The sequence below is a fragment of the Pelophylax lessonae genome, assembly GCF_965119305.1.
Source record: "Pelophylax lessonae genome assembly, chromosome: 2".
Classification (NCBI taxonomy): domain Eukaryota; kingdom Metazoa; phylum Chordata; class Amphibia; order Anura; family Ranidae; genus Pelophylax; species Pelophylax lessonae.
The window spans coordinates 726,580,957-726,820,026 of record NC_138769.1 but is presented as its reverse complement, the minus strand read 5'-3'; the positions used below and the strand labels follow the sequence as shown (position 1 = coordinate 726,820,026).

At 46.4% G+C, this 239,070-nt stretch overlaps 3 protein-coding genes and 1 long non-coding RNA gene across 4 annotated transcripts; 2 read left to right on the top strand and 2 right to left on the bottom strand.

Annotated features, from left to right (window-relative positions):
- Positions 1 to 12,740: 12,740 nt before the first annotated feature.
- Positions 12,741 to 116,073, bottom strand: XRRA1 (X-ray radiation resistance associated 1). The gene is made up of 18 exons (XM_082247255.1): positions 116,006 to 116,073; positions 112,715 to 112,807; positions 109,323 to 109,507; positions 98,351 to 98,422; positions 93,934 to 94,006; positions 83,130 to 83,227; positions 75,787 to 75,920; positions 65,265 to 65,369; positions 60,117 to 60,340; positions 58,135 to 58,184; positions 55,165 to 55,293; positions 52,126 to 52,219; positions 39,115 to 39,233; positions 25,263 to 25,529; positions 23,727 to 23,895; positions 19,621 to 19,736; positions 16,124 to 16,229; positions 12,741 to 13,131 (listed from the first exon to the last, which is right to left on the bottom strand). Exons 2-18 carry the CDS (start codon positions 112,782 to 112,784, stop codon positions 12,899 to 12,901), a joined length of 2,244 nt encoding a protein of 747 aa, XP_082103381.1. The 5' UTR covers positions 112,785 to 112,807; positions 116,006 to 116,073; the 3' UTR covers positions 12,741 to 12,898.
- A 117-nt stretch (positions 116,074 to 116,190) lies between these two features.
- Positions 116,191 to 146,699, top strand: SPCS2 (signal peptidase complex subunit 2). The gene is made up of 5 exons (XM_082246902.1): positions 116,191 to 116,297; positions 128,592 to 128,675; positions 138,330 to 138,482; positions 141,788 to 141,930; positions 146,130 to 146,699. Exons 1-5 carry the CDS (start codon positions 116,259 to 116,261, stop codon positions 146,314 to 146,316), a joined length of 606 nt encoding a protein of 201 aa, XP_082103028.1. The 5' UTR covers positions 116,191 to 116,258; the 3' UTR covers positions 146,317 to 146,699.
- Positions 146,700 to 169,225: 22,526 nt separating this feature from the next.
- On the top strand, positions 169,226 to 179,860 carry NEU3 (neuraminidase 3). The gene is made up of 2 exons (XM_082247821.1): positions 169,226 to 169,430; positions 178,589 to 179,860. Exons 1-2 carry the CDS (start codon positions 169,230 to 169,232, stop codon positions 179,576 to 179,578), a joined length of 1,191 nt encoding a protein of 396 aa, XP_082103947.1. The 5' UTR covers positions 169,226 to 169,229; the 3' UTR covers positions 179,579 to 179,860.
- Positions 179,861 to 208,079: 28,219 nt separating this feature from the next.
- On the bottom strand, positions 208,080 to 217,622 carry LOC309545732. The gene is made up of 3 exons (XR_014224908.1): positions 217,604 to 217,622; positions 210,551 to 210,665; positions 208,080 to 208,203 (listed from the first exon to the last, which is right to left on the bottom strand). It is a non-coding gene; the product is annotated as an uncharacterized lncRNA (long non-coding RNA).
- Positions 217,623 to 239,070: the final 21,448 nt, after the last annotated feature.

Here is a 239,070-nt window from a genome sequence, read left to right as displayed (position 1 = left end):
TGGTGGTGCCTTTGCGCCGCTATCGGCTGATTTATGCCTTTCCTCCGTTACAGCTGCTGTCTCGGTTCCTCCGCAGGGTGGTGGTGAAGAAGGTGCAGGTGATTCTGGTGGCACCAGACTGGCCTGGCTGGTCTTGGTACGCGAACTTAGTAAAGATGGCCGTCAAGCCTTCCTGACAGCTGCCTCTGAGAGAAGATCTGCTGTCGCAAGGGCCGATCTTCCATCCTGCTTTACGGTCGCTGGCTTTAACGGCTTGGCTGTTGAAGGCCAGGTGTTGAGAGACAGAGGTCTCTCTGATGCTGTGACTCCTACCTTGTTGAGGGCTAGGAAGGCTACTTCCAGGAAAATTTATCATTGTACTTGGAAGATGTATATTTCCTGGTTGCATCCTCACACCTTTTTGGTGGCGAGAGTCTTGGCTTTCCTGCAGAAAGGAGTGGTGCAACTTTTGGCTTTAGGCACAATTAAAGGTCAGGTGTCAGCCATAGCCATTTATTTCTAATGTCCCTTGGCGACGAATTCCTGGATTCGCACCTTTTATTCAAGGGGTGCGTCATCTGGATCCGCCGAGGAGATCCCCTTTGCCTCCGTGGGATCTGAACTTGGTTTTATCCATTCTGCAACGTTCTCCCTTTGAGAATATCAGAGAAATCCCTCTGCCTTTGTTGTCTCAGAAAGTTGCCTTTCTGGTGGCTATCACCTCTGCTCGCAGGGTGTCTGAGCTGGTGGCTCTGTCTTGCCGTCCGCCTTATCTGGTCGTTCATAGGGATAAGTTTGTTCTGCGGCCTAACCAATCTTTTCTCCCTAAGGTGGTTCCATCTCAATGAAGATATTGTTTTGCCTTCCCTCTGTGCGAAGCCCAAGCATCCTAAACAATTTGCCTTGCATTCGCTGGATGTGGTTAGGGCGATCAGGGTTTACCTGTCGGCCACGAAATCTTTTCCGGCGTCTTATTCCCTGTTTGTCCTTCCTGAGGGACCTCATAAGGATTCGGCGGATGGATCAGACAGACTATTGTTCAGGCCTATTCATTGAAGGATCAGGTTCCGCCCTTCCCTGTGAGGGCGCATTTTACTAGAGCACCGAGTGCCTCTGGCTTTTCGCCATCAGGCTTCTGTGGCTCAGGCGTGTAAGGCGGCGACCTAATCGTCTGTACACACTTTTACAAATTCTAGAAGACTGATTTGTTGGCATCCTCGGATGCTTCCTTTGGCCGAAAAGTTTTGCAGGCTGCTGTTTGCTGAAGAGATTGATTTTTCTCTTTCAGGGGTGAATTTTTGTTTTGGGGTAAGCTCCTGTTTGTGTTGGTTGAGCTTCTGTTTCCCTGTTGGCTAAGTTTTCTAGCCTTGTGGATATGTTAACTGTTGTTGGTTGCGTTCTTCCCACCCCTCATGCCTACACTGCTATGGGACGTCCCATTGGTGAAGAAACATTGAAGAGCTGTGTCTGTCAGAGGACGTAAGAGAAAATTGAATTTTTGTATGAACTTACCGTAAAATTATTTTCTCTGCCAGACGCAGCTCCCGCCCCTCTGTTCTGGGGTTGGTGGTGTGTTCTTTCACTGCTTGCTACGAAACTGGTCTATGAGCATAGTGTATGGGCATGGCAGGTGAAAGCGTTCACTGCCTAATCTACTCCTGTAGAGGGCGCATAACCCATTGGTGAAGAAACATTGAAGAGCTGCATCTGTCAGAGGACTCAGCCATAACATTATGAGCACTGACAGGTAAAGTCAATAACTGATTATTACAATGGCATCTGAAAGTGGGTGGGATATATCAGGCAGCAGGTGAACATGTTGTCTCTGAAGTTGTTGTTTTGAAAGCAGAAAAAAATAAATGGTAAAGTGTAAGGATGTGAGCGATTTTGACAAGGACCAAATATGTAATGTCTAGACCAGTGGTCTTCAAATTGTGACCCGAGGTCCAGAGTCAACCCATCAAACACAGTGTTGTGTTTATCGGACCAGGCCACCCTTTTCCATTGATCCGTGGTCCAGTTCTGATTCTCACATGCCCTTTGTAGGATCTTTAGGCTGTGGACATGGGTTTTAAAACCTCTGCTTTTAACGCATACTGTTAGACAGGTTAATTTGGTTGGTCGCTGGCTGGTTGGTAAGTAGTGACTGGAAATCCCCTTGCTTTTTTGATTGGCATGGGCACCCTGAGCAGTCTGCGACTATACAGCCCCATATACAACAAACTGCCATGCTCTGTGTTTTGACACCTTTCTATCAGAAACAACATTCACATTTCCAGCAACTTGAGCTTCAGTAGCTTGTCTATTGGACTACACATGCCAGCCTTTCCTTCCCATGCACATCAATGAGCCCTTTTGCCTTCCTTTTTCCAGCCCTCGGGGTACTTTTTCTCCACTGATACAAGACACAATTTTTTTTTCCTTCCACTGACGGGGCACCATTCCTCCCACTGACACCAAAGACGGAACACCATTCCTCCCACTGACACCAAAAGACGGAACACCATTCCTCCCACTGACACCAAAGACGGGACACCATTCCTCCCACTGACACCAAAGACGGGGGAACAATTCCTCCCACTGACACCAAAGAAGGGGCACTATACCTCCCACTGACACCAATGATGAGGCACTATACCTCCCACTGACACCAATGATGAGGCACCATTTCTCCTACTGACACCAAAGATGGGACACCATTCCTCCCACTGACACCAAAGATGGGACACCATTCCTCCCACTGACACCAAAGACGGGGCACCATTCCTCCCACTGACACCAAAGACGGGGCACCATTCCTCCCACTGAAACCAAAGAAGGGGCACCATTGCTCCCACTGACACCAATGAGGGGGCACCATTCCTCCCACTGACACCAATGACGGGGCACCATTCCTCCTACTTCCACCAAAGATGAGACACCATTTCTCCCACTGACGCCAATGACAGGGCACTGTTCTCCCCCCCCCCCCCCCCCCCCTACTACCAAAGATGCATTGTTTATTCCCACTAACACCAGGACAATTTCTACCCCCACTGACCACAGTGATCTACCCCTGATCTAGATGACTTGATCAGAGCAACTCTAACATTGCAGCTCTTGTGGGATGTTCCCAGTCTGCAGTGGTCAGGACCGACCAAAAGTGGTCCAAGGAAGGAAACCTGGAAACAGTGTCATGGGTGGCCAAGGCTCATTGATGTAAGTGGGGAGTGAAGGCTGGCCTGTGTAGTCCGCTCCAAGGTACTGGAGCTCAGATTTCTTTAAAAAGTTGGTCAGAACATGCAGAGCATGGCAGTTTGTTGTGTATGGAGCTGTGTAGCTGCAGACCGATCAGGGTGCCCATGCTGTCCAAAGCAAAAAGTGCCTACAACAGGCACATGAGCATCAGAACTAGACAAAGGAGCAAAGGAAGAAAGTAGCCTCATCTGATGAATTCCAGAATGGGTTGAGGAACACAACGAGTTTGAAGTGTTGACTTGGCCTCCATATTCTCTAGATCTCAATCTGTCAAGCATCTGTGGGATGGGCTGGAAAAACAAGTTTAATCCATTGAGACTTATGCCCCGTACACACGCGTCGAGAGTTGGCCGTGAATTTTTCGGCCAACGTCCGATCGGCCGATTTTCGGCTTGTTAGTATGATGCTTTCGACAACCGACTCCGACTTTTCGGTCGAATAAAAAATGGTGTGCAGGCTATAAAATTTTTGTTGGCCATCACCACAATGGCCGATTTTCCGTCAGTCCGTACAGATTTCGGCAGACAAAAATCTGATGAGCAAGACTGGGCATGCTCAGAGAAGAAAAGCACACGGAAAGTAAACCAGCCCATGACATCACTTCTGAAGTAGATTTTTGTTGGGCGAGAAAATTTGTGTGCAGGCTAGAGCACATTTCAACCAACACAACAACACTGGACAAAAGTCGAACGATCGGTCGGCCGATAATCGTTGCGTGTGTACGAGGCATTAGGCTGGATACACACTATGCAACCTTTGTTGTTTTGATTTCCTTTAGATTTACCTTCAACTATGTAGTGCAAGGGCCTGCCTGATTGCATACAAATTGAATGTGTTTAGGTTTGACCTCAAATTATATCGTTTTGGTAAATGTAAAGGAAACAAATCTAAAAGACAATTATATAGTGTGTGTCCAGCTTTACAGAACTTTAAGGATCTGCTACCGATAGCTTGGTTGGTGCCAGATACCACAGCATACCGTCAGGGTTTTAATGGAAAAAGTAGCTATTGCTAGAGGAGTGGACTTTTTCGGCACAGTAATTGACACTAATGTCGTAAAAAATTGATATTTATTGGTAATTCATTAAAAAAGGTTTTATAGATATACATATATCACAATAATACACATAAATGCATTGTAATCAAGCTAAAAACAGATCATAACATTGCAGTCATGGTGGTGTGGATATCCCTCAAACACCGCTAGAGTTAATGATAATTATATGAAAACCTGATACTTAACTACTTCCGGGCCGCGCTATAGCCGAAAGACGGCTGCAGCGCGGACCCACATTTTCGGGAGGCCGTCTTTAAACGGCCTCCCAGACACAGGCTCCCCGCGTGCTCCCACGAGCGCGCATCGGGGAAAATCTGTGTTGGCCGTGTCCCTTGGACACAGCCAATCACAGATCGTGGTAAATGGCCAATCACAGCGGCCATTTACCACGTGATCGGACTGTCCAATGAGAGATGATCTCATATGTAAACATGAGATCATCTCTCATCGCCAGCGCTCCTTCCTCACACGGAGACTGCAGTGTGAGGAAGGAGGGAGAGCTGCCCAGCGCCGGGGACACAGAAGAATGTAATCAGGGCACCGATCACCAGTGCCCTGATTACTAGAGGTGAAAAACATACACAGTGCCCGCCCTCAGTGCTGCCAGTCAGTGCCCATCAGTGCCTGCTCATCTAGGCACTGATGAGCACTGACTGGCAGCACTATGGGCACTGAGTGTGGGCACTGATGGTGCCGCCCATCAGTGCCACCCGTCAGTGTCCATCAGTGCCATGCGCCAGTGCCCGTCAGTGCCGCCTATCAGTGCCGCCTCTCAGTGGCAAGCAGTGCCACCTCTCAGTGCCCAGCAGTGCCACCTCTCAGTGCTGCCTATCAGTGCTCATCAGTGCCGCCTACTACTCGCTTTACTCGCAGAAAATAAGAAAAACTTTTTTTTTTTCAAAATTTTCTGTCTTTTTTCTTTTTTTTTGTAAAAAATAAAAACCCCAGAGGCGATTACATACCACCAAAAGAAAGCTCTATTTGTGTGAAAAAAATGATAAAAATTTCATATGGGTTCAGTGTAGCATGACCGCGCAATTGTCATTCAAAGTGTGAGAGCGCTGAAAGCTAAAAATTGGTCTGGATGGGAAGGGGGTTTAAGTGCACAGAAGGCAAGTGGTTAATAATGGATCATAGTAAATACAGGTATATATCCGGTGTTGAGGGGGCCACTGTAGTATGGATTTCCTCTACATGTTTCGTGTTCAATCTAACGCTTCTTCAGGAGGATGTGATAAAGTTTTTTATAAGATCAATGTCTGGTGTATAAATCCCGATGACAACCGGCCTGACTGCTAAGAGGAACACAACCATTTCTCTGCTCTATGGGACTAGGCTAACTCCTGCAAACGCTGCACATAAGTGTCGCAGGTGCGGGGGTTTTTTGTACCGTGGATGGTCCTGCGGAACCATAATAGATATGTCCAGATAAATACTGGCATCTTCATTGAACGCTCAAACACTGTCCTATGTTCCAAGGCCTGGGGGAGTAATTACACTCCACACTGGACAGAACAGGACAAATATATACTATCCAGTGTCCAAGTTGCTGAAATATACAAAATTGCTGGCATAAATTGACTACTCTCCATGTGAATCAATGTCCCTAATCAAAGAGCATACTATAGCTCTGGATTCATTCAGCACTGCAAACACAAATGGTCTAATCTTGAGTCTATACCGTGACCGGTTGTCATCGGGATTTATACACCAGACATTGATCTTATAAAAAACTTTTTTATTTATCACATCCTCCTGAAGAAGCGTTAGATTGAACGCGAAACATGTAGAGGAAATCCATACTACAGTGGCCCCCTCAACACCGGATATACGTATACCTGTATTTACTATGATCCATTATTAACCACTTGCCGACCGCCGCACGACTATCTACGTCGGCGGTCAGCCCCTCACAGGCAAACTAACGTAGGGCTACGTTGCTTGCTTGTGAGGGTCTAGGGAGCGAGCGCGCGCCGCCGGAGGCGCGCTCCCGCGTGGTCACGGACCCCCCCCCCCCCCGCGCGTGTGACCAGCGGACCCGATGTCCGCCGGCCACTCGGCGATCGGCGGGGCAGAGGGAGAATGTCAGGCAGCTTGTTACATAGTTACATAGTTACATAGTAGGTGAGGTTGAATAAAGACAATAGTCCATCTAGTTCAACCTGTGTAGGTATGTGTGGCTGTAATCATCTCCCATACCCCTGAATGTTCTGATCCTTGAGATGTAAGTCTAAGAGTCTTTTGAAAGCCACCATACTACCCGCAGAAACCACCTCTTGTGGTAGAGAATTCCACAATCTTGTTGCCCTAACAGTAAAGAACCCCCCGCGTTGCCTGAGGTTAAAACGCTTCTCCTCTAATCGCATTGTATGCCCTCGAGTCCTCATGCAATCCCTTCGAATGAACAGCTTTTTTTCTAAGCTGGGATCCCCATTAAGATATTTATAAATTGCTATCATGTCCCCCCTCAGACGTCTCTTCTCCAGGGAGAATAAATCGAGCGATTGAAGACGCTCTTCATAGTCAAGGTCCTCCAATCCCCTAATTAGTTTAGTTGCCCTTCTCTGGACTCTCTCCAGCTCCAACACATCCCTCCTGAGGACTGGCGACCAGAACTGGACGGAATACTCCAGATGCGGTCGGACCAGAGTTTTATAAAGTGGAAGGATTATAGTCTTATCTCTGGAATGCATCCCTTTCTTTATGCATGCTAATATTCTGTTGGCTTTGGAAGCTGCCGCTTGACATTGCATGCTGTTTCCTAATCTATCATCAACCAAGACTCCCAGATCCTTCTCCATTTTTGATTCCCCCAAGGGCTCCCCTCCTAACGTGTATTGTGTTTTTATGTTTTTAGTCCCCAAGTGCAAAACCTTACACTTCTCCACGTTAAACCTCATTTGCCATGTCGTTGCCCACTCTGTTATTTTGTCCAGGTCATTTTGCAGGATATCTGCTTCATGTTGTGAAGTTATTGCCCTGGCCAATTTTGTGTCATCTGCAAAAACTGATATCGAACTACTGATCCCGACCTCAATGTTGTTTATGAATAAATTGAACAAGGTTGGTCCCAGGACTGAGCCTTGGGGGACCCCGCTTACCACCTCAGACCAGTCTGAGTATGCGCTGTTTATTACTACCCTTTGGACCCGCCTTTTTCGCCAGTTCCGTATCCAAGAGCAAACCCTGCTGTCGATACCTGCAGACCTTATTTTATAAATTAAGCGCTTGTGGGGAACTGTATCAAACGCCTTAGCGAAATCCAAGTACACCACATCCACTGGTCTCCCCCTATCTAGCTCACAGCTCACCTCCTCGTAGAATGTAAGGAGATTGGTTTGACAAGAACGCCCATTTGTAAACCCGTGCTGATTACTGCTGATGATGTTGTTGTCCTTAGCAAACTCTACAATATAGTCCCTTATCATCCCCTCCAGAAGTTTACATACTACTGATGTCAAACTGACAGGCCTATAATTTCCCGGGATATGCCTCTGGCCCTTTTTGAATATTGGAATCACGTTAGCTTTCTTCCAATCCCCTGGTACATCTCCTGTCCTAATACTGTCAGCAAAGATCAGGAACAGTGGTCTCGATATAACTTTACTGAGTTCCTTGAGTACTCTCGGATGTACGCCATCCGGTCCTGGTGATTTGTTTGTGTTAAGTTTATCCAGCCTTTCCCTGATTTCCCCCTCTGTTAGCCATGGTGGCAAGTCCTGTTTATTACTACTAACCATACAGTCATGGTCAGTGTACCCCTCCTTTTCCTGTGTAAAGACTGACGAGAAAAAAGCATTTAGCACGGTTGCTTTTTCAGTGTCCTCTGTAACCATCCTCCCATCATTGTTAATTATGTGTGCAATATGCTCTGCCTTAGTTTTTTTGCTGTTGATATATTTAAAGAATTTCTTTGGGTTTTTTTTACTATCCTCCGCTATTTGTCTCTCAAAGTTGATTTTAGCCATCTTGATTTCTTGTTTACTTTTCTTATTTGCCTCCTTGTATTGCTCGAAAGCCGATACTGTGCCCTCTGATTTATACTTCTTGAAGGCCAATTTTTTCCCCCTAATAAGTTTTATGACGCTACAGTTTAGCCAGCCAGGTTTGGCTTTGTCTCTTCTAAATTTATTTCCCATAGGAATGCACTGCAAGATGCCTTTGCCTAATATGTTCCTAAAGCATTCCCATTTTTCCTCTGTGGTCAGGGATCCCAGGGTTTGGTCCCAGTTTACCCTTTCCATCAATGAGTACAATTTTGGAAAGTTTGCCCTTCTGAAGTTTAGGGTTCTTATGTTCCCCACTTGTCTTGTTATGTTGTTATTTACACTAAATGTGATCATCCTGTGATCGCTAGAGCCCAGGTTGTCCTGGACTCCTACCTCCGAGATTATGTCTGGGTCATTAGTGAGCAATAGATCCAGGACTGCGTTTTCTCTGGTAGGGGAATCCACCAACTGTGACATGTAATTATCCAGTAAGGTTTCCGTGAATAGGCGGGCCTTCTGTGAGTGTGCAGTCCCCTCATCCCAGTCAATGTCGGGGTAATTGAAGTCCCCCAATACGATGACTGATCCCAATTTTGCCACTTTACCCATTAGTGCTAAAAATTCCAGCTCTACCTCCTCCCCTTGGTTAGGTGGCCTATAGCAAACCCCCACAATTACTTTCCCCTTTTCTCCTTCTCTATGGAGTTCAACCCACACAGATTCTAAATCCATGCTCATCCCATCCGTAATGTCACTCCTTTCTGTTGTGTAAACAAGCCACCTGTCATTCTCCTCGGTGTAAAGACACTGATCACATGGATCTACTATGTAGATCCGTTGATCAGTGTCCTTACAGCTCAAGCCACAGCCAATCACAGTAGAAAGCACGCCCCTAGGGACACACACAGTCCCTCCCTCCCAAATAAAGTTAACCCCTTCACTACCAGTGTATTTTTACAGTAACAGTGCATATATATAGCACTGATTGCTGTAGAAATGTCACTGGTAACCCCAAAAATGTCAGTCAAGGGTCCGATCTGTCCGCCGCAATGTCGCAGTACTGCAAAAAAAAATCGCAGATCGCCGCCATTACGCGTTAAAAAAAAAAACAACAAAAATGACAAAAATCTTTCCCTTTGTTAACCACTTACCGCATACTAACGTAGGTCTACGTCAGTAAACTTTGCGGTAGTGTACCGGGATGATGCCTCTAGCTAGAGGCATCATTCCGGTACCGTGGTTTGAAGCCGACGGTTGGCTTTCCGTCGGTACTGACCGATGCGGCTCGGGAGCCGCTCGATCGGTACCCGGGGGGGCGGGAGGGGACGTCCCCCCCCCTCCTGCCGCCTTCCGTGGCTTTGCTCGGGGCTCCCGTCCCACCGGGAGCCCCGAGCACCCAGCCGGCGCGTCCGCCGGCTGGGATGGAGTCCCGATGAATGCCGGAAACAGCATCGATCGGGGCTCCGTTGACGTAACCCGGAGGCGGCGTCCATGACGTCACTTCCGGGTTACTGTGCCGCAAAAGGCGGCAAATTTGAAAATCGGCTGTATGCAAAAACGCCGTTTTTGGCATTTTGCATACAGGGAAGTGTAGTGGAGGGGTCTAGGGTCTTTTAGACCCTCGATCCCTCCATAAAGTGTACCTGTCACGACATATTGCTGTCACAAGGGATGTTTACATTGCTTGTGACAGCAATAAAAGTGATCAGATTTTTTTTTTTTTTTTAAAACTGTAATAAAGTTAAAAAAATAAATAAAATAAATGGGAAAAAAAAAAAAAAAAAAATTTAGCCGCCCCCGTCACCGTTAGCTCGCGCACAAAAAAAAACGTATACGCAAGTCGAGCCGCAAATGAAATCGCTGTTCAAACCACACATGTGAGGTATCGCCGCGATCGCCAGAGTGTGAGCAATAATTTAAAAAAAAGAGCTACACTCTAACTCTAAACTGGTAACCGTTAAATAAATTTAAAGCGTCGCAGATTGAGATCTCTATTGACCGTAGTTTGTCGACATCCCACGGGGGGGCGCAATTTTAAACCGTAACATGTTGGGTATCTATTTACTCGGCGTGACATGTTCTTTCACAATATACAAAAAAAATGGGCTAACTTTACTGTTTAGTATTTTTTAAATGCAGTGAAATGTGATTTTTCAAAATTTTTCCAAAAAAATGGCGCTTTATAGACCGCTGCGCAAATACCGCGTGACAAAAATGATTGCAATGACCGACATTTTATTCTCCAGAGTCTTTTCTAAAATAATATATATAATGTTTGGGGGTTCTAAGTTGTTTTCTAGGAAAAAATACTGATTTTAACTTGTGAACAAAATGTGTCAAAAATAGGCTCGGTCCTTAAGTGGTTAATAAACGCGATAACTTTTGCGCAAACCAATCAAAATACGCTTTTGGCGATTTTTTTTTTACCAAACATAGGTAGCATAAAACAAAATGACAGAAAATGTTAAAAAATTTAGATTTTTACATTTTTTTGGGGGGAGAATTTCATATAAAAAAATGTGAAAAATATTGCTATTTTTGCAAAATTGTCGCTCTTTTTTTGTTTATAGCGCGTGATCAAAAAATCGCACAGGTGATCAAATACCACCAAAAGAAAGCTCTGTTTGTGGGAAAAAAAGGACGCCAAATTCGTTTAGGTACAGCATCGCACGACCGCGCAATTGTCCGTTAAAGTCACGCAGTGCCGAATCGCAAAATACCCCCTGGTCGGAATGGGGGTAAAATCTTCCGGGGCTTAAGTGGCTAATATTCAGGTTTTCATATAATTATCATTAACTCTAGCGGTGTTTGAGGGATATCCACACCACCATGACTGCAATGTTATGATCTGTTTTTAGCTTGATTACAATGCATTTATGTGTATTATTGTGATATATGTATATCTATAAAACCTTTTTTAATTAATTACCAATAAATATCAGTTTTTTTACGACATTAGTGTCCATTACTGTGCCGAAAAAGTCCACTCCTCTAGCAATAGCTACTTTTTCCATATTTGATTAATTGGGACGTGGCACATATACTTAACCACTTACCGCCCGCCCTATAACAGATTGACAGCGGGAATGTGGTTGTATTATCCTGACCGGACGTCATATGATGGCGGCAGGATAATACAGCTCTGGGCGCCCCCCGGTGATGCGAGGTGTCAGTCTGACACCCTGCATCTCCGATCTCGGTAAAGAGCCTCTGACGTAGGCTCTTTACCATGTGACCAGCCGTGTCCAATCACAGCTGGTCACATAGTAAACAGGAACAGCCGTTGATCGGCTTTCCTTAGTTTGTGCCTGACAGGCACGAGTAAAGGAGCGCCGATCGGCGGCTCCCCTGACAGGGGGGGGGGGGGGGGGGGTCGGCACTGGTAATCAGATCATTGATTACCAGTGCAGACCCTTGGGGGGGGGGGGGTCCCACTAGAACCACCAGGGATGCCCACTATGGCCACCAGGGATGGCAATCAGGGCTCAGGGAGCCCCCCATTGCCCTCCCCATCAGTCCTGCCCGCCAGTGCCCTCCCTATCAGTGCTGCACACCAGTGCCCATAATTGCCATCTTTCAGTGTCGCCCACCAGTGCCCATTATTGCCCACCAGTGCCGCCTGTCAGTGCCGATCAGTGCCCACCAGTGCCGCCTATCAGTGCCCATCAATGCCGCCTATCAGTGCCCACCAGTGCCGCCTATCAGTGCCCACCAATGCTGCATATCTGTGCTACCTATCAGTGCCGCCTATCAGTGCCACCCCATCAGTGCCACCCCATCAGTGCAGTCTCATTAGTGCAGGAAAAAACTTATTTATTTACAAAATTGTATAACATAAACAAAAAAACTTTTTTTTTTTTTTTTTTAAACTTTTTGGTCTTTTTTTATTTGTTTAGCAAAAAGGAAAAAACAGCGCTAAAAGGGGAAAATTGGCCTGGGCAGGAAGGGGGTGAAAGTGCCCTGTATTGAAGTGGTTAAAAGTGTCCGCAAGGGCCATCTTGTGGTGACACTGTATAACTACACAGGGTTCTAGTGGAGTTCATACCTCAATGGGTTATGGTAGGTAGTCATACTGGTATGGCTGATCAGTCTATGTAAATCCTAATATTGGGCTTCTCCCATTTGCTCCCTTTTTGGCTATCAAATATTAAAAGAGATTTGTGACATCTGTTGAAAAAGCCCATAATAAATCCATTGATCCTACCAGAAATCTTGTAAGCTCCTACCTTCCTGTAGTGAGTCAACATGTTATCTTATTAGACCTGCACAGGCTACTTCAATGAACTACAGAACATCTCCTAAGGTGACAACGCTGCTCCTCCACAGACACGGTACACCGAGTAAGCGTTGTCACCCTGGGACAGGAAGTGTGTTAATGGCAGGATCACCAGGTAAAAAAAAAGGACAGCCACCACATCTAAACACTGGTAAGCTGCAAGATACCGTAGTACCATTTTGTTCTTGGATGTACGGTACACATCTCTCCCGAAAGCATGGAGGTGTCATGGTGATAAAACCACTATCCAGTGAACTGGTCTCCTATCATAATGAGGTTATCAAGTCCTAGCCAATGGAATGGCTGCATAGAGGGTCAGCCAACAGTATGGCTACCTTCATGGTGTACAATGCAGAGTGGTCACTTCGGGGGGCTATTTGGTTCACGTCTAGGTCCATGTTGGATGTTTCTGTCTCCGAGTTTTCTCTGAGCCTCTAACAGTTCCTTGGCCGTGTCTCTAAGCTCGCCCTCCAGCTCAGCGGCAAATTTCACGGCTTCGGATTGGAAGAAGTCGTACCTCCGATGAAAATCTTTTATCAAACTCCTCGCCTCTTTGTGTTCTCTGCTGGTTCTAGTCTTCTCCAAGGCAGATTCTGGGATGGAACAATATTATTATTATACAGGACTTACAGATAAAGGAAAACGGTACAGGTACAATACAATTCAATGCAAGAAGGTTAGGAGGGCCCTGGACATGAGAGCTTACAATCAACGGGAAGGGCAAGTGATACAAAAGTTAACTAGGGAATGATTTGTGCAGAATGTAGTAGTTTGGTTTTTAAGTGGAGGCAGGATAGGCTTTCCTGAAGTGATGAGCTTTCAAGGATCACCTAAAGGTGACATGAGTAGGAGATAGACAGATTTGGGGAAAGGAGTTCCAGAGGATGGGAGAGGCTCTGGAGAAGTCCTGGAGGTGAGCATGGGTTGAGTTGATTAGAGAGCAGGAGGTCTTGGGATAAGCGGAAAGGACCGTTTTGGTGATATTTTGAGATGGTGATATTGCTTGGGGCGGAGTTGCGGATGGTTTTGTAGGTTGTTAGTATTTTGAACAATATTTATTGGGTGAATGGAAGTCAGCGGAGGATTTGGCAGAGAGGGGTGGAAAAACTTAGCAGTTGGTAAAGTGGATGAGTAACCCATCAGACTATCCGGGATAACTTATTGCCATGATGGTATCCCCTTATAATGGGCACAGCAGGTGTAGTGACCCAGGAACTCAGAACAGGAATGGTGGGAACTCCTCATAGTGGACACATCAGGTGTACTGACCCAGGAACTCAGTACAGGGATGGTGGGAACCCCTCATAATGGGCACAGGAGGTGTACAGACCCGGGAACTCAGCACAGGGATGGTGAGAACCCCTCATAATGGGCACAGCAGGTGTACAGACCTGGGAACTCAGCACAGGGATGGTGGGGACCTCTCATAATGGGCACAGCAGGTGTACAGACCCGGGAACTCAGCACAGGGATGGTGGGAACCCCTCATGATGGGCACAGCAGGTGTACAGACCCGGGAACTCAGCACAGGGATGGTGGGAACCCCTCATAATGGGCACAGCAGGTGTACAGACCCAGGAACTCAGCATAGGGATGGTGGGAGCTCCTCATAATGGGCACAGCAGGTGTACAGACCTGGGAACTCAGCACAGGGATGGTGGGAACCCCTCATAATGGGCACAGCAGGTGTATAGACCCGGGAACTCAGCACAAGGATGGTGGGAACCCCTCATATTGGGCACGGCAGGTGTACAGACCAGGGAACTAAGCACAGGGATGGTGGGAACTCCTCATAATGGGCACAGCAGGTGTACAGACCTGGGAACTCAGCACAGGGATGGTGGGAACCCCTCATAATGGGTACAGCAGGTGTACAGACCTGGGAACTGAGCACAGAGATGGTGGGAACCCCTCATAATGGGCACAGCAGGTGTATAGACCCGGGAACTCAGCACAAGGATGGTGGGAACCCCTCATATTGGGCACGGCAGGTGTACAGACCAGGGAACTAAGCACAGGGATGGTGGGAACTCCTCATAATGGGCACAGCAGGTGTACAGACCTGGGAACTCAGCACAGGGATGGTGGGAACCCCTCATAATGGGCACAGCAGGTGTACAGACCTGGGAACTCAGCACAGGGATGGTGGGAACTCCTGACACAAGTCACCAAAATACAAAACCCCCAGTGGGGAAACTTTTTCCAACAACAACTCTCCAGTAGGGGATCTCAGTCACTTTGGAGGGATGTCTTCTCTCTTCCTGTTTTGTCAATAATGGGACACAGATGGGAGAAAAAGAAAGGAGGGGGGGGGGGGTCTAACCATTCTGTAATCCATCCAAAACTGAAAAAAGTACAATAACATTTTTTGGCTTTAGACATACTCTAACTTTCCAACATCTATAAAACAACTAAAATATTCGTTTTGGAATGCCTGACTCTTAACCACTTAAGCCCCGGAAGATTTTACCCCCTTCCTGACCAGGGCCTATTTTGCGATTCGGCACTGCGTGACTTTAGTGGACAATTGCACGGTCGTGCTACGCTGTACATAAACGAACTTGACGTGCTTTTTTCCCCCACAAACAGAGCTTTCTTTTGGTGGTATTTGATCACCTGTGCGATTTTTTGATCATGCGCTATAAACAAAAAAAGAGCGACAATTTTGCAAAAATAACAATATTTTTCACATTTTTTTTTTATGAAATTCCCCCCAAAAAAAAATGTAAAAATCAAAATTTCTTAACATTTTCGGCCAATTTGTTTTCTGCTACATATGTTTGGTAAAAAAAATCGCAAAAGCGTATTTTCATTGGTTTGCGCAAAAGTTATTGCGTTTACTAACTAAGGGAAAGATTTCTGTCATTTTTATTGTTTTTTTTTAACGAGTAATGGCGGCGATGTGCGATTTTGTGGGACTGCGACATTGCGGCGGACAGATCGGACCCGTGACTGACATTTTTGACACTTTTGGGGTTACCGGTGACATTAATACAGTGATCAGTGCTATACATATGCACTGTTACTGTAAAAATGACACTGGCAGGGAAGGGGTTAACTTTATTTGAGAAGGAGGGGTTAAGTGTGTCCCTAGGGGCGTGCTTCTAACTGTGATTGGATGTGGCTTGTGATGTAACAGCAGAGATCTACGATCCTACATAGCAGGACCGTATGATCACTATTCTTACACAGGGAAGAATGACAGGCGGCTTTGTTTACATTAGCCGCCTGCCTTTCTCCCGGTGTAACCGACGATCGCGAGTGACCCGCGGACATCGGGTCCGCCACTCACGCGCACGGGGGGGGGGGGGGGTCCGTGAGCGAGCAGGAGCACGCCTCCAGCGGCGCACACGCGCTCGCTCCCTAGAGCCTCACAGGCACGGCAGGTGTGCAGAAACAGGATTTCAGTGCAGGGATGGTGGAAGTCGGTCATAATGGGCACAGCAGGGAATCAGACCAAGAGATCCCACCAGGGATCTCGCCAGGAGAGTCCCAAGAAAAAGAAGAAACCAATAGATCAATGAAAATGTATTTTTTTAGTTATGGATGAAGTGTGGAAAGACAAGAACCAGATGTGCTACCTACCCAGAGGAACCTCCACTAGATGGCGCTGTTCTCTCATACTCATTAGGACATCTGCAAAGACCTCTTTCTTACTCTTCCAGGATACTGGATGAAGCTCTTTCTTAAGCTTGCAAGAAAAGAAAAAAAAGGAGACAAAACAATGTGATGTTTTAGTACATAAGTTCAAAGCCCTCGGCTTCATTTTACCACGTAAAACATGCAAGCTGGAAATCACTTGTAGCACCCTCCTAGTCAGGTGCTAGATAAAAGCATTTAATTGTTCTTCTGCTTATCACGGAGCAGGATTTCTTGTTATGCCTGTGTACACGTGTCCAGGTGTGATTCACTTGGTCTGAGGGAGTGTCCCCATTGTATCCAATAGGGGAGCCTGTTGGCAGGGCCGGTGCTAGACTATTTTACGCCCTAGGCAAGACCAGCTACTTCCGCCCCCCCCCCCAAAAAAAAAAGGAAAGGGGTTAAAAACTCCTCTATGTCATACCCAGTGACCCTGATCTGATGGTTCCTTCATGTTATGCTTTCATACCCAGTGACCCCCCATATTCCTCCAGGTCACACTCGGGGACCCTAATGTCCCTCCGTGTCACACCCAGGGACTTTGATGTTTTTTCATGTCACACCCTTGGACCCCAATATTCCTCCATGTCATGCTGTCATACCCACTGTCCCTGATGTTCCTCCATGTCACACCCAGAGACCCCGTGTTCCTCCATGTCATGCTGTCATACTCAGTGACCCCAATGTTCCTCTACGTCAGACCCTGATGTTTTTCAATGTCACAGTTGGGGACCCTGATGTTCCTTCATGTCACACCTGGGGACCCTGATGTTCCTCCGTGTCACACTTGGGGACCCCAATCCCCCATGGCACACCCAGGGACCCAAATTACTCATGGCACACCTGGTGACCCTGAACTCCTGTTATACCCGGTGACCCCTATCCTCCATGTCACACCTGGTGACTCTGATTCTCCATGGCACACCTGGTGACCCCGATTCCCTTTCATACCAGGGATGCTCCATGTAACACCCAGGGACCCCGATCCCCTGTTCTGGGGACACTAACTGGGCGGTATGAAGAGAGTGGCCCCCACTCTGCCCTCCTTCACTGTGATCCTGCTGATTCCTTCTCCCAGGACACTTCTCTCCTGGACCACAGTGCTCACCACAGCTCCAACCGGCTCCTGGTGGAGGGAGAAGCAGCAGTCAGGGAGCTCCGCATGTCCTTCATCACCAACACCTCCTTCATCACCAACATCCTCAGACCATTCCGGTGCCTCATCACTTCTGCCCCAGTAAAGGTTCCACCCCCCAGTGCCGAGCTCCGGCTCAGGTTCAGCTCTCCTCCACTCCCTGCTTAATACCGACCCAGGGAAATGAAGGGCTGCCTACCAGCTCAGTGCAGAGAGTCACTTCCTGCCTGGGGTTAAGGCCGTTCAGCTCCAGCTGAAGAGGATCATCATGCAGGCAGCACTCTGGTGGGCTCCATTCCTGCCTCTTGGGACCCCTCCAACAGTGGTGGAAAGCCAGAGCCTGATAGTTCCGCACTGCCCAAGACACCTGGCATCTTTCTCTGTCCCTTCTTCCTCCCCTACCGCCACCTCTCCCCTCAGCTCACAATAATCATTCATGATGGAGAGAGAGTGCCGACTCCTGGCTGCGCCCCTAGGTGGCAATGCGCCCTAGGCGGCTGCCTAGTTTGCCTAGTGGAAGCACCGGCCCTGCCTGTTGGACAGTGGAGGAAACCTAGCAAGTGACACACAGGCTTTTGTGGCTGTCCCGGTGGGAGGGCACTGCAGTGGTGCATCCTGGGATTGGTCATAAAAGCCTAGGGCACATGTGACAGGGTGTCTTTGGCGGGAAGCAGAGTCCCAGGAGGAGGGTGACAGCTGTCTCTCCTCCTGTCAGAGAGGAAGTGGTCACAGGCAGTCGGCCTAGTGGACCAGAAGTGTGAGGCTGAGCTGTGAGGTCCTGTGGAAACTGACAGTGGAGCAGTGGCAGAGATTCCTGCGAAAAACAGTGTCCGTGAGTACCATGGAGCTTGCCAAGGGTCTGCCCAGGAAGGGGACCACTCCAGGAAAAGTCAGTGGACAAAGGCCAGCACACACACAGTGGGTCAGAAAGAGGGTACCAAGATAGACCCTGAAGATAAGCTTAAAGTACTGTTCATCATTCAAATCTTCACCTCAGTGGCAAAGTGAAGCGGCGGCCTTGCCACACACACCTCAGATAGTTGTCCTCAAGTTGTGCATAGTTGCTAGTTGGAGTATCCCACTCATCCCTTCTCCCATCCAAGTTCCAAAATAAAATACAAAAACGAAATCCCCTGGACTGTTCATTGACTGAGCCGAGGACCTAAAGCTATAATTTCAATTGTCTGTTGCTATGGGCAACCCAGGGGAATCCAATCTAAGCAGCTCCCATGGGGGCAGTCCTACACACTAAATAGACATTACTACTACAAGGATCTTTACTAGCTCCAGGTCACACCTGGAGCAGCCAACCTGCTCCTCAGTGAACACAGAGAACACTTTGCTTTCATTGAGAAAATGCAAAGTGTACTCTGAATTCAAAGTGTTCTCTGATTGGAAGCCATCACATCACCATCCCCATCATCTTAAAAAAATGATCAAATTCTTGTACAATAAACCCTACGTGTTACGCTGCTGTCTGTGGCTTTGTCAGGGGTGCACACTGTGGCTTTGTCAGGGGTGCACACTGTGGCTTTGTCAGGGGTGCACACTGTGGCTTTGTCAGGGGTACACACTGTGGCTTTCTCAGGGGTACACACTGCTTACGAGTATAGACTGTGGCTGAGTCAGGTTTATATACTGTGGCTTCATGAGGGGAACATACTGTGGCTTCATCGGGGGTTTACACTGTGGCTTTATCAGGGGTATACACTGTGGCTCTGTTAGGGGTATACACTGTGGCTCTGTTAGGGGTATACGCTGTGGATTTGTCTGGGGTATACGCTGTGTCTTCGTCGGGAGTATACGCTGTGGCTTCATCGGGGGTATACGCTGTGGCTTCCTCAGGGGTAAACGCTGTGGCTTCGTCAGGGGTAAACGCTGTGGCTTCGTCGTGGGATATACACTGTAGCTTCGTCAGGGGTACATACTGTGGCTTTATCGGGGTATACACTATGACCCCGTTAGGGGTATACTCTGTAGCTTCGTCAAGGGCAAATACTGTGGCTTTGTCAGGGTATACACTGGTTAAAGTCAGGTGTATATACTATGGCTTCATTGGGGTTTTACACTGTGGTTTCGTCAGGGTATACACTACGGCTTCGTTGGGGGTATACACTGACTTCATCAGGTGAGCCCGGGGACCAGAGGGGGGCGTTCTGTACCACTTTGGTACACTTGGATCACTTCTACAAAAAAATAAAACAGGCTGCTATGGTGGTAGCAGTGAGAAGGTTACTAGAGCAGGATATGGAGCGCTGGTGACAGGTTGTGGCTCATTAAACACATTCAGTGGATTGGCAGAGATTACCTGGCTTTCCGGAGGGATGTACGGCTTCTGATTGCTGCTCAGTCTGGGCTTACAGTCCTGGGACACATGCAGGCGTCTCAGTGCGTACTCCAGAGCGCGGACATTGTTCTGTATACCTGTAATACACAGAGCAGCTTCAGTAAGGATCCCATTCTACAGCAGATCCCACCACTCTTCACAGCCAAACGTCTCAAAATGCTTTGAATGATTATCTTCCCAGTAGAGTAACAATGGCCATAGCAGCTCACACAATGGCTATGGGGCCTGGGGGATGGAAATGGGCCCAATTAGTGAAGATACCAGAGAACCAGCATTGTATCATTAAAGCTCAACTCCAGGCAACTAAAATAATTATCCCTTGCAGTTGGTTTTTCGGTAAGAATATACTTGTTAGGGATTGGTGTTGATTCTAGGTACGAGTGGTCACAAAGCATATGGCCACAAAAGGAAAGATGAGCAATCACAAAGCTAACAGGGTTACAGGATAAGCTAGAAAAAGTTCCAACGCATCTGGATGTTGTAGACGGAACACTTTCTACCTTCATCCTTTAATTGTACCTCACTAATATGCCATGTCTACCCAGAGGCCCTGCCCCCATCTGTGGACCCCCCAGCTTTGACTGCTCTGCCCCCACCTATGGACCCCCCAGCTTTGATTGCTCTGCCCCCACCTATGGGCTTCCCAGCTTTGACTGCTCTGACCCCACCCATCGACCCCCCTATCTTTGACTGCTGTGCCTCCACCTATGGACCCCCCCCAAGCTTTAACTGCTCTGCCCCCATCCATGGACCCCCCAGCTTTGACTGCTCTGCCCCCACCTATGGACTCCCCAGCTTTGACTGCTCTGACCCCACCCATCGACCCCCCCTTTCTTTGACTGCTGTGGCTCACCTATGGACCCCCCAGCTTTGACTGCTCTGCCCCCACCCATGGACCCCCCAGCTTTGACAGCTATGCCCCCAGCTATGGACCCCCTTAGCTTTGACTGCTATCCCCCACCTATGGACCCCCCCAGCTTTGACTGCTCTTCCCCCAACCTATGGACCCCCCAGCTTTGACTGCTCTGCCCCCACCTTTGCACCTCCCAGTTTTGACTGCTCTGCCCCCACCTATGGACCCCCCAGCTTTGACTGCTTTGCCCCCACCTATGGACCCCCCAGCTTTGATTGCTCTGCCCCTACCTATGGACCCCCCAGCTTTTACTGCTCTGCTACCACCTATGGACCCCCAGCTTTGACCGCTCTTGTCTTTTTTTATTGATTACCCCCCCCCCCCCTTAATTTCTCTTTTATTCTTTTGATCTCATAACAGAGAATAACTCCACAAGTTATTATACAAGATTTATATAGCACCAACAGTTTGCGCAGTGTTTTATATTATAAATAGAGACAATGCAATTACAATACAAAAAAGAGGGTTAAAAAAAAGCTATAGGCAAAAAAAGATTTTTTATTTTGAATAAAGTAGGGGAGGGTTATACCCCGGTCAGATTTTGTTTCACCATCTCTGTCCCATTGCAGAGATTTCCCTCCACTTCCCATCTCATAGCCAAAGAGGAAGTGAGAGGAAATCCCTGCAAATTAAGGGAATTCCTTGGGGACCCCCATATCACCAGAACTAGTGTCCCCATTGGAACATTCCTCCTCTAAAACTTTTCTGCAGACAACCCAAAATTTAGCAATATTGGTAAAAATGGTAAACAGCAGAAAGAGGGGACTTCCAATGGCAGCGCTAAACACAGACTGTGGGAGGGAGCCAGTGGCGTAGCGTGGGTTGTCAGCACCCGGGGCAAGGCAAGTAATTTGCGCCCCCCTAACCCGCGGGATTTTAGCACTCGAGTCTCTTCCACTAGATTAGTTAAAGAAACCCTTACCCCCTAAGCACATGTATTGTTTGTTATGAAAATACTGATGTAATTAAAATAAAATGCATCTAAATACAAGTTTGAATGACCAGCGTGCCCCCTTTCAATGCAGAGTGACCAGCGTGCCGTGCCCCCTTTCAATGCAGAATGACCAGTGTGCCCCCTTTCAATGCAGTATGACCAGCGAGCCCCCTTCCAATGCAGAGAGACCATCGTGCCCCCATTCAATGCAGAATGACCAACGAGCCCCCGTTCAATGCAGAATGACCAGCGAGCCCCCGTTCAATGCAGAATGACCAGCGTGCCCCCTTTCAATGCAGAATGACCAGCGTGCCCCCTTTCAATGCAGAGAGACTTACCTGCAGCGGCAGCTTCTCCTCAGTTCCCCGCATCTCTTTGAGTCCTCCCGCCTCCTCCTCGTCCAATGGCATGCGTTCGCCTTTCAGCCAATCAGGAAGCGGGTCTCGGACCTGCTTCCTGATTGGCCAGGAGGAGGATCCATGTGACAATAGCGAATTTTCATTTGCTATTGTCACACAATGGGTGGGCTCAGGGCGCACTGCTCTGCGCCCCAGGTCCACCCTTTTTTTAAGCCTATTAGAGCCTCTGGCTCTAATCAGGTGATTAAAAAAACCCACTCTGTGACAGCGCCAGGCTGCTGACTCACTCGCTGCTAAACTGACTGAGCAGTGAGGAGAGGCGGTATAGGCGGGGCTTGGCTTGCAACGCCACCCTTCCCTACACCAATGGATAGGTGAGGCATAGTCCAGCCCCGCCCCGCCATTTTCAGCCATAGGGCGGCTGCGCTGGACATCTCCCAGCCTAAAGATGGAGGCAGCCGCAGACAGTGTGTGAACTGTGTATGTCAGAGTCAGACAGAAAGAGTGACACTGCGGATGCGCCCCCCCAGATGTTGCGCCCGGTGCGGCCGGCCCCCCCTGCACCCCCCACGCTACGCCACTGGAGGGAGCTCAGAGCTTGGCTGGAAAGGGGGGGGGGGGGGATCACATGATGAGTCTGTGTAAGGCAGCAGTGTGATGCAGAGTGGGGGGGGGGGGGCAGACTATTGTGTGCATAAGGCAGCAGTGTGATCCAAGGGGGGGGGGGGAGGGGGCAGAGAGCCAGAGCATTGTGTGTATAAATTAGCAGTGTGATCCAGGGGGAAGGGGCAGAGAGCCAGAGCATTGTGTGTATAAGGCAGCAGTGTGATCCAGGGGGAGGGGGGCAGAGAGGCGCAGCATTGTGTGTATAAGGCAGCAGTGTGATCCAGGAAGACGGGGGCAGAGAGGCGCAGCATTGTGTGTATAAGGCAGCAGTGTGATCCAGGGGGAGGGGGGCAGAGAGGCACAGCATTGTGTGTATAAGGCAGCAGTGTGATCCAGGGGGAGGGGGGCAGAGAGGCGCAGCATTGTGTGTATAAATCAGCAGTGTGATCCAGGGGGAGGGGGGCAGAGAGGCGCAGCATTGTGTGTATAAGGCAGCAGTGTGATCCAGGGGGAGGGGGGCAGAGAGGCACAGCATTGTGTGTATAAGGCAGCAGTGTGATCCAGGGGGAGGGGGGCAGAGAGGCGCAGCATTGTGTGTATAAGGCAGCAGTGTGATCCAGGGGGAGGGGGGCAGAGAGGCGCAGCATTGTGTGTATAAGGCAGCAGTGTGATCCAGGGGGAGGGGGCAGAGAGGCGCAGCATTGTGTGTAAAATTCACGTTAGTGGTCTACGGGATTCAAAATTGTGAGTTTAGTGGTCTGGGAGATCCGAAAGGTTGGTGACCACTGGACTAGAATACCCCACCCTTGTCAGGAGCCTTGTGCCCCAAGGGGTTCTGGGATTAAGGCTTTACTGTGCTATGTATTTTTGATCTCAGACTCCCCACACTAGACCCTCCAGCCACTCAACTCCATTGTCCCCCCACAGGATATACTGTATATCACTTCACTTCTTAAACCTGTTTGCAGACTTCATATTGATAGTGTCCAGGATGGAATTTGAACGGCACTAGGGTCTTCAGTGCTCCACTGTGCTGCCCATACATAATATTACATCATGTCCTTATTGGTTCTGTCTTCAAAACAAGAAATATTCTGTAAACTTTAAAAAGGTTTAGTAAAAATATTTGAAAAAAAAAAAAAAAAGTGAGCAGAAAGATACAATGACCCCCAGTGATGGTGAGAGCAGCCAATGCTCCATTGTAGAGGGTTGGAGTGAACCAGATCAGAGTCATGTAATGCAGGTGTAAACTCACCGATTGGTTCTATAAAATCAGGGTCAGTCTTCACGTCATAGAACTCCTCATAGCCCCGAAACTTCTCTGGAATCTCCGTATGTTCTAGGTTCTGGTTGATATTTACATCTTGTTCCTCATGGGTGGTCCCTGAACTGGTGCAGTGCGGGTGATCCAACAGATCGTCCACCTGTATAGTGAAAAAAACATTTTATTTCATAATAAACTTTCGACACAGAAGCGTAACTAGAACCTTCAGGGCCCCCTGACCCCCCCCCCCCCTTCCATCCGAGCCCCGGGCTTCCAGTTCTGGAAGGGCACCATGGACATCCTCTAGGAAACGTACCTCCCGCATGCCTCCTGGGGCGCGCATACAGCATGCTCTGACTGCTGTGTTAGATCACGGTAAAGGGCCAATCATAGTGGCCCTTTACCATGTGATCAGTTAATCACATGTAAACAGACTTGCCAGTTATCGGTAGTCCTGTCCTCCCACCCTGTGTCTGTCTAACCGACAAGACTGTCAGTAAATTGTTTACGCTAATAATCAGGGAACTGATCATTAGTACTCTGATTATTGGTGTAGGCCCATCAGTGCAGCCTATCAGTACTGCCTATCAGTGCCCATCAGTGCTGCCCATCAGTGACACCCATCAGTGCCGCCTATCATTGCAACCTATCAGTGCCCATCAGTGCTGCCTATCGGTGCTACTCATCAGTGTTCATCAATGCTGCTTGTCAGTGCCCATCAGTGCTGCCTATCAGTGCGCATCAATGCCACCTATCTGTGTCCTTCGGTGCTGCCTATCAGTGCCACATATCAGTGCTCATCAGTGCTGCCCATCAGTACCACCTATCAGTACCACCTCTCAGTACTACCTGTCAGTACCACCTGTCAGTGCCTCTTCAGCAGGACTCTGAGTGGAGAGCATCTCTTTCATACAGCCCAGAGCCTGCACTGACAGTTCCTCCTCCCTCACACAAATTTGGCCATTCAGCTACTAAACTTCACACCTCCCACGGTGCACACAGGAGGAGAGCGAAGGGAGGGGAAGGAGCAGATCGTCTCTCTCCTCTGCCATCCATGCGAGGGAGGAGGGAGGGGGAACTGTTAGTGAAGGCTCTGAGCTGTATGATAAAGATGCTCTTAGCTCAGAGCCCTGGGGCCACCAACCCCGTTGACCCCCCCGACAGTCGTGGAACGCCAGGGCCCGGTTGCAGAGCGATCTTTGCCACTCTGGTAGTTCCACCACTGCTTTAATAGCCATCATGACACCCCACCTCCCAATCCTTTCCCAGAAGATAAGAGACAGTTTTCAGGGTCAGGCATTTGTACACAATACACTCCCCAACCTACTTTTCCTGTAATTGGTATCTTTTGATTGGCGTCCAGCAAAAATGCTGCTTGCAGTCTGGCTTACAAAAGACCACTAAATGAAGCTCCTATAGCTCCATATATTAAATATAATTCTGTAATGTTGGCACACCAAGGGAGTTAAAATGTGTAAATTTGACCTTGTGTTAGGAGGCACATGAGTTCACACATTCCGCACTGACCTGCGTCATGAAGACAGACTCAACGGCTGGTTTAGAGCCAAAATTCATCTCCTCCTCTGATAATTCATGCATTCTGCTGGATTCCAGATTCTGCCCCATGGTAGTGTCTTGATCTCTCTCTGAAGAAGTTCTGATTGGAGGGAGAGGACTGGATGATGTCACATGTTCCGTGATGTCACTGTCATGACCAAACTGTCTCAGGAAGGGATGTAGTGGAGGCTCAATCATCAGAGGCTGTTTGGGGATTTTAGGGACGTGTGTGCTGACCTTTCAATAGAAGAATTAAAAAACATTGAATGTAACCTTTTACAAGGGTGGTACCACAAAGGGCCAACAACAAGGATCCAACAACCGACTCTTAGCCCAAAACCCTGAGACAGGGAGCGGTCATTGTCTTTTCTACTTCCAGAATATTTACATCAACCTCTGCACTAGAGGAGCTTACACTTTGATGTCCCCCCCACAGTCACACATGTAGCACTACTCCCATGGGAGTTGCTGAGTGTGGGTTCCCCTGGGTTACCATTAGCAACAATAGAACATTCTGACATGTTTCCAAGTGTTTTTAACTCACACAAGGACCAGTCCAGTTTCTCTGGTTTTTATTGGGAACTTGGATAGGAGAAGGGATGGGTGGGATACTCCAACTGAACTATGCACAATAGGCAGGGACAATACAGAAAATGCTGATTGAAGCTGGTTAATGCTGATTGAGCTAGTCACAGCTAGGCCGCTGCTTCACTTTGCCCTTGGCTGTGAATGAGTCCTGAGGTAGCTATACTTTAAAGTAGACCGTACTGCTGAGCAACTTCAGGGCCCTTCCTGGCGCCCCCTTTACCCCCCTAATCTTCACGGCTTGACAACTTGCCCCCCCCCCCTTTTACTGTATCACTCTTGGTTAGCTGACTTCTGGATCCCTTTGACCCCTCTGGGGTGGTCCCCTCTCTTAGGCAGACCCCTGGGCAGATTCTTGAGTACTCACGATACTGTTTTTCCAGAAGTATTCTGCCCAGCAGCTCCAATTGGTCACCACACTGGATCCTTCTGCAGCACAGCTCAACCCCTGGTCCCTAGGCCGACTGCCTGGACCACCTTCCTCACTTCAGCAAGAGGAGTGACAGCCGTCCACCTCCTCCTGGGACTTTGCTCCCGCCAAAAGACACCCTGTCACATGCCCACTCAAGATTTATTCCCAATCCCAGGATGCATTGCAGCAATGCCCACCCACTGGGACAGTCATAAACCCTGATGTGCTATTGGCTAGGTTTCCTCCACTGTACAACAAGGTCCCTGTTTGGATACAGTGGGGAGACTCCCCAGACTCAACAGGTCACACCTGGAAGCATGTGACAGACTAACAAATCAGGCCCCCCTGATAAGCAGAATAGGGCCACACATATGCTTTGCCTAGCACCTACCTAGGAGGGTGCTACACACACTATTATTATACATTTATATAGCTCTAACATATACCGCAGTGCTGCACAGAGAACACTGAGCCAGTTACATCAGTCTCTCCACCAGATGGTGCTGTTCGGCAAGGTGCTGCTGGCTCACTCTGTTTTGGTCTCAGCTGGAGGAAACATCAAGCCTAGGAGCTCTCCTACTGGCTTCTACCCATCACCATGCAGTGGGTGGGGGAGGACAAAGGTGGAGGCTCTACAGAGGGTCTGAGGCCTACACCATGTGCTCAAGCTGCAATGGATCATGGGCTTGTCTCTATGCAAGGGGAGTCCTTACCAGCCTTCCAGGATAGAGTGGTGAATAGACTTCACTGTATTACGAAGGAGGAACCGAAACTTGCTTTCCTATAAGCAGATTTCAGGAAAAATAAATCTTTACACCGGGAGCACTAAGAGCAAAGACTCCAAGCTGAAGTCTCTGGAGGAGGCATAAAAAAGGCAGGAGAAGTTGGTGGCCTCTCTGAAGGAAAGCAGCGGTGTGTTCCAATGTTTCAGTTCAGAAAAATGCTGGTGAAGTAGTGTCTATGGAGAATCTGTCTCAGTGTGTGGAGGACTTTTCTGTGATTGCTGCCACGGACAAGATTGCATCTGTCAATGGATCCTTGAAATCAGCAAAGAATGCAGGAGGAAATGCCGAGAAGTCAAACAAAGAAGTTCCTGTTGTCTGTGAGAACATGGAGCAGATGTCCCACATGGACACTAAAACCGCAGAGCAGGAGTGCCATATTGACACAAAAACCGCAGGGCAGGAGTGCCACATGAACGCTAAGACTGCTGGTGTTTTTTCTAAACAGAAGATTTTACCTAATAACAGGACTGCTGGTAATTCTGGTACTTGTGGGACTATGGTGAGCGGGACTGCAGTGCTGGAGGCGAGGATTAGGTAGTGGGTAATTTACCAAACCTGATTGCAGAGGTTCCTAGACCGCCACTAAATGTGTCTAAAACCCTTAATTCTATGCCATCTGTTCCGGGTAAGAGCTATGCTAGGGCTTTATCGGGACAAGTTCATGCTGCTGCTAGACGGGAGCCAGTTGTGGGACTTTCACATTACACACCTTCTTGCTTTAAACGCAGGAATGCAGTACAGCTCAGGTGGGAAGAAGGAGGTATTCCATCTATCAGGAAAGTGGTTGTGGATAGGATCCTAGCCATGGGATTTAAGGCAGAGGATATTTATGCTGTTATCAGTCCGGCAGGTTCCTATGAATATGATTTGTCATTTGTGCATCCAGAGTCACTGGATCGGTTTTGGGAGCAGTATGAGCATGTATATAGGGGCCAGCCGGACTGGAAAGGGCTTGTCCCCAAAGTTATCTCACAACAGAAATTCTTTAAATATATCAACAGCAAAAAAACTAGGGCAGAGCATGTTGCACACATAATTAACGATGATGGGAGGATGGCTACAGAGGACACCGAAAAAGCAACCGTGCTGAACATCTTTTTCTCGTCAGTCTTTACACATGAAAAGGAGGGGTACATTGACCATGGTTAGTAGTAATTCACGGGACTTGCTGCTATGGCTAACAGAGGGTGAAATCAGGAAAAGGCTGGATAAAATTAACACAAATAAATCACCAGGCCCGGATGGCGTACATCCAAGAGTACTCAAAGAACTTAGTAAGGTTATAGCTAGACCACTGTTCGTGATCTTTGCTGACAGTATTATGACAGGAAATGTACCAGGGGATTGGAGGAAAGCAAACGTGGTACAGAGGAGAGGCATATCCCGGGAAATTATAATCCTGTCAGTCTGACATCGATAGTATGTAAACTTCTGGAGGGGCTGATAAGGGACTATATCGTAGAGTTTGCCAAAGACAACAACATCATCAGCAGTAATCAGCACGGGTTTACAAATGGGCGTTCTTGTCAAACCAATCTCTTAACATTCTATGAGGAGGTAAGCTGTGAGCTAGATAGGGGGAGACCAGTTGATGTGGTGTACCTGGATTTCGCTAAGGCGTTTGATACAGTTCCCCACAAGTGCTTAATTTATAAAATAAGGTCTGCAGGCATCGATCGCAGGGTTTGCTCTTGGATACGGAACTGGCTAAAAGGGCGTGTCCAAAGGGTGGTAATAAATAGCGCATACTCAGACTGGTCTGAGGTGGTAAGTGGGGTCCCCCAAGGCTCAGTCCTGGGACCAACCTTGTTCAATTTATTCATAAACAGCAATGAGGACGGGATCAGTAGTTCTATATCAGTTTTTGCAGATGATTGGGCAGGGCAATAACTGCACAGCATGAAGCAGATATCCTACAGAATGACCTGGACAAAATAACGGAGTGGGCAACGACTTGGCAAATGAGGTTTAATTTGGAGAAGTGTAAGATTTTGCACTTGGGGACTAAAAACATAAAAAGCACAATACACTTTAGGGGGGGGAACCTTTGGGGGAATCAAAAATGGAGAAAGATCTGGGAGTTTTGGTAGAGGATAGACTAGGCAATAGCATGCAATGTCAAGCGTCGGCTGCCAAAGCCGGCAGAATATTAGCATGCATAAAAAAAGGGATGTGTTCCAGAGATAAGACTATAATCCTTCCACTTTACAAAACTCTGGTCCGACCGCATCTGGAGTTCTCTGAGCAGTTCTGGTCACCAGTCCTCAGGAGGGATGTGTTGGAGCTGGAGAGAGTCCAGAGAAGGGCAACTAAACTGATTAGGGGGTTGGAGGACCTTAATTATGAAGAGCATCTGCAATCGCTTGATTTATTCTCCCTGGAGAAGAGACGCCTGAGAGGGGACATGATAGCAATTTATAAATATTTCAATGGTGATATCAGCATAGAAAAAAAGCTATTCAGTCGAAAGGATTGCATGAGGACTCGGGGGCATACAATGCGATTGGAGGAGAAGCGTTTTAACCTCAGGCAACGTGGGGGGTTCTTTACTGTTAGGGCTACAAGATTGTGGAATTCTATACCACAAGAGGTGGTTTCTGCGGGAAGTATGGTGGCTTTCAAAAGACTCTTAGACATACATCTCAAGGAGAAAAACATTCAGGGGTATGAGAGATGATTACGGGCACACACACCTAAAAAAGGTTGAACTGGATGGACTATGGTCTTTATTCAACCTCACCTACTATGTAACAGCCCTTGAAAAACAATGTCACTATCTTGACAGAGAATGAGTCTATACCCTCCTAGGATTTATGGGTCTGGTTGAGGAGGTTTGGTGAAACATTGTGTCCCTTAAAAAAGATTGTGGATGATACAGGAATCTGGACGGGTGGGTGGTCATTGTCAATGAGGTTGAGAGTGTGTGAGAATGTGGTCAAGCATTTGCCCTCCTCTGCCTTTATTGGCAGAGATAGGTTGACCAGGGTAGACGAGAGTAAGCCTAAGCTGTGCCATAAATTTGGTGCCAAGCAACATTTCTCCTCCTCCTGTCCAGAACAGAAGTGTTCTTTGTGTCAGGAACTGGGACATCTGGCAAGGGACTGTAAGATCATTAAATGTAATCTATGTGATAGCCAGTGCCCTGAGGCTTTGCACAATAAGCCTGAGTTAGTGGAGGAATTCTTCCATCTGGATAGGGATGAGTCTGGGTTGGCTGAGGTTGTGCCAGGAGATCCTAGTGTCTCTGTCCCGTCAGAATGTGTGTCTGTAAGGCCGTCAGTGTCCCCCTAGTCTCTGGTTCCCCAGTCAGTGTCAGAAAGCGTGGTTGTCAAGTCTGCGTCTGCACCTGTTATTTTTCCTAGAGTAGTGAAGGCAATGGAGGGTGCTGGACCAGCGTGTATGGTTGTGCCAACCCTTCCACCTCTGCGTGGCAGAAGTGCAGCAGGAGGTCAGCAGACACAGAGGGTTGGAGTGGGTGATGGATTGGATGATAGTTGGGGGGGGGGGGGGGGAGGGGAAGGGAAGGGAATGATAGTGGCTAATGCAGAATGCAAGGTGAATGATGTGGAAGTTGGGGGGAATGATGTGGGGAGAGGGGTTAATGCGGGGGTTTGGGCTGAGGATGTCCTGGGGGGGGGGGGGGGTTCTGCTGTCCGGATTGTAAAATGAGGATATGGAATGGTTGGAGGCCAAAAGGAAAAAGGGTAAGGGGCAGAGAAGGAGGAAGGATGTCAGTGCTCCTGAACCTGGGAGGGTGGAGGTGTCAAATGCTTTTGAGGTGTTTTCTGAGGTGAAGGGTGGAAGTTCTTCTGGTGATGAGTTAGTGATTTCTATGGAGGAGGAATCACAAGGAGCATTAAAGCGTGTAGGGTCTCCAAGTAGGGAGAGGGGTAAGCAGGCTAAGAAACATGTACCTCAAACATCCTGATGGCGGTTCCCAATCCACTGAAGGTGGCGACCGTTAATGTCGCCAGCATAAAATCAGTAAGTGCTCATACCATGGCCTTATTTTTGCTCAGCAGGTTTGATGCTGATATTTTCTTTTTGCAAGAGACCTGCTTGTCTAGTTTGGCTGATATTCATCTGATGAAGAAGGCCCCTCCTTTTGGTCTCTTGCGGCCGAGCCTTACACTGGAGTTGTGGTACTTATTTCCGGCATTATAACCTGTCAGCGAATTATTGAGGTAGAAATGGGGAGATGCATGGTCTTGGACATCTCCATGGGGGGACAGGACCTGCGCCTGATTAACATCTATGGGCCCCAAACAAAGTGGGAAAGGAAATGCCTCTTCATGAAGATCAAGCCTTTTTTACAGCCCAGCAAGTTGTCTTCGGTGGTTATTTCAACAACGTCACTAGGGCTAAGGACAGGAAAGATACAAGAGCCAGGATAGACTGAGACAGCTTTTTATTTATATCAAATAGCTAGAGAGGCAGGTCTGGTTGATGTGCACATTCACTGCTGCCCAGACGACACAGGATTCACTTTTTAGCGAGGTAGTAGTCAGGGTAGAATAGATAGGTTTTTTTAAAGGGGAACTCTGCCTTCTCGGCACCAGTGTGTTAGGCGGTGGAGTTTTCGGATCACTGTATTCTGTCTAACTCTGAAGAGCCCCAATACACCACCTAGGAGGAGGGGTACCTGGAAGCTGAATTTGGCACTCCTGGACGATGAGGTGAGTTAATCCTTTGACGATCTTTTTCAGGCACAAGTATCGATCATGGACTTTTGCAGCAGTAAGTCAGAGTGGTGGGAACTTACAAAACAAAGGATCAGTGGTTTTTTCAAGGCCATAGGAAGAAATAAACAGCTTGATAAGTATGTCACCTATCAGCGTCTGCCGAGGAAGCTTGATAGGCTTGTCTCAAATAATGGAGATCCGGGGATGATCTCTGAGGTTAAACTCTTGCTCAGGGAGTGTCAATATGACAGGCATGCCTCTTTGGTTCTGGAAAGGGATTATGAGAAATATCACTCGCCCGACCCTTACCAGGATTGCAAACAAGGTAGAGCAGCCAAGTCAGTTGTAGACCTGGTTGACAGTACGGGTTCCTTGACAAAGTCCAAGTCGGGGATGCTGGGAACAACCAGGTCATACTATGCTGACCTCCTGAGTAGTAGAGACCTCGATCAGGCTGGTATGTCAAGTTTTCTGGATTCTATTCTAGGACTGAGAAATGGCAGTTCTCTGGTGAGTTTCACAGAGGACATCACTGCAGATGAGGTGGTTATGGCTATTGATAAGCTTGCCATTAAGAAGTTGCCCGGGCCAGATGGACTGACAGGCGAGTTTTATAAGCACTTTAAAGTTACTCTGACCCCTTATTTTGTGGAGGTTTTTAACCACTTAAGCCCCAGCCCTATTTCGGACACTTTTTGTTCACACGTTAAAACCAGTATTTTTTCCTAGAAAACTACTTAGAACCCCCAAACATTATATATATTTTTTTAGCAAAGACTCTGGAGAATAAAATGTCGGTCATTGTAATATTTTTTATCACGCGGTATTTGCGCAGCGGTCTTTAAAGCGCCATTTTTTTGGAAAATTTTTGAAAAATCACATTTCACTAATTTTAAAAAATACTAAACAGTAAAGTTAGCCCATTTTTTTTGTATATTGTGAAAGAACATGTCACGCCGAGTAAATAGATACCCAACATGTTACGGTTTAAAATTGCGCCCCCCCCCGTGGGATCGCGACAAACTACGGTCAATAGAGATCTCAATCTGCGACGCTTTAAATTTATTTAACGGTTATCATTTTTGAGTTAGAGTGTAGCTCTTTTTTATAAATTATTGCTCACGCTCTGGCGATCACGGCGATACCTCACATGTGTGGTTTGAACAGCGATTTCATTTGCGGCTCGACTTCCGTATACGTTTTTTTTTGTGCGCGAGCTAACGGTGACGGGAGCGGCTAAATTTTTTTTTTTTCCCATTTATTTTATTTATTTTTTTAACTTTATTAAAGTTTTAAAAAAAAAAAAATCTGATCACTTTTATTGCTGTCACAAGCAATGTAAACATCCCTTGTGACACCAATATGTAGTGACAGGTACACTTTATGGAGGGATCGAGGGTCTAAAAGACCCTAGACCCCTCCACTACACTTCCCTGTATGCAAAACGCCGAAAACGGCATTTTTGCATACAGCCGTTTTTCAAATTTGCCGCCTTTTGCAGCACAGTAACTCAGAAGTGACGTCTTGGACGCCGCCTCCGGGTTACGTCATCGGAGACCCGATCGATGCCGTTTCCAGCATTCATCGGGACTCCATCCAGCCGGCGGACGTGCCGGCTGGGTGCTCGGGGCTCCCGGTGGGACGGGAGCCCCGGGCAAAGCCACGGAAGGCGGGAGGGGGGGGGACGTCCCCTCCCGCCCCCCCGGGTACCGATCGAGTGGCTCCCGAGCCGCATCGGTCGGTACCGACGGAAAGCCAACCGTCGGCTCTAACCACTGTACCGGGATGGTGCCTCTAGCTAGAGGCATCATCCCGGTACACTACCGCAAAGTTTACCGACGTAGACCTACGTTAGTATGCGGTAAGTGGTTAATGGCTCTCTGAGAGAGGGTTCGCTCTCTCCCTCCATGTGACAATCTGCGGTGATTCTTCTGTCAAAGGGTAAAGATTCTTAGAGAATTGGCGGCCCATTAGCCTTCTCAATCTTGATAGGAGAGAAAAAAAACCTCCGGATAGTGCAGTAGGTTACAGAATTTTAGTCCCATGGGTTAAAATGATCCACAATAGTGACTTCAAATTTAAAAAGTTTAAAAATCCTGTGCGTGACTGGTGAAGATGTCAGTGTACTGACGAAACGCGTAAGTTGGAACGCACATAGTGACATCACGTGGAGAGAGTGGAACGCAAGTCGGGAGCTGGAAGCACACCGCCGTCCACTCCATCTCCGGTTCGTGGCCAGTCACGCAAAACTTTGCAAAGATGGGCATTCCCGTGGCACAGGAACTAGTCAACATGTTGTTTTTCTACAAGATGAAACCAAACCGCGACATTCAGCTCACCCTTCAGATCAACCCCAAAACTAAGATGTTCCAGTGCTAGCTACAGGAGAATAAGGCTGCCTTTGATGACCTGCCTCTGTGAAGCTTGTTCCCTAAATTGTGAAGACTGTAGTGTTTCATATGAACTTGTGTTTCCCATGTCACGTGGGTCAGAATTTGGACTTTTTTCTCTCGCCCTTCACCCGAGTCGTGCTCAAGGAGAGTTGGAGAGATTACATACAGATTGCTGTCCCTGGTCGGAGTGATTACACAGGATAACAGCTACTACTTCTGGCCGGGATGACCATCTAAGCGCTGCATGGTCTTGATGCTATACAGCAGCCAAGACCAACAACATTTGGTGAGTGGCCCATCTATAGCCATTTTTGGATTCCTTCTGTCGGTGAAGTCTAGTCATTCTATGGCTGACGGGGAAGATCACCTCTAGCACCTGCACTTTATTTTGCACAGAACTGTTTCTTATATGCACAAGATATCTCATCAAGTTTACATTGGACTATATATTGGTTGCTGTCACAGTTTTAAACAACAGCAGCCATTTTATTTATTTAGTGTATTCGTATAATTCACTATTTTTCTAGGCACGGAGCAATTTATTTATATCACTGTACATTTTATGCACTTTTTATGCATTTATGTAATTCAAATATGTTGTATTGAATATTTATATACTGTATATTTTAGGCAAGCGCTGAAGGTAGCTCCTCTATGAGAGGCTAACTATTCTTCTATGTATCTTTTTGTGTTCAGCTGCTGCATTTCCTCACATTTAGATGATCGCGGTTTAGCTCACAATTTATGTTTAGTGGTGTGAGGAATATACCTTTTAGGCATATTCACTGACATTATCTTGGCAAATATGGCCTCGAGGGAGACTGTATCGATTGGCTTAAGATTTTGTACAGAGGGGCTGAAAGCTTCATGCTTGTGAATGGTTTGATCGGACGGCCCTTTGAAGTTGGCTCGTGTGTGCGTCAGGGGTGTCCTTTGAGTCCTCTGCTATACGCGTTCGCAATCAATCCCTTCATCAGAAGGTTAGAAAGCAGACCATTGTGCAGGGTGCCTTTAGGCATTCCTGGTGAGCCCCCTTTGAGGGTTTTGGCCTATGCTGGTGACATGTCTGGGACAGAGGAGGCGAAGGAGGTGGTCTCAGTGATGGAGCAGTATGCTGAGGTATCTGGCTCAAAGATCAATCAGGATAAGAGAAGTTTTTTGGATGGGAAAGGAAGGTGATAGCTTTGAGCTTCCGCACACCTTCCCAGTCAGGAAATTAAAGTTTTAGTCATCTAATTTGGTCCCTGTGATTACGGCCTTGCAAATCAGGAAAGCAGGCTACAAGATGCCGATGCCAAAGTTGCCAACTGGAAGGAATGAAAACTCTCTTACAGGGAAAGGATTTACCTGATTAAAAAACTTACCTGATCCCAGTAATTCTGTATGTCAAAAGAATCAAAGATTCCTGCGAGCAACCTTCCTGTCTTAGATTTTTAAAATGCCGCAAAGACTTCACTTCTCATAAAGTGCAAAGAGCCAATAAATATATAATTAGTGTTGCACAAAATAAAAATCTATCCAAAATGTGTAAAAATTAAAAATATGTAGCAAAAAAATTATATAAATATATATATGTGTATAACCCTCAAGCAAAAGATTCCAATTCCATAATCTTAAAATGCTGTATCATAAATAAAATCCAATGATGAAAAGTATAAAAAAAAAAAAAAAAAACAATAAAAAAAAATATAGTTGTGTACAGTGTGATTCCTAAAAATAGGTCAAATTGTGTTTTGCCAGTGTCTCTCTCTATGCAAATATCTACAACTGTTTTTTCCAGCTGTTATGGGGGAACAAACTGAACCTCATTAAGTCTGTAACCTACCTTCCCAGGCGGATGGGTGGTCTAGGTATGCTCAACCTGGTAATATTTTTTTCTCTGATGTTTTTGAAACATAATTTTGGTAACATACTGGCAGAGGAACCGCATGGGTGGGTTGGTCGTTTTCAGTCCTGGTTTAGGCCTTTTCTGCGAAGTTGGGAGAATGGTGGGCCAGTGAAAAGTCTGAGGGTCCGACATGGTAAGCTCCCGTCGTACATTTCCCCATGCCTGAAAATACTTCTGCAGTGGGGAGTGACGGCAGAGGAAATTAAGTCTCTTCCTAGGAAGGCCCTGGAGAGGAGGGTTGTTGAATCTGCCTTTAGAGAGCCACTGGCCTTGAGGGATTGCCCAGGTCCTGTTATGAGGGAGGGTCTGTGTTTGATTAATCTGGAGAGAATCCCTTTAAAGTTTCACGGTTTGGCCTGGCTCTCGTTCCATGGCAGACTCTACGTGAAGGGCAACTTGAAGCATCACTCTGCGGAGAACCGTGGTTGTCCAAGAGTGGAGTGTGGAGGAGACGATGGACCATTTCTTGCTTCAGTACCCCTTCAAAATAGAAATCTATATATAGCTGAGTGGGGCTCTGCATATCCCTTTCCTTTCCCGCTTGAGTTATGTGGAGTGGTCGTATGGGTCTTTTGAGACGCATTGTGATTTTGATTTTGAGACACTTTTTTTTAGTTAGCTTAGTAATCCGTTACTTCACATGGAATGCACGGTGTCAGGTTTCCACTCAGAAAAAAGTCCTTCCTGTCGAGGTGGTGGTGCACAACATTCTGGGTGAGGTTGGGAAGATTCAGGGTCTTGAGAAGGACAGGTGACAGCCGGGGGCCTGGACAAAGGCGTGGAGAAATGTCAGGTCCCCGTAGTTGCTGTCTGTCAGTCCCTGGGTGTGCGACTTTTCTTTCTGTCCTTTTACGTCCCCTAGATTTTTAGAAGATCAGATTTTTGGAAAAAGGCCACATGCATGGGATAAATGTGTAATAGTTTCTTAGCCTGAGGGGGTGTTTAGGTGGAGGTTAGAGCTTTGTTGTGCATTATAATAATAATAACAACACACAGTCACACACTATTATTATTATACATTTATTTAGTCCTGACATACAGTGCCTTGAAAAAGTATTCATAACCCTTTAACTTTTCCACATTTTGTCATATTACAACCAAAAATGTAAATGTATTTTATTGGGATTTTATGTGATAGACCAACACAAAGTGGCAAATAATTGTGAAGTGGAAGAAAAATGATAAAAGGTTTTCGAAATGTTTTACAAATAATTATGTGAAAAGTGTGGCGTGCATTTGTATTCACCCCCCCAGAGTCAATACTTTGTAGAACCGCCTTTCCCTGCAATTACAGCTGCAAGTCTTTTTGGGGATGTCTCTACCAGCTTCCACATCTAGAGAGGGACATTTTTACACATTCTTCTTTGCAAAATAGCTCAAGATCCGTCAGATTGGATGGAGAGCGTCTGTGATCAGCAATTTTCAAGTCTTGCCACAAATTCTCAATTGGGTTTAGGTCTGGACTTTGACTGGGCCATTCTAACACATGAATATGATTTGATGTAAACCATTCCATTGTAGCTCTGGCTGTATGTTTAGGGTCATTGTCCTGCTGGAAGGTGATCCTTCACCCCAGTCTCAAGTCTTTTGCAGACTCTTAACAGGTTTTCTTCTAAGATTGCCCTGTATTTGGCTCCATCTATCTTCCCATCAACTCTGACCAGCTTCCCTGTCCCTGCTGAAGAAAAGCATCCCCACAACATGATGCTGCCACCACCATGTTTCACGGTGCGGATGGTGTGTTCAGAGTGATGTACAGTGTTTTGCTTTTAGGCCAAAAAGTTCAATTTTGTTCTCACCTGACCACAGCACCTTCTTCCACATGTCTGCTGTGTCCCCCACATGGCTTCTCGCAAACTGCAAATGGGACTTCTTATGGCTTTCTTTCAACAATGGCTTTCTTCTTGCCACTCTTCCATAAAGGGCAGATTTGTGGAGCGCACGGCTAATAGTTGTCCTGTGGACAGATTCTCCCACCTGAGCTGTGGATCTCTGCAGCTCCTCCAGAGTTCCCATTGGACTCTGGGGATCTTGGCTGCTTCTCTGATGAATGCTCTCCTTGCCTGTGCTGTCATTTTGGGTGGACGGCCATGTCTTGGTAGGTTTGCAGTTGTGCCATACTCTTTCCATTTTCGGATGATGGATTGAACAGTGCTCCATGGGATGTTCAAAGCTTGGGATATTTTTTTTATAACCTAACCCTGCTTTACACTTCTCCACAACTTTATCCCTGACCTGGCTGATGTGTTCCTTGGCCTTCATGATGCTGTTTGTTCACTAAGGTTCTCTAACAAACCACTGAGGACTTCACAGAACAGCTGTATTAATACTGAGATTAAATTACACACAGGCGGACTCTATTTACTTATTAGGTGACTCCTAAAGGCAATTGGTTCCACTAAATTTTAGTTAGGGGTATCAGAGTAAAGGGGGCTGAATAGAAATGTCTGCCACATTTTTCAGATATTTGTAAAAAAAAAAATGCATTTATCATTTTCCTTCCACTTCACAATTATGTGCCACGGTCTATCACATACAATCCCAATAAAATACATTTACGTTTTTGGTTGTAACATGAAAAAAATTTGGAAAATGTCAAGGGATATAAATACTTTTTTCAAGGCACTGTATACTGCAGTGCAGTGCAGTACAGAGAACACTGAGCCAGTCACATCAGCCTCTGTACCAGAGGAGCTTACACTCTAATGTCCCCCAACAGTCACACCCTATTTTTATTATACATTTATATAGCTCTGACATATACTGCAGCATTAAGATGATCTCATCATTAGCGGTATCAGGAGGGAAATATATGAGTTACTATTCCTAACCTCTTTCAGGAAATGCTAATATCCTGGCTCTCTCATGCTTCTGTATTTTCTAATATGCATACATGTTCCAGCTCAGTGACTCAGAAATAAATGAAGAGGATTAATGTGACAACCAGGAATTTCCTAAGGACAGCCCTACATGTCCTCCAATGGTCGTTTCCTTGATGAAGATAAAGTACAAATCCCGGATCCCATCAATACCTTTGAGCACAGCGTAAGAGGGGTAGAAGGCAGGTTATCTCTCACCTTTCTCTTTTCTCTGATGGGAATTACCAGGTGAGGTTTATTAACTGCCGCCGTTTTCTTCCGAGTGATTTTCATTCCGAGTCGTTCTTGGAGGAAGCTCTTCAGCAGGCGTTGATCTCCTGTCCGGGAAGAAAGTTGGATTTCATTGCTTCAACAGACTCTGTTACTTTACTCTAAATTGCCACTTCCCAACTATACCTAGTGCTGGGAGACACTTTGTTTGCTGTCCATTGCTTTTCTCTTTTTGTAGGTTTTTTTTTCTGCTTATCTGCATCCTTTATAATGGAGCTTATGGACAGCAACATCAAATGTGGTACAAGTATCAGGGGGTTGTAGGGAACACAAATATGAGAGAATACGTTTGTAAAGGGGAAGTGATAGCTGTGATGTTTAGCATCTTATGTTATATGTCCCAAGTCAATGCCTTTCTTATAAATCATGTCCCTGATCTCCAACAACCCCCTATAGCATGTTCACCATCTCTGACCATCTCCTGTACCATGTCTGCAGTCTCTGACCATCTCCTGTACCATGTCTGCAGTCTCTGACCATCTCCTGTATCCTGTCTGCAGTCTCTGACCATCTTCTGTATCATGTCTGCAGTCTCTGACCATCTCCTGTACCATGTCTGCAGTCTCTGACCATCTCCTGTACCATGTCTGCAGTCTCTGACCATCTCCTGTACCATGTCTGCAGTCTCTGACCATCTCCTGTACCATGTCTGCAGTCTCTGACCATCTCCTGTACCATGTCTGTAGTCTCTGACCATCTTCTGTATCATGTCTGAAGTCTCTGACCATCTTCTGTACCATGTCTGCAGTCTCTGACCATCTCCTGTACCATGTCTGTAGTCTCTGACCATCTTCTGTATCATGTCTGAAGTCTCTGACTATCTCCTGTACCACATCTGCAGTCTCTGACCATCTCCTGTAGTATTTTTTATTAAAATGTTTGGAGTGCCCTTAGTTGGTGTTTGGGGTAGCGGGGGACAGGCATTTGATCTGTATTCTCATACTCCCCCATTCCTCTTTTTTCCTTTTTGTTTTATATGCTTACACAACCAACGGTCACTACCCAGGACAGACATAGATTGAGGTTAAATGTTGACCACTTATGGGTTCCTTACTATATTTTTGGGAGAACCCTGAATGAGCCCTTCACGGAACACCATCTGTTGTTTCTATATATGCTTTAATTTGGATTTTCTTATGATCCTTCTGTGTTCCGGGCCAAATTTATTTAGATACATTGCTCTTATGACAAGAAACATCAGTAGTGGTGATACTATGTGGTATTGATGCAACTAATATTACACAGTATTTTATGGTTTATGTTAGTTATGTTCTATTTGACTACTATCTGCATTTTCTGGGGGTAAATACGTGAAGGAAATTTATGTGATAGATCTCCTACCTCACATTATGGCCTATTGCATTGATGCAAATATAGATCAGGAGATAGAGGTCGCCTTCCACGATCAAGGTGAATCCGATTCCTCTACTCAGGAACCCCTGGGGGACCTTTTTAAACAACACAAAAAACTGATCCTAATAGGAAATGGGATATCGCATCATTACAATCTCACATTAAACACCAGATTGTTCCAAGAGGCTTGAGAGAGAGACTAATCCCTGCCCAACACTTGCACACCCCCAGATTTCTGGAGGTGTGGAAGAAAAACTGCATTGACAGGGGCATTCAGGTTATGAACCTAATTATTGAAGAAAAGCTACAGCTTCACGATCTCCAAACGGAGATTGAAGCAAGTTCTGCTGCCCTTGAGCAGTATAAAGATAGGGAAGAGTTCCATAAATTAAATGAGATCCTTAAGAAGGAGGTAGAAAAGACCCAAAAAAATCTCAAAAACAATAAACAAAATAAATTTAAACAGAACATTCAGAATTGTGCGAGTGAAGATTTATTTAATCCCACTATAAATAGAAACAGAAGTAGGTCAAGAGGGAGATCCAGGAGGAACAGAAACGGTGGTTGGTCATCTGGAAGTAAATCAAACGCGGGGGATAAGTCCGTGTCTTTTTTAGTCCCGGGCTTGGACCCCCCGTCCGAGGATACTTACTCCCAGCAGTTAGAACCCCCACGGGGAGCACAAAGGGAAAAAGGAAACCCCAAAATCAAGACCAAAGAGGGCCAGTACAAGGGGGGCTCACAAAGGACCACAAGGTCCAGCAGCCTCAAAAACCATCGGTAGATTCACATTTGGGTGATCTCAAGGTTGTCAATCTGTCTAGCTTTGACCTACAGGAGAGGCATATCAGTCTGCTCAGTAAGGGCCTATCATTTGCCCCCATGTCCTCAATGACAGAATTTGAAGTCTATAAGGACGTGGCCCTGTACCTCAGGAAGGTCATCTTCAAGATCTGGCATGATAAGGGGGCCAATAGCACAGAGGTGGAGATGCCCTTGACTGAGGATGATACTGAGCTGATTGATATCCTAACATCCTTATTGGACGAAGGTCAGGACCCTGAGGATAGCATACCCCTAACTGAAGTGACTAGACGAGATGCGCAACTGCCCATAAAATCGACAAAAATGCCCTCTCTCACAAAACACCGCAATATTAAAGTCTTCCTCGACTTGGTCAAGGAAGACTTGGGTAGGATTAATTGGCAAAGGGGCAGAACCCATAATCTGAGTAATGAAGAAAGAAGGGCCCTAAAAGAACTCACGAGGCACCCAATGTGGTGATCAAGGGCAGCGACAAGGGAGGCAATGTGGTACTGTTAAGTGAGGATTATTATATCCAGGAGGTTCAAAGACAACTGAACGACACTACTACCTATTTGAAACATCGCGACAGTCCCTTTCCCTCCCTTGTCTCTGCCCTTAACCATAAAATCTCCCTGGCAAAAGAAGTAGGCCTGATCTCGAAAAAGGAGGCGGAATATCTTTTTGTTAAAATGTATAATATCCCTACATTTTATATTATACCCAAATTGCATAAATCACTCAACAACCCTCCAGGGAGACCTATTGTCTCGGCAATAGGTGGCCCATTAGAGAGGACAGGTAAATTTGTTGATGCTCTTATTAAGGAGTTGGTGACTGCCCTTCCATCCTTTGTACAGGATACATACCAGGGATGTACTTCGAAGACTCTCATTGACCTCTACCCCCTCAAATATACTCTTGGTGGGTATTGGCGTCGAGAGCTTATACACTTCTATCCCACATGAATGGGGTTTAAGGGCAGTCACACACTTCTTGGAGAGCAAATTTCCTGAACTTGGTGCCCATAACGAATTTGTGGCCGAACTTCTGGACTTCCTCCTTAATCACAATTTTTTCCAATTTTTGAATTGTTACTACCAGCAGGTCTGGGGCACATCGATGGGGGCACCGTGGGCTCCGGCCTACGCATGCCTCCATCTTGGCCTCTGGGAGGAGCAGGTTGTCTATCCGTCCTCAATGTACCTCAGCCACTCACACATGTGGCTGAGGTACATTGATGATGTCCTGCTCCTCTGGAGTGGCACACCTGCTGAGTTGAATCAATTCATAGGTGCCTTAAACCAAAACGACCGCAATATTCGTTTAACTTATATGGCAACCACTAATCATCTCCCCTTCCTTGATCTCCTTATTTCCGTGGAAAATGGAGGACTTAAAACCAAAACTCACCGGAAGGACACAGCTGCTAATACTCTATTAGTTGCAAACAGCCACCATCCAAAACACCTGGTAAATAGTATACCGGTCGGACAGTTCTTACATCTTAAAAGGAACTGTTCAGAACCAGCAGATTACCAGGAAGAGGCAAAACAGCTACATAAAAGATTTAAGGAGAGGGGTTACTCTCATAGAGTAATTAAAAAAGCACGCAAAAGAGTAGCTTTAAGGCCGAGATCAACCCTACTGGGTAACCAACAGGACCCTACTCCACATATGACTGCGACTGGGGACAAATACCCACGCATTATCACCCAGTACGGCACACAGTGGGAAGAAGTCAGGGCAATCCTGACCAAACATTGGCAGGTTCTCACAGTCTCTCCCCTCATTGAAAAATTGGTGGGCCCTGGGCCCTTACTTACGGCCAAAAGGGCAAGAAACCTAAAGGACACGCTCTGTCATTCAGAGTTTGTCCGGTCGCGTGATGAAGATAACTGGTTGACTTCTTTACCACGCCTAAAAGGAATGTTTCCATGTGGCCACTGTCAGATGTGTAAATTAGTCATAAAATCAAAAACCTTTAAGAGTTGCAACGGTCAGAAAGATTTCATCATCAATGATTTCATTAATTGCCAAACAGAGAGAGTAATTTACGAGATAGTGTGCCCCTGCCAAAAATCATATATAGGCAAGACCAAACGCCAACTCAAAACGCGCATCCTGAAACATGTGGCCGATATTAAAAAGAAGGTCGATAAGAAAACGGTACCCCTACATTTCTTGGAACACCATGCTGCCAATCCCGAGGGGCTCAGGGTCAGGGGGATTTATGCCCTCAAATTACCGGCAAGGAGGGGAGATTTTGACAGGATTCTCCTACAAAAGGAGAAAATGTGGATATATAAGATGGGATCCCTGTCACCTGCGGGCCTCAACGTTGAATTTAGCCTGCAGCCCTTCCTTAATCCCTGACCCCTCGGGCTTGGCATCATGTACATGTGTGCTGTCCCTCGTTTTCTGCCCAATCAATGATATATTGCCAAATACCAGGTAAATACATCACCACACGTACGGTATTCGGTGCATACCTTCCCCTTATTGCTACACCTGTCACCTTTTGGTGACACCAACCTACACCTAGGGATCTAGGGCAAAGTATGTATGGGCGGAATGTGGGTGAGGAGTGGGAATCCTGCTAAGGGGCTATAGGCCTCCGGAATTCAAATTATGAATGAGTTTTTACCAACATTGCATTAATGATATCTATTCCCTTAGGCCATTCAGGACCCTTACCAATCTTAAGCTAAAATATTAGTGACCTACTAGGAAACTCCCACAACTGAGAATGTTACCACTAATAACCGTATAGTGAATTATTTGGTATTCCATCTTGTTCTCCTCTCTCCTCCTCCCTCCATTTCCCTCCCCCCTCCCTCTCGTTGTGGTCTATCTAGCACAACGAGAGAGATGGTTTCCCGCACGTGATCGTGCGGAAACTCTTCTAAGTTCAACTGTCATTAACTGTGTCAGAAAATGCAGATATAGTTACACATATATATATATTTCTTTGCATATGGTTTGCTGTGTGGTATTTTTAAATATATGTTTATTTTAATCAATTTTATTTGACCAGCCATTATTCCTTTGATGATAACATCTGGAAATGGGGCTGGCAACTTTGCTGGTTGAATGGCAATTTGTATCACAATGATATACCACATTGACTCTGTGATGTGAGGACATCTTGTGGAAATTTGCAGTATTGCAGCTCCCTCTAGTCCCACACATCAGTAAATAATTAACGAATGATCCCCAATCAGGGGTGGTATATATTGATACATCTTGGATCCATTCAGTAGCTCTGAGGAAACCAACGTGTTTGGTGAAACGCGTCAGCGTCCAGCACTGTGCACTGTGCCTCCATGCACTAGCGGCAATTGAATCCCCTGCACGGGACCCCCTGTCTATCGTTCCCCTGGCTGTTCCCAAACCAGGGGGCACGGCTGATCAGCTAAACCGTAAGTGACGATCGGGAGGATACCTCCTACCCGGATGTCTAGCTTCACAGCCGTCGGTCTAGCCACATGGAAGGGTAGAACGCCGGGGTGAGACGGAGGTGGACACGGACCAACCGGTTAACGGGGACTACTGCCGCCATGTACCGCTACTCAACCTCCCCCGCCCATATGATTTGCACACCGATACTCAAAACGAGACACATGCTAAGGTAAATGAATGATTTGTTTCATCCTCCCACTTTGTCCTTATCATCTAGACTGTGTGCTGCAAACGGCCTCAATAGCTTGGCAGCAATCACTACTGGACTCTGTTAGTGGCACTTGTGATCTCCCTCTACTCTAACAGTCGGGTCTCCAATTGCCTGACCGACATTGAGACTTTTTTGCAGAAAACTCAGCTATTTCCCATAAATTCCTTGGATGGTCCCTGGAGTATTTACCATGGCTATATTTAATCATTAGTAGACGGCTTAGCACAGGTGATTATGGGCCAGCAAGGTCGGAATCCTATTGTGTCATCAATTTTATTTTGAAACCATCAAACTCTTATTAGGATCCAATTCATCTCCAGCCAGGCTCACCCACCTTATTATCCAGAGGGGTGTTTCATTTACCACCAAGAGGTCCTCGCACTGTACCTCACAGATTATCCAGCCTACACAGTATGCTGGTGTTTGTCAGGTCCAGTGCACATGTATAGACGGTATAGTTCATTAATATGTGCATGGATGCATCAATTCATTGATTTTAACATTTATGTTGTTTTGTAACACAATGGTTCACCACCCTGATGTTTTTGTCCTAACCTCTCACGTTCAAGGCATACGTGCCTAATAAAATTTGTATTTTCTTTTATTAAAATGTTTGGAGTGCCCTTAGTTGGTGTTTGGGGTAGCGGGCGACAGGCATTTGATCTGTATTCTCATACTCCCCCATTCCTCTTTTTTCCTTTTTGTTTTATATTCTTACACAACCAACGGTCACTACCCAGGACAGACATAGATTGAGGTTAAATGTTGACCACTTATGGGTTCCTTACTATATTTTTGGGAGATCCCTGAATGAGCCCTTCACGGAACACCATCTGTTGTTTCTATACATCTCCTGTAGTATGTCTGTAGTCTCTGACCATCTCCTGTACCATGTCTGCAGTCTCTGACCATCTCCTGTACCATGTCTGCAGTCTCTGACCATCTCCTGTACCATGTCTGCAGTCTCTGACCATCTCCTGTACCATGTCTGCAGTCTCTGACCATCTCCTGTACAATGTCTGCAGTCTCTGACCATCTCCTGTACCATGTCTGCAGTCTCTGACCATCTCCTGTACCATGTCTGCAGTCTCTGACCATCTCCTGTACCATGTCTGCAGTCTCTGACCATCTCCTGTACCATGTCTGCAGGTCTCTGACCATCTCCTGTACCATGTCTGTAGTCTCTGACCATCTCCTGTACTGTGTCTGTAGTCTCTGACCATCTCCTGTACTGTGTCTGCAGTCTCTGACCAACTCCTGTACTGTGGGTGCAGGTAAGAAATAGACAGATAGCACACTGGCCTAGTGCATTATCCTTAATGTAAAAAGCTTTATTAAAAAGCTTTATTATATAACAAAGGTACTCACAAACAGACGCTTGATAGAGGCATATCCCATCACAGTGGCTGCAGTGCCCACAGTATCACATCATAGATGAAACAAAAAAACTGGCTAATGCGTTTCGAGGTCCTGCCTCTTCTTCAGAGCCAACTAAACTGTGCCTTTGCTCTTCAAGTTATACCATCAAACCATTGAGAGGGGGTTTTTAAGGTCATTGGCCCGCCCCTATCGGGCGTATACTACTATGTTGCCAGATGACCCCCCTCACCTCTATCTAATTAGCATATACAGACCCAGTGATAGGCTAAAAGACACATATATAATATATACTGAACAAAATTATAAACGCAACACTTTTGTTTTTGCCCCCATTTTTCATGAGCTGAACTCAAAGATCTAAAACTTTTTCTATGTATACAAAAGGCCGATTTCTCTCAAATATTGTTCACAAATCTGTCTAAATCTTTTTTTTTTTTTTTAACAGAAAAGTTTTATTAGTAGAAACCAGAACAATAATACAGCAGTACAGCCATGAAGGTACATTATCCAAAAAAGGAGAATTAGCAACAGCATTAAACAGAAATCCGTGCACAAATACAAGCAAGGTATATAAACAGCAAAGCTAACCCAAGACACTAGCCTGGAGTGATAGACATACACATTAGCGGAGACATAGCAGTAACCAAGTCCCATATCCATAGAAAGTCAGGGGCCCCCGAGGGAGGAGCAGGTGTGGTGCCAGAGGACTGAGGTAGGGGACACCACCACCGTGCCCCATCCCCCCAATCCCCCAGGGGGAAATAGAACCAAAACATCACCCAGGGGCATGAAGGGATAGAACAGCACCCCTGCCACCAAGCCCTATCCCAATAGATCTAAAGATGTATAGACCGCGCTCCCAACCACTTGTCCCAGATCTTTCCAAACTTCTGTGGGCACTGACGGCCCATGTAAGTCAGTTTATATAGCGGAAGGGCCGAGTCCACCAGCGCCCGCCAATGGGCGACCGTCGGGGGAGCGGATCCCCTCCAATGTTGCAGTAAGGTTTTCCTGGCATAAAAAGAAATCTGTCTAAATCTCTGTTAGTGATTACTTCTCCTTTGCTGACATAATCCATCCACCTCACAGGTGTGACATATCAAGATGCTGATTAGACAGCATGATTATTGCACAGGTGTGCCTTAGGCCGGCCACAATAAAAGGCCACTCTAAAATGTGCAGTTTTATCACACAGCACAATGCTGCAGATGTCACAAGTTTTGTGGTAGGGTGCAATTGGCATGCTGACTGCAGGAATGTCCACCAGAGCTGTTGCTCGTGAATTGAATGTTCATTTCTCTACCATAAGCCGTCTCCAAAGGCGTTTCAGACAATTTGGCAGTACATCCAACCGGCCTCACAACCGCAGACCACATGTAACCACACCATCCCAGGACCTCCACATCCAGCATCTTCACCTCCAAGATCATCTGAGACCAGCCTAGGACCTCCACATCCAGCATCTTCACCTCCAAGATCATCTGAGACCAGCCTAGGACCTCCACATCCAGCATCTTCACCTCCAAGATCATCTGAGACCAGCCTAGGACCTCCACATCCAGCATCTTCACCTCCAAGATCATCTGAGACCAGCCTAGGACCTCCACATCCAGCATCTTCACCTCCAAGATCATCTGAGACCAGCCTAGGACCTCCACATCCAGCATCTTCACCTCCAAGATCATCTGAGACCAGCCTAGGACCTCCACATCAAGCATATTCACCTCCAAGATGGTCTGAGACCAGCCCAGGACCTCCACATCCAGCATCTTCACCTCCAAGATCATCTGAGACCAGCCCAGGACCTCCACATCCAGCATCTTCACCTCCAAGATCGTCTGAGACCAGCCCAGGACCTCCACATCCAGCATCTTCACCTCCAAGATCGTCTGAGACCGGCCACCCGGACAGCTGCTGCAACAATCGGTTTCCATAACCAAAGAATTTCAGCACAAGCTGTCAGAAACCGTCTCAGGGAAGCTCATCTGCATGATTGTCATCCTCGTCTGGGTCTCGATCTGACTGCAGTTCATCGTTCTAACCGACTTTAGTGGGCAAATGCTTACATTCAATGGCGTCTGGCACTTTGCAGAGGTGTTCTCTTCAGGGATGAATCCCGGTTTTCACTGTACAGGGCAGATGGCAGAGAGCGTGTATGGCGTTGTGTGGGTGAGCGGTTTGCTGATGTCAATGTTGTGGATGGAGTGGCCCATGGTGGTGGTGGGGCTATGGTATGGGCAGGCATATGTTATGGACAATGAACACAGGTGCATTTTATTGATGGAATTTTGAATGCACAGAGATACTGTGACGAGATCCTGAGGCCCATTGTTGTGCCATTCATCCACGTCCATCACCTCATGTTGCAGCATGATAATGCACGGCCCCACGTTGCAAGGATCTGTATACAATTCCTGGAAGCTGAAAACATCCCAGTTCTTGCATTGCTAGCATACTCTCCGTCACTGGACATGTCACCCATTCAGCATGTTTGGGATGCTTTGGATCGGTGTATACGACAACGTGTTCCAGGTCCTGCCAATATCCAGCAACTTCGCACAGCCATTGAAGAGGAGTGGACCAACATTCCACAGGCCACAATCACCAACCTGATCAACTCTATGCCAAGGAGATGTGTGGCACTGCGTGAGGCAAACGGTGGTCACACAAGATAATGACTGGTTTTCAGACCCACCTGGACCCCAATACAGTAAAACTGCACATTTTAGAGTGGCCTTTTATTGTGGGCAGCCTAAGGCACACATGTGCAATAATCATGCTGTCTAATCAGCATCTTCATATGCCACACCTGTGAGGTGGATGGATTATCTCGGCAAAGGAGAAGTGATCATTAACACAGATTTAGACAGATTTGTGAACAATATTTGAGAGAAATCGGCCTTTTGTGTACATAGAAAAAGTCTTAGATATTGGAGTTCAGCTCATGAAAAATGGGGGGCAAAAACAAAAGTGTTGCGTTTATAATTTTGTTCAGTATATATCACTATATTAAGAACCTTAGTATAGAATGTATGACATTTACAATGTTAAAGACTAAGAATTCAGAAGTGTGTGTTCCCCCAGAAGTTAATAGGAGTTCTGATGACATACCCTTCAAAACCTTCATAGATGGTGCTGGGCCAGACAGGGAGATAAGTCTTCAAGCACACTAGCTATGTAATGTATGTCTGCAGTCTCTGGCCACCTCCTGTACTATGTCTGCAGTCTCTGGCCACCTCCTGTACTATGTCTGCAGTCTCTGACCATCCATTCCTGTCCATTCATTCTGTGCTGCAGAGATGGAGATTGAGGGCTGTGTATTCAATCGCCTTTCTCAGTCTCAAAGGTAGAATATCCGAGGTCTGTTTAGACCCCTGATATCTCACTAAAGCCCCCCAACGGGGTTTCTAAATAAATTCTATTGTATAAAATAATATTGTATTAAAAAAAAATTTAATAAAAATCTACTGACACCAGTGGCGGAACTACCAGGGTCGCAAAGGATATTGATTCCTAATGAAATATAGGATTGTGCAGTATTGTTATTGCCTAGATGAAAATGACTTTGCCTGGGCCACCCACAGCCTCCTGGGTTATCAACGTCATACATCCCAAAAAGCTGCAATCAAGATATTGGACGAGTACATAGATGTAGGCATACTGTACATAGTTGCTGTATACTAAAACAGACACTAGGGGGAGCAGTTACTCTAAGACAGGGGTGCTCAACCTTTTGAAGGGCGAGGGCCACTTCCCCATGTAAATTGTGGGGATTATAACAAACTTTGTTGCAGGTTCCTACCTTTGGTTATTTTGAAGGAATAGCGGTTTGTCTGTTTTCATGTGCAGAGTTAATGTGAATGGGAGTGCTTTTTTAATCAATCAGATGCTGCGCCTGCAGGGTTCTAATGAGGAAAGTCGCAGGGTCTGCATCCCTTTAGACATGGTTTCCCTTACCACAAATTACATCTTTGTTGTAGGGGATGCTTAAAATCTGACTTGTATCTTAGTGCAGACTTCTGGGAAAATCAGCCAAATGAATACTCAACAACCATGACAACAAATCCGGTGGTCAACTAATGTGGCAACAAGTGACCTAACTGCGGCAATGTGGGGAATCTGTCGCGTTTCAAGGGCACATCCCCTTCCTCAGAGCTCCGTCCTTTGTGAGTATTTGTTTGGCTTTTTAATTAATTCCTTCTATTGATTAATCCCGGGTAATGCACTAGGAGTTTGCACCCCCATGTGTGTGGTTCTGTATTGTTCTCCAGGCTGCTAGAAAGGTCCCAGGAGAAGGGCACTTGGTATCACTCCGCCTGGGACAGCTTATGCGGCTCCTGCTTCCTCCGCTGATGGCTCCATGCACTCTGATGGGTAGCACTCTGGGATAGCGGGTCGGCAACCCATTGATTGCGATCTGGGCTTCCCAGAACATGGGCATGCGCTTTCCCAGTTTGGAGTCGAGGGCCACATCAGAAGGCTCTGAGAGCCACATGTGGGCCGCGGGCTATAGGTTGAGCACCCCTGCTCTAAGAGGACGTTTTAAAACGCCCATTTCGTTTTTTCTTTACTGTTGGGGTGTGCACAACGGCTATGAATGTGGAGTCAATAGACGCCAATCAGAGTGGCTCTGTGCCTTGTGATGACCTATCACAGGGATCACAAACGTAAACAATACTACTGTTTACATTTGAAAGCCCGTCCCTTCCTCTCACAACAGGGAGAGGAAAGAAAGGCTGAAGCAGAGAGAGAGCTTTACTCGAAGTTGGCCACTGACCACCAATATTGTGGAATTGTGTTGAGGAGGGAGATTTAAAGTGTCAGAATCAGTGGCGGCCCGTCCATTGGGGGGTGCAGGGGTGCCGCCTTCCCTATCCATGCATCTGGCCCCCTCATCTACATGCAGGGCGCCAGACGCATGGATTCCAATGGGGTTTTTTTTTTAAAGCACGTGATTAGAGCCAGAGGCTCTAATAAGCTTCAAAAAAGGGTGGGCTCGGGGCGCAGAGCAATGTGCCCTGAGCCCACCCAGTTGTGTGACAATAGCGAATGAATATTCACTATTATCACACTGATTTTCCTCCCAGCCAATCAGGAAGCGAGACCCGTTTCCTGATTGGCCAAAAGGAGAGGCCATGCTATTGGCCAAGGAGGAGAAGGGAGGAGACGCAGGGGAAGCCGCCGCCGCCGCCCGCCTTCCATGTCAGTGCAGGGTGAGTGAGTCGGGGGGGGGGGGGTGGTATGGTGTGCAAGCTGGTGTGGTCGGGGGGGGGGGGTGGGTGGGTTGCTTGTGGTGTGGTCCATCTGTCACCCCCCCCGGCCAATGGAGCACCAGCCGCCACTGATCAGAATGCATTAAGGTGAAAAACCTTGAGACTTTACAATCCCTTTAAAATCATCATGTGATTTGGTAATGATGACACAAATCCTTAAGGATGCCAAAGCAGGCTAGATGACATGGTGACAAATGTATTGTGGGGTTTTCATGTCAGCAGAGACTGCAGAGAGTATAATACTTTGAATCCCAGTGACCCCGTTTGCTAGACATTTCAAGAGATCAGGCTGAGCAGGAAGCAGAGCCTGCATATGTAATGAGAAATAGGACTGCCCCCATTTACTAACATTTATTTGTTAGGGGGGGTCCACTTTAACCCATATAAATGATGGGGTCACTAGAATGATTACAGCTGGGTCTGGTTAGAGGTGCACTGGCTTTGGGATTGCTTTACCTTTCCAGTGGGTAGTCACCGGGTTCCCATGGATCACCAGCTCCTCCAGCGAGGGGAACAGAGCTACAGCTAACAGGTCCTCTTCATGTTCCAACTAAAAAAAAAAAATGAAGAAATGCAACCAAAATGACCTCCAAACACATCCATCTACATACAAAATGATAAAATATAACCGGGCCACCTTCTAATATATGAATCTAAACCTTTCACCTCTTTTTCTTTTTCTGTAAAAAGAAGTAAATAAGAGAAGTACATTGTTCCGTTTTACAAAGACTTTAGGCCTCAAATCACCCAGGCGTACCTATCAATACACCCGTGTGAAGGGACATCTTTGCCTGCATGGGATGCACAGGTGTGCCAGTGCGTGTCCTCAAATGCAGGCAGTGTGCATTCAGGGACATGCACCTGCCCAGCTGTGTGCATTCAGGGACGTGCACCTGCCCAGCTGTGTGCATTCAGGGACGTGCACCTGCCCAGCTGTGTGCATTCAGGGACACGCACCCGCCCAGCTGTGTGCATTCAGGGACACGCACCCGCCCAGCTGTGTGCATTCAGGGACACGCACCTGCCCAGCTGTGTGCATTCAGGGACGTGCACCTGCCCAGCTGTCTGCATTCAGGGACACGCACCTGCCCAGCTGTGTGCATTCAGGGACGTGCACCTGCCCAGCTGTGTGCATTCAGGGACACGCACCCGCCCAGCTGTGTGCATTCAGGGACGTGCACCTGCCCAGCTGTGTGCATTCAGGGACGTGCACCTGCCCAGCTGTGTGCATTCAGGGACACGCACCCGCCCAGCTGTGTGCATTCAGGGACGTGCACCTGCCCAGCTGTGTGCATTCAGGGACGTGCACCTGCCCAGCTGTGTGCATTCAGGGACGTGCACCTGCCCAGCTGTGTGCATTCAGGGACACGCACCCGCCCAGCTGTGTGCATTCAGGGACGTGCACCTGCCCAGCTGTGTGCATTCAGGGACGTGCACCTGCCCAGCTGTGTGCATTCAGGGACGTGCACCTGCCCAGCTGTGTGCATTCAGGGACACGCACCCGCCCAGCTGTGTGCATTCAGGGACACGCACCCGCCCAGCTGTGTGCATTCAGGGACGTGCACCTGCCCAGCTGTGTGCATTCAGGGACGTGCACCTGCCCAGCTGTGTGCATTCAGGGACACGCACCCGCCCAGCTGTGTGCATTCAGGGACAAGCACCCGCCCAGCTGTCTGCATTCAGGGACACGTACCTGCCCAGCTGTGTGCATTCAGGGACGTGCACCTGCCCAGCTGTGTGCATTCAGGGACGTGCACCTGCCCAGCTGTGTGCATTCAGGGACGTGCACCTGCCCAGCTGTGTGCATTCAGGGACGTGCACCTGCCCAGCTGTGTGCATTCAGGGACGTGGACCTGCCCAGCTGTGTGCATTCAGGGACGTGGACCTGCCCAGCTGTGTGCATTCAGGGACATGCACCTGCCCAGCTGTGTGCATTCAGGGACACGCACCTGCCCAGCTGTCTGCATTCAGGGACACGCACCTGCCCAGCTGTCTGCATTCAGGGACACGCACCTGCCCAGCTGTGTGCATTCAGGGACACGTACCTGCCCAGCTGTGTGCATTCAGGGACGTGCACCTGCCCAGCTGTGTGCATTTTGGAACACGTACCTGCCCAGCTGTGTGCATTCAGGGACACGCACCTGCCCAGCTGTGTGCATTCAGGGACACGCACCTGCCCAGTTGTGTGCATTCAGGGACGTGCACCTGCCCAGCTGTCTGCATTCAGGGACACGCACCTGTCCAGCTGTCTGCATTCAGGGACACGAACCTGCCCAGCTGTCTGCATTCAGGGACACGCACCTGTCCAGCTGTCTGCATTCAGGGACACGCACCTGTGCAGCTGTCAAAGTGGGAGCAGGTGTGTCTGTGCAGCTGCTGCATACCTGTGCACGTATGCACAAAACACCCGTGCAATAATGGCCCTTCACACATTAATACGTATAGGTACGCCTATGTGAATGAGACCTTAGCATCAAGGAAAGTATGACTGCTAATTTATTCCTGAATAGCCCAGTGACCAATCAGAGTACATGAATGATATATCTCATGTATTCATACTGGCAGCATCACATCTATCCCGACCAGACAACTAGATTCAGGCTACACATTGCACGTCCAAGGCTGAATTTTTATTGGTTACATTTGGAAATACACAGACGCAGGGGCAGAAGTGCTCCTGGATATGAGGGACGGCATATAGAGGAACCAATCCCCTCCATGTTCCTCCTGCAGACGCTGAATGCAGGGGGACTATGGAAGGGATCGGTTCCTCTATATGCAGCCCATCCTATCAAGCTTCTTTCTGCCCCCCGGCCCCTCTGCCCCCTCCTGACCCTGTGTGCTCTCGCCTGCCCCCCCAGCTCTGAGGCTGTCAGGATGGAGAGTAACGAACGGAGAAGGGGCCGGTAAACATGTCATGTCTGAATAGTCAGTGATCGATCCCTGTCCATTCATAACTAAAACATAGTAAGCTATGTTTACTATGCTTCAGTTTGTGATAAAACAGGAAGCTCTGTACAGAGCTATTCCTGTCCATTAATTCTGTGCAGCTCAGGCTGCAGAGATGGAGATTGAGGGCTGTGTCTTTAATCACCTTTCTCAGTCTCAAAGGTAGAATATCAGAGGTCTGTTTAGACCCCTGATATCTCACTAAAGCCCCCCAACTGTGTTTCTAATTAAATTCTATTGTATAAAATAATATTGTATTAAAAAAAAATTAATAAAAATCTACTGACACCAGTGGCGGAACTACCAGGGTCGCAAAGGTCGCACTTGAGGGAAGAGCCCTGAGCTCGGAGAAAAGGGCCCTGGCTGTGAGTCAGGTGGGCCCTTCATGGTTCCCTGCAATGAGGCCCCGAAGGTTCTAGTTACACCTCTGCAGAGATACCTCATTTCTTCCACTATAAGATGTAAGGCACAGCGTCCTGCCACAACAGCCAGAGATACAATCTGCCTTTATTGGGGTCCTACATATATCCCCAGGTCCGTACATACCTTGTTGTCAGCCAGGCTGAGGACTGTCAGGCTCGGCAGTGGAGGGGTGAAGGACTGGATTAGTTCTTCTGTGGAGTACAGCAGGAAGCTGGGCAGGATGGAGGAGCTGATGGTGGTCTCTGGCGGCTTCTGTCATATAGAAGGATAAGATAATGACACTCCAGCATACATCAGAACTAAGATCATTACCATCCTGTCCATTGTCACTACACACAGGGGACACTAAGGGGCGTGCGTGAGCCATTTCCCTCTTTGTATTAAACCATTTCAGTTCTCACCCCTTTGGCCCATTCTTACATTTCTGCTATGGGCCTGGGTATTCAACAATAACTTTGTCACTGCTTAGGATAACAAAGTGATACATGTACACCGATCAGCCATAACTTTATGATCACCCTCCTAATATTGAGTAGGTCCCTCTTTTACCACCAAACTCCTTAAAAGGCATTGTGACAGTACTCACCGTCACTGGGAGTGAAAGACAGATACTTAATGGTTTGGATTGCTTCAAATGGGACAGTAATATTTGTCAGCCATGTATCTGGAGAAATATGTGAGGACTATTCCTGTTTGATTCTGAACATGTTCATTGAAAGAGCTTCTGTTCCATGTACTTCAATGTCAGAGACAGGCTCACCCTATTGTTTGTGTATTGAGGTAATGTGCATTGTATTGCAGGAGCTCGAGGACGGAAAGTCTGCTAGTTAATTGGCTCACGTTGATTGAATCATTGTCATCTGTTAGTTGCTGAGTGGAAATAGTATACTGTTTGTGTTGGTTGTTCTTTAGATATAAAACATACACTATTGCTGCGCTCAAGGTAACATAAGAACAATATAAAATCAGCAAATAAACATTTGTGGGTAAAGCAGCCACACTAATCCGGAATGTGGCAGATTAAAAAAAGAATAAAAAATGACTGTGGCGCTAAACCCGCTTAGTAACAGTCCCAAATATGAGAAAAGCAGTCCATATGAGTCCGTCTCCACACTTTAAGAAGAATTTCCAGAGTAGAGAAAACCACCACCAGAAAGCACTCCAGCACCAATACTTCTTACCAGATGTAGTTGATCTCCATGACAGAGAATTGCGCATAACCGGTAAATCTCAGAAGGCTTCCCCCAATGTTATCCGATGGGCTCACAGAGTGGTGTGGTATGCAGAAAGAAAAAGGACATCACATAGCGCAGACTGCTTTTAAGGCTTTATTCCTACTTATAAAAGGGTACTCACAGGAAGAAGGAAGACATCTCGCATGTATTACAGATATGAGACCTCCCCGATGTTCCTGGGCGTCTTGACCACGAACCACCAGAACGATGGCCGCTCTGTCTCCTCCACGCTTGCGACACACGTCACCTAGCACGCCACCCAGAGTTTTCTCTACTCTGGAAATTCTTCTTAAAGTGTGGAGACGGACTCATATGGACTGCTTTTCTCATATTTGGGACTGTTACTAAGCGGGTTTAGCGCCACAGTCATTTTTTGTTCTTTAGATATGTTATTTCTATTTCTGTATACAATTTCATCTGCATATGATAATGTAATCAGGCAACCCCTGACCTGGTGGGGTAATTTGGTCAGGAGAGGGATGTGCTCATGTGTGTATAAATTGAGTGTGAAACTGTTCAATAAAGGAGAAGATTCCAGTACAAGCTAAGTTGTCGGCTAGCTTTGTATAAGGGCGGCTGGAAAATCTGATATCTATGTTCATAACTGGGAGGAAGCAGTATACTGACGGAAGACCACAAGTACAGTGTGGGTTGTGAATCTGTTACAGGCATGGCCTCCCCTAGGCCTCTAAAGGTATGATGTGGTATTTGGCACCAAGCCTTCAGTAGCAGATTCTTTAAACCCGGCCATACTGTACAATTGCCCTGTCAGGAATTTCCGCACTCGATCAGTGCCACAGGCTATAGCCTGCAGTGCTGATGAATGTATTATGACAGTGGGGAAGCCTCCCTGCTGTCAGAATACAATAGCTCAGCTGGGAAGCTTCAACCATCCACATCAAGTGTATGGATGTGGGAATTGGGTAATTTTTTTTGTTCAACCCACAAGTCCTGTAAGTTGCGAGGTGCGGCCTCAGCGGATGGGATTTGTTTTTCCAGCACATCCCACAGATGCTTGAATGGATTGAGAATTTGAAAGCCAAGTCAATGCCTCAAACTCGTTGTGTTCCTCAAACCACTCTTGAACCATTTTTGCAGTGTGGCAGGGTACATTATGCTGCTGAAAGAGGCAACTGCCAACAGGGGATACCATTTCCATGAACGGGTGTACTCAATCAGCAACAAATGTTTAGGTAGTTGGTATATGTCAAAGTAACATCCACATGAATGGCAGGACCCAAGATTTCCCAGAAGAACATTGCCCAAAGCATCACATTGCCTCCACCAGCTTGCCTTCTACCCATAATACATCCTGGTGCCATCTTTTCCCCAGGTAAGTGACACGCACACGCCCGACCATCCACATGATGTAAAAGAAAGCGTGATTAATTAGACCAGGCCACCTTCTTCCATTATTTCAAGGTCCAGTTCTGATGCACACATGCCCATTGTAGGGGCTTTTAGCTGTGGACGCGGGTCAGCATGGGGCACCCTGACGGGTCTGCGTCTACACAGCCTCATACACAACAAACTGCAATAAAACATTTTATCAGCTTTCAACACATCAACATCAGGGACAACATGTTTACTTGCTGCCTAATATATACCACTAACTTTAAAATGCCATTGTAATGAGATCATCAATGTTATTCACTTTACCGATCAGTGGTCATAGTGGTCAAGTTATAGCTGATTGGCGCATATCAAACAAAGCTTTATTTGGCGATATGTCAGACAGGAATGAAAAGTCTTTTCTTTAGTAGAGTCAGGGAAAGTGGAACCCCAATCAGATTTTTATCTCTATCCATTTCAAAGATATTTCTGATTATCCAATATGAGTTTACTGTATAAAACTTACTGGGAAGGGATTAGAAGACTTGGCGCTCTGGATGGACGGGAATATCACTTCTAAAAATCAACAAAAAAAAGTCATTAATTAAATGTGAAGTTTAAAAAGAACCTGTAATAGAAAAGATTAGATTTTTTTCTTAGATTTTTAGTGAATGTAGTGTACAGTATATTGGACATTTTTAAGCCACAGGGCAAAGAGGGTCACTTACCATATAGATGAGGTTAGTCACTTACCTTAGAGTTGAGAGGGCAGAGGGTCACTGGTCATAGAGGTAAGGGAACAGTGGGTCACTGGTCATGAAGGCAAGGGAACAGCAGGTCACTTACCATAGAGGTGAGGGAACAGAGGGTCACTGGTCATAGATTGATATCGGCGCTACCTTATAATGTATGAAGTAAAAACACACAAATATCAGAGTGTCACCAATATATAGTGAGTGAAACTCCTAAACGAAATAAATAAATAACCAATGTGTTTAATAAAATTCCAAATAAAAACAACCAATACGGTGATAGATGTACAAAATAACCATATACACTAATGGTGAACGTAAAAGGGAAAAAAGGAAAAAAAGAAAAAAAAGGGGGTTATCCCACAACCACAAGTGTATTTATCAGGTATAGAATTTCCTGATATATGTGCCACAACATGTGATATAAAAATAAATACTTGCTGCTGGGTGAAATTAAAACTGTCCACTAGGTGGCGTTTCCAATAAAAACTCATGCAGCAGTATGTGGTAAAATATACCACCATTAGTGTATATGGTTATTTTGTACATCTATCACCGTATTGGTTGTTTTTATTTGGAATTTTATTAAACACATTGGTTATTTATTTATTTCGTTTAGGAGTTTCACTCACTATATATTGGTGACACTCTGATATTTGTGTGTTTTTACTTGATACATTATAAGGTAGCGCCGATATCAATCACCACATTTTATATTGCACTCTTACCCTTGTACTCAAGGGTTGATTGGTGGCAGCTTACACCTTCCATTCACAACACCCCCCCCCCCCCCCCCATATGCACCTTAGTCCATAGCGCTGGTCATTTCTCTTTATCACTGGTCATAGAGTTGAGGGTCAGATGGTCAGCTACCATAGGGATGAGGGGACAGAGGGTCAATTACCATAGTGGTGAGGGGACAAAGGGTCACTTACCATAGAGGTGAGGGAACAGCAGGTCACTTACCATAGAGGTGAGGGGACAGAGGGTCACTTACCAAAGAGGTGAAGGGACAGAGGATAGCTTACCATAGAGGTGAAGGGACAGAGGGTCACTTACCATAGAGATGAGAGGCCAGAGGGTCACTTACCATAGAGTTGAGGGGACCGGGGGTCACTGGTCAGAGGTAAGGGAACAGCGGGTCACTTACCATAGGAGGTGAGGGGACAGAGGGTCACTTACCATAAAGGTGAGGGGACCATAGAGATGAGAGGACAGAGGGTCACTTACCATAGAGATGAGAGGACAGATGGTCACTTACCATAGAGTTGAGGGACAGAGGGTCACTGGTCATAGAGGTAAGGGAACAGCAGGTCACTTACCATAGAGGTAAGGGAACAGCGGGTCACTTACCATAGAGGTGAGGGAACAGCAGGTCACTTACCATAGAGGTGAGGGGACAGAGGGTCACTTACCAAAGAGGTGAGGGGACAGAGGATCGCTTACCATAGAGGTGAGGGGACAGAGGGTCACTTACCATAGAGATGAGAAGACAGAGGGTCACTTACCATAGAGTAGAAGGGACAGAGGGTCACTTACCATAGAGTAGAAGGGACAGAGGGTCACTGGTCATAGAGGTAAGGGAACAGCAGGTCACTTACCATAGAGGTGAGGGAACAGAGGGTCACTGGTCACAGAGGGGAGGGGACAGAGGGTCACTTACCATAGAGATGAGAGGACAGTGGGTCCCTGGCCACAGAAGTTATGGGACAGAAGGTCACTCTCCATAGATATTAAAGGACTACAAATCACTTACCTGTCCTGTCTGGGTCCTTGGTGCTGGGTAGGACCATGTAGTGTAGCTTCTCCTCCATCCCCTCACACAGAGAATCCTCTTGGTCACTCATCTCTGGGGTCTTGTGACTACTCTTTACAGTGGTGTCCATGTTCTCTGACTCTCCGCCCTGCAGGCTGCTGTCAAACTGATGTAGGTACGGAACTGCAGTGATCCCATTACTGTCCAGGTTCAGCAGACGTACACTACAGACAATAAGAATCAATTAATTATAAGAATATATTAGAAAATAAGATAACAAATCGATTGCTTCTTTCTACATACCGGGGACAAATGTGAAAGTGTGGGAATGGTGTCCCAATAGGGGAATTAAGAATAAATCAATGTAGAGCCCCATTGGAACGTAGAGCCCAGGGGGCTTAGCTCTGTCTAGGTCAGTATTAAGCCACTCCTTCTCCTGACACAAAGCCCCACCTCTGCATTAGCACTAAAATGTTAGAACTTCAGTGCACGTTAGAGCCTCCAGCATATGACAGCTGAATTTTAGGGGCGTGGCTTAACATGAACATGGGGAAGGGTTTAACCACTTTACCACCGGAGGATTTTGCTGTCTTACGTCCAGGCCACTTTTTGCGATTCGGCACTGTGCGACTTTAACTAACAATTGCGCGGTCGTGCGACGCCGTACCCAAACAAAATTTATGTCCTTTTTTTCCCACAAATAGAGCTTTCTTTTGGTGGTATTTGATCACCTGTGTGATTTTTACTTTTTGCGCTATAAAACAAAAAAAAGAGCGTTTATTTAAAAAAATAACAATATTTTTAACATTTTTTTATATGAAATTCCCCTATAAAAAAAATGTAAAAATCAAAACATTTTTTAATTTTTGGCCAATTTGTTTTCTGCTACCTATGTTTGGTAAAAAAAAAAAAAATCACAATAAGTGTATTTTGATTGGTTTGCGCAAAAGTTATTGCGTTTACTAACTAAGGGAAAGATTTCTGTCATTTTTGGTGTTTTTTTTTTTAACGAGTAATGGCGGCGATCTGCGATTTTTTTTGCGGGACTGCGACATTGCGGCAGACAGATCGGACCCTTGACTGACATTTTTGGGGGTACCAGTGACATTACTGCAGTAATCAGTGCTATATATATTCACTGTTACTGTAAAAATGACACTGGCTGGGAAGGGGTTAATTTTATTGGAGAGGGAGGGGTTAATGTATGCCTGGTGCTTACTGACGTGTGTGGGGGGAGGTGACTGAGTGAGTCAGGGACAGATCGCATGATCAGCTATGCTGAACCCTGCAATCTGTCACTTAGGAGATCCGCCCGCTCTGTTTACACAAGCGGGCGGATCTCCAAACTAGATTCCCCGACGATCGGGGAAGAGCAGCGGCGATCGCCGCCGCTCCTCCCCTGGCCCGACTCCCGCTGTGAATGAAAACAGCGGGGGAGCGCGCCTCCGGCGGCGCGCGAGCGCCGCCTACAGGGGGAGGAGCCCAGCGACGTAGGTCTACGTCGCTGGAGGATAACAAACCACTTTGCCGCAGTACAGTCAACGTGACTGGTCGGCAAGTGGTTAATTATGGGCAGTCGTCAAGGTCCATGTGCATCCTAAGCCTGGAATACAACGGGGCCTCACAGGGACACTGGAATCTCTTTGATTACCAAGCACAAGTATCACTAGCATTACATGCCGCACACCTATTCCTGGGTGCCCGGAGTCTCAATCCATGACACTTTTTTTCCCCATAGATAGCTGCAGCCCCATCAGATAATGCGGCTGCAGCTCAAGGTCCATGGAGACTCTCCTAGGTTCCTCCTGGCCTCTGATGTAATATGACACAGCCAAAAGGAAGTCTGGAGGGCAGATTTCCCCCGGCTGTCTGCCCTGTTGTATGTGACGGAAAAAAGCCCCTGGTGTATATGTGCCCCTGGGGTGGCAGCCCAGGGGTGCCGTAATTCTCACTGGTGAGGGGCAGCTTTGGCACCTTGGTCACTGCACCACACACACTTTTATCGCACCTGCCTCTTGGGATGGGCCTTTTGGCCGGGACCAGAGGAATTTTTTATTCCTGGCCGAGGGGCCTTTCAAGGTCCTGCACCTTGACACTACCTGCACTTCTCCACTTCCCCTTCCCCACTCTTGTGTGTTGTGTGTTTTTTATTTGTAGTTTTGTAACCTTTCCTATTCACTTTTTCACGATGAGTAGGGTGTGGGTCCTTGGGCCTACCTTGAAAGTCTTGGGAGGGGGTGGATATGGCCTTTTGGCTTAGTTCACCTTTCTTTCATGGGATCTCCCTTCAGGGGAGCCCCACCTAGTACTTGGGGTGGGCTGTTTTGGCAGTCCTCCCAGAGAATGGGGTTTGCCTGGTTTCGGTCGGGCAAACCAAAGTGAGTACCTCCTGTCCCTGTCAGGAGTCTTGCGCCCCGGGGGAATCATGATTAGGGTCCACCCTCTTTGGAGGAGGATCCTTTTGCACACCCTGTGCACTTTTTGTGTCCTCCATGTTTGCGTGTGTGCACCGGGTGATAGTTCGAGTGTGTTCACACACCACAGGCTTTAAAAAAAAAAAAAATGTGTTTGAGAAGTTTTTTGCTTTACAATAAAAAGGTTATCTCTGCTGCAGTGCCATCTTAAGAGAATTATAGGGCCCCGGGCAATGCAGTGCAGTGGGGCCCTGCCTACACAACCACCCACGAGAATAAAAATGCAAATTATCGATAAGGTGATATTTTTTTGGTACAGCAGTGCCAGGCTAATGACAGCTTCCAAGTTCAGCGGCTGGGTCTGGTGACCACACACACGGATGGGAGTCAGACTCAACTGTCCTGTGTGTGCCTGTTCCAGTGGAGGCAGACAGGCAATCCTGCAGTTGTGGGCTCCCCCTCCACGGCCCAAGTGGCCTGACAGCAACGCAGGGCCAACAGGCGCTTGCCACCTGCTAAGTTTGGCGGGGGGATGCACACGGTAATCGGGACTAATGCTTGGCTGGGGCTGGGTGCCATTCGGTAAGATGGCCCTGCTCTGCTGGAAGGGGGAGGTAGCATTTGTTTTGCTAAAACGTGGGTGGGGATTTTTTTCTTCTGTATGTGGGTGCTCCTGCTGAGGAGGTGGGTTACTTTTTTTTTTTTTTGTGAGGAGAGCAAGGAAGTGTTATAATAACCCCTGACATTATTAGGGATGTGGTGCAAAAAGATCGTAGGACCAGTCACCTTTATATATCTATGTGTTGTAATAAAATTACCATAGATCCATTCATTCAAATTGCTCTCCCGGATGATTCCCCAAACCATGAGTATGTCTGACATTCGGCAGAGTCAGTGGGCTGAACCCCCAAGCCCTTCACACAGGAAACGTGTTCACATGCTCTTACAATTACAGCAGTGCAGCTTTGGTACATTTACAGTGGGTACGGAAAGTATTCAGACCCCCTTAAATTTTTCACTCTTTGTTATATTGCAGCCATTTGCTAAAATCATTTAAGTTCATTCTTCTTCCTCATGAATGTACACATAGCACCCCATACTGACAGAAAAACACAGAATTGTTGACATTGTTGCAGATTTATTAGAAAAGAAAAACTGAAATATCACATGGTCCTAAGTATTCAGACCCTTTGCTGTGACACTCATATATTTAACTCAGGTGCTTTCCATTTCTTCTGATCATCCTTGAGATGGTTCTACACCTTCATTTGAGTCCAGCTGTGTTTGATTATACTGATTGGACTTGATTAGGAAAGCCACACACCTGTCTATATAAGACCTTCCAGATCACAATGCATGTCAGAGCAAATGAGAATCATGAGGTCAAAGGAACTGCCTGAAGAGCTCAGAGACAGAATTGTGGCAAGGCACAGATCTGGCCAAGGTTACAAAAAGATTTCTGCTGCACTTAAGGTTCCTAAGAGCACAGTGGCCTCTATAATCCTCAAATGGAAGACGTTTGGGACGACCAGAACCCTTCCTAGAGCTGGCCGACCGGCCAAACTGAGCTATCGGGGGAGAAGAGCCTTGGTGAGAGAGGTAAAGAAGAACCCAAAGATCACTGTGGCTGAGCTCCAGAGATGCAGTCAGGAGATGGGAGAAAGTTGTAGAAAGTCAACCATCACTGCAGCCCTCCACCAGTCGGGGCTTTATGGCAGAGTGGCCCGACGGAAGCCTCTCCTCAGTGTAAGACACATGAAAGCCCTCATGGAGTTTGCTGAAAAACACCTGAAGGACTCCAAGATGGTGAGAAATAAGATTCTCTGGTCTGATGAGACCAAAATAGAACTTTTTGGCCTTAATTCTAAGTGGTATGTGTGGAGAAAACCAGGCACTGCTCATCACCTGTCCAATACAGTCCCAACAGTGAAGCATGGTGGTGGCAGCATCATGCTGTGGGAGTGTTTTTCAGCTGCAGGGACAGGACGACTGGTTGCAATGGAGGGAAAGATGAATGCGGCCAAGTACAGGGATATCCTGGACAAAAACCTTCTCCAGAGTGCTCTGGACCTCAGACTGGGCCGAAGGTTTACCTTCCAACAAGACAATGACCCTAAGCACACAGCTAAAATAACGAAGGAGTGGCTTCACAACAACTCCGTGACTGTTCTTGAATGGCCCAGCCAGAGCCCTGACTTAAACCCAATTGAGCATCTCTGGAGAGACCTAAAAATGGCTGTCCACCAACGTTTACCATCCAACCTGACAGAACTGGAGAGGATCTGCAAGGAGGAATGGCAGAGGATCCCCAAATCCAGGTGTGAAAGACTTGTTGCATCTTTCCCAAAAAGACTCCTGGCTGTATTAGATCAAAAGGGGGCTTCTACTAAATACTGAGCAAAGGGTCTGAATACTTAGGACCATGTGATATTTCAGTTTTTATTTTTTAATAAATCTGCAACAATGTCAACAATTCTGTGTTTTTCTGTCAGTATGGGGTGCTATGTGTACATTCATGAGGAAGAAGAATGAACTTAAATGATTTTAGCAAATGGCTGCAATATAACAGAGTGAAAACTTTAAGGGGGTCTGAATACTTTCCGTACCCACTGTATATCCTGACAGTTGCAAAGTACTGTGTGTGTGCAAATCTCCCCCTAAGATAGCTCTAATATGGGACCTCAAAGACTTGAATAGGGGAAAGCTTTCAGTCTTATCACTGCATAGAGTTTACCTTTTAAGTCCAGCCAGGCTCACAAATACGGATGGGTGTGAGAGTCTATTGTTATCCAACATCAGAATTTCCAGGCATGGAAACATCGTCATATGGTCGTCATTCCTACATAGGAAGAGAATTTTAGATGATTTTAGCTGTGTTTTTCATAACACCCCCAATAAAACCCACATACTGCTAATGTGAGAGATGGTTTCATGTTTATGTCCTCCTTCTCCCAGTCCTTTCTTGCCCATTGTATACTGTATTTATACATTTTTGTTGATCGCAATTGCAGATATTTTAGTAAGGTTTTCACTGATGCATTTTAGGTAAACTTGGAAAATGGCAACCAACTATATGTTACATACACAGACCACCACCTTCTCCATAATATGCTATTTGTTTCCTACACTGACCTATCACAAAGGGTAGATATCCATGGGGGCAATTTATAAAGCAGCAGTATGGTATGGCTTTACAGTGGATAGCACCAGGCATTTATATTTAACCACTTTGCCACTGAGTACCGGAGTACTACTGCGGCAAAGTGGCACGATCCCGTCTGACGACGTAGACCTACGTCGCCAGACTCCTCCCCTGTAGGAGGTGCGCTCCCGCTATTTTCATTCACAGCGGGAGTCGGGCCAGGGGAGGAGCAGTGGCGATTGCCGCTGCTCTGCCCCGATCGTCGGGGATCTAGTGTGGAGATCCGCCCGCCTGTGTAAACACAAGCGGGCGGATCTCCATAGTGACAGGGACTGACAGATCGGAGTGTTCAGCATAGCTGAACATCCGATCTGTCCCTGTCTCACACAGTCACCTCCCCCCCCCACACGTCAGTAAGCACCAGGCATACATTAACCCCTCCCTCTCCAATAAAATTAACCCCTTCCCTGCCAGTGTCATTTTTACAGTAACAGTGCATATGTATAGCACTGATTACTGCAGTAATGTCACTGGTCCCCCCAAAAGTGTCAAAAATGTCAGTCAAGAGTCCGATCTGTCCGCCGCAATGTCGCAGTCCCGCAAAAAAAAAAAAAAAATCGCAGATCGCCGCCATTACTCGTTAAAAAAAAAAAACACCAAAAATGACAGAAATCTTTCCCTTAGTTAGTAAACGCAATAACTTTTGCGCAAACCAATCAAAATACGCTTATTGCGAGATTTTTTTTTACCAAACATGGGTAGCAGAAAACAAATTGGCCAAAAATTTTTAAAAAAAATTGGTTTTTACATCTTTTTTGGGGGGGAATTTCATATAAAAAAAATGTTAAAAATATTGTTATTTTTTCAAAATAAATGCTCTTTTTTTGTTTATAGCGCAAAAAGTAAAAATCGCACAGGTGATCAAATACCACCAAAAGAAAGCTCTGTTTGTGGGGAATAAAGGACGTCAATTTCGTTTGGGTACGGCGTCGCACGACCGCGCAATTGTCACTTAAAGTCGCACAGCGCCGAATCGCAAAAAGTGGCCCGGACGTAAGACAGCAAAATGCTCCGGTGGTAAAGTGGTTAATGTATGATTCCTGCGCTATCTTGGATACTTCTAACTACCCTAATGCTGCACCACTGAAACTGGTACTATAAAACAGTTATATCAATACTGAAAGAAAGGGAGGTTGTGATGCGCTTCAGGGTATTTATAAAATATAGTAAAGTGCTTGTAGTGATTCACCTTTAAGAATATAAATATATAAATAAATAAATGTATCTAAAATTCATACAATCCTAATATAATTTTCAAAGTGTATCTTGTAGTGCATAAAAATACATATAAAGTGCTTGGTGAATATCAGGTGACTTTAAAAATTCTTAGTAATTAATAGGTGCTTCACCTATGTGCTTCTCTAAAGTGCTCTATGCATGTGGTGACAAATATATATATAAATAGTGAATTACAGTGAAATCAATCAATATTCCAGCAAAAACTTCCAATATATCAAAATCTGTGCAAAATTTGCAAATTCGCATATATTTGAATGTCTGGTTTCCACAGTGGTATTTTTAAAACAGTTCTTGATCAAGTGGCTGCGCTGTTGTCCATCAGACAATATGAGTGCAATAAACCGGTGATACTGTGATTAATTTTCCTCCACCTTGTGCCGTGATATCACCTCTAGGTGTACTAAACTCTCACCTCTAAGCAGAGGGTAATACACCTGTAAAGAAACACAGGCGCCACTCTAAGTGCAGTAGCTGGAATTTTATTAAAAGGATGCAACTGAATGTGGGGTACTCACAAGGGCAATAAGTAATCAAGCACATCAGAGAATGCTCCGGTGGAGAGTCAGGATGGCCAGAGCGGTAGCGATGGGCAGGCTGCAGCGATATCGCTGTACTTCCTCGTCCCGGGGACACTCAGGTGCCGGTCTGTCGTCACTTCCGGGAGCGTGGGCATGGGCGTGATTACGTCATGGCGCCGGCGACGCGTTCTCGGAGCATGCGCTCCTTCTTCAGGCCGATCCCTCGCATGCTCCGAGAACGCGTCGCCGGCGCCACGACGTAATCACGCCCACGCTCCCGGAAGGGACGACGGACCGGCACCTGAGTGTCCCCGGGACGAGGAAGTACAGCAATATCGCTGCAGCCTGCCCATCGCTACCGCTCTGGCCATCCTGACTCTCCACCGGAGCATTCTCTGATGTGCTTGATTACTTATTACCCTTGTGAGTACCCCACATTCAGTTGCATCCTTTTAAAAAAAAAATTCCAGCTACTGACCTTAGAGTGGCGCCTGTGTTTCTTTTCAGTTGGCAACAAGCAAAACTTCTACCTTGTCACTAGAGCTGCCTAAGGAGTGCACATTGGAATTTTTTATGGACTGTGTCACATATGGACTTATGGACTTTTTATATCACATTGATTGTCCTTTTCACGAGTTCATCAGTATGTGTCCAGTATTATCGGTATAGTCTTTTGGTGATACTGTTTCTCCCCGTGGTGCGCCAGTTATTTATTATTTATCTCTCTGGATGGGGGTTGATCACTTCTCTCCCTTTGTTCCAGCGTGGTATCTAGTGTATATACTCTGTTCTTGAGCTTGCTGTATGGATTCCCGACCTTGTCCTAAAGACCTTGTCCTATTGCAGGTGTTTTCTATGCCTTCCTCTGAATACAGCTTCTTGGGGTGAGTCTCGCTTCCTTTTGGAAGACATGGCTACTGGGGGTCTCACACGGGACAGCTGTGCGGATATTGGGAGCGTCCTATGGTGTCCAGAAGTTCCAGGATGGCTCCAGTGATCACCAAATGCCCGGCTAACAGCAGGGTGGTGAATGGCACACATGCACAGAAGATTGAAACTGGAAGCTCTGCCAATGGCGAGCAGTTGCGCTGGGTCAGATGTCCTACTAAAAGCGGGTGACCTCTAAAGTGTGCCCAGCATGACAATATGCTCTGCTGTTCCTGAGATCTGGGTTACCCTGTGGATGCATCGATTGCTCTGTGGACTAGGTCCAAGATACATGAGTATGTTTGGCTTGAGGTCAGCAGAAGGGACTAGATGCCATGTGGGCTGCTAGGAAGTAACTCCACTTGTTTTAGAAAAGAAAAATAAATCAGTAATAACCAAAATGAAAAATTTTGGAGATGTCTATGCTCTGATGTGCATTGTAGAATTTCTACAAGGTTTGCAATTGCAATTGAACAGATATCCGACAATGATATCCGACAATGATATCAAGACAATGATCCAAAACATAAAGCAAAATCTACAATGGAATGGTTCACAAATAAACATATCCAGGTGTTAGAATGGCCAAGTCAAAGTCCAGACCTGAATCCAATCGAGAATCTGTGGAAAGAACTGAAAACTACTGTTCACAAACGCTCTCCATCCAACCTCACTGAGCTCGAGCTGTTTTGCAAGGAGGAATGGGCAAAAATTTCAGTCTCTCGATGTGCAAAACTGATAGAGACATACCCCAAGCCACTTACAGCTGTAATCGCAGCAAAAGGTGGCGCTACAAAGTATTAACTTAAGGGGGGCTGAATAATTTTGCACGCCCAATTTTTCAGTTTTTTATTTGTTAACAAAGTTTGAAATATCCAATAAATTTAGTTCCACTTCATTTTTGTGTCCCACTTGTTGATTCTTCACAAAAAATTACAGTTTTATATCTTTATGTTTGAAGCCTGAAATGTGGCAAAAGGTCGAAAAGTTCAAGGGGGCCGAATACTTTCGCAAGGCACTGTAAACCAATAAAAGAATAGTTTGTTTGGATTTCAGAGTTGGCTGCTCTATCAAGCATTATTATTTTTTGTTGCAGGAGCCCTAAAGTATTGCACCAGCGATCAGCAGATTGCTAATACCATGCAGGTCTCCTGAACACTGTCATTGTGTCTGCTTCCTCGTACCTCCCGTACAGATAAGGCGATACTCCCTGATTGGAAGACTCCATGAACCTTTGGGAACATGTAACATCTTCTCACTCCTGTAGCCTCTCCCCAATCCAAGGCCTCTCTGTGACAGCAGATGGGGGGATCTTCTCCCCGTGCCTGCTGTCACTATTTGACAACAATTGAATGATTGGCGTGGCTGTGTGGGCGCAGTCCCCACACGGCCGCATCATTCGTTTACAGGGTTCTGTGAATGAATGAACTACAAGAACGGATAGCCTTTGTGGCTGATTGTGCACTCTAGGCCAGTGGTCCTCATCCTCAACTCCGGTCCTCGAGGCCCACTAACAGGTCAGGTTTGCAAGATAACTAAATTACATCCCAGGTGATATCATTTGCTGCTCAGTGATTGCAGTATTCTAGTCTGCATCTCCCCAAGGTAATATTTAAAATCTGGCCTGTTACTGTGCCCTTAGGACCGGAGTTGAGGACCACTGCTCTAGGCAGTTAATTGATTCTTCCTGTCTTTGTGAAACTACCTGCCAGTGCGATGTATGAGCAGACAGTTTACAATGGTCTGTAGGAGTCACTGATCGCGGACGCAATGCTTTACAGGCTCCCATAAAAAAATAGTAAATGCACATTATTTTTTATTTGCAAAAATATGTGCATTTTTTATAATTTTTTTTAAAGTGAACTTATCCTTTAACCACTTAGCCCCGGAAGATTTTACCCCCATTCCGACCAGGGGGTATTTTGCGATTCGGCACTGCGTGACTTTAACTAACAATTGCTCGGTCGTGCGACGCTGTATCTAAACTAATTTGACGTCCTTTTTTTCCCACAAACAGAGCTTTCTTTTGGTGGTATTTGATCACCTGTGCGATTTTTTGATCATGCGCTATAAACAAAAAAATAGCTTCAATTTTGCAAAAATAACAATATTTTTCACATTTTTTATATAAAATTCCCAAAAAAAAAATTAAAAATCAAAATTTTTAACATTTTCGGCCAATTTGTTTAATGCTACATATGTTTGGGAAAAAAAAAATCGCAAAAAGGGTATTTTGATTGGTTTGCACAAAAGTCATCGCGTTTACTAACAAAGGGAAAGATTTTTGTAATTTTTGTTGTTTTTTTTTTAACGCGTAATGGCGGCGATCTGCGATTTTTTTTTTGCAGGACTGCGACATTGCGGCGGTCAGATCGGACCCTTGACTGACATTTTTGACACTTTTGGGGTTACCAGTGACATTACTGCAGTAATCAGTGCTATATATATGCACTGTTACTGCAAAAATGACACTGGCAGTGAAGGAGTTAACTGTATTGGAGAGGGAGGGGTTAAGTATGTCCTAGGGGCGTGTTTCTAACTGTGATTGGCTGTGGCTTGAGGTGTAAGAACAGAGATCAACGGTCCTACATAGTAGAACTGTGTGATCTCCATTCTTACACAGGGGAGAATGACAGGCGGCTTTGTTTACATTAGCCGCCTGCCTTTCTTCCGGTGTAACGGACGATCGCGAGGGGGGGGGGGTCCGTGACCACATGGGAGCGCGCCTCCGGGGGCGCACGCTCGCTCCCTAGACCCTCACAGGCTAGCGACGTAGTACTACGTCGTCGCTTTGCCTGTGAGGGGCTGACCGCCGCAGTAAATAAATAGTTGTGCGGCGGTCGGCAAGCGGTTAACAATTTCAGCCCGGGAAGGTTTTGCCCCCTAATGACCAGGCCATTTTTATTTATTTATTTTTTTACTAATAATGGCAGCGATCATCGATTTATAGCGGGACTGCGACATTGCGGCGGACAGATCGGACCCCTAACTGACATTTTTGGCACTTTTGGGGGGACCAGTGACATTACTACAGAAATCAGTGCTAAAAATTCGCAATTTGCTGTAATAATGACACTGGCAGGGAAGGAGTTAACACCAGGGGCGATCAAAGGGTTAAATGTATGCCTAGGGGGTGTTTTCTAACTGTGGGGGGGGAGGGACTTGTGGAATCAACACAGAGACCGGTGTTCCTGAACAGGAGGCACACAGGAGCTCTGTTGCAAATAAATAACTTCACCCTAATTATAAAGTGTTACAATGGTGTAAAAATTTAGTGCCAATATTAGAAATCAAAATATTTCTGCGTGATTTGATTAAACAAAAATAACAATCCATAAATCATTACATCTGCAATAGTGCATATACATAAATAAAGTCCCAAAAAATATATAAATCTATTAAGCCTCAAAAAAGTTAAATTCCTTAAGCAAGTAGCCAGTGTAAGTGTGAAGTGCTTAGGTGCTCCTTAACCACTTAAGCCCCGGAAGATTTTACCCCCTTCCTGACCAGGGGGTATTTTGCGATTCGGCACTGCGTGACTTTAACGGACAATTGCGCGGTCGTGCGATGCTGTATCTAAACGAATTTGGCGTCCTTTTTTTCCCACAAACAGAGCTTTCTTTTGGTGGTATTTGATCACCTGTGCGATTTTTTGATCATATATAATTTTATATAAACAAAAAAAGAGCGTACATTTTGCAAAAATAGCAATATTTTTCACATTTTTTTATATGAAATTCCCCCCAAAAAAATGTAAAAATCTAAATTTTTTAACATTTTCGGCCAATTTGTTTTATGCTACCTATGTTTGGTAAAAAAAAAAAATCGCAAAAAGCGTATTTTGATTGGTTTGCGCAAAAGTTATCGCGTTTACTAACAAAGGGAAAGATTTTTGTCATTTTTGTTGTTTTTTTTTTTTTAACGCGTAATGGCGGCGATCTGCGATTTTTTTTGCGGTACTGCGACATTGCGGCGGACAGATCGGACCCTTGACTGACATTTTTGACACTTTTGGGGTTACCAGTGACATTTCTACAGTAATCAGTGCTATATATATGCACTGTTACTGTAAAAATACACTGGTAGTGAAGGGGTTAACTTTATTTGGGAGGGAGGGGCTGTGTGTGTCCCTAGGGGCGTGGTTTCTACTGTGATTGGCTGTGGCTTCAGATGTATGAAGAGTGATCAACGGTTCTACATAGTAGAACCGTATGATCATCCTTCATACACAGGGGAGAATGACAGGCAGCTTGTTTACACAAGCTGCCGGACTTTCTCCCTCTCCCCCGACGATCGCCGAGTGACCGGTGGACATCGGGTCCGCCGGTCACACGCGCGGTGGGGTCCGTGACCACGCGGGAGCGGGAGCGCGCCTCCGGGGGCGCGCGCTCGCTCCCTAGACCCTCACAAGCTAGTGACGTAGCCCTATGTCACTTTGCCTGTGAGGGGCTGACTGCCGACGTAGATCGGCGTTAGGCAGTCGGCAAGTGGTTAATAGACAAATTGGTGACAATCCGTGCCAAAAGATGAAGTGCAATGGTGCGAGGGTCCACTCCCCATGAATACTGCCACTTACCAGACTGCCAGGACCCCTTAGCAATATTGCATGTGGGTCAAACGCACTTAGTCCGGTGTGGAGTGGGGTCTTTGCTTTAAGGGCTGATCCTGTGGACTCCAATACCAATCTTTCCTCGGTGGGCCAATCAGTATGGGACCATAAAAAGGAAAACTCACAATAGTGTAATCCCGTTTCCAAATTTTATTAAATAGTGCAGAGAATAAAACTCACATAATAGAAGTATAATCAGGCCTTGTAATAATACGATCTCCTTGCGGCAAAAGAGACTTCCTGGTTTACAGAGGAAGACCCCTATAGACGCATATGTGTGGCACCCAGGAGTTAAGGCCCACCCTTTCTGCCGCTGCATAGATGCATTACAGTGGTGGGCGGAGGTTAAAAAAATACAGAATGATGCACCCTATAAGCCTAAAAAATAATTTTGGACGTATAGATTGGGGAGGGGGATATTAAAATGGAACTGTACCAAGCAGGTCCCCGCAGATTTTACTATAATATGCACAGCATACATGCACTTTATGGCAGACTTTCCCCATAGAGCAGTGATGGGGAACTTTGGCACCCCAGATGCTTTGGAACTATATTTCCCATGATGCTTAACTAAACTGCAGAGTACATGAGCATCATGGGAAATGTAGTTCCAAAACATCTAGGGTGCTAAGGTTCGCCATCACTGCCAGAGTGTTCTCCTCTATTGATGCGAGGTCTATGCACTCCCTCAATACTCCATCACCGCCATGTTCTCTTGATCTTCATCTGGGTCCTTTTCATAATGGCTTAAGCTATAGCCTTGAATCTGTAATGCAATCTGTAACAGATCAACTGGCACCCTGACTGGGTACCTCAGTTGACAGATGCTCCTAGTGCTTCCCGAGGGCTCCAAGCACTCCACCAGACACCATAACCACCGCAGACCTCACGAACCGTCGCAGCTGGATGGGGTCTCACCATCTCCTACCCACCCTGGACCTACAACAAGGCTCCAGATGAACCTCTCTTTCCCCAGAGTGAAGCAGGAACAAACTCTTACAAGAGTTTAGGGATTATTCAAGGGAGTATGAAGAGCATAGCCATCCCTTGTAGCAGATTCCCCCAATAAGAGACAGGACTCTAGATTGAGGGTGAAGTAGAACTTAAGGTTAAATGGTACAGCTGCTCTTTTATACAGTTTTCCCCCACAAGGTTACCTAGATTGAGGGTGAAGTAGAACTTAAGGTTTAATGGTACAGCTGCTCTTTTATACAGTTTTCCCCCACAAGGTTACCGCCCAGGTGGACCTTGTGGGGAACAGGACATGAAATTCACAATCCAATAAAAACAGAGTTTTACACTCAGTCACTCCCATACAATGTACACAATCCCTCCCCTCTGCCTGATTACATTATCATATGCAGATGAAATTGTATCCAGAAACAGAATTAACCTGAACTAATTATCTAGCCATCTGGACAGAACATGTGAGGTCAATAACATTTAACAATGGGACAGGCAGACTTAACACAACACACATCTCACCTCAAAACAGACAATAGGACAAGACTGCCAATGACAGTCAGTCCGTCTCCCACACCGAAGCACATGGAATACACAGTGCTGTATTTTGGCCTAGGCTGACAAGGCCCAGACCTAGGGCGGCACTTTGCAGGGGGGCAGCAAAAAAGCCGCCCCCTCCACCTGAGACTCTTTTGGCCACTTGTTGCTAGAGCCGCCTCTCCCACCTCTCTCTCTCACCCTCCTCCTCTCTCTCTCTCACTCACTCACTCACTCACCCCTCTCTCTCTCTCCCCCCTCTCTCTTTCTCTCTCACCCCCTCTCTCTCAACCCCTCTTCTCTCATCACCCCTCTCTTTCTCTCTCTCACCCCCTCTCTCTCTCTCTCATCCCCCCTCTCTCTCATCCTCCCTCTCTCTCATCCTCCCTCTCATCCTCTCTCTCTCTCTCTCTCTCACCGCCCCCCCCTCTCTCTCTCTCACCCCCCCCCTCTCTCCCTCCCTCCCTTCCTCACCCACCCCCCCTCTCTCCCTCCCTCCCTTGCTCACCCACCCCCCCTCTCTCTCTCATTTCCCCCCTCTCTCTCTCTCCCTCACCCATCCCCCCTCTCTCTCTCCCACCCCCTCTCACCCCCCTCTTGTGAGATCTCAGGGATTCATGCTGGCACTTGGAGTCCTTCAATCTTGGAGGGAGTCACATCCGTTAAAAAGGAAGGAGTAGGGCAAATTTACATAGGAGGGGGAAAGGGGGGGGACAAATTTTAGTCTTGCCTAGGGCAGCACAAAACCAAAATACACCACTGGGAATACACACATAGGTGTCACAGACTTCATGGCAACAGGCCACATGTCTCACAGTGCAAAGGGGACCAAATCTTCATATTCCTTGAGAGAAATTGCTGACAAACATTACTCTCCCATTTGAAGTCATCCAAACCATCCTCTCAGCAACCCCCAAGCACCCGTCCCTCACTTTCAGTGACGGTGAGCCCCGTCACACAATCTGTCTCACTGCTCCTGATAAACATTGCCCAATGTCTCTTCTGCCATAAAACTCTATCTCTAGCACACTTTTATACTTTTATTTCAGTTCCTTTAGTTAAAAAAATAATCTGCCCTGGGTGTCAAATATGCAAGATTGACAAGCAAAGTTGTGCCAGACAGGACTCAACATACAGGAGTGACCGGTTCTCTTTTAATATAATACTATAAAAGAAAAAATCATCCATAATAATTGGCCACATGCAGAAAATCAAAAACAGGAACCATTTTTTTAATGTTAATTAAATGAGCGGTACTCACCGTGGTGGAGCAGTCAGGTCGGGGGGCAGCTGAGTCAGCTCATTTCCTGTTAGGTAGAGTACTCTGAGCCGTGGGAGTACCCCTAGCTGTGTAATGTCACCTGGAGACAGGCAGTTGTATGATAGATCCAGGACCTGTGATACAAGACATAGTATGCATTGACCTACCGAAATGTTGGAGTAATAAATCAACCTTTTTCTTACTTCTAGACTCTATTGGAAGATCTATGAGCAGGGGCAGACTGGCAACTTTCGAGCCCAGGGGGAAAGTACAAACCAGAGGCCCATGGTGCAGCGACTCGGCCCCACTCCCACTTTCCCTCGCCCCCCCCCCTCCCACTCTCACAATCCTCCTCCTGACCCCAATCCCAAGCTGAAGCCCTGTTAGATACTCTCTACTTACTGGCTGAATCTGGGTACCTGACCTGGCCAGCAGCGGGCGGTTGGGGGAACTGGGACAGCTCGGTTTGGGCTGGCTGGGGTAGAAGAGTCTCCAGTGGGGCATGGAACCGGCCTCTGCTCAGACACAGTTTACACCATCCAAGCTGAGGGGGGGGGGGGGGCTGCGCTTTGTCCTTGTCTTCATCCCGCACTCAGTAGCTCAGCGGTGGGGACTTTTTACTTCTCTTCACCAGGAATCCTTTAGGCATGTCTGTGGCAGAAGTGGTGCAGCCTTTTTATGGGGTATCCGAGCGGCCCGGGGGGGGATTTGCCCCCCTGGCCCAGTCCTCCCCTGTCTATGAGTGCCTTCTATGGCAGGGGAACCCGGTTGCAAGTACTCAGGTTCTCTCATATATTGCTTTATTGAAGATCCTTCGACACAGTACAAACAGCTGACGCTTTTCTGCCTATATGGCCTCATTCATAGCTACACTATAGCCATAAGGGCAGAAACGCGTTGGTTGTTGTACCATGTGGAAGGATCTTCAATAAAGCAATATGGGAGACAATGTGAGTGCTAGTAATTGTGTTTTTATGCTTTTATACTGGACCCGGAAATAGGAACTTACCATGCACTATACAGTGCCTTGAAAAAGTATTCATACCCCTTGAAATTTTTGTCATGTTACAATCAATAACGTAAATGTATTTTATTGGGATTTTATGTGATAGACCAACACAAAGTGGCACATAATTGTGAAGTGGAAGGAAAATGATAAATGGCTTTCAAAACAAATAAATCTGTGAAAAGTGTGGCGTGCATTTGTATTCACCCCCCTGAGTCAATACTTTGTAGAACCGCCTTTCACTGCAATTACAGCTGCAAGTCTTTTTGGGGATGTCTCTACCAGCTTTGCACATCTAGAGAGTGACATTTTTGCCCATTCTTCTTTGCAAAATAGCTCAAGCTCTGTCAGATTGGATGGAGAGCGTCTGTGAGCAGCAATTTTCAAGTCTTGCTACAGATTCTCAATTGGATTTAGGTCTGGACTTTGACAGGACCATTCTAACACATGAATATGCTTTGATCTAAACCATTCCATTGTAGCTCTGGCTGGATGTTTGTCGTGCTGGAAGGTGAACCTCAACCCCAGTCTCAAGTCTTTTGCAGAATCTAACAGGTTTTCTTCTAAGATTGCCCTGTATTTGGCTCCATCCATCTTCCCAGTCCCTGCTGTAGAAAAGCATCCCCACACCATGATGCTGCCACCATCATGTTTCACAGTGAGGATGGTGTGTTCAGGGTGATGAGCAGTGTTAGTTTTCTGGCACACATAGAATTTTGCTGTTAGGCCAAAAAGTTCAATTTTGTTCTCATCTGACCAGAGCACCTTCTTCTACATGTTTGCTGTGTCCCCCACATGGCTTCTCCCAAACTGCAAACGGGACTTCTTATGGCTTTCTTTCGACAATGGCTTTCTTCTTGCCACTCTTCCATAAAGGGCAGATCTATGGAGAACATGACTAATATAGTTGTCCTGTGGACAGATTCTCTCACCTGAGATGTGGATCTCTGCAGCTCCTCCAGAGTTCCCATTGGACTCTGGGGATCTTGGCTGCTTCTCTGATTAATGCTCTCCTTGCCCGGCCTTTCAGTTTAGGTGGACGGCCATGTCTTGTTAGGGTTGAAGATGTGCCATACTCTTTCCATTTTTCGGATGATGCTCAGAGCTTGGGATATTTTCTTTATAACCTAACCCTGCTTTAAACTTCTCCACAACTTTATCCCTGACCTGTCTGGTATGTTCCTTGGCATTCATGATGCAGTTTGTTCACTAAGGTTCTCTAACAAACCTCTGAGAACCTCACAGAACAGCTGTATTTATACTGGGATTCGATTACACACAGGTGGACTCCATTTACTAATTAGGTAATTCTGAAGGTAATTGGTTCCACAACATTTAAGTTAGGGGGTATCAGAGTAAAGGGGGCTGAAAACAAATGCACACCACACTTTTCACATATTTATTTGTAAAAAAATTTGAAAACCATTTATCATTTTCCTTCTACTTCACAATTATGTGCCACTTTGTGTTGGTCTATCACAGAAAATCTCAATAAAATATATATATATATATATATATATATATATATATATACACATTACGGTTTGCAAGTGGTTTACCGAGTTTATAGCTAAGGATACAGATCTAACCCCAGTATTTTTCTTACGAAAGCGGTCAAAGCGTGTTATTAGTCACTGGATCACTTTCAAAGGCAGCGGGAGGGGGATGTTGCTTGCCAGTGTATTTCGGGCTTACTAGTTCCACCAGCGCACCCAAGAAACAATCCGACCGGTCGTCTGGTCACAGAGGTGAACAGAGACCAGACAGTCTCTAATCGCCTCTATGGACTTGGAAGACTGGAACGACGTCATGATGCCACTTCCAGTCTAGGGTGGAAGTAAACTATTTTTATTTATTTTTTGAAGCAAAAGATTATTATTATTATTATTTTTTTGTTTTGTTTTGCTTTTAAAGGTAAATGAGAGATCTGGGGTCTTTAGGATCCCAGATCTCTTCATAAAGAGGACTTGTCATCCTTATTTCTATTACAAGGGATGTTTACATTCCTTGAAATAGGAATAAAAGAAATGAAAAAATTAAAAGAGATAGTGTAAAAATAAAAAATAAAATGAATAGGAAAAAAAAGAATTGAAAGTGCCCCCATCCTTCCAGAAGTGAGCACTTCCTTAAGTCGCGCGCACATATGCAAATGGTGTTCGCACCACCCATGTGAGGTATCGCCTCGAACGTTAGAGTGAGAGCAATAATTCTAGTGCTAGACCTCCTCTGTAACACTAAACAGGTAACCTGTAAAAAATTTTAAAGCTTCGCCTATGGAGATTTTTAGGTAGTTGGTCGCCAATTTTAAAGCATGACATGTTAGGTATCTATTTACTCTGCACTACATCCTCTTTTATATTTTATTTAAAACAATGGTTATATATTGTTTTTCTTTTGTTTTACTTTTGTATTTTTTCCAAAAAAAGCACTGCACAAATAATGTTTGAAATAAGAAATTGCAACGATCGCCATTATATTCCCTAGGGTCTCTGCTGAAAAAAAAAATATATATATATATATATATATATATATATATATATATATATATATATATATATATATATATATATATATATATATATATATAAAATGTTTGGGGATTCTAAGTACATTTCTAGCAAAAAAGAGCCAGAAAAGGCCTGGTCTTCAAGTGGGTAATCAACACACAAACCTTTTTCTCTGTTGTGGTTCATCCATTTTCAGACTAATTTTTTTTTTAACATTTTTCCCACACATGCTAAAATGTGAATTTTAACATAAAAATTAGGGAACTCCTTAAAAATAAAATTTTATGCCTCCTTTCCAGCACTGCCATTTTCGTGCCAGCGTAGATATGCCAAAATCACATCTGCACATGTAGGATGTTTCCAGCATGGTTGCAAGGATGGCACAGTTTTTGGACTGCTATGCTACCTGTCTTTGCACAGGCGTGGGAAAACCATGCGCATGCACAGATGTACGGTGTAACCCGCACATGAGCAGATGTGCCACCAGACTGTCAGGACCCAATTCCTGTGCATTGTACATAAACTAGGAGGGGGCACGGGGATTCCAGACGTCCTGTGGAAATGCTGCTTAAATGTTTAAAAATATAAATATATTAAAAAATATCCAATTTAAATAGGGATATTTTTTTTTTTTAAATTTTAAAGTCAGGTACTACAAATAGCCAGCTTCCGATTGTGTATGTGCAAGCTCATGCAGCGCACTGTGAATGCTATGAGGAAGGCGTAAAGCCGAAACGCATCAGCATCTGTCATGTTGTCACCGCTATCCATGTTGGAATAAAGCATTTTACTTGGAAGAAGACTTTTTCGTGTGCCGGCTTTATTCATATTACAGCGCACTGTGAATGGTCCTGTAGCTGCTTATAAGTACTAAATAATGTAATTTGGCCATTAGTAAAACATATACTGTAATTCTGTTTTTTTTTTTTTTAGACGTGACCATCTGTATATCCCCATTGGGGAGATGTGTTGCTTGCTAACAACTAATCACCAGCATTGATTTAAGGCGTGCCTGCGTTGCCCCAGTCCACACTTTGTACAATGAGGACAATAATAGCAGCAGATGAATATGGTCCATAATGCACTCAACAAGTCCACGTGTCCCAGGGAAGCTTTTTGCATACAACGGACTGATTAAAATCCACCTAATATTATTTATTTACCACCGATTTCTGTGATTGGCCCGATTAATATTTCATATATCTTCTGCTAATGGATTCCTGTGTACAATTGTGATATATTGTATGTCCATTGCTCCTTGTATATAGAAGGCTGTGTGACAGACCCGTACACAAAATCTATTTTTCACTGCAGGAACTTCACAATTAGCGAAGAAAAAGCAACAAAAGGACATGAAGAATCATTAAAGAATCATTTAAATAAACATGTCACCTGCGTTAAAGCTTACTCACAGGCAAACTCTTTGAAAATATGGCTGAAATGCAGCTTTAAGCAATTTAAGATCCTCCCAGAAGGTTAGGTGTAACTGGGAAGCTGCTGATGGCATGCATGGCATATTGTGCACCTACTAGACACCTTGTACCAAGCTCTGTTCCCCACCCTTTAACAATCCAATACCAGAGCCAAAGAAGAAATAGACACTGGTCGTGAATTGCCAACTTTTCACTCTGCAACTTTACTCCTTGAAGAACCAATGCCACAGGACCAGCACATAAGTAAGCACTAAAACGATAGCTCTTCTTCACTGACCACTAGTGAATGGACACTGTTCTCCACTGACCACCACTGAACCAACATAGCTCTTCTTCTGACTACCTGAACCAAGGTGGCCCTTTATTGACTGCCACTGAACCAACACTGTTCTTCAATGACAGCCACTAAACCAATATGGCTCTTTAATAACCGCCTCTGAACCAAAGCTGTTCTCCACTGAACCAACACTGTTCTTTACTGACCATCACAGAACCCACTCTGTTCTCCACTGACTGCCACTGAACCAACACAGTTGTCTACGGACAACCATTGACCCGACATGGTTCTTCACTGACAGCCACTGAACCAACACGGTTCTCCACTGACAACTACTGAACCGACACAATTGGCCACTAAACCAACACTGTTCTCCACTGACCACCACTGAACCAACACAGTTATTCACTAACAGCCACTGAACCAACACAATTCTTCACTGACCACCACTGAATCAACACATCTCTTCACTGACCACCATTGACCCAAAAAGTTCTGAACCAATGCTGTTCTCCATTGACAGCCACTGAACCAACACAGTTCTCCACCGACCACCATTGACTCAGCCTGGTTCTTTACTGACAGCCACTGAACCAACATAGTTCTCCAGTGAAAACCACTGAATTTACATAGTTCTCCAGTGACAGCCACTAAACCAATGCTGTTCTCCACCGACAGCCACTGAACCAACAATGTTCTCCACTGACAGCCACTGAACCAACTCTGTTCTCCACTGACAGCCACTGAACCAATGTTTTTTTCCACTGACAGCCACTGAACCAACTCTGTTCTCCACCGACAGCCACGGAACCAATGCTGTTCTCCACCAACAGCCACTGAAACAATGCTGTTCTCCACTGACAGCCACTGAACCAACACTGTTCTCCACTGACAGCCACTGAAACAATGCTGTTCTCCACTGACAGCCACTGAAACAACGCTGTTCTCCACTGTCAGCCACTGAACCAACGCTGTTCTCCACTGACAGCCACTGAACCAATGTTGTTCTCCACTGACAGCCACTGAAACAATGCTGTTCTCCACCGACTGCCACTGAAAGAATGCTGTTCTTCACTGACTGCCACTGAACCAACACAGTTCTCCACTTACCACCATTGACCCAACAGCCACTGAACCAACAAGGTTCTTCACTGACCAGAATTGAACCAACACAGTTGATCACTGACTGCCACTAAACCAACGTGGTTCTCCATGGCTGCTACTGAACCAATGTTGTTCTCTACTGACTACCTCTGAACCAATGTTGTTCACCTCTGACTGCCACTGCATCATTGCACTTCTCCACGGACCACCACTGTACTGATGCTCATCTCCTCTGACTGGCACTGTACTTGTGTACCACTGGTCACCACTGCACTGATAGCCACTGTACCGTGCAGGTCTCCACTGACCAACGCAACCGTATGGGGGCATTTCTCCACCGATCGCCACTATACCATTTACTTCTCTATTAACAGCTAATGTACTATACTCTTCTCCACTGACCACCAATGATGCAATTCTACACTGACTACCCCTGTACTGTGCACTTCCCCAAAGACCACCAATATGCTACTGTAACAGCACACTATGTACCACAAATACAATATGTAATACATTAAATTCCCCAGACTGCTGAACTCTGTACTGAACAACGTGTACATTCACAAAAATTTGGTAGTTCCTATGTTAAATGGGCACACATGATAATCAGAATTAATACCACATTTGGGGCTAAATTCTATCACTGGCGCCTCTAGGCACACAACTGTTGGCACTCAAAAGTAATCCCCCCTCTGCCAGGACCACCTTTTCTGCACAAAACATTTACTAGTCGTAATATGGTTTAGAATAGTGACAATGTGTAAATATATAATGACTGCATTTTTGCTAATAATGGTTACACAAACAAAAAATGTGGCTAGTAATAATATGAGGAAAAGCCACCTATTTATCCCTGCTGCTTATGGGCACTGGTCCACAGGACATAAAATAGTAATATTTGGCCCAATGTCCATAAATATTCTAACCATACCTGATCACTGTATATCATCAGTTTTGCTTCCTCAAGATTAGATCCCAGGATAGGGATAGAATAGCATTCAGAAAAGGTTCCTCACCTCAAGATGTGGGAAATCCCTGGGTTCGATTTTTATATGCCGGATCTTGTTCAAAGACAGCTCGAGCTCTCTCAGTTGTGGAAATGTCTGAAAACTCTCTGAAAGAGAAGCAACACAGATAAGAAGACTTGGAGTGGCAAAGGATAAGCAATGTGGGCCCACCTGTTGCCTTTGCTGGTTGGACAAGCAGGCCTGAAATGCTGTGTCCTAACTCCTGAGTGTGCATAACCACGTCAAATAGCAGAGAAATGTAAACAATTACAAGGTGCAGTTATTTATTTATTTATTTATTTCAGGTACTTATATAGTGCTGTCAATTTACACAGCACTTTACATTTACATTGCACATTCACATCAGTCCCTGCCCTCAAGGAGCTTACAATCTAAGGTCCCTAACTCACATTCATACACAGTAGGGCCAATTTTTTTATACAGGATCCAATTAACCTACCAGCATGTCTTTGGAGTGTGGGAGGAAACCGGAGTGCCCGGAGGAAACCCACGCAGGCACAGGGAGAACATGCAAACTCCAGGCAGGTAGTGTTGTTGTTGGGATTCGAACCAGCGACCCTCTTGCTGCTAGGTGAATGTGCTAACCACTACACGACTGACTTGCACACAGGCCTTTCAACATGAAGCTCTGCTTAAGGTACATAGTGATCTGCTCCTGGGCTTTTGTTTACCTTTCTGATTTAAATCACCTAACAGTCAGACCTCATTTACACTGCCGTACTGATCCATACACTGGTGCAAAGGGCCGCCTTCACCCGCACAGGAGGCACAGGAGTTCCGTGCAGTCTGCCTGTTTTATGATCCATGCATCAGTCCTATATGAATGTACACTCCGGGATGCACTTGGAAACCTGCGCTGGTTTAGCCTGTCATTGATCTGAATAGGCTGCTTGTATGCAGCTGCAAAGAACAACTCTGCATCCTGTGTGGGTGACGGCCCTTTGCACGGGTGTACAGTTTGGTATGTCTGTGTAGAAGAGGCCTTAAAGCTGAACTTGGCTCTTGGCAGGAAAGATTTTTATTAAGAAAGAGACATACTATGTGCATGAAAAGTGAAATAGTGCGCTTAGCAAAATCAAATACAAAGGTGTATAGTATATAAATAAACCAAACATAAAAAAAAACATATATGATAAATGATACACCACACAAGGTGATTAATAACAAACTACTGTGCAAAAAAAGTCCACACAAATGAGCAATCCCCCAAAGGAATGCATGAATGTGATTGAACACAAATGATGAATGTAACAGATCCCCAATACTCGGACCAAGTATTTCTGTCTTAGGTCTCCAGAATCTCACGTGATGCAGTGACCTGGCCCCTCAATTCCCCCTAAACATCAGCCTAAGCTTGATGAAGGGTAAAACAAAAGACACTTTATTCAACAACTCACTTCCAATATATACAGTCTTATGGGTTTAATTTCATTATCATATGTAAATGCAATTGCGTACAGAACATAGTCAACATACCATGGTCATCTGGAAAGAGACTATAGGTGAATGAGACTGCAACATTATCATAATTAACCCAACAAACAACAAGCCCAAAACATAGCCAAATACGCATTCCTAGAAGTGTGAACACACTCCACCTCTAAACAGATGAAAGCAGAAGACATAGGCTCTCAGACTGCCCGTCTCCATTTTCAACACACCTTATTATAACTTAAGTGTCAATTCACATCCCCCCAGTATACCATAGCTGAATCTTATGTCATTAGCATCTGTTTAGTCTCTCATGGTGTAAAGTCCTTTGTTGTAATATGCAGCTTGGGCCCAAAGTCTGTGTCGCTTGGGGTGACAGGGACTTGAATTCAAAGTAACAGTACTCCAAGGGTCCCCCAGCATACACCCCCAACCAGAGCCACGCTCCCCTACAAGCCAGGGCCGTAGTCCGTGGGCAGAAGGCTGGCCTCCCCACTCCTCCAGTAACCTGTGACGAAAGTCCCAGCAAATGGGCGTTCGTCACAATGAAAAAGTCTATAAGTGAAATAAATGAAGTAGAGTGTCTTCCAATCTTGCCAATGTGAGACAGCAAATCCGTGACACCCCAACAGGTGAAATAACCCCTTACCAAATGGCAATAGGAACCGGATGTAATATGATCACAACCTCCACTCGTGAGAAATTAGAAGCTTATCTGGTGTCGCCCAGGTGATAATACAGGCTTCTTACCGGAATTATGAAGAGGGTAAACCTTGAACCTCTGTAGGTATATGGATTCTAGACAGACAGTGCCCAGGATCAACTCCAGAACGTGAAAATAAGGTTTCCTTCCCTTCACTGGGGCTTACCAAATCACATATGAAGCTGAAGATGACTGTCTCTTGTATAGCTCCCCCAACATGGAAAAAAGTGCCAATAGTGCATTACCCTTATTAAACACTTTATTAAAACGAGATGAAACACTTACATGGCATCAGATGAAAAATATACAAACAAAGGTTCCTGTAGGGAAAACGTGGCCATCTGCAGTGCAGTCCACGTGGCGTGACGGCGTGGCAGCTCCCCACCTGGCGTGATGGCAGTGATCAGCGACTTATAGTGAGACTGTGATAGTGCTGTGGAAATCTGACACTAACTGGCACTTTGTGGGAACTAACTGCCACTGACATCTCCAGTGACACTAATAGAGTGATCAGTGCTAATAATATATAATGTCACTATACTAATGACACAGGCTGGAAAGGGGTTACCATCTAGGGACAAATCAAGGGGTTAATTGTGTGCTCACTGGTGGTACAGAAAGCATCCTGTCTGCTGGGTAGTGACCTCATAGAGCGGGTCTCATTCTGAGTACATAATTGGCTCTATGTCTTATACAAAAAGTTGTTGTGTCCTTTTCTTGTTTTGTTGATAAAGTAGGGAAGGGTTAAAACCTGTCAGTTTATTTTTGCTTTCATGCCATGAAGTGGGGGGAAATGTCTACAAAGTGAGGGGAATTTCCATCTCAGGCCGCCTACACACAGGGTGGGCTCTGTTAGGAGTCCGCTTACTCAGCGGGAGATCTGTCCGCTAATGGGCAGTTGTATGCAAATGGACCGCCTGTCTATTTACACCCAACTGCCATCCGATTCAATCCGCTAGACCAGGGGTCTCCAAACTTTCTCAACAAAGGGCCGTTTTCCTGTACTTCAGGCTTTAGTGGGTCCAGACTGTGGCCAGTAGGAGTAGAAAATGCCCCAGGGTCAGTGGGAGTAAATAATGCCCCATCATTGATTTTAGTGGGAGGCATAGTGCCTTATCATTGAGGTCAGTGGAAGAAATGGAAGGAATAGCACCTCATCATTGGTGTCAGTGGGAGGAATAGTTTCCTATTATTGATGTGAGTGGGAGGAAAAGTGCCCCATCATTGGTATCAGTGGGAGGAATAGTGCCCGATCATTGGTATCAGTGGGAGGAATAATGCCTCATCATCGGTATCAGTGGGAGGAATAGTGCCCCATCATTGGTATCAGTGGGAGGAATAATGCCTCATCATCGGTATCAGTGGGAAGAATAGTGCCCTGTTATTGGTATCAGTGGAAGGAATTCTGCCCCCATCATTGATATTACTGGGGGGAAAAATACCCCATTATTGGTGTCAGTGGGAGGAATAGTTCCCTATCATTGGTATCAGTGGGAGGAATCGTGCCCCATCATTGGTATAAGGGGGAGGAATAGTGCCCAATCATTGGTATAAGTGGGAGGAATAGTGCCCCATCATTGGTATCAGTGGGAGGAATAGTGCCCCATCATTGGTATAAGTGGGAGGAATAGTGCCCCATCATTGGTATAAGTGGGAGGAATAGTGCCCCATCATTGGTATCAGTGGAAGGAATAGTGCCCCATCATTGGTATAAGTGGGAGGAATAGTGCCCCATCATTGGTATCAGTGGAAGGAATAGTGCCCTATCATTGTTATCAGTGGGAGGAATAGTACCCTATCATTGTTATCAGTGGGAGGAATAGTACCCTATCATTGGTATAAGTGGGAGGAATAGTGCCCCATCATTGGTATCAGTTTGAGGAAAAGTGTCTCAAGGGCCAGATAAAGGCAAGCAAAGGGCCACATCTGACCCCCCAGTTTGGAAACTACTGCGCTAGATGGAAGGGGAATGGATCCCCATGTGTCTGTTTTTAGCAGACCAGATTGGATGTTGGCCACTCCATAGAGGAGAATGGAGGGTCCGCCTGTCAGTTGTTCAGATTGGTCCACTCGTGTGAAAGGGAGGTTAGAAAGTTGTCACCACAACAGGTGCCCACATTGGAAGATTTCTCCTTACATGTTCTGGAGAAAACTCTAAAATGTTATATTTGCCATGACTTTTGTTCTCATTGACAGTGGCCACTAGGAAAAACAGAGCAACACAGACAACAAACAAAACCTGACAGAGGTCCAACCCTTTCAAACTGTAGCCAAAACTAAAAAATAAAGTTTTGGGTATACACGTGTGACCAATCCCCAAGCTTGAGAGCTGTCACATGGTATTGGGGGTTGGGTTTGTAGCCTTGCATAGGGCCCAACCCAGTGTTGACTGTAAACTTAGGGCCATGTCACAATGGTGGTTCATTCCCAGAAATTGCCCCGTTTGTAGTTATGTTCTATGGAATTACTAACTTGCTGATTTTACAGCAATCAGTAGTTGCTCAGCCGTTGAGTTTGAGCTGTCAGTGACAGTCAGTCATTTTCCATTCACCCTCATGACTTAGCTAAAAATTGTTGGAGTGTGAAGAGATTGACTGCAGCAGAGCACACCACCTTAACAATGTAGAGCTAGTTTGATCTCCAACAGTGAGAAATCGCTCCTTAGTGACAAATTGCGGGTTTGTCTTGCAGCGATCTGCTGTTCTGCTGCCATTTCCCAGGTCCTATGCCGCCATATTTGCCCCTTTAGTCAACAAGACTCAGCCATCCCTTCTCGGTTCAGGCAGCCAGCCCCTGATGACACGGCTCGAGCTCTGACCTCTCTGTGTATTTGCTCCTGCGGCCTCCTGGGATATGTGACGGGGATATTTTAGGAGTTTGGGCACATCTCGTCTATGAGTGAAAATGGCTAATTGGGCCCTATTTGGACATTTTCACTTAGGGGTGTATTCACTTTTGTTGTCAGTGGTTTAGACATTAACCACTTAAGCCCCGGAAGATTTTACCCCCTTCCTGACCAGGGCCTATTTTGCTATTCGGCACTGCGTGATTTTAACGGACAATTGCGCGGTCGTGCAGCGCTGTACCTAAACGAATTTGACATTCTTTTTTTCCCACAAACAGAGCTTTCTTTTGGTGTATTTGATCACCTGTGCGATTTTTTGATCATGCGCTATAAACAAAAAAAAGAGCGTCAATTTTGCAAAAAATAACAATATTTTTCACATTTTTTTATATGAAATTCCCCCAAAAAAAAAAAAAATGTAAAAATCAAAATTTTTTAACATTTTTGGCCAATTTGTTTTCTGCTACATATGTTTGGTAAAAAAAAAAAAATTGCAAAAAGCGTATTTTGATTGGTTTGCGCAAAAGTTATTGCGTTTACTAACTAAGGGAAAGATTTTTGTTGTTTTTTTTTTTAACAAGTAATGGCAGCGATCTGCGTTTTTTTTTGCGGGACTGCGACATTGCGGCGGACAGATCGGACCCTTGACTGACATTTTTGACACTTTTACGGTTACCAGTGACATTTCTACAGTAATCAGTGCTATACATATGCACTGTTACTGTAAAAATGACACTGGCAGGGAAGGGGTTAACTTTATTCGAGAAGGAGGGGTTAAGCGTGTCCCTAGGGGCGTGCTTCTAACTGTGATTGGATGTGGCTTGTGGTGTAAGAACAGAGATCAACGGTCCTACATAGCAGAACCGTATGATCACTATTCTTACACAGGGGAGAATGACAGGCGGCTTTGTTTACATTAGCCGCCTGCCTTTCTCCTGCTCTAACGGACAATCGCCAGTGCCCGGCGGACGTCGGGTTTGCCGGGCACACGCGCGGGGGGGGTCCGTGAACGAGCGGGGGCGGGACCCCCCTAGAGCCTCACAGGCGAGCGACATAGTGCTACGTCGCTTTGCCTGTGAGGGGCTGACTGCCGCAGTAAATATACTGAGGGCGGTCGGCAAGTGGTTAAGTGCCCATTCACACTACGCCTGACAAGTCGCGATCCATGCAGTGCTACGGGAACCGTTCTAATAGGAGCGACTCAAGTCGCTCCGACTTAGAAAATAGTTCCTGTACTACTTCGGGGCGACATCGGAGAACGCGACTTCACAGGTCGCCCCCGAAGTCGTGCCGCGGTAGTGTGAACCGGCACTAATGGCTGTGTGTTGAGTTATTTTGAGGGGACAGCAAATTTACACTGTTGTACAAGCTGTACACTCACTACTTTACATTGTAACAAAGTGTCATTTCTTCAGTGTTGTCACATGAAAAGATAGAATAAAATATTTACATAAATGTGAGGGGTGTACTCACTTTTGTGAGATCCTGTATGTAAACAGCAATTGTACCGCACATGGGAGGTATCGCCACATTTGCCAGAGTGGGAGCAAAAAATCCAGGGCCATTGCTGATTTTAACATGCATGTGTAAAACAGCAAGTGGTAAAATGAGCGGCCAGTTTATAAAGGAGATTGGATATCGCTATCTGCCATACTGCGCAAATTTACAGACACAGCCCGCATTTTGCAACCTAGCAAATGGTGTGAAATCTGTGGTTTTCCCCTAAGCTCTCACTGCTTATCAGAGCACATGACAGGAAGAGAGCTGGTCATGTGACTTTGACAGGTCATATGACCACGCTCCCCACCTGGCGGAAATACGCCCACAATTTACACCGTACAGCCTTATGCGCCGTGTAAATAAGGCAAGAGTACGGAGACATTTTTTGAGGGTAATATCTAAAGAAAAAAATACATTTTGGGTTTTACTGACACTTTAAATGATGAGGTGCAGCCATTTAGATTATACCGTGGTGGTTATTTATATGCGCCGCTAAAGGGAGAAGCGGGGGGGAAGAATAGGCTAAAGACTGCTGTGCAGATGCATTATTTATATTGAGTCATTGTCAAGGGTGAGGTGACCGAGGGATTCTCCGGCGCGGTCTGGCAGCCTGCCATTGTAATATAAATTCCCTGGACTGGTCATGTCAGGCAGGGAACATTTGCTTCCCATCCGCATTATAAACATCGGTCACCCCGAGTCACTGCAGACGTTGAAATATTAATGGGCAGCCAGCCATCAATGCAAGAAAAAGAGCCGGAGTACCGCTACACGGGAATTTATTTTACAGGCCAACTCCAACCAGAGCTGATATTTAATTTTATGGTGGGCACCAGTAGGATGGGTAAAGGGTTTGTAAACCTCAGAAATGAACAAAGCATATCCCTCTATAGTGTGTACTAGCCTTTAATCCAACCGAGTTCTATTTGCTAGGTTAAAGCGGAGTTCCAGCCTAAACACACTCACCTGTCCAACGGTCCAGCGATGCGGCCGCCCGAAGCCTCGCTCTTCTCCCTCTCTGCTCTGCGGCGCCGGCATCACTGGTGTGGGCACCCGGCTGTGACAGTTTGCGGATTCACAGCCGGGTACGCACTGCGCATGCGCGAGTTGCGCTACGTGTCGTGATTGGCCGGCAATCTTCTGGGACCTCTGACATGTCCCAGAAGATTGCAGGGAGGGAGGGGGAGAGGAAAACTTCCGCTCAGGGCACCGAGGTGCTCCGAGCGGAAGTGGGAGTGGGTACCTGTCAAAACTAGGTACCCGCTCCCCCCCCAAAAAATATGACATGCCAAATGTGGCATGCCAGGGGGTTAGAACTACCTAAAGCGGAAGTTCCACTTTTGGGTGGAACTCCGCTTTAAACTGTTAGACAGTCCCTGCATGTGCAGACAGATGCGACATGGCTACACCTACACCATTTGGTTGAGCCAGTCTGGTGGGCATACCTATGTATGGCATGGAAATACACATCCGCAATATGCACTTTTTCATGATGACTGTATAATCTTGGCACCCCTCTTCTCCTCTGAAGAAGGAAAAAAAAACCATGTAGCTCTGAAACGCGTTGGGTTGCTTTGTAAACACTCCAAGACTCCGGCCTGATACCTGACATTGGCCAGTCTGGTGCTCCAGGATCTCTGTATTAGAGGGTGCTTTGTTTACATTTTTGTATGTCATTACATGTCTGCTTTTACCTTATCAATTACCAATGACTATGCAGTCTTTCTTATGATTGTTCTACAATAAAGTTTGTACTTTTTACTATATTTTCTTGCTCTACTCCAGGGATATGCAAACTGTGGCCCTCCAGCTGTTGCAAAACTCCAAGTCCCATAATGCCTCTGCCCTCTGGTTGTCATGCTTGTAGCTTGCTATGCCTCATGAGACTTGTAGTTCTGCAGCATCTGGAGGACCGCAGTTTGCATATCCCTGCTCTACTCTATTACTCCCTTAAATCTGCCTGTAAAGTCCCACTGGGGTACCAATTTCCTTTCTAGACTCAATCCAAAGCACCTAGTGTGGTTCCTATCTGATCTCTCCTCCCTCTGCTATCTGCATTAGTCACTTCTGACAGTCTGACTGGACACCAAGCAATGCTGGGAGACGGACCCAACCCCCACCAGCACACAGAAGGTGATTGACAGCCACTGGACAGAATACTGGAGCAAGAGGCACTATAAGAGGAGGGGCCTAAATACCCTCCCAGCAGCCAACATCAAGTGGAAACTGATTACTGGGGTCTGCTGGCTACTGGGAGACACCTGCTGGTGGACACTGGAATTACAACCCTCTGCCCAGGGAACCACAGTGCCACCAGCAGGTGATCCAGGTCCTAACAGGTCCTCTGCAGTGTGTGATGTCATATCCCCACCCACTGTCTTCTGGAGCTTAGAAAATGTATTTGACCTGTGTTTGTTAGAAGGCTGTAGAGGACAGGAGACCACAAATAAATATGCATACCTCCCAACTTTTTGAGATGAGGACGAGGGACGCGTATTGGCAAAAGTATGTAGGCATAGGACACCCCCCGCCACGCCCCCTTAAAGGAGAATTATACCAAAAAAAAAATGATTAGTGCATTTTTTTACAACTACTATTCCTTTGAACTTGCTTTTGAAATTCACAAATGCAGCAATTTAGAAACTGGAGGAAAAGTTTAGCACTTTGGAAACACTGTTTGAAAGATAACAAGTGCATTTTATATAAAACTATATAGATCAGACCAAAAATGAGGGACAAATAAGGAGGAAGGAGGGACAGAGGGACTTTGTTCCAAATCAGGAATAGTCCCTCGAAATCAGGGACAGTTGGGAGATATGAATATGTACAACCTATGTAGGAGGATATGTTTCATCTCTGTGTATCACCTGAGGCCAGTCACTTCACTGGGTTTACAACCAGCTGCTGGGGTTGCATATGTCTCAGCAATGGTGCAACGACAGACATAGCAGTCCATAGAGCTACTTTGGGGCCCCAGGGGCAGAAAAGTATTTTGGGGCCCAGTCAGTATTTAAAAAGGGACTGAAAAATTGCCCGCTTCGATACTGATAATAATCCGCTCTCAGATGGCATATTGATTCATCTACCTGAATCGTGGTTTGTTCCGGCCGACCACAAATGAGACGCTCCTCTCCTTTGGCATACAACGAAGGCTCAGCACAGCAGTGATTTGTGTATCTCTGAGCAGCCCTGATAACACCTGCAGACTGTAGAGAGACGGATTCAGATTGCCAGACCACTAATTGTATGGGTAGATTAAGGGCGGACGTGAACCAAAGCATCGCAAACCGTGGCATGTAAACACCCCCATTCGCTGCTTACTGCAGCCTAAGTGGGGGCAGGTGGCAAAAAAGCAACACAAACATGCATTTTTGTTCACTCACACTTATTCAATGGGCACCGATGTGGGGCTTACTTACACCTCTGCAACAGTGACCAATCAAGGACCCATTCACACCTATGCAACGGGGACCAATATGAGGCCCATTCACACCAATGCAACGGGGACCAATATGAGGCCCATAAACACCAATGCAACGGGGACCAATATGAGGCCCATTCACACCAATGCAACGGGGACCAATATGAGGCCCATTCACCCCTATGCAACGGGGACCAATATGAGGCCCATTCACCCCTATGCAACGGGGACCAATATGAGGCCCATTCACACCAATGCAACGGGGACCAATATGAGGCCCATTCACCCCTATGCAACGGGGACCAATATGAGGCCCATTCACACCTAAGCAATGGGGACCAATATGAGGCCCATTCACACCAATGCAACAGGGACCAATATGAGGCACATTCAGACCTATGCAACGGGGACCGATATGAGGCCCATTCACACCAATGCAACGGGGACCAATATGAGGCCTGTTCACACCAATGCAACGGGGACCAATATAAGGCCCATTCACCCCTATGCAATGGGGACCAATGTAAGGCCCATTTACACCAATGCAACGGGGACCAATATGAGGCCCATTCACCCCTATGCAACGGGGACCAATATGACAAACATTGTATCCCTAATCCCCCCCCTGTTGTGCTTGGTGGCCAGTTCAAGTGAGAGGGCCTTGCCACAACTCTTAAGGGTAAAACAGGCAGTGAGGAAGTGGCATATTGCCTCCTTGCAGCCTATCAACTGCCCCCTGAAAAGCGATCCAACCAGCTGTATATGGAACATTTGTAGAGCGGAGTCTCAGTGATTAGCAGTAAATGGGTGAGATTACAGCAAAGTGTCTCTGGATATGTGTGTAAAGGTTTGGCAGTTGTGTCCTCAGAAGGTGAGAAATGGGAATTCTTACCTAAAGCGAGTGCGTTCTCGGCTGCGTTAATGTAGGCAACGCTATTAAACAGCACAAACTCCTCTGGTCTGGCCTGCAAGAAAGAGGAGCACCGTATGGTTACATTACAAAACCAAGTACTGTATATAAAAAGCACAAAGGACAATAATAAGCAATCAATATCTATGAAACCCAGATTGCCTGTGTACAATATGCAGAAATGCTGACCACAGATGCAGAATTTTCTACTCTGATTTTACACAACTGAATGTACTGAAAGGTTACTGAGTATTGCATGAGTCCATAATATACAATGCAGCTGTGTGCATGGGTCCATAATATACAATGCAACTGTGTGCATGGGTCCATAATATACAATGCAACTGTGTGCATGGGTCCATAATATACAATGCAACTGTATGCATGGGTCCATAATATACAATGCAACTGTGTGCATGGGTCCATAATATACAATGCTGCTGTATGCATGGGTCCATAATATACAATGCAACTGTATGCATGGGTCCATAATATACAATGCAACTGTGTGCATGGGTCCATAATATACAATGCAACTGTATGCATGGGTCCATAATATACAATGCAACTGTGTGCATGGGTCCATAATATACAATGCAACTGTGTGCATGGGTCCATAATATACAATGCAACTGTGTGCATGGGTCCATAATATACAATGCAACTGTGTGCATGGGTCCATAATATACAATGCAACTGTATGCATGGGTCCATAATATACAATGCAACTGTGTGCATGGGTCCATAATATACAATGTTGCTGTATGCATGGGTCCATAATATACAATGCTACTGTGTGCATGGGTCCATAATATACAATGCAACTGTGTGCATGGGTCCATAATATACAATGCTACTGTATGCATGGGTCCATAATATACAATGCAACTGTGTGCATGGGTCCATAATATACAATGCAACTGTATACATGGGTCCATAATATACAATTCAACTGTGTGCATGGGTCCATAATATACAATGCAACTGTGTGCATGGGTCCATAATATACAATGCAACTGTATACATGGGTCCATAATATACAATGCAACTGTGTGCATGGGTCCATAATATACAATGCAACTGTGTGCATGGGTCCATAATATACAATGCAACTGTATGCATGGGTCCATATTATACAATGCAACTGTGTGCATGGGTCCATAATATACAATGCAACTGTATACATGGGTCCATAATATACAATGCAACTGTGTGCATGGGTCCATAATATACAATGTTGCTGTATGCATGGGTCCATAATATACAATGCTACTGTGTGCATGGGTCCATAATATACAATGCAACTGTGTGCATGGGTCCATAATATACAATGCAACTGTATGCATGGGTCCATAATATACAATGCAACTGTGTGCATGGGTCCATAATATACAATGCAACTGTGTGCATGGGTCCATAATATACAATACTGCTGTATGCATGGGTCCATAATATACAATGCTACTGTGTGCATGGGTCCATAATATACAATGCAACTGTGTGCATGGGTCCATAATATACAATGCAACTGTGTGCAGGGGTCCATAATATACAATGCAACTGTGTGCATGGGTCCATAATATACAATGCTGCTGTATGCATGGGTCCATAATATACAATGCTACTGTGTGCATGGGTCCATAATATACAATGCAACTGTGTGCATGGGTCCATAATATACAATGCAACTGTGTGCATGGGTCCATAATATACAATGCAACTGTGTGCATGGGTCCATAATATACAATGCAACTGTATGCATGGGTCCATAATATACAATGCAACTGTATACATGGGTCCATAATATACAATGCAACTGTATACATGGGTCCATAATATACAATGCAACTGTGTGCATGGGTCCATAATATACAATGCTACTGTGTGCATGGGTCCATAATATACAATGCAACTGTGTGCATGGGTCCATAATATACAATGCAACTGTGTGCATGGGTCCATAATATACAATGCAACTGTATACATGGGTCCATAATATACAATGCAACTGTGTGCATGGGTCCATAATATACAATGCAACTGTATGCATGGGTCCATAATATACAATGCAACTGTGTGCATGGGTCCATAATATACAATGCAACTGTATACATGGGTCCATAATATACAATGCAACTGTGTGCATGGGTCCATAATATACAATGTTGCTGTATGCATGGGTCCATAATATACAATGCTACTGTGTGCATGGGTCCATAATATACAATGCAACTGTGTGCATGGGTCCATAATATACAATGCTACTGTATGCATGGGTCCATAATATACAATGCAACTGTGTGCATGGGTCCATAATATACAATGCAACTGTATACATGGGTCCATAATATACAATGCAACTGTGTGCATGGGTCCATAATATACAATGTTGCTGTATGCATGGGTCCATAATATACAATGCAACTGTATACATGGGTCCATAATATACAATGCTACTGTATACATGGGTCCATAATATACAATGCTACTGTATACATGGGTCCATAATATACAATGCAACTGTGTGCATGGGTCCATAATATACAATGCAACTGTGTGCATGGGTCCATAATATACAATGCTGCTGTGTGCATGGGTCCATAATATACAATGCTGCTGTGTGCATGGGTCCATAATATACAATGCTGCTATGTGCATGGGTCCATAATATACAATGCTGCTGTATGCATGGGTCCATAATATACAATGCAGCTGTATGCATGGGTCCATAATATACAATGCAACTGTATACATAGGTCCATAATATACAATGCAACTGTATACATGGGTCCATAATATACAATGCAACTGTGTGCATGGGTCCATAATATACAATGCAACTGTGTGCATGGGTCCATAATATACAATGCTGCTGTGTGCATGGGTCCATAATATACAATGCAGCTGTATGCATGGGTCCATAATATACAATGCAGCTGTATGCATGGATCCATAATATACAATGCAACTGTGTGCATGGGTCCATAATATACAATGCAACTGTGTGCATGGGTCCATAATATACAATGCAACTGTATGCATGGGTCCACAATATACAATGCAACTGTGTGCATGGGTCCATAATATACAATGCTACTGTGTGCATGGGTCCATAATATACAATGCAACTGTGTGCATGGGTCCATAATATACAATGCTGCTATGTGCATGGGTCCAGAATATACAATGCTGCTGTATGCATGGGTCCATAATATACAATGCAGCTGTGTGCATGGGTCCATAATATACAATGCTACTGTATACATGGGTCCATAATATACAATGCAACTGTATGCATGGGTCCATAATATACAATGCTACTGTATGCATGGGTCCATAATATACAATGCTACTGTGTGCATGGGTCCATAATATACAATACAACTGTATGCATGGGTCCATAATATACAATGCTGCTGTATGCATGGGTCCATAATATACAATGCAACTGTATGCATGGGTCCATAATATACAATGCTACTGTGTGCATGGGTCCATAATATACAATACAACTGTATGCATGGGTCCATAATATACAATGCTACTGTATACATGGGTCCATAATATACAATGCAACTGTATACATGGGTCCATAATATACAATGCTGCTGTATGCATGAGTCCATAATATACAATGCTGCTGTATGCATGAGTTCATAATATACAATGCTGTTGCGTTTAGATCTACAAAAACACTATACGCTGTAAGGATCTGAACGCAGCATTTTTTACAACCTTGTGCATCAACCCTGGAACCCATTCGCACTTGTGTGTTATAGTAACACGCCTTGTCATGTGTGTCAATGCATCTGCTCTATGTGCGGCGAGTTTTGGTGTCAATCATTGTGAATGGCACCCAAATGCACTGAGGAGTCTTGCACAATGCATGACGCAGCACATCACAACATGCATAGCAGGTGTGGAGGTGCACTACATTGTGGACTTCTGGGAGGAGTTATGCAAATATCACAATTTCGTGATGGATGGGCGTCAGTCTGGAGAAATGAGCATTCCTAGGCAGGCTGTATTTTTATGTACTCACAAAACTGAAATCAAATAAATGAAAGGGGTGGGCCAGAGACTGTCAGACTGGAGATGAAAGTGCTAGATGATGCTGGACATCCTCCAGCCAGGAAATGAGGCGGGGGGCTCTGTCCGACCTGCTGCAGCTTCTAATGCACATTGTGAGAAGCTCACAGTGTGCGGTGAAATTAGAGGAAGCCGTTTCAGTACAGGAGAGGAGCCGATACAACTGCGCAAGACTGAAGGGAAGGCCGGAGGTCGGGTCTAAATGAGGGTGGGTTACCTTTCTCCAGAAATCTGAATATGTAAAGTGATTTCTTTTTGGCAGATATAAAGTTAGATGGGTAAATAAAAAGGGAGCATGGCTCAGACGTACCGCAGTCAGGTGTTTATCGCTGACATCCACAGAGCACAGGTCTGAGGGATCCTTTATCCGATGAACTTTCATCTGTAGGGAGAGTCCAAAGAAAGAAGAAAATGATGAGCAGGACATACAACATCCACACAGTACAGGATCAGCCTGCGGATTTACAGGCCACCCAGAGGAACGAATGCCCCGTTCACATCTCACGTAGCGGGAATGCGCATTCCCATTTGCGTTTTTCTTTTTTTTTAATAATGTCCATAAAAGACCAATTGATAAACCATAATCATAAAGTGCAAAATTCATGTATAAAAATTTGTGAAATGTCCAATAAAAAATGTGCAAAATATATAAATTAGGTGATTAGAAGAACAAACTCCGTGAAGAGAAGCACCACAGATCCCAGCATGCGTGAGAAAAGGCAATCTACATTTATTGATAAACGAGTGCACTCACAAAGCCCCTGACGACGTCAAACGTATGACGAAACGCATTCTGTGGGACCAGACGTTACGTCACCACGCTCTTTGGCCGGCATTTGCATTGAGAATGTTGCAGCCTGTTCTTGGATCTTTTACATGCTATCATGCATATTATGTTTGTGAGTGCACTCACAAAGCCCCTGACGACGTCAAACGTATGACGAAACGCGTTCGGTGGGACCAGACGTTACGTCACCACGCTCTTTGGCCGGCATTTGCATTGGGAGCGCTGCAGCCTCTTCTTGGATCGTTTACATGCCGTCATGCATATTATGTTTGTGAGTGTACTCTTTTATCAATAAATGTACAAACTGTTTTTATTGGATGACGCTATGATCCCTTTTTATTCATGCACACCGAATACCATATACTGCCCGGATATCCACCTGAATGAATACCACTGATGTTTCCATACACCGTGGACACTTACTTGACAAAGCGTTGTAGGCTTTTCTATTAATTTGGAGGCCTCCTGACTCTGGTGAGCGGCCATTCTCCCTCTGTTTAGTGTCAAGGGTTGCATTTACTAAGGATTTGTCAGGACTCTGGAGGCGAGTCTAACGTGTAGAGGGTAGCTCAACAAGGGATGGAGCACAGACGAGTCACCCAGGCAGTAGACACAGGCTAACCCGAGGTGCCGAATCTAAGTGCCAACCGGTCTTCACCAGAGCCTCTGATAAGGAGGATGGATTTCGCTGCGTGTATAGCACCAGGTCGCGGTCCTCGGGGTTGCCCCGCCAGGAGGTGAACAGATCCGGATCCGGTGGCAGATAAACAGACAAGGATAAGGCAGAAGAGTGGTCACAAACAAGCCGAGGTCAGGGCGGGCAGCAGACAAGCGAGGTGAGGGACAAGCCAGGAGGTGAAACAGGAATCAAGCAGGATACAACAGGTCTCAGGTTCAGGAACACAGGAGAAGCTACAGACAAGACAGCAACGTGTAAATGAGCCAGCCATCCTTAAATAGGCCATTTGGGCGCCAAGAACAAAAAGGTCATTGCGCGCGCAGTGAAGGAACGCTCCCTGTGCGCAGGCGCGAACCTTTCCTTTGCCCATTCAATGGCAAACAGGCGTTCACCAATGCGCGCGCATATGCGCGATGCCCGTGACCCGGGCACGTAGGCGCACGCACATTGGTGAACGCCTGTTCGCCATTGAAAGGACCATCGCGCATACGCGTGCGCATTGGCGACCACCTGTTAGCCATTGAATGGGCAAAGGGAAGGTTCGCGCCTGCGCACTTCACTGTGCACAGGGAGCGTTCCTGACAGGATTGGGGAAGATTGTCTTTTCTCGTGCATGCTGGGATCTGTGGTACTTCGTCTAATCACAGAATTTATATAATTTTGCACTTTTTTTTATTATGGACATTTGACAAATTTTTATACATGAATGTTGCACTTTATGATTATTGTTTATCAGTTGGTCTTTTATGGACATTTTATGAATTTGTCATATGAACTTTTGCAATTTATGATCATGATTTATCAATTCACATCATTTATTAGCGCTGCGCTTATTTTATATATTTGTGTTTAGGTTTATCTATTGACCTGTGCTAGCTGCTACCTACTTTCATTTTGTTTTACTGCCGCTATTTTATCGGGCGCAGGTTTTTTTGTTATGTGGTTTTTTTTTTTTGCCATGATTTATACGTGCGTCACTTGAACGGATTGCCCTACTTGACGTTTGTCATAGCAAAAAATCTCAACGACCAAATTTTGGCCCCGAGCCAGGCGCAATGTTTCACTGAAAAAATTCAGAGCGATTTGGAAATGCCAAAATTGTGCCGATTCTACCTGTGCTTCCAAGTTACTAGATGCAAAATGGGGCTTTAAGTGTCTCTAAACTCAAGAACAAAATACTGATACAGTACGTGACGGTACTCACTGTCACTGGGAGTGAAAGACAGATACTTAATGGTTTGGATTGCTTCAAATGGGTTCTGTGTTTACACTTATGATAATGTGTACTGAACTTCAATGGCAGAGACAGGCTCTCCCTATTGTTTGTGTATTGTATTTTAGGAGCTCAAGGACGGCCGTCTGCTAGTTAATTGGCTCGGGTTGACTGAATCACTGTCATCTGTTAGTTGCTGAGTGGAAATAGAATACTGTTTGTGTTGGTTGTTCTTGAATTATATTTCTGCATATGATAACCACTTTAAAACCGGGCCTATTTTTGACACTTGGTGTTTACAAGCTAAAATTTTTTTTTTTTTTTCTAGAAAACTACTTAGAACCCCTAAACATTATATATATATATTTTTTTAGCCGAGATCTAGAGAATAAAATGGAGATCGTTGCAATATTTTTTACCACACCGTATTTGCGCAGCGGTCTTCCAAAACGCAATTTTCTTGGAAAAAATTAACTTTTTTTTAATTTAAAAAATAAGAAAACAGTAAAGTTAGCCCAATCTTTTTCCATAATGTGAAAGATAATGTTACGCCGAGTAAATAGATACCCAACATGTCATGCTTCAAAATTGCGCACACTCGCGGAATGGCGACAAACTGGTATTTAAAAATCCCCATAGGCGACACTTTGAAAATTTCTACAGGTTACCAGTTTAGAGTTACAGAGGAGGTCTAGGGCTCAAATTATTACTCTCGCTCTAACGATCGCGGCAATATCTCACGTGTGGTTTGAACACCTTTTACATATGTGGGCGGGACTTTCGTATGCGTTCGCTTCTGCGCGCGAGCTAACGGGGACAGGGCGCTTTCATTTTTTTTTCCTATTTATTTTATTTATTATTTTTTATTTTTACACCGTTTTAAAAAAAAATAAATGAGATAATTTTTATTCCTATTACAAGGAATGTAAACATCCCTTGTAATAGAAATAAGCATGACAGGTCCTCTTGATTGTGAGATCTGGGGTCAAAAAGACCTCCCACCTCCCATCTACACTAAAAAAGGAAAAAATAAATTGTCTCTTTAGACCGGTTGCTAGGCAACGACGTTTGACGTTGCTCCGGTCCTCCAAGACCATAGAGTCGAGTGAGGGTCATCTCACCCTCACTCGACTTCCTGTCTCAGAGGATGTGGGACCGGATCGTATTCCCTGCTGCCGGCGGGTCCGGTAAGCGGGGAAACCGGCCGGGACACGGCGGGAGGGGGGGGGGGCCACCTCCTCTGCCGCACCATAAGGGTGATCCCGCAGCAAATCCGCCACTGAGGCCACCCTTATATGAAAGCCGACAGCCCGCCATTTAAAAAAATACCAAGGTTATGGCAGCTATCTGCTGCCATAACCCTGATATTTAGTGTCAAATGAGCGATGTATATAATCGTTGGGCGGTCAATAAGTGGATAATGTAATCAGGCAACCCCTGAGATGATGGGGTAATCTGGTCAGGAGGGGGATGTGCTCATGTGTATAAATTGAGTGTAACTGTTCAATAAAGGAGAAGATTCCAGTACAAGCTAAGTTGTCGGCTAGCTTTGTATGAGGGCGGCTGGGAAAATTTGATATCTATGTTCACAACTGGGAGGAAGCCGTATACTGACGAAAGTCCACAAGTACAGTGTGGGTTGCGGTTCCGTTACACAGTATATTGCTGCTTACCAGTCCTTAGATGCGGTGGCTGCATTTGTTTTCATCTGGTGATCCTGCTGTTAAAGCGGAGTTCCGGCCTTGGGGGTCAAATTTAGATAAAAATACCCCCGGGTCGCATTTACCTTTTAGAAGAAATACGTATCTTGAAAATTTCTTCTCCAGCGCTGCCATCTCAGTTGTGGGCAGCTGAAGCCGCAGCATCCCTCTTCGTGTCCTCTTCGTGACGTCGGAGTCCCACAATGCACTGCACCGGCCCCGCTCGTCACGTCCGGTGCGGGCGCGGCATCCCTGAACAGCTTCTGGGCATGCCCAGAAGCTGTTTAGCAGGGAATGCCATGCCTGCACCGGAAGTGACGTCGGGGCCGGTGCAGTGCATTGACTCCAGGGAGCGATGACGTTCAGCTCCCAGGAGTCATTGCAAGCAGGAAGTGATGGCGCGGGCCGCGGCCGCAGAGGGAGGAAGTGGAAGGAAGGTAAGTATATTTTCTTCAATTACAAGGTAAGTGACCAAAAAAAAAAAAAATCGGCAGCATCCATTTCTTTTTCAGGTGGCACTCAGCAAGCAGATGACCCAAAATCTATTTTTTTTCGATTTTGAGGCCCGAACTCCGCTTTAACACACTTTCTGTCCTAGGGTGACCACACTTAACCACTTTACCACCGGAGGATTTTCCTGCTAAAAGACTAGGGTTTTTTTTGCGATTTTTTACTGCGTGACTTTAATGGACAATTGTGCGGTCGTGCGACGCTATACCTAAACTAATTTCACGTCCTTTTTTTCCCACAAACAGAGCTTTCTTTTGGTGGTATTTGATCACCTGTGCGATTTTTTGATCACGCGCTATAAACAAAAAAAGAGCGTAATTTTTGCAAAAACAACAATATTTTTCACTTTTTTTTATATGAAATTCCCCCCAAAAAAATGTAAAAATCAAAATTTTTTAACATTCTCGCCCAATTTGTTTTACGCTACCTATGTTTGGTAAAAAAAAAAAATCGCAAAAAGCGTATTTTGATTGGTTTGCGCAAAAGTTATCGCGTTTACTAACAAAGGGAAAGATTTTTGTCATTTTTGGGGTTTTTTTTTTTTAACGAGTAATGGCGGCGATCTGCGATTTTTTTTGCGGTACTGCGACATTGCGGCGGACAGATCGGACCCTTGACTGACATTTTTGACACTTTTGGGGGTACTATCAGTGCTATATATATGCACTGTTACTGCAAAAATGACACTGGCAGGGAAGGGGTTAACAGTATTGGACAGGGAGGGGTTAAGTGTGTCCTAGGGGCGTGATTCTAACTGTGCAGGGACAGGTCTACTAGTGTAAAAACAAAGATCAACAGTTCTACATAGTAGAACTGTCTGATCTTCACTTTTACACAGGGAGAACTGACAGGCGGCTTGTGTACATAAGCCGCTCTGTCTTTCTCCTGCTGTACCGGCGATCGTAGTGTGACCGGTGGACATCGGGTCCACCAGTCACACTCCCGCACTCCTCCGTGAACGAGCCGAGGCGGCGCGCGCCCGCCCACTATTGGCTCTAGAAGGAGTGACAGGCGAGCGACGTAGACCTACGTCACTCTGCCTGGCCGGGGCCGACTGCCGCAGTAAATATACTGTGCGCAGTCGGCAACCGGTTAATGCATTGCATCGAAGGCCGGCCATACACAGTTCAAATCTGGGCCGGTTTAGCAGGAATATATGTGCAGGCCGAATGTACCAAGTTGATCAATCGATCAATTTGGGTATAACAAGCTTGCTGGATTCTCTCGCAATTATCGATAATGGCTGCTATAGCCGCTAGCAATAATCACAACAAGCGATAATCTCCCTGCGGGGTTGGCTTTCCTCGCCCTCCTCTGCCCCCCTGCCGGGAGAAGACAATGGCGCAGTAGGAGGGATTCCCACATCCACACTGTCTGTGTTGGGGGAAACAAGCAAATTTCTTTCCGGCAACCAAAGAAATTTGCTACGTGTATGGCCGGTGTTCTATCAGAATAGCGCTACCCATCAGATTCTGCAAGACGCTGGTACGAGAAAACTTATTGCGCATGCGCCATGCGCTCCCACTATGCGTTCCGATAGCTTTCCTTATGTGACAGAACAGGAAGCAGCAGCAGACATCTTCTTACATCCACGCAACTCTTAAATTTCAGACTGATTTTAGCAGGAAACTCATCTTATATACTGAAACAGATTATTTCACTGCGACCGAGTGACATAGTCTATTTCACTATATAATCAGTTTGTCGCTGAGCAGTGCGGGGTGTACCAAGATGGCCGTCGCCACCTTCTACCTGCAGGTTTCTCGCTATATTTAATATATTACAATAATAACAGAAATGTAATACTGTTATTTAGTATATAAGGGGAGTTTACTGCTAAAATAAATTTCAAGACTAGCGTGGGTGTAAGATGATGTCCTCATCTGCTTCTTGTTCTGTCACATTAGGAAACCTATTGGAACACATAGCGGCCATGTTGTAATACATGGCGCATGTGCAGTAACATTATCTCGTCCAAACGTCACTTCTGGTTGCAGAATCTGATAGGTAGTGGTTTTCTGATAGAACACCGGCCTAAGAAGGGAGCAATGGTTGTCATCCAGGCTGGACTTCAAACAGGGGCTGACTGGCAACTTTCAAACCATAGGCCCATGGTGCAGGGACTCGGCCCCCTCCCACTCTCCCTCTTCTGGCCTCCTCCTGACCCCCATTCCAGGCTGAAGCTTTGCTTCAGGTACTCTCTACTCACGTGCTGAATCCGGGTTCCCTACGTGGCCAGCAAGGAGCAGTTGGGGGAGCTGGGACAGCTTAGTCGAGGCTGAATGGGGGAGGAGAATCTCCAGTGGGGCAGGGAACCGCCCTCTGCTCAGACAAAGTTTACACCATCCATGCTGGGAGGGGGGGGGCCCTGCGCTCTGTCCTTGTTTTCAACCTTCACTCAGTGGTGGGGACTAGGTCAGCGGTGGGGACTAGGTCAGCGGTGGGGACTAGGTCAGCGGTGGGGACTAGGTCAGCGGTGGGGACTAGGTCAGCGGTGGGGACTAGGTCAGGGGGGGGGGACTAGGTCAGCGGTTGGGGACTAGGTCAGCGGTGGGGACTAGGTCAGCGGTGGGGACTAGGTCAGCGGTGGGGACTAGGTCAGCGGTGGGGACTAGGTCAGTGGTCAGCGGTGGGGACTAGGTCAGTGGTGGGGACTAGGTCAGCGGTGGGGACTAGGTCAGTGGTCAGCGGTGGGGACTAGGTCAGTGGTGGGGACTAGGTCAGCGGTGGGGACTAGGTCAGCGGTGGGGACTAGGTCAGTGGTCAGCGGTGGGGACTAGGTCAGTGGTGGGGACTAGGTCAGCGGTGGGGACTAGGTCAGTGGTCAGCGGCGGGGACTAGGTCAGCGGTGGGGACTAGGTCAGCGGTGGGGACTAGGTCAGCGGTCAGCGGCGGGGGACTAGGTCAGCGGTGGGGACTAGGTCAGCGGTGGGGACTAGGTCAGCGGTGGGGACTAGGTCAGCGGTGGGGACTAGGTCAGCGGTCAGCGGCGGGGGCCTAGGTCAGCGGTGGGGACTAGGTCAGTGGTGGGGACTAGGTCAGTGGTGGGGACTAGGTCAGCGGTCAGAGGCGGGGACTAGGTCAGCAGTGGGGACTAGGTCAGCGGTCAGCGGCGGGGACTAGGTCAGCAGTGGGGACTAGGTCAGCGGTCAGCGGCGGGGACTAGGTCAGCAGTGGGGACTAGGTCAGCGGTCAGCGGTGGGGACTAGGTCAGCAGTGAGGACTTTTTACTTCTCTTCACCAGAAATTATTTAAGCATGTCTGTGGCAGAAGGAGTGCAGCCTTTTTACGGGGCATCTGAGCGTCTCGGGGGGCAATTGCCCACCTGCCCCCTGGCCCAGTCATACTCTGACTTCAAACATTGTCTGACTTGGTTCATCTCCATTACAAGGGGGGATTAGTATAGAAAAAACATATTTCTGGACAGCCACACTCCAATGCAAATATTTATTGAAAAGAGGATAAAATATCACAGCATAAAGAGGTAGGGATCAAAGACAGCTGACGCATTTCACACTACTAACAGTGCCTAATTATAGATATAATTAAGCACTGCCAGCCAGCCAATCAGGAGAGGGGGCGGGGCCAAACGGCAGCTCCATGTCTGAATGGACATACAGAGCTGCAGTTTGGCTCGGGTGCCCCCCCCATAGCAAGCTGCTTGCTGTGGGGGCACTCGACTGAATAGAGGGTTCAGGAGCAGTGAAGAGGGACCCGAGAAGAGGAGGATCGGGGCTGCTCTGTGCAAAACCAACTGCACAGAGGAGGGAAGTATAACATGATTGTTATTTTTAAAAAACACTTTAACTGTGTGCCTAGCCAGTGTTTTTGTGTACTATGCGTTGTGCTTTTACTAAGGGAAGGGATGGATTTTAGTCCCTGTTTTGCAGGAACACAAAGACTATCCCTAACGCTCTGTCAAAACAGAACTCTGCCTTGTTTACATAGGCAGAAATCTGTCCTGAGTCTCTACCCGACGATCGGCGGGTGCTGGAGAACATCCAGTCCAGTGTCCGCCACCCGCTGATCGGCTTCTGCTGTGAACAATCACAGCAGATGCAACCTGAAGGCGGCAAGCGCGCCTCCTGGAGGCAGTAGTGCAGGATCACATACAGTATATATACACATGATCCAGCACACAGCTGCCCCCCTGTAGCAGTAAAGTGTGAAGGAGCAGGAATTGGACCTGATTTGAGGTCTATGGTGCACAATTGTTCACTAGCACACTGGCTGTTTAACTAGTTCTGGAGCAACCGCCGCCGATTTACTGCGGCAGGCAGCCCCTCCTGCGCGAACCGACGTAGGTCTACGTCAGAGGTGCGCCTGCAGCTAGAGGGCGAGCGCGCGCTGCTGGCGGTGCGTTCCCACCCCCACTCGTCAGCGGGGACTCCGATGCACAGGGCAGGCGGCTCCGATTGCTGCCTGAAACCCGCGATCGCTCCCCGCTGATAGAGAAGAACGGTCGGCTGTTGTAATCACAGCTGACCGTTCTTCTCTCTGGAATGATCACAGAGCCCCTGTGATCCTTCTATATAGGATCACATGTCTCTATGGTCATTACTCAAGCCCCGCCCCCCCATAGTTAGAATCACTACCCTAAGCTCACATTTAACCCCTTGATCATGATCACCCACAATGTTAACCCCTTCCCTGCCAGTGCCATTATTACAGTAACAGTGCATATTTTTAGCACTGATTACTGTAGTGATGTCACTGGTCCCCCCAAAAGTGTCAAAAATGTCAGTTAGGGGTCCGATCTGTCCGCCGCAATGTTGCAGTCCCGCAAAAAATTGCAGATCGCCCCCATTACTAGTAAAAAAAAAAAAAAAGAGAAATACATCTTTCCCGAAGTTAGTAGATGTAATAACTTTTGCGCAAACCAAAATACGCTTATTGCGATTTTTTTTTTACTCAAAAATATGTAGCAGAAAACAAATTGGCCTAAAATGTTAAAAACATTTTGATTTTTAACCACTTGCCGACCGCCGCACGACTATTTACGTCGGCGGCCAGCCCCTCACAGGCAAACTAACGTAGGGCTACGTCGCTAGCCTGTGAGGGTCTAGGGAGCGAGCGCGCGCCGCCGGAGGCGCGCCCCAGCGTGGTCATGGACCCCCCCACGCGTGTGCCCTGGGACCCGATGTCCGCCGGGCACTCGCGATCGTCCGTTACACCGGGAGAAAGGCAGGCGGCTAATGTAAACAAAGCCTCCTGTCATTCTCCCCGTGTAGGAATGGTGATCATATGGTTCTACTATGTAGGATCGTTGATCTCTGTTCTTACACCTCAAGCCACAGCCAATCACAGTTAGAATCACGCCCCTAGGGACACACATAACCCCTCCCTCTCAAAAAAGGTAACCCCTTCACTGCCAGTGTCATTTTACAGTAACAGTGCATATGTATAGCACTGATTACTGTAGAAATGTCACTGGTAACCCCAAAAGTGTCAAAAATGTCAGTCAAGGGTCCGATCTGTCCGCCACAATGTCGCAGTACCGCAAAAAAAAAAAAAAAAATCGCAGATCTCCGCCATTACGCGTTAAAATAAAAAACACCAAAAATGACAAAAATCTTTCCCTTAGTTAGTAAATGCAATAACTTTTGCGCAAACCAATCAAAATACGCTTTTTGCGATTTTTTTTTTACCAAACATATGGTAAAAAAAAAAAATTGGCCCAAAATGTAAAAAATTTTGATTTTTACTTTCTTTTTGGGGGAATTTCATATAAAAAAAATGTGAAAAATAGTTATTTTTGCAAAATTGATGCTCTTTTTTTGTTTATAGCGCATGATCAAAAAATCGCACAGGTGATCAAATACCACCAAAAGAAAGCTCTGTTTGTGGGGAAAAAAAGACGTCAAATTTGTTTAGGTACAGCGTCGCACGACCGCGTAATTGTCCGTTAACAGTGCCGAACCGCAAAATAGGCCCTGGTCAGGAAGGGGGTAAAATCTTCCGGGGCTTAAGTGGTTAATCTTTTTTTTTTTTTTGAGAATGTTATATAGCAGAATGTGAAAAATATTTTTTTTTTCTCTGAATTGTCGCTCTTTTTTTGTTTATAGTGCAAAAAATAAAACTCGCACAGGTGATCAAATACCAGCAAAAGAAAGCTCCGTTTGTGGGGAAAAAGGGACATCAATTTTATTTGGGTACAGCGTCGCACGACCGCGCAATTGTCCGTTAAAGTAACACAGTGCTGAATCGCAAAAAATGGCCTGCTCAATAAGGGGGTAAATCCTTCCGGTCCAGAAGTGGTTAATACATATAAATTGACACTATCTGGAAAAGATTGCCAAGTCACATAGAAAGCCAGCAAATATATTAGATCCTCTGGTTAGAATCTATTCTCAGTACAGCCCAGGGGTGAAGGGGCACACAGTCATCTCATACCAGAAATGCTGCATCCAATACGTATTTGGGGGTACGCCCTGTCCTGTGCGAGGGGCAGCTCCTGCTCCGAGGTGGAATGTCTGGGATCTCCGACCTTCTCTTCTGATCCGAGGAGGCAGAACAGACAACCGTCCGGAAGTTATTCTCCAGTGGGGTCTTCTGTGAAACCAGCCAATGTCCAGCCCCTGAGGATACAAAAATATCAGTCTCTGCACCAGAGGAGCTTACACTCTAATGTCCCCCCACAGTCACATCTGTCTCTGCACCAGAGGAGCTTACACTCTAATGTCCCCCCACAGTCACATCAGTCTCTGCACCAGAGGAGCTACACACTCTAATGTCCCCCCACAGTCACATCAGTCTCTGTACCAGAGGAACTTACACTCTAATGTCCTCCCACAGTCACATCAGTCTCTGTACCAGAGGAACTTACACTCTAATGTCCTCCCCACAGTCACATCAGTCTCTGTACCAGAGGAACTTACACTCTAATGTCCTCCCACAGTCACATCAGTCTCTGTACCAGAGGAACTTACACTCTAATGTCCTCCCACAGTCACATCAGTCTCTGTACCAGAGGAACTTACACTCTAATGTCCCCCCACAGTCACATCAGTCTCTGTACCAGAGGAACTTACACTCTAATGTCCTCCCCACAGTCACATCAGTCTCTGTACCAGAGGAGCTTACACTCTAATGTCCTCCCACAGTCACATCAGTCTCTGTACCAGAGGAGCTTACACTCTAATGTCCTCCCCACAGTCACATCAGTCTCTGTACCAGAGGAGCTTACACTCTAATGTCCTCCCACAGTCACATCAGTCTCTGTACCAGAGGAGCTTACACTCTAATGTCCTCCCACAGTCACATCAGTCTCTGTACCAGAGGAGCTTACACTCTAATGTCCCTCCACAGTCACATCAGTCTCTGTACCAGAGGAGCTTACACTCTAATGTCCCTCCACAGTCACATCAGTCTCTGCACCAGAGGAGCTTACAATCTAATGTCCTCCCACAGTCACATCAGTCTCTGCACCAGAGGAACTTACACTCTAATGTCCTCCCCACAGTCACATCAGTCTCTGCACCAGAGGAACTTACACTCTAATGTCCTCCCCACAGTCACATCAGTCTCTGCACCAGAGGAACTTACACTCTAATGTCCTCCCACAGTCACATCAGTCTCTGTACCAGAGGAGCTTACACTCTAATGTCCTCCCCACAGTCACATCAGTCTCTGTACCAGAGGATCTTACACTCTAATGTCCTCCCACAGTCACATCAGTCTCTGTACCAGAGGAGCTTACACTCTAATGCCCTCCCACAGTCACATCAGTCTCTGCACCAGAGGAACTTACACTCTAATGTCCTCCCCACAGTCACATCAGTCTCTGTACCAGAGGAGCTTACACTCTAATGTCCTCCCACAGTCACATCAGTCACTGTACCAGAGGAACTTACACTCTAATGTCCTCCCACAGTCACATCAGTCTCTGTACCAGAGGAGCTTACACTCTAATGTCCCCCCACAGTCACATCAGTCTCTGCACCAGAGGAACTTACACTCTAATGTCCTCCCCACAGTCACATCAGTCTCTGTACCAGAGGAGCTTACACTCTAATGTCCTCCCCACAGTCACATCAGTCTCTGTACCAGAGGAGCTTACACTCTAATGTCCTCCCACAGTCACATCAGTCTCTGTACCAGAGGAGCTTACACTCTAATGTCCTCCCACAGTCACATCAGTCTCTGTACCAGAGGAGCTTACACTCTAATGTCCCTCCACAGTCACATCAGTCTCTGTACCAGAGGAGCTTACACTCTAATGTCCCTCCACAGTCACATCAGTCTCTGCACCAGAGGAGCTTACACTCTAATGTCCTCCCACAGTCACATCAGTCTCTGCACCAGAGGAACTTACACTCTAATGTCCTCCCCACAGTCACATCAGTCTCTGCACCAGAGGAACTTACACTCTAATGTCCTCCCCACAGTCACATCAGTCTCTGCACCAGAGGAACTTACACTCTAATGTCCTCCCCACAGTCACATCAGTCTCTGTACCAGAGGAGCTTACACTCTAATGTCCCCCCACAGTCACATCAGTCTCTGTACCAGAGGAGCTTACACTCTAATGTCCTCCCACAGTCACATCAGTCTCTGTACCAGAGGAGCTTACACTCTAATGTCCCTCCACAGTCACATCAGTCTCTGTACCAGAGGAGCTTACACTCTAATGTCCTCCCACAGTCACATCAGTCTCTGTACCAGAGGAGCTTACACTCTAATGTCCTCCCCACAGTCACATCAGTCTCTGCACCAGAGGAACTTACACTCTAATGTCCTCCCACAGTCACATCAGTCTCTGTACCAGAGGAGCTTACACTCTAATGTCCTCCCACAGTCACATCAGTCTCTGCACCAGAGGAACTTACACTCTAATGTCCTCCCACAGTCACATCAGTCTCTGTACCAGAGGAGCTTACACTCTAATGTCCTCCCCACAGTCACATCAGTCTCTGTACCAGAGGAGCTTACACTCTAATGTCCCCCCACAGTCACATCAGTCTCTGTACCAGAGGAACTTACACTCTAATGTCCTCCCACAGTCACATCAGTCTCTGTACCAGAGGAGCTTACACTCTAATGTCCCCCCACAGTCACATCAGTCTCTGTACCAGAGGAGCTTACACTCTAATGTCCTCCCCACAGTCACATCAGTCTCTGTACCAGAGGAGCTTACACTCTAATGTCCTCCCCACAGTCACATCAGTCTCTGTACCAGAGAAGCTTACACTCTAATGTCCCCCCACAGTCACATCAGTCTCTGTACCAGAGGAGCTTACACTCTAATGTCCCCCCACAGTCACATCAGTCTCTGCACCAGAGGAACTTACACTCTAATGTCCTCCCACAGTCACATCAGTCTCTGTACCAGAGGAGCTTACACTCTAATGTCCTCCCCACAGTCACATCAGTCTCTGCACCAGAGGAGCTTACACTCTAATGTCCTCCCCACAGTCACATCAGTCTCTGTACCAGAGAAGCTTACACTCTAATGTCCTCCCACAGTCACATCCGTCTCTGCACCAGAGGAGCTTACACTCTAATGTCCTCCCACAGTCACATCAGTCTCTGTACCAGAGGAGCTTACACTCTAATCTCCCCCCACAGTCACATCAGTCTCTGTACCAGAGAAGCTTACACTCTAATGTCCCCCCACAGTCACATCAGTCTCTGTACCAGAGGAGCTTACACTCTAATGTCCTCCCACAGTCACATCAGTCTCTGTACCAGAGGAGCTTACACTCTAATGTCCTCCCACAGTCACATCAGTCTGTCCATCTATACACTAATATGTCAGATTAGCACATTTCACAATCCCAGCGTACCTCCATGATTTGTTCGGAAAAGGTTTCTAGCAGGAAAACAGTTGCTGGTGTGCACAGCGCCGGACTCCATCCTATACAATGGTGTTGCTATATCTGTAAAATTAAACATTTCCAGGTGATTACTTTCCATCTTCTGTATATAAAGGGTAAGTGTGCTGTAAAACAAAGTGCATTTATCCTATTTGCTCCCTTCCCCCTTTCAAAATGCATACATAGAACTGACGGCCACAGTTGGGCTGTTTGTATACATCCGGTCCTTGCTACACCGGCACATTACAGTCCCATAGACTTCTATAGGATTATCCGAGCCTCATAAACTTCTATAGGACCATCTCAGCCCCATAGACTTCTATTGGACCATCTCAGCCCCATAGACTTCTATTGGACCATCTCAGCCCCATAGACTTCTATTGGACCATCTCAGCCCCATAGACTTCTATTGGACCATCTCAGCCCCATAGACTTCTATTGGACCATCTCAGCCCAACTGATGCACCCTCTTTAGGGCCCCTGTCAGTGTGTGTGACCCTCTGTAGGACCCCTGTCAGTGTGTGTGACCCTCTGTAGGACCCCTGTTAGTGTGTGTGACCCCCTGTAGGACCCCTGTTGGTGTATGTGACCCTCTGTAGGACCCCTGTCAGTGTGTGTGACCCCCTGTAGGACCCCTGTCAGTGTGTGTGACCCCCTGTAGGACCCCTGTCAGTGTGTGTGACCCCCTGTAGGACCCCTGTTAGTGTGTGTGACCCTCTGTAGAACCCCTGTCGGTGTGTGTGACCCTCTGTAGGACCCCTGTCAGTGTGTGTGACCCTCTGTAGGGCCCCTGTCAGTGTGTGTGACCCCCTGTAGGACCCCTGTCAGTGTGTGTGACCCTCTGTAGAACCCCTGTCAGTGTGTGTGACCCTCTGTAGGGCCCCTGTCAGTGTGTGTGACCCCCTGTAGGGCCCCTGTCAGTGTGTGTGACCCTCTGTAGGACCCCTGTTAGTGTGTGTGACCCCCTGTAGGACCCCTGTCAGTGTGTGTGACCCTCTGTAGGACCCCTGTCAGTGTGTGTGACCCTCTGTAGAACCCCTGTCAGTGTGTGTGACCCTCTGTAGGGCCCCTGTCAGTGTGTGTGACCCCCTGTAGGGCCCCTGTCAGTGTGTGTGACCCTCTGTAGGACCCCTGTTAGTGTGTGTGACCCCCTGTAGGACCCCTGTCAGTGTGTGTGACCCTCTGTAGGACCCCTGTCAGTGTGTGTGACCCTCTGTAGGACCCCTGTTAGTGTGTGTGACCCCCTGTAGGACCCCTGTCAGTGTGTGTGACCCTCTGTAGGACCCCCGTCGGTGTGTGTGACCTTCTGTAGGGCCCCTGTCGGTGTGTGTGACCCTCTGTAGGGCCCCTGTTAGTGTGTGTGACCCTCTGTAGGACCCCTGTTAGTGTGTGTGACCCTCTGTAGGACCCCTGTCGGTGTGTGTGACCCTCTGTAGGGCCCCTGTCAGTGTGTGTGACCCCCTGTAGGACCCCTGTCAGTGTGTGTGACCCCCTGTAGGACCCCTGTCAGTGTGTGTGACCCTCTGTAGGACCCCTGTTAGTGTGTGTGACCCCCTGTAGGACCCCTGTCAGTGTGTGTGACCCTCTGTAGGACCCCTGTCGGTGTGTGTGACCCTCTGTAGGACCCCTGTCGGTGTGTGTGACCCTCTGTAGGACCCCTGTCAGTGTGTGACCCTCTGTAGGACCCCTGTTAGTGTGTGTGACCCTCTGTAGGACCCCTGTTAGTGTGTGTGACCCTCTGTAGGACCCCTGTCAGTGTGTGTGACCCTCTGTAGGACCCCTGTCAGTGTGTGTGACCCTCTGTAGAACCCCTGTCAGTGTGTGTGACCCTCTGTAGAACCCCTGTCGGTGTGTGTGACCCTCTGTAGGACCCCTGTCAGTGTGTGTGACCCCCTGTAGGACCCCTGTTAGTGTGTGTGACCCTCTGTAGGACCCCCTGTTAGTGTGTGTGACCCTCTGTAGGACCCCTGTTAGTGTGTGTGACCCCCTGTAGGACCCCTGTCAGTGTGTGTGACCCTCTGTAGGACCCCTGTCGGTGTGTGTGACCCTCTGTAGGACCCCTGTCGGTGTGTGTGACCCTCTGTAGAACCCCTGTCGGTGTGTGTGACCCTCTGTAGAACCCCTGTCAGTGTGTGTGACCCTCTGTAGAACCCCTGTCGGTGTGTGTGACCCTCTGTAGGACCCCTGTCAGTGTGTGTGACCCCCTGTAGGACCCCTGTCAGTGTGTGTGACCCTCTGTAGAACCCCTGTCAGTGTGTGTGACCCTCTGTAGAACCCCTGTCGGTGTGTGTGACCCCCTGTAGGACCCCTGTCAGTGTGTGTGACCCCCTGTAGGACCCCTGTCAGTGTGTGTGACCCTCTGTAGAACCCCTGTCGGTGTGTGTGACCCTCTGTAGGACCCCTGTCAGTGTGTGTGACCCTCTGTAGAACCCCTGTCAGTGTGTGTGACCCTCTGTAGAACCCCTGTCGGTGTGTGTGACCCCCTGTAGGACCCCTGTCAGTGTGTGTGACCCCCTGTAGGACCCCTGTCAGTGTGTGTGACCCTCTGTAGAACCCCTGTCGGTGTGTGTGACCCTCTGTAGAACCCCTGTCGGTGTGTGTGACCCTCTGTAGGACCCCTGTCAGTGTGTGTGACCCTCTGTAGGGCCCCTGTCAGTGTGTGTGACCCTCTGTAGGGCCCCTGTCAGTGTGTGTGACCCCCTGTAGGGCCCCTGTCAGTGTGTGTGACCCTCTGTAGGACCCCTGTTAGTGTGTGTGACCCCCTGTAGGACCCCTGTCAGTGTGTGTGACCCTCTGTAGGACCCCTGTCAGTGTGTGTGACCCTCTGTAGGACCCCTGTCAGTGTGTGTGACCCTCTGTAGGGCCCCTGTCAGTGTGTGTGACCCCCTGTAGGGCCCCTGTCAGTGTGTGTGACCCTCTGTAGGACCCCTGTCAGTGTGTGTGACCCTCTGTAGGACCCCTGTCAGTGTGTGTGACCCTCTGTAGGACCCCTGTTAGTGTGTGTGACCCCCTGTAGGACCCCTGTCAGTGTGTGTGACCTTCTGTAGGGCCCCTGTCGGTGTGTGTGACCCTCTGTAGGGCCCCTGTTAGTGTGTGTGACCCTCTGTAGGACCCCTGTTAGTGTGTGTGACCCTCTGTAGGACCCCTGTCGGTGTGTGTGACCCTCTGTAGGGCCCCTGTTAGTGTGTGTGACCCCCTGTAGGACCCCCTGTACAGACCGGTGACGTCACACTTATAATCTCCGTCCCACTCACCGCTCACCCCGCCATCATCAGCCCGGTTCCATCGTCTCCTAGCAACCACGGACGCTCTCATCTGACCCCTCCACCTCCTTCCAAATCCCCGCCCTCTATCCCGCCCCTCCCCATATCCCCCCGCCCCTCTTCGTCGCGTGCCCGGACTCTGTGTGCTGCTCAGGCCGTGCGCGCGGCGAGCGGGGGAGTAGGCGGGGCCGGAGGCTGCGTTTACACCAATCAGCGGGCGCCAGGTCAGCGGACAGAGGGGATGAGACAAGATGGCGGCGAGAGGCGGCAGGAACGGGATTCTGGAGAAAGTAATGGGGGTCCGGGGATTGGGGGATGGGATGGTGCGGGTATGAGAGGGGGGGATGGTAGAATACCGGGGTGGGAGGGGTTGGCTGTTGCCCATGGTAACCATTGTATTCCTGGTGAGGAGGGAACAGCTGGCTGGTTGCTATGGGTGACTGGGGACCCCTGGATTCTGAGGTGTGAGGCCCTGATGGGGGAGGGGAAAGCACAGCTGGGAAATGATTGTCAGCTCTTCAGCCTAACTTGTTCAGGGGGGTGACTGTTCTTAAAGGGCCAGCTGCCTGCCATCGCTGATCCCCCTCATGTGAGGAACGTCATCACTTCACCTGAGCGAGGGGTCACCGCGGGGTCACACCGGCCTGCGTTCTCCCTGCGATTATCTGCGTCTTTCACTTCACTGCGAGCCAATCACACGAGTCCGTTCGCTGGATTATTATACATCACATGGGGGGCTTTACTACACACGTGTGTCGGGGGGCCGCTTTAGGGGCCCCCTGTTAGTAGATGTGATCCCACTTTAGGGGCCCCCTGTTAGTACATGTGATCCTGCTTTAGGGGCCCCCTGTTAGTACATGTGATCCTGCTTTAGGGGCCCCCTGTTAGTACATGTGATCCTGCTTTAGGGGCCCCCCGTTAGTAGATGTGATCCCGCTTTAGGGGCCCCCATTAGTAGACATGATCCCGCTTTAGGGGCCCCCCCGTTAGTAGAAGTGATCCCGCTTTAGGGGCCCCCATTAGTACATGTGATTCCGCTTTATGCGCCCCTATTAGTAGACATGATCCCGCCTTGGGGGCCCCCCGTTAGTAGATGTGATCCAGCCTTAGGGGCCCCTATTAGAAGACATGATCCTGCTTTAGGGGCCCCCTGTTAGCACATGTCGTCCCACTTTAGGGGCCCCCTGTTAGCACATGTGATTCCGCTTTAGGGGCCCCCCCCGTTAGCACATGTCATCCCACTTTAGGGGCCCCCCGTTAGTACATGTGATTCCGCTTTATGCGCCCCTATTAGTAGACATGATCCCGCCTTGGGGGCCCCCCGTTAGTAGATGTGATCCCGCTTTAGGGGCCCCCCGTTAGTAGATGTGATCCCGCTTTAGGGGCCCCCATTAGTAGACGTGATCCCGCTTTAGGGGCCCCCCCGTTAGTAGATGTGATCCCACTTTAGGGGCCCCCCGTTAGTACATGTGATCCCGCTTTAGGCGCCCCTATTAGTAGACATGATCCTGCTTTAGGGGCCCCCTGTTTGCACATGTGATTCCGCTTTGGGGGCCCCCATCAGTGCTTGCATCCCCCTCTTTAAGTCCCCCTGTTAGCACATGTGATCCCACTTTAGGGGCCCCCTGTTAGAACATGTGGTCCTGCTTTGGGGGCCCCCCGTTAGCACATGTGATCCCATGTTAGGGGCCCCTATCAGTGTGTACTAGGGACCGATTATCAGCAGGGCCGATCTGCACTTTCCCCGATGTATTGGAATCGGCCCGGAGGTTACCGATATTTCTGATATTTCGGGAAAGTTCTGTACCAGAGTGATCCCTGCAGCTAGAGGCATCGCCCCGGTACCGGGGTCCATAGCCGAGGGTCGGCTGTCTTGTAATGACAACCAATGTGGCTGAGAAGACGCTCGGCTGTCATTACAAGGAGCGGGAGGGGACTGTTGCCTGATAGATCTAGATATATATCCATGTGTGTGTTCTATCTATCTATCTATATATATATATATTTATTACACTCATAGCAACAGCTTAAGAGGGGTGGCTAATAATGAGGATCACCACCCCCCAGCTGCACCTTCAGTGTGCGATCTCCTTCAGATCCCAGTAACAATGTATACTGGATACAATGTATATATAATTGTCCTGCACTGGATACAAAGTATATATAATTGTAACACCAGTCCAAAAATTCTACCATATGGTCTGAGTCACTGGTAATGGGCCAAGGCATTCCCTGCCCCCACAGGCACATTTATACAAGGGGCCGCTTATGATTGGCCCGGTGCAGTGGCAGATCGATCACATGGTATCAGATCCGGATCTGGGAACGCTCCAGCTGCTCACTGGTGGTGATGAGTGAGCTGAAGATGATTAGAGAGGCGATCGTTCTCTCTGTATAGTCATCTGTCACTACTCTGCTCAGGGGGTCGTTTTTCCCATCAGCCCTCATATGGCTTCTTTGGGGTTCATTTATTTGGGTGCTCAGTCCCCACATAATGGTAAGACCCCCCCCCCCCCTTTTTTTTTTTTTTTTAACTTTTGTATCCTATCGCTGATCTGCATGCAGGTGGCCCCTATTAGTGAATGGAGGTGTATCAGCTGTGCAGACTCCCCCACACAGGAGACTTTGTCAGGAGCGTCTGCATGCACCCCTGCTCAGAGCCTCTGCATCCATTACCATGCAACCTTGATTACTTTTTTGTCCCAGCGCTGATCTGCATGCAGGCAGCCCCCATTAGTTAGTGGAAGTGCATCAGCTATACAGACCCACACAGGCAAGTTTGTCAGGGACGTGTGCAATTACCCCATCACAGAGCAACAAGACAGCTGTACTGACTCACCCAGACATGCATGGACTCCCAACCCAGGGCACTGATCTGCATGCAGGGGGCCCATATTAGTGAGTTGAAGTTTATTGGCTGCACGGACCCACACAGGAGACTTTGTCAGGAGCGTCTGCATGCACCCCAACTCACAGCCTCTGCATCCATGACCATGCAACCATCCATCCTTGATTACTTTTGTATCCTAGCGCTGATCTGCATGCAGGTGGCCCAAATTAGTGAATGGAAGTTTATTGGCTGTACAGGCGACTTCGTCAGGAGCATCTACATGGACCTTCAACTCACAGCCTCTGCATCCATGACCATGCAACTGTTCATCCTCAGATAATTATGTATCCTAGTGCTGATCTGCATGCAGGCTGCCCATATTAGTGAACGTTTGACTGTACACAATCAAAACTGCACAGCCGATATCCGCAATAACAGGTACACGGTCATGGATGCACAGGCTCTGCATTGGGGTCAGGGATGCACAGGCTCTGCATTGGGGTCAGGGATGCACAGGCTCTGCATTGGGGTCAGGGATGCACAGGCTCTGCATTGGGGTCAGGGATACACAGGCTCTGTATTGGGGCCGGGGATGCACAGGCTCTGCATTGGGGGTCGGGATGCACAGGCTCTGCATTGGGGTCAGGGATGCACAGGCTCTGCATTGGGGTCAGGGATGCACAGGCTCTGCATTGGGGTCAGGGATGCACAGGCTCTGCATTGGGGTCAGGGATGCACAGGCTCTGCATTGGGGTCAGGGATGCACAGGCTCTGTATTGGGGCCGGGGATACACAGGCTCTGTATTGGGGCCGGGGATGCACAGGCTCTGCATTGGGGGTCGGGGATGCACAGGCTCTGCATTGGGGGTCGGGGATGCACAGGCTCTGCATTGGGGCCGGGGATGCACAGGCTCTGCATTGGGGTCGGGGATGCACAGGCTCTGCATTGGGGTCAGGGATGCACAGGCTCTGCATTGGGGTCAGGGATGCACAGGCTCTGCATTGGGGTCAGGGATGCACAGGCTCTGCATTGGGGTCAGGGATGCACAGGCTCTGCATTGGGGTCGGGGGTACACAGGCTCTGCATTGGGGTCGGGGGTGCACAGGCTCTGCATTGGGGTCGGGGGTGCACAGGCTCTGCATTGGGTCCAGGGTTGCACAGGCTCTGCATTGGGGCCGGTGGTGCCCAGGCTCTGTATTGGGGGCCGGGGATGCCCAGGCTCTGCATTGGGGTCGGGGGTGCACAGGCTCTGCATTGGGGTCAGGGATGCACAGGCTCTGCATTGGGGTCAGGGATGCACAGGCTCTGCATTGGGGTCAGGGATGCACAGGCTCTGCATTGGGGTCAGGGATGCACAGGCTCTGCATTGGGGTCGGGGGTACACAGGCTCTGCATTGGGGTCGGGGGTGCACAGGCTCTGCATTGGGGTCGGGGGTGCACAGGCTCTGCATTGGGTCCAGGGTTGCACAGGCTCTGCATTGGGGCCGGTGGTGCCCAGGCTCTGTATTGGGGGCCGGGGATGCCCAGGCTCTGCATTGGGGTCGGGGGTGCACAGGCTCTGCATTGGGGTCAGGGATGCACAGGCTCTGCATTGGGGTCAGGGATGCACAGGCTCTGCATTGGGGTCAGGGATGCACAGGCTCTGCATTGGGGTCAGGGATGCACAGGCTCTGCATTGGGGTCGGGGGTACACAGGCTCTGCATTGGGGTCGGGGGTGCACAGGCTCTGCATTGGGGTCGGGGGTGCACAGGCTCTGCATTGGGGTCGGGGGTGCACAGGTTCTGCATTGGGTCCAGGGTTGCACAGGCTCTGCATTGGGGCCGGTGGTGCCCAGGCTCTGTATTGGGGGCCGGGGATGCCCAGGCTCTGCATTGGGGTCGGGGGTGCACAGGCTCTGCATTGGGGCTGGGGGTGCCCAGGCTCTGTATTGGGGGCCGGGGATGCCCAGGCTCTGCATTGGGGTCGGGGGTACACAGGCTCTGCATTGGGGGCCGGGGATGCCCAGGCTCTGCATTGGGGGCCGGGGGTACACAGGCTCTGCATTGGGGGCCGGGGGTACACAGGCTCTGCATTGGGGGCCGGGGGTACACAGGCTCTGCATTGGGGGCCGGGGATGCCCAGGCTCTGCATTGGGGGCCGGGGGTACACAGGCTCTGCATTGGGGGCCGGGGGTACACAGGCTCTGCATTGGGGGCCGGGGGTACACAGGCTCTGCATTGGGGGTCCATGCATGTGTTGAAACTGGGCTGTGTGGGAGAGTCCATACAGCTGCCATACCCCTACATGCAGAAAAGCATGTAGTGTGTTTTGACCGTGATTTCGCCACGATTTGCGGTTTTTAAGATCTTGCTGACCGCCCGCCGCACATACTGAGGCAGGCTGGCTCGGCTGTGTGAATTAACGTAGGGGTACGGTGCTGGGGGCCGCGTGCTCCTGCCCCCACTAGGCAGCGGGAATGGCGATCCACGGGGCCAGGGGCTGCGATTGCCGCCTGCGATCGCTCCCTGCTAAGAGAGAAGAATGGTCGGATGTTGTAAACACAGCCGACCATTCTTCTCTCTGGAATGATCACAGAGCGCCTGTGACCCTTCTATATAGGGTCACATGTCTCTATGATCATTTCACAAGCCCCTCCCCCACAGTTAGAAAGCATCCCCTAGGCCAGTGATGGCAAACCTTGGCACCCCAGATGTTTTGGAACTAAATATCCCATGATGCTCCACTACACTCCAGAGTGCATGAGCATCATGGGAATTGTAGTTCCAAGAAATCTGGGGTGCCAAGGTTCACCATCACTGCCCTAGGCTAATACTTAACCCTTGGATCACCACTGTGTTAACCCCTTCCCTGCCAGTGTCATTATTACAGTAACAGTGCATATTTTTAGCACTGATTACTGTAGTAATGTCACTGGTCCCCCCAAAAGTGTCAAAAATGTCAGTTAGGGGTCCGATCTGTCTGCTGCAATGTCGCAGTCCCACTAAAAATCGCAGATTGCCGCCATTACTAGTAAAAAACAACAAAACCATAAAAATGATATAAATCTTTCCCCTAGTTTTTAGACGCAATAACTTTTGCGCAAACCAATCAAAATACACTTATTGCGATTTTTACCAAAAATATGTAGCAGAATACAAATTGGCCTAAAATGTTAAAATTTGATTTTTACATTTTTTTTATTTTTTTTGGGAATGTTATATAGCAGAATATAAAAAAAAATTCTCTCAGAATTGTCGCTCCTTTTTTTTTTTTTTTTTTGTTTATAGTGCAAAAAGTAAAAATCGCACAGGTGATCAAATACCACCAATTTAAATTATGTACAGCGTCGCACGACCGCGCAATTGTCCGTTTTTAAAGTAACGCAGTGTCGGATCGCAAACAATGGCCTGGTCATTAGGGGGGGGGGGGGGAATCTTCCGGTCCAGAAGTGGTTAATATGTAAATTGGAAATGTGCAAAGAGTGATCTGCATTTGCTTTTCCTCCCCTTTTTTATAGGATTTGTTCTTTATTCCTCACTCTATCCATGTACGGGGGACCATTGTACTTGTGTGTCAATCCCAATGTGTTTTGTATATCTCCCCCCCCCCCCCCCCCCTTTTTTTTTTTTTTTTTATTTATTAATTTTTTTTATTGGAAAATAATAATTATTTGGAAAGAGAATTGTGCAAAGCGGCAGAAGAGAAATGCTTTGTGTGTTCTGTAGTGAAGGATTCTTCCAGTCTTGTGTAGAGGAAGGAAGTAGATCTAACCAGCGTTACCATCTGGAGAGCGATGTCACACGTCACCTCTCCAACCCGCTCACATCACCTCTGTGTTATCTGCCGGAGTACAATCTCCTTTATTTCTAATGAATCTTGTCATGTGATCATCCTTATGGAGGGGAGAGATGTGGGAAATCATTGCAGGGGTTATTACATCTGTGCTTGAAATTGTCATTTATTATACCAAGAAAGGACAGCCGGGGGTTGGGATTTAAAAGGGAATTTACAGGCTGTGTGTTCTGTACTGTCATCAGGGTGGATAAAAATTGAGGTTTAAAAAAAGGGGAAAAAAATGTATATAATTTTTTTTTTTTTTTAGTTTTTATTTAACCTCTTCTGAACTGGAAGATTTTCCCCCTTGACCACTTAAGCCCCACCAGAAGATTTTACCCCCTTCCTGACCAGGGGATTTTTTGCGATTTTTTTTTTTTTTTTTTTATCATGCGCTATAAACAAAAAAAAGAGCGTAATTTTTTCAAAAATAACAATATTTTTCACATTTTTTTTTTGATCATGCGCTATAAACAAAAAAGAGCGTAATTTTTTCAAAAATAACAATATTTTTCACGGTTTTTTTTGATCATGCGCTATAAACAAAAAAAGAGCGTAATTTTTTCAAAAATAACAATATTTTTCACATTTTTTTTTTTTTTTTTTGATCATGCGCTATAAACAAAAAAAGAGCGTAATTTTTTAAAAAATAACAATATTTTTCACTTTTTTTTTTATCATGCGCTATAAACAAAAAAAGAGCGTAATTTTTTCAAAAATAACAATATTTTTCACATTTTTTTTTTATCATGCGCTATAAACAAAAAAAGAGCGTAATTTTTTCAAAAATAACAATATTTTTCACATTTTTTTTTTATCATGCGCTATAAACAAAAAAAGAGCGTAATTTTTTCAAAAATAACAATATTTTTCAAATTTTTTTTGATCACGCGCTATAAACAAAAAAAGAGCGTAATTTTTTCAAAAATAACAATATTTTTCAAATTTTTTTTGATCACGCGCTATAAACAAAAAAAGAGCGTAATTTTTTCAAAAATAACAATATTTTTCAAATTTTTTTTGATCACGCGCTATAAACAAAAAAAGAGCGTAATTTTTTCAAAAATAACAATATTTTTCAAATTTTTTTTGATCACGCGCTATAAACAAAAAAAGAGCGTAATTTTTTCAAAAATAACAATATTTTTCACATTTTTTTTTTTTTTTTTGATCATGCGCTATAAACAAAAAAAGAGCGTAATTTTTCAAAAATAACAATATTTTTCACATTTTTTTTTGATCACGCGCTATAAACAAAAAAAGAGCGTAATTTTTTCAAAAATAACAATATTTTTCAAATTTTTTTTGATCACGCGCTATAAACAAAAAAAGAGCGTAATTTTTTCAAAAATAACAATATTTTTCACTTTTTTTTTTTTTTTTTTTGATCACGCGCTATAAACAAAAAAGAGCGTAATTTTTTAAAAAATAACAATATTTTTCACATTTTTTTTTTTTTTTTGATCATGCGCTATAAACAAAAAAAGAGCATAATTTTTCAAAAATAACAATATTTTTCACATTTTTTTTTGATCATGCGCTATAAACAAAAAAAGAGCGTAATTTTTTAAAAAATAACCATATTTTTCACTTTTTTTTTTTTTTTTTTATGAAATTCCCCCCCAAAAAAATGTAAAAATCAAAATTTTTTTTAACATTTTCGGCCAAATTGTTTTCTGCTACCTATGTTTGGTTAAAAAAAAAGCGTATTTTGATTGGTTTGCGCAAAAGTTATCGCCCTTACTAACAAAGGGAAAGATTTTTGTCATTTTTGGTGTTTTTTTTTTTTTTTTTTTTAACGAGTAATGGCGGTGATCTGCGATTTTTTTTTTTTTTTTTTTTTTTTTTTACTGTGTGACTTTAACGGACAATTGCGCGGTCGTGCGACGCTGTACCTAAACGAATTTCACGTCCTTTTTTTTCCCACAAACAGAGCTTTCTTTTGGTGGTATTTGATCACCTGTGCGAGTGTTTTTTTTTTTTTTCGGGACTGCGACATTGCGGCGGACAGATCGGACCCCTGACTGACATTTTTGACACTTTTGGGGGTACCAGTGACATTACTGCAGTAATCAGTGCTATACATATGCACTGTTACTGTAAAAATGACACTGGCAGGAAAGGGGTTAATTTTATTGGAGAGGGAGGGGTTAATGTATGCCTGGTGCTTACTGACGTGTGTGGGGGGGAGGTGACTGAGTGACACAGGGACAGATCGCATGTCCAGCTATGCTGAACACTCCGATCTGTCAGTCCCTGTCACTTAAGAGATCCGCCCGCTCTGTTTACACAGGCGGGCGGATCTCCTCACTCGATTCCCCGACGATCGGGGCAGAGCAGCGGCGATCGCCGCTGCTCCTCCCCTGGCCCGACTCCCGCTGTGAATGAACACAGCGGGAGCGAGCCTCCGGCGGCGCGCGCGAGCGCCGCCCACAAGGGGCGGAGTACAGCGACGTAGGTCTACGTCGCTGGACGGGATCGTGCCACATTGCCGCAGTAGCAGGGCTTAAGTGGTTAACCTCTTCTGAACTGGAAGATTTTCCCCCTTAATGGCCAGGCCATTTTTTGCGATTCAGCACTGCATTACTTTAACTGGCAGTTGCACGAGCGTGCAACCAGTGTTAATTTCGTAGACTAAAACCGACTATAACGTTTTAGTCGACTAAATTAACACAATTTTAGTCAACTAAAATACGACTAAAACTAAAACAATTCAGATGACTAAAATACGACTAAAACTAAAATGGCATTTTAGTCAAAAGACTATAACTAAAACTAAATGGAAATTTGCTGCCAAAATTAACACTGGTGCATGCTGAAAGCTTAATACAATAATAACATATTAGATTTTTCACTCCAGGACCAGCAGTAGTATATAATGAGTTTGGATATTGCAGAGAAATGCTTAAATAATGAATTACAAATTACAATTGAACTACACCCATTCCATTATAGATGACTAAAATGAGTTATAGTCGACTAAAATGTACTGGAGTTTTAGTCAACTAAATACGACTAAAACACTTGCAGAAAATGGGACTAAAACTAAAATGCCATTTTAGTCCTAAGACTAAACCACGGCTCACACTGAGGCGATCCGACTTTGGGGGGCGACCTGTGAAGTCGCGTCAGCGCGACTTCGGCGTAACTTGCACGGACTTCACATAATGGAAGTCTATGCAGGTCGCTCCGAGGTCGCCCCAAAATAGTACAGGACCCTTTTTCGAAGTCGGAGCGACTTGTGTCGCTCCTATTAGAACAAGTCCTGTACTACTCAATGAACCGCGACTGAGCGCGACTTGTCAGGCTGACAAGTCGCGCTAATGTGAATGGGCTCTAAGACTAAAACTAAATTGAAATTTGCTGCCAAAATTAACACTGCGTGCAACGCTGTACCCAAATAAAATTGATGTTCTTTTTTTTTCCCCACAAATAGAGATTTCTTTTGGTGGTATTTTTTTTTTTTTATTTGATTTTCCAAAAAGATTATAACCCTACAGACAAGACCACAGAAAAAGAGAAGAAAAAAAGTGAGAGAAAAAAAAAAAAAGGGGGGGGGGGAATAAAATGGAATTACACTTCCATTATATTCCTTGAGTCAATGCAATCAACCATTACTATAATTTTCTTATAGTTACGAGTCATCAATGCTTTGGTGGTATTTGATCACCTGTGAGATTTTTTTTTTTTTTTTTTGCGCTATAAACAATAATATATATTTTTTCACTTTCTGCTATATAAAATTCCCAATGAAAAAAATGTGAAAATCCTAATTTTTTTTTCATCCTTTTAGGCCAATTTGTATTCTGCTACATATTTTTGGTTTACAACAGCTGACCATTCTTCTCTCTCAGCGGGGAGCGATCGCGGGTGGCAATTGGAGCCGCTTGCCCAGTGCATCGCTCGTCCCCCCTAGCTGCAGGTGTGCGACCGACGTAGCTCTGCATCGGTTCACGCAGGAGGGCCAGCCTGCTGCAGTATCTATGCGGTCCGGAACCGGTTAAAGAGAATGCATTAACCACTTCATACTACAGCACTGGCCTAAAATGCCAGGAGAAGGGCGTACCTGGATGTCCTCCCGTTATCGGGCTCCCCTCGCACGGGCGGTATGCTTGGTGATCAGCGAGTCCTTGGGGACTTGGCTGATCACGGATCGGAGTAAAGGGCCAATCCCTGCCCTTCACCACGTGATCAGCTGTCAGCCAATGACAACTGATCACGTGATGTAAACGGAAGCTGTGAGGAGAAAAAAAATAAAGCCGATCACCGGTTTCTGTAAGGGGCACGTCGGTCTCATACTGTTCTCCCTACAGTGCCCGTCAGTGCAGCCTGATTGGTGCCGTCCGGTTAGTGCAGCCTGATTGGTGCCGTCCGGTTAGTGCAGCCTGATTGGTGCCGTCCGGTTAGTGCAGCCTGATTGGTGCCGTCCGGTCAGTGCAGCCTGATGGGTGCCGTCCGGTCAGTGCAGCCGGATGGGTGCCGTCCGGTCAGTGCAGCCGGATGGGTGCCGTCCGGTCAGTGCAGCCGGATGGGTGCCGTCCGGTCAGTGCAGCCGGATGGGTGCCGTCCGGTCAGTGCAGCCGGATGGGTGCCGTCCGGTCAGTGCAGCCGGATGGGTGCCGTCCGGTCAGTGCAGCCGGATGGGTGCCGTCCGGTCAGTGCAGCCGGATGGGTGCCGTCCGGTCAGTGCAGCCGGATGGGTGCCGTCCGGTCAGTGCAGCCGGATGGGTGCCGTCCGGTCAGTGCAGCCGGATGGGTGCCGTCCGGTCAGTGCAGCCGGATGGGTGCCGTCCGGTCAGTGCAGCCGGATGGGTGCCGTCCGGTCAGTGCAGCCGGATGGGTGCCGTCCGGTCAGTGCAGCCGGATGGGTGCCGTCCGGTCAGTGCAGCCGGATGGGTGCCGTCCGGTCAGTGCAGCCGGATGGGTGCCGTCCGGTCAGTGCAGCCGGATGGGTGCCGTCCGGTCAGTGCAGCCGGATGGGTGCCGTCCGGTCAGTGCAGCCGGATGGGTGCCGTCCGGTCAGTGCAGCCGGATGGGTGCCGTCCGGTCAGTGCAGCCGGATGGGTGCCGTCCGGTCAGTGCAGCCGGATGGGCGCCGTCCGGTCAGTGCAGCCGGATGGGCGCCGTCCGGTCAGTGCAGCCTGATCGGCGCCGTCCGGTCAGTGCAGCCTGATCGGCGCCGTCCGGTCAGTGCAGCCTGATCGGCGCCGTCCGGTCAGTGCAGCCTGATCGGCGCCGTCCGGTCAGTGCAGCCTGATCGGCGCCGTCCGGTCAGTGCAGCCTGATCGGCGCCGTCCGGTCAGTGCAGCCTGATCGGCGCCGTCCGGTCAGTGCAGCCTGATCGGCGCCGCCACATCAATGAAGGAGGGAAAATTACCTGTTTGGAAAATGTTATAACAAACAATGAAAACTGTTGTTTTTTTTTTTTTTTTTTCAAAAATGTTCATCTTTTTTGCTCGTTTAGCATCAAATAAAAATTCCAGCAGTGATTTAACCACTTGCCGACCGCCCCACGCAGATTTACTGCGGCATGGCGGCTCGGCTGCACATAATCACGTACATTTGGTCTCAGTGCCGCCAGAGCCGCGCTCCCTCTGTGATTAGACCGCAGGAGGAGCGGGGTCGATCGCTGCCGGCCTCCTGCAATCTTCAGATCAGACAGGCACAGTGAGATTCTGTGTGTCCCAGCTAAGCTGAAACCCCGATCTATGTGTGCCTCTCACAGAGCCCTCCCCCGCAGTTAGTAAGCACATTTAGGAGCACACTTAACCCCTTGATTGCCTACACTGTAATGCAACTTTTGATGTAAGTTTGGTCTAGAGAGTGTAAAGCGGCTCTCTAGTTATTTTTATTAGAATTACAAGTGCTGAATTGTGCGTTGGATGGTGAGAATGAAGTAGTAAATCTCTGATTTTTGTTTCCTCCTCTTATCTTTCCAGTGGAAAATTGATGACAAGCCAGTAAAAATTGACAAATGGGACGGATCTGCAGTAAAAAACTCCTTGGATGATGCAGCCAAAAAGGTAATCCAGCTTTTATAAAGAATCCTTGTAAAGATTCAGTAAACAAATATTTAATTCTCAGGGTTGCATGAAGGACAAGGAAAAAATTGAGGCAATTTGTACCTTTTCTCTATTGGGAAGGGTTCTTTACACTACAGTAGGGGTTCTTTCAGATCGGCGTATGACAATTACACAGGATCCCCCAGCCAGATTCTGTATAAAACGTGTCCCTGTGCTGTCGGAATTTATCATTAGTGCTGCGTTCTTTGTACAGCATAATTGAACTCTATTGGCTGCCGCTAATCTGGGCTGAAATGTCAACAATGTGATGACACCGTACTGGCATTACCACGTCTGTCCTGAATGAGCCATTCATGCAGCTGCCCATGCGCAGAATGACGTTGGCAGTCATTCACGGATAAGGCTGGTCATTACACACATGTGCCACTGCTGCATAAGCGCTTGCCGACAGCCCCATGCAGATTTACTGCGGCAGTGCGGCTCGGCTGCGCATAATCACGTAGATCTATGTGATTATGTGCATTCCGGTCTCGGTAACGTGATTATGCGCAGCCGAGCCACCCTGCCGCAGTAAATCTGCGTGGGGCTGTCGGCAAGTGGTTATGCAGCCAGACCGCGGGAGGCGTGGGCGAGAGCGCCGCTGGCCTCCCACGATCTTCACAGAAACGTAAACAAAGCAGGCGGCTCTCCTGTCAGACAAGCACAGAGAGGTCGTTTAAAATTCCTTTAAATATCATGCCTGGGGGGGCCCCTTAATGTGCCTGTAAAGTGGCGCATTTGTAAGATGTATGCTGTAATGTATTGTTGGCTCCCGTCAATGCAGATAAAAAAAAAATGAAAAATTAAAAAAAAAAACGGCTTGGGGTTCCCCCTAGAATCCATAGCAGACCCTTATCCGAGCACACAGCCTGGCTGGCCAGGATGGGGACGAGCGAGGGCCCACGCAAGTCTTGAAAATCAAATTTTCTCTGTCGCTCATTGACAGACGTAGTCTTCTTGATTCACAAGAACTGGGTTATGTTGTCTCCGCAGGAGCAGGACTAGGCAGAAAGAAAAAACGTTCTGGCTCCACCTTAGGGGCAGTCCCTGAGGGTATATCCTCCCTCTCTCTGCTACAAGGCATCAGTTTTTTTCTGTCTAGTCAGGAGTAAGGACCTAAGTTCCTTGCTGGGATCTTTTTGGTCCTGGCAAGATTTTTTCTTTTAGAAAAAATATTTTTTAGGTAGTTTTCTCCAGTGTTTTTTTCCTGTGAGATCTTCAAGCTAATACGCCGGACTGGGCGACACTAGTGGTTACCCCAGCTGGCCTACGAGCGCGCGCAGACCATTGCATTGCGCTTGGTCGGCCGCGACACATTCAAGTAAGTATGCGGGGGAGAGTCTCTGGTCTGGTGGCTTCGGTCTCCGATGCTCAGCCAGGGAAAGTAATTTCTGCCAATATATTGGACGATAGTGACCACGGATGCCAGTCTATCCGGATGGGGAGGAATTCTCGGTCAGTTATCTGTCCAGGGACTTTGGTCCCTGGAAGAATCCAGGTTGCCGATCAATGTATTGGAACTGAGAGCGATCAGACTTTGTCTAATTCACTGGACCGAGCAGCTCCAGGGCAGCCCGGTTCGGATCCAGTCGGACAACGCCACGGCCGTGGCTTATGTCAATCACCAGGGGGGCACCAAGAGTGTCCGAGCGGCCAAAGAAGTGGCTTGCATTCTTCGCTGGGCGGAACGATTTGTTCCAGCTATCTCTGCGGTGTTCATTCCGGGGGTGGAGAATTGGCAGGCAGATTATCTCAGCCGTCAGACTCTGGATCAGGGGGAATGGTCCCTCCATCCAGAAGTTTTCCACCAGTTGTGCCTACGGTGGGGCACCCCGGATGTGGATCTGTTGGCATCACGATTCAACAGGAAAGTACAGAGATTCGTGGCTCGCTCCCGCGATCCTCTAGCAGAGACCACAGACGCACTGATCACCCCGTGGGGGCAATACCAGCTAATGTATGCCTTCCCTCCTCTCGGGTTACTGCCAAGACTTCTTCGCAGGATAGAGGAGGAAGGAATTCCAGTAATCCTGGTAGCTCCGGACTGGCCTCGCCGAGCTTGGTACGCCGACTTGGTCAGACTGGTGGCGGACGTCCCGTGGAGACTTCCTCTCAGGGAGGACCTACTGTCTCAGGGACCGATCTTCCATCCTGCTTTACGATCGCTGGCTTTAACGGCCTGGCTATTGAGACCCAGGTGCTGAAGGACAAGGGATTGTCAGCTTCAGTTCCTACTCTAGTTGAAGCAAGGAAAGCGACTTCCAGAAAGATTTATCATCGTACATGGAAGTCCTACATTGCATGGTGTGAACCTCTGGGGTTCCGTCCACGGTCTTATTCGGTTAGTCGAATATTAGCTTTTCTGCAACAAGGGGTTGAGCAAAAACTGGCCTTGAGCACTATCAAGGGTCAGGTCTCAGCATTAGCTATCTTCTTTCAGAAGCCTTTGGCTACTCATTCCTTGGTGCGGAATTTCATCCAGGGGGTGCGACATCTGGCTCCGCCAGTGCGCGCGCCGTTACCACCCTAGGATCTTAATTTAGTATTGTCGGTTCTTCAGAAACCTCCCTTTGAAGATATTAGGGAGATTCCTCTACCTACGTTGTCCCAGAAGGTGGCCTTCTTGGTGGCTATTACTTCTGCACGCAGGGTGTCAGAACTGGCCGCATTATCTTGTCGTTCACCATATCTGGTGGTTCATAGAGATAAGGTGGTTCTTCGTCCGAATCCATCCTTCCTACCAAAAGTGGTTTCAGAATTTCATCTGAATGAAGAAATTGTATTACCTTCCCTGTGTCCTAAGCCCAGTCATCCTCGGGAGTTTGCTTTACACTCCTTGGATGTGGTCCGGGCGATCAGGGTATACTTGAAAACGACAGACTCGTTTCGCAAGACGGATTCACTTTTTGTGATCCCGGATGGACCCAAAAAGGGGTTGCCTGCATCTGCCGCGACTATTTCCAAATGGATCAGACAGACGGTGGTACAGGCTTATTCTATTAAGGGTCGGGAGCCCCCGCTCCCTGTTAAGGCGCACTCCACTCGGGCACTTAGTGCGTCATGGGCCTTTCGCCATCAGGCGTCAGTGGTCCAGGTGTGCAAGGCGGCTACCTGGTCGTCGGTGCATACCTTTACAAAACATTATAAAGTTGATGTAATGGCATCGTCTGATGCCTCGTTTGGCCGCAAGGTTTTGCAGGCCGCCATTTGAGGAGACCAGTGTTTTTTTTCCGTTGGAAATTTTCATTTGAGTCTCATTCTTTGTTTATAATGAGCCTTTAAAACTTCTAGTTTGGCACCGGTTGGGCCTTCTAGATTGGATTTTGATTTCGGTCAATCCCACCCCTCATTTGTGGCACTGCTTCTGGATGTCCCAGTTCTTGTGAATCAAGAAGACTACGTCTGTCAATGAGCGACAGAGAAAATCGGATTTTTGTAAGATCTTACCGTAAAATCCTTTTCTCTTAGCTCATTGACAGACGTAGTACCCGCCCCTCTATCATTGAGTTGGGTTGGGTTAAATTCTCTGTTGCTGCTTTGTGACAGAACTGATGCCTTGTAGCAGAGAGAGGGAGGATATACCCTCAGGGACTGCCCCTAAGGTGGAGCCAGAACGTTTTTTCTTTCTGCCTAGTCCTGCTCCTGCGGAGACAACATAACCCAGTTCTTGTGAATCAAGAAGACTACGTCTGTCAATGAGCGACAGAGAAAAGGATTTTATGGTAAGATCTTACAAAAATCCGATTTTTTTTCAGCAGTAAACTCGCCTTGTATACTAAAATAGACAATTTCACTGTGACTGAATGAAATAATCTATTTCACGATATAATTTGTTTGTCGCTGAGCAATGCTGGGTGTACTAAGATGGCTGTCGCCACCTTCTACCTGCAGGTTTCTCGCTATACTTACTAGAAGACAATAATAATACAAATGTAATACTGTGATTCAATATATAATGGGAGTTTACTGCTAAAATAAATGTAACATTCAGGACTTGCGTGGGTGTAAGAAGATGTCCACCTCTGCTTCATGTTCGGTCACATTAGGAAACCTATTGGAACGCATAGCGGCCATGTTGGAACGCATAGCGCATGCGCAATACGTTTTTCTAGTCCGTATGTCACTTCCGGTAGCAGAATCTGATAGGTAGTGCTATTCTGACAGAACAATGGTACCTTCACTATGGACACCCAGCTGTGACACAGCTTGCGACTTCGAAGCAAGGCATGCACGAGTGGCGCAGCGCATCCTGTATTGTTGGATGCAGTCTTATGGGACCTGTAAGTGTCCAAGAAGACTGCAGGGGGGGGACGGAAGTGGGAGCAGGTAGCTGTCAAAATCGGGTATCTGCTTCCACACTCCCCACCCCCGCACCACTTGTGCAAGAGGAGTGGGGAACGAGTCGTTAAAGTGGAACTTCCCTTTTTGGGGTGAATTCCGCTTTAAACATTACCGCAAATGTTCACATAAGTACATACGGCCACACACACATCTGTGGTCTGTTTTTTATGAACACCCGTGCGCCATTACAGTGTGTGTAAACCCGTGATTTTTTGTGCGATTTTTTGTGCAGTGTATTTGGCATCAGCACTAAGGCGATTGCTTTGCAGTTAACAGCCAGCCGTGCACACGCCTTCAGATAGCCTCTAGGTTACTTAGCAGGTCTGCAGGGAGGAAGGCCATATTGCATCAGCTAGCTGTGCTAAAAATTGCATTTTAAAAAAAGCCCTGGCTGCTTTTCTAAAAGGTATAGTAACCTCTTGCCACCCGCTAACACTACATTTACTGATAGTGGGTGGTACAGCCAATCGTGGTGAACTTTCTGGTTTAGGGGCGCACACATGCACCCCTGCTTACCTGTGCTGTGATTGGACGTGGCACACGTTGTTCAGCAGGTTACAGCCAATGATTTTGGCTGTATACCTGCTGATCGGCTGTGGCCAATCACAGCATAGGTAAGCAGGGGATGCGTGCACGCTGCTAAACCAGGAAGTTCACCCTGATGGCTGTGACACCTACTAGCAGTATATGTACTGTTAAGGGGCGGCAAGAGGTTAAAGCGGAGTTCTGGCCACAAAAATGTTTTTTTTTTTCTTTATAAATCCCCCCGGGACAGTCAGGGCTAGTGCATTCCACAATGGATACCCCCGGGACAGTCAGGGCTAGTGCATTCCACAATGGATACCCCCGGGACAGTCAGGGCTACTACATTCCACAATGGATAGCCTCTGATCTGTCCCAGGTCGCACTTACCTGCAAGAAGAAATACTTACCTTGTCCAGCGCTGCCATCTCAGGTGTGGACAGCTGAAGCCAGCGCGTCCTTTTTGGCGTCCTCTTCGTCCCAGAATGTGCCTGCACCGGCCCCGGTCGTCACTTCCGGTGTAGGCGCGTCATTCCTGCACAGCTTCTGGGCATGCAGGGAATGACGCGCCTACCCTGAAAGTGACGAGCGGGGCCGGTGCAGGCGCATTGATTCCTGGGAGCGATGACGTTCAGCTCCCAGGAATCAATGCAAGCAGGAAGTGACGGCGCGGGCCGCGGCCGCAGAGGCAGGAAGTGGAAGGAAGGGAAGTATATTTTCTTCAATACCAAGGTAAGTAAACAAAAAAAAAATCGTGACTATCCATTTCTTTTTCAGGTGAATGTCAGCAAGCAGATGGCCCAAAGTGCATTTTGTGGCCGGAAATCCGCTTTAATATCACTTTTCAAACACACAAAACAGTGATCTGGCTGTTTGTTCTCTCTGAAATCAACTCTTGAGTTCAGGGAGAAAAGACAGCCAGATCCTGTGAGTAAAGGCAGCATATATAGATTTGTTAGGCACACAGTTAACCCTTTGAATTCCCTTCTGATCACCCTTTTGCCCATTCGTGTCATTAGTACAGTATTATCACTGATCACTGTATTGGTGTCTCTAGTGATGTTGGTGTCAGTCATTGTCCTTCTCGGTCAGTGTTGTTCGTCGCTGTCAGTCAGTGTCCTCAGCCAGTATCATACGTCGCTGTCAGTCAGTGTCCTCAGCCAGTATCATACGTCTGTGTCATTCCCAGCCAGTATCATACGTTGGTGTCAGTCAGTGTCCTCGGCCAGTATCGTACGTCTGTGTCATTCCCAGCCAGTATCATACGTCACTGTCAGTCAGTGTCCTCAGCCAGTATCATACGTCGGTGTCATTCCCAGCCAGTATCATACGTCAGTGTCAGTCAGTGTCCTCAGCCAGTATCATACGTCGGTGTCATTCCCAGCCAGTATCATACGTCGGTGTCATTCCCAGCCAGTATCATACGTCGGTGTCATTCCCAGCCAGTATCATACGTCGGTGTCATTCCCAGCCAGTATCATACGTCGGTGTCAGTCAGTGTCCTCAGCCAGTATCATACGTCGGTGTCATTCCCAGCCAGTATCATACGTCAGTGTCAGTCAGTGTCCTCAGCCAGTATCATACGTCGGTGTCATTCCCAGCCAGTATCATACGTCGGTGTCATTCCCAGCCAGTATCATACGTCGGTGTCAGTCAGTGTCCTCAGCCAGTTTCGTAGGTCGCTGTCAGTCAGTGTCCTCAGCCAGTATCATACGTCGCTGTCAGTCAGTGTCCTCAGCCAGTATCATACGTCGCTGTCAGTCAGTGTCCTCAGCCAGTATCATACGTCTGTGTCATTCCCAGCCAGTATCATACGTTGGTGTCAGTCAGTGTCCTCGGCCAGTATCGTACGTCTGTGTCATTCCCAGCCAGTATCATACGTCACTGTCAGTCAGTGTCCTCAGCCAGTATCATACGTCGGTGTCATTCCCAGCCAGTATCATACGTCAGTGTCAGTCAGTGTCCTCAGCCAGTATCATACGTCGGTGTCATTCCCAGCCAGTATCATACGTCGGTGTCATTCCCAGCCAGTATCATACGTCGGTGTCAGTCAGTGTCCTCAGCCAGTTTCGTAGGTCGCTGTCAGTCAGTGTCCTCAGCCAGTATCATACGTCGCTGTCAGTCAGTGTCCTCAGCCAGTATCATACGTCGCTGTCAGTCAGTGTCCCCAGCCAGTATCGTACGTCGCTGTCAGTCAGTGTCCTCAGCCAGTATCGTACGTCGCTGTCAGTCAGTGTCCCCAGCCAGTATCGTACATCGCTGTCAGTCAGTGTCCTCAGCCAGTATCATACGTCGCTGTCAGTCAGTGTCCTCAGCCAGTATCATACGTCGCTGTCAGTCAGTGTCCTCAGCCAGTATCATACGTCGCTGTCAGTCAGTGTCCTCAGCCAGTATCATACGTCGCTGTCAGTCAGTGTCCTCAGCCAGTATCATACGTCGCTGTCAGTCAGTGTCCTCAGCCAGTATCATACGTCGCTGTCAGTCAGTGTCCTCAGCCAGTATCATACGTCGCTGTCAGTCAGTGTCCTCAGCCAGTATCATACGTCGCTGTCAGTCAGTGTCCTCAGCCAGTATCATACGTCGGTGTCAGTCAGTGTCCTCAGCCAGTTTCGTAGGTCGCGGTCAGTCAGTGTCCTCAGCCAGTATCATACGTTGGTGTCATTCCCAGCCAGTATCATACGTTGGTGTCAGTCAGTGTCCTCAGCCAGTTTCGTAGGTCGCTGTCAGTCAGTGTCCTCAGCCAGTATCCTACGTCGCTGTAAGTCAGTGTCCTTCCCAGCCAGTGTTCCTCTCAGCCACTGTCAGTTAGCGCTGGATTCTCTGCCACACTATTACAGTCACACTATAATTTGCTCATCACCACCATTGCTAGTATAGCGTCTAAAGCTTATAATTTCCAGTCTATGTAGCATAGTTTGTAGGCGCCATAACTTTAACACAAACCAATTTTTATACACTTTATTGGGGTTTTTTTTTCCAAAGACATGTAGCAAAATACATTTTGGCCAAGAGTTATGAATAAATTAGATTTTACTGGATGTGTTTTATAACAGAAAGTAGGTTAAATCTTTTTAATTTTCAGTCCTTTTTTTTTTCGTTTTTAAATAATAAAAAAACAAAATATGCCACCAAAAGAAAGCTCTATTTGTGTGAAAAAAATGATATACATTGTAATTTGGGTACAGTGTTGCATGACTGAGCAATTACCAGTTAACTACTTTAGAACCGCTCACAGTAACACTACTGCGGCAGAGTGGTTCGTTATCGTCCAGCGACGTAGTATTAACGTCGTTGGACACTCCCCCTTCTGGGCGGCGCTTGCGCGCCGCCGGAGGCTCGCTCCCGCTGTTTTCATTCACAGCGGGAGTCGGGCCAGGGGAGGAGCAGCGGCGATCGCCGCTGCTCTTACCCGATCGTCGGGGATCGAGTCTGGAGATCCGCCCGCTGTGTGTAAACACAGCGGGCGGATCTCCATAGTGACAGGGAGTGACAGATCGGAGTGTTCAGCATAGCTGGACATCCGATCTGTCCATGACTCACACAGTCACCTCCCCCCCCACACGTCAGTAAGCACCAGGCATACATTAACCCCTCCCTCTCCAATAAAATTAACCCCTTCCCTGCCAGTGTCATTTTTACAGTAACAGTGCATATGTATAGCACTGATTACTGCAGTAATGTCACTGGTACCCCCAAAAGTGTCAAAAATGTCAGTCAAGGGTCCGATCTGTCCGCCGCAATGTCGCAGTCCCGCAAAAAAAATCGCAGATCGCCGCCATTACGCGTTAAATAAAAAACACCAAAAATGACAGAAATCTTTCCCTTTGTTAGTAAACGCAATAACTTTTGCGCAAACCAATCAAAATACGCTTATTGCGATTTTTTTTTTTTTTTACCAAACATAGGTAGCATAAAACAAATTGGCCAAAATTTTTTAAAAAAATTGGTTTTTACATCTTTTTTGGGGGGAATTTCATATAAAAAAATGTTAAAAATATTGTTATTTTTTCAAAATAAACACTCTTTTTTTTGTTTATAGCGCAAAAAGTAAAAATCGCACAGGTGATCAAATACCACCAAAAGAAAGCTCTGTTTGTGGGAAAAAAAGGATGTAAATTTCGTTTGGGTACGGCGTCGCACGACCGCGCAATTGTCAGTTGAAGTCGCACAGCGCCGAATCGCAAAAAGTGGCCTGGACGGAAGACAGCAAAATCCTCCGGTGGTAAAGTGGTTAAAGTAGCGCAGTGCTAAAAAGCAAAAAAATGCCCTGGTCTTGAAGGGGGTAAAACCTTCTGGAGGTCAAGTGGTTTAAGGCTCACATTTCTTTCACTAAAATAAAGGGGTTTATACTTGCTTGCGATGTGCAAGGATATTGAGTGTCTCCAGGGCAATCAAAGGGTAATTTATGTTTTGGTGTACACAGTGTGCTGCTTTTACTAGGAGAGTGATGGATTTCATTCCCTGCTTTGTTTACACAGGCAGAGCTCTGCCCTGTGCGTCTTTTCGGCAGGTGGCAGCGGTCATCCATTGACCGGCATTGGCTGTGTCTAATCGCAGCACAGCTGGGTCACTGGCACCGTGTGCGTCCCCTGCCCAAAAGATCTTAGTACTTGACTTAGCACAGCAGGGCCGCTTTGCTGCCGTACATGTAAATGATATTTGGCAAGCGGTTAAAAAGTCGAACTTTCAGGCTCAATAAAGGATCTTTGAAAGATGTGGACAGTTATTAATGATGTGTTGGTTGGTTTTCAGGTCCTGCTGGAGAAATACAAGTATGTTGAAAACTTCTCCCTCATCGATGGCCGACTCATCATCTGCACCATCTCTTGCCTCTTCGCCATTGTGGCCTTGGTGTGGGATTACTTGCACCCGTTTCCAGAATCAAAACCCGTTCTGGCCTTTTGCGTCATATCATATCCTTTTATTGACAGAGCCAACACTAGGGCGGTCCTCCTGCTGCCAGTCACATGAAGTATGTACAGTGTCCGTAAATCTTTTGGAGGTGTAGAATTGATTTCTGTAAGCCCAGGGATTCCCTAGCTCAGGTCATGTGCTTGAAATCAGGCAACAATTTAAAGCTAAGCCCCGCCCCTGCAGATCTTCAGTTGCCAGTAGACATTTTATAATAAACTGGTAATAAGGACTTGGTACCACATAGAGGCTCGGCATAGTATATGTACTGAGACTGTGGGGTCGTTAGGGCAAAGAGCTCAATCTGAGAATTATTGGGATTTCCTTATCCCTGGGCATGTTTATAAAGTCATCAGCAATATAGAGCTAAGCCCCGCCCCTGCAGATCTTCAGTTGCCAGTAGAGAGATTTTACAATGAACTGGTAATAAAAACTTGGTACCACATAGAGGCTCTGCATAGTATATGCACTGAGACTGTGGGATCATTAGGGCAAAGAGCTCAATCTGAGAATTATTCGGATTTCCTTATCCCTGGGCATGTTATAAAGTGGTCAGCAATATGGAGCTAAGCCCCGCCCCTGCAGAGCTTCAGTTGCCAGTAGACGTTTTACAATAAACTGGTAATAAGAACTTGGTACCACATAGAGGCGCTGCATAGTATATGCACTGACACTGCGGGTCATTAGAGCAAAGAGATCAATCGGAGCATTATTGGGATTTGTTTAGCCCTGGGCATGTTTATAAAGTGGTCAGCAATATGGAGCTAAGCCTGCCCCTGCAGAGCTTCAGTTGCCAGTAGATATTTTCATGGACTGGTAAAATGGAGCTTGGGGTTTATACTACACAGAGCCTCCATGATGTGCTAATCCCAATTTACCAGTCCATGATAAAATGTGTCTACTGGCAACTGAAGCTCTGCAGGGGCAAGGCTTGGCTCCAAATTACTGACCACCTTATAACACACGCCCAGGACTAAGGAAATCCCAATAATGCTCCAATGGATCTCTTTGCCCTAATGACCCAGCAGTCTCAGTGCATATACTACACAGAGCTTCTATGTGGTGCTGAGATTGCCGGTGTTCTATCAGAAAACCCTACCCCATCAGATTTCCCTATCTACGTCCTTTCCGGTGCGGGTTCATCATGCACCAGCTGTAGCCGCATCACACGTCCTACTGCGCATGCACGGAATAGGTAGGGAATTTTGATAAAATCGTAAGGGGTGAGGCAAACCTACCGTGCATGAGCGGGCGCATGCACACCAACAGATTGGGCAGCGGCACCTCTTATAGCAAACATACATCCGATCTCCATGGCACACAGTGCGGCAAGCCAACAATGGGACAATCCTATTCCCTACTCGCACGCCCACTGTCTTATTGTCGGGTCGGCGCAGTGTGGGGCATGGAGATTGGATTGTCGGCTCGGCACAGTGTTGGGTCAGCGCAGTGTGTGCCATAGAGATCGGGTGGATGTTTGTTATAAGAGATCCCGCTGCCCGACCCGTTGGTGAGCATGCGCCAGCGCATGCACACTAGGACTTTTGCCTGACCCCTTTTGATGTTATCAAAATTCCCTACCTATTCTGCGCGTGCCCTATAGGACGTGTGACGCGGCTGCAAGCTGCTGCATGACGAATCAACAGCTGATCTCTACCGGAAATGACGTGGGTAGGGAAATCTGATAGAACACCGGGTCATTATGGGCAACGAGATCAATCGGAGTCCTGTGCGTGTGTTAGTGGACAGCAATATAGAGCTAAGTCCCACCCATGCAGAGCTTCAGTAGCTGGCAGACCCAGTTTCATATGAGGTGGATGGGCAAATATTTGTCCATGTCGTCAAGGTCAGAGGTTGGGGGGCAGGTTCATAGAAAACTGTGTATATGTACCACCAGATCTAGATGTCGGTGAATAGCTGCCGACAGCACTAAGCATCACCTCACACCTGTGATTCGGACAATGGCAAGGCACAACTGTCACTTTACCTACTAGACGTCATTCCCTTGTTGGTCAGAAATCTGTAAATCTCCATCACCAAGTGTGTGGACTCCTCTATTCGTTCAAACGTAACCCTACTGTTGTTGAAGAAAAAAGCATTGCCCTCTGGGTGATCTCTGTACACTGCTCAAAAAAAATTAAAGGAACACTTTTTAATCAGAGTACAGCATGAAGTTAAACTCCTGGGCTATTGATCTGGTCAGTTAAGTAGCAGAGGGGGTTGTTAGTTTCAGCCGCTTTGGTGTTAATTAAATTAACAGGTGTACTAGATGGGCAACAATGAGATGACCTCCAAAACGGGAATGGTTTTACAGGTGGGGGCCACTGACATTGTTTTCCCTCCTCTTTTCTGAGTGTTTTTCACTAGTTTTGCATTTGGCTAGGGTCAGTGTAACTACTGGTAGCATGAGGCCATACCTGGACCCTATAGAGGTTGCACAGGCAGTCCAACTCCTCCAGGATGGCGCATCAATACGTGCCATTGCCAGAAGGTTTTCTATGTCTCCTAGCATGGAGGAGATTCCAGGAGACAGGCAGTTACTCTAGGAGAGCTGGACAGGGCCGTAGAAGGTCCTTAACCCATCAGCAGGACCGGTATCTGCTGCTTTGTGCAAGGAGGAACAGGATGAGCCCTGCCAGAGCCCTACACAATGACCTCCAGCAGGACACTGGTGTGAATGTCTCTGACCACACAATCAGAAACAGACTTCATGAAGGTGGCCTGAGTGCCCGACATCCTCTTTTGGGCCCTGTGCTCACTGCCCGGCACCCTGGAGCTTGATTGTATTTCCTATAGAACACCAGCGCGCCCTGTGGTTTTAACATAGAGCAGGTTCATCCTGAAAAAAAAAAAAAAAAAAAACAATCCCTTCAATCCAGACAGCGATGAGAGTATGTGGGAATCAATGAATTCTGCACACTGCAAGCTCAACAGGTGATTTAAATGGTCTCGGGCTCCTCCTATGCCGGGCTCATATTTCACTTTGTTTGTCCCGCCCCTGAGGCTCAATTGTGATGGTGAAAAAGTGGAGCATGATGCCGGAATTTATGCATCCCGCTCGTGAAATGAAAAAGGAAAACCCCTATGATTGGGGCCAAGCGAAATGCATTAGAGGAGTGGCAGAGGAGGCGGCTAAGGCCGTTTACATCACACATGAACTGTTCAGCTGTGTGCTGCATCCATTAGTTCTCGCATACTTGCACCTCGTCTGAAAAAAGGTTTTGCTTTTTGTATACACAAGTTAGCCAATAAGAGAAGTTCAATGTTCGGGGTTACACTTTATGCTTTTACCTTAACTCATGTTCACCTATTTCCTAATGATGGGGGTCCTCACCGTTTATACCTCATACAAAGAGAAGAGCATTTTCCTTGTGGCCCACAGAAAGGACCCCACTGGGATGGACCCTGATGACATCTGGCACCTCTCGTCCAGCCTCAAACGGTAACGTGTCACATTTATGCGTCATCTGTGTGCTATGATGGCAGAGAGCTCATGTATATCCACTGGAACAGAGAACATTAGAAATAGAGCTCCTCCATTAGGGTTGGACACATGCCAGGTCACCAATGATTCCAAAATATTATAGATGGGGGTCCAGATTTCTCTATCGTTCATCGACAGACGCAGCTCCATCACTTCAGAGACCATTGGGTTATGCTTCTCCTATCAGGAGTAGGCACTAGGCAGGAAAAAAGTTTAACCACACCTATGGGGGCTGTCCCAGAAGGCATAACCCCACCCACTCTTAACCCAGTGAAGGCGTATTCTATGAGAGTGCGGAGTGCTTCTTGGGCTCTTCGCCATCAGGCGTCGGTGCTGCAAGTGTGCGGGGCGGCAACTTGGTCGTCTGTGCACACGTTCACAAAATTCTACAAGGTGGATGTGTTAGCATATTCGTATGCTTCTTTTGGCCGCATGGTTTTGCAGGCTGCTGTTTAACCAGCTGGCGCCCGCACTATAGCCAAATGACGGCTACAGCGCGGACCTTAATTGCCGGGAGGGCGTACATTGACGTCCTCCCGTGCATGAGCTGCCTGCGCGCTTGCTCTGTGATCGGTGAGTCCATGAGACCAATGACAGCTGATCATGTGAAGTAAACAGCAGCCGGCGATCCGCTGTTTTTTTTTTTTTCTCTTCACAGGGACTTTGGTCCCAAGGAGGAAAGGAATTTATGCCACCTACCAGTGCCCACCAGCACCATTTGCCAGTGCCCACTAGTGTCACCTACCAGTGCCCATCAGCACCACCTATCAGTGCCCCATCATGTCACCTACCAATGCCTATCATTGCGCATCATGTGTCGCCTACCAATGCCCATCAGTGCCCATGAGTACCATCTACCAGTGCCCATCGGTGCCACCTTATCAGTGCCCATCAGTGCCGCCTCATCAGCGCACATCAATGAAGGAGAAAAATTACCTGTTTTCAAAATTTTATAACAAACTATAAATTGTTTTTTTTTTTTTTTTTTTAATTTTTGGTCTTTTTTTTTGTTCAGCAAAAAATAAAAACCCCAGTAGTGATTAAATGCCACCAAAAGAAAGCTCTATTTGTTTAAAAAAAAATGATAAAAATTTAATTTGGGTACAGTGTTGCATGACCGCGCAATTGTCATTCAAAGTGCGATAGTGCTGAAAGCGGGCCTGGGCAGGAAGGGGGTTTAAGTGCCCGGTAGGCAAGTGGTTAAAGAGAATCTTTTTTGTTTCTCTTTGAGGGTGTATGTTTTTTCAAGATGAGTTCCAGTTGTTCCTGGTTGAGCTCCATGGTACCTGGTTGGCTATGTTTAGCCTTTGGGGAGTTACGTTCTTCTTTGCGTTGTCTTCCCACCCCTCATGAATACACTGCTTTGGAACGTCCGAATGGTCTCTGAAGATATGGAGCTGCGTCTGTCGATGAATGATAGAGAAAACTGGATTTTTGTAAGAACTTATCGTAAAATCCTTTTCTCTAAAGTTCGACAGACGCAGCACCCGCCCCTCTACTTCTGAGTTATGGGGTCTTTTTGTGTTCTAAACACTGCTTGCAACTAAACTGATTGCTGATAGAGTGGGTGGGGTTATGCCAGCAGGGACAGCCCCCATAGGTGTGGTTAAACTTTTATCCCTGCCTAGTGCCTATTCCTGATTGGAGGAGCATAACCCAATGGTCTCTGAAGAGATAAGAGTTGCATCTGTCAATGAACTTCAGAGAAAAGGATTTTACGATAAGAGAAAACTGGATTTTTGTAAGAACTTATCGTTCATCGACAGACGCAGCTCCATATCTTCAGAGACCGTTGGGATGTCCCAAAGCAGTATATGTATAAAGGGGTGGGAAGACCACGCAAAGAAGAACGTAACTCCCCAAAGGCTATACGTAGCCAATCGGGTAACATGAAGCTCAACCAGGAACAACTGGAGCTCACCTTGAAAAAACATACACCCTCAAAGAGAAACAAAAAAGCTGCGTCTGTCGATTAACTTCAGAGAAAAGGATTTTATGGTAAGTTGGTACAAAAATCCAGTTTTGTTTCTAGCTGCTTGGCCTGACTTATTCCTGAATGGCACTGCCATGCCAGAGCAGTGTTTGCATTCTCTGTGACTTTCCTTCAGAGACCCCTCTGCTTACTGCACACAAATCTTTTGCTCTGTTCAGTAAGCAGTTGCCACATTTAATGCATTTTCATCACTTTCATCTTCCCTGAGGCCAAGATCCGTTTGATCAGATGCTTTCACCAGCCAATAAGAGCTTGTTGACTTCAAACCGAAATTGGAAGTGATGAAATCCTCATTGTTTCCGGTTTCTGACGTCACACAGTGGGAGGGGCAACGTTAGTTTCTCTCACTATGTCCCAGGAAGCGGATGCCGCTGGTTGCGTCTTTACCCCCTTCCGTCTCTTGTAATCGTAATCTAGGGGCTCTCTAGCCACTAGGATTACCTTTACATTAAAAGGAATCGCTGACACTAAAAAAAAATTATGTTGCAGCGATGACGGAGATATCACCCCTCCCATCCCAAGGACGTATGGGTATGTCCTATGGACAGGAAGTGGTTAAAGGCAAGCATCACCTTTTACACCATGTTGAGATATAACGTGGTGCCAAGCAGATCCACCCTCAAAACAGCCCACATCTGATAGTGTACAGGGGTTCTTCTTCCCTGCAGCAGCCATCAGGTTTGAAATGGGTGCGCTTGTACATCGTCTCATTTGCAGAGATCTGTGCTACAAGTCCTATCCTGATTACTGAATTTGTAGTCCCATGACGCTTCCTCCAGCTCTCTAGCTTAAAGTTTGTACCTTGAGCTGGAGGAAGAGTCTGCAGGAGCCTGGCATTGCATCCACTGATCGCGGTTGCAATGCCTTGCTGGCTTAGTTGCAAAAAAAAAAAAATTTTTTTTGCAAATCTACTGTATATGTGCATTTTATGGCAAAAAAAAAAAAAACTTGGCCTTATCGACACTTTATGGGCTCGTTTACATTTGCTTCAACTTTTAACACAATAAAGCGCCTGCTGCTTCAACATTTAAAGTGTTTTAGTGCTTCAGTGATGCTTTTTTGAAGCTTTAATGAAGCTTGGCAAATGCCCTGTTTGTGTTTTGATTTTCTATGTGTTTTAAGGGGGTCCAGTAGAACCCTGGTTCAGTAGTGCCCTTGTTCAGCAGATCGCCTGCTCGGTAGTGCCCTTGGTTCAGCAGATCCGCCTGCTCGGTAGTGCCCTTGGGTCAGCAGATCCTCCTGCTCGGTAGTGCCCTTGGTTCAGCAGATCCGCCTGCTCGGTAGTGCCCTTGGGTCAGCAGATCCCCCTGCTCGGTAGTGCCCTTGGGTCAGCAGATCCCCCTGCTCGGTAGTGCCCTTGGGTCAGCAGATCCCCCTGCTCGGTAGTGCCCTTGGGTCAGCAGATCCCCCTGCTCGGTAGTGCCCTTGGGTCAGCAGATCCCCCTGCTCGGTAGTGCCCTTGGGTTAGCAGATCCCCCTCTTTCTCCAGTCCCTGTTCACCTCCCGCTATATTCCTCCCTTGCTGCTCACCACATGTGACATTGCTAGCTTCTCCTGCTCCAGTCCCCCCTGCTCTGCTGATTCTCTGCTGCTCACTCCTCTCTCTCCAGTCACCCTACACTGTAGTGTTCCCATGTTGCACACCTCTTGTGTCATCTATATGCTCCGCTCCAGCCTGGACCCAACTCCTCTTTCTGCTGCTCCATGCCACGCACCAGATGTGACGTCTGCAACTTACACACCCAGAATATACACACTGGAAGTGACTGCTGATGACTTCTTTCTGGTTCACTTGTTGGTTTCCCAGTGCATACTGGGATATCTCACACCTCCAAAGCAAAGCTAACTTTGAATCCAAGCCCCTCAAAAGCTGCAAGTGCTATTAGCGAGCATTGTCCTAGACTTCTGTGGAGGGTTTTGAGACCCTTTGAACCACCAAGAAAGCAACATGGGCTGTCATTTTTAAAGCGAAGCAAACACATCTTGTGAACAGGACTGTAAGGTTACCATTTTATTTAGTGACCGGAGCTTTGATTGGTATTCAGAGTGCTTTAAAAAAAAAAAAAGCCTAGTGTCCGATGCCACATTTGATATAAGTGTAAATGAGCCTTCTGGCCTCCCTGGCACACTCCTCTTTTCATCCCTGTGTTTTTCCCCTCTTCAGGTTTGACGACAAGTACACCCTGAAGGTCACCTTCATCAGTAGCAGGAGCAAGCAGCAGCGGGACGCCGAGTTCACCAAGTCCATAGCCAAATTCTTCGACGACAGCGGCATATTAGTGATGGACATGTTTGAACCCGAGGTCTCCAAACTCCATGACAGTTTGGCTGCGGAAAAGAAAATGAAGTAAAGAGAACAGTGGGGGGGGGGTCTGTCTGTTGAGTTATGCTTATGAGGGATAAAGCAAGAGCGGTATATGAGGAAAAAAAAAAAGGAATGTTTACCCTTCTTCTCCCTGGCTCTGGGTTTTGTAAAGCCACACATTTCGCTAGCAAAGCTGCCATAGACCGTGGCGTAGGCCCTTTCTGATAGGCCTGAGGGCCATTGACCAGGTTCTGTTCTAAATTCTCTTACGGCTGCAGCTTTTCTCTGTTCATCCCGCAGCCGACACAATACATTCACCACACCAGATCTTCAGAGGATTCTGGGGATCTCAACATTCCTTGAGTCTCTCCCTTTTTTGTAGATAAGACTATAAAAATTCTTAGTAAATAGCGAGCCGCGTTTTATCCACATGTCTTATCGGTCAGTAATATACCCAAATCTACCAAATTGAATTTAAAAAAAGCTTCACCTGCCCCTTTTCTAGATTACATTTGATTGTGATTGGTTACTGTGGGGTTAATAGGGCAGTTTGTGTCTCAGCCACGTGGATAAAGTGCGGCTATTGACATTGAAAAGCCTGGAGATGCCCCATGCTCTGCATACCTGAGCCCACCTTACTCCGCTAATACCGCAACCCCCCCCACAATCCTCTGCTTGGCGAATCAGGGAACGGGGGAGATTTTTTTTTTTTTTTTTTGGTTTCCATCCACTTTCATGGGAACTGCTGCTGGTTTCAGAATGGATTATATAGGGACATACGTAAATGTGGGTCTGTGTATAGTCTCTTCTTTGCAGGATAAGAGAAGCTGTCATTTATTTTAGCCATGTTGTTACAAAGTCAGTACTTGCAGCCTGTTACGGACTCTGTGAATAGTTTTGTCTTTAGTTATAAAATCTACAAGTTTACTTATGAAATATTTAATATGCAACTATACTGATCACACTCTGGTGACATCAGCATTGGTAAACTTTATTGTTCTGGCTGGGTTCACACTTATGCGCATTGGATGTGGGTTCCCCGTATCCAATTCGCCTGACAGAAAAGTATGCCTGGCTCTCCATGGAGCCGGCTCCCACATCTCCCGGGCGGCTGCGGAGCGAATTGCACAGGGGTCCTGTGCTTCTTTGGCTCCATTTCAGGCAGGATTCGTCCTGAAATGGAAAATGGGGACGTACCAGACCCCTGCTGTGAGCCGCATCCAAATCCAGTGTGAACCCAGCCTTACACAGACGTTCCATCCAGACCCTTCTCACTCAGCTCTCAATGGAGCCGGTTCACACATCTCCAGGGTGGCTGCGGAGCAAATTGCACAGGGGTTCTATGGTTCTTTGGCCACATTTCAGGTCAAAATTCAGGCCTCGTTCATCCCTGAAACGGAAAACAGGGACACACCGGACCCCTGCTGTGAGCCGCATTCAAATCCAAGTGTGAACCCAGCCTTACACAGAAGTTCCATCCAGACCCTTCTCACTCAGCTATCCAGCTATCAATGGAGCTGGTTCGCACATCTCCAGGACGGCTGCAGAGCAAATTGCACAGGGGTTCTGTGGTTCTTTGGGCCCTTCAGGTCCGAATTTAGGCCTGGTTCATCCCTGAAACGGAGAACAGGTACGCACTGGGCCCCTGCTGTGAGCCGCATCCAAATCAAGTGTGAACCCAGCCTTACACAGATGTTCCATCCAGACCCTTCTCACTATCAATGGAGCCGGTTCGCACATCTCCAGGGCGGCTGCGGAGAGAATTGCACGGTGGGTCCTGTGTGTCTTTGGCTCCATTTCAGGTCTGAAATCAGGCCTGATTCATCCCTGAAACGGAGAACAGGGACTCACCGGACCCCTGCTGTGAGCCGCATCCAAATCAAGTGTGAACCCAGTCTAATGCCCCATACACACGTGCAGATTATCTGCAGACTTTTGTCTGCAGACTTACCAAAACCATATAATATGAGGTCAAACCTAAACACTTTCAATTTGTATGCAATCCGGCAGGCCCTTGCACTACATAGAAAAGGTAAGTCTGCAGACAAAAGTCTGCAGATAATCTGCACGTGTGTATGGGACATTACACAGACGTTCCATCCAGACCCTTCTCACTTAGACGTGGCTCACGTGGAAAAGAGTTTAGTCTGAGCCCCTGTTAACACCGAATCTAGCTTTAAAATCGTGCAACTTTACTTGAAATTGCATGATTTTGAAGCTGCATGTCAGTGCAACTTGGATGACATTTGTGCGACTAGAATCCACAAATGTCTATGCAAGTTGCACCTGAAATTGCCAAAAATAGTGCAGGAACCTCTCTTTCAAATCAGTGCGGCACCACAAAGTCTGCATCACACCAATTTTAACGATTTTATTGCTGACAATAGGATGCGACCTGTCATGTGATTTGGAGCTGTCAAATCACATGACACGTTGCACCAGTGTGAACAGGGGCTGTGAGATGGACTGTCGGTATCCCACCATTTTTAGCAATTTTATTGCCGATAATAGGATGAGACTTGTCATGCAATTTGGAGCTGTCAAATCGTATGACCCGTCGCACCAGTGTGAAGAGGGGCTGAGAGATGGACTAAGCCCTTTCTGGTTGCATCACTTCAAAAGGAACTAGATAGACCCATCAATTTAACAGTTTTTTTTTTTTTTTAATGTAACACTCACATTGGTTGTGTTGTCAACCAAACTGTCAAACCATCAAATGACTGGTGTCATACCTGTACACATGTGCAGCAGCATGGGCAATTGAAGATCAAGTGGAGGCCAAGGTGACAGCTCACTTGGCTGAAAACAATAGGCGGGTTTAGTTCCACCATATTGGTTTCAAAAACGTTACATTCCCCGTCACATGCCGAGAACGTAACTGTCACATTTGCTTGTGTTCTCAACCAAACTCTCAAACTAGCAAATGACTGGTGTCATACCTGTACACATGTGCAGCAGCATGGGCAATTAAAGATCAAGGGGAGGCCAAGCCTCTGAAAATGATAGGAGCGTTTAGTTCCACCTTATTGGTTTCAAAACAGTTGCATTCCCCGTCGCATTTGCTTGTGTTTTTAACCAAACTTTCAAACCATCAAATGGCTGGTGTCATACCTGTACATGTGCAATCGAAGATCAAGGGGAGGCCAAGCTGGCAGCTTTTTTGGCTGAAAATGATAGGAGGGTTTAGTTCCGCTTTTATTGGTTTCAAACGGTTAGGCTCGGTTCACACTGGGGCGGCTTCAAAATCAACCAACTCAGTTCAGCGCGGCTTGCAAATTACTTCTTTAATAGAAGTCAATGCAAGCCGCTCTGAATTCTCCCCCAAGTAGTGCAGGGTCCTTTTTCTAAGTTGGAGCGACTCAAGTCACTCCAATTAGAACGGTTCCATTGCTCTGAATGGAGTGTGAACCGAGCCTTACAGGCCAGGAATGCCACCTGTCACATTTGCTTGTGCACACAACCAAACTGTCAAACCATGAAATGGCTGGTGTCATACCTGTACACATGTCCAGCAGCATGGGCAATTAAAGATCAAGGGGAGGCCAAGCTGGCAGCCTTTTTGGCTGAAAATGATAGGAGGGTTTAGTTCCGCTTTATTTGTTTCAAACAGTTAGGCTCGGTTCACACTGGGGCAGCTTCAAAGTCGCCCGACTCAATTCAGTGCGGCTTGCAAGCGACTTCTTTAATAGAAGTCAATGCAAGACGCTCTGGAGTCCCTCCCAGGTAGTGCAGGAAACTTTTTCTAAGTTGGAGCGACTCAAGTCACTCCGATTAGAACGGTTCCATTGCACTGAATGGAGCGTGTCCCAGTGTGAACCGAGCCTTACAGGCCAGGAATGCCACCTGTCACATTTGCTTGTGCTCTCAACCAAACTGTCATACCATCAAATGGCTGGTGTCATAACAGTTACTGATCAAACCGAAGCTAAGATGGCAGCTTCCTTGGCTGAAAAGGAAGCGGTTTAGTTCCACTTTTACAGTGGGCAGGTTTTGGGCAGACCGTCTGTGTTATTGTACAGGACAATAAAGTTTTACTGATGCCATCAAAGCTTAGCTGATCTCTGTGACACAAGGGGTGGACAGGCAGACTCTGTTTAGCTGGCACCTGTGCTCACAGCCGTAGATGGATGTTGAGTGTCCGCTTTTCCTGGCCTCTCCTTGGTTTCCCTTTGGGTTTCTCTTCAGCTAAGAGGTGCCATCCTTTAAACTGAGAATGCACACAGTCTCCCAGCCACTGAGTGTGCATATCTGGATCGAGCAAACAAAGGAATGTGAACATGCCTTGTTCTATGAAACGGTTATGGACACTCAGCTGCCAGACTTGAGGTGATCCTTGACACCCAAGCTAAAATTAGACATCTTTTCAAATATGAATCTTTCATAAATAATCCTGTATGGTTGTCATTGAAGGCCAGATATTTAAGTTCTTGTATGAGCCTGGTTTTCTATAACCATACACTTCTTGTATGTTCAGGCAAGCTTTTGTTTAGTTTTGGGAAGCGTGGTGAAGACTGGAAACCCGTATTTGGTTTTCCCGCTATCCTGGGCACCAATAGAGAGACTCCTCATTTCCTGTCTTGTTAATAACTTTGCCACACTGGAATTAAGGGAAAATCTTCAATCAGGGAACAGCAATAAAGTTATCTTTTCAGTAATAAGGGAGAGCTAGAACTCTTGTATGTCTTTGTGTACTGCCTCTGTCCCTGTTGCAGATTTTTTTTTTTCCCCCACCCTTCCTGTTTGGTGAAACGATTTTCAGCAGGACAGGAAGTGAGGGGAAATCCTTAAAGTTGGGATCCCTGCAGGTTTAGGACCGGCTGAATGATGTCAGGCAAGCAGCAGGGCTCTTAGCCTGGCTGTCTGGCCGGCAGCAGGGCTTTTAGCCTGGCTGTCTGGCTGGCAGCAGGGCTTTTAGCCTGGCTGTCTGGCCGGCAGCAGGGCTTTTAGCCTGGCTGTCTGGCCGGCAGCAGGGCTCTTAGCCTGGAGGCCGGGCCGGGAGCAGCGGGGCTCTTAGCTTGACTGCCGGGCCGGCAGCGGGGCTCTTAGCCTGACTGCCGGGCCGGCAGCAGGGCTCTTAGCCTGACTGCCGGGCCGGCAGCAGGGCTCTTAGCCTGACTGCCGGGCCGGCAGCAGGGCTCTTGGCTTGGCGGCCGGGCCGGCAGCAGGGCTCTTGGCTTGGCGGCCGGGCCGGCAGCAGGGCTCTTGGCTTGGCGGCCGGGCCGGCAGCAGGGCTCTTGGCTTGGCGGCCGGGCCGGCAGCAGGGCTCTTGGCTTGGCGGCCGGGCCGGCAGCAGGGCTCTTGGCTTGGCGGCCGGGCCGGCAGCAGGGCTCTTGGCTTGGCGGCCGGGCCGGCAGCAGGGCTCTTGGCTTGGCGGCCGGGCCGGCAGCAGGGCTCTTGGCTTGGCGGCCGGGCCGGCAGCAGGGCTCTTGGCTTGGCGGCCGGGCCGGCAGCAGGGCTCTTAGCCTGGCGGCCGGGCCGATGAATGCAAAACTATGTGCACCCCTGTGACGTACAGGGGAAGTAAGGTCAAAAGAGCTTGACCCTACTTCTCATTTAACGGAGCACCAGAGAACGGTCACACCCTAGCAGGGGTTTTAATCCTTCCCCACTCTATCCTAAACCTAAATAAAAATTGGATCAGTTCCACAAAAAGTTACCAACCAGTGCAGGCCAGTTTTAAAATGTATCTACACCCAAAACCAAAAATTGTGTATAAGATGCAGCTTCGCTAGTGCTGGCTGTATTAGGTTTTTTTTTTTGTTTTTTTTTGTTCCCGCAAAACTTTTTTTTCTCATTTAATTTCACCTGATGATCCTACAAATAGCCTACTTTCTGTCCTAGGATTATAATGTATTTACGGAGGGATCTGTGATTACCACCTAGGCTGCTTTTCTAATTTGGAATAAAAACCTATCCTCCGGTCTCCTCCTCTATTACATTTGGGGGGGGGATGCATCTTGTAGTTTACACAAGATCACATGGAAGTAAGATTTGTGCATCGATAATGGCAGGGATGTAACATTTCTGGCAGGATCCGTGGGTGTTTTCTGTACTTGCTAAAAATTGTTCTTAGTATACAAAAAAACAAATGCAGCCACCATATTGAAGAAATGCAATATGACAATTTTTGATCTTGGGATTAGATCTCCTTTAAGCAATACCCATAGTCAATAAAATAGTGTTATAATAAATAAGAGGTAACAATTGGTCAGTGTATGGCTAGCTTTACAGAGGGGGCTGTTGGGTGATTTTAAATCTGCAGCTCATCAACTCGGACAGCCTCATCACCGTGAATCCCAACACTTCGAAGTGGAATTCCCACCTAAAACTAACTGCTTAAAAATGCTCCCTCCACCCTCCTGCTACTTATGCAAAAAAAAAAAAAAGTGTATACTTACCTGTTTTCAGCCTGGTCACGTAATCCCATGTCAGTGAGCAGCTGCTGCAGGGGACAGGAGAGAGCACTTCCAGAAAATCTGGAAGCTCATCCTCTTCCCCTGCAGCAGGGGAAATCTGGAAGCTCCCTCCGCTCCCCTGCAGCAGCCGCTCACTGACATGGGATTACGTGACCAGACTGAAAATAAGTATACACTTTTTTTTTTTTGCATATTTTCAGCCTGGTCAAGTGATCCCATGTCAGTGAGTGGCTGATTCAGGGGAGAAGAGAGAGCACTCGACATTGGCTTGGAAATGGGAAATCTGAAAGCTCCACCGTCTTCCCTTGCAGCAGGGGAAATGTGGAAGCTCTCTCCTCTCCCCTGCAGCAGCCGCTAACTGACATGGGAGAGGAGAGAGCACTCAGCATTGGTTGGGAAATCTGAAAGCTCACCCTTTTCCCCTGCAGCAGGGGCAATTAGGCAGCTCTCTCTCCTCTCCCCTGCAACAGCCGCAGACTGACATGGGAGAGGAGAGCACTCATCATTGGCTGGGAAATCTAGAAGCTCACCCTCTTCCCTGCAGCTGCCACAGGGGAGCTGGGCCACTATTTTACACAGGTTAGTCAACATAGGTAGCAAGAGGGGAAGGGGGGGCTTTTAGGACTAGTTATTTTAGAGCAGTAATTCTGCTTTAGGATGAACCTTCCATGGCAAACTGAAGGTAGCCTTCTACCCACACAACAGCCTGACCCCCCCAAGCTCTGACACATCTGGGTGACACTAGTGATGTCACGCGAGCTGGGAGCTCTCCACCCCCTCCATTCCAAGGGAGCATTGTCGTGGGATTTCAGGGTTTTAGCTCTACCTCCCAAGAAGTGTCAGAGATGGGGGTAAGTTGTTTGTTTTTGGGGTGATTGGTTTGACCAGAGATAGATTTTTACAGCCTTTTGTGTTTGAGAGAGGGGTGGGGGGACTTACAAAAAAACCCACAGAATTCCTTTTGCCATGAAGGGTGCCCTTTAATAAGAGCGCCCCCTATGTGTGCATATTTCCAATAGACAATCCTTCTCTCCGTAGAGCTGCATCACCCACCAAAGTCACATCCGCCGACCGCCTCATTCATACTTCTTGTGAGTTTCAGGACAAAACTTTGTCACACAGGATTCTGTCCATTTTCTTTTTTTATTTATTCAGCGGAAATTTACTTGTTCTATTTTTTTTTTTTTTGGTACACCGTCAGTGGGGACAATGTAAAGCAGGGAGGACAGTCCGTCTGCTGTATCTGTAAAGCTTAGCTTTGTCTTAAGGCCGAATCCTCTTGTTATTATTATTGATAATAAAAGAAAAGAGCATTTTTAGCGGTGTCCCTCGTCTCATTCTGTTGCAATCCACGTCTCCTGTACTCCAGTCTGTCGGTTTTGTAGGTGCGGGTTTTCAAGTTTTGTTTTCCAGTTAAACTGTGCAAATGGGTTTTTGTCACTGGTTACCAAGTAGGGAAAAAGGCCTGCCACCTACCCATAGAGAGACCCTATTGGTGACCTGCTATGCCAATGATGAGGGGTTCCCACCATCCCTGTGCTGAGTTCCCAGGTCTGTATACCTGCTGTGACCATTATGAGGGGTTAATTTTGTTTATTGAAAAATCTTACAAACAACAACTTATGTACAATAAAACCTTAATAAATAACATATTTACAAAATAATTGAATAGAACTATACTAAACAAAAAAAAAAACAAACAAGAACATAATTAACCAAATTGCACAGAGCATAAACCCTACGAGAGAGCCAGACTAAGGAACATCACCGTCACCATGCATGTAGCCTTTTATCAAAAATATATTTTATCTGAAAATCTAGTGGAGTGAAGCAAGGACAGAAAGTAAACTGCCACCTGTCTTTCTCAAGAACCCGACACTTCCCAACCTCACCCAGAATGTCCTGCACCACCACCTCGACAGGGAGGATTTTACTGCATAAGGATGCCTGGCAACGTGCATTCCACGTGAAATAACGGACTACTAGATTAACTAAAAAAAGTGTTTCCAAATCATAATTCTGGCGAGTCTGGAATGCCCCATACACCCACTCTGCATAACTCATATGGGGGAGGAAGGGTACACTCAGAGCCCTCCCTACACTCTTGTACACCTCTATATTAAAAGGGCACTGAAGCAGAAAATGATCCATGAACTCCACCACTCCACTCTCGGGCAGCCCCGATCACTCATAGAAAGAAACTTCAGGTTGCCCTTCACATATAGTTTTCCATGGAAAGCGAGCCAAGTCTGATCCCTAAACTTCATCGGGATTCTCTCCAAATTAATCGCAAACCCTCCCTCAAAACCAGGCTTGGGCAATCCCTTAAGGCCAGTGGTTCGTAAAAAACAGAGCTCATGATCCGCTTCTCAAGAAGTTTCCTTGGAAGAGATCTGACCTCCCCTGCCGTTACTTGCATCTGCCGAAGTATTTGCAAACACGGGGCAACATAAGCCGGGAGCTTATGCTTGACCCTCAGGCTTTCCACTGGCCCAACATTTTCCCAGTTTCGCAGGAAGGGCCTAAACCAGGACTGGATAATACCCACCCACCCAGGGGGTCTCTCTGCCAACATGTTACCCAGGTTGTACTTTACAAACATCAGAGAGAAAAAGACTGCATGGTTGATCATTCCTAGACCACCCTTCCACCTAGGAAGATAAGTCACACTCCTTTTGACAAGGTTTATTCTGTTCCCCCATAACAGCTGGAAGAAACAACTATAGATCCTGGTGTAGAGACACTGGCAAAACGCAAACAAAACTGACAGAGAAGAATAATTGGAATCAGGTAACCTTCGATTAGATCAACCTTTTCCCTTAAGGAAAACTACCAACCTTTCCAGCTCGCCACCATGGCATCAGCATTTTCCAGCCTGTTCACCCAATTTGCATGACCATAGTCACCTGGGCCAAATTCAATGCCTAGAACTCCGGGAAGTCATCCGGAAGAACAAAGCTCTCACCTTCCACGCCCATCCAGAAAGCTTCACACTTGTCCTGGATGACCTTTGAACCTGATGCTTCTGTATACTGCCTTATCACTGAGACCACCTCCTGCACCTCCCCCGTCCCAGAGATAAAAACAAAAACATCATCAGCATAAGCCACAACCTTCAAAGGAGACTCGCCAGTGAGGCCCAAAGGTACCCCACACAATGATCCACTCTCTAGCCTTCTAATGAAGGGGTCGATTGCTAATGCATATAGCAGGGAGCTTAAAGGACACCCCTGACGCCCACCTGAGCCAACCACAAAGGGCTGTCCAACCCAACCATTAACCAGAGAAAAGCTTTCAGCCCCTTTGTACAAAATCTTGAGCCAATCAATGAAACCTCCCTCCAGGCCATACTTGCCAAGAAGGAGCCATAGGTACTCATGATTAACTCTATCAAAGGCCTTAGCCTTCTACCCTGAATTGCGCAGTGCTGGTGATGGGATAACAAACCGCCTGCTACTGATGATAATCGCCAGAAAAAAATCTTTGCCAGTATCTTTCGACATTAAGAAGGCTAATGGGGCGCCAATTCCCAATCATCGAAGGATCTTTGCCTTTTGACATAATAATCACTGCAGATTGCCTCATGGAAGGAGGGAGAGAGCCCTCATTCAAACTGCCATTAAAAACCTCTACAAGGTATGAAGCCAGGATCGTCCTAAAACATTTATAAAATACGGCTGTCAAACCATCTGGCCCTGGCGTTTTCCTGATGGCTAGTTTATCAATAGCCTGGATTTCATCAAAGGAACATTATTTTCCAGACCTGGTGTAGGGTCCAGAAAATTTAACATCCTTGCCTGATCAAGGTTCCTTCCTCCCAGGAGATCCTCATAGTATGACCTGGCGACCTCCAGGATCCCCGACCTAGACTTCGTCAGAGAGCCTGTAACGTCCTTCAGGCCATTGAACGTCTTAAAGCGGTAGTATCCCGCTTTTTGACACGGTTTAGGAGATATTTACAGTGCATGCAGCCGCTCGTGCGAGCGGCGCATGCGCTCTGAAGGTCCGGGGGGACCTTCAATTAAGTTGCCGGGAGTGACGTCATCGCGGCTCCGGCCAATCAGCGCGCCGGAGCCGCCGAACCCGGAAGAGACGACGAGGGATCATGGCAGCGCCCGCATCGATGTCCGGGGGTCCGTTTCGGGGTTTCGTTTTAAGGTAAGTTACACATAATGGGCTAGTATGCGATGCATACTAGCTCATTATGCCTTTGTCTTGCAGGTTTTTTTTTTTTTTATAGGGTTTACAACCGCTTTAACTGCTACGCTCTGTTTATAGTTCTGGTAAGGGTCAGGCGAATGGTATTTCCCATAGTCCCTTTCCTGAACCAAAGAGGCGTGCCGGTCATATTGATGTCTCCTTTGGAGGAGCGTCACCTCAGAGATCACCCCAGAATTTCCTCCATTCGATATAAGACGGTCAAGTTTCCTCCGCAAACGTTGGTAGGTGATATACTTATCTTGCTGTCTCTTCCTCCCTATGGCCTTGAAAAGCATAAGAGTTCGCTGTTTTACATGCTTCCACCATATTGACTTATGGGTCATACACACTATAAGATTTTCTGAAGACTTTTTCGTTTAGACTTACCAAAACCATATAATAGGAGGTCAAACCTAAACACTTTCAATTTGTATGCAATCTGGCAGGCCCTTGCACTACATAGAAAAGGTAAATCTGAAGGAAATCTAACCACAAAAGTTGGATAGTGTGTATCCAGCTTTACTGTTGCAAAAGTCTAGGATAGTTACCTGTGCCTGAAAAAGTTCCTCAAAGGATTGTCTTCCTCGTCATCCAGAAGGGCTGAATTCAATCTCCAAATGCCCTTCCCTCTAGGTGGCATGCCTGAGGCATTCAGAGTCACAGATAGAATACAGTGATTGGAAAACTCCACTGCCTGACACACAGGTGCTGAAAAAGTAGAGTCCCCCTTTAAAAAAACCTATCTTTCTCTTACGTCCTCTGACAGTCGCTGCCCACTCATTCAGTCTTAACCAATGGGTATTGACCTCTTATCCATAGGAGCAAGCTAGGCATAAGACTTGTTAAAAACAAAGTAATTTACACCTATGGGGGCTGTCCCACTGGTCCAATACCCCCCCTGCTATCAGCATTCCCAACTCAGTTTGTCTTCTGCCTAGTTCACTGAAAAGTGAACCCCGTGCTGTCTGGCCAGAGCTTAATGTACACATCTACCAGACCAGCTTCCCTAACCGTTGCATTCAGGAAAAGGCTGTCATAGTCCAGCTTATCTCTGAAACATCTCCTGTCTTTAGACCTAGTAATAGTATTGAAGTCACCTCCAAAGATTACCTGCTGAGCCGTAAAAAGAAATGGTTTAATCTTTGTAAAGAGGCATTTCCTGTCCTATTTAGTCTGGGGACCATAGATGTTAATCAGGCGCAGGTCCTGCCCCCTCACAGAGACATCCAAAATCATGCATCTCCCAATCTCTACCTCAATTACCCGTCGGCACGTTACCATACCGGGAAAAAGGACCGCCACCCCGCTGTAAGGCTCGGCCGCAAGAGACCAAAAGGAGGGACCACGCCTCCACTCCTTCTTTGCCAGATGTATATCAGTCAGACTACTCAGATGGGTCTCTTGCAAAAAACAAAATGTCAGCATCAAACTCGCTGAGCAAAAAAAAGGCCATAAGACGAGCACTCACTGATTTTAAGCTGGCAACATTACTGGTTGCCACTTTTAACGGAGTGAGAACTGCCATTAGGATAATTGAGGCAGCCGTTTCTTAGCTTGACTACTCTCTCTCCCAGGAGAACCAGTGCGCTTCAGTGCACCCTGGGACTCATCATCCATAGAAGACGCTGTACTCAACGAGTCCCATTCATCGTTATCATCCGACAGGACCCCAAACTTATTTGTCAAAGGCAAAACCTTAGGACTTTGGGTACTGAATACCTTTTTTTTCCTTCTTTTGCCCTTCCTCCTTTTCTCATCCAACCATTCCAGATTATCCTTGGACAAACTGCAAATAACAGTTTCCCCACTCTTACCCTCCCCTTCACCCCCCCCCCCCCACTCTCCCCTACCTTATCTGCCACGAGGCCAGCCCTTCACCATTCTCCCCACTCCTCTGCACCCCATGGTCCCTAATAGAAGCCCTGTAATGTAGGGGGGGGGGCTGGCACTGCACTTGATGCCCCTGCATCAGCACCTCTTGCCGCCTCTGCAATTTTGAAAGACAAAGACACAGAAGGATTGGACACATTCTCGGTAACTGATACCTTAGATACAGACTGGGAAGACACTGACACACTGGGCAAAGGCACAGATTGGGGCATCACAGACTTGGAAGACAGTGACACACTGGGCATGGGCACAGACTGGGAAAACACTGACACACTGGGCATTGGCACAGACTGGGAAGACACAGGCACACTAGGCAAATGCACAGATTGGGGCATCACACACTTGGAAGACACTGACACACTGGGAATTTGCACAGACTGGGGCACCACAGACTGGGAAGACACAGGCACACTAGGCAAACGCACAGACTGGGGCGCCACAGACTCGGAAGACACTGACACACTGGGCATTGGCACAGACTCAGAGGGAATCGCAGGCACCCTAGCTGCTGAACTCTGAGCATCCTCCATGTCCAGGTGGAAGAACTCCCTCATAAGCTCAGGTTGGTTGTGCATTACCTCAGGACACTGGCTGTAAGGATGCCCCACCGCATTGCACAAGTTGCACCTTATAATATTGCAATCCTTTGTCAAATGCCCTAAATCCTGACCCAGAGAGCACTTCATTACTGGACAGGAGGATGCAAAGTGCCCTTTATCCCCACATTTATTACACAGCTTTGGCTGGCCTGGATAGAAGATGGTCAGCCTGTCCCTCCCAGGAAAGCTGAGGATGGCAGATGCTGGATGACATTGTCAATGATTCTTAGTTTTAGCTGCACAGACCATACCCAGGTCCATATTCCCCGATCATCCATAATTTTCTGTAAGGGGCTCAGGATGTCTCCATATCTCCTCAGCCATACAGATAAATCCCCTTGTGGTATTGATTCATTGTGGGCAAGAATTGTCACCATTTTAATGAGTGGCTGGCGTGATACAACCCTGGGGATTAGCCCTTTCCAGTCCGGCAGGCTCCTACACACATGTTCATTTTTTCCCAAAATATGTCCAAAGACTCCGGACGGATAAAGGACAAATCATACTAATAGGAGCCGGTCGGACTGATCAGGGCGAAGATATCTGCGGGACTAAACCCCATCTACAAAATCCTACCCACCACTGCTCTCCTATGTGGAGAAATACCCTCACCCTCCCATCGAAGCTGCACAACATTCCTCCTTTTAAATAGTGAGGAAGATAAAACATCTCCATGCTTATTCCCTGCTTGCTCCCCCCTCTCAGATACTGCAGCAGCGCCAGCATAGGTTTTCCTCCCAGACACACCACCAGCAATTGCAGCATTGTCTTTAGGCACAACTACACCTGCTGACAAGGAGCCTGAAACAACCCTTGCAGTCTTTGGAGCAGCAGAGACAAGATCCACCCCCTGCTCTAAGCACTCAGCTGCTTTCCTGAGTTCAATCACAGTCTTGTCTACTGCAGACTTCCAAACAGTTGTAGTACTACTGCTCCCAGCATCTCCTCCACCATTCTCAGGAACAGCCACTGTATCTGGTCCAGGCAAAGCCTCTGTAATGTCCGTGGTGCTCCTATTTGCAGACTCTTCAACCAGAAGCTCACAGTTATTTTCAGTTTTCCCACCAATTACATTTAAAGTTTTTTCAGTAAGTGCATCAGGTAGCACTGCATGCTGCACACTGTCTATGGGTCTGGGCTGACAGCCCATAACACTACAACTCTCAGCAAGCACATTATTAAAGTTTACACCTTGCACACACACACTTTACCTGCTTGCTGTGTTGTTACATTTGCAGTGTCATGGCTGATGGTGGGATCAAACTTCCTCCTGGTTGTTGCAGATTTTAAGGTGAATCTTCCTCTCTCCACAGGTCTCTCTTTCACAGGGCGGGGAACGGTATCCATCTCATCATCTGAGGAATCTGCAGAGAAATGAAACTTTCTTCCATCCAGAGGGGATTCCAGCTCAGTGATGAACTCCAGCATCCCAGTACCCCCCTCAACCTCCTGCTCAGATGTTCCACATTGCTGCTGCAGAGGGAGGGAGACAGAGGCCTCCACCATTGGGGGCTCAGCAGATGTTTGAGGTGTTGAAGAGCTGGGCTCATCTTCCCGGCCCACTTTCTCAATCTCTGCTGACTCTGTCGGTACCTGAATCTCTTCACTGACTGGGTCACTCTCCATGCTGGAAACAGCTCCTCTCCTCATACGGCTGAAACGTTCCTCATTCTTATATTTCTCCTTGAATGCTCCGCTGCTTTCCTTCAGAGAGCTCACCAGTTCTTTCTGCTTCCTCAAAGCTTGCTCTAAGTCCTTCAAATCAGGCCTCAGAGCCGATCACTTCTTGCTGTACAGTTTGGCACAAAACAGCTTTCAAAGCTGACAATTTCTCCTCCTCTTTCTCAATCCACGTCAGCTTATCCACAATCTTCCGTCTAAAGGCAGGCAGGGATTCATCTCTCCTTGGGCCAGACTCAATGTCTTCCACAGACTCAGGCCTATCCAGGGGGCCCCCGCCAGGGTCCTCCCCAGGATCCAGCATCCCTCCTGGGGCAGAGAAGCAACTTTAGCCCCTGGCTTCTGGAAGCACACAAGTTAAGGAACCAGCAACCTCACTGTCAAGGAGTGGAATGGCAGTTTCCCACCATCCCTGTGCTGAGTTCCTGGGTCAGTACACCTGTGCCCATTATTAGGGGTTGCCACCATCCCTGTGCTGAATTCCTGAGTCTATACACCTGCTGTGGCCATTATGAGGAGTTCCCACCATCCCTGTGCTGAGTTACCAGGTCTATACACCTGCTGTGCCCATTATGAGGGGTTCCCATCATCCCTGTGCTGAGTTACCAGGTCTATACACCTGCTGTGCCTATTATGAGGGGTTCCCACCATCCCTGTGCTGAGTTCCTGGGTCTGTACCCCTGCTGTGCCCATTATGAGGGGTTCCCACCATCCTTGTGCTGAGTTCCTGGGTCTGTACACCTGCTGTGCCAATTATGAGGGGTTCCCACCATCCCTGTGCTGAATTCCAGGGTCTGTACACCTGCTGTGCCCATTATGAGGGGTTCCCACCATCCCTGTGCTGAGTTCCTGGGTCTGTACACCTGCTGTGCCCATTATGAGGGGTTCCCACCATCCCTGCATGTCTTCGACTTGGAATGAAAACCTAGTGGAGCAATGTTGCATCCCTACCTCACCAAAAGTTGCAGGAAACAAAGTTGCTTGATTCCCCCATCAACACAGTTAAGGCCCGTACACACGTACCGATTGTCGGCCGAAAATATTCGGCCGCCGAACGATCGGCCGATTTTTTGCTTGTTAGTATGATGCTTCCGACAGCGCACTTTCGGCCGAACAGAATCTGTCGTGCAAGCATTAAAATTTTTTTTAGCCAACACCAGAACGGCCGATTGTTCGCCAGTCAGTACAGAATTCGGCCAACAGACAGCAGATTTGCAAGACTGGGCATGCTCAGAAAAGAAAAAAGACCAGGAAAGTTAACCATCACATGACATCACTTCTGCAGTCGGCTGTTGTTGGCCGACAAAATTCGTGTGCAGTCTTTTGCAGTTTTCAACAGACAAGACAGCCCTCGGACAAAAGACGGCCGATCGTTCGGCCGACGATCGGTACGTGTGTACGGGGCTTTAGTGTTAATGAAGGAATCCCTCTTGTGGGGGAGGGGAAGATGTCCCTGCTGGGAGAACACAATGATTATTGCTAGCAGCTAGGGCCGCCGTGGATAACATGTAAAAATCTGACATACTGGTTGTATTCAAGTCAATTGATGGATCATCTTGGGTACAATCAGCCAGAACATAGATGGTTTGAATTTTGCACAGTTTTTGCTGAAGCGCCCGAGATCCGAACCAACTGTCACTTCATCCTAAATGACCTGTTCCACTGGAATTACTAAAAAAAAAAAGTGAACCTCATGGTAACATTACAAGCCTGGATAAAAAAAATCCCTGACCTGTCCCAATGTCCACCATGATGTATCTTGGTACTGCTGATCTCGTGCACCCTCTTTGCAGCCATTTCCTGTCTACATGCCTTCCAGTGCCAGTTGCATGGCATTTCCCAGGGGATTGGGGTAATGATAGTGACAAGTGGACCACGCCTGTGTAGCTGGTGCTGAAACGGCCACTTGTAGTCTTCATTGGGTCACAGCATTGGCTCCCTGTCAGAGGAAGTGCCTGCAGACTGAGCATGGGAGGACCACCGGGGATTATTTTATGGAAGGTGCAGATTTCACACTTGGCAGCCAGTCCCCCTCCCCCCCTACTCCTAACCCCCCCACTCCCCCCCTACTCCTCACCCTCCCCCCCCCACTCCCCCCTACTCCTCACCCTCCCCACTCCCACCTACTCCTCACCCCCCCCCCCCCCCCCCACTACAAGAACTCATCACTGATAGGTCAATGCACAAGCGCCAGGAAATGGCCATGGACAGCTCAATGCACATACACCAGGAACTAATCACTGATAGGTCAATGCACATACGCAAGGAACTGATCATTGACAGGTCATTGCACATACGCCAGGAATTGGCCACTGACGGTTTAATGCACATTCGCCTGGAATTGGCCACAGACAGGTCAATGCACATATGCCAGGAATTGGCTACAGACAGGTCAATGCACATACGCCAGGAATTGGCTACTGACAGTTTAATGCACATTCGCCAGGAATTGGCCCCAGACAGGTCAGTGCACATACGCCAGGAACTAATCACTGACAAGTCAATGCACATATGCCAGGAACTGATCACTTATCGGTCAATGCACATCCGCCAGGAATTGGCCACAGACAGGTCAATGCACATCCGCCAGGAACTGATCACTGACAGGTCAATGCACATACACCAGGAACTAATCACTGATAGGTCAATGCACATACGCAAGGAACTGATCATTGACAGGTCATTGCACATACGCCAGGAATTGGCCACTGACGGTTTAATGCACATTCGCCTGGAATTGGCCACAGACAGGTCAATGCACATATGCCAGGAATTGGCTACAGACAGGTCAATGCACATACGCCAGGAATTGGCTACTGACAGTTTAATGCACATTCGCCAGGAATTGGCCCCAGACAGGTCAATGCACATATGCCAGGAACTGATCACTGATCGGTCAATGCACATCCGCCAGGAATTGGCCACAGACAGGTCAATGCACATCCGCCAGGAATTGGCCACAGACAGGTCAATGCACATCCGCCAGGAATTGGCCACAGACAGGTCAATGCACATCCGCCAGGAACTGATCACTGACAGGTCAATGCACATCCGCCAGGAACTGATCACTGACAGGTCAATGCACATCCGCCAGGAACTGATCACTGACAGGTCAATGCACATACACCAGGAACTAATCACTGATAGGTCAATGCACATACGCAAGGAACTGATCATTGACAGGTCATTGCACATACGCCAGGAATTGGCCACTGACGGTTTAATGCACATTCGCCTGGAATTGGCCACAGACAGGTCAATGCACATATGCCAGGAATTGGCTACAGACAGGTCAATGCACATACGCCAGGAATTGGCTACTGACAGTTTAATGCACATTCGCCAGGAATTGGCCCCAGACAGGTCAGTGCACATACGCCAGGAACTAATCACTGACAAGTCAATGCACATATGCCAGGAACTGATCACTGATCGGTCAATGCACATCCGCCAGGAATTGGCCACAGACAGGTCAATGCACATCCGCCAGGAATTGGCCACAGACAGGTCAATGCACATCCGCCAGGAACTGATCACTGACAGGTCAATGCACATACACCAGGAACTAATCACTGATAGGTCAATGCACATACGCAAGGAACTGATCATTGACAGGTCATTGCACATACGCCAGGAATTGGCCACTGACGGTTTAATGCACATTCGCCTGGAATTGGCCACAGACAGGTCAATGCACATATGCCAGGAATTGGCTACAGACAGGTCAATGCACATACGCCAGGAATTGGCTACTGACAGTTTAATGCACATTCGCCAGGAATTGGCCCCAGACAGGTCAATGCACATATGCCAGGAACTGATCACTGATCGGTCAGTGCACATACGCCAGGAATTGGCCACAGACAGGTCAATGCACATCCGCCAGGAATTGGCCACAGACAGGTCAATGCACATACGCCAGGAATTGGTCAATGCACATACGCTGTGATCTACTACAAATGATCAGCACGCCGGTGGGCGGAGTCTGTGTCTGCTAACGGTGAGCTGTGCCTTCACTAACTGGGCGGTGTCTTCACCAGCCAGGGGCGTGGTCTGCCTTCCCAGGTGGGCGGTGTTCACTTTTGCCATCAAGGCGATACCTGGACTCAGCTACGAGTGAGGTCTGCCTTGGCTAAATGGGCGGGGTCTGCCGCAGCTAGGTGGGCGGTGTCCTCCTCAGCTTGCCCATTGGATAACAATTCTTTACGAGAGCGGCCACTAGAGGCAGATCTATTCCTGACACAGAGGGGGACACAGGGGGAAGCCATTTTCTTTCTGCCTTCTCCTTCCCAATGGTAAAGGATGGTCTACGAGGAAATGGCCGCCTGCGGACACTCTAGTACTGTATCTTAGCACAGCTGTTCTTCTGTCATTTTTAGCACGGACCCCGATCAGGAGACAGGTTTGTTTACTTTTCTGTGTGAGGGAGGGGGAGGGGGTGTCAGGAGAGCCTGACTGAGGGAACCCAGCTGTGACTTCTACAGTCTACACCCAGAATTAGAATACTATGAGCTATATAAATATATATATATATATCAGTATCTCACAGAAGTAAGTACACCCCTCACATATTTGTAAATATTTTGTTATATCTTTTCATGTGACAACACTGAAGAAATGACACATTGCTCCCCGGTGTCATGTGACTCGTTAGTATTACAAGGTCTCAGGTGTGAATGGGGAGCAGGTGTGTTAAATTTGGTGTTATCGCTCTCGCTCTCTCATACTGGTCACTGGAAGTTCAACATGGCACCTCATGGCAAAGAACTCTCTGAGGATCTGAAAAATAATTGTTGCTCTACATAAAGATGGCCTAGGCTATAAGAAGATTGCCAAGACCCTGAAACTGAGCTGCAGCACGGTGGCCAAGACCATACAGGGGTTTAACCACATCCCGCCCGCTCTATAGCAAATTGACGGCGGGATTGTGGTTGTATTATCCTGACCGGACGTCATATGATGGCGGCAGAATAATACAGCTCTGCGCGCCAATTGGTGATGCGAGGCTCTTTACCATGTGACCAGCCATGTCCAATCACGGCTGGTCACATCGTAAACAGGAACAGCCGTTGATCGGCTTTCTTCAGTACGTGCCTGACAGGCACGAGTAAAGGAGCGCCGATCGGCGGCTCCCCTGACAGGGGGGGGGGGTCGGCACTGGTAATCAGATCATTGATTACCAGTGCAGACCCTCGGGGGGGGGGTGCCACTAGAACCACCAGGGATGCCCCACCATGACCCCAGGGATGCCCACTATGACCACCAGGGATGGCAATCAGGGCTCAGGGAGCCCCCCATTGCCCTCCCCATCAGTGCTGCCCACCAGTGCCCATCATTGCCATCTTTCAGTGTCGCCCACCAGTGCCCATTATTGCCCACCAGTGCCGCCAATCAGTGCCCATCAGTGCCGCCCATCAGTGCCGCCTATCAGTGCCGCCAATCAGTGCCCATCAGTGCCGCCCGTCAGTGCCTATCAGTGCCGCCAATCAGTGCCCATCAGTGCCGCCCGTCAGTGCCCATCAGTGCCGCCTATCAGTGCCACCTATCAGTGCCCATCAGTGCCGCCTATCAGTGCCACCCCCATCAGTGCCTCCTCATCAGTGCCTGTCAGTGCAGTCTCATCAGTGCAGGAAAAAACTTATTTATTTACAAAATTGTATAACATAAACAAAAAAAACTTTTTATTTTTTTTTCAAACTTTTCGGTCTTTTTTTTATTTGGTTAGCAAAAAGTAAAAAACCCAGAGGTGATCAAATACCACCAAAAGAAAGTTCTATTTCAGGGGGGAAAATGACATAAATTTGGTGTAGGTACAGTGTTGCATGACCGCGCAATTGTCATTCAAAATGCAACAGCTCTAAAAGGGGAAAATTGGCCTGGGCAGGAAGGGGGTGAAAGTGCCTGGTATTGAAGTGGTTAACAGGACAGGTTCCACTCAGAACAGGCCTCGCCATGGTTCACCATAGAAGCTGAGTGCACGTGCTCAGCATCATATCCAGAGGTTGTCTTTGGGAAATAGACGTATCAGTGTTGCCAGCATTGCTGCAGAGGTTGAAGGTGTGGGGGGTCAGCCTGTCAGTGCTCAGACCATACGCCGCACACTGCACCAAATTGGTCTGCATGGCTGTCATCCCAGAAGGAAGCCTCTTCTAAAGATGATGCACAAGAAAGCCTGCAAACAGTTTGTTGAAGACAAGCAGACTAAGGACATGGATTACTGGAACCATGTCCTGTGGTCTGATGAGACCAAGATAAACATATTTGGTTCAGATGGTGTCAGGCGTGTGTGGCGGCAACCAGGTGAGGAGTACAAAGACAAGTGTGTCTTCCTACAGTCAAACATGGTGGTGGGAGTGTCATGGTCTGGGGCTGCCGGAACTGGGGAGCTACAGTTCATTGAGGGAACCATGAATGCCAACATGTACTGTGACATACTGAAGCAGAGCATGATCCCCTCCCTTCAGAGACTGGGCCACAGGGCAGTATTCCAACATAACGACCCCAAACACACCTCAAAGACGACCACTGCCTTGCTAAAGAAGCTGAGGGTAAAGGTGATGGACTGACCAAGCATCTCTCCAGACCTAAACCCTATTGAGCATCTGTGGGGCATCCTCAAACAGAAGATGGAGGAGCGCAAGGTCTCTAACATCCACCAGCTCTGTGATGTCATCATGGAGGAGTTGAAGAGGACTCCAGTGGCAATCTGTGAAGCTCTGGTGAACTCCATGCCCAAGAGGGTTAATGCAGTGCTGGAAAATAATGGTGGCCACACAAAATATTGACACTTTGGACCCAATTTGGACATTTTCACTTAGGGGTGTACTCACTTTTGTTGCCAGCAGTTTAGACATTAATGGCTGTGTGTTGAGTTATTTTGAGGGGACAGCAAATTTACACTGTTATACAAGCTGTACACTCACTACTTTACATTGTAGCAAAGTGTCATTTCTTCAGTGTTGTCACATGAAAAGATAGAATAAAATATTTACAAAAATGTGAGGGGTGTACTTACTTTTGTGAGATACTGTGTATATAAAGTGGGGGGACAGTAGAGTGTAAGCTATTCTAGTGCAGACTGATCTGCTTTATTATTTGTCCATTGCTACGGTATATGTCAGGGCTATATAATTGTATTATAATAGTGTATATAATATATATATATATAATAGTGTATATAATAATAAATATATAATAGTGTATATAATAATTATATATATAATAGTGTATATAATAATATATATATATATATATATATATATATATAATAGTGTATATAATAATATATATATATATATATATATATATATATAATAGTGTATATAATAATATATATATATATATATATAATAGTGTATATAATAATAAATATATAATAGTGTATATAATAATATATATATATATATATATATATATATATATATATATATATATATATATAATAGTGTATATAATTTTATATATATATATATTATTATATACACTATTATATATATATATATATTATTATTATATACACTATTATATATATATATATATATATATATATATATTATTATTATATACACTATTATATATTTATTATTATATACACTAATATATATATATATATATATATATATATTATATACACTATTATATATATATATATATATATATATATATATATATATATATATATATATATATATTATTATTATATACACTATTATATATATATATATATATATATATATATATATATATATATATATATTATTATATACACTATTATATATTTATTATTATATACACTAATATATATATATATATATATATATATATTATATACACTATTATATATATATATATTATTATATACACTATTATATATTTATTATTATATACACTATTATATATATATATTATTATATACACTATATATATATATATATATATATATATATATATATATATATATATATATATATATAATAGTGTATATAATAATATATATATATATATATAATAGTGTATTGTGAGATATTAGAGTGTAAGCTGCTCTGGCTCATTTTTTGTACTTTATTACGTTATATGTCAGAGCTGTATAAATATAGAATGGGGAGGGGGGGGGGTGATATTAGAGTGTAAGCTCCTGTGGTGCATAGATTGATGTGATGTTCTTCAGGTACACCATGGCGGAGGCGGCAGTACCGGACCCGTGTACACTGTTCCAGCGTGAGCCCTGCGGGGTGACGTACCGGATCCCGGCCCTCCTCTACATCGAGGAGCCCTCAGTGTTTTTGGCGTTTGCGGAGAAGCGGTCGTCCCCCCGGGATCAGGACGCTCTGTACCTGGTGATGAGGAGAGGAGTGGAGGCTCATGGGACTCTGCAGGTATGTTCTTATTATCTGGACTCAGGTCAGGTAAATGGTAATAAACACAGCAGGACAATCCAATCCAATTCAGGGAAATTGCCATCGATTTTTATATTCCTGATCTGCTAGGAAGTCAGGGAACTCCTAACTTCCTGTCTGAGCTGACAACACGGCCTCTGCAGCAGTGACATACCAAGAAGTGTTGTCACCCCTGCCTGCGTTCTCTTTGCTAAACTATCCACTTCAGCTCCAGGCCTTTTCTGGCACTTTTTGTTCACATGTAACCAGGGGTCAAGTCCTGGGGGAAAAAAGTGTGGGAACTCACCTAAGATCCACCCCCCCCCCAAAAAAAAATAAATTTACGCTCATATATTTCACAGAAAATACAATGCAACGTGACAAATTGGCCAATTATTAAACGCATAAACATGAAATATTCATGACTGATGCCAATTGTCTGCAATATTTCATGTTTATGCATTCGATTCCCATTGTCAAGAAACAATGGATATTAACCACTTTATCCCCGGAGGATTTAGCTGCTCAAAGACCAGGACCTATTTTGCGATTCGGCACTGCGTGACTTTAACAGACAATTGCGCGGTCGTGCGATGCTGTACCCAAATTAAATTGACGTCCTTTTTTTCCCCACAAACAGAGCTTTCTTTTGGTGGTATTTGATCACCTGTGCGATTTTTACTTTTTGCGCTATAAACAAAAAAAAAGAGCGACAATTTTGAAAAAATAACAATATTTATCACATTTATGAAATTCCCCCCCAAAAAAATGTAAAAATCAAAATTTTTTAACATTTTAGGCCAGTTTGTTTTATGCTACATATGTTTGGTAAAAAAAAAATGCAATAAGTGTATTTTGATTGGTTTGCGCCAAAGTTATTGCGTTTACTAACTACGGGAAAGATTTTTGTCATTTTTTTTTTAACGAGTAATGGCGGCGATCTGCGGTTTTTTTTTTTTTTTTTCTTTTTTTTTTTTTTTTTTTGCTGGTCTGCGACATTGCAGTGGACAGATCGGACCCCTAACTGACATTTTTGACACTTTTGGGGGTACCAGTGAAATTTTTTACAGTAATCAGTGCTATAAATATGCACTGTTACTGTCAAAATGACACTGGCAGGGAAGGGGTTAACTTTATTGGTGATCAGTGGGTTAAATGTATCCCCAGGGGTGTGATTCTAACTGTGGGGGGGGGCGTGGCTTGTGATGTAACCACAGAGACATACGATCCTACATAGCAGGATCGTATAGTCTCTGCACTTACACCAGGGAGAATGACAGACGGCTGTGTTTATATCAGCCGCCTGCCTTTCTCCCTCTCCTGAGGGAGATCGCGAGTGGCCGGCGGACATCGGAGCCGCCGGTCACTCGCGCGGGGATGCCCGTGAACGAGCGGGGGCGGGAGCGCAGCTCCGGCGGTGCGCGCTCGCCCCCTACAGGCTCCTGGGCGAGCGACGTAGTACTACATCGGTTTGCCCAGGAGCGGCTGACTGCAGCAGTAAATATACTGACGTGAGTAATGGCTAAGCAAGCGTGAGATCTTCAGTAACAGCCAATCCTGACGTGTTTCGTCATCGGGGATGTCTTCCCAGGGGGCAGGCTGAATGTTAGATACCTGCCCCTGGGAAGACCAGACCGATGACGAAATGCGTCAGGATTGGCTGTTACTGAAGCCTCACACATCACATACTAGCACATTATGAAATATTTAGCTGGGAATGAAGCCTCCTAGTGGTGCGCTGTCACCACTGAGAGGGCTTCCATATTCCCCCGATTCTTCCAGGATCGCGCGCTCGGGTTGTGTGAGTGGTCGCTACTCGCATACTGCGGCAGGGCGGCCGCTCGGCGCCGGATCACATACTTAGTACGTGATCCGACACTTTGGGGTCTGGGGCGGGCATGCAAGCTGCTGGCAACCCGCTCTCACTCTGATTAGATACAGCGGGAGCTGATCTGTGGGTACCAGGAACTCGATGTCTGCTGGCACCCGCCGATCATTAGGCAGAGAAGCAGAACGGCGGTCTGTCTATGGATCCTGTGTCTCTGCAAAGCAGGGACATGGACCAATGCCTTCCTCAAGTAAAAGCTCCTCCCACACTGTTAGAAAACACTGGCTAGGCACACATTCTGGAGGGAAAGGGGTTAATTTATTTTATTTTTACACTGTTGCTTTAATTTTTTTTTCTTCAATCACTTTTATTTCTGTAGCATTAGCCCCCGTTCACACTGGGGCGACCTGTCAGGCGACCTGGTCGCCTGACAGGTCGCCGTAGGCCGTCTGGCATAGAGAAGCTGTGGACCCGTTCTAATAGGAGCGACACAAGTCGCTCCGACTTAGAAAAAGGGTCTGGAGCTTCTTTGGGGCGACCTGCATAGACTTCAATGTTATGAAGTCCGTGCCGGCCGCTCCGAGGTCACGGTGCGAGCAGCGCGCCGTGACCTGTGAGGTCGCCCCGGGAAGTAGCGTCGCCCCAGTGTGAACGGGGCCTTAGGCATGTGACCGGTACTCTTTATGGAGAGATCTGGGGTATAAAAGACCTCAAATCCCTCCACTGCACTTGATCACACCAAGATCGGTGTTTTTGAACGCTTTTTGTTTTTTAAAAAATGACCCCATTGACCCCCCCCCCCCCCCCCCACTGCTTGTAAGAGCAATCCTGCAGACCATTGTTCTGTCAGTTATCATCACAGGGCTCCTGTGTTCCTCCTATTTAGAATCACAGGTCTCTGTGTTGATCCAATAAGCCCACACAGTTAGAAAAAAACCCTAGGTACACACTTAACCCTTTGATCGCCCTTGGGTTAACCCCTTCCCTGCCAGTGTCATTATTACAGTAACAGTGCATATTTATAGCACTGATTACTGTAGAAATGTCACTGGTACCCCCAAAAGTGTCAAAAATGTCAGTCAAGGGTCCGATCTGTCCGCCGCAATGTCGCAGTCCTGCTAAAAATCGCAGATCGCCGCCATTACTAGTAAAAAAAATTAAAAATAAAAATGACATAAATCTTTCCCCTAGTTTGTAGACGCAATAACTTTTGCGCAAACCAATCAAAATACGCTTATTGGGATTTTTTTTTTTTAACAAAAATATGTAGCAGAAAACAAATTGGCCTAAAATGATGAAAAAATTAGATTTTTACATTTTTTTTGTATTATGAATGTTATATAGCAGAAAGTGAAAAATATTTATTTATATATTTTTCAGAATTGTCGCTCTTTTTTTGTTTATAGCGCAAAAAATAAAAATCGCACAGGTGATCAAATACCACCAAAAGAAAGCTCTGTTTGTGGGAAAAAAAGGACGTCAATTTCATTTGGGTACAGCATCGCACGACCGCGCAATTGTCCGTTAAAGTAACCCAGTTACGAAAAATTCACAAAAAAAGGCCTGGTCATTAAGGGGGAAATCCTTCCGGTCCAGAAGTGGTTAATCTGTTTATATTTTGACCTCCCTGGTTCCTTCCTTTCCCTTCATCAACATGCTAATGATTTTTTTTTTTTAACCACTTCTGGACCGGAAAGGATTTTCCCCCTTAAAGAGGAAGTAAAGTCCCCCAAAAAAACCGAGAAAAAAAAAAGCCCTGTAAAGAGAAAGGCATAATGAGCTAGTATGCATCGCATACTAGCTCATTATGTAGTACTTACCTTAAAACGAAGCCCCCGCCGTGCCGCCACCTCAGCGACAGGACGGCGACATGTCCGGCTGTCCTGCTTCCGGGTTTGCGTCCTCCGGCCATCTGATTGGCTGGAGGCGCGATTACATCACTCCCTCGCCTGCGCGCGGGAGCCGCCGTTCACGGCACTGAGCTCTGAAGAAACGGCACGGGTGGCCGTTCCTTCAGAGCGCCTGCGCCGATGACGTCATCGGCAGTATGCACTCTAAATATCTCCTAAACGGTGCAAGTTTGGGAGATATTTATAGCACCTATAGGTAAAAGTTTGTGAGGTGGGTTTACAACCTCTTTAACCACTTAAGCCCCGGAAGATTTTACCCCCTTCCTGACCAGGGGGTTTTTTGCGATTTTTTTTTTTTTTTTTTACTGCGTGACTTTAATGGACAATTGCCCGGTCGTGCGACGCTGTACCTAAACGAATTTGACGTCCTTTTTTTCCCACAAACAGAGCTTTCTTTTGGTGGTATTTGATCACCTGTGCAATTTTTTTTTTTTTGATCATGCGCTATAAACAAAAAAAGTGCGTCAATTTTGCAAAAATAACAATATTTTTCACATTTTTTTTATATGAAATTCCCCCTCAAAAAAAAGTAAAAATCAAAATTTTTTAACATTTTCGGCCAATTTGTTTTATGCTACATATGTTTGGTAAAAAAAATCACAAAAAGCGTATTTTGATTGGTTTGCTCAAAAGTTATCGCGTTTACTAACAAAGGGAAAGATTTCTGTCATTTTTGGTGTTTTTTTTTTTTTTTTTAACGAGTAATGGTGGCGATCTGCGATTTTTTTTTTTTTTTTGCGGGACTGCGACATTGCGGCGGACAGATCGGACCCTTGACTGACATTTTTTACACTTTTGGGGTTACCAGTGACATTACTGCAGTAATCAGTGCTATATATATGCACTGTTACTGCAAAAATGACACTGGCAGGGAAGGGGTTAACTATATTGGACAGGGAGGGGTTAAGTGTGTCCTAGGGGCGTGATTCTAACTGTGATTGGACATGGCTACTGGTGTAGGAACAGAGATCAACGGTCCTACATAGTAGAACCGTCTGATCTGCATTTTTACACAGAATGACAGGCGGCTTGTTTACATAAGCCGCTCTGCCTTTCTCCCGTTCCACCGACGATCGTAGTGTGACCGGCGGACATCGGGTCCGCCGGTCACACTCCTGCACTCCTCCGTGAACGAGCCGAGGCGGGCGCCCGCTCGCCCGCTATTGGCTCTAAAGCGGAGATCTACGTCACTCTGCCTGGCCGGGGCTGACTGCCGCAGTAAATATACTGTGGGCAGTCGGCAACCGGTTAATGACCAGGCCATTTTTTTGTGAATTTTTCGGAACTGTCCTTTTTTTTCCCACAAACAGAGCTTTCTTCTTTTGGTGGTATTTGATCACCTCTGCGATTTTTCTTTTTTGCGCTATAAACAATAAAAGAGCGACTTTTCTGGGGAAAAAAAAAAATAAACAATATTTTTCACTTTCTGCTATATAACATTCCTAAAAAAAAAAAAAAAAAAAAAAAAACAATTTCAAAAATCAAAATGTTTCATCATTTTAGGCCAATTTGTTTTCTGCTACATATTTGTGGTAAAAAAAAAAAATCCCAATAAGCGTATTTTATTGGTTTGCGCAAAAGTTATCATGTCTACAAACTAGGGGAAAGATTTATGTCATTTTTATTTATTTATTTATTTTTACTAGTAATGGCGGTGATCTGTGATTTTTTTTTTTTTGTGGGACTGCGACATTGCGGCGGACAGATCCGACCCCTAACTGACATTTTTTACTCTTTTGGGGGGGACCAGTGACATTACTGCAGTAATCAGTGCTAACAATATGCACTGCTACTGTAATAATGACACTGGCAGGGGAAGGGGTTAACTTTATTAGTGATCAAGGGGTTAACCCTGTGGGTGATCAAAGGGTTAAGTGTGAGCCTAGGGGGTGTTTTCTAACTGTATGGGGGCGGGGCTTGTGAAATGATCATAGAGACATGTGATCCTATATAGAAGGATCACAGGCGCTCTATGATCATTTCAGAGAGAAGAATGGTCGGCTGTGTTTACAAGAGCCGACCGTCCTCTGTCAGCGGGGAACGATCGCTGGGTGCCCAGCGGCAATCGCAGCTGCTGGCCCTGTGTATCTGCATCCCCGCTGCCTGGTGGGGGGCGGTAGCGTACCGGCGGTGGCGCGTGCGCCCCCCCCCCCCCCCCCCTGACGTAGGGCTATGTCGGTTCGCGCAGGAGGGCCCCCGCTGCAGTAAATGTGCGATGGGCGGTTCGGAAGCTTTTAATGAAACCTTTCCATTATCTCTACATTCTTTGTTAGAATCAGTGATGTCATCACTGGGTCTCTGCGCTTTTTTTTTCAGGCAATAAAGGCAGATCATGGCTGATGGGAGGAGCCAGCAAGGTGCTGTATATAGCTTCCTAGTCTTAGACTCCTTTCCCGAGTCCTCAGTCTTGAAGCAAGCAGTGGGCTGGTTCTTGGGAGGAGTTAAGCAAAAATCGAAATTCCTTGATGGGTGGTGTCAGTCATATTTTTTTTTTTTACTTTCTGTTATAAAATGTATCCATTAAAAAAATAAAATGAATATGAATTCTGCTACATGTCTTTGGTAAAAAAAAAAAAATCCCAAGAAGTGTATACTGATTGGTCTGTGTGAAAGGTAAAGCATCTACAGACTATGGGATATATACTGGAAATTACACAGCTATAGACGCTATACTGTAATGGTGGTGATCAGCCCATGATAGGGTGGTGGGCAATCTGGCGCTAACTGACACTGGCTGAGAGGGACACTAATTGACTGACACCGACATCGCTGGTGACACTAATACAGTGATCAGTGATAATACTCTACACCAGGGATCCTCAAACTACGGCCCTCCAGCTGTTGCGGAACTACACATCCCATGAGGCATTGTAAAACTCTGACATTCACAGACATGGCTAGGCATGATGGGAATTGTAGTTCCTGAACAGCTGGAGGGCCGTAGTTTGAAGACCCCTGCTCTACACTGTACTAATGACACTAATGGGCAAAAGGGACAATCAGAAGGGCAATAAGGGGTTACCTGCGTGCCTAAAAAATCTATATATGCTGATTTTACTCACAGGATCTGGCGGTCTCTTCTCCCTGAACTCAAGAGTTGATTTCAGGGAGAAGAAACAGCCAGATCATTGTTCTGTGCATTTTGTAAACACAGAACTCTGTGCTGTGATTGGCCACAGCTGATCAGCAGGTATACAGCCAAAATCATTGGCTGTGACTTGCTGACAAACTTGTGCTGTGTCGAATCTCAACAAAGGTCAGCAGGGGGCGCACACACACCCGCATAGCGCTAAGCCAGGATTTTACCACAGTGTATAGGTCCGTCGTGTTGCCTGGCTGTGCCTGTGGCTGTACTGGAATTTACCTAGCTATGACGCTATACTGTAATGGCGGCGATCAGCGACCTATAGTAGGGCTGTGATAGGTTAGCACTGGCTGCGAGGGTCACTTACTGACACTGACATCGCTAGTGACCCTAATACAGTGATTAGTGATAATCCTGTGCATCGACACTGTACTAATAACACTGGCTGGGAAGGGGTTAACATCTTGGGGCAAATAAACCACTTACCGACCGCCCACCGTCGATTTAAGCTGGTATTTTGACGCTAAATACCAGGGTTATGGCAGCAGATAGCTGCCATAACCCTGGTATTTTTCAAAACGGCGGGCGGTCCTCTTTCAGATAAGGGTGGTCCCAGCAGCGGATTCACCGTGGAATCACCTTTACGGTACAGCAGAAGAGGTGCCCCCCCCCCTCCCGCCGCTTCCTGGTAGTTTTCTCCCCGCTTACCGGAGCCGCCGGCAGCCAGGAATACGATCCGGGCCGCGCTCCTCACAGACAGGAAGTCGAGTGAGGGCAAGATGGTGATCTTGGAGGATCGGAGTGACATCAAACGTCGTCTCCTAGCAACCGATTTAAAGAGCCAATTTTTTTTCAGCATGAAAAAATATATATATTTTTTTTGTTTTTAGTGTAGATGTGAGATGTGAGGTCTTTTTGACCCCAGATCTCACAATAAAGAGGACCTGTCATGATTATTTCTATTACAGGGGATGTTTACATTCCTTGTAATAGGAATAAAAAATGATCAAACATTAAAAAAATAAATAAAAAATTGTGTAAAAATAAAAAATAATAAAATAAATAAGGAAAAAATTAAAAAATTAAAGCGCCCTGCCCCGTTAGCTCGCACGCAGAAGCAAACGGATACGCAAGTACACACCACACATGTGAGGAATCGCCGTGATCGATAGCGCGAGAGCAATAATTTGCACCCTAGACCTCCTCTGTAACTCTAAACTGGTAACCTGTAGAAATTTTTAAAGTGTCGCCTATGGGGATTTTTAAGTACCAATGTTTGTCGCCATTCCACGAGCGTGCGCAATTTTGAAGCATGACATGTTGGGTATCTATTTACTCGGCATAACCTTATCTTTCACATTATAGAAAAGAATTGGGCTGACTTCACTGTTTTCTTATTTTTTTTATTAAAAAAAGTGAATTTTTTTCAAAAAAATTGGTGTTTGGAAGACCGCTGCGCAAATACGGTGTGATAAAAATTATTGCAATGATCTCCATTTTATTCTCTAGGGTCTCTGCTAAAAAAAAATATATAATGTGTGGGGGTTCTAAGTAGTTTTCTAGCAAAATAAAACCGATTTTAGCTTGTAAACAACAAGTGTCAGAAATAACCCCTTAAGGACCGGGCCTAACTGTGTGCCTAACAATGTGTAATGTGTTCTGCTTTTACTTACTAATCTGGCTATTTTTTTTCCCCTGCTTTTCAGCCCCCGTTCACACTGGGGCGACCTGTCAGGCGACCTGGTCGCCTGACAGGTCGCCGTAGGTCACCTTCCATAGGGAAGCTGCGGACCCGTTATAATAGGAGCGACACAAGTCGCTCCGACTTAGAAAAAGGGTCCGGAGCTTCTTTGGGGCGACCCGGAGCAACCTGCATAGACTTCAATGTTATGAAGTCCGTGCCGGCCGCTCCGAGGTCGCGGTGCGAGCAGCGCGCCGCGACCTATGAGGTCGCCCGGCAAAGTAGCGTCACCCCAGTGTGAACGGGGACTTAGAGAGAAGAAACAGCCAGATCGCTGTTCTCCGTACACAGAGTTGTGTGTGTTTGTAAACACAGAACTCTGCACTGTGATTGGCCACAGCGATCAGCAGGTTTCGGCTGAATTCATTGGCTAAAATCTGCTGCCAAACACGTGCTGTGTCCAATCGCAACACGAGTCCGCAGGGGGGAGTGTGCACGCAAGCCGCCAAACCAGGAAGTACACTGTGACGCACGGGGTAGGTGGGCGATGCCCGGCTGTGCCGCCCGCTTGCTGTACTTCTTGGTGAGCGGGTCAGAGGTTAAACTGAATGATTTTTTTGGCTGAAATAAAATATTTTCATTTTCTTCTTCCAGTGGGAAAACATGATTGCCGTGAGACATGCCAAGCTACTGGACCACCGTACCATGAACCCGTGCCCGGTGTATGACAAAGACACCAAAACCGTCTTCCTTTTCTTCGTCTGCATCCGGACAAACTGCTCAGAAATGTGGCAGATCGTTACCGGCAAAAACGCTGCCCGAATCTGCTATGTCACCAGCACCGACTACGGCAAATCCTGGAGCTCCCTAGTGGACGTGACGGAGGAAGTTCTGGCCAGGGACATAAAGAACTGTGCCACCATGGCCGTTGGGCCGGGTCACGGGATCCAGTCCCCATCGGGAAGGCTGGTAGTGCCGGCCTACCTCTACTACATCCACTCCCGTGTCTGCGGTCTACCCGTTCCATGGAGAACCAAGCCTCACTCCTTCATTTTCTACAGCGATGACCATGGTAAGAGCTGGCACAAGGGCAGCACCATATGGGAACAGCAGACCGGCGAGTGCGAGGTGGCAGACGTGGCCTGCAGCAACGGTCCCGATGTCTTGTATTGTAGCGCCCGGACAAACAAGCACTTCCGGGTAGAGGCTACCAGCAGTGACCAGGCCATGGGGTTCGATAGTTCTCATTTCTGCAGGAACCTTTGCGAACCACCCCATGGGTGCCAGGGCAGCGTGGTGAGCTACCAGCCCTTGGAGATCCACCAAGAGGCAGATGACCTGGATGGCAGAGACCAGACTTGCTTTGAGAAACGTGCTCAGTCTTGGCTGCTCTACTCCCACCCAACAAGCAACCATAAAAGGGTTGACTTGGGGATCTACCTAAACAAATCTCCACTGCTGCCCGCTGGTTGGAACCAACCATGGATCATTAACCAAGGCCCCAGCGGGTACTCTGACCTAGCCGTCTGCCAGGGCACGCATGTGTTTGGATGCCTCTTCGAGTGCGGCATAGACGCTTGTGAAAAGATCGTCTTTCGAAGGTTCACCGTAGAGGAGCTGATGGGAAATCTGTCGAAACCTTAATTGGTTTCTTGATGCAACATCCAATAAATGTATGAAAACAATGCCGGGTACATTATATCCCATATTACAGCAGAAGACATCAGCTGTCTACAAACTACAAGTCCCAGCATGCCTTGTTCTTGCTCAGCTACTCCAAACATGGCTTTTTACTGTTGCATTTAAAGAGACCCTGTCTCCAGACCGACACAAACTTCCCATAGGATTCTATAAGCACTTAACATATTTTAGTGATGATATTGACTCCCTCGTGTAGATATCAAAAGCCCTAGGACCGCTGCTGGGTGCCGCCATCTTGGATGTGATATCAGCAGCCTAAGCAGACTCAACCCCTGGCAGCCATATAACAGGATATGTAGGGAAGTGGAGGGAGAGGCAGAGTAGCTGGGCCAGCGTAGACAGTAATTAGAAATCCCCCGAAGAGGAGAGGCATATGACGTGAAAGGAAGGGGGGAGGCTGTGTTAGGGAACTGACTCTTCTGGAGTAGTCAACATTTCTAGCGGCCTTTCTTAAGCTTGTTACACCAGAGCATCCCCTAAAAGTGTTACTGGGTGCCGCCATCTTGGATGTGATGTCAGCAGACTCGACCCCATAGCTACATAAAATGTTATGTATGGAGCTGAAGGGAGGGGCAGAGGAGCTGGGCCAGCGTAGACACTCCCAGAAGAGGAGAAGGCTATGAGGTGCAAGGAGGGGGGGCTGTGTTAGGGAACTGACTCTTCTGGGGTAGTCAAAATTTCTAGCAGCCTTTCTTAAGCTTGTTACCCCAAGAGGAATCCCCTAAAAGCGCTATTGGGTGTCACCGTCTTGGATGTGTTGTCAGTAGCTGCAGCAAAAACCTTCCCGTAAGATTTTATGAGCACTTAATGTATTAAAGGCATGAAATTGACTACCTTATGTAGATATCCAAAAGCCCTAAGACTGCTGCTGGGTTCCGCCATCTTGGATGCGATGTCAGCAGCCCCAGCAGACTCAACCCCATAGCTTCCCTGGCAGCTACATAAAATGTTATGTACGGAGCTGAAGGGAGGGGCAGAGGAGCTGGGCCAGCCCAGATGGTAATTAGACACTTCCAGAAGAGGAGAAGGCTATGAGGTGCGAGGAAGGGGGGGGGGGAGGCTGTGTTAGGGAACTGACTCTCCTGGAGTGGTCAAAATTTCTAGAAGCCTTTCTTAAGCTTGTTACACCAGAGGAACCCTTAAAAGTGCTACTGGATGCCGCCATCTTGGATGTGATGTCAGCAGCCCCAGCAGACTCAACCTCATAGCTTCCCTGACAGCTACATAAATTGGTATGTATGGAGCTGAAGGGAAGGACAAAGGAGCTAAGCATGCCCAGACAGTAATTAGACACTCCCAGAAGAGGAGAAGGCTATGAGGTGCAAGGACAGATGGGGCTGTGTTAAGGAACTGACTCTTTTGGAGTGGTTAAAAATTTCTTGCGTCCTTTCTTAACTACTTGCCGTCCGCCGCCCGACTATATACGGCGGCGGTCAGCCCCTCCCAGGCAAAGTGACGTACCGGTACATCACTAGCCTTGGAGCCAATAGGGGGCGAGCACGCGCCGCCGGAGGCGCGCTCCCGCCCCCGCTCGTTCAGTAGAAAGCCCGCGCGTGTGACCGGCGGACCCGATGTCCGCCGGTCACTCGCGATCGTCAGGTGGTGAGGGAGAAAGGAAGGCGGCTAATGTAAACAAAGCCGCCTGTCATTCTGCCTTGTGTAAAAACACCGATCATACGGTCCTGCTATGTAGGACCGTTGATCTCTGCTGTTACACACACAGCCACATCCAATGACAGTAAGAAACACGCCCCTAGGGACACACTTAACCCCTCCCTCTCCAATAAAGTTAGCCCCTTCCCTGCCAGTGTCATTTTTGCAGTAACAGTGCATATATATAGCACTGATTACTGTAGTAATGTCACTGGTACCCCCAAAAGTGTCAAAAATGTCAGTCAAGGGTCCGATCTGTCCGCCGCAATGTCGCAGTCCCACAAAAAAAAATCGCAGATCGCCGCCATTACTCGTTAAAAAAAAAACAACAAAAATGACAAAAACCTTTCCCTTAGTTAGTAAACGCAATAACTTTTGCACAAACCAATCAAAATACGCTGATTGTGATTTTTTTTAACCAAACATATGTAGCAGAAAACAAATTGGCCCAACATTTTTAAAAAATTTGATTTTTACATTTTTTTGGGGGGTAATTTCATATGAAAAAATGTGAAATACGGTATATTGTTATTTTTGCAAAATTGTCGCTCTTTTTTTGATTATAGCGCATGATCACAAAATCGCACAGTTGATCAAATACCACCAAAAGAAAGCTCTATTTGTGGGGAAAAAAGGACGTCAAATTCGTTTAGGTACAGCATCGCACGACCGCGCAATCGTCCGTTAAAGTCACGCAGTTCCTAATCGCAAAATACCCCCTGGTCAGGAAGGGGGTAAAATCTTCCGGGGCTTAAGTAGTTAAGCTTGTTACCCCTGGCGGAATCCCCTAAAAGTGCTACTGGGTGCTGCCATCTTGGATGTGATGTCAGCAGCTCCAGCAGATTCAGAGCCGAGACTCCGTAGAAGCCTTTCCCAAAAAAAACCCCTAAAACATTTTTTAAATCTCAGGGAACCCTTACTAAAACCAGTTCATGGGGGGGAGGTCAATGGGAAAAATTCCCCTTAATCTGGCGGTGGTCAATAGAATGGATGCAACCCTTACTGTGGTGGTCCGAATGCCAACCTTAGAGATAACTATTAAAGATCATTGGCCCTGTTTTGGCTTTGCCAAGTGGCGTTGGCCCCACAATGCCAGATGCCATCAGATGGGATGTCAGGCACAGCTCATGGAACCTCTAGCAACCTTTGGAGGAGAGAATGACTTCTTTATAGTATTACCCTTTGATCCAACCCTGGCAGCGACGTCAAAGCTTATGTAGAAAGATGAGGGGAGGGGTGGAGGACCTGGGCCAGCACAGGCACTACCTGAAGAGGTAGCCTTACCCTGGCCGATACATAAAAGGTTATGTAGAGAGGGGATGGGTTGACCAGCTAGGCCAACACAAGCACTACCAGAAGAGGGGAGAGTTAGAACATGAAAGGAGGGGTGGGGGCTGTGCTAGAGATTTGACCCCCTCCTGGGGTATTCAAATTTATGGAAAGGAAAAAACGAACGAACTAAGATTTTTCTGGTCTTTTGATGAGTTTTATTTTTTACTTTTAGTTGGTGACAGGGTCTCTTTATAGACTAATTTGGATGGCCGATGGCGCATTCCTAGAGAAGGCTGATAGAGCATCTCATTGCTTTTTAGTTTGCAGTATAGAGCTATATAGAGAAAAATATTTTTGAAGAAACCTTAATTAATAATAAGCTTGCCTAGAGCTGTGGTATAACTACTTGAAGTCGGCTTCTGACCTCCAGTCACTCCGACCATAGCCTGGATTTTAATGTTTGATCTATAGTGCCACCTACGGATTAGCTATGGTATTGCAATATGGTAATATTTTTACCTTCAGTGCCACCTACGGATTAGCTATGGTATTGCAATATGGTAATATTTTTACCTTCAGCGCCACGTACTGATTGGCTGTGGTATTGCAACAAAGTAATATTTTTATCTACAGTGCCAACTACTGATTACCTGTGGTATTTCAGTGTGACATGTAATGTAATTGTGTTACAACATGAAACTTCTACAGGAAAAACCACCCTGGCGTGAAGATCTTGTTGCTGCTATAATTAGGATATGGGCCTGCCTCCTTCTGGAATTTTAGCTCCCTGAGGCCCAGGTTTTATGTGTCCTTTCCAGAGACCCAGACTTGAATATATCCAGGGCCATATCATAGGTGCTTTTAACTCTCATGTGACTGGATGGATGAGCTTCCAACGTGTTAAAGGGGATGCACAAGCTATGTATAAAGACTTGAACAATGGTCAGAGGTGTGATATTCCTCTCTAGTTCTAATGCCTTCACTGTTTATGCGGTTTTCATATTTTTCTGTACCATGGTTTACATCCTGCTCTCCACCAACGCGTTTCATCATAATCAAAAGGTAGGGAAGAAGGAACTGGATGAAGGTAGGGAAGAGGGAACTGGATGAAGGTAGGGAAGAAAGAAATGGATGAAGGGAGGGAAGAAAGAAATGGATGAAGGTAGGGAAGAAGGAACTGGATGAAGGGAAGGAAGAAAGAAATGGATGAAGGGAGGGAAGAAGGAACTGGATGAAGGGAGGGAAGAAGGAACTGGATGATGGTAGGGAAGAAGGAACTGGATGAAGGCAGGGAAGAAGGAACTGGATGATGATAGGGGAAGAAGGAACTGGATGATGGTAGGGAAGAAGGAACTGGATGAAGGGAGGGAAGAAGGAACTGGATGAAGGTAGGGAAGAAGGAACTGGATGATGGTAGGGAAGAAGGAACTGGATGATGGTAGGGAAGAAGGAACTGGATGAAGGTAGGGACGAAGGAACTGGATGAAGGTAGGGAAGAAGGAACTGGATGATGGTAGGGAAGAAGGAACTGGATGAAGGGAGGGAAGAAGGAACTAGATGAAGGGAGAGAAGGAGGAACTGGATGAAGGGAGGGAAGAAGTAACTGGATGATGGTAGGGAAGAAGGAACTGGATGAAAGGAGGGAAGAAGGAACTGGATGAAGGGAGGGAAGAAGGAACTGGATGATGGTAGGGAAGAAGGAACTGGATGAAGGCAGGGAAGAAGGAACTGGATGATGGTAGGGAAGAAGGAACTGGATGAAGGGAGGGAAGAAGGAACTGGATGAAGGGAGGGAAGAAGGAACTGGATGATGGTAGGGAAGAAGGAACTGGATGAAGGCAGGGAAGAAGGAACTGGATGATGGTAGGGAAGAAGGAACTGGATGAAGGGAGGGAAGAAGGAACTGGATGATGGCAGGGAAGAAGGAACTGGATGAAGGGAGGGAAGAAGGAACTGGATGATGGTAGGGAAGAAGGAACTGGATGAAGGCAGGGAAGAAGGAACTGGATGATGGTAGGGAAGAAGGAACTGGATGAAGGGAGGGAAGAAGGAACTGGATGATGGTGGGGAAGAAGGAACTGGATGATGGAGAGCAGTCTGTGGAGAAAATGAAGCACAACAAGTACAATATGTGAACTGATCCAGGATCAGACTCTATGCAGCCTGTTCATTCTGAGATACCCTATTTTGCTGTGCTCACCAGCAGAATGTAATATAAAGCAGTATAGAAATGTCACATTAAAAATTGTATTGAATTGGTGTATCAGTGAACTTCTGTTCAGGAACCTTTGATAGGTTCCTTACTTAAACCCTAAGTTTCTTTTTCAGCATGTTTGGCCTCTTGTCTCACTGGGGTTGATTTTACTAAAACTGGAGAGTACAAAATCTGCTGCAGCTGTGCATAGAAACCAATGAGCTTTCAGGTTTTGTTTTGTTAAAGCTAAATTGAACAATTTGAAGTTAGAAGGTTATTGGCTACCACACACAACTGCACCAGATTTAGTACATCAACCTCCCCATTCAAAGTTTTTTTTTTATGCACATTTTTTTTCTGTATCACTTACATAGTTTCTTGACTGAAGATCCTCCCAGGTAACCGCACTTCCTGTTGCAGGCTGACAACGCTAGGCCACTGCTTCATAGATCGCAGCCATGTTGTCAGTGTGCCATGTTCAATTCTTGAGTTGCCCATTGGGTTGTCTACCAACAGCCAGCTGAAGGACTGCACATGGCAGGCTGACAACACTGCTGCGATCTACGAAGCAGTGGCTTAGCGTTGTCAGCCTGCAACAGGAAGCAATGTTACCGGTAGGATCTCCAGGTAGGAAACTGCACCTGATTCACAAATTGTTTTTTTTACTAAAGAAAACTATAAAAAGTAAGACATGAGGCCAAACATAAGGATGAAGGTTTCCATACATAATAAATGTGTTATGTCTGTAAAGGTGGCAATGCTGCTAGTCCATCTGTTTGTCTACCAAGTTCAATCGGAGGCTTTAATGTGTAACTCCAGCCAGTTGGTTTGGATCAGGCAGGGAACATTCAGAACCTCTGGTAAGTTTTTTATTGTGGTCTGTTCCCATGTTGGTGAGATCCCCTCCCCACACTTGGTGAGGAAGAGGTTGATTTTCTAAAGACAAATATACTGTGCACTGCAAGTGCAGTTGCTCTAGATCCGAGGGGAAGCTCTGCTGATTTATTATCATCCAATCATGTACAAGCAATGATGATTTTTTATTTTTGTTTGTGTAGCACCCTCCTAGATAGGTGCTAGGTAGGAGAGGTTTTGGCTCTGCCTGCTTATCAGGAGAGCCCTCTGCCTGTCAAGGGAGCATGATTTGTAGTCAGGCCTGTTCCATGTGCTCAATGTGTGATGCATTTGGGCTGAGGGAGTGTCCCCACTGTGTCCAATGGGGTGGCACGTTGGACAGTGGAGGAAACCCAGCCAATGACACACAGGCTTTGATACTATCCCATGGGTTTGGCATCGAGAGTGATGCATTATGGGATAAGGTATAAAAGTTAGGAGCACATGAGGCAGGGGGACTTTGGGCCGGAAGCCAGGTCCCAGAAGGAGGGTGACGGCTGTCTCCTCTTCTGCAGCAGTGGATGATGGTCACAGGCGGTCAGACTGGTGAACCAGAGTGTGTGGCTGAATCCAGAGTTCCAGGAGAAGCTGACTGGTGGAGTTGAGGGCATCAGTGACTCTGGAAAAACCGTCTGTGTCCGTAAGTACAGAGGAACTTGCCTGGGGGTCTGCCCAGGAAGGGGACCACTCCAGAGTGTGGGAGTCAGTGGACAGGTGTCATCACACACAGTGAGAGATAAAGGGGGTGCCAAGTTATAACCCTGAAAATAATTACAAGCAGGAACATTTATTCTATCTTCATTCCAGTGGCAGAGTGAAATAGCGGCCTTGCCGCATTCTCAAGTCAGTTGTCCTCGATACTGTGAATAGTTACTAGTTGGTTTATCCCACTCATCCCTTCTCCTATCCCAGTTCCAAATAAAACTGCAAAACAACATCCACTGGACTGATCATTGACTGAGCCAAGTACTTAAAGTGATAAGTTTCTGCAAGCAGTTGCTACGGGTAACCCAGGGGAATCCAGAAAATGTTATGTCCAGCAGTCCTCTAGGGGGCAGTGCTACACTTGCATGTTCCCCTCAGATCTACAGCGACTGCACTTGCAGTGCACAGACTGTTTGCCTTTAGTAAATCAACCCCAAAGTGTCACTGGGACAGGAAGCAAGGGCAAATCTTCAAAGGGACACAACCAGTAATACATACCTGATGGGGCTAGTATTACTCCTTTCTACATTAAAAAACAAAAAGGAATTGGGAGAGATCTTTCACTATAGCCTTTATTTTCAAAATGCCGATTGTTACTAAGGAGAGAAGCTATGAGATAGTAAAGAGGAAGGTCGCCCAGCTAGGGGAAAACTAGTACTGTAGCTGCCAACTTTTAAGAGACACATTAATATCAGCCCATGAAGTTCTGCACTGTCTTCCATGCACCCGATATTTAAAGAACTTCTGATCTTCCCTCCCGCCATCTTGGATTCAGGAGCCGGATGTCAGTTCCTGGTTACTCACAGCCAGCTCCATACTATATCCTGACTGCAGAGAGGCTCATCCTGCACCTGACTCTTTGTAGGGATTCTGATCTTCCCTGCCGCCACCTTGGACTAGGGAGCTGGCTGTAAGTTCCTAATCGCTCACAGCCAGACCCTACTATATCCCGACTGCAGGGAGGCTTATTTTGCACTGTATTCCATGCACCCGATTCTTTGTAGGGCTTCTGATCTTCCCTGCCACCATCTTGGATTCGGGGACTGGCTGTCTGTTCCTGATCACTCACAGCCCGCCCCTTCTATATCCCTATTGCAGGGAGGCTTATCCTACACTGCATCCATACACTTGATTCTTTGTAGGGCTTCTGATCTTCCCTGCCGCCATCTTGGATTAGGGAGCTGGCTGTCAGTTCCTAATCGCTCACAGCCAGCCCCCACCATATCCACATTGCAGGGAGGCTTATCCTGCACTGTATTCCATGCACCAATTCTTTGTAGGGCTTTTGATCTTCCCTGCTCCCATTTTGGATTCAGGAGCTGGCTGTGAGTTCCTGATCAATCACAGCCGTCCCCTACTATATCCCTATTGCAGGGAGGCTTATCCTGAACTGCATTCCATGCACCCAATTCCTTGTAGGGCCTCTGATCTTCCCTGCCGCCATCTTGGATTCAGGAGCTGGCTGTGAGTTCCTGATCAATCACAGCCGTCCCCTACCAAATCCCTATTGCAAGGAGGCTTATCCTGCACTGTATTCCATGGACCGGATTCCTTGTAGGGCCTCTGATCTTCCCTGCCGCCATCTTGGATTCGGGGACTGGCTGTGAGTTCCTGATCACTCACAGCTGGCCCTCTACTATATCCCTATTGCAGGGAGGCTTATCCTGCACTGTATTCCATGCACCCGATTCTTTGTAGGGCTTCTGATCTTCCCTGCCGCCATCTTGGATTCGGGAGCTGGCCATCAGTTCCTAATCACTCACAGCCAGCCCTCTACTATATGCAGGCTGCAGGGAGACTGGTCCTGTAGCCTCTAGAGATTGGTGGCATTATCCCAGGAGGCTGTGTGGCTGCAGTGGGAAGGGGGGGGGGGGGGGCTGATGGTATATCATGCTTGCCTAGTGGAGGAATGAGGAAGTGGGAGCAAGTACCGCTAAAAAGTGGTCTGAAAATAATTACTAGTTTAGATCCAGTAAGTTCCCAGCCATGTTAATGGTGACAAATATCTCAAATAGGGCCACAGACTGCAATAAAAACTTGAGAACAGTTGTGACATTGTCCCACAGCTTCCAAAATGAAGACTGTTCTGGCTGGAGTTATACTTGCTATACAAGCTGGCCATGCATGTTCCAACAGGATTGTGCAATCTTCATTATATTTGCCAAAATTTGTAATGATGGGGGTCTACCCAAATAATTTATTCAATGACTATTTAGTTCAGCAGACCATTGTTTGATGTAGTTGTTGGTACATCTCCTAGGAAAATGTACAATCAGATTGTAACGTGTATGGTCAGCTTTGCAGAACAACGGCCGAGATAAGTGGAGATGTAATTTACAGTTTGTATTATTCTGAGCAGATGTAAGAAGGTATTGGTACATCTAAAAATCTGAAATAAATACCTTTGAAAGCTAAATTATGGGCATTTAAAAAAGGACTACCATTCCTTGTTCTGTACTGAGTTTGTGTATGGAGGCGGCCATTTGGTAGACGCAGGGCTTTGCTTCCTAATGTCAGAGCCTCCGGGAAGGAGAACAGTGAGCTGCATGGTGATGACCTCTCCAAATCCCGCTCCAAATCTCCAGAGACAAGCAGTCAGAAAAAGCAGTGCCTAAGGCAGGCCATACATTTGCAATTTTATTTATTTCAATTACAGGTTGAAGGAAAGAAATTTCTTGAACTGCCTCATCAATACAGTCAGTGTTGATGGTGGAATCCCTCCTGCCAACGGGGATTACAGGGAGCCTTTCCCATGTAACAGGCTGGTTGTACTGAAGCCATGCAACAGATCAACTTCAGTACAACCTGCCTGCCCATAGATGAATCGAACGTCGGCTGGTTCCTGCTGAACGGGCCGAATTTTGATCCATCCATGGCTGGCTTTAGATCTCACGTTGCAGATGTACAACTATGAGGCCATAGGCACAGGAATGTCTAGGCTTGGGTATGAAGGGCCCCAATGTTTCAGAATTGTTAGCTGCCTGAAGTTAGGCTTAAAGAGACCCTGTCACCAGGTCATTAAGCAACAGTCTTCCCATAAGATTATATGCACTTTTAATGTAGTTGCATATACAGTCAGGTCCATAAATATTGGGACATTGACACAATTCGAATCTTTTTGGCTCTATACACCACCACAATGGATTTGAAATGAAACAAACAAGATGTGCTTTAACTGCAGACTTTCAGCTTTAATTTGAGGATATTTACATCCAAATCAGGTGAAAGGTGTAGGAATTACAACAGTTTGTATATGTGCCTCCCACTTTTTAAGGGACCAAAAGTAATGTGACAATTGGCTGCTCAGCTGTTCCATGGCCAGGTGCGTGTTATTCCCTCATTATCCCATTTACAAGGAGAATATAAAAGGTCCAGAGTTCATTTCAAGTGTGCTATTTGCATTTGGAATCTGTTGCTGTCAACTCTCAATATGAGATACAAAGAGCTGTCACTATCAGTGAAGCAAGCCATCATTAAGCTGAAAAACAAAACAAACCCATCAGAGAGATAGCAAAAACATTAGGTGTGGCCAAATCAACTGTTTGGAACATCCTTAAAAAGAAAGAAAGCACCGGTGAACTCAGCAAACCAAAATACCCGGAAGACCACGGAAAACAACTGTGCTGGATGACCGAAGAATTCTTTCCATGGTGAAGAAAGCACCCTTCACAACAGTTGGCCAGATCAAGATCACTCTCCAGGAGGTAGGTGTATGTGTGTCAAAGTCAACAATCAAGAGAAGACTTCACCAGCGTGAATACAGAGGGTTCACCACAAGATGTAAACCATTGGTGAGCCTCAAAAACGGGAAGGCCAGATTAGAGTTTGCCAAACAACATCTAAAAAAGCCTTCACAGTTCTGGAACAACATCCTATGGACAGAGACCAATATAAACTTGTACAAGAGTGATGGGAAGGAAAGAGTATGGAGAAGGAAAGGAACTACTCATGATATATAGCATACCACCTCATCAGTGAAGCATGGTGGTGGTAGTGTTATGGCGTGGGCATGTATGGCTGCCAATGGAACTGGTTCTCTTGTATTTATTGATGATGTGACTGCTGACAAAAGCAGCAGGATGAATTCTGAAGTGTTTCGGGCAATATTATCTGCTCATATTCAGCCAAATGCTTCAGAACTCATTGGACGGCGCTTCACAGTGCAGATGGACAATGACCTGAAGCATACTGCGAAAGCAACCAAAGAGTTTTTTTAAGGGGGAAGAAGTGGAATGTTATGCAATGGCCAAGCCAATCACCTGACCTGAATCCGATTGAGCATGCATTTCACTTGCTGAAGACAAAACTGAAGGGAAAATACCCCAAGAACAAGCAGGAACTGAAGACAGTTGCAGTAGAGGCCTGGCAGAGCATCACCAGGGATGAAACCCAGCTTCTGGTGATGTCTATGCATTCCAGACTTCAGGCTGAAATTCACTGCAAAGGATTTGCAACCAAGTATTAAAAAGTGAAAGTTTGATTTATGATTGTTAATATGTCCCATTACTTTTGGTCCCTTAAAAAGTGGGAGGCACATATACAAACTGTTGTAATTCCTACACCGTTCACCTGATTTGGGTGTAAATACCCTCAAATTAAAGCTGAAAGTCTTCAGTTAAAGCACATCTTGTTTGTTTCGTTTCAAATCCATTGTGGTGGTGTATAGAGCCAAAAAGATTAGAATTGTGTCCATGTCCCAATATTTATGGACCTGACTATATATAGATATGCAAAAGCACTAAAACTGCTACTGGGTGCTGCCATCATCTTGGATTTAATGTCAGCAGCCCCAGCAAATGGAGAGCTATTACTCAAGTGACACGCTTTAGCAATTGTTCCCAACCTTTTTAGCTCAAAGGAACCCCTAAAACAAAATTCAAGTCTTGGGGATCCATTGTTAAAGCCAATTTATGGGTGGTCAATGGAAACATTGCCCCCTTATAGTGTTGGCCAGTAGGAAGAATGCTTCCTTTACCGTGGTTGCCAAAATTCCACTTATACACACAGCTAAGAGCTGCTGGCTCTGCCAATTGGTGGTGGTCTCAGAACTATGTCAATCAGCCACAGTGCAAGGAACCCCAATCAACCTCTGGAGGAACCCTAGTAGAGAATTGCTGCTCTATCGTATTCTCTCTAGCTTCTTCTGTAGCAGCTACAGTACATAAAATGTTTTGTAGAGAGGTGAGGGGAGGAGAAGAAGAGCCAGGCCAGCACAGAAAATAATTAGAGACTCTCAAAAGAGAAGAGGGCTATGATATGCAAGAAGGGAGGGGGACATGCTAGGGAATTGACTCTTCTTAAAGACGTAAAACTCTCTGGGAAGTTCAGCGACAGATTGCAAGTGAATGCAAACTCCTTTAGGAAAAGAAATACAAGTAAACGCTTAAAATGTTATTTTACTTGCAACTTTAAGGGCTAATTTGACTGACCAATGGTGGAACCCTAAAAAAAGGCTTTCATGTAGATTGGTGGCAGGGTCTCTTTAAGGACTCATTTGGCTGAAGAATGGCGGAACTCCAAAGGAGGCTTGTATGCAGGCTGATGACAGGGTGTCTTTAAAGGAATTGTACAATCACAATGCAGCCCTATGAAGACTACGTAATGAAATATGGCTGCCCTATGTACATAGAGAATTAACTTCTATTCATAGAAATAGATTTTTTTATACATTAATTTGCACTGATCAGATTATTATCATGGCACTGATCTCTTTACATGCACTGTATGTAAAACATTTAGAGAATGGTTACATTTTAATCTTTTTAAAATATTTGTGATCTATAAAGTTCAGAAAGGCACATCCTCTGCCTCAGACTTTTATTAAATGTCCCAGACAATGTGATTTTTGCATGATCTCTATGTTCTATAGAGTCTGCTGCGACGGGAGCTGGGGCATGTTTGGGTACTCCCAGTGCCTGACATCCCCAGCAGACACATTCCTAGGTTTCTTTGATCCTTTTGGCTGTCTATGTGGCGCGTTGTCTCCATTCTATGCAGGCAATTAGAGAAAGGGAAGAGTTGACCCTAAGGACTTATTCACACAAATGTGTTGTGGTCACGCATTTAATATGCATTAAATGCGTGACCACAACATATTTGTTTTAAATGGCACCCAATGCACTAAGGCAGGGGTTTCCAAACAAAGGGCCAGTTTATTGTCCTTCAGACTTTAGGGAGGCCGGGCTGTGGCCAGCAGGAGTGGACATTTTCCTGTCATTAGCGGGAGTAAACATCACCACATTTGGTATAAGGTGGAGGAATAGTGCCCCATCATTGGTATTAATGGAAGGAAAAGTGCCACATCATTGGTATTAGTGGGAGGAATAGTGCCCTATCAATGGTATTAATGGAAGGAAAAGTGCCACATCATTGGTATTAGTGGGAGGAATAGTGCCCCATCAATGGTATCAGTGGGAGGAATAGTGCCCCATCATTGGTATCAGTGGGAGGAATAATGCCCCATCAATGGTATCAGTGGGAGGAATAGTGCCACAGCATTGGTATCAGTGGGAGGAATAGTGCCACATCAATGGTATAAGTGGCAGGAATAGTGCCCTATAATTGGTATCAGTGGGAGGAATAGTGCCACATCATTGGTATCATTGGGAGGAATAAAGTGAATGTGCAAGGGGGTTGAGACGGCGCTGCCTAAAAGTGATCAAGTGCTAATTAAATTGCAAACATGTGCAAAAACCTCATATATTGAGGGGGGGGGGTGACACCCACAAAATATAAATTATAGATACCAAAGGTCAAAGTAAGAAACACACTATTGTGTCAATCCAAAACAACTGATTGGATCTGTTAGTGTGTGGTGAAATTTATCCAAAAAGTGCCGGAAGTGCAACAAATAGACAAAACCTGTGCAATAGTGAATTTATTCCAGTATAAAATAATACAGTGTGAACTGGTCAAAATAATAATAAATGGTACATATATATTGATGGTTATAAAAGAAATTCCTGGTGGTGAAGTGGTGAGAGTGGGGAAATGATTCCAAAAGTGATATATCCCACAAAGGTTAGGTGCTGCATTCACCTAAGAGACCACTAGGTGTAGCATATACAACCTGTTGAATGAAATGCTCCGGCTGAAGTAAATTCCGGGGCTCCTCTCCACAATCCAGCAAGGCACAAGCTGGTGATCTCACATAAAGGAGAGAGGGGGGAGCCCCATGAAGCAATATATAGTAGAAATGCCAGTACAAAAGATAGTATAGACTCACGGTGAAGCTGCCTCGGATCAGTGTTGAGCCACGCCGGGAATTTCTTTTATAACCATCAATATATATGTACCATTTATTATTATTTTGACCAGTTCACACTGTATTATTTTATACTGGAATAAATTCACTATTGCACAGGTTTTGTCTATTTGTTGCACTTCCGGCACTTTTTGGATAAATTTCACTACACACTAACAGATCCAATCGGTTGTTTTGGATTGACACAATAGTGTGTTTCTTACTTTGACCTTTGGTATCTATAATTTATATTTTGTGGGTGTCACCCCCCCCCCCCCCTCAATATATGAGGTTTTTGCACATGATTGCACTTAAATTAGCACTTGATCACTTTTAGGTAGCGCCGTCTCAACCCCCTTGCACATTCACTTTATTCTTAACCCTTCGGGGTTTGGTTGTTGGCTGCTTACACCTACTATTTTATTCACTGTTCACCGTATACTCCATAGCGCTGGTCACTTTTGTCTTTTACTTACATTGGGAGGAATAGTGTCTTGCATCAGTGGGAGAATAGTGCCCCAAGAGCCAAATAAGGCTAAGCACAGTGGCCGCATCCAGCCCCCCGGGCCACAGTTTGGAGACCACCGCACTAAGGCAATGCGCCTGCATTGTGTTGCAAAACAAGGATCATGTCTTATATTTTGCATCTTAGGGTGCGCTGTCAGCCCATTCATTTCAGTAGGCTGCCTTAACACAATGCATGTTAATGTGCAACATAATACACTATTAGGCACCAAAAAGATGTAAATGGGTCATAAAGGGAAAAAAAGGGGAGGAGGTACCTGGAGTTGGGAGTCTGTAGACTGTGGGCGGCCATATAGACACATAAATGTTTGATCAATTATAATAGGTTAGAAACCTATTTGTATCACCTGTACCAAGATTACAATATAAAAATGTCTGCAATTATAGTAAATGGATGTCTTCATGATGGAGTTTACAATGTAAATCATCTGTCCCCCCTGCCATCTATGCACCAAGAATTCTGCAAACACCGATGATTGCTCAGTTCTTCCCTCCACTCTAAGCAGAGTGCCAGAACTGTCAGTCACTGACTCTCTGTTCTGCCCCTTCAGCACTCACTGGAGCGCTGGGCTGTGGAGGGGAGGGAACGGCTGGCTCAGGCTTTCAGCGGCTCGCTGAGCCAGGTGCCGGTCAGGAATTGTTGTGGATCCCGACCATATGGTTGGGATCTTTGCAGAGCCTGGATCAGCTGAGTGGCAGATCACAGGACTGCAGAACTAACTGCATTTTGTGATCCATAGAAGAAGTAGGGCCAAAATAGCTTTGGCCTTACTTTTCCTTTAACTTTTTTTATCCCAGAGGAACCCCTTAAATAATTTTCAGGTATCAGGGAACTCTTACTAAAACCAATTCATCAGGCGTCAGTAAGAAAAATGCCCATTACATTGATGGTAAGTGAGAAAAATGCCCCTTACATTGATGGTAAGTGGGAAGAATGTTCCTTACACTGGGATTCATGGGGAAGAATGTCCCTTCCATTGGTGATCAGTGGAAGAATGTCCCTTACATTGGTGCTCAGTGGAACAATGTCCCTTTCTTCGGTGCACAGTGGAAGAATGTCCCTTACATTTGTGATCAGTGGGAGGAATGACCCTTAAATTGGAGGTTAGTGGGAAGAATGTCTCTTACATTGGTGCTCAGTGGAAGAATGTCCCTTACCTTGGTGCTCAGTGGAAGAATGTCCCTTACCTTGGTGCTCAGTGGAAGGATGTTCCCTACATTGGTGCTCAGTGGAAGAATGTCCCCTACATTGGTGCTGCTCAGTGGAAGAATGACCCTTACATTGGAGGTCAGTGGGAAGAATGTCTCTTACATTGGTGATTAGTGGGAAGAATGTCCCTTACATTAGCGATCAGTGGAAGAATGTCCCTTTCATTGGTGGTCAGTGGTAATGATCAACCGATTATCGGCAAGGCCGATATATCGAGGGCCGATTATGCACTTTCCCCGAGAGATCAGAATCTGCCCCGGGAAGTTACCGATATTGACGATATTTTCGTAAAGTCATTCTGCCTTCTTAGGCCGCCTACCTTGCCTTGTAAAGCCTCGTCTGGAGTCGGGACTAGTCTTGCGGGAGTGTATCACAGCCATACACCCAGCCAGAGCAGCCCGGTGCCAGCCAGCCACCCACAGGCCCTGTACCAGCCAGCCAGGCACAGGCCCTGTATCAGCCAGCCACAGGCACTGTACCAGCCAGCCAGCCACCCACAGCCCCTGTGCCAGCCACCCACCGACAACAGGGTGCCAGCCACCCACCACAGGGTGCCAGACAGCCAGCCACCCACCACAGGGTACCAGACAGCCAACCACCCACAGGCCCTGTACCAGCCAGCCACCCACAGGCCCTGTACCAGTCAGCCACCCACAGCCCCTGTGCCAGCCACCCACCCACCACCGGGTGCCAGACAGCCAACCATCCATCACAGGGTGACAGCCAGTCATCCACCACAGGGTGCCAGCCAGCCAGCCATCCACCACAGGGTGCCAGCAAGCCAGCCACCCACCAACCACAGGGTGCCAGCCAGCCATCCAGCCAGCCACCCACCCACCACAAGGTTCCAGCCAGCCAGCCATTAAACATTAAAAAAAAATTAACATGTTCAGTACCAGATTTGTGTCAAAAATTGTCTTTATTTTTCAAAACTTTAAATGTACAAAATATCGGCCGATACCGATATGCGATGGCCAAAATATCGGTATCCACAACGAAAAACCGATATCGGTCGATCTCTAGTCAGTGGAAGAATGTCCGTTTTATTGGTGCTCAGTGGAAGAATGTCCCTTTCAATGGTGGTCAGTGGGAAGAATGTCCCTTACATTTGTGATCAGTGGGAAGATTGACCCTTACATTGGTGGTATGTGGGAAGAATGTCCCCTACATTGGTTATCAGTGGGAAGAATGTCCCTTCCGTTGGTGCTCAGTGGAAGAATGTCCCTTTCATTGGTTATCAGTGGGAAGAATGTCCCTTCCAATGGTGCTCAGTGGAAGAATGTCCCTTTCATTGGTGATCAGTGGGAAAAATACCCCATACATTGGTGGTCATTGGGAAGATTGTCCCTTACATTAGAGGTCAGTGGAAGAATGTCCCTTACATTGGTGGTCAGTGGAAGAATTCAACCTTTAGAGTGGTGGTCAAAATGCCACCCACCACAGGGTACCAGACAGCCAGCCACCCACAGGCCCTGTACCAGCCAGCCACCCACAGGCCCTGTACCAGTCAGCCACCCACAGCCCCTGTGCCAGCCACCCACCCACCACCGGGTGCCAGACAGCCAGCCATCCATCACAGGGTGACAGCCAGTCATCCACCACAGGGTGCCAGCCAGCCAGCCATCCACCACAGGGTGCCAGCCATCCACCACAGGGTGCCAGCAAGCCAGCCACCCACCAACCACAGGGTGCCAGCCAGCCATCCAGCCAGCCACCCACCCACCACAAGGTTCCAGCCAGCCAGCCATTAAACCTTAAAAAAAAATTAACATGTTCAGTACCAGATTTGTGTCAAAAATTGTCTTTATTTTTCAAAACTTTAAATGTACAAAATATCGTCCGATACCGATATGCGATGGCCAAAATATCGGTATCTGCAACGAAAAACCGATATTGGTCGATCCCTAGTCAGTGGAAGAATGTCCGTTTTATTGGTGCTCAGTGGAAGAATGTCCCTTTCAATGGTGGTCAGTGGGAAGAATGTCCCTTACATTTGTGATCAGTGGGAAGATTGACCCTTACATTGGTGGTATGTGGGAAGAATGTCCCCTACATTGGTTATCAGTGGGAAGAATGTCCCTTCTGTTGGTGCTCAGTGGAAGAATGTCCCTTTCATTGGTTATCAGTGGGAAGAATGTCCCTTCCGTTGGTGCTCAGTGGAAGAATGTCCCTTTCATTGGTTATCAGTGGGAAGAATGTCCCTTCCGTTGGTGCTCAGTGGAAGAATGTCCCTTTCATTGGGGATCAGTGGGAAAAATACCCCTTACATTGGAGGTCAGTGGGAAGATTGTCCCTTACATTAGAAGTCAGTGGAAGAATGTCCCTTACATTGGTGATCAGTGGAAGAATATCCCTTTCATTGGTGGTCAGTAGAAGAATGTCCCTTTTATTGGTGCTCAGTGGAAGAATGTCCCTTTCAATGGTGGTCAGTGGGAAGAATGTCCCTTACATTTGTCATCAGTGGGAAGGAAGAATGACCTTTACATTGGTGATCAGTGGGAAGAATGTCCCTTACATTGGTGGTATGTGGGAAAAAAGTCCCTTACATTGGTTATCAGTGGTAAGAATGTCCCTTCCAATGGTGCTCAGTGGAAGAATGTCCCTTTCATTTGTGATCAGTGGGAAAAATACCCCTTACATTGGTGGTCATTGGGAAGATTGTCCCTTACATTAGAGGTCAGTGGAAGAATGTCCCTTACATTGGTGGTCAGTGGAAGAATTCAACCTTTAGAGTGGTGGTCAAAATGCCACCCTTACAAATGGCTAAAATGATCATTGGGATTACATACCTCCCAACTTTTTGAGGTTGTGGTTTTAACTAATCATATTTTTTTGTATATTTCTCCTATAAGTGGGTGTGGCAGGGGGGGTGTGTCCTATGCCTACACACCTTTGCTAATAGGTGTCCCTTGTTACCATCTCAAAAAGTTGGGAGGCATGCAATAGATGATCAAACCCACTTGCACTCCTTCTAGAACTAAAAGTTTCAGGTGCAGATCAGCATGAAAGAGAAGCATTTGTAATGGGACTTCTGAAGGAATTTGAACATTTAGTTTTAGATCTATATAGCTGTGAAGACTTAACTGTCTAAGACCTGTTTCACATGGGCTTTAGTTTGTAAAAGAGCCGTGTGAACAGTAGACTTTTACAAAGTATTTGCAGTGTTTTCATCAAACATTATTGCTGCTTTTAAAGCACCCTTCCGCTCCAGTTTGTAAAAGGTGCTGATTGCCACTTTAAACAAGCTGCTAGCAGGCTTCAGCACCACTTGCAGCCTGTTTTAAAAGCATTCTGAAGCCTCCAAGCAGCGTGTTTAAAGTGACAATCAGAACTCCCATTAAGATCCCTGAAGAGGTGCTGAAGGGCACTTTAAAGGCCTAGGAAAAGCTCCTCAAAAGCTTGCCGAACATATCAAAAAAGCTTTCTGTTCACATTGGTCTTATACAAGCTGAAGCCCGTGTGAAACTGGCCAAAGAGTTTTACTCACCCCTATACTCCTCTTACCCTGTTGACAGTAGTTCTCAACCAGGGTTTCCGTGGAACCTCAAGTGTTCCTCCAGAGGTTGCTAGGGGTTCCTTGAGCAATGAGCAATTTCTGCCTCTCAGATAAGTTCTCAATGACACCATTGACCTTTTAAGCTATCTGGAAGAAGGTCATTCTTCCCAACGTCCACAAGTGTAAGGAGCATTCATCCCACTGACCATCACACTAATGTACCATGAGTTGTAAATATAGTCATTTTTAGCAGGGGTTCCCTGAGACCTGAAAATTATTTCAAGGGTTCCTCTGTGTTGAAAAGGTTGAGAAAGGCTGCTGTATGAGGATGTCTGAGGGTCTGATGATGACCATCGCATGCCTGAGGAAGGGTCTCTGTGTGGTCCTGAAACATTGATTTTCTCTGTGATCAAACAAGAATAAAGAGCTTTGCATTTTGAAACATGCTTGTTGGTGTGCTTATTTCATCCGTGTTTATGCTGTGACCAGATGGGAGTTGTTATGACCCTATTAAGCACATGGTCAAAATTCCGGTATGGTGTGCAAAAGAAATATAGACCTTGTCTGAGGAGGATTGTCAGCTTGAGAGTCAGAAATGAGGGGCTCCCTGGGGTCTGACGGTGACTGCCCCACTAACTGCCGGAAACTTCTCAGTCATTCTCTAGGTAACAGCTTCTTTAGGCCCCGTTCACAACTGAGCGATTTTTTGCTTGAAACTTGTAGCTCTAAAACGCTCAACAAGCCAAATCCCTTTCATTCAATGGCCCCTGTTCACATCTGAGCGTTCTGTTGCATGAAGCAAAATGCCTGAAGCTCAAACAAGTACATGAGCTTCTCTTTGGCAGATTACAAGCGCTTTTGGCCCCGCAGACTTCAATAGAAATGGCTGACTTGAGCCCATTGCGAGCATTTGGTCGCTCGTTTTCGGCTCGATGAAAGCCCCATAATGCACTGCGCTGTTGCAGTGCATTGTTTGCTGATGATTGGCTAAAGCATGCACCTGACCTGTATGCTTTGGCTAATCACAGCACAATGTCCTGTCAGAGCCATGATTGGCTAAAGGCAGAGTGCCTTTGGCCAATCATGGCTGAGGGGCTAAGTTCATGCCCCACACTATATAAGGCTGTTGCTTACACAGCAGCCGTGTATAGTGTGTGACAATGGAGATTACACAGGTAGTTAGTGGATAGTGTGTTAAGTCACTTTAATGCAGTCAGTGTAGTGTACAGACATACCCCACTTTTATTTCACAATGGGACCAGAGCATGTATGTAAAAATAATCTGTACTGTACTTAAAGTGAAGCAATACCTTTTTTTCACTTCTCAATGCATGTACTGCATTGCAGTAGTCATTTACAGGCATAACTGATTATCTAGGCAAGCTGCGCAACCACCAAAATCGGATATGCCATACTTCTGGGTCCCCTCTCCCCAAGTTTGGTGTCCCTGTCACTTATGGTTAGGGAGCAGTGCTATGCCAAGCTGACAAAGATTTCCCATAGACGCCAATGTTAAAGATAGGAAGCAGTACCATGCCAAGCTGTCCAAGATTTCCCAAAGACACCAATGTTAAAAACAGGAAGCAGTACCATGCCAAGCTGACCAAGATTTCCCATAGACACCAATGTTAAAAACAGGAAGTAGTGCCATGCCAAGCTGTGCAATATTTCCCATAGAAGCTAATGTTAAAAACAGGGAGCAGTGCCATCAGTGGCGGCTGGCCGATAGGGGGCGCAGGGGAGCCGCCCCCCCCCAAAAAAAAATAGGAGAAAGAAAGATTGAAAAAAAAATTGTCAATTTTCAGCCCACTAGGGGCGCTGGACCGTGAGGTGAGTATGGGGGGGTGGGGTTTTTTTACCCCACGTGAGCCCAACAGAGGCGCCGATTGGCAGCCTTCTGGGGGTCATCGGGGCGCAGAGCAATGCGCCCCGACACTCCCCACTTTACTGGATTCCTGGCTGTGATTGGTCCAGACTTCAGCCTGGACCAATCACAGGAGGACATCCCGGGACGGTCCTGTGGTCACGTGACGCGTGGGGGCAGTGCACCACCTGGCGTCACGTCCTTCCCTCCCGCCCCACGCCCATCGGCGCAGCCGCAGACAGAGGAGAGCCGCGTCATGGAGGAGTCGGATCTCAGAGGAGTCGGCGTGCACTGGCATTCTGATCCGCCGCTCGCACGCACCGCCCGCAAGAGTCCTGTGGAATGACACTGACTGACCGTGACCGTCCGGAGGACCGGAACGGTAAGAGATCTCTGCATTGGGGAGTCGGTTAGTCGGGACATGTATCACTGCATTGGAAGCACGCACGCTGATCTCTGCATTGGGGACATGTACACTGGTCACTGCATTGGAGGCACGCATGCTGATCTCTGCATTGGGGACATGTACGCTGGTCACTGCATTGGAGGCACGCATGCTGATCTCTGCATTGGGGACATGTACGCTGGTCACTAGCTGCATTGGAGGCACGCACGCTGATCTCTGCATTGGGGACATGTACACTGGTCACTGGCTGCATTGGAAGCACGCACGCTGATCTCTGATTTGGGGACATGTATCACTGCATTGGAGGCACACATGCTGATCTCTGCATTGGGGACATGTACACTGGTCACTGGCTGAATTGGAGGCACGCACGCTGATCTCTGCATTGGGGACATGTACGCTGGTCACTGCATTGGAGGCACGCACGCTGATCTCTGCATTGGGGACATGTACACTGGTCACTGGCTGCATTGGAAGCACGCACGCTGATCTCTGCATTGGGGACATGTATCACTGCATTGGAGGCACGCACGCTGATCTCTGCATTGGGGACATGTACACTGGTCACTGGCTGCATTGGAGGCATGCACGCTGATCTCTGCATTGGGGACATGTACACTGGTCACTATCTGCATTGGAAGCACGCACTCTGATCTCTGCATTGGGGACATGTACACTGGTCACTGTCTGCATTGGAAGCACGCACGCTGATCTCTGCATTGGGTACATGTACACTGGTCACTATCTGCATTGGAGGCACGCACACTGATATCTGCATTGGGGACATGTACACTGGTCACTATCTGCATTGGAAGCACGCACGCTGATCTCTGCATTGGGGACATGTACGCTGGTCACTGGCTGCATTGGAGGCACGCACGCTGATCTCTGCATTGGGGACATGTACGCTGGTCACTGGCTGCATTGGAGGCATGCACGCTGATCTCTGCATTGGGGACATGTACGGTGGTCACTGCATTGAAGGCACGCACGCTAATCTCTGCATTGGGGACAGGTACACTGGTCACTGGCTGCATTGGAAGCACGCACGCTGATCTCTGCATTGGGGACATGTATCACTGCATTGGAGGCTCACACGCTGATCTCTGCATTGGGGACATGTACACTGGTCACTATCTGCATTGGAAGCACGCACGCTGATCTCTGCAGTGGGGACATGTACACTGGTCACTGGCTGCATTGGAGGCACGCACGCTGATCTCTGCATTGGGGACATGTACACTGGTCACTGGCTGCATTGGAAGCACGCACGCTGATCTCTGCATTAGGTACATGTACACTGGTCACTATCTGCATTGGAGGCACGCACGCTGATCTCTGCATTGGGGACATGTACACTGGTCACTATCTGCATTGGAAGCAGGCACGCTGATCTCTGCATTGGGGACATGTACACTGGTCACTGTCTGCATTGTAGGCATGCACGCTGATCTCTGCATTGGGGACATGTATCACTGCATTGGAGGCACGCACGCTGATCTCTGCATTGGGGACATGTACACTGGTCACTGCATTGGGGGCATGTATACTGGTCACTGCATTGGGGGCATGTACGCTGATCTCTGCATTGGGGGCAATGAACTGGTCACAACATTGGGGGCACGCACGCACGCATGCTGATCTCTGCATTGGGGGCACCATGTACACTGGTCACTGCGTTGAAAAGGGGTCTGTACTGTGGGGTTTGTGCTAGGGGGCCTGTACGGTGGGGTTTGCGCTAGGGGGTCTGTACTGTCGGATTAGTGCTGTGGGGTTTGTGCTAGGGGGTCTGTACTTTGGGGTTTGTGCTAGGGGGTCTGTGCGGTTGGATTAGTGCTAGGGGGTCTGTACTGTAGGGTTTGTGCTAGGGGGCCTGTACTGTGGGGTTAGTGCTAGGGGGTCTGTACTGTGGGGTTAGTGCTAGGGGGCTTGTACTGTGGGGTTTGTGCTAGGGGGCCTGTACTGTGGGGTTTGTGCTAGGGGGCCAGTACTGTGGGGTTTGTGCTAGGGGGCCTGTACTGTGGAGTTTGTGCTAGGGGGTCTGTACTGTGGGGTTTGTTCTAGGGGGCCTGTACTGTGGGATCAGTGCTAGGGGGCCTGTACTGTGGGATTAGTGCTAGGGGGCCTGTACTGTGGGGTTTGTGCTAGGGGATCTGTACTGTGGGATTAGTGCTAGAGGGCCTGTACTGTGGAGTTTGTGCTAGGGGGTCTGTACTGTAGGGTTTGTGCTAGGGGGCTTGTAATGTGGGGTTTGTGCTAGGGGGCCTGTACTGTGGGGTTTGTGCTAGGGGGCATGTACTGTGGGGTTTGTGCTAGGGGGCCTGTACTGTGGAGTTTGTGCTAGGGGGTCTGTACTGTGGGGTTTGTTCTAGGGGGCCTGTACTGTGGGATCAGTGCTAGGGGGCCTGTACTGTGGGATTAGTGCTAGGGGGCCTGTACTGTGGGGTTTGTGCTAGGGGGCCTGTACTGTGGGGTTTGTGCTAGGGGATCTGTACTGTGGGATTAGTGCTAGGGGGTCTGTACTGTGGGATTAGTGCTAGGGGGTCTGTACTGTGGGATTAGTGCTAGGGGGTCTGTACTGTGGGATTAGTGCTAGGGGCCTGTACTGTGGAGTTTGTGCTAGGGGGTCTGTACTGTAGGGTTTGTGCTAGGGGGCTTGTACTGTGGGGTTTGTGCTAGGGGGCCTGTACTGTGGGCCTTGTGCTAGGGGGCCTGTACTGTGGAGTTTGTGCTAGGGGGTCTGTACTGTGGGGTTTGTGCTAGGGGGCCTGTACTGTGGGATTAGTGCTAGGGGGGGCCTGTACTGTGGGATTAGTGCTAGGGGGTCTGTACTGTGGGATTAGTGCTAGGGGCCTGTACTGTGGAGTTTGTGCTAGGGGGTCTGTACTGTAGGGTTTGTGCTAGGGGGCTTGTACTGTGGGGTTTGTGCTAGGGGGCCTGTACTGTGGGCCTTGTGCTAGGGGGCCTGTACTGTGGAGTTTGTGCTAGGGGGTCTGTACTGTGGGATTAGTGCTAGGGGGTCTGTACTGTGGGATTAGTGCTAGGGGCCTGTACTGTGGAGTTTGTGCTAGGGGGTCTGTACTGTAGGGTTTGTGCTAGGGGGCTTGTACTGTGGGGTTTGTGCTAGGGGGCCTGTACTGTGGGCCTTGTGCTAGGGGGCCTGTACTGTGGAGTTTGTGCTAGGGGGTCTGTACTGTGGGGTTTGTGCTAGGGGGCCTGTACTGTGGGATTAGTGCTAGGGGGGCCTGTACTGTGGGATTAGTGCTAGGGGGGCCTGTACTGTGGGGTTTGTGCTAGGGGATCTGTACTATGGGATTAGTGCTAGGGGGTCTGTACTGTGGGATTAGTGCTAGGGGGCCTGTACTGTGGAGTTTGTGCTAAGGGGTCTGTACTGTAGGGTTTGTGCTAGGGGGCCTGTACTGTGGGATTAGTGCTAGGGGGCCTGTACTGTGGAGTTTTTGCTAGGGGGTCTGTACTGTGGGGTTTGTGCTAGGGCGTCTGTACTGTGGGGTTTGTGCTAGGGGGTCTGTGCTGTTGGATTAGTGTTAGGGGGTCTGTACTGTGGGATTAGTGCTAGGGGGCCTGTACTGTGGGGTTGGTGCTAGGGGGGTCTGTACTGTGGGGTTTGTGTTAGGGGGTCTGTGCTGTTGGATTAGTGCTAGGGGGCCTATACTGTGGGGTTTGTGCTAGGGGGTCTGTACTGTGGGGTTTGTGCTAGGGGGTCTGTACTGTGGGGTTTGTGCTAGGGGGCCTGTACTGTGGGGTTTGTGCTAGGGGGTTTGTGCTGGAGGGGTTTGTGCTTGAGGGGTTTATGTGGGGTTTGTGCTTGAGGGGTTTGTGCTGGGGGGTCTGTACTGTGGGGTTTGCGCTAGGGGGTTTGTGCTTGAGGGGTTTATGTGGGGTTTGTGCTTGAGGGGTTTGTGCTAGGGAGTCTGTACTGTGGGGTTTGTGCCACTCTCAGTCAGTGTATCCCATAATAGGGTGTCTCTCACAGTATATCCCATAATAGGGCCCCTGCTCCCTATTATGGGATATACTAGTACTGATGGACCCCTTAATATGTGATATATTGGGAGAATCTGTTCACGCAAGCAAAATACAGGGGACAAAATAGGTGCAGTCTATAAGGGGTGGGGCTTCTGAGAAACGGGAGGGGTCTAAATGGAAGGGTGGGGTCTTGCGCCCCCCCATCCTAAAACTTCACCAGCCGCCACTGAGTGCCATGCTAAGCTGACCAATATTTCCCATAGAAGCCAACGAGCACCGGAAGCTGAAAATTGGTCTAGGCAGGAAGGGGGTGAAAGTGTCCTTTATTTAAGTGGCCCAATGACAGAATAAAAAATAAAAAACGGAACTCCACGCCAACATTAACAAAAAAACAAAAAACTGTACATGCAGCCTGCCAGGCCAGGAAAACCATATCAGGCCGCTTGCCCCAAAAGCACCTTGTCCCCATGTTGATGGGGACAGGGGCCTCTTCCTGAAAACCCTGGGCTGTGATTGTGGGTGTCTGTGAATGGGGGGCTTATCGGAATCTAGGAGCCCCCTTTAACAAGGGGGCCCCCAGATCCCACCATCCCCTATGTGAATGGATATCAGGTACATCAGACCCCTACCCATTGACCAAAATAGTGTCAAAAAGTGAGAACCAAGGGAAACTGCTTTTGACAAGTCCTTTATTAAAAAATAAAAAAATAGTGTCCATCGATGTAAATCCATCGTCAATCATGACACCTGCCGCACAAGAAAAATAGAAAGAATAAAAAATGCTTCCACTTCTTAGGAGGCGTCCCGCCGTCTGCCCGATCTGCGCTTTAACAGTTCTTATATAGGCAAGGGGCGGGGCCACTCGGCTACATGACCCAGTGGCACTGCCCCTTCTGATGTCGTGTGCCGGCACGCTCATGCTCAGATAAGGGTCTGGTATGGATTTTGGCGGGGGGTACCCTACACCATGTTTTTTTTTTAATTTTGACGTGAGTACAGCCGCGAGCAAGTTTAAATGACATTTTTTCCTATAGAAATGTCAGTATTGCTGCAGCAGGCTCTATACATCGTACAGATGCGCCACTTTACAGGCATATTAAGGGGACCCCCCAGGCACGATATTTAAAATATTTTTTTATTTTATTTGTTTCACTTTAGGCATCACTGAGCCTTTAAAAACATTTTTTTTGCATTGATACATGTCCCCCAGGGCAGTACCCAGGTCCCCATACACTTTTTATGGCAATAACTTGCATATATGCCTTTTAAAATGAGGACTTTTGATTTTTCATGTTCATGTCCCATAGACTTTAATAGAGTTTGCATGTTCGCTAGAACTTTTCCCTGTTTGAGATATTCTGGTACGACCCGAACAGGGGGGGGGGGGGGGCGTTCAGCCCACCACTATTGCTGGGTGACACCCGATCATTAATAGGAGCAGCGGTGTCAACTGGGGGTGTTTATTACTGCATCAAACTACAAATTTGTATGTACCTTCACACACCCCACCTTTTGGCGCACAGCGGGACACGTTGGGTACAGTCTCCGCTCTTTCAGCTGATGTGCTTTACATGCTGGGAACTGTTGCATGAGGACCATGCACCTGCATCTGGAGCATAGGAAGAAGCAGGAGGAACATACACAGATATACACTCACCTTGCTGGTACCAGGTTGGACGCCCTTTTGCCTTTAGAACTGCCTTAATTCTTCGTGGCATTGATTCAGTAAGATGTTGGGATCATTCCTCAGAGATTTTGCTCCAGAGTGACATGATTGTATCACGCAGTTGCTGCAGATTTGTCCCCATTGATGGGATTTGTCATCCATGATGGGAATCACCCTTTCCATCACAATCTAAAGGTCTTCTATTGGGTGAGATGTGGTGAGTGTGGACGCCATTGGAGGACAGTGACCTCATTGTCATGGTGAAGAAACCAGTGGTGAGATGATTGGAGCTTTGTGACATGGTGCATTATCCTGCTGGAAGGAGCCATCAGAAGATGGGGACACTGTAGTCATAAAGGGATGGACATGGTCAGCAACAATACTCAGGTAGGCCGTGGCGTTTATACCATGCTCAACCGGTACTAAGGGGCCCAAAGTGTGCCAAGAAAATATCCCCCATACCATTACACCGCCACCACCACCAGCCTGAACGGGTGATACAAGGCAGGATGGATCCATGCTTTCATGTTGTTTACCCCAAATTCTAACCCTACCATCTGAATGTCACAGCTGAAATGGAGACTCAACAGACCAGGCAACGTTATTCCAATCTTCTATTGTCCGATTCTGGTGATCCTGTGCGAATTGTAGGCTCAGTTTCCTGTTCTTAGCTGACAGGAGTGGCACCCGGTGTGGTTTTCTGCTGCTTCAAGGTTTGAGGTGTTGTGTATTCAGAGATGGTATTCTGCATACCTTGGTTGTATGTTGGAGTAGTTATTTGAGTTACTGTTGCCTTTCTATCACCTTCAACCAGTCTGCCCATTCTCCTCTGACATCAACAAGGCATTTTCCTCCACACAACTGCCGCTGACTGGATATTTTCTATTTTTCCCCACCATTCTCTGTAAGCCCTAGAGATGGTTGAGTGTAAACATCCAAGGAGATCAGCAGTTTTTGAAACACTCAGACCAGTCCATCTGCCACCAACAACCATGCCACGTTCAAAGTCACTTATATCCCCTTTCTTCCCATTCTGATGGTTATTTACAAATTCAGCAAGTCATCTTCACTACGTCTAGATGCCTAAATGCATTGTATTGCTGCCATGTGACTGGCTGAATAGCAATTTCTGTTACCAAGCAATTGAACCAGTGTACCTAATAAAGTGGCCGGTGAGTGTATGTTTGATTGAATAAAGTTTTGTATTTGAAACAAAATATTTAATAACAGAAACAAGCCATTCATCTTTAAGGAGCAATATAAAATGATTTGTTTTAATAGGATGGCAAAGTTCTACTCTAAGAGTAAACAGCACATTAAATCCACACACATAATCACAACATAATATTTTCTACAAATAAACATTAAAAAAATGTCCATTCATTTTCATCAAACAGCGGCTCTTCTCTAGAGTCCTCACCAGAAAGTCCCGAACACATTGGGAATGCAGCACCTGTTGGCAAGCAGGATGGCAGTTATAGGTAAAGTATGCTGGGTAAAGTGGACCTGTCATTAAAATTCAAACTGTAGGTAGACACAACATACACTATATTGCCAAAAGTATTGGGACACCTGCCTTTACACACACACATGAACTTTAATGGCATCCCAGTCTTAGGCCCCTTTCACACATGCTGTCCGTTTGTCCGTTTTTCATCCATCCGTTGATGGATGAAAAACGGACATCAGTGTATCTCTATGTAAAAACGGATGATCATCAGTTAACATCCGTTTTCATCCGCTTCCGTTAATGTCCGTTTTTTTGAACGTATGAATGCTCTATTTTTCATCCGTCAAAAAAAACGGATCGGACGAAAAACTGATGACAACGGATGAAAAACGGATGAAGAACAGATAACTGATGAAAAGCAGATGAAAAACGGATAACAACTGACGAAAAACGGATGACAACTGATGAAAAACGGATGAAAAACAGATGAAAAACGGATAACAACTGACGAAAAACGGATGACAACTGATGAAAAACGGATGAAAAACGGATGAAAAACAGATGAAAAACGGATAACAACTGACGAAAAACGGATGGAAAACTGATACATTTTGACGTGACTGAACTGATGAACTGAACGGACCGTATGTGTGAAAGGGGCCTTAGTCCGCAGGGTTCAATATTGAATTGGCCCACCCTTTGCAGCTATAACAGCTTCAACTCTTCTGGGAAGGCTGTCCACAGGAATGTTTGACCATTCTTCCAGAGGCACATTTGTAACAAGAAGGCCTGGCTCAGTCTCCACTCTAATTCATCCCAAAGGTGTTCTATTGGGTTGAGGTCAGGACTCTGTGCAGGCCAGTCAAGTTCCTCCACCCCAAACTCGCTCATCCATGTCTTTATGGACCTTGCTTTGTGCACTGGTGTGCAGTCATGTTGGAATAGGAAGGGGCCATCCCCAAACTGTTCCCACAAAGTTGGGAGCATGAAATTGTCCAAAATGTCTTGGTATGCTGATGCCTTAAGAGTTCCCTTCACTGGAACTAAGGGGCCAAACCCAACCCTTAAAAAAAAAATCCCACCATAACCCCCCCCCCCTCCACCAAATGATTTGGAGGGGTGGCCAAATACTTTTGGCAATGTAGTGTGGATGAGCAAGTTTGGGGTGAAGGAACTTGACTGGCCTGCACAGAGTCCTGAGATCTATCACAGTTCCTCCCTGTACTCTTCCTTTCCCCTCTATCACCCTTCCTCCTTGTACTCTTCCTTTCCCCTCTTCCTCCTCTATCACCCTTCCTCATTGTACTCTTCCTTTCCTCTCTATCACCCTTCCTCCTTGTACTCTTCCTTTCCCCTCTATCACCCTTCCTCCTTGTACTCTTCCTTTCCCCGCTTCCTCCTCTATCACCCTTCCTCCTTGTATTCTTCCTTTCCCTGCTTCCTCCTCTATCACCCTTCCTCCTTGTACTCTTCCTTTCCTCTCTTCCTCCTCTATAACCCTTCTTCCTTGTATTCTTCCTTTCCCCTCTATTACGCTTCCTCATTTTATTCTCTCTTTTCCCCTCCCCCCCTCTATCACCCTTCCTCCTTGTACTCCTCTTTTGCCTCTTCCCCCTCTATCACCCTTCCTCCTTGTATTCTTCCTTTCCCCTCTTCCTCCTTATACTCCTCCTTTCCCCTCTATAACTCTTCCTCTTTGCACTCTTCCTTCCCCCCTCTATCACCCTTCCTCCTTGTACTCTTCCTTTCTCCCTTCCCCCCCTCTATCACCCTTCCTCCTTGTACTCTTCCTTTCCCCGCTTCCTCCTCTATCACCCTTTCTCCTTGTACTCCTCCTTTCCCTCTTCCTCCTTTTCTTTTTATTAATCTTTGCACCTCTTTCATTCCTCTCACATGTGACCACACATTGTATGTATAGACAACACTTGCTTCAGTTTTGTATAGAGCAGATAAAAAGGTAAAAGCCTTGTCAGGTTATTTTTTTTCTGTATTTGTCCTGTTGGGGAGATTTCCTTTCATTTCCAGTCATGAAGACACATCAGGATGTGAGATGAAATTACCCTTACCTTATTTTAGACCTAGTGACATCATTACTGGGTCTCTGTGCTTCTCTATGCAATGCAGACAGGCTAGTGGGAGGGGCTGTACATAGCTTCCTGAAAACATCAGAGCACCCCCTTATGAGCCCTGATACAAGCAGTGGGCTGGGTCTTGGGAGGAGTTATGCAAATATCAAAATGCCTTTATGTGTGGATGTCAGTCTGGAGGAGTGGAAGTTCCTAGGCAGGTTGCATGTGCATGCAAAATGTGGATAATTTTATGTGCTCTACCTATGGCAGAGATCACTTACAGCATTCCCTCGGCACACTCCTTCTGCCCTACGGAGGACTCGCGAACAAAACAGGCCAAGCGGCAATAACCAAGGAAACTGTCACAGCCCCAAATCGCGGGAGAGGCGCCATCACCTGGAGGAGAGGGAAAACAGAAGACTTTTAAAAAAGGTAACCCAAAGCGCCTCTGACGCACAAATAGAACACCATGGTATGCAGTAACGTAATACCATGCACTGTGGCGCGACATTGGAAAAAAAAAATGCTGCGTGTCCATTTTTTCCTTCCGTTCTGGTGTGAAAGTGTAATGTGTGTTCCAAGTCTGACGCAAATTTCCATGGGTTCTTCCATTTAAAAATGTCAGACTAGTGGGGATTGAACCCAGGAGCCTGGTGCTGTAGAATGAACATCAATTCTTAGCAGGTACTATGATGCCCCATGTGACATGGGCTAAAAGAAAGCCTTTTTCATAATTTGAGCAGTGTGGTGGCGCCATCTAGCGGCGACTTAACAATGCAGAAGCCCAAAATAACACTGACTGAACTTGTAGAGGAGGATTCACAGGCAGGAATAATAGGAACCTCAATATCAGTCCTGTACAAGATACACATTGGATGATATTGCTCCAAATGGAAATTTTGAGGTGCAAATTTTTTTAGGGCCTGTCCCATATATTGATTTAGCAACAATGTAACATATATACAGTGTCTTGAAAAAGTATTCATACCCCTTGAACTTTTCCACATTTTTCCATGTTACAACCAAAAATGTAAATGTATTTTTTGGGGATTTTATGTGATAGACCGACACAAAGTGCCACATAATTGTGAAGTGGAAGGAAAAAGGTTTACAAATAAATATGTGAAAAGTGTGGGGTGCATTTGTATTCACCCCCTGGAGTCAATACTTTGTAGAACCAACTTTCACTGCAATTACAGCTGCAAGTCTTTTTGGGGATGTCTCTACCAGCTTTGCACATCTAGAGAGTGACATTTTTGCCCATTCTTCTTTGCAAAATCGCTCAAGCTCTGTCAGATTGGATGGAGAGTGTCTTCAAGTCTTGCCACAGATTCTCAATTGGATTTAGGTCTGGACTTTGACTGGGCCATTCTAACACATGAATATGCTTTGATGTAAACCATTACATTGTAGCTCTGGCTGGATGTTTCGGGTCGTTGTCCTGCTGGAAGGTGAACCTCCGCCCCAGTCTCAGGTCTTTTGCAGACTCTAACTGTTTTTTTTCTAAGATTGCCCTGTATTTGGCTCCATCCATGTTCCCATCAACTCTGACCAGCTTCCCTGTCCCTGCTGAAGAAAAGCATCCCTACAGCATGATGCTGCCACCACCATGTTTCACGGTGGGGATGGTGTGTTCAGGGTGATGTACAGTGTTGTTTTCCACCACACATAGCGCTTTGCTTTTAAGCCAAAAAGTTCAATTTTGGTCTCATCTGACCAGAGCACCTTCTTCTACATGTTTGCTGTGTCCCCCACATGGCTTCTCACAAACTGCAAACGGGACTTATGGCTTTCTTCTTGCCACTCTTCCATAAAGGGCAGATTTGTGGGGTGCACTACTAATAGTTGTCCTGTGGACAGATTCTCCCACCTGAGCTGTGGATCTCTGCAGCGCCTCCAGAGTTACCATGGGCCTTTTGGCTGCTTCTCTGATGAATGCTCTCCTTGCCCAGCCTGTCAGTTTAGGTGGCCGGCCATGTCTTGGTAGGTTTGCAGTTGTGCCATAATCTTTCCATTTTTGAAAGATGGATTGAACAGTATTCCGTGAGATGTTCAGAGCTTGGGATATGTTTTATAACCTCACCCTGCTTTACACTTCCCCACAACTTTATCCCTGACCAGTCTGGTGTGTTCCTTGGCCTTTATGATGCGGTTTGTTCACTAAGGTTTTCTAACAAACCTCTGAGGGCTTCGCAGAACAGCTGTAGTTATACTGAGAATAAATTACACACAGGTGGACTCCGTTTACTGGTTAGGTGACTTCTGAAGGCAAATGATTCCACTCAGTGGTGGATTTAGGTTTTGTGCTGCCCTAGGCCGGACTAAACTTGTGCACCCCCCAATTTACCTACAGCCCAACCCTTCCTGTCAAGGCCACACCCCTTCCTGTTTCAGACCCGCCCTGTCATCTTTAAACCACACCCCTTCCTCTTTAGGCTCCACGTCTTCCTCTCTGTACATTAAAAGTGGGTACAAAGTGCCTACTTGTATATTTTGTTGTTTTGTATGGATACGTTGGTTCATGGAAGCTCTCCTGGGGGCCCCCCCACTAGGCAGCGAGGATGCCAATCCATGGGGCCAGCGGCCACAATTGCCGCCGGGCACCAGCGATCGCTCCGCGCTGAGAGAGAAGGACGGTCAGATGTTGTAAATACAGCTGACCGTTCTTCTCTCTGGAATGATCACAGAGCGCCTGTGAGCCTTCTATATACGATCACATGTCTGTATGGTCATTTCACAAGCCCCTCCCCCATAAAGTTAGAAAACACCCCCTAGGCTCACACTTAACCCCTTCCCTGCCAGTGTCATTATTACAGTAACCGTGCATATGTATAGCACTGATTACTGTAGTAATGTCACTGGTAACCCCAAAAGTGTCAAAAATGTCAGTTAGGGGTCCGATCTGTCCACCGCAATGTCTTAGTCCAGCTAAAAATCGCAGATCGCCGCCATTACTAGTAACAACAAATAAAAAAGACATAAATCTTTCCCCTAGTTTGTAGACACAATAACTTTTGCGCAAACCAATCAATATACACTTATTGGGATTTTTTTTTTACCAAAAATACGTAGCAGAATACAAATTGGCCTAAAAGGATGAAAAAATTAGATTTTTACATTTTTATGGGGGAATGTTATATAGCAGAATGTGAAAAACATTTTTTTTTCCGAATTGTTGCTCTTTTTTTTTTTTTTTTTTTTTTAAAACAAAAAAAGTTGCACAGGTGATCAAATACCAACAAAAGAAAGCTCTATTTGTAGGGAAAAAAAAATGACATTCATTTTTTTAGGGTACAGTCTCGCACGACCGTGCAATTGTCCTTTAAATTAATGCAGTCCTGAATCGCAAAAAATGGCCTGGTCATTAAGGGGGAAAATCTTCCAGGGCTGCGGACATGGTACAGGAGATGCAGGGGTTGCGGGCATAGTGTAGGGGATGCAGACATGGTACAGGAAATGCAGGGGTTGCGGGCATAGTGTAGGGGATGCAGACATGGTACAGGAGATGCAGGCATGGTGCAGGGGCTGCAGACATGGTACAGGAGATGCAGGGGTTGCGGGCATGGTGTAGGGGCTGCAGACATGGTACAGGAGATGCAGGCATAGTGCAGGGGCTGCAGACATGGTACAGGAGATGCAGGCATAGTGCAGGGGCTGCAGACATGGTACAGGAGATGCAGGCATAGTGCAGGGGCTGCAGACATGGTACAGGAGATGCAGGCATAGTGTAGGGGATGCAGACATGGTACAGGAAATGCAGGGGTTGCGGGCATAGTGTAGGGGCTGCAAACATGGTACAGGAGATGCAGGCATAGTGCAGGGGCTGCAGACATGGTACAGGAGATGCAGAGGCTGCAGACATGGTACAGGAGATGCAGGGGTTGTGGGCATGGTGTAGGGGCTGCAGACATGGTACAAGAGATGCAGGCATGGTGCAGGGGCTGCAGACATGGTACATGAGATGCAGGGGTTGCGGGCATGGTGTAGGGGCTGCAGACATGGTACAGGCGATGCAGGCATAGTGCAGGGGTTGCAGGCATAGTGCAGGGGCAGCAGACATGGTATAGGAGATGCAGGGGTTGCGGGCATGGGTAGGGCTGTGGACATGGTACAGGAGATGCTGTGCTGCGGGCACTGGGCAGCATGGTACAGGAGATGCTGGGCTGTGGGCACTATGGTACAGGAGATGCAGGGCTGTGGGCAGTATGGTACAGGAGAATCTCCTGTACCATGCCCGCAGCACCTGCATCTGCTGCAGAGGTGTCTAACTTACCTTGAGGCACCTTACATTTAAAAATGGCGCTGCCCGGCGCCATTACGTCACCGCGCATGCGCCGCCTGCCCGGGAATAGCCAAACATGTACGGGCTTTCCCGAGCGGCGGCGGCGCATGTCAGGCCGGCCGCGGCCATTTTTTTTTCCTTTCAGGTTTTAGCATCGGATCAGGGGTTTTTTTCATGCGGGGGGTGGCTTTTTTGCCAACCTCCCACAAAGTGTCGGCCTAGGCCTAAATACAGCAGTGGTTCCAGTCGATTTTAGTTAGGGGTATCAGAGAAAAGGAGGGCTGAATACCAATACATGTCACACTTTTCAGATATTTGTAAAAAATGTTGAAAACCATTTATCATTTTCCTTCCACTTCACAATTATGGCCACTTTGTGTCGGTCTATCACATAAAATCCCAATAAAATACATTTACGTTTTTAGTTGTAACATGACAAAATGTGGAAAATTTCAAGGGATATGAATACTTTTTCAAGGCACTGTAGATGGTAAACATCTGTATTACTCGGAGTGAAGGCACCACAACCAGGAGGTCAGGAGACAGCTCTCCTCATCAGCACTGCAGGCAATTAGGACAGGAGACAGCTGTCCTGACTGGTATCACCTTTGTAAAGTGTTGCCGTAGCTCAGCCTTTTAAAAAAAAAAAATAAAAAAAAAATCACTACATTTCAGTCTCAAAAGTTCCCCTCCAGTCCCCTGGTCATCTAGTGACCTAATTGGGCACAGGCACTCCAAATGCATCTCCAGTCCCTGTGTCGCTTAGTGACTCTAGCATGCCCGGTTACTTCAAGTGCATCTTCAGTCCTTGTATCATCTAATGACTCCAGTGTACCCAGTAACCCCAAAGGTGCCTCCAACCCACATGTCACCCAGGGTGCTTAGTGATTCCAAGTGCATCTCCAGTCCCTGTGTCATATAATAAAACCAGTGGGCGCAGTGACTCTATGTTCGCCTCCTGTCCCTGTGTCGTCTAGGAACCCCAGTGTGCCCAGGCACTTCAATTGCACCTCTAGTCCCTGTGTCTTCTAGTGACTCCAGTGCACACCGTGATTCGAAATGTATCCTCAGTCCCTGTGTCATCTAGTGACCCCCCCCCGTGTCTCCAGTATCCCCAAGTGTGCCTTCAGTCCACATGTCATCTAGTGGCCCCAGTGCGCCTAGTGACTCCAAGTGCACATCCAGTGGCCTTGTTGTCCAGTAACCCTAGTGCGCCCAGGCACTCCAAAAGTGCCTCCAGTTCCCATGTCCTCTAGTGGCCCCAGTGCGCCTAGTGACTCCAAGTGCACATCCAGTCACCTTGTTGTTCAGTAACCCTAGTGCGCCCAGGCACTCCAAAAGTGCCTCCAGTCCCCATGTCCTCTAGTGGCCCCAGTGCGCCTAGTGACTCCAAGTGCACATCCAGTCACCTTGTTGTTCAGTAACCCTAGTGCGCCCAGGCACTCCAAAAGTGCCTCCAGTCCCCATGTCCTCTAGTGGCCCCAGTGCGCCTAGTGACTCCAAGTGCACATCCAGTCGCCTTGTCATCCAGTGACCCTAGTGCGCCCAAGTACTCCAAGAGTGCCTCCAGTCCCCATGTCTTCTAGTGGCTCCAGTATGTCCAGTGACTCCCATTGCACCTCCAGTCATTGTGTCATCTAGACTCCAAATGCACCCCCATTTCCCAAGTCATCTAGTGACTCAAGTGTACGCCACTCTCCAAGTCATCTAGTGATCCCAGTGGGCGTGAGCCTATTGACTCCCAACAGCACCTCCGGTCCCCATGTCATCTAGTGGCTCCATTATGCCCAGTGACTCTCAATGCACTTCTAGTCCCTGTCATCTAGTGACTCCAGTGCACCCAGTGAATATCAAATGCACCTCCAGTCCCTGTGTTATCTAGTGAACAAAATGTCCCCAGTAACCCCAAGTGCACCTCCAGTCCCCATGTCATCTAGTGGCCCCAGTGTTCCTAGTGACTCCATCCAGTCCCTATGTCATCTAGTGACTCTAGTGGGCTCAATGACTGCAAGAGTACCTTCAGTATGTGTGTCATCTAATGACTCCAGTGCACACAGTGACACCAAGTGCGCCTCCAGTTCCCAAGTCATCTAGTGACTCTAGTGGGCTCAATGACTGCAAGAGTACCTTCAGTATGTGTGTCATCTAATGACTCCAGTGCACACAGTGACGCCAAGTGCGCCTCCAGTTCCCAAGTCATCGAGTGACTCCAGGGCTCCTCCACTCCCTAGGACATCTAGTGACCCCAGTGGGTGTGGGCCCATTGACTCCAACAGCACCTCCAGTCCCCATATCATATAGTGGCTCCAGTGTGCCCAGTGACCCCCAATGCACTTCCAGTCCCCAAGTATGCATCCATCCCCTAGATTATCTAGTGGCTCCTGTGCACCCAGTGACTCCCATGGTGGCTCTAGTCTGTGTCATCTAGTGACTCTAAATTTGTCTCTAATTCCCATGTCATAAAGTGAATCCAGTGCACTAAGTGACTTCAAGCATGCATCCGGTCCCCACGTCCTCTAGTGATTTCAGTGTGCCACTGTGTGTCTTGTGTCCCCCAAGTCTCCATGTGCACCCCGTGTGATAAATCTGTCCCCACACTGCTTCTGATCCACTCCTACATCATCTGGACAGTCTATTTCTCAGTAGATAAGAACCAGTGTCTGTGACATGCTCCTTTCCCAGCATAGCTGGAGCTACATTTTAATGTTGCCCACCAAAAAAATCTGAAAAAAAAAACAAAAAAAAAACCCAAATACCATCGCCACAGTATTCAAATTTTCAATAACATAAAAAAAAGAATTCTTAGTATATGGTTTGATAGGACATTTCCAAGGATAAGGGACTGCTGACCATTATCTGTATACAAACCTTACCCCATAGGTAGGTCACCGCTCCCCAAACATGTATAGCTAGAGATGGTGAAACTACATGGTGAAGAATCTCAGAATATGGTTATATGGAAAGATATCTTCCATGTCTTCTGTCCAAGACTAAACTCTTTATAATCACACATCTGACCTATCTCCAAATATGTGACCAGTTCCCGACTTACTGCCTGTCCAGGTGACGACGACCACAAGAACCAAGAAAAAGACCTTGAGATAGTTCATGGTTGCAGACCTTCTCCAGGATCATATGCTGATAAATTGGGAAACCAGAAAGATTTTAAAGATCTTGTGATTGGGGGGGTTGGACTTTATGGCTGGAGCAGGGTTGGGTCATCTCCAGCTTGCAGCCTCAGCTGGACCCTACCAGCTGCTAATTGTGGTTCCTTCAAACTGCAGTCATGTGTTACTGTTTTCAGCATAAAGGACCCAAATAATGCTACCATTGTATCTAAGTGTATCCTAACCTAAGAACTAAAATGTCACATATTGCAGCCTATCAGTCTTTAGATATGGCGGCTGCAATAGTTTCCTTTTTCCTTTATTTTTACCTGGTGATTCCTGTCCTAGGGTGACACCGCTCACCGTATTAGAGGTGTCACCATAGGACAGGTCTACATGTGGGCAGTGGCTATAGGGGGACAGGGAGAAAGCACTCGCTAGTTCATCCAGAGGCAGGCTGAGGCTGTTACCTAGGCTCCATTCACACCTGAGTGTATCGTTTTTAGGAGACAAAACGCTCATATGTGAACAGGGGCCATTGAAATGAAGTGGATTTCGCTTGTTGGGCATTTTCGATCTTCTGAGATGAGCGTTTTACAAATTGAAAAACACTTGGGTGTGAACAGGTCCTTAAAGTGGTTGTAAACCTCAGATATTAAATATGACCAAAGCATATTCATCTATAGTGTGTAATTATCTTAACCACTTTATCACCGGAGGATTTTCCTGCTTTACGTCCAGGCCACTTTTTGCAACTTGGCACTTGAGTGACTTTAACTGATAATTGCGCGGTCATGCAACGCCGTACCCAAACGAAATTGACGTCCTTTTTTTCCCACAAACAGAGCTTTCCTTTGGTGGTATTTGATCACCTCTGCGCTTTTAATCTTTTGCGATATTAATAAAAAAATAGCGACAATTTTGAAAAAATAACAATATTTTTCTGCTTTGACAGTTAAAAAAGTATCCAATATATTCAATTTTTGTCATATATTTAGGCCAAAATGTATTTAGCTACATGTCTTTGACAAAAAAATTCTCAATGAGCGTATTTTTAACCGCTTTAGGACCGGAAGGTTTTACCCCCTTCCTGACCAGGCCATATTTTGCGATTCGGCACTGTGTTACTTTAATGCCCCATACACACGTGCAGATTATCTGCAGACTTTTGTCTGCAGACTTACCTTTTCTATGTAGTGCAAGGGCCTGCCGGATTGCATACAAATTGAAAGTGTTTAGGTTTGACCTCATATTATATGGTTTTGGTAAGTCTGCAGACAAAAGTCTGCAGATAATCTGCACGTGTGTATGGGGCATCACGGACAATTGCGCGGTCCTGCGACGCTGTACCTAAACGAAATTGATGTCCTTTTTTTCCCACAAACAGGGCTTTCTTTTGATGGTATTTGATCACCTGTGCGATTTTTATTTTTTTGCGATATAAACAAAAAAGATCGACAATTTTGAAAAAATAACAATATTTTTCACATTTTTTTTATATGAAATTCTCAAAAAAAAAATGTAAAAATCTAAATTTTTTAACATTTTAGGCCAATTTGTTTTCTGCTACATATTTTTGGAAAAGAAAAAGCGCAATAAGTGCCCGTTCACATACGAGCGACGCTACTTCGCGCCGCGACCTCGGAGCGGCCGACACGGACTTCATAACATTGAAGTCTATGGCGGTCGCCTCCTGGTCGCCCCAAAGAAGCTCCGGACCCTTTTTCTAGGTCGGAGCGACTTGTGTCGCTCCTATTAGAACGGGTCCGCAGCTTCCCTATGGGAGGCGACCTGCGGCGACCTGTGAGGCGACCAGGTCACCTCACAGGTCGCCCTAGTGTGAACCGGGACTTAGCGTATTTTGATTGGTTTGCGCAAATGTTATTGCGTTTACTAACTACGGGAAAGATTTATGTCATTTTTTTTTTTTTTTTTTAACTAGTAATGGCGGCAATCTGCAATTTTTTTTTGCGGTACTGCGACATTGCGGCGGACAGATCGGACCCTTGACTGACATTTTTGACACTTTTGGGGGGACCAGTGACATTACTACAGTAATCAGTGCTAAAAATATGCACTGTTACTGTAATAATGACACTGGCAGGGAAGGGGTTAACATTACTGGTGATCAAGGGGTTAAGTGTGTCCCTAGGGGCGTGATTCTAACTGTTAGGGGGCGTGGCTAGTGAAGTAACCACAGAGACATGGGATCCTATATAGCAGGATCACATAGCCTCTGTGCTTACATCAGGGACAATGACAGACGGTTGTGTTTACATCAGCTGTCTGTCTTTCTCCCTCTCCTGCGGGAGATCGCGAGTGACCGGCAGCCATTGGAGCCGCCGGTCACACGCGCTGGCTCCCCAGGGAACGAGCGGGGATGGGAGCGCGCAGTCTCGGGGGCGAGCGACGTAGTATTACGTTGCTTTGCCTGTAAGCGGCAGAGTGCCGCAGTAAATGTACGGTGGGTGGGGCGGAAGTGGTTAATCTAGATCACCAAGTGAAATTTCTGTCTGCTGCTTTGTTCCTCTTCTTTCAGCATGAGTCACTTCTGACAAGTTTTCCTGACACCAAGAGAAAAAAAGTAACAGGGGAGGGAGCTCCAGCCCGCAGCCTGTGATTGACAGCCTTGGCTCTGTTCCTGTGTTGTGTGAAAGAGGGGGGAGGTGTCCCTTCCCTCCAATCAGCTCTCAGGTCTCCTCAGTGAGCTTTGTAGAGTGTAAGCCCAGCTTCCTCCTTTGTGAAAGCTCAGGAAAGCTGTATCAATTCTGAATGGTTGTAGAGAACAGAGGGCTGCAGATACACATGTACAACTTATGTATGCACCCAAGGCCAGTCACTTCACTGGACATATGTATAGGTTGCATGAGTTTGGGATTGCAGCAGTGTGAATTGAGCTTTAATGTTTGATGCACCCAAAATAACATAAGAAATTAATCAGAATCTTCCAAAATATCTTCTGAAAATACAAATAGATTCGTAACAATGAATATACGAGACTAATTCAGAAAACCGATCGTTCTAACAAAATGAATGAGACGAAACAACATTATTAATGTAATAAATTAATTCAAAACAAAACAGTTATTTTTGTTGTGCACATCTCTTAGAATAAGTCTTTACCTCTGGAACCCCAACTGGGGTCCCACAAGGGGTGGTTAAAGCAGAAGTAGGAATCACATCCAGTAGCATACTGGTTCCTTGGACAGGGAAACCTGGAACAGAACCTCCGAGGAGGTGATTTCCTTTCGTTTTATGTGTTTGCCCCAGCAGAGGGCGGTAACTCACCAAAAAGCCCGGGAAAAGCTGACCAGCAGTGTTAACCCTTACTTCTCAGGGAGTACCACCTCAGCCAGGCAAGACAACCGAACAGTACACTGTGTGCACAATTATTAGGCAAGTGAGTATTTTGACCAAACCATCATTTTTATGCATATTGTCCAACTCCAAGCTGTATAAACTTGAATGCCTATTGGATTTAAGCTTATCAGGTGATGTGTATTTGTGTAATGAGGAAGGGTGTGGCCTGAGGAGATCAACACCCTATGACCCTAAGGGAGGGGGGGCATAATTTGGCATCTTTGCCCTGGGTGCTGGATGGCCTTGTCTCAGCACTTTTAGGTAGTTTTTTGCATTTTTACATGTCCCCTGTGACAATGTTCCTTCTCCTGTGCCTATTCTGACAGTAGTTGGTTTATTATCCCTATAAAATGGCAAAATTGTCCCCCACAGAGTTCAAATAGGATTCCCTTCAACGTTAAACCCTTCCATATACCCAGTAAAGTGACTGGCCTCAGGGGATACAGAGATTAAACAAACCCTCCTACATAAGTTGTACCTATTTATCTGCAGCCCTTTCTTCTCTACATCCCTTCAAAGTGCTAAATATTTAAAGCTTGTCTGAGAGTTCAGAAAAAAGGGGGTGGATAGATTTGGTTACACTGTGCAGAGCTCAGTGCAGAGAGCTCTGAGAGCTGATTGGAGGAAAGGGACACACCCCCTGCCCCCTTCACACAGCTCACAGGAAAAGAACTGAGGCTGTCAGTCAGCTGGAGCTCCTTCCCCTGTCACCACTGTTCTCTCGGAGTCAGGAAAACTTGTCAGAAGTGACTCATGCAGATAGCAGAGGAAGGAGGCAGCAGACAGAAATTAGTTGAATTACTAAAACTAGAGAGTACAAAATCTGGTGCAGCTGTGACCAATCAGCTTCCAGGTTTTATTTTTGTCAAAGCTTCACCACTTCTTGACCGCCCACCACCAATATACTGCGGCAAGGTGGCCGCTCTGAGCTGGGGTATAGAGCACGCCTGCATGCTCCCGCCGCCCCAGCTGTGCAGCGATTGGCTGCAGCGCGAATCAATCAGCAGGTGTCGGCCGCTGATTGGTCGCCGGCTCCCAATGATCATCTCTGGTAATTATGGAAGAGAGCCCTGTGTAAGTAAACAAATACAGGGCTCTCTTCTCACAGCAGCAGTGTGCTGTTTTTTTCTCCCTGCATAGCCTGCATGCTCCCGTCGCCCTGGCAGGCTGAATTTGACCACTCTATAATTTGAGGGTCAAATTGTTCCGTTCCCGATCTGATGAGACATTGGCATTATATCTATGAGTTTGCCTCTGAGAAGTGGATTGGGATGAAGATCCTTTGACAGAGTTATACAGTTTGCCATGATACAATTTGAATGCCTGTTTATAATTTCCATCTGGTAAGCGTATTTTGGCACTCTATTTGGTTGACGGATCTCCTTCACTTGTCATTCAGTGCTGGTTGCTGTGTATTTCCTCACCGGGATATCTGGAAATTCTTTTATATGGACTATTTTTAGACCTTTTTATATCATGATTTAGCGCTACATATTATACTTGTTATATATACATCATGGGGCGAATATTATACTTGTTATATATACATAATGGGGCGAATATTTATGAGATTACTTATCCTGCTATTTCCTATGGTATTGGTGTAGACCTGAGCAATAGTTGGATAGTAAGCTTTATCCGGTTGATAGCAGGTAATTTTAGTTTCTTGTTCAGAAGTTTTTCTGGTTTTTGAGCCGGGGAATGCCCCAAGGCTATGTTTTGTACCTATTTTCTTGAAACGTAATAAAAAGAAATAAAAAAAAAAAAAGTAACGCAATGCCGAATTGTAAATAATGGCCTGGTCATGAATGGAGGTAAATTTTCTAAAGCTAAAGTGGTTAATTGAATAAGCTAAAGTTAGAAGCTCATTGGCTACCATGCTGCACCAAATTTTGCACTCTCCAGATTTAGTAAATCAACCCCTTGGTGCTCCTAACTGAGACAAGTACACATTATTGAGGGCTATGCTTTGTTCATATTTCATGTCTGAGGTTTATTACCACTTTAAAGATTACAGAATTCTGAGCAAGATTCACTGAACCCTTGGAGAATTGAACTCGGCAGATGAGTCCAAACCGTCTATCACTACCAGGGAGTCAGTACAGGGTCTGTTCTGCAGAGATTAGTAAATGGCCATAATTGGATGAGGAAGACAGTCATGGGACAGGATGCGTCTTTAATTCTGATTTACTTTTGACCAGTAATTGGTGGATTGTGACTCTAATCATCATAAATATGAATTTCCTCCCAGCCATCACGTAGAAACACAAGGCTGATGTAGAAGATAGAGGTATTAATGTGGGACAGCCACAATTCTTCTTTTTATTAAGTGTTGGGCAGAGTGGGAGAACCTCTATCAAGTGAGAAGAAGAGTGCGGAGATGTCCAAGAAGTAGATGAGGATAATTGGACCGATGTCTTGGGTTATCAAGATTCATTTTAACTTTTCACACAGAATAAACTACGCTCCAGCCAAACCTAGCTGCCATATATCATGCCAGCTGTCCACAGGGCTGGAGATATAGGCAGAGTCCAGGCTGGGGAGACCGCTCCAGGTGAGACTGGGATCAGGTGCCGGTCGGATCCGCAATCCAGGGTCACATCAAGCAAAAAGGAATGACCGCACTTCCGATGAAATTCAAAAAAGGAGTGTCTTTATTCCACATCAATCAAATGGCAAATATAGATACAAACTGTGAGTGCAGGACAAGATGGTAGACGCGTTTCACGACTGGATGTGTCGCTTACTCATTACCAAGTTCACTCTGGATGTGCATCGGCCATATATACACCCCATACATGCAGCTGGCAGCAATTAGGTTCATCAAACTGGTTGTTCATCCAATTAGTCAGCTGTTGGGAATCTACGGCTTGGATGCACAAACAGAGTGACCCCAAAGAAATCCAAATTAAACACACTGTGCAAAAAAGTTTCAATATATATATAAATATAAATACAGTGAATATACTGGTGATCGGTGTTGAAGTGAGGGAACAATCAAGAAGTAATAAAACCCATATTCAATATTGTAATCCATCTTCCATGTATAGAATGGAAATACATATAAATAAAAAACATGGAGTAGATGGAAAAATGTGTATGGGAAGCATTTATAGTGACATTGTGAACTTAACCACTTGCCGACCGCCGCACGACTATCTACGTCGGCGGTCAGCCCCTCACAGGCAAAGTGACGTAGGGCTACGTCACTAGCTTGTGAGGGTCTAGGGAGCGAGCGCGCGCCGCCGGAGGCGCGCTCCCGCTCCCGCGTGGTCACGGACCCCCCCCGCGCGTGTGACCGGCGGACCCGATCGCCGCCGGCCACTCTGCGATCGGCGGGGGAGAGGGAGATAGTCAGGCAGCTTGTGTAAACAAGCTGCCTGTCATTCTCCTCTCTGTATGAGAGATGATCACATGGATCTACTATGTAGATCCATTGATCACTCTGCATACAGTTGAAGCCACAGCCAATCACAGTTAGAATCACGCCCCTAGGGACACACACAGCCCCTCCCTCTCAAATAAAGTTAACCCCTTCACTACCAGTGTATTTTTACAGTAACAGTGCATATATATAGCACTGATTACTGTAGAAATGTCACTGGTAACCCCAAAAGTGTCAAAAATGTCAGTTAGGGGTCCGATCTGTCCGCCGCAATGTCGCAGTACCGCAAAAAAAATCGCAGATCGCCGCCATTACGCGTTAAAAAAAAACAACAAAAATGACAAAAATCTTTCCCTTTGTTAGTAAACGCAATAACTTTTGCGCAAACCAATCAAAATACGCTTTTTGCGATTTTTTTTTACCAAACATAGGTAGCATAAAACAAATTGGCCGAAAATATTAAAAAATTTTGATTTTTACATTTTTTTTGGGGGGAATTTCATATAAAAAAAAGGGAAAAATATTGCTATTTTTGCAAAATTTACGCTCTTTTTTTGTTTATAGCGCGTGATCAAAAAATCGCACAGGTGATCAAATACCGCCAAAAGAAAGCTCTGTTTGTGGGAAAAAAAGGACGCCAAATCCGTTTCGGTACAGCGTCGCACGACCGCGCAATTGTCCGTTAAAGTCACGCAGTGCCGAATCGCAAAATACCCTCTGGTCGTTTAGCAGCCAAATCCTCCGGGGCTTAAGTGGTTAAATAAAAAATTGTTGAAAATAATAATTAAGAAGTATATGCAGTGTCACGAAAAAAGTTCTTGATTTGAAGAAACCGTTTTGACCGACTGCAAAAACCGATGTGATGCATTCAAGATAGGAGCAATATGTGCATCAAAAGACTCCAATCTACAATTCCTACCCAAAAATCTTGTGTAAAAAAATATATAAATGTATATGTGAAGAAATGGAAAATTAATAATACATGTAAAATGCAGCATAGATATCCTACATATGAATACATTCTCCATAAACAACCATAAGTGGTGAACACTGGTAAAATACATAAGAAATACCATGTGGGTGAAACCATGTATACTTTAAAAATATAAAATAATTATATGTGTAAAGGGGTACACTTGGTTTGCATTAATCAAATATGACATATATAGTACATGAAAGTGCAGTGCATATTGATGTAGCATATGTTCTTGTAAAAATTATATATATGTATATAGATACAGATGAATCTAGATCAATGTAGACACATTGTTACAATCTGTTGCTATCTCAAGAAATGCTACAAAATACCAGTATGCACATACTTATTCATGGACTAAATTCCATAAACAGTGTTTAAAACCACAAAAACTCTTTCCAAAAAAGACCCTCCCACGGAGCTGTGCTATTCCCTGTCAAGGGTAATATAGTATCGCACTGTGCCGTATATATAAAAAAGGGGGGGGGGCTGGAGATGCCTGGCCTCCAATGCAGATTTGATGCAAGTCTTTTGGGAGTACTCTGGAATCAAAAATGTTTTTATGGAGGTCACTGAGTTTGTCCCCCCCCAGTATAAACTCTTCAGGTCTCTTCAGAGGGTTATGTCTGCCTTCCGGGCTTTACAGAACAAATAGATTTTACCACAGCATCTAGAACATTCCAAACTAGAGATCTGTGGGACCCTGGAGTTCTTCCAGAGGCTGCTAGGGGTTCCATGACCAACTTCCCGACCAGCCTGCAACCAACCGAATTATCCCATCTAACAGTATGCATTAAAAACATGGGTTTAGTCTACACACATTTGCAAATACATGCGTAAGCTACAGAGCCCCTTTACGGCACCCCAGTATTATCTGCAGTCCTAACTCTACATTTTGAGAGCCTCCATAGTGGAAGCAAATGCATTATAATGGATAGGCAGAGGGCAGGGGAGCCTGGAGGAAGCCCACCCCCTCCTCCAGGCTCACCTGCCCTCTGCCTTTCCATTATAATGCATGTGCTTCCACTGTGGAGGCTCTCAAAATTTAGGCACAGGGGCACACTGGACACCCTGCATATGGCACAATGGCAGCAAAGGTGTCAAGTGTGTCCCCTCACCAGTATTCCAACAGTACAAGCAAGTGGCCAATGCCCTCTCCAATAACTGGCCTTTGCAGCAAAGAGTACATGGAAATTTAGAGTTAGGACTGCAGATAATACTGGGGTGCCTTGGCGGGGCCTGTAGCTTATGGATGTATTGCAAATGTGTGCAAACTTAACCCCTGCTTTTAGCACATACTAATAGACAGGGCAATTCAGTTGGTTGCAGACTGGTCGGTATGTTTAGTTGGGAATTTCTTTGGTTTTGTTATGCATGCGTTGCCCTTCCTTGCTCCAAAGGCCAGTTATAGGTTACGGCAGTGGCCATTTGTTTGTAGGGATTGCTTGAGCTGTGCTAGATTGAACTCCCATGTGATGGTGGTTGCATAATTCTGGGGCCAATGCCACATGGCAGAGTTAGCGGCATTACACCAATGATCTTTTTCAGCTCTCTGTAAGGGAGGGGTTCTGACCATCAATGTAAGGGGAGCATCGTTCCTAACAATCAGTAATGTAAAAAGCATTTATCCAATTGGCCACTAATGTAAGGAACATTATTCCCACCAGGGCCGGACTCAAAATCATTTCATACCAGCCCCATAGCATTATTATAATGGCCCAACAGCATAACGTCATTATTTTCTTGTTCATAAGGGAAAACCATGCATTTTAAAGCACATTTGAAGAGTGTATTATATATAGATAAGACCGATATGAAAGCGCATAGGGCTTTATATATATATTAGCAAATGTCAGAGGCTGCGGGCATGGTACAGGAGGACATGTCAGAGGCTGCGGGAATTTTACAGGAGATTCGGGGACTGCAGACATGGTACAGGAGGACATGTCAGAGGCTGTGGGCATGGTACAGGAGATGCAAGGGCTGCGGGCATGGTGCAGGAGATGCAAGAGCTGCGGACATGGTACAGCAGATGCAGGGGCTCTGGACATGGTACAGGAGATGCAGCGGCTGCGGACATGGTGCAGGAGATGCAGGGGCTGCGGGCATGGTACAGGAGATGCAGGGGTTGCAGACATGGTGCAGGAGATGCAGGGGCTGCGAGCATGGTGCAGGAGATGCAGGGGCTGCGGGGATGGTACAGGAGACGCAGGGGCTGCGGATTTGGTGCAGGAGATGCAGGGGCTGTGGACATGGTACAAGAGATGCAAGGGCTCTGGACATGTTACAGGAGATGCAGGGGCTGCGGATATGGTGCAGGAGATGCAGGGGCTGTGGACATGGTACAGGAGATGCAGGGGCTGAGGGCATGGTGCAGGAGATGCAGGGGCTGTGGGCATGTTGCAGGAGATGCAGGGGCTGTGGGCATGTTGCAGGAGATGCAGGGGCTGCGGGCATGGTGCAGGAGATGTAGGGGCTGTGGGCATGGTGCAGGAGATGCAGGGGTTACGGGCATGGTGCAGGAGATGCAGGGGCTGCGGGCATGGTGCACGAGATGCAGGGGCTCCGGGCATGGTGCAGGAGATGCAGGGGCTGCGGGCATGGTGCAAGAGATGCAGGGGTTAAGGGCATGGTGCAGGAGATGCAGGGGCTGCGGGCATGGTGAAGGGGCTGTGGCCATTGTACAAGGGATGCAGGGGCTGCGGGCATGGTGCAGGAGATGCAGGGTCTGCGGGCATGGTAGAGGGGCTGCGGGCATGGTGCAGGAGATGCAAGGGCTCCGGGCATGGTACAGAAGATGCAGGGGCTCCGGGCATGGTGCAGGAGATGCAGGGGCTGCGGACATGGTGCAGGAGATGTAGGGGTTGTGGGCATGGCGCATAAGATTCAGGGGCTGCAGGCATGGTGCAGGGGCTGCAGACATGGTACAGGAGATGCAGAGCTGCGGGCATGGTACAGGGGCTGTGGACATGGTACAGGAGATGCAGGGGCTGAGGGCATGGTGCAGGAGATGCAGGGGCTGTGGGCATGGTGCAGGGGCTGCAGACATGGTACAGTAGATGCAGGGCTGTGGGCATAGTACAGGAGATGCAGGGGCTGCGGGCATGGTGCAAGAGATGCAGGGGTTATGGGCATGGTGCAGGAGATGCAGGGACTGCGGGCATGGTGAAAGGGCTGTGGCCATTGTACAAGGGATGCAGGGGCTGCGGGCATGGTGCAGGAGATGCAGGGCCTGCGGGCATGGTAGAGGGGCTGCGGGCATGGTGCAGGAGATGCAAGGGCTCCGGGCATGGTACAGAAGATGCAGGGGCTCCGGGCATGGTGCAGGAGATGCAGGGGCTGCGGACATGGTGCAGGAGATGTAGGGGTTGTGGGCATGGTGCATAAGATTCAGGGGCTGCAGGCATGGTGCAGGGGCTGCAGACATGGTACAGGAGTTGCAGAGCTGCGGGCATGGTACAGGGGCTGTGGACATGGTACAGGAGATGCAGGGGCTGAGGGCGTGGTGCAGGAGATGCAGGGGCTGTGGGCATGGTGCAGGGGCTGCAGACATGGTACAGTAGATGCAGGGCTGTGAGCATAGTACAGGAGATGCAGGGTTTTTGGCATGGTGCAGGAGATGCAGGGGCTGCAGGCATGGTGCAGGAGATGCAGGGGCTGCAGGCATGGTGCAGGAGATGCAGGGGCTGCAGGCATGGTACAGGAGATGCAGGGCTGCTGGCATGGTGCAGGAGATACAGTGCTCCGGGCATGGTACAGGAGAATCTCCTGTACCTTGCCCGCAGCACTGCATCTCCTGAGGAGATGCAGGGGCTGCAGAGGAGTCTCACTTACCTTTTGGTGAGGCACCTTACATTTAAAAAATGCGCCGCCTGGCGCCAACACGTCACCACGCATGCGCTGTCTGCCCGAATGTGTATGGGCTTTCCCTGCATGCGCAGTGCGCATGTCGGGCTGGCCACAACCATATTTTTTTATAGGTAATAGGTATTAGCAGCCCCAGGGCAGGGGGAACTTGCCGGCCTACCGGGAAATTTCCCGGTATCCCGGTAGGCCAGTCCGGCCCTTCTTCCCACTGACCTCCAATGTAAGAAGCATTCTTCCCACTGACCTCCAGTGTAAGGAGAATTCTTCCCACTGACCACCAATGTAAGGAGAATTCTTCCCACTGACCACCAATGTAAGGAGCATTCTTCCCAATGACCTCCAATGTAAGGAGCATTCTTCCTACTGACCCCAATGTAAGGAGCATTCTTCCCACTGACCACCAATGTAAGGAGAATTCTTCCGACTGACCACCAATGTAAGGAGAATTCTTCCCACTGACCACCAATGTAAGGAGCATTCTTCCCAATGACCTCCAATGTAAGGAGCATTCTTCTAACTAGGGCTGAAACAACGAATCGATTAATCTACAACTAATCGATTATGAAAATAGTTGTCAACTGCATACAGAATGCATTATTTGTTTACATATCAGAAAATACAGTGCAACACACATACAGCTCAGTACACCGTCCATACATGTCAGTAGATGGCGGAGAACTTCTGAATGTATGAGGAGCAATGCCTCATGGGAAATGTAGTCCTGGGCAAGAGAAGGAACCAAGTGATTCTAAAGGCTGAGTTTTTTTTTTGTACCTTGCTATAGGGACACTCTGTACAGTACTATACTTTGCTGCTTCCTATAGGGGCACTTTGAAGGCAGGAGGGGCCAGAAGTGCTGTAGGGGGTAGGGGGGGGGGGGAGGGTTGGTAGAAGAGGAGAATCAGTGCTGCTCTGTGCAAAATCATTACACAGAGAGGGTAAGTATGACAAGATTGTTGTTAAAAAGAAGAATTCCAACGTTTACAAATCGCTTTAAGGGCTCTGTGCAGGGACGATCGGCATCTGAAAACAGAGAAGGTGGAGGCCGATAGACTAGAGGTGATAGAAGGCATTACAATAACATTTAAAGTAAATCTTTACTAGTATTGTGCATTATATTTAAAATTATTATATCCATGAAAAAAAGTCTCAGCTTTTAGCACTACTTTAATATATAAATGTGATCCCCCCCACCCCTCCACATAGCTTCATGTTTGACTCCCAGTTAAAATATCCTACATACCCGACTTCTCTGCATATTTGTTTTATATACATACACATGATACAAGATATAAATACTTTCACTGTTTCACAGTATAAATTATAATTATATTACAGTAGCGATATCTGCTGTTTTTTTTTACTATAAAGGGCTATTTATTTATTTTTTTAACCCCATCATGACAGGTGATAAAAAAAAGCATGCTGCTGCTACTAAATGTCTTCTGCTGCCCATACATGTATTGGATTTTTGGACCAAAATATTTGTATCTATATTTGTACAAAAATGATTTGTATATTCGTTGAATGGACGAGTGTTGTTTGAAAATTCCACTTGCTTTTAACATTAAATTTTAAAATGAATATAATTTCTGAGCAAAAACCACATACACTATATGAAGATTTGTTTGATCGAGAAGTTTTCTATTCTGCTCCTTTAAATTTTCCTGTCACTGTGGTTGACACAAACATTGAATAGACCCCACTAATGGTTAGACCAGGGGTGGGGAATCTTCTTTTCTGCCAAGGGCCATTTGTGTATTTATAAAATCATTCGGGGGCCGTACAAAATTATCAACTTAAAAACGTGCCTGTTATATTTGGTCAAACATTTAATTAACTCACCCCTAATGTGATGGCTGCAACTGCTTCTCTTTGGTGAGGTGTGTGATGTTAGCTGGTATTGATGATGTTGCTACTCGCAACTGGTTTTCCAGGTTTGCATCGGTCAGTCTGGAGCGCAGTCGACTTTTTGTGGTGGTAAGTTTTGAAAAGAACTGCTGGAAGGTACTGCTGGTGGGTATAGCTGGCTGGTACTGCTGGTGGGTACAGCTGGCTCAGGCTGGTACTGCTGGCTTGTACTGTGCTGTGGGTACTGCTGGCTCAGGCTGGTACTGCTGGCTTGTACTGTGCTGTGGGTACTGCTGGCTCAGGCTGGTACTGCTGGCTTGTACTGTGCTGTGGGTACTGCTGGCTCAGGCTGGTACTGCTGGCTTGTACTGTGCTGTGGGTATTGCTGGCTCAGGCTGGTACTGCTGGCTTGTACTGTGCTGTGGGTACTGCTGGCTCAGGCTGGTACTGCTGTGGGTACTGCTGGCTCAGGCTGGTACTGTGCTGTAGGTACTGCTGGCTCAGGCTGGTGCTGCTGGCTAGTACTGTGCTTTGGGTACTGCTGGCTGGTACTGCTGGCTCAGGCGGGTACTGCTGTGGGTACTGCTGGCTCAGGCTGGTACTGCTGGCTGGTACTGTTGTGGGTACTGCTGACTCTGGCTGGTACTGCTGTGAGTACTGCTGGCTCTGGCAGGTACTGCTGGTTCTGGCTGGTACTGCTGTGTGTGCTGCTGGCGGGAAATTCTGGCTAGGAGAAGTGTAGCGGCACCGCGCTGGAGGAAGAGGCGATGTTTCCTGTATTGGTGACAAGCGGAGTGCATTTGATATCACTCCACCTGTGACTCACTCAGACTGCCATAACGGAGCAGCAACTATACAGGAAGCATCGGCTCCGTTCTGACAGATCTGCTGAGAGACACAGACTAGGCTGCACAGGGGGCCGGACCAGATGACTTCGCGGGCCGCATACGGCCCCCGAACCGTAGGTTCCCCATCCTGGGTTAGACAAATCGGATGAATGTTTTTAACATTTTTCTAAAAAAAAATGTAGTTTGTGTATGGTCAGCATAAGTGACAGCAGGCGCAGGGAGCTTGTCTCTGCTACCTGCCTATTAATAAGGGAGTGCGTCATGAATATTCTATACCAATCCGGTCTGAAAATTTGCAAAACCGTGTTTTAGGTCTTTTAAAAATATTGATCTGAGTCTAATATGTACCACATTTAAACCTCTAATAATACATATATCTGTCTCAGAGTGGATTAAATATCCAACTATATAGCTGGATATTTATATTTACCACTGCATATAGATATTCAAGAATATTAACTAAATTATACACCAACCTTTTTATTTTTTGGAGGTTTTTATCCGATTAGTCGATTAATCGAAACAATAATCGGCCAATTAATCAATTATGAAAATAATCATTAGTTGCAGCCCTACTTCTAACTGACCACCAATGTAGGGAGCATTCTTCCCACTGACCTCCAATCCACACACACGTATTGAGCTGCCAAAATTCATTTTTAAAAACTATACAATATACCCGTCCAAAGCAAAAACTGATGACGGCAGCTAAAATAATATATCCCAAGATATACTCTTATTTTACAGGATTACCTGCTACAGATTGCTTGGTGATCAATACCCTATGGGTCCCCACATTCACTCTTCTACCTCTATGCATGCTGGCCTTCATCACGGTTTGTGACACAGCGAGTTATATTTTTTGGGATTCTTACTATCACTGTTAAGTTTGAGAATAAACATGTATTATGTATTTATTATTTTTTTTGTCCATCTATGTAGAATGTTCTGATGAGCTCCTGAGGAAGCGACACGTCGCGAAACATGTTGAGCTAATACCCAATTATTGACAAAACAAAACTGTGAAAATTTGTCCAAGGGGACCAAAAGGTAAAGTAAATCATAATCATCATGATGAATAGTAGTGTTTTTGTATGCAACGTAACACTGCTATTCATCATTACTCAGATTTACTTTACCTTTTGGTCCCCTTAGACAAATTTTCACAGTTTTACAGTTTTATTTTGTCAATAATTGTGAAGATCTGTATATATATATATATATATATATATATATATATTATCTATACTATACATTTTTGTTCTTTCTTAGTCTTTTCCCATTCCCCCGAGGAAGCGGTTATCCGCGAAACCTGTCAGGAACTCCTGGGAATGCTTAGTTCATCATTAGTCCACACCTGAAATTCATAGAAGAATAACCCTCCCCTCCGGGTTCTATATGACATATGTTGATTTTAATGCTCTTAATCTATTTTGATGTGCTTGATGAAATCTTTTCTCTTTTGTAAACTGTCAATTCTGTATGTAATAAAATTTTGATATATTTTTTATACATATGCTTTATGGTCTGATTACCTGTCTGGGAACAGTACCACTTAAATCCCCTTCCCTCCTTGCTGCCCCTAGTTTTTATTGTTTTTGTAGTCCTCAGTAGCTGTCAATCACTGAGCGCACAACTGCGCTTCTAATTACCTGGAGGAGCTCACACACTCCTGGAAGCGGTGTGCACAGGAAGAGACAAAAAATCTCTGAGGATAATGGGGACACCAGAAATGGAAGCATAACTAAGAGGTAAAAATCTAGAAAAGCCAGAGCTTCTGTATCCTGTGATCAGGAGCTCACTCCCATTTACAGTACATAACAAAAAACAAACACATAAATCACCTAAAAAAAATATATATATATATAAAAAAGCATAAAATACTGCAAATACTAACTTTATACTAAACCCTTTTTGCTACCTTATAGTTTCCCCTTTGTCCCCTTATAGTTTCCTATTTTGTCCCCTTATAGTTTCCCCTTTTGCCCCCTTATAATTTCCCCTTTTGCAGCCCTTATAGTTTCCCATTTTGACCCCTTACAGTTGCCTCTTTTGCCCCCTTATAGTTTCCCCTTTTGCCCCTTATAGTTTCCCCTTTTGCCCTCTAATAGTTTCCCCTTTTGCCCCCTTATAGTTTTCCCATTTGTCCCCTTATAGTTTCCCCTTTTGCCCCCTTATAGTTTCCCCTTTTGAATTCTTATAGTTTCCCCTTTTGCCCCCTTATAGTTTCCCCTTTTGAATTCTTATAGTTTCCCCTTTTGCCCCTTATAGTTTCCCCTTTTTACCCCTTATCGTTTCCTCTTTTGCCCCCTTATAGTTTCCCCTTTTCCCCCCTTATAGTTTCCCATTTTTACCCCTTATAATTTCCCCTTTTGCCCCCTTATAGTTTCCTCTTTTGCCCTCTTATAGTTTCCCCTTTTGACCCCTTATAGTTTCCCCTTTTGCCCCCTTATAGTTTTCCCGTTTGTCCCCTTATAGTTTCCCCTTTTGCCCACTTATAGTTTCCCCTTTTGCCCCCTTATAGTTTCCCCTTTTGCCCCCTTATAGTTTCCCCTTTTGAATTCTTATAGTTTCCCCTTTTGCCCCCTTATAGTTTCCCCTTTTGAATTCTTATAGTTTCCCCTTTTGCCCCTTATAGTTTCCCCTTTTTACCCCCTTATAGTTTCCCCTTTTGCCCCATTACAGTTTCCCCTTTTTGCCCTCTTATAGTTTCCCCTTTTGTCCCCTTATAGTTTCCCCTTTTGCCCCTTATAGTTTACCCTTTTGTCCCCTTATAGTTTCCCCTTTTGCCCCTTATAGTTTCCCCTTTTGCCCCCTTATAGTTTCCCCTTTTGCCCCTTATAGTTTCCCCTTTTGCCCTCTTATAGTTTCCCTTTCTTCCCCCTTATAGTTTCCCCTTTTGCCCCATTACAGTTTCCCCTTTTTTTGCCCCCTTATAGTTTCCCCTTTTGCCCTCTTATAGTTTGCCCTTTTTACCCCTTATAGTTTCCACTTTTGCCCCCTTATAAATTCAGCTTCAATCGGGTCTCCGATGACGTAACCCGGAGGCGGCATCCATGACATCACGTCCGGGTTACTCGGCTGCTAAAGGCACCGAATTTAAAAAGTGACAGTATTCAAAAATGCCGATTTCGGCATTTTGAATACATGGAAGTGTAGTGGAGGGGTTTGGAGTCTTTTAGACCCCCGATCCCTCCATAAAGAGTACCTGTCACTGCCTATTACTGTCACAAGGGATGTTTACATTGCTTGTGACAGCAATAAAAGTGATCAGATTTTTTTTTTTTTAAAAAAAACCTGTGCTAAAATTAAAAAAATAAATAGGGTAAAAAAATGTTTTAACCGCCCCCGTTGCCGTGAGATCGCGTACGAAAAAAAAGGTATACGCAAGTCGCGCCTGCAAAATAAATCGCTGTTCAAACCACACATGTAAGGTATCCCCGCGATAATTTAATAATTAAAAAAAAAAATAAAAAAAATTAAAATTTATTTAAATTTAATTTAATAATTTAAAAAAAAAATAAAAAAAAATTAAATGAAATTAAATTTAATAATTAAAAAAAAGAGCTACTCTGTAACTCAAAACTGGTAACCGTTAAAAAATTGTAAAGCGTCGCCTATGGAGATTTTTTTTGACCGTAGTTTGTCGCCATTCCACGGGGGGGCGCAATTTTAAACCGTAACATGTTGGGTATCTATTTATTTGGCGTGACATCATCTTTCACAATATGCAAAAAAAATGGGCTAACTTTACTGTTTAGTTATTTTTAAATGGCGTTTGAAAGACCGCTGAGCAAATACCGCCTGACAAAAAATATTGCAACGACCACCATTTTATTCTCCAGAGTCTTTGCTAAAAAAATATATATATAATGTTTAGGGGTTCTAAGTAATTTTCTAGCAAAAAATACTGATTTTAACTTATGTCAGAAATGGGCCCGGTCCTTAACCACTTACCGACCGTTTGCCGTCGATTTACGTCGGCCCTTTGACGCTAAATACCGGGGTTATGACAGCAGATAGCTGCCATAACCCCCATATTTTTGAAAACGGTGGGCGATCGGCTTTCAGGTAAGGGTGGTCCCAGTGCCAGATTCGCCGCGGGATCATCCTTACGGTGCGGTGGAAGAGGTGCCCCTCCCACCGCGCCCCGGTCCTTTTCCCCGCTTACTGGACCCGCCGGCAGCGGGGAAAACGATCCATTCCCGGATCCTCTGAGACAGGATGTCGAGTGAGGGCAAGATGGTCCTCACTTGACTCTATGGTCTTGGAGGACTTCAGCGACGTCAATCGTGGTTGCCTAGCAACCGGTTTAAAGAGCTGATTTTTTTTTAACCATTTTTTTTTCTTTTTTAGTGTACTTGTGAGGTCTGAGGACTTTTTGCCCCAGATCTCACAATAAAGAGGACCTGTCATGCTTATTTCTAATACTATGAATGTTTACATTTCTTGTAATAGGAATAAAAATGATCACATTTTTTTTTTTTTTTAACGGTGTAAAAATAAAAAATAATAAATAAAATAAATAGGAAAAAAAAATTAAAGCGCCCTGTCCCTGTTAGTTCACGCGGCGAAGCGAACGCATAAGGAAGCCCCGCCCACATATGTAAATGTAAACGGTGTTCAAACCACACATGTGAGGTATCGCCACGATCGTTAGAGTGAGAGCAATAATTTAAACTCCTCTGTAACTCTAAGCTAGTAACCTGTAGAAATTTGAAATTGTAGCCTATGGGGATTTTTAAGTACCAATGTTTGTCGCCATTCCACGAGCGGTCGCAATTTTGAAGCATGACATGTTGGGTATCTAATTACTCGGCATAACATTATCTTTCACATTATGGAAAAAAATTGGGCGCACTTTGCTGTTTTCTTATTTTATAATTAAAAAAGTGAATTTTTTCCCAAAAAAATTGTGTTTGGAAGACCGCTGCGCAAATACGGTGTGATAAAAAATATTGCAATGATCTCCATTTTATTCTCTAGGGCCTCTGCTAAAATATATATATATATATGTATAATGTTTGGGGGTTCTAAGTAGTTTTCTAGCAAAAAAAAAAAATTATTTTAGCTTGTAAATACCAAGTGCCAAAAATAAGCCTGGTCTTAAAGTGCTTAAATTGATATACTTAAAGCAGTATTGAACCCAAAAACCAAAAATGTAATATATGTAATATTAAATATATGTAATAATAATAAATATATGTAATAATAATAATATATGTAATAATAAATATATGTAATAATAATAATAATAATAATAATAATAATAATAATAATAATAATAATAATATATGTAATAATAAATATATGTCATAATAAATATATGTAATAATAATAATATATGTAATAATAAATATATGTCATTATAAATATATGTAATAATAATAATATATGTAATAATAAATATATGTAATAATAATAATATATGTAATAAATGTAATATATGTAATAATAATAATATATGTAATAATAATAATAATAATAATAATAATATATGTAATAATAATAATAATAATAATAAATATATGTAATAATAATAATAATAATAATAATAATAATAATAATAATAAATATATGTAATAATAATAATATATGTAATAAATGTAATATAAGTAATAATAATAATATATGTAATAATAATAATAATAATAATAATAATAATATATGTAATAATAATAATAATAATAATAATAATAATAATAATAAATATATGTAATAATAATAATATATGTAGTAATAATAATAATAATAATAATAATAATAATAATAATAATAATAAATATATGTAATAATAATAATAATAATAATAAATATATGTAATAATAATAATATATGTAATAATAATAATATATGTAATAATAATATATGTAATAATAATAATAATAATAAATATATGTAATAATAATAATAATAATAAATATATGTAATAATAATAATATATGTAATAATAATAATAATAATAATAATAATAATAATAAATATATGTAATAATAATATATGTAATAAATGTAATATATGTAATAATAATAATAATATATGTAATAATAATAATAATAATAATAATAAATATATGTAATAATAATAATATATGTAATAATAATAATAATAATAATAAATATATGTAATAATATATGTAATAAATGTAATAGATGTGGTGGCTGCATTATTTTCCTTCTTTTAGTGCCGGTTCACACATATGCGATGTGAGATATCACATGTGATTTGCACCGCACTGCTCTGCAAATCACATGCGATGTCTGTGCGATGCGAATTCAGCCATACAGATTGTATGGCTGAATTCGCATTGCATTCGGACCAAAGTCGCACAGGACCCTTTTTTGGGTCTGCACCAGAATCGGATCGCATTGGGTGTTCACAACTATGCGATCCGATTCCTGTTCCGAACTGAAAGTTCGCACTGCGATATGCAAACTGATCTGGGGGTGTCGTTAACTTTGTATTGACACCCCCAGCGATTTGCATATGGAAGTGTGAACTCCCTGCGATTCGGGTGCGATGCGGGAACCCGCAGTGCATTCGCAGGGTTCCCGCATCGCAGCAATGTGAACCGGCACTTGGGCTTTTTCCTCTCTGTTTCCACCTGGTGACCTGGCCTCCTGTATTAGAGCGCCCCCACTCTGGATGAAATAGCACAGTAGGCACAGCAGCATTTTCAGTCGGGGGGGGGGGGAGGGGAGTGTTAGATGGACTAGCAGATTTAGATACACTAACAAAATGAAGCCAAGCTTCGGCTAACACTTTATAAACAGTTACAGCAACACAGATTTTCACTTTGGAATAAAGGTCTTACATAATATTAATAAAAGCTGATCATTGTAAGTACCCCTGACAGTGGTAAATGGTTTGTCTCATCCCTGTAACTGCAACAGAGCTTGTTCTGTTGTAAAAACAACAGACTTACTGGCTGGATCACCAGATGAAAATACAATCCATTTTTGGTTTTGGGTTTAATACTGCTTTAGGTATATCAATTAAAACAAAAAAAAAAAAACAAATTTTGGCCACTAGATGGAGCTAAAGACCATAGGAGATAATTCATGGTGACTGTACCAGCCTAAAAAAGAAACAAATACAGCCGTCACATCTAAGAATTGGTGAGCT

Coding starts and splice junctions, on each gene's coding strand:
- XRRA1 (XM_082247255.1), bottom strand. CDS start 112,784: ATGGAGTCCGGCGCTGTGCACACCAGCAACTGTTTTCCTGCTAGAAAC. Junction 58,185..60,116: donor CAAGGACCCAGACAGGACAG/GTAAGTGATTTG, acceptor GTTGATTTTTAG/AAGTGATATTCCCGTCCATC. Junction 52,220..55,164: donor TCAGCCTGGCTGACAACAAG/GTATGTACGGAC, acceptor TTTTTTTTTTAG/TTGGAACATGAAGAGGACCT.
- NEU3 (XM_082247821.1), top strand. CDS start 169,230: ATGGCGGAGGCGGCAGTACCGGACCCGTGTACACTGTTCCAGCGTGAG. Junction 169,431..178,588: donor AGGCTCATGGGACTCTGCAG/GTATGTTCTTAT, acceptor TTCTTCTTCCAG/TGGGAAAACATGATTGCCGT.
- SPCS2 (XM_082246902.1), top strand. CDS start 116,259: ATGGCGGCGAGAGGCGGCAGGAACGGGATTCTGGAGAAA. Junction 116,298..128,591: donor GGAACGGGATTCTGGAGAAA/GTAATGGGGGTC, acceptor TTATCTTTCCAG/TGGAAAATTGATGACAAGCC. Junction 138,483..141,787: donor AACCCGTTCTGGCCTTTTGC/GTCATATCATAT, acceptor TTACCTTAACTC/ATGTTCACCTATTTCCTAAT.